Raw genomic sequence first — 240,213 nt, forward strand, 5'->3', positions numbered from 1 at the left:
TTAATATATACAATGGAAAATTATACTTTTTATTTAAATCACCCGTAACAGGTCATAAAGATTGTTAAAAAGTTTGTCACGGGACGAGTCAAAATTATGAATTTATCGTTATTTCTACTAACGTTTATTATGCACAATAGTTTGGAAGTTCTTCTTCATCTCGTTTTCTGTGAACGTCAGAACTATATTTTGTATGATTATTGGTTATAATCTGGATAAAAAAAAAAATGGAGGTAAAACGTTTCTATTTGTGTATAAAATAATATAATGAACATTTAAATATATTACAGATTAATGCGAAATGAATGAGATTCGTCGAGATATAATACAGTCATTCAAAATATGAAAATTAATATTTCACCGCCGACCGAGTCAGATTTAGTCCAATCACTATATAATCATCTCATGATTATAATATTATTTGTATGCCATACAACTATATTCAATAGGTACCTTTATTGAAATCATCATACCGACACCGAGCCGATTGCGAATTTCTTGAGTAATATTTTCAATGATTATTCGTTTGATTATATTATTGTAACATTGGTGCACTTAGTACTACTCAACTTGTTATTCAAATATATACTACTACTATGTAGTGATCTAGTCATAATTTAAAATAAATAAATAACTTTTCTCAGTAAGTAGAGAGGTATTATCGAAGTAATACAGAATGGCCCTTTTCGAGCAGTCCTGAATGACGATCTACAGGGCAATATATTTTTTTATACAATAACCAAGTCATTTTTTCTTTGATTATCTTATAAAGATGTTATTATGTTATTAATAATTTAAAATAATTTTGATATTTGGTAACGATATCACATTATAATAATAACATAATCTTGAAGACGATATAAATGAATACAATTAATTATAATAATAATAAACAGTAGAAGGTTAACAATAATAATAATAATTAATGTATAATAATATATTTTTTTGGTTCTAGCTAGTTGTATAATATATGTAGTTATCACAGAAAAAATAAATAATTGACAAATCAAAATTGTAATTTAATCGCGACTGATGATACAGCATTGAACATACCTACATACCAAAAACAATACATAATTGCATATTAATTTTCATTGCCTATAAATTGATATATTTAAACAAATTTATAAAAGTTTTGTTCAAACTTAAAATAATGAATTTGTTATTATATTGCCATTTTATTTGATAACAATTATTAGTAGACAGTAATTAGTAATAAGTCAGAATGGTAAGTTGTCAAACGATTACTACTGATAACAATGGTATTGATGAGACATTTATCTAAAATTCGGAAACGCTATCCTATAAGAATTTAGTATAATAATGGATGTTCTATCTATTATCTACGATAGGATGTCAACGCCTTTTGAGCGCCTTATAATAAAATACATGCACTATTGTTCTCTCCTCCTGCATAATATGCAACGCAATAATAGCAAGAAATAACGATAATAAATGCTATTGTCGGCCACATCCAGCGACCCGGTGAATCGTCACAAAGACGAAACCGCGAATAGATTGAAATAAATGCCGAAGCCGCCACCAGGTGTATGTAAAGTTCGAATCGGGATCGCCCGGGCCATGAATCGTGATCGATCGTAGCCGTCGTCTACGACAAAATAATATATACGTATTAAAATACGTGTATGTGAGTATGTTGTATAGTGTTTACATTGTACGTATAGCATTACGATATTTCCATCTCGTTTGAATAGTATTCCTGTTCCACTCCGTCGCCTAACAAAGGTACGACATTATTATTTTCGTACTATGCGAATATTGTGAGCCACGCCCGTTAGTACGTAGTTTATAATATGTTTATACAGAGAGCCCTAACCAACCGGCTACCACCCGAATTTTGAGTATTTATATATATGTATGTTATACGTATATTATATACCTACATTGTATTGTAAAAAACAAATCCAAATTATGGTTACCCCCAGTTAGTACGCCGAACAATGCTTAAACCCAAACAGTTTCACGTCTCGTGACCCACGAATGGGTTACTAATGCGTCGCAGTATCTGCTATAAACATAGTATTATAATAACGACCGAAGTATGAGTTTATGTGTACTAAAAAATTGCAAAATATGTACATAAAAAAATGTGCTTAAGATACGAAACAACATTCAAAGGTACATGTTTACCAAAAACAAATTTGTTGATCAACAAATTAAAGTAACTGTGATTAGATTTTGGATCACAATAATACTGTCGAGACAATTAAAATACAGTAGAATAAGGTTTGTTAGTTAAAAACTAAAATAATAATCACGAATTCGAATAAATTTTATGTAATTACCTAGGTAGGAAATATTACTCGACGTCAATATTATATTTTTTTTTTAAATTTATTTTATTAATGTATCAACATATTACATGTTACGATAAGATTGTTTACAATTTTACATTCTGCATATTATAATTGAATGGACGTGTCATGTATGTACGGAAGATATGATATGCGTTATGAATAAGTGGGAATTTGCTTAATAAAGAAGTTAGAGTAATTGAAGAAGGTCAAGAATAGATTTAAATTCGTTAAAGAATTTGACGATGAGTTGAAGTGGTTGATCGGGTGATAATCTGTGATTTCGGCATCCAAAATAAAAACCACCATTCTAGGAACATTGTTTCCACTTCCCTGAAATGCGGGCGAAATATCAGATATTAGAATGGGATGATTTTAAATTATTTTTCGGTCTTTCAATTTGATGTGATTTAATATGTCTTTGAAGGTTTTGCATCCTTTATTATAGATGACTGTACGATTTCTATTATAGATTGCATATTATGTATGTTCCTCCCTTTTTTCAGGCAGTTTCATTGGCGTGTTCTGATCTGTATTTCATGGAACGCGGATAGTGGTTACAATAGTTTTATGTATTTCTGAACTTGGTGGTATTGCAGAGGACTGAGTCAATATTTTAAAGATTTGAATTCGTTCGAATCTATTTTGTACCGTTATTTACAGATATCGGACGTTGGATTCACTACAAAATGTAATCCTTGTACGAAAAAATCAAAGGTCAGCATTTTTTACGGTATTCAAGCAAATTGTCTAAACAATTTTATGAATGCAACGGAAAAAGTGCAGAATACAATATAATATTGTATTATTAGATTTGTATATGCAATGGAAATAAATTGATAGTCAGGATTGTATATAAAACATCCCGGGAAAAACTAAATGTCATCAACAACCGGGGGCCCTGATAACAATATATATAAATATACTCTACACAACTCTTGCGCTCACGTACGCAATACTTGTTACCTATATAAAATGTATAGAAAGCAATTTGTTGTGATGACGCCCTACCGTCATTGTTGTTACACTTACAGCCGTAACATCTGCGCACGGGAGTAAAATTTAGAGAAACAAGTCCACAGTGGTTTGGCTTTGAGCCATTTTTTTATTTTGAAATTCAATATACAATATTATAATTTCTTAAATAATTGATTTTGCATTATTGGAAAGTATAACTCTACAATACACACGAAAACTAGATGTTTTTACGAGTTCTTGAATAAATTATTACTATTATTATATAACTATAATTTTTAATTGTTCAGATTTCAAACTTTTTACAATGTGCTTCAAAATTGTATTTATTATTTTTAATATTTAGTTCTAAGGAGAATGTACTGTATCGTAAATTTTTACTGAACTTACTTCTTTCTTTCGAAGGTTTTTTGTGGACTGTACTTTAAATTATGATACTGCCCAATTCGATACGGTTTAACGTACTGATTTGTATCAATATAATATAAATTACCGATTTTGAAATTGTATGTATTACGGAATTGCAAAATAATAATTATTTTTTAAAATACACTATGAACATTGACATAATATTATAAAGTTACCAATAGGCTGTCGGTGTTTTGGAAGCTGCAGTGTAGTGTTTTTTTATTTTGAAGAGTGCTTTTTACTAAAATATTCGAACTCGGCCAAACTAATATTTCGCCCTTTTGATATGGGTACCTACATGTTTATCGATATACTATACTATCCTGACATGAATATTGTTTTTTTTTATCACGCTCAATGCTCATATAGTCATATATGATGTATACAGGATGATTTACCAACCATGCTCACTACCATTTTTATATTATTTTTTAATAACATATTTGTTTAAAATTCAAATTTTGGTTTTTAGTATTTCCTACCATATTTTCGAATACTTAGAGAAACAAACTTTTTTGTAAAAAAGGTGATCTAATTTGAGAAAAAGGAAGTTTGTTTTAAAACAAAACTTTTTTTTGATGGGGTACAAAAAAAATATAAATATTTTAAAACATAGTCCTTAACTACCATTAACTATATTCGAAAATTCCAAAAACCGGAACTCGAACAATGAATGCATTAATAAACAATTCAAGTATAGTGGACATGCTCGGCGAATCATTCTGTATAGTGTGTACAGCCTATTAATAAAATAATAATATTTTACGTTAATTAATATTTTAGGCATAGCGTTCGGGAGAATGACATATTTTTTTATGCTCTCTTGATAAATTATTACAAACCAATAAATCTGTATAGTTATACAGTAAATAAGCTTTAAATAATATTTTGTAATGCGTCCGCATATAGTATAGTTTTAAATATTACAATATGACAGTTATTTAAACATGTATCAAGAGTCTTGCAGAGTTCAATATCGTATCTTGTGTCCCGATAAAACGGTTTTTAGCATTCGGTATTTTTTTATTTTACGATCACGATGAAAATATGGAATAATAGTCTGATTTTACGAAGGAACTTTATGTACAGTCGTTACAGTTCGAAACAATCAGAGTAATATAATGATGTTATTAATGATACGACAATCACAACAGTCGTCAAAAATTGAAATAGGCTGTAAACGAATAAGGCAATTATTGAAGAAAAAAAATTACGGTATCGTTACACTATATTTTTTTCAAACCAAACGCATTATTTTGTTTTAATGTATACAATCGGTCTCTTTCACTTTTCTAGTTTTTTCTCCCCCAAACTTTGTGGAAAGTTTTAGCACTCGTTTTCGAGCAAACATCAAAACGTTATGTCGATGTTTATTGTCACAGAAATTGCAGCGCAATGAGAATAAATGTTCAGTGGACACGAAAGTTAGTTTTTTTTTCAGTAATCCATCAAAAAGTTCGCTTTTTAATAGTCGTCGGAGATGTTGTATACACGACGGGCATTAAAATCTCGAAACAACAACAAACCAAAGGTATATAACGCAATGTTTTTTTTTTTATGTTGCACCCTTCACTCGTAAAACAGTTCTCAATACATTTATTGTTTGTCAAGGGTGACTATTGTTGGCGCGAGGACTAGTCGAAAAGCCATTTCGGTTTCAACGCCGCTATTGTACACATCACCTTTGACTCCATCCGAACAAATTCAACGTAGTAATCAAGCGAGTTCTACCAGTTTCAACTTTAAGCAAAATGCGCGTAGAGTCGAAACCCCGAGGTAGTTGGTGTATATTACAGGTACGAATATAGTAGTTGAAACATGCAAATCAAATATTACCTTAATTTATTATTATATTACTGTATACGCATCATAATTTGGTGTATTCAAAAATGCTACAATCGATTTATTGTGACCCATTTTTGACCTGAAATAAAGGATTTAGCTTTTATGCCCCTTTCCCCCCAAAAAATATACTTGTCAAAAAATAATAATTCTATATATCTAATAACTGCTGATGTTAGGTTTTGAATTTTAAATTTTCCAAGCATTTTAATATTTTAAAATATTAACTATTAAATGAAAAACAATCATTTTGAGACAGAGCTCATAAATTCATTTTTGAATTAAAAAATATATCTAATAAAATGGAAGAATACATTGATATAATTTCAGAGATATTGTACGGATATGCGTATTTAATATAATATATAAGAACATACTTGAATATTTAAAAAAAAAATTAAAAGAAACTAATCGGGAAATATTCTTTTAACATAAAGCACTACCATAATAGTTACAACACCGATATGTATAATGCCTATTTATTTTAATAAACATATAAATTATAAGTCAATAACTTATACAAATTTTTAACACAAAAACTTGGTCCCGCTACTATTAAATGGGTTGTAGTATTATTCAACGGCTATTATTATAATGAGGAAGGAAAATAATGAATTTACTTTCTTTTGGTTCGTGCTGCACTGAGAAATTCTTATAATAGGGGCATTTTATCGATTCAAATAAAATCGTGATTCCGATGCAGCTTTATTGATATTATTATACTCGTTATAAGTTAGTTTTATGAATCCTTCACACTTATGACGTTTTACAGGCTCGGAAATATCCGAAGGAGTGTGTTTTAATGATCATAATAATAATAGTACGGGTATGTATAAATATATAGTTATTAGGTACTGCGATGTATGTACATTGTATATGGTATATTATAATGTTATTTGACATTATCCTCCATCGAGAAATTCAAATTTGACGCTGGGAAATTGGCGAGGATAAGATGGACGAATAATAATCATTTGTAATCCTTACATTTTCTTTTTCTCGTATAACGTATACGGTCTGTATAATAATACTACCGTCGCCGATGTTGCTATTCGTATTATGTATATGCAACATAATCTTACACGTACGATACATATTCATTTTAAATCTCATTTCTTGTTAACATTAGTGATATTAATACTATACCTATATAATGTACGATACCGCGCGGAGTTGAAATAAACTCGTGCCTACGCCATTTTGAAATTCAAGACGAACAAGTGTATGCGCTAAAGTCGTATTTAGAACACAGCTGCTATATGATAAGTTTGAAAACAAGAACGTAATATCATTGTAAATCAGTTGAGAGTCTCTGGAATTATTATACGCGTAAGATTATATAATATGTCAATATAATAATATATTGTTCCAGTACATTTATCGAGCTAATCGGCATTTCCGGACTAGCTCGACCAAGTGAATATTTATGATTTATTTTTTTCAAACTTTATTGGTAGGTAAAAAAGCTCCAAACACGGTAAGTTACACTATAAGTTTTTTTTCCGATTGCTTAAAAATTAAATTCCGTTAAAAAAAATATTCTTTTTATTTTAATAAATACATATATTTTCCTCGACAAACTGCGTTCATGTTTAAATTTATTTACACGGTATATGCGTATATATAATTTTGTATGATCGTTAAAAATTACGATAAAAAGTAATACAATATAATTATATTACGGTTTACCGAAATAATATCGTTTCAGTGTAGTCGTACCTAGGGACACAGACATTTTGCCGGTGTTAAATCTGTGGTTATCTAGTTACCAACCAGATTTTTTTTTATATCGTAAATTGATATAAAAATATATATATATATATATAATATTAATTTATTATTTTATTTTTAAGCGTTAGAATTCTATTTGTTTTTCATATACTAATTGATTCGTGTTTTCTTACATTTGATAGCGTATGTGGATTGTTATTGATAGGATATAGTTATATGAACTTTTGTACTTATTGATAGAGCTAAGATAGCTTATATATGATACAGAGTATGATACTTATTCGGACACCCCTAAAAAAGAGCATATCACATTGTATATAGTGTCATTATCTTTGAAATCTATTGGACCGCGTGTAAAACGATCACGCATATGTAATAGTATTAATAGCGATCCCACGTGTAAATGTGCTAAAAAAGAGTTTATAAGCCGAAAAATGTGTCTGCGAGGAAAGTATTTTTAAATTGCATGTGGTGTGCCGAGTCTCAGTCTGTCATAGTCTTGGCGCCACTGAGTCAATATTGAATCGTTTATCGTAAATGCACGGTATTGCTTATTAAAACGTTTCGTTCAGTGATTAACAACTTAAAATTCACAATTCACCTCCTCTCCTCTACTCACCCAGAGACCAGAGTCAACATATTATTATTACAAAACCATCTACTGATTATACTGGTATGACAATATCATAATATATTGCGACTAGTAAACAAGTATAGTATACTCTTTGATAGCGTGTGCGATTATGGTACAGCTAGTATTATAAAATATATAAAAAGGGTGATTCACCAACCGTACAGTTTAAAGAGTGTTTTGTGCCGATCTAAATGGCGATTTACATGTCGAGTTTAAAAATTAAACTAATTTTAATTTACGTACCATCAACCTTTTAAAAAAATCAACATTGCTAATATTTAAAATACAAATTGTAGTTGTCATTTGGAAAAACAAATTTGTATCGTCACAAAATACTCTTGAAACGGTATTTAAAAATATGATTAAATGTCAATTAAACACATTTTTCACACTTATATTTATGTTTTACTAATTGTCAAATGTTTTTACATCGCTATGTAAATATTTAAGTTACTAAAAAATTACTTATTTGAAATTATCATTATTATAAATTATTAATGATTCGCATGAGTTTCATGCGAAAAATAAAAAACAGAATTTTGTGTCAACTTACTTCAAAATACGCGTGTAATTTGCGCCAAATTAATAAGTATCAGATAGCCGCAAACTATTTTTTTTTCAATGATATATTATTAAAAAAAGTTGGGCATTTAGTTTACATAAATTTTAAATAATTTAGTTGTGCAAATTTTTGTACTTTTGGTATTTGCTAATTACTAATTTTGTATACATATAATATATTACAAAAAAAAAAAAGTAGATTTTTTTATTTAATCACCAGAAAAATAATATTTTACTTCATTAATGAGTGTCAGTTCATGATGGTTGATACTTCTGTAGCCAACTTGTCTCGGTGTCATTTACTTAAGAAGTCCAAACATCAGAATTTGAATAAATGTATCTTCAATTAAAGGATAAAACGGGGATGAGTGTGATTGGTGAATTACTCTGTATATGTGTGTTGTTTGCTTACGATTATATTATTACTTCGATATCCTTTCAATTACGTTAAGGATAAAAAAACATATACGCGAGAGATCTTTCAATTTTTCTTTTATATGTTTTTGTATACTTAAAACCGATCTATAGAAAAATGTATATTTTTCCTGTGTTTACCTACAATCTACACGTATATTTTAAAGTGTTCGCATCGTGTAGATAATAGCCTTGACATTTTTATTGTTGTCATGCATAGGTACGTGTGGGTTTCTGATATGTATTATTTGTTTTGTTATAACAGAACGCAAATAATAAGTTATCGCGTTCGTCTGTTTTCCCAATATTTTTTTTTATATTCGTCCCTGTTATTGAATTTTGACAGCGACGACTAAAACACAATAAACGTAGACAACTCAACGACATCGAGAAAATAATAATAATAATAATAATAATTATTATTATTGTATTTCAGTGGTCTAGTAACAGTAGTGACATAATATTATTTAATATTATTTCTGTACGGTTCTAACGAAATCTGAAAAAAAAATATTTGAACGAATAAAGCTAAAACCATAATAAATAAAAATTATATTATTTTATCATCGTCTGACATCCGAAAACTTAATAGCATAAAAATCGAGAACTCTCACCTTGACAGTAAATCTTACGCCTCATCGAATCAAAGGCGATACGCGATATAATGTGATAACGTATATCGTGCCGAATTGTTTATAATATCATACACTGTATGGAGATTTAGTAGAATTTTAAGAAAAGGGGTTACATTTTTTTATTGTAACTATTGAATTAAAATATTCAAACAAATTCACAAAAGTGCACTTTTCTATTAATATTTTGAATATTATTATTCCATTTATCGTAGATACGTATTACTTAATACAATAAGTAATAAGTTAGGTTATTACTAATAATATTTACATATGTGTATAATTAACGATAATCATAAAATGTATTTAAATTTAAATGTATTATTATATAATTATAAATGTTAGATAAGATAGAGGTCGAACCAAAGATAAAAACTATTAACTATGCAAAAAAAAAAAAAAACACAATAGAATTTAATAAAAAATTTCCAAATCTTTTCAATATTAAAAGTAATCAAGAAACGTCAGACTATTTAAAGTGATTGACCAGGGTGACATTGTATAAATTACTGCTTGGAGCTATGTAAATCTAACCGTTATTTTATGTGATCATATGAAAAAAATCGAAATTTATGTATATAATTAGGTTTTTAAATGTAAATTAATTTATTTTTACAAACTGTATTGAAGTTAATACTTTAAACTACAGATTATAGTTATCTTAAAAATTAGAGCTTTATTTGCTAATGTAGCTTTCATTTTATATTTCTTGAAAATTAATTGACGGCTTATAATCGGATAGTTTGACCGATCATGGCAGGTTTCACAGGATCAATTTATAATCCTAGTCTTACTCTGGCTAAACGTTGTCTCATATAACTGCTTACTATGACATAATAATTACATCATACTATTTAAATTAATTAATTATTTACCGGTTTTCCATAACAATGTATATCCACGAGATACAATCGTCGTGATGATCCCTACCGATGCTTATTACACATTGAAATTATACGTGCTAAACACTTTTACTTTGAAGAAACATTTGAGGTATTGTTTCTGTGTATCACATACATTAGTCCGGTACCCACTAACAATAATGTGTTTTACTTTATCATACGTGCAGATGGATTTAGTTGGGCCGTTTTGACAACGACGCTTTAATACGAAAACTGATGAACTATATTTGTCAGCTGGCAGGCTAAGACCAAAACGAGTTAATTTGTAAAACGAGTTCATTACATTAAGTGCCAATTAATTACGGGACCGGCCGTGTTGTGTTTAATTAGTAACGTTAGAACGTGGAATACTTGAACGTGTGTTGTGTGTATGGCGGTTAATAATACGGTGATTAACAATATCAGAATATAAGTGATACAGTGCAAGAGCAAGACACGACATCGCGTTTAAATTTTGTGTTAGAGTATAACTCAGCCTAATACCGCGTTCTGCGAGTTGATAATTTTTGTTTTCGAAAATCAAACAAAGATCAATATTGTGATGCTGTCACTTTGGTTTCCGAATTTTGCGCACAGGTATATTATAGCAAGTGCCATTACAATATTTTACTTGATCTTAGACGACATTCTGTAAACTCTGAAATGATTTGGAATTTTTAATTTTTGGTAAACGGAAGTGAACAAATAATTTTAAAGGATTTCATGCTTCTATAAATCGGAAATTAAACGCTGATTGTACTTTGACCAGAAAAGATATTTTTGAATTTCTATTAATGATGGTTTTTAAAAAAAATGTGCTGTAACCGCCAAGCATCACACCCACTGGATTTTTGAGAATTGATTCGGAGTGAGCTATTTAGCTATATATATATTTATTAATTGAATTATATAGTTGTCATTTTCAAGTACAAGGACGTGTCAATTATCGAGAATAATGAATGAAAATTTAACTATATATATACAGTATACGCCTACCTAAAAATCTTGTCAGTATAATGGCCAATACTTTCAAAAACACTCATACAAACATAGGTCACTTAAGCCATATTTCAAATAATCTATAATAAAACAACGATGTTAGGGAAACAAAATAACTTAACTATTCACAAATTGTAGATTATATTATAAATAATAGGCACACACGAGTATAATACGAATGAGTCGAGAGGAATGAGAATTTTTCTCTACATTGCAGATAATGAATTGGGTCTCAAAATCCGGACTACAACTGATTTACATTCTACATAAATGTATGTTTTAATCAGGGCTGTAAACACAATTCACTAAAAAAACATGATAAAACACACGTCGCTTAAAATATAAATTCTTAGTCACCGGAGAAATATTTAGGTATTGAAAATTCTAAATTATACATAGTTGTATAATATAAACTTAATATAATAAATTCACAACTATGTGTATGACTTAATAGGAACCGATAACTTATGTACATGCAATATACAAAACATGTATACATAAACGTGTATATTATAAAATGTATAAATTGTAAAAAAAGGAAAAACGAATTAGATTAAAAAAAAAAAGAAAAAAATTACGAAAAATAAATATTTTTGTAGTAAAATATTATAAGTTGGTGTAATGGTGCACACTGGCATAGTATGATAAATCTACAACTTTTTCTCTAAATACAATGATATTTATGTGCATTGTGTATTATAGTGCGTGCTGACATTTAAAATACGCAAATATATCGCGTAAAATAAAATTCGTGATTACAATTACCATGTAGGATATCTCGGGTCTTGTATGGTATTATATGATTGGCCATTGCAATAGAGGTACATCATTCACTGAGTATGGTCTACCGATAAACTTTCTGATTCGGGCCGAACCCAAATTTTGGACGCGACACTGCACACCGTTATAGCCGTAAATCTGGCCGGAAATCCGTCAACGATATTCATTTTCAGTCCCGGACGATGCGCGTAACACGCACATCGCGCTACAAATAAAATCGCTTTCATCTCTCCGACTGAACAATATGTTTCTGGTTCGCGTTAAATAATAGATAAAAAAAAAAAAACAGTTAACAACGTATACACAGGTGTTTGATTACCATACGTAAAGAAGAGGTGTTTTTTATTTTGCGGGACCGGAGAAAACAAAATGGTTTTGCCACCGACGGGACGACGGGACTTTGCACCGTAACAGAGCTCGTCACGAGCGGTGCGTTCGGCGGTGCACCGGATCGCGGCCCGAGCGTTTTCGCTGCGCTTCGCGGTGGTCACGCGGACGACGAGAAAGAGATAGAACGGGAGATGGATTGATGGAGAGATGTCAACGGGGTTGTCACGGGTGGGGGAGGAGGTGGGGGGGGGGTGGGGCGAGTAGATGAGAAAAAAAAACGCACAATACGGCGCGGTGGCCACCACATAACCCGACCGGCCGGCCACCGGCACCGCGCGCGCCCGTATTTGCTCGCCGGTGCAGACGATGGTCACGCGGGGCGGGTGTGACACACACGCGCGCGCGCCGGCGACCGTACACCACCGACACGCCATCGCCACCACCGCCGCCGTACCGTTCGCGCGCACGCACAGGCGGACACGCACAAAGTGTTCCGACCATCGCCGCCGCTACGTCGGTTTGCTCGCGCGCGCTCATCATTCCCGGACCACCTGTTCGATCGAGTCCGCCGCCGCCGCCGCCGCCGCCGAAGCCGTCACTGCCGCTCTCGTAACAGCCGTGGTGCGGTCGCAGTCGCCGTCGTGTCGCGCGCGCGTTTCCGGGTGTTATTTGCGAGCATATTATAGTCTGCTGCAGGTATTGTCATAGTATAGTAGCCGCGTGTGCGCGTGCGTGCGTGCGTTTTGCATAATACACGACGAGATTTCAATAATATTAATTTCGTCCGTTCGTCCGTCGACAGTTTATGTATTTTTTTTTCCATCCAATTTTTTTCGACTTCTCTCGCCCGTTCTCGTTTTCCCGCCGCTACCTATATTTATACACACACACACACACACATACATACATATACTTCGCAATTTTCCAATTTTTCTTTCCAGATTTTTTCCTTTGACATGCTCGCCCGCCGTCGCGGTCCTCGCGGCTCGACCGCCGCCGTCCCGGCGTTGCACTGATGCTCCGGTCGTGCGTGAACAGCGCGCCCGCCCCGCCGTCGTGATGGAGACCGGTTGACGCCAGAACCCGGACGACGCTATTCTGCAGGTAAGTCGCCGACATTATTGTTCCGCGCGTATACTAAACGTAATAATAATAAACGATAATAATAATATTTTGATACTCGACTATGAGTGTCACCGCGATGACGCGTCCATCCCTCACTCCCGCACTCCCGCACCACCGACTCTAGGTAATTTTTTTTTTTTTTTTTGTCCTACCAACCGTTACTATATTGGTAGCGAGTCGACAACAAATTTAAAACTTGACGATTTCACCCGGAAAAATATTGCCGTTACTCTTAGATTCCGGGCGGATTAGAAACGGATCTACTTGGCGGTTTAATAATTATATGATTTTATATGAAAAATGTAAAAAAAAAATATTATAAATTACAGGAAATCTCAAGCAAACACAGTTTCCGTCAAATAGAATATGTTTTTTAGTGGTAATTAAAAAAAAAAAAAAGCAGAGACTTACATTTTACTCCAAATATTTATACTAATTACATAAATGACATAAATATAAAATATGTTGGATTTTTTAATCGTGATATTTTTAAACATAATAATTTGAAATTCATGTATTTGATATTATTGTATATCATATTATACATATTATTTTTGTTCGCCAATAAAAAACTTTGATATGTAATGCAAGGTTCTTCATAAATTATTTTAGCCAAAAATTAAAACAATAAAAAAATAATTTTAATAATAATAAAATAGTATACTTTTTTTATTAATATTTTTATAAAGAATTTAATAATAGTCTTTAGTTATACGTTTAAAAACATTATCAATTAATAAAATTTAATATCTATGAACATTTTATTTAATTTTCACACATAATTATTGAAAATGTAATATATTCCTAATATGTTTTTTTTATTATAGTTTAAAAATAAGTTTGGCGTCTCTTTTGTGAATTTGTATATTTATTTATTTTTGTCATGGTTGATTCACGCAAAACTATTACGCCAATAAGAAATATTAATTATAATATGATCTTCGATAATAATTATTTAGAGGAGTAACCCATATATATCGATAATTATACGGTATGCTTGACAGTTTGTATTAATTGGTTATTATTAAAGGATTAACGGATCATTTAATTAATTTTTTGTTAAGCGTAAATTGAACATTTTCTTTTAAAAAAAAACCATACACAGAAACGGAGGTTGTTAAATAAATTTATTTTTTAAGTCGTACATAATTGTAGAAGCTTAAATTCAAAGCACTTTCTGTTCTTATAAAAAAATAAAACAATTACAAAATATTTACGTTGTTAAAAAAAAAAAAAATACTTTACTGAGCAAAAATGTTATCTTCAGAAATATATTAAGTAAAAATTATAATTATATTTTAATAGGCGGTTGTAGAAACCTTATATAAATATAATTTTAATAAGGAATCTCGACATATTAGAAAGATTTATAATTAAAATGATTTTTCAGGCATATACAACACAGCCAATAACTCAATATTATTAATGTGATTTTAAGATCTAAGGAATAATCGAAATTTTTTTGATGTTTATTTTCATGCTTTAAATTAAAAGGTGAAAATATTCAAATTAAAGTAATTAATAACTTATCAGTAATTGTTAGTATTGTTTATATTGACCGAAGATAAATATATTTTGCATAATATAATGCAACGATATATTAATATTTTATTTTATATTGTTGAACAGAATAACAAATAATGAATAATTTGTAGACCTTGATTGTAATGTTTTATATTTGTTTAAAGTATTTTATATTTAAATAAATAATTTATGTAAAATAGTTGTGTATTAAAGCAATATATTATGAAGGTATATAATTTTCTAAATTAAATTAAAAATGAATAATATTAATTTTAAATGAATATTTTTCTAAAACTAATTTTACAAAATAAAAATATTATAAAGAGTAACAATTGTTCATAATAACGAACATTGATTTAAATTGACTATAAATATTATTATTGATTAAACTGAAAATAAAATATAAAACAATAAGATTCAAAGATACCTACAATATATTATTCATTTATATTTAATTATAAACTAAAATCGAATTTCTGATTCAATTTTGAATGAGCAGTACTTGATTATTATGTATAGTTTGAGGAATAATAATTTATTTATATTTGACAACAGACTTCTACCAATTGCTTTATATTAGAATAGGGTAGGCTTGTCAGAAAATGTAATAAAGTTCATATTATATAATATTCTCTGGCTTAAGATTTTGCGTACTTGCTAGGACTGTTAACATTACTTAACAATTTTTATCGTTGAATTTAAAATGAATTAAATAAATACTGATGTATTTTAAAAATCAGAGTTCCCAGATTTACAAGTATCCGCATAAAAGTTTAAGTAACTAGGTTTACAGAAAAACTTATAAAAATGTCAATTTAAAATTGTAACAGGCTTTTTTTATAAAACTTACTTTGAATTTTTTTAATCATATCTATTGCTTTTGATTACTTTCGTTCGACTATGCTAAAGACGTGCCAACATTAAATCAATGTATACTTTTGTTATTCAAATTTATATTTATATTTATTTGTAATCTTTTAAATCTGAAATAGTAATAGTTAGATAGAAGGTACTTTTTTTAATACGATATTTTCTAATAACTAAAAGTTTAATGGTAAAGGTCTTTGACTTAAATATTTAAACAAAACCTAAAATTAAAATTGTATTATTTCTATTATTTAATAGGTACACCGTACACGTCATCTAGTAATAAATTATAATTTTATAACTTTATATTATTATGTTTTATTTACTTAAAAATCGTATATATTTATGAATAAATTGAAGTATATTAATGATACATACTATACAAAACATCAAAATAAACAAATAACATTTCAGTAGTTATGTAAAATTTTATAGAAATATTTTGAATACTTCAAATAATAACTTTTTTTTTTTAATAATTTTGAATTATTATTATATCTTTAATCCATCTAAAATATGAGTTTAAAGGTAAGTCGTTTTTAAGTATTTCAGGTATGTAAAGAATTTTGTTTGAGTTTATAAATGCTTGTTCTTTTGTAAATACATATTGACAAGAAATAGAGTATTCCTGGACCGTGGTATCCACATAAAAACCCCTTGAGTATTTTGAAGTGTGTAAGACTTCAAGGTTTACTACCATGTGTTGTCAGTTATAAAAATATTTTCTACGGAAAACGTGAACATTTTTTCCCTATTTTATGCTACACGCCTAAATTATAAAGAATATAAAATATAGTACCATGTATCCCAATAAAAAAATCAATTTTCTGTATTTCAGTTTCTTAAATAATTAACCTGACGAAATGATGAGTATCTTAATAGTTATTTTATATATTTATATGATATGGCATCATCATTTATAACTAAAAAGTGAAACTTAAAATATAAATCCTTTGAAATTTATATGTGTAGTGTATATAAATAACATCAAGTACTTATAACATTATTACCTGCTATATGTGTTATGTAATGTATTAAGTTTATTGAAAAACATAATAATAATTACACCACATAATCTCACAGGAGATAAATGAGAAAAACGATTATGTATTTATGTTAGTATTTCAATTTAAATAAAGATTTATTTTGTGGTCATTAATGACTTAAAATATTATTTAATAAATTAAAAGTTAGTGTTAATTTTATATTATTATTTTAAACTATAAAATATAAGCCAATTCCATCTTATTAATGATGTACGAGAAAAATTCACATACTTTTAGAGTTGAACAATATATATATTGCATGAATAGACATGTCTTACATTTTATTAATCATCGAATATTTATTACCGGGGTTCGATAATATAGTCTTAAAACTCATAATTTTAAACGTAATTGTATGCTCTTAAAACCATTAAGTTAATTGTTTGTATAGTAAACTTTAAAAATGTTAAAATACAAAAAAAGAAAAATTAAGTTATAAAAGCCAATAAAAAATAATTTTAAAAATTATATTTCAAACTTTCAAACTTTGTCATTGATATATTACTTTTCAAAATCTATTTTAATTCTTATCTTTATTATAAACATGAATGTTTTTATAAATTAAAAATCCAAATATTTCGTATTCATCACAAATATATAAACACAAAATAGTCGATTGATCTTTTTTGTCGTGCAGTATTACCTACTGTATAATTATATAAATCTAATATACTACCATGAACTATACATAATATAGTATATATCTTATAAATATTTTCAGAATATTTACTTCATGAGTAAAACCAATTCATTGTTTTTGTCTTATTAATAACCTTTATGACGTTTGTAATAGTAATAGTATAACAGACAGCGGTAAATAGTAAAGATGGCATAATAACCGTTATTTAAAGGCTGCTTACAACATCATGGACTAAGGCAATTATGGCAGATGTATTATTAGAAACTTTTTTCACTTGTTCAATTAAAATCATATTGCCTTGCTAGAATGGTTTAATCTCTGTCTATATTATATGCAAACTGTCAAAAGTTGTTTAACAATGACAATGACGACGATGATGATGATGATGGTGATAATAATAATAACAATAACATTACGTGATTTAATTAAACGTTAATATCCTGTATATATGTAATATGAAATTATAATAAGCTTTTAAATAAAGAAAGGTAGAAACATATTTTGGTAGAAAATGAGCTAACATTTTAACGACACGTTGTAATTGGAGGTTTAATTTTAATGCAATTGTAAGACGTGGTATATAATGTGTATATTATAATAAGTGTTTAAAATATAAACATAAAAGGACGAATCTAAAGACGATTTTTAATTGGTTCTTCAGAGAACTATACACATGTACAAGCCTGAGCATAAACGAGTTAAAAAGTTAAAGTTAAGTTAATTTTAACTTTTTAACTTAACTTTTTTAAATATAATTTTCATTAACTAAATTTTTAACTTAATTAATTTTTATTGACATTTACTTAATAAATAACGAGTTATTTTTAATCAAATCCAAGTTACGTTATTTTATAAATAATTAAATAATAAATATAATAAAATTATTATTGATTTACGATGCATATTGCATAAAACATAAACATAAACATTTACTAGAATTAATTAAATTAAATTAAATTGAATTCTTGTTTCTATTAATCAGAATTGTTTAATAAAAATAACTTAATTAAATATATTATGTAGGTATAACATTCTATACCGCGGCATACGGGCATATTGTAATAATAATAATATTTAATACCTAGTTAATAGTAAATACTAATAAAGTAATAACTAATATAATATAGTATGATGTGGGTAAAAGGTACAACGCATAAATCACAAATATACAATTCTCAAGAAACAAGAATATAATATTATAAAATATTTTCGTCATGAATAACCAAATCAGTTATTTCTGTTTTTGCCGTTTTTGGTAATGGTTATGTTTATTTAAAATGTTTATATTTAAAAACAGTAAAACAGCTAATATTGTCAATAGACAAAATAGTTTTTGGCGGTTCACTTTTCGTTCTTGGTTCTCGCATAACGCAACTACACATGTATAGTAATTTTTTGGGCTTAATAATATTTACGAATATTATTATTTCAAACCATATTACTGGCTATTTAGTAACTATACATATACATATATAAAAAAAAATAATAACTTAACTTGAGTTAATAAGTTAATTGAAAGTTTCCATATAACTTCTAACTTTACTGAGTTAAAAAAAATTAGATTAACTATTAACTATTAACTTTCCAAAAAAATTTCTATTTACTTAACTTAACTCAGTTAAAAATTATCATTAACTTGCCCAGGCTTGCATATATATATATTTTCTATATCCTTCAAAAAACGCGGTGCTAATTACATCGGACAATGTTAGTGTGGCTTAATACTCGTAGTCAAATATAAGTTCTAAACTATGTATTTTTTTTTTGACCGGAGGTTTAGGTTATTTGATAAACTCAGAGAAATATCTTTCTTTTGATGTATGTATAGATACATATTTTTTTTATTTTCAAAAAAATAACAGGCCCCACTGAATTACTTCGTGTGTATATATCTATCTATCATGTCATGTCATAATCTAATCGGTCTTCAGAGTTCAGAGGGGCTAAACAATTTTTAGAAAGCTTAACTCGCTGTACCCTGTTAGTTTGCGCCTGTGTTTTCGACAGTTATATTTTATAGGTATTTAGATTTGAATGCATTTTACTGTACATATGTTTATCTAAACGAGATAATAAACTTGGCGCCATACGGAGATTATCGTTTTTTAATATTGACAATCCAGAATTCAAGCTAGTTGTTTAATTTTACGACAGTGTGATCATTTTAATTTTGTAGTTTTTTATAGGTAAATAATGTGAAAATATCGCGAAATTAAGGCCATAAAAGTTATAGGTACCTATCTTTCTATATTATATTATATAAAGTAACCATTGCCTGTCATTTAAGAAAAGTTAACATTTTTGTTAACTAACTCATTTTACGAAAAAAAAAATTAAAAAGGTATGATATGCTGTGTTTTGATTAAAATCTTAACAGCAGTGTTTTAATATTTAAATATAAACAACTACCTAGAAATAATAATGGAAGCGTGTCAAAAACATGGGATTGAACAGCTTATAAAACGCAACCTGTACAATGCGTAATTTATACAACATGTAATTCCGCTTACGACAAGTGACATAATCAGAAAAACGAAAACAAAAACGTATATACAAGCTAGGATAAAAGCTATACGGGGTCCATTGGCCAAATGTCAAATACACTTCAGCGGGTCTTATAATTTATATATATATATAAAATGCTACAGAGTTATAAATATTGATGAAAAACAGACTGAATTATCACTTTATACATAATCAAAAACACAATATATGTTGTTAAAATGAATGATGTAGGACTATAATAATCGAATCACTACAACTTGCAATAAAAAAAAAACCAATAAATAATTTTGAACAATAAATATGATATGTTTTTATATGTTTGATATTTTCAAGCAAAAATTAGTGTCTTAGGAGTACTTTTCCATGGAGTTTATGATACTGAAATAAATTTATTATTATAATTTATTTATAATATTTGTTGCTAATATTTTGCATAATTTGAAGTCATAACAACATATTTGAAACAATATTTATTTTTAAAATATTTTTTTTATCATTGTTTTTAAATTTTTTACTTTTTGGACAGCATATATTTTTAATTTTATATTCCAAATATTTTGTTGAAAATATTTCAAATAAATATGCTCACTTTTAAAAGAATCATCCTGTTTATAGTATGTTATATGAAATAAATAATCGGAAAAGTGTCAAATCTCTAATACTATTAAAAAGTTGTCGAATAAGTTTTTGCCAAACACGGGTTTTCCTTGCGTTGCAATTAGGGCAGCAGTTTTTCTGTATAGTTTTTTTTTGCAGATGTTTGTTACAGTGGTAGAAAATTCCATGTATGACATCTTCAAGGTACCATCTGTGTAGAATTTCCAATCTATAGAAGGACTGTATGGACTTTCTTGTTCTTGTTCTCTGTTGGAACATTTATTCTGCTCATAAAAAAGGAAATCTAACATATTAAAAAAATTGTATTTATTTTAAAACATGGTACTTTTTACATAAGTCAAAACGTCAAATAATAATATTACGTAGGTGTCTGTATTTTTGCGGTGTAGCAGGTTATAGGTATTTAAAATTTACTTAAATATTATCTTTAGAGTAATAAATAACAATAGTAGAAAACGATTTTAAACATTTTATATGAAACGAAATATCAGTTTCTTACGATAAAAAATATATATATATATATAACAGCCTTATTCTATAAATCTGCTATAAAGAAATTATGACTATCTTAAGCATTTTGTTAAGGAGCTTTTAATGACAATTTAATTAAACGCTTTCCATTTTGGTACTCTGGTCGTATGATTAAGTGTTTGAGACGTAAAAAAAAATGGAATAAAATCCATTCGGCTTGCTCGTTTAGGAATTAAATTCCAATTATTCTTACTTAAACAATTATATTTGCTATCGCGGTACACCTATATAAACACATGTATTCGATAATACGGGAAGGAAGAAGATACTTTCGCTTTTGCTATCATTAGTTATGGAAATAAGACGCTGAGCAATAAGAAAACCGCTGAAAATGAGCTGGGATTAAAATTTAAATTTTTAATATGATTACCATAACGAAAATAATTTTCCGCCACAACAGCTTACGACACCATTTTGTATATAATGTATATATGTAGTAAATAGTCGGGGAAGAGTTGATAAATTTCCGTGATTTCGACATTGGAGTTATAGGGTTGGGTACTAAAGTTAAAAAAAACATTTAATATGATGTCTGCTAGAAATACACATTAATTATTTAGAAAAAAAAGAAAGAAATAATTAAAATATGCTTCCTTCTCGTAAGACGCCATCGACTTGTTGGGCACAATATACTATTATAATATTATACATTTATATTATATTATGATCTACAAGATTACGACCCGAGATTACAATAATCTTACATTGTGGTATTACAAGTAATCAATAAAAATGCAAAATACTTAATTAATTATAAAACCGCGGTGCCGAGTAGTATGTATGTATATTCGATTGCTAAACCTAATACGGTAATACCTGCGTTATAGTCATATATTTAAAAGTTTTTTTTTTAAATTCTCAATACCGCAATATGTACTTAATAATTCGAAACTGTAACGCGTTATATTATAGAAATTGCTTATCAGAAGTAATTTCCATTACATGTTCGTTACTTGGAATAATTCTAATGAAATTACGTAGCGCGTTACTCCCGTTACGTTTCTACCCGCAACATGATTCATTTATGTGTATTATAATATTGTTGTGTCATTAAAACCGCGTAGAAACGCGGAACTAACGAATTCACAAACTAATTCGACGAGGACTAAACGATGAATGTTCGCATAAAACAATATATAGTAACCCCGCAGTGATTATATCGTTTCAATTTCTGGCGTTTCGATTGGTACACTTTGCGTACGCCATCACAAAAGCGAGCGTCGCGACGCCACAGTATAACAGTGTTAATTCGATGGTCGCGCGGTGTTATAATGCGTTGAAAAAGAACGATTTACACCCGTTCGCCCGTTCGGGTTTTCAATCTCAAACACCTTATACACCATACGTCATACACACACTTGCGAGAGCGCTTACAAGTCGGTTATCGGGTTCAATATATATAGACGTTTTTAAAAGTCGATACATGCGCCACTCCGATGTGGTGTAAATGTGTATCGCTTTTTCATTGTATCTGTCCTTAGGGCACGACGCGCGCGCACACACACATACATAGATTATGGATATTAAAAGTTTTTCCGGCGGCTTCAGACGCGAACACATTTGTATTTCATTTATTTGTCACGCACACCCTTCTCTCACGCCAAACTCTTTCACCTCATCTGTCGCCTAACGCATATTGTAATATATGTGATAAGGTGAGTAGTACGCGCGCATACGCACTGCGTATCGTAATCGTATAGGAACCGAGAAGAAGTTTAACGTGGACGTGAAATCAACCCTCCAACGACCCTCCCCCACCACACATACACACGCACACACGCACCACGAGTGTCGAGCGCGGAAACGTGATAAACATCGACGAGGTAGCTAGGAAACTTCAACGACAAACGCGCGTCACGCGCCCGCACGGAGTGTCCCTATAATAGTAAATTATTAAACGTCATGATTTTCCGAAATCACACGATGTTATGCGCGAGTGTGCGCGCCGCGTCGCAAACGTCAGCAATAGTCCTGTGTATGAGCAGTGTACGTATTATTATTATCATCGCTGTTATTGGAGATTCTGGATCTCGTCATGTCATGGTTTTTTTTTTTTTTTAGTTTTTTAAGAAAAAACATTTTTATCGTTCCGTCGGTTTAATATTATACGGGTCCCACCGCGCGTTGCGGTTTGTTTTGGCACGTCGCGTTTTGAAAAAAGCCCACCCGCCAAGTCGGACGAACCAATAGTCGCCTCCTCCGTTCTCACAGATCGAAAAAAATAAAACCTGCGACCATATACCGTATATTTATACCACGGCTTTATACACACTGCACACACACTCACATACGCATACGATACAATATTATGTGTAATATATGTACGCGCGGTGATCCTCTGTCATGTGTGACACGTCAATCTTGATTTAAAGATGAATAATAATAATAATAATAATAATAATATGATTATATGGTATATCTGCGGTACGTGCGCCCACAACAGCAATCAAATATTTATGAAACACTCGTGTTTTTGTTTAAAAGTCTCCGGGAGCTTTGCGCGAGATAGTCGGGGATTGAAAATTTATGCGATAAGGTGTACCGAGCAGAGGGCGGAACGCTAGTGTGTTTATTCACCCGCGCCGGGGTACCTAACTATTATAATAATATAGTGTTAGCGATCGAATATCAAAAAATTTTAATACTGACACGGTGTATTAGTGTTAGCAATTATTGAATTGTCCCGAACATATGTGTGTGTGGTATGTGTATATTAAAATACACGTATATGTATGTTTCATCCGAGTCAGAGTATTTCGCTAACGATATTATGGTTCTCGCGTTTTTCTATGTATCATATCGTGTCGATAGCGCGTCCCAGTCGTTTCGGACGAAAAATAACTTTTTGGTTTGTACTCTTTCCGGAACATCGTAATATTATATTGTTCATTAAATTCAATGTTCCTCGTAGTGGAAAACTTAAGACGTTCGCTCTTATTTATGAATGCACAATATGCATAAAATGTAATGTGCCAATAATAACTTTGTAAGCTTTTCGAAACTATCAATCTGCAACGTTCCAGTGAAAGTAATAAATGATTTTTTTCAACTTGTTGATATGGGACGTTATGTTGAGGTTTCCAAAAATCTATACAAATTTCGAGAAAAACAATTACATAAACGAATCAAAATACGTTATTCCTATAAACGTTTTGCGATTTGTGACAGTGAAGAAATATTTTATTTTCAGAGCTCACAATGGTATGCAAAATCCGAATATCGTACCACGTACCATTATGTGTATATATTTTATTTTATGTATTTTTGTTTTTTTTAATAGCAGTCGTTTTGTAACACGAAATAAATCAATACTATAACCTAACTATTGAAATGTTTTATAGCAATATCTAAAAGCATAGAAAGATTTGCATAATGTTAGTGAAGTACTGAGAGTGCACATTAAAAATGTATTTAGAACGTGAATTTAATGTATGTAAGTACTAAAAATAAAGAACTGTGAATATGAGCATCGATAGTACAGTTCATGGAGTAATCAACAACCATTAGCCATAAACTAAATTTAAAATCAACGGAATACGAAACACCTATCTTTCAATCAATAAGTATTTGAACATTATACACTGCATTAAATCATAATTTTAATGTTTGTTATTCACTCATATTATACGATATTAAAAATATCCTGTCTTTTTTCATAAACATTTCTAAGATAAAATTATTTTATTCAATAAATGTTGTATCACAATGTACATAAAAAATGCACATTGATATACAAAAAGTTCATAATGATAATGACAAACAGAGACAAAGTTTTAGAGACAACAGTATTATTCAGCCATTAAGTGATTGAGTAGATGCACCATTTTAGATAATCTTTATAAAGTTATTCGTATTGTATGTCATATAAATTACCAATTTCTTTTAACCTATTTTAAGTGGAAAATGTTGAATCTAATGTAACCTAAAAACCTTAAACTTTTCTTAAACACACGAAAAAAAAGTACTCAGAACCTTGTCATAATTTTTTGTAAAATAATACATTTAAAAATTGTTATAATTTTCATATTGCAAAATACATTATTTAGCATATCAACACAGTAAATTAAAAATATATACAGTAAATTGTTGGATATATTTTTGATTGAACTAAGTAAATGAATAGCAAGTCAACATTAAACAATAAATCAATGAATGAGATGCACAAAATAATTAACCTCAATGAAAACTATATTAATTTTTTTGAATTTTGTTCTTAGCGTATGCGACGTAAGTGCACATTTTGAACAACTCTTACCGAATATTATGAGCAAATATGTTATATAAAGGACAATATAAATATTCTTATTTGGCAGTTTGGCACCAAAAAAATGTATAAATATTTTCATAGTTAATTATCGTATATTATATAAGAACTAAAAGATTTTTTTTTGGCACATGTTTTATTTTTATTTTTTTTAGATGATAAATTTTTGTTATAATACTATTAAAGTGATTTTATAATCGTCTAATAAATCTGGTGTTAAAATTCTAATTTATTTTTAAAAAAATTAAAAATTATAATAATTTTACGCCTTAACTCTAGTAATATACTAATAAATATGGTTTTGAAGTTGATTATAAAATATATATTTTTTATTTAAACAGAAAATTGTGCTGATAATATTAATATGTATTTACTATTGTATTTATTGTATAATATGCTTATTGGAAAAAAAAAATATTTTTTGATGCACAGTAATAGTATTGAAATAAATGTTTTTCTTGGTTAAAAGTTATGATTTTATTCAAATTAGTAACTGCATACACACGTTCACTCGTGCACATAAAAAATACTTTTTGCCTTGATAATAAAGGTAGGTAGTACTTGCCTTATTTACTGAAATAGGAACATAAAAAAACCTACACAAACAGTCCACTTTTTGTTTAACTATGATTCAGTAATTTCTTAGAGTAGGTATAGTTGAGAAAAAAAATTAAGGATCACCACTTACCGTTACCAGTTACCAACTCGTATTTCAAACGTAGCTACTTACTTGCATATCTTCATTGAATTATTTCAGTTCAAGGAAAACATCGTAAAATTATAATATTCATAATATAGCGAGAAATCATGCACGATACGGGCTGTATAAAAATGTGACACATCTAACGTTAATGGCTCATTAAAATTGAACGGGCCAATGAAGTTGTTTAAGGAACTGTTAAATGTGTATTTGAAGATCCGCTGTTAATGTTGAAAATTGCATGACCCGGCAATAGAAACTTATTTCCGATGTGCGAGTTGCACAATCAGTGCGTTAAATACTAAGATGAATTAATCGAACCGCAACAAATGCAATTAGTCGGAATATGGTTCACATCCCATTCATGTGTCTACCAAATAAATGGAAACTAGCGTCGTGAATATTAAATATATATAATTGTATAATGTATATATCCAAAGAACAAATATTCATAATAATCCATCGAGGCGGTGATGTGTTTAAAAAATCAAACAATTATATTATTAATATACTTCACACGAATTAATATTCGTTAGAGTGTACGACACTGTGTAAAATATTATCTACGTGATGGGAAAATACTGTTCTCTGGATTCGGATGCGATAAAGTTTCAAAATAGTTAAAGTCAAAATCAAACAACAGTTAGGATACAAGAAGAATATCACTTAAAATCTATATAATTTAAAAATATCACATTCGATGGAAATAGTACGTGGGATATAATGCTGTCGAGTGAAAATCATAGTATGTAATTTAAAAGGTGAATGATTATGGTTTAAAAACAAATTTGAATATTAATACAACGTTGCATGTAGATAAAAAATTGTTTGAATTTGTATGTGCTAACCAATCTACCCCCATGGGCCACGATGGTTCTCACATTATGCATAATATTGTGGTTAGTTTCAGAGGTTTTAGTAGTACCTACATCTTATGCCAGATGACACCTGTCATATACATTAAAGCCTAAACTGGTTATTTGATTTTCGACTATTTTTTTAGACGCTACTCCTTCACCCAAAAATGATTTTCCTTTTTTCGACCATATTTCTATTATACAATAAAATAATAAAAAATATTTTTCTTTTATTCTAAAAATAATTGCATTTTTCGTCCTTTGTTCCACGTCCAATGTTTTGGGAAGCATTGTCTCAAAATCAGTTTATTAAAGCCGTTTAGAGTTACTCACAACGTTCCAATTTTAATGTATTTTTTTGTTTTTGGTCTTGTGTTTAGATCTTCTATACATATCTATTAATATTCGAGTGTTAATTATAAAATCATAAATATAAAATTCGTCGATAAACTTTTAACACAAATTAAGATAAATAGATAATAAATTGTTATCTTAAAAGATTATAATATAGCATTCTTTAGCACATCTCAGGTGCAAAGATATAATTATTCGAAACAGATAAAAATTTATTGTACATAATAATTACATTGTATCTGATGAACTTTATATTCGCGTTAAATGGGTGTTAGGTTTATTCTAATTACTCTATACCGTCAAAGAAAAATGATAACTCAACTTGTAAAGCGCTGGCGATAGTATCGGTGAAATTTAAAATCGGAGAGACGGTTAGAGCGGCGAAGTGATATTCTATCATGATTTCGAAATAAAACTTTTCGCGAAATCTTCTAAGTCTCGTTTGGCAACAAATCCACAGCATTAAACTTGCCAACGATTTGTACAACGGGTAATAGTGGCGAAAGATTACGCGTACACGGCTGCTCTGTGCAATATCTCCAATATGGTTTATCGTCAACCGCTTACGACGACGCCTTGGTGTACATCCCAAACAATAGGTGCGAGTAAAAGAAATACGCGGGTCCTCGAGGGTCGGCCTTTGAAATATCGTGAAAATATTATGGGTTTCTATCCGGAATCTAAGCGTAAACGTATACGCAGAATTTATCATAAACGCCGCACTGGAGAGGGCCTTCGACGAACAATAAAAATATGATATGTGTAAATTTATCATCGCAAATGTGTTTTTCGTGAAGACAGATATTGTCAGAAAGATTACTATGTGACATTATAAGAAACTAAAATATTTTAGTGAATAATGATTATCATCCGTAAAAATGTATATCGCCGACTCCACAAACTAGGCAGTGTTCTAAATGTGTGTGTATATATATATATATATAATATATTGAATGAAAATTGTCAGTATTTTACGATTGTGTATTACAAAGTATATAATTATTACATTACGATAACGAAAATGATTAGTTAAAATGTTTATTTTTATAAGGTTTTATTCTTTGGATTTACTTTTCACTGCTTTGATGGTCCATTTTTGTCTACGACTGTTTAAGTTATATAATATAATATTATTATATTATAACGATTCATTATAATATTATAGTGATGTGATTTAATTTTAAGTATAATGCATTTTAGAAGAAAAAATGCTTCATAACATTATACAATATGTTTATATTTCATAACTTTTTTGTGTGATAATAATTCATTCATTATTGATAGATAATAAAATATAAATTATGTATAGGTATGGCTATACATTATTTTTAAATGTTAAAATACATCTATCTATCTATTATTATCTATTTATATTGAAGATAGATAACAAATATGTACCATAATAATATTGGTCTAGCCTATAATAATATTATATGTATTAGATTATTTTATCGAACAACACCAATTATTTAAAAATGTATTAACGTTTTTGAACATACAATTTATATAATTTGTTTTGGATACATAATTCTCTGCCTAATTAAAATAACATTTTTTTTTAAACATAAATATTTTTTATCATTAAAATTTTTTAACATACAATTTTATTTTATATTCTGAAGCACAATATTTTTTAGAGTATTTTTAAACATCCAAATCTAAATTCGGTTGGGTTGGTAGTTTATGAGTTATAAGTAGGTATTTAAAGTTTTGGTGAGCGAAGTAGTAGACTATCGTTTTGTTATCATACTACCCAAACTTAAACATTGAATAGTTATAACAACTTATAACTCATAAATTACTCGTCGCCTTTTTTATGAATATTCCATCATTGAAAAATGTCTTTGTCATTATCGACTGGTAATTAATTAGTGGCTAATTATAAATATTGTCACTACCATATCATATTTATATACGCCAACAGAGTGGTCTAATTGGATTTTTGTATTTTTTCTCATTATGATATCGGATAATATACCACAGTACGTAAGCATATGCACAACAATGAATTGGACAATGCTACTTTATTGCCATGGTAATTAATCGTGACTATTTCATGGTATGCGATTTAGTTTTATCAGTGAATAAATCATTTTCACAAAAATGTTTATACCCTTAGAACAGAACAATGAAAATAAAATAAAAACATTACGTTGGTTTCAGCGATGAAAGATCTTTTTTATGTTTATAAATAATTGTAATAAAATTATAAATACGAATATATTCATAGGTACTATAATAATACCGAGTATATTACATTTAGTTCGTGAATGTTTTTTATGACAAGAGTTATGTTTCCGATAGTAAATATTTAATTTATATTTTCTGAACAACAGACGTATGTTTATATTATTAATTAAAATATTTATAACATAAAAATATCGATTTTTTTATGCCTCGTAGTACCTATATAATTATATGTTCTTTGATTTTCTAATTATTTGATTTTTAATATTGTACAATGTAAATTATTGTTAGTTTTTAAACGAGAGTACAATACTAATCTCTTAGCAACGCTTGAGGCCCTATATCCTTTAAACTAATCATCCAATAATTTAATAAAATAAATGTAAGTTTTATAAAGACCAAATGTATGTTAACTATTAAAAATTATAGAAAACAATACTGTTAGTAGTATTTAATTAAATTTAATTCTTTTTTTACTTTGACCCTGTCATCAATATTACACGTGTTCCTACTGTACCGGTGTATACAGTATATGTATCAAAACTTTTTTCATTATTTTCCAATTTCTTTATAAGGACTACTTTCATAACAGTTAGGATACACATTTAATTTCTTATTAATAGTATAAGTATAACCTAATTTGATGTTTTACACATTTCAAAACTACTACAATTAATGAAAATAAAATTTAAATATTTTCTAAAATACTGTAAATAGAGCTTCCGATATACAGTATTATGGTAATATATGAATATTATAAAAAACAAGTTGAACTTATACATTTATCTTTTATGGACCATGACGTATATTAAAATTTAAGAAAGCATATTCTTAGAACGACATCATTTTTTAGCTGGTGTGTTTACTTATATTTAATTAATTTTTATTATATCTTTATAATTAACTATATTTTTTTTTTCAAGAAAAATAATAATAATTAAATATATATATATATAAGTATACGATTAAAAAAAAAAAAAATTTAATCCTCATAACGTGAACATCTCATGGTATTTATATGATTAAATTGAATTTAGCTTCTAGCTGAAATGGTTAATCGCCTTAAAATGTCGAAAAAAATTTTCAACTTTCATGTAAAATGATAATACTGTGCTGTGAAAATCGAGATGAAAATATATTTTGATGTATCCAAATGTAATGTTTAAATTTCATGCTGAGTAGTTATTGATTTCGAAGCTGAACAAATATTAACTTCAAACATTGAAAGTAATCGGTGAATTGATTTTGCTACATAACTATATTAAGTTGTTTAAAAATTACAAAAAAATACTGAAATATTGTTAACGAAAATTATTGATTTTAAATTTATCTTCGATTTAAAATTCGTAAGGTATATTTTATCGTTTCACCATCGTATAAAAGATATTTGTAAATGGTATAAATAAATTTTATTTAAGTATCGCATTATTGTGAAATACTGCAGTGTTGACATTTCCATTGCTATATAAGTACAATTATTGGATACAAGTACTAAAGTTCTTTCTTTATTCAATTCTTAGGAAGAGGTTTATCAGAGTAGAGTGTTCGGTTGCCGCCAAATTATTATATTTGAAAATGTTCATGTATACTAACTATAAGAATGTGTCACGCGGACGAACGGTATACGTGATATTAAATGTTAACAAAAACGTCATATGTCTTTTTAGGTAATAGTAAATGTTACACATCGACAGCACTTTAGTCATCATTTGACAGTTATACTTCTTGTTATGACTGAAGAGTTTGAAAAAAGAAGAAACGTTCGTTTAATATCTACGATCAGTTTTTGATGGTAGGTAGCGCAAAAACCAATACTTGTCGAATTCCCAATGGTCCTTATATATTCCATGTAAGTACGAATTCAATTTAATTTACGGTTAAAAATAAAAATCGTATTTTACATTTATATGCAACATTTAAGGAAACCAAATCGTAGTAAACCCGTGTTAGTTTATAATTGATGTGTTTTGTGCAGAATTAATCGATACATAAACATATTATAGTGGTTGTCGCACGTTTTAAATAAGGACATCAATGTCCAATCGTAATGTCTAATCAAACGGCAACGTCTTTATAGACCATTTGATTCAATTAGAGTGGCCCGTTATCGTATTACATTATTTTGTAAGAGAAAAAAAACCAAGTTCATTAATGAAAATAAATTGTTTTACGATGGGTGATAGCTGTTGTTAGGCGTTTATATACACGAACTATTAAACGTGTAAAAAAGCGGGGTCCATTTACACCCTTGACGAAGAAAGAAAAAATAAAAATATCGACTATGAGTCATATTTTAAAATAATGTGAGATTTTTATTACGTTCAATCTTACACTGTCGAAAAAGACGGTTTATGGTTCCGTATACATCAAACTGTTATTTATATATTCATACAGATTTTATGGATAATGCGTTATTGGAATTTTCAGCGACGGTATAATATATAAATATACGATTCGGTATTAAAGTTTAACATTCAAAGATAAGTGGATAAATATTTAAATAAATGTAAATGGAATATCATGGTTTTATTCGACATATTTACTTAGATCATGCTCCATTATATATATATATATATATATATTTATATTCTAGGTCAATCATAATTTTTTTTTCTTAAGTTTGGTCGATATTTAATATATATTATTTATATAACTAAAAATCTTTTTGATAAAAATTCAATAATAGATTCATAACAAGATTTCCATTTCCCATCATAAGGGACACGGAATCTGTAGATGTATAATTTGTTATGTCACGCAACAAAGAATAAAAAATAATCTACTATATTGATCATACGAGATATTTCTTTTAACAAAATTGTACGTTGGTAATAACGACAGCTCATTGAATTTAATTTTTCTTTATTCTGTGGAATTATATTGTTGATAAAAGAGGCTTATTTTTTTCTAATTCTTGATAGGATTAAAGGGTCTTAGAAAATAATTTTTGTTTCTTAGAAAAAAATTCAATTATAAACGTCCATAAAAAATGCTCATTTTTCCAACTATAAACGAAAAAAAAATCATTTTCCTCAAATCAGTATACAAAATATACCTACAGTTATTCGTTCCGAGTATAGAACATGCAATTACAAATCAATATAAGCTATACATCGATTTATGATTTCATCCATATAGTTTATTTAGATTTGTTTGTTTTTTCATCATTTACGAACTACTTTTACTAAGTATTTTATACTTCACTTTTACTAAGACATCAATATAAAAATAATGAGAAAATTATAAATCGCAAAATCATATATAAATACGTATTAATTTGAAAAATACGTTTTGTTGTATGCAACGTGATACATGTATGTATACAAATCATAAATATACGATTACTGTCATTAAAATCAATTCAAGTGAAAATCAATACGTTTTTACGATATACATTTTCCACACCAGTTGCATCGTGCAAACAATGCGGTTACGTAACATGAATTGATACGTTCTAGTTAAAAAAATATATTCAATCGCATTCGAAATAGTCGAACATGAATTTAAACTGTAAGGGTCGGTCTTTTGATAGTCATAGAAAAAAAAAATAGTTCAACTGTTATTAATTCTTCTATGTATCTATCTAACAAGGTATGTGTAACATAATTTTTGAATAGTTGCATTGTTATATACGTATAATATTTACATTTATTTATAAAATATTACGATTTGATGTTCTGGTAATATTTAAAAAAAATACTTTTTTGTTTGGATATGCTATACGTACATGTAAATATGGATTTTAAAACTGGATTATATGTAATATTTCACATTTTCAAATGCGTATGTTTACAATTTTTGTAACGCGTATTCGTAAGTCTTCCTTTTTGTACGGTTTTCATAAAACAATTCCCTTTACTCCGGCAGCAGTCACGTAATTTGGTTTAATTTATTTTAAACTCATTTTTACCTTAACAATTCAACGATGTAACTGTTCGCGCGTTTAACGCGGAATTGTTTTAAACGAATGAAAAGATTTTCATTGGAATTTGGAATACAATCATTATTCTGTAAAATGGTATAATAATAAATTTTAAGGCACTGGGAATAACAAAAAAAAAAAAAACAAAACAAAATATTACTGACTTTCAAATTTATTATTTTTTTTTTCTATTAACACGAAATAATCATAGTTATTATTACGTTTATATGTTTATCATTGAATAATATATTATTTTATACGTCATATAATAAAGTCCCGTTTATCAGAATGCATAAAGAGCAAAAATACTCGACCGTTGAATGTAGAACCCTGTTTAACCCGTGTGGTGCATGTGTTCGCAATCCATCTTATTAATCTATATTTTGATCAACCTTGTATAATATTATCTCATATCTAGTGGTTACGTTTGTGTGTCTATCTAACTCTGTGGCCTTACTCGTTTCATCATCACTTCACCGGCAACATCTCGAAGGTGACTCTCATTTATCACATTCTCTCTGCTCAATCTCTTTCTCTCTCTCTCTTATCATTTCCGGTACTCGGCTCGCTAAATGACTTGTTTTCCTCCACTCGGTTTACCTGTACGCTCCGACACTGTATTATTATGCTGATTACTGTTTATTTACCACGTATATGATGAATACGCTTGCATTTATATTCTTATTCATAAGTTTAGGTTTTAACTTACCGTTAAATATTTATCTATAATGTACCAATACCAGTATGCTATATAGGTAGGTACTAGTAAACAGTAAGTATATGTTTAAGTTTTTCCGGGAATTTTCATTTGCATCCCTTAGTTAGTCTATTATTTTTATGTAGGTTTTAAGCAGAGCGTTATATTTTTTATTTTATGATATATACTTGAGCACATTTTAAAACGTTAATGGTATATTTTAAACAAAAACATTTTTTATTTATTTTTTTGAGAGGGTTGGAAGGTAATAAATAAATTGTGTGTTAAGTGTCGGAAAATTTTTCATAATAACGCATACATTCGATTTAAAGTATAATAATGATAACGCGTAAGAACGCGGAAAGTATAGTAAGTAGATATAATTATATACATATTGTATCTTATAGCACATTACCTACAATATTATTTTAAACTTGACGTTTGATTTATTTATTTATTGTAATTAATTATTGTCATAAATATTATGTGTAAGAGGTACTTTAAGTTTCAGTTATTATATTTTTAACTGTAAAATATCAAAACTGAAGGGTTGAATAATTAATAACTAAATAAAGTAGTTGGTTTGTTTTGCATTTGTTCATTAACAAATATAAATTTAATATAGTTCGTTATGATCATAAAATTATGGTTTGTGAACTACTTATATGACGTGTATAATTTAATTAACTCGGATTATCGTCATAAATAAAATGTAATCAAATGACATGACGAAGAATTAAAATAATAATTAATTGGCCCAACGTTTTGGAAAATTTACTAGACATTTCCGTTAAAAATATAGTATCAGTTCATATAATATGTACACGATAAAGCGTAGAAATAAAATGTTTTTAATTAGTCGTAGACAAATGGAAAACTATATAATGCGGGTAAATGATAAAATACGTGTATATAATTTCTTTATACATGTTAATAATTTTAATAAAATAGATATTGTATACACTTTTTTACAAATAATAATAATTACTATTTTCCAAAGCTTCGTTTTTTTTATAGCAGAAATCACTGAAACTCAATTCCGATTCAATGCAAATCCTTTTACGACTAGTTTGATTAATATTAAAAAAAAAAAAAAAACAAGTTTTATACCGTCCGAAAATAAATAATGTATGAACAAATATCAGTCTAAATATTATGCTACTATCACAGTTTGTTTTAGTACGCTTTTGAAATATTCCGAAACAAGAAATAAGTCAACAAGCCAACATACTCCAAGGCCGTCAAGCTTAATGTTTCGGATTAATTGGCTAAAATATAATTCGTTAATATCATACGTGGTCGATATGCCTACGTGACTGGCGAGTAAACACGTATATAGGTATATAATATACCCACTCATAAATTATACGCACATTCCACAGTTTGTAATACTCATTAAATATTTAAACCCATTTATGATGGCGATTAGTTAATTGTCGGATACCCCGTACTTCACTAAAACAACAAATAAAAAGTACATTTCGTCGACTTGAGTTATCGGGGCTGTTTTGTCACGCTCCCCGTCCGGTGTTTTATCGTGACTAATATTTTATTAAAATAACAAGGAAACTCGTGCTGCACCTACTCGCAAACGCACACATCTATTCAGGTCGGGTCGGGCCGACGAGAATAATTATTAAACGTAAATAATATCAGGCCGTGCGTCAAACAAATAGCCCGTGGTATTATTTACGTAGATAATGTTATAATATATATGTATTCCGACAAATGATTACGATGAATGTTTAACACGAATATTCAAATATAAACGTAGGTAGGTATATTATACGAACGACTGCAGCGATTTACAGCGAGGTCGCCTATCATATAAAAACGTATCGTATACAGCCGTTGCAAGGGTCACGCCGCCTTTTGGGCTGCAGCTCGTCAGTCACGTGGAATCGGCCCGAACTCCGTGTTAACGTTAACGTGCATGTACAGACGCTAGCGCATTATGTAACGATGTGCTTCGCGAACGTTGCGAAAATAATATGTTATCTGATGGCCGAACCACTTCGAATCAACCGAACAACGCTGGACGTGCCTTAAATACCATAAAAATATATATATACGCACACGATATACACATAACATGACTATATATCGATCGATCGATCGAAGCGGGCGCAAACAGTCGACGACTCTGTCGCACTTCCCGCCGAGTATATATACGCTCTGTGCCGGAACCGCCGCCAGTATTAACCTAACCGTTGGCGTGTCGGTGGCGGATTATCGCTCATCAATGCTCCCCTCGAAAACCACTCCGTCGCCACGTCGCGACGACCCTGTCGCCCCCGGGCTTCCGTGATTTTATCTTTACGTCACACGCACGAAGGGCTAAAGAAGCCGAACGCGCGTGTGTGCAGCGCGCGCGATAGGGAAAAAATGTTTGGTCTATTTGCCGAACACGAGAGCCGCCGCCGTTGTCGCTGATAAATTGCCGGCGCACACAACACACCAACACGCTGGCTGGCTAATAATAAAATGGCCGTTTGGCCCGCACGAAGGAATGACACCTTCGACGCGCCCATATTACTCGACTCGCCCGGATACTTCGGGTGGGTTTTTTTTTTTTACGAACGCGTGTAATTATTCGCGGATTTGCAGGTAGGTAAATAGATTTTCGTGCGAGTAACGTTTTTTCCGTCGCGTTCGGCTACACAAGTTTTACCCGGAGGCTTTTGGGTGGCTCGCGTCCTTCCGCCCCGTCGTCCAGATATTTCTAATTAGCCTACAACAAGTATCCGACGCTGCTGCACCTCTGTCTCGTCCTCCGGCCGGAAATGGCTTCTCAACGTCCGCCGACGCCCGGACCCGGGCGACTGTAATTGGTTGCGCACAAAAACTTTTAGGACGAGGGGGCAAACGCCGGTAGTAATGCGGTCGTTTTTATTTTTCATTATTAATAATCAGGATATCCAGCGAGAATTTCTCCACGACTTCAACCTCCGCATTGCGCAACGTGTTCGTTTTCCGTTCCTTTATACTACCTATCACACTCAGCCAACACGAATGTATAATTTTCTTCGTCCGTTTGCGAAATAAATACCGAAACCATATTATACTTATTGTATATATATTAGTTTTGGCAATACACTGTACAATGTTATTAGACGAGGACATTGATTGGTTTTTCTATATACTTCAGCCGATGTATAAATCAGCTTAAACTCTCGGCCAATATTGCCTTGGCATGAAAATATAATATTTTATACTTTCACTGTGGATTGAAATTATTTTGATTATTTTATTCATCGAGGCATGCACTTGCGATTCATTCAACATACAATATATGCTCATGTTCCTCGGTAACGGCATTGTTAGCAACATCAAATTGAACATTTGTAATAAATCTATTAACCGAAACTATTATATTATTATAACGCCGATAGAAAGTAACCAATTGGTAAACAAGTGTATTTCTCATTTATTATTTATTTATTTTTTTTTTTTTTGTATTACGTTGTTGATTATTTTTTTCGTCCTTACACAAAATGCTCGCTGTTTGTGATTAATGTAGTTTGTCTACTACAAATTATACACTTTTGTCGTGTGATGTCACTTATTTTTATGCTCCTACACACACATGTACTCATTTTGCCTACCTCATGCGCCGCTATAAACATTTTATGGGTGTTAGTATTTTTCATTAGAGCATGGTTACGCCGCAACGATATAATAATAATACGTAGAATACGCCACTACCACATTATTATGTTATAATAATTATTAAAAATTTTTTTGTATCTTTTAAATTTTTAATAAATTTGGGTACGTTGCATTTTTTATGTTAATTATTTTAAATTGTTCCATCAGCTGCAGGTAAGTTGAACATTGAAGTAAAACTGAAAGTGTAGTTTTAACTTTTTAAGAATAATATATATATATATATATATTTTTATTTAATATATTTTGTTTTAATTTAAAATCTTTGAAATCAAATAAGCGAAAAATGAGTGCCATGAATGAAGTTGCCCGCCGGATTAATATTATATTATAATCAATTTGTTTCAAAACATAATAATACACTTATTTATACACTGTTAGCGTATTATGTTCCTTAAGTTCCTTTATTCAAGCTAAAAAAATTATCTAAATGTAAATTATTATAAATTTAAATTGTTAACTAGGTACGTTATTGTATTTTTGAATGTTAAATATTATTATCTTAAATATCAAAAATGCATTGTCATTAAGTTTTCAAAAATATTTCTTTTAACATATGAGTAGTTTATCACAAAAAATAACTTAGACGATAATTTGTTGTTCAATTCAACACGTTTCAATACAATATATTTTATTGTAACTAACCTTTAATTGTTTAACTTTCAAAGCTAATGCTAAGTCAGTGTTGTTTAGAGATGTGTTGCTATCTAAAATATTAAATTATTGACCTTAAAATAATTGTATGAACGATGAAATACATTCTATACATTACATTTTTTAATGAATAAAAATATATTTTTCCATGAAGAGAACTTATTTTTTAAGCTTTATAAAAGAATAAAATAAGATGTAAACAATAATACTAGGTTATAATATACTTAATTTTTTTTTTTAATATTTTTATGAGATAATAATAATTTAAAATTTCATTTTTGATATTTTATTTAATAATTTAAGAACAATGTAAAAAATGTGACATTAAATTATAATTACGTTAGTCAATTTTTTCAGTTAAAAAAAAAAATAGTAATTAATTACAGTAGAAATATTTTATTATCACATTAAAATTAAATGAAGATATTATACAGTACTATGCAGAATATAAATGCATATTATATTAAGTACCTTAATTACATATATTTTTACTACCTTAATTGACAATAAATAAACAAAATAGTGAATTATAGTGTCATTTATCTACCAAAGTACAACGCATAAACAATTTGTAAACATTTAATATTTATGTTACATAAAAATATACATACATAAATCCATAAATGTTTTTTTTACATTAATTACTTTGTAATTATTTAAGAAATATTAACTTAATCACTCATGAAATTGATAAGTAAAATCTAGTTTCACAAACATGTCAAGTGCTATTTAACAACACAACGATATAAAGATGTAATATCATATTATATTTATAAACTGTAAAATACACAAGTAAAACAATAAAATGTATAACAATAGAATGTTCAAGATACAAGTAAATATTTGTATTATAATATTATATCCATAGTCTTATATTTGTGTATATTATATAATCTCAATTGCAATTATATGATTATTTTGAAAAAGAACGTCAAATTTAAAGAGAGATGTTTGAATAAGAAAATGCATAGAGTTTTCGATAAATAAAACTAAATAACACTATGTATTTTATTCTTATGTTTCTAAATATATATATATAACCTAGAATGATGACGAATAAATTGTATTCATTTAGGTTTTCATTTCTTTGTAACATAAAATAGAATACAATTCAATTTACGTAATTTTTTTATTTTAATTTGACTATTTGACTAACGTAAATCCAGTAATACAAAATATCGGAAGTAATTTGAATTAAAAAATACACGTTTGATGAAAAATAAAAATGAATGAATATTATTTCCACGAATTCAAACTTCATTTTATACGTCAATCACGAAAAAAATTACATTTTTACAGTTTTATATGTAAATATATTCCATAATGTGAAGAGTTTATATTAATATGACGAAGAAAAATCTATTTTCCCCTCTTAAACCGTTATCATTTCATTTGACATATATTTTTTAAATTTTAAGTCCTTATAGAAAATATAAAAATATTTTAAATACTAAATTTCTTTTTAAAATTAAGATAAAATATATTTGTATACCATACGCAATTATATTATTTAATACAATTATTTTCTGTCATTTTTGGTGTTTTAGTAATAGAAATTTTAATAATATTATATTACTGAATAAGGTAATCAGAATACAACAAAAAAAATTATTTTTGTTATAAGTAACATTTTTTTTTTCATTTTATAAAATGTATTTATGGTGTTTTGAATATTACATAATATTATATTTTTATAAAGATTCAAAATCATTATTGACACTGTAAAGTAAAATAAAGTAATTAAAAATCAATTTCAACTAAACATTATTCGTAAATGTAAAGGAAATTATAAACTTTCAAACTTAGATTGAATAACGAAATGTTAATTATGTATATATATATATATATATATACTATGGAAATAACGATTAACAAAAACAAAACACTTACTATTTTCGTTTAATATTAATAATTACTTTAAACATCAAACTCAAATATTTAAAACCAATGTTATAGTATATTATTATAATTATGTTACAACTTTGAGCTAAACCAAAATAAAATTTAAAAGTTATAATTTGTATTTATAAAACAATTTAACAATTTGACAAAATAGTTTCGACCAAGTAATATCGTGATTCTGTGTATGGTTAAAAATAACTACACAAGTTTTTGTTGTTTAAGTGGTCAATATTGATCGATACAACATACTGATTTGGATACTCTTAGCGCAAATGCATTATTACAGCGGGTGGTCAAGAAATAGTGACATACATAATGTACTATAATTAAGTTTGCAAATGCAGACTCAGTAGCCACTACGAAAAATGATTCTAAGTGAAGAATTTTAAGTTACATTATGGATCTGAGTTATAATCTAATTCATCAACTTAAATGTTTTAACAATTTCAAAGACAACTTGGTAAAACTTATAGCGTCTTTGGTCAAAATGACCAAGTAATTTAGAGTCAACTATCGATCTCATACATTTCTGTTTATTATCAAAATTATTTTATAACTTTGAATTGTGATAAGTTCAAAGTTAAATAAGTATGTAGGTTCTCATCAGTCTATGATATTTATTAAATGTTCAACTTATAATTAACTCATAACAAACTTGTTTAGTGAGATTCTATATCTTCTTCATAAATAAATAATAATAAATAATAGTACAACATTGAACACCAGCGTCATAATTTAGCTAATTTCAAATTGTAATGTTTCAGTTCAATATATTTATACAATTCAAAATATTATAAGTGTCTACTGAGAATTTGAAAAAAAAGATTTATATTAAACATTAAAATGATATGGTTATACTAAATCTTACGAAGTTAATTAAGTTAAATATAAATGATTGCATAATTTAATAATACAACTATTTCCAACGTATAAATCAAACTTATAAATTTGAAACTATTTTCAATTTATTTTGAAATGATCACAAAAACTGTAATATATTGATAGTATACAATTAATTATGCATTTAACGTGAACTGAGATTATGGGCCGATTTCAGTTGCGTGACATAACCCCTTGGAATGAGAGAATTTCTGGAGAATGCCAAATGTACTTAGACCCTTTTTTTGTATCCATTTCATTAGATATTTTAGTAGATTATTTAAATACTTTTATAGAAAATAATTTAGGCCCGAAAATCGATGTGTTTTTTGGATGAAAAAGCTTTTTTTTAGTTGAGGAAAATAACGGAAAAACAAAATATAATTATAAGAATAAAAATATCATTACCATTCGATATTTTTACTATCATAATATTATGCAGGATATAAACGAAAAGAGTCCGACTGTAATATTTATTGTACATGAAATTGCTAAAAAAGGTGGTGATAATATTTATTTTACGTCTTAAATTATTTCTTTTTTACATATTATATAAAATAATATATACATACATACATATATATTATCCTATAGTATTTCGTGTAAACAATGAATTGACTAAAGACATTTTATAAATAAAAAATAATATAAATTACTATTATAGTAGAAATATATATTTCTAGTATTAGCTGTACTAACCTACTGTAGAAGAATTATTTAAATTCTGGCAATTTAACTATAAATTAACTCTAAAGATAGCAATATTTACAGATATTCAATAAATTAGTAAACATATTCAAAAAATTCTTATATGTTATTTATGTTAATTTGTATTTAAATATAATTTAGCATATACGCCTAAATAAGAACATAAATATTATATTCCTATGTTTCGTCCAGTGGTTAAAAATTTAAGCCATGTCCAAAAAAGTTGGACACATGACATGATTACATATTATGATAAGTGCAAGAAATTTCAGATATTTTATACTTAGGTCATATATTTTAAACCACGACCCTTTCATTTTTATCGGTATTCTCTCTTTATTATTTTTTTCTTTTCTATCAAAAGACTTGTGTTTTATAATAGCGTACGAGACACCCAGTGTGACCTTTTAATGACCCAGGCATTCACAAATTACTTTAGCGTGTACTGAGCACGATTGCTAAGCAAAGACCACGTTAAAATATTCATGAGCTCAGCTACTTTTAAATATTCGAAAGAATAACTTGGACAATATAGGACGATGCAAGTGCACTTTTGACAAAAATGACGGATGAAGATATTAACATTACGCGTAGAAATAAGTAAACATATCTATGAGTCTAGAAATTTGAGTAAAATTAAAATGCGATATATATTTAGAGACGAGTTTGTACGCAAAATGTGTACATAAATTATTTCTTTCATTTTTAAATAGATTAAAAAGAATAGATACGTTTACTAATAAGTTGCAGTTGAATTCACTTGGCGAGAAATGTAAACTTTCAACATCATAATTTCAAAATTAAATTGGGTTTGCATTTATTAATGACTGTTGAATAAAATAACTATGTTATAAATAAACCATTAAAATCATTTACTATATAATTCAATTATACTGTTATACATGTATATAAATATAAATAACATTAAAGTGTTGATGTATGAATTGTTTTTTAAGTATTTGATATTTTTATTGATTTCAACAATTGAATATCAAAAATAATAAGTAATACCAAATTTTGACCATATGTAGTTTATAGTTTAATATTAATTCGTTCAAAAAAACAAAAATAATATTTCATGCAATTTATAAAACAATAAATAAAAAATATTAATCAAAAATTAATAACCAAGGTTATGATTTTGCAATCGAAGTATACATTTAAAGTATCTTAAGTTATAAAATAATAATTGCAGTATACACTTTCGACTTTCAATTACTCAGCTTTTTTTAAATTTACCTTTATAATACGTACCTGAAATTTAAATTAAAGTTAAAAAATGTGAACTAATAGTGGAAATTAATATTAATTTTATTAAGTGCAAAATGGAAATTTGTGATTTATTAATTATTTATAAAATTATGTATCTCCCAGTTTCATAAAACACGTCTGTTTTATTCAAATAATTTAAGTAATAAATATTAAATAAAAAATGAGTTCTTATTACGCGTCAATTTCTATAAAAAAAATTCCATAATCAGTAAATACTCTTTAAAAATAAGTCAAATTTTAATATTTTATTTTATACAGTATGTTTAAAGTGATATAATGTATTCTCACAATATCTTTAAATATAATATTTATTTATGTAACAAAAACTATAAATAAGTTACACGGTACTGATTGATCTTACAAAAGTTTTTAAATTATTCTTTTGAACAGTCAAATGTTGATTTTGAAATACATTTCTGGATGTAAAAGTCACATAACACTCCAGGCTCTTGACCATATTAGTTAAGAATCCGGAATTCATGCCCTGATTACTTTAGTATTTTATTGTATGCCTGAAGCTCTTTAAATACAGTCTGTAATCATAGAAAATGTATTCTACTTTAACTGATTTGAATTCCTCTAAATTTTACTTAATTATTTTACATTTCAAAAATAGTAAATACGGGAAAACGAGTCCTGTATTTTTTCATATTTTTTTCTTAACAGATATAAATATGAATATTTTATAATATATTTTTGAGTAAAATGTACACTATAGCATTTTAAATAACTTTCTTTTGGTGCTAACCCGAGTAAAATATTCATATTTTGATCCACAATACTAATAATAATCAAGTACGTTTATTTATTTTTAAAAGTAATTCGGTATTATAAAAAGTTATTACCTAACTGTATTATTTAGATTTTTTTTTAAACTATACAAACAGTGTTTTTTGTTCATAGAAATACAGATAGTTGTAAAAGGTTTTAATTAAATGACTTATTGCTATTCATGTTAGTCAGCTCGAATTCAAAATGTATATTATTTTAATAGGTTATTTAACAATTGAAATAAATATCAAGTTATAAATAAACAAAGTTTGCCATATCATTATATAAGCTAAAGATAAAAATAAAAACTTAATACCGTGGTTAAGAATTCATTGATTAAATTATTTATTTAATGAAATACAAGATCAATGATAATTGTCGAAATAGGGGTTTGTGATTATGAAAAGTTTATGTAAAGAAAGACCCAGTTATAAAGAAAGTTATAAATTACATTTATAAATCTATCCGTCTTATATTTTAGATAAACCTATTTCTGTTACTTAACTTACATTTTTAATGCTTTTTAAACAAAGTTTTTAGAATGTAAAAATTTAAAAATAAGTATAAAGATACAGTAAACTATAAATGTAATTTTTTAAAACATAACTATATACTTACCTCATACAGGTATTTTTTATAATTCAAATTCCTAAGAAATATTTAAAAAAAATGTACATTTTGGGCATATCTAAATTATTAAATGCCTAATTTAGTTTCAAGAAATAATGGTATAACAAAGAATGAAATTCAGTAAATCTTCTGGCGAATGATGTTGCATACCATGATAAAAAGATATGTACAATGAATACCATAATATTTATTTTGAAAATCGACCTACCTATCATCCTTTTTTTTTTTCATCTCAAATATTTATAGAAGTGAAAGCTACCAAATTTTCCACAAAATTCAAAAACGTATTATGTTCACAGAATAGATTGTTTCACTTAACTACCGTCAATTTACTCGACGCCATCGTCATTAACCATAATATCAGTCTAATGATCTCCCAAAATCCTTTTCTATATATTATTATTATAATTTTCTCTTTTCCGACTTTTGATTAGTGTAGTGAATACTTATATTATTGTCATAAGATTATTTAATCCTCCGCATGGATACATGTTATTGTTGTTGATTAGTCTTCACTGAAACCGGATGATTGTTTTTAATCAAAGTTCGGTCCAAAATTCAAATCGGCTTAATGAGATATTCCCTTCAACCAAAAAGTGTATAAGTATATGTATGCGTGTGTTTACATAACATCATGGTATGCACTGTAATGTATATCTCTGTATATATGTTGTTTGAATATGCGACACGGAGCCTAATAATAGACGACACGGGAGAATGTTTAATAAACCGTTAGTAAATCACGTACAGTCGCGTCAGGGACGATTAAATTAAATTGATATTGGACAAAATACCTATAGATATTCATTAATTGGTGGGCGGGGATGTGTTGAAAAAAAAAGCTCACCCGGCGGTAATTTAATTTAACAATTTATTTTACCAAAAAATAAAAAAAACGCGGCCTTTGTTGTCAAAAAGATTTAATATGATCCCTGTAAACATTATATATTATTTACAGTTATATAATTTATTCAAGTTATAAACGGTCAAAAGGTGACTAAATATATTTTGAGAAAATTAATGAAACCCACCAATGGAAAATTTAAATGGTTCAGTAGACAAATATATTATGATTACACCTATTTCTTGAAACAATAAAATATAATATCATATTGTAACTGAATTGTTTGAATGATTAAAATAGAAACCCAAAACTTATTATTGCATTTTTTTTTTTTTTTGTATTATTATTTCTATAATCAAATCTTATTATTTGTATATAAATATAAAATGTTTATACTATATGTTTTAAACTGTATTTGCATAAATGAAAAGTATTTTTAAATACGAGTAATTACGTGTCTAAAATATTAATGTACATGTAAATATCAATATAAAACCTTTGTGAAAAATTAACATATTTTATTACTATTTAAATATATTAAAATAATATAGAAGATCTATTATAAACTTTGTAACATTAAAATAATGTATAAACATATACATTTATTTTAAAGTATATTTAAGCCTAAACGTAGTTGAGGCATTTTCGTATATTTTTATATTTCAAAAACATATTAAGGATTATGAGTATTATTTTTTTAATAATGCATGATTTTCAGAGATAAAAAATGTACATAACTATTGACATATTTGACCTACACCTTGTGCTATATAATTTATCGGTATATATGCATTTTACAGCTAAATTAATAAACAGTGCATCATAAACTCGATAAACAATGAAAATGGTTATTTAATGTAAATACGAAGTAACAATTTTTTGTTTTGAAAATACCTAGAATATATTATGTATTAATAAAAGGAACGAAATTCGTTTTGTTGACAAGTATCGACATGATATAAAGATTGTATAGGATTTTTTATATTATTTAAAAAATAATTAATTATGACTTATTAATCTAGAGATGGAGGATGGAGGATTGTTTTAGCATTATTATCAAAAAAGTCATTAAAGGATATTTTTAGTTTTTAAGATTGAAGGGTATAATTATTCCTAAGATTTTCAATAGCACAGGATATGGTAATATAAGTATATACTATTGAAGTATTGATATAGAATGACAAGCGTTATGACTGGAGTGTGCTATAAAGTAAAAATCAGTTTGAAACTCTTAATAATACTTCATACTTGTATTTCTATATTTATTTTGAAAGATGTATGTAATGAGTGATAAAATGTGCCCAGCAATTAAATACAAAATAAAATGTTCCAAACGTCCAATAAATGGTTCTCTGATCTTAAATCGTATATTGCAAACAGAAACTAATCTAAAATGTCCAAAACGACAAAGAGCTAACATTCTATACTAGCAATACCATACTAAGTTTTGTTTGAAGTTTTTTTTTTTTTTATCTTATTCCCTAGCATAGTTGTATGCGTAGGTTTGAATTTCACTCACTGATGACAATTTTCCGTATCTTTTAACCACAAAAAGACTACTTGAAATAGATAAATATTTGTTTCAATCAAAAATGTATAACCTATGGGTCATTACTTGCAAGCATATTAGTTTTGAAACTATCCTTATATTATAGTGGAGCAAAAAATGAAGAGTAATACTATTGTTAAGCACAATCACTCACTACACATTTTAATATTTTTTTATATTTCAACAATAAATTATTTGTCAATTTTTTTCAGAATTCTTTTTTAATGGAACAAAAAATATAAGCTGAATAATATTTAAACTGAATTTAACGAATTTAAAATAAACTTATAATAATAATAATAAATAAATCTGGTAAAAATAAAATGTTTTTAAACATAAAAAAAAAAATTAAAACTAAAAATAAACAAGTTTATAAACTTGAGTTAATAAAATTATTGGTCATCAATTCACTATCGTTTGGTGTGCTTAAATTATAATTTATATAATATTAAAAAGCTTAATTATTATAGTTTTATTATGAAATTATAATAAATAAATTATATTAAATAGTTTATGGATACTGAGATTGTCATAAAATACGAATCAATTTTGTAGAAAGAAAAATAAATATAATGTATGGACGTATTGGAAGTAAACTAGGGACATCGTGTAAACTGCCAATGACGAATAAGGACGTTTAGAACTCGCGTGATACAACACGGTAAATCAAAATTACACGCTAAACGTATAAGAGGTGAGATACTGGACACATAGCTTAAAAACCAAAGTATAGCCATATTAACACAAAAAATACGTTTAAATTAGATTACAAATATATTAATATAATCCATATCTCAAGTTATTTTTTTCACTATTTACTAAAATAGCAACGTATAATAGTAGTATATTATTTAAATAGTAATAATATCAATGTTTGCGATGTTATTGCATTTTTGTAATTATTCATGAAATAAAATTTTATAACTTCATCATTTGAATACTTAATTTAATACAAAATAATAAATTTCCCATTATTCAATTTGATGTGTTAAATAATTTAGTACTGCCTAAATTATATGATAATATATTTGATGAATATTAACTACAGAATACCCACAGTATATACACAATATTAATATATTATTATAAACATTGAATTTATACGTATTATAATAAAACATTAATAATTTATAGGCTATAACTGATTACAATAATACGATACTTATACAACTATTTGTAATACCTAACATTTATTATTTAACCCACTTGTTCAAAATTGATCACAGTTTTTTAGTAGCTTATAGCTATTGGAGGTAAGTAAACGAATTTAAAGAGTGTAAGGGACCTATAAATTATTATAATATAATATTATAATTTATTTATAATAACTCTATATGGAGATTGGTATTTTAATGTATATATTTTTTAATTTGTATATACCCGCGTTCTAAGGATATTTTACAGATTAATCAATGTAATGTTAAATATTATTTTACAAAACATATTTAAATTGATTTTTTTTGTACAAAAATTAAAAACGAATAATTAAACATTCATTGGTAATTGTTATTGTCTTGGTATTCAAATTTGAAATAATACATTACGTCATCTCTATCCTGTGCTATACTAAACGAATCGAGTTTTTAGTCATGCTACTGGTGCTCCATTATATTATACGGTTACACATTATAATATTAATCAAAATTAATATGCGTATGATAACAAAAACAATAATAATACACCAAAAATATCGATAAAAATAACAAATGTTTATAATAGAATATTATTGGATATAGAACCTGTCCAGCATCGTATATAATAACCATCGTTCTCGTCAGTATAGTCGACTTACCAAGTAAATGATAGGTGATTAATATGTTCTAGCTTTCTGATTTTAATTATGATTCTAATATACGTAACGAGTTTAATTAAAACGGATGAGAATTATCCTTAAAAGTAATTTAATATATTTAAAAGTTCTTTTACAATACTTTTATTCGTATAGCTGTGGCTGTGGTTACTTAGTCATGGTGTTCATGTTTTAGAACCTTATTTTAATAACAGTTTTGTCACTTATGAAAAAAGTTGAGCTGTTTAAGAAGAATATAGTAGTGTTGGTAAAAGATGAAAACTGTTAAACATAATCGGACCAAGGGTATTAACGAAAGTTTGAAATTTAATTAAATGACATGAGCCAACTTCGTGCTAACATACAAAATATTATGGCCACTGATTATAAATATTTTTCCAAAAATAAAATTTAATTTACCTAACCTAACTAAAAAAAAACCAATCTTCGTCTTAATTATTATTTCTTTTTCTTTTTATTACAACTGATATAATCACGAACATTGTGTGCGTTAAATATTCAAGTTTTTTCCAAACATTAATACATAAACATAGTATTTATTGTGATGAAATCATGGTTTTTTATTCACACTAGATAAACCAAGTTTAAAATGTAATGTACCTACACCCTTCCATCTTAATGACTAAAATTATAATTAAATTAAAATTGTTATCTTTATTTCTATTTAATGAAAATTTGTTTTCTTTGAAAATTACTGACTTCACAGCTTATCATCACTATGGGTTTTAATAATTAGAGTTGCATTTTAAAATATATCAAATCGTTATAGCATAAATAATGTCAAATGAAATTAAGGGTTCATTGGTATATCATTATTAATTTTGATTTTTTTCTATACATCTATATAATGTATAATATTAAGTTAGTCATAATTCAATAATTCCAAAATTCATACAATTTTGTATTTTGTTCACTTTAATATTCTGAGAAGAGTAAAGAAGATATTGGTTGAATAATGATTAGTGTTTTTTACACTTTTCTTTATTCTTAGATTATTCGCAATTGTGTCTTTAAGACCGGGATGTCTTATTACTTATTCTCTGGCCATTGCTAATAATACCTACATTATTTTAGCTTAAAACAATATTTATACTCTCTTGACAAAAAATTGAACATACATTATTGTTTAAGGACTTGAAAATAAGTAAGACATTTTTTATTAAAAGAAACTGTAAAAAACCTTGAAAAAAAGTATAAATATTTATGTAAGCAGTCGGTTTTAATAAAACATTGTTTCATTTTTAACCATTTTTTTAATGCAAAAGTGTATTATTGTTTTGAAATGTTAAGACAGCCTCTTCCATTTCCTGTAGCTTTCTCAATGTATTGTGATATATATTTTATTTTAAATTAATCCATATATACCATGTTGTATTCATAGCAATACTTAAAGGATACTTAACACATAATTGTACAGAAAATGTCCAGATATGTATATCATGTTAATTAATGATATATTATATATTTAGGGTGTAAAATTGATGTGTTTTTGTCCATGCATAAATTATAATATAATATAAAAGAATTTCATACAATATTAAGTAATATCTATACAGAATGAATAATCAACACAGTTAGTACATTACCAGAGATTGAATTTAAAATTTTAGTGATCGTCTATTTTGTACAAAACTTCATCAACGAGACTAAAATTTGTCACTGTGTCGTGTAGGTGAAAAGGTTCGTTGAATAATTTATGGATTTAGAGTCGAACTATGTGTTTGAGAAATGGTAATATTGAAATACACCACAACAACATATTACTCATATGAATCCTTTTTTTAATTTTGGTAAAATAAACTAATCAACTTAAATACTTATAAATAAATTAGCTCTACTGTCTTTTCATATAAATGTTTAGTTATCTATTATAAGACAAATTTTAGTATTCAATGATTTTTTGCTACTATGACATTGAACTATTTTATTAAATACATCTAAACTAAAAATGGCTTACTTTTAATTCTTATAAAATAAATGCACTGTATTGATCTTGTTAGTTACTACTCAAAAATATCGTGATAAAATAATTATTCATTCATAAATACAGTACGAGTGAATTGATATTCGATATAATTAAACCTTATTATATTGAACCCATACAAAAAATGAATTAATTTAGTTGTATTCATTTAGAAAGTATACCTCTACAATACATACATAGGTGGCATATTATATAAACTATTCACTAATACGATTTCAAAGTATTCGCTAGTGCGATTATTACTTATAAAACCTTCTACGTTTTGATACCGAAACATACATAGTATTACACACACCTCACATGATTAATAATAAATTAAATATTATAGTTAATTTTTAAAATATCACTTATATTCTATGAAAAATGTAATGGATTTCAGTCATTGTCATATTCCAAGATCATTAAGTTTTTAGATAGTAGCGTCCGAAAGAATTATGCAAATAAATTAAAATTCCATAGTAATGAAATGTTTGATTTCATGTTGATATTACTTATGTTTAAGTCTTCTTGTATGTATTAAGCCAATTTTCAAGGTTATAATATTATTAAGATATTTAGTGAAAAGGTAAAATCTAAAAATTTCATAACAGAAATAACGCCTAAGCCCTATTATTTACTACATATTGTGTTTTTCTGAGTTTTACAAACGTACAACATACTGACTTTCGTTTAGTAGTTCTAATTTTATGTTGTTAATTTTAATATCAGAGATAATATACTTACTATGAAACTTAGGGAAAAGAACATATCCTTATGCGTAATTCACATACTCATATTTTGTTTTAAATACCGAACAAACTCGAAGTAAAAAAAAACGGGTAATGTTCTTAACTTAAAATTTAGCATCAGAAAAATTCACTCTAATATTACTGACAACACGTCATTAGAAATGTGGAACACGAATTTGGCATGGTGTATGCTTTTAAGACAGAAATATCACATCTGAAGGCGGAGTTCTCAAGTACAATGTACAATTATTAATTATTATTTATTATACAACAATTATTATATAGTACCGTCTGTCGTTATGATCAGTATACAATTAGTTTAATAATTATTGTTCGTAGTTGGTTTTAATTATTATTTTATTATTTACGTATAAAATTAATTTGCATGCTTTCAACGACACGTGCTCGAGATTTATAGATGAAAGTTATAATTTAAAATCAAGAATAGTACCTGTCTCTGGAACGTTGCACAAAATAGATCGTCAGACAACAGATAGAATCGAAATATACATAAGTATAGCTATAATTGCAGAAAATAATTAATTAAAAATAATTATAAAAATATATCAACCGAAACACATCAGACCTTATAAAAATACATATGAATACATTGCGTGTAATGATGATGAGAGATGATGTTTTGACGTGATAAAAAAATGATTTTAATACTACTCGCATTTCTATTCGATCGAACAACGCGCGCACTTCACAGTGTTTCAAATATCATATGAATTGTTTGTAAAATCATATAATTATTATTCCGTTTATGATTCAATCGCGTTTTTAAACTTTGGTTAAACTACCGCATACTATGTTGGCGCGGAGAGAAAACCACGACGGAAAACCGTCAAACGAATTCAACACAACACAGACCAAAATTATTATTAAACGTTGCAGTAAGTTGTGATACGAAAATAAACTTTTCAGTTTAGCTTAAATTTTCTTAAGACCACGGCGCGTGGCGTCAAATCAGAGAGGTTAGCAATATCGCTTTCCGACCAACAACGTGAAATGTTGTAAAATTTCGTTAATACAAAAGCTAATATAGGTACTTACTTTATTCAACAATCCGCCGATAAAAGAGTATTAAAATGTTAGATTATTTCAATATATTATCGTTGGCCTACGTTTGCATACGCCCTCGTGGCCTCCTACGTAATTGGCAAATATATTATTTATTTTTTTTTGTCAGCTGTTTTGTATCGTTTGTCCGTTAATCATATTATAGTAATATATGCTCGTACTACTGCGTGTGGCATACGTTTAACACACCTATGCTTTATGTTTAATTAATGATACTATAAATTCAAACAAAATCACAAAGATTATAATATAATAGGCAATGTGATGGGCAAGTGAGTATGGCCAAACTGTTTTAGACTAATTGAAAACGATTGAAAGGGTATTAGACAATTATGAATACGTTAAACATAATATTATAATACGAAAGTCTGATAAATAGCTTACAATAATATTTCACGTACATTTTAGGATGTTAAACAGAAAATATTTAATAGAAAACAAATAGATGACTAAAAAATCCATACCGATACAATAGTTATCACAGTAAAGATAAATAAAACATACATAATTGAAAGAAAAATATATATTTTGTTACGTCATAGTATAATTACTCCAAGTACAAATAGCCTTAGTCAACCTACATAATATTGATGTACAATTCTCAGGATCTAGGAAAATTAAAATAAATAATATATGTACATATTTGTATGAATTTATCCACTTCACATTCATTTTATTGTAGATTTCTTCAGAATAGTTATGAAACATGTTTTAAATATTTAAAAAAAAAAATCATAGGTAGAAGTCTGACGTTAACTGTTGAATTTTTGATTACACGTTTAACACTTGAGTTTACTGAAAACCAAAATCCTGTATAAGCTATTCAGGTGTAAATAACTGTTTTAAATATAGGTCATGTACGTTGTGTACACAAAAAAACTTTGAAATTGATTTTGCTGTTAAGGCCGCATGTAATTTAGTAGGTATTATTCCGACGCTTTTAAAGTTAACAAGACTATCAAGTTTTCGATTTCAGTTTTAAATTAAAATATGTTTTTTAATTAGTGGAGTAGGTAGGTATTATATTGTGTTATTATGATGGAATATTTAGTTTCAACCACTTAAGGTATACAATTAATTAATTTAAACAATATTTTACGATAATAATTTAAAATTACCTATCTAGCTTATTAATTAAACAGGCAAATACGATTTTATCATAATAAGATATTATTAATAATTAATAATATTATGCATCAATAATTTATAAATTATTAAATATATAGAAATAAAACTCTAAAATTGTCAAATGATTAAAATATGTATATCAGGAGAAATTTAAGTTATCTACATTTATGATAAAATTGCATTTTAAAACATAATTTTATTAAAGAACTTAACATATTTACCCGAATGTATTATCAAAATTATATCAATTAGATAAAAAATAATAATTTGTATACCTCCAAAAAAAAAATAAATATTTATATCTATTAATTAATTTTATATTTTATACATAAAATCCAAATACCACTGACTCATTGATCACTGTATCTCAAAAACTACACAATGTACGCAATTGCAATTTTGAATAGTGTTTCCTCTAAGACTTTCACAAAGCAATAAGAAAGAATTTAAAAAAAATGTTGCATTTAAGTGGATTAATCAATAATTATTTACCGCCAATACGTATTGTGTGCCATGGCGCGCCGGAACACAGCGGCCCTCGGGTTTCCAGCTACCCGAACCTCATCCTTTTTGTTCGTCAATTATATTGTGTTTGATATCGGCGTGTAGATATGAATTGTTCTGAGAAGTTTATCGATAAAAATAATCTCATGCGTTCCGCGTACACCAATACTCCTATTATCAAAATAAAATGCACACTGATAACATAAACATACAAATTTTATTAACGTTTAGTTTTCCGCTGTATACAATAGTATGATACACGAATTACGTCCCGAAATATCTTTTACACGTGAATTGCGTTCCAGTTATAATTAACAACTACCACGAATTGCATCCCAACATAAAAACACTAAAAACTTATTTTCCTTCCACTTTATACAGTTAATACTGTTAATAGAAAATTATGATTATTGATAGGTTAAAATATTAGTTTTTTGATTTTTATCGTTTTTGTACAATTAGAAGCAAGTAAAATGATATCGTGTAGGCTTAAATTATAGGAGTGTAAAATAATAATTAAAATAAAATATAATAAAAAAGTTATAAATATAAAATTTAAAAATTTTAAATTTAGTAAAAACTTGAGTGGAAAACCTAATCTTTTTTTTTATTTTCTTGACTCAAACTAACCGAACTGAATTTTCCTTCACCAACTAGCAACTTTGACCTAAATGAAATCTGCATTCTTTCATTTGAACGGATGGCCACATGATTAATAATAATGAGTGAATTGCCTTTTTCGAAATTGAAAAATAGGTATTATTTTAGGTGAAAAATGTATATTATTTTTTGTTTAATTCAGATTTGAGATGTGTAAATACTTTAGTACAAAAATATCTATATTTTTACTAGGTAGTAAAAAAATACCAGTGGTAAATAATTATTATTTTTCAAGCCTTAGACTGTAAACAATTATGTAAAAAATGTTGGGCAACTTTTAAAAGTTTCATCTACAAATTTTAAATCAACTTCACTAAGAAATTTAAAAATATGGAAGCAATTCATATTATAGTCGTTTAGAATATAAAGTCGGACGCAATTCATGTAGTCGTTTAGATAAAGCTGGTGATATTGCACATACTTATTGTACACTCAAAACGGCCGTTATCACGGCCAACGCTGGATCGACTTATAAAAACTATACCATTGGTATCAGGCCGTACGGATGAGGTGAGGATCCCACGCCATAATGGACCAATGAGAACCATGGAAAACCAACACCGAATTTGACCTAGAATATGCAAAAACAACACTATTGATATCAGACGGCCATATGGACGATGTGATGTTCACTCGTCTGCCTAAACCAACCAGCATCACGGAAAGGCCTGCCGATGCACTGGTATTTATACCCATAAATAAACCATTCCCTCATTCAATCTCCGACTCTAGATCACAGTACTGACATCAAGTAAGACAAGGAGACACAGAGCACATTCAGAGATAAGAGGGCGAACAAGAGCTCTTCCGGCGGCGATGGCAACCGCAAGAAAACGACATCCGAGCTAACCAGTGCTCTCGGCGATATCATTAACAACTTGCACCAGAACGGCATCAAGCAGTCTCCAGGACTTGATCATCCTGTCGAGTACCTTACCCGAAATCCGCAAGACAATTGTGGATCTAAAATTATCCTTATAAGGACAAACCAGTCTAGTGTGGTTTGCAAGTACGACATACAAACGTACTCACTACACGAAGTGATTACTCGAAACTCCTGCCTTCTATTTTAACACGTGGCGGTTGCCTGCTTAGGGCGAGCACCGTTACACTGGACACAATTCGTGTACCCACTTATTAATTTTTTATTTCGGGACGCAATTCATGTGTAGCCTAGTTTTTAAATAATTTTGATTAATCTCATGATAATATTTATAAAATAAATAACACGGATATAAACACAATACTAGCTTGAAACATTGTGTTGACAACACAATTGTAAATACGTTATTTAAAACATTCACGTTCTCGTACCAATTGGCATGCACCTAGATATCATTATAACTCAATAGGTTAACCTATAATTGTTAAAGTATTTAGTAAAAAACCAAAAATACGTGTGTGACATGTCGATCTCTCTAAGACTAAACCCGGACGGACGCACACGGGCGAAAACCCGTATCAGTGTGACATATGTGATATGACGTTCTCACAAATTGGAGCACTGACTATACACCATCGAACGCACACGGGGATAAACCGTACCTATGCGATGTATGTGACAAGAAGTTTACCAATAGTAGCAATCTGATTGTACACCGGCTCACGCATACGGGTGAAAAACCGTACCTATGCGATGAGTGTGACAAAAAGTTCAACAGTAATAGTGAACTGACTGTAAACCGGTGGACGCATACGGGTGAAAAACCGTACTTATGCGATGTATGTGACAAGAAGTTTATCAATTAAGGCAATCTGATTAAACACCGGTGGACGCATACAGGTGAAAACACGTACCGATGCGACATGTGATATCAGTGTTAAGTAGTCGTTCACTCGTTATGACAGTTCGATGAGTCACAATAAAAGAACGAACCAGAGGTCGATATTTTCCTCAGACGTGTCAGTAAATTGCACGGCACTGTCTGCTAGGTATGGTGTTTGACAAAAATAATGATTTAAATTAATGATACAGCTGATAACTATCATGTCTGTGATGTTTATAACACGTTAGATATTCGTTATTAATTGTACATCTGTGTTAAATTCATCGTTTTGTGTGTATCAAAAATAAATTGTTATATGTTTATTGATATTTGTAGCAAAAACCATTTAGTCGTTGCCCTCTATATTTAAGAGGACGATATACCCGCATGTGTTGTCTGTCTTATACACGCGTAACATAATTAAAAACTGTTTTGCGTGAAACAACGTTTCTCCCTCGATATTTATATCAAAATTACCAAAATTATAAATCCCATTGGGTAGAACTTTACCTATGACGTAACGTTTTAATTTTTTTGATAGTGGTGATCAATAATTTTTAATAATTAAATGAAAAAACCTAAAGTTCTCAAACCGATAACTTTAATTGCATTCATGTTATCAAAAAAATTAAACGCTACGTCACAGGTAAATCTGTATTAAAACAGAAAAAAAACTTACAATGAGATTATCTCTTCGCATGAACATTTGTGAACAAATTAAAGTCCTAGAATTATCCAATTATACCTACTAGTTTTTATTATTTGAAATGCTTCATACATATTTTTTTTTTTACTTAATCAGAAATACAGTAAAAATCATAGCTGAAATAAACAGGTTATTGCATATTATCGACAAGAATTGTTATCATCAGATACAAAATGGCTGCGTAAAAGTTTATCACAAGTTACAAAATATATCAATTTTTCTTATCATGAAAAATACGCTGACATAAAAATGCCCGCACATATATACATGATTATGATTGGCTCCCTTTACGCTGCTATTTTTGTTTTTATCATCAAATATTTGATTGAGAAGTGGTTTCTATGCATAACCTAGTATATTTCAACTATGTTAAAAATGGTAAGTACGTCTTTAATTTTTCAATATATTTAATATTTATTACCAAATAAAAAAAAAATATACATATATATATTTATTACCTATTGTATATTTAAGCCTTAAAAATACTATTTTGTATTTTTACAGAAAATGTTTATACTTTTCTGCGTACTTTTCTTTTTCAGCCTATTTTGATAGAGGTGAATTTAGCGGCGTTTAGACAATTTGTTTAACCCATTATCTTTAACCACTATATTTAAAACGTATATAAAATCAAGTAATAATGAACTGACAAAAATCCATCACTCGTTAAGCTCGGAATACTGTATGTCTAGAATGCGTTGATAAAAATAAATGTGTACAGGAAAAAACGATAGATTCTACCACCAAGACTACCACACTTGGAGGGGAATAAAAAACATACAAGCACTTTGCTAGAGTTAATGAGCTCATAAAACTTTTAACGACTACCTCGCAGAAGTAACAAATCATTAAAAACCAATGTGCGGACAAATGCGTATAATATCAGCGTAAGTCAACATCAACAACACTTTAATGCCTAATAACAATTTTACAATTAGTATAAATAATAAAGCATAGTTGTATTATAATAACACGAGCAGTTATTAACCCACGCGATTAACTTTAAAATATTTTATGAACATGTCATTAATTTTCATTTTTTTTTCCAAATGGTAGACATTTCTTACATTAATATATCATTACAAGTATCCCGCAATCTAGTTTTAATGTGAAATCTAGTAGGTGCATAATAATATTTTATATACCAAATATATAATATTTCTTTATGTTTTATCACCATCTCATGAGATATGTTATCTTTAAAATCGTTTAAATAGCTTATTATAGATTATTATAAATAATAATTGTATTTTTATTGATTGCTATTATTATATAATACCAATATCATAACATCTCATACACTATAATTAAACAATTTTATAAATTATTTACAAGTATAATATTTACATTATTTTGTTTCATTTAATATTTAAATGTCCAATCATTCATTTATACAATCGGAAACAGAACAATAACATCATACAGATAATGGGCGTAAATAGTTTCATATTTAACTAAATTAAATTAGTAACAATACATTATGCATTATCAGATTAAAATTAATTATATTGGTGGATATACAAAGTAAGCATGCTCATCATTATTTCCAAATTTTTAAGATTTGTTGTACTATTCAAGGAATATATTGTTGTTATAAGAACTTCTATTTTTTTTTTTAAATGAAACCTCTTATTTACCGCGATTTTTTATGGTTAATTCTTTTAAACATTTTAATGTGCTATCATTATAATATTTATACTAGGGTTTATAGTTCTTAAAAATGGTTTCACAAAAATATAAAATTGGTATATGTCAGATTGGGTATTGATTATACTTGGATCATTGTTATAAATTATGATTGATTATTGATAGATACATTTACATTTTCAGAATGTCATAGCCGTATCTACCAAAATATTATCACTAGTACATTTAATAATTATATTCAAAATACTAAATTACGTTATATTCTGCCCAGATTTATTACACTCTTTAAATTTCTATGTTCCTCAACATGATTCGCTTTACTTTTCAACGTTTTCCATTCCATTTCATACTTATGGCTGTAATTTTTATGGCTATAATAATCCTCTGGACCGCATTGCCAAAGAATGCAATAAATTAAAAGACTTTGATTTGTGTTATAGATAAGATTTACATACCCTAAATTAAGTTTCATTAATATTTTACTGTTGTTACAGTGTTTAAAGTTTGTTATATACTTACTTATTACTATTAATTAATATTAATATTATGTATTTAATTTATATAATGTTTTGTCTTATGCTAATTTTAAGTATTTATGATTTATTGTAAGTTATCTTTACCGTACTTAAGCCTAGGGGTGTTTAAAATAATAAATAAATAAAGTTAAATGACTATAAAACTAATCAAATTTTGATTTAATGTGTTAACATTTAAAAAAAAAAATCTACTAAATAATTTTCTGTATACAGTTTACGATGTGGTTTGTCATTTGAAAAACAGAAGTTTGTATCTTCCAAAAACAAATCTTAAGTAGTATAATATATGATCTCAACAATTTAAAAATATGGTTTTTAAGATTTTTTAAAAATTCTAAAAATTAGATATTGGAGAAAAAAGAGGGTAAATAGGTTTTTCGTGAATCGTCCTGTAAATACATATAGGAAATATAAATAAAAATCAAATCATATTTTATAAATTTAAATAATTTATAACAGTAATTAATAAATGATAAAATAATTAAATTGATATAAATAAGAATGCCTACACTATGGTTTTAATTATAATAATACGATAAGTAATTTTTATATAAATTTAATAAAAATTTATATATTTTTTTTGAATTATTCATTACCTACTACTGAGGAAGTTTTACAATATTCAATTTATTCAATTTTGTTGTAGTAAATAAAAAAAAAAATAATAATAATAAAATTCAACCGAATGGTACAAGTATCGCTGCTGATACTATCAGTTGGGGATTTTTTTTAGCAGATGAAATAAGAAAGTGTAATTGCGTCATTGGATTTTAATTCCACTATAGCTTGAAGAGGCGAATAAAAATCTCTTTTAGATTTATGGTTATTTTATTAATTATGCAGCAAGTCTTAACAAATTTGTAGAAAAAAACAATAGTATTTTCTCTTGATTATATTGAAGACAACAAAACACAAGCCGCCATATTATTATAATTTATAGTGAACCGTGGACAAAAAATGCTTTAGACTTTAGAGTAATGTTTCTAATTGAACGGCAGTAATCCATTATAGCTACTGCATAGACGAACTGTGATAAAAACCTTTTGTTTAGTTGACGGCCAGACATTGTTTTAGGTCCGCATATCCGTTCACGCAAAACAGTAAAAGAAGAGAAAAGCCAACTGGAACAAAAAAATAACTTTTCATTAAATAGATTTATTTATAGGTACACAATATCGATGAACTTATCATATTATATCTTATATTATATGTGTGGTTTTATACACCTAAATTACTCAAACAACATTCATTACAAATTATTCAATAATCTATAAAGTAATAGTTTCACATTTTTATATGAACGAAATACAATTGACTAGCAAAGCTTTTATTAATGAAGACATACGTATTATATTTTGTATGATTTAGCGCAATGATCTCATTATGATACTATAGTGTTGATTTACCGACCGATAAATAACCAATGATTACGAGAGCACAGTGTGAATAGTTGTTCGATAATTTAATTGTACTGAATTAAGAAGGCATCGGTGTAAAATAATTGTTGTTTGTCCGGAAGGGGCTCGTCGTATATAGACCAGGATGTACGATTACATCGTTTGAAACTGTTTAAATGCTTTTGTTATCGGTTGAATAGTTGTTGTTGTGGTGGTGGACGGAGGCGCACAGTTGAACCTCACATTTTCTATCGAAACCGCTAGAGATCTTTTTCTTTTCCAAACGCACTGCACACATCAGAGCTATTATAGTAACCGAATTACTGATTTATCGCTGTAATTTGTCGTACCGGAGATTGTTCGGCACTGTACTGGTAGGAAGTTTGCTAGCACACTAATTTTGTTGATATTTTACCATCAATGGAATGTATATATACATACATACATACATACATACATACATACATACATATATGAAACGCGTGAAGTTTACCTTACAAACAACAGCAGCAGATGCGGTACAAAAGCGGATAACGAAAACCGTTTATTCGGAATTTGGGCACCTGCTGCTACTGCTGCTACAGGTGCAATATAGATATACGCCGGTATCCGTGTGCTATTATATATACATATACCGTGGTGGTGGTCTTGGTAAGTTTTTATAAGATATAAACCGACGGGCATACAAATATAATTTTATTTTTTTCAATTTGTTACCACGCAGTTTCCCGGTCGAAATAAGATCGTGGATAATCGTAATTTTTGGAAATCACTGGACGCCTGCATATACGACGACGATGCATTTGCGGATTTCAATAATCGTGTTATTATCATGCGACTAATTCCATCAGTCGACGGAGATTGGAGTACGAAGACGACGATCAACGTCAATATAAATGTTTATATCACTAATTTGTTATGAACTATTTTAATTTAATTTTAATTATTTATATGTTTATATTTTTTTAGACATCCGATTTTTATTTATTTACAAACTATTACACGAATATATCGTAATATAATTGCTAGTATAAGTTTGTTTAAACCATAATTTATACATCTGATTACATTTATATTTTATGCCGTGGTTCAAGTTCAATTTCATGAATAATTTAAATTAATAAATTGTTATTTGGATTTCATAATATTCAATTGTAGATCAATTTCGCAATAATCGCGCGTACACACGCATAATTGTACGATTATTAATTAAATTTATAAATTTTAACTCGTCTGCATAAACTCCTATTTCTATGATATCCAATTATATAAATGGGAAGATTAGTGAATTGAATAATAATAATATTATTGCACCAAAATTATTATAATCATATGAGAATTAAAATTCTATATAAATGCAATTGTTCATTAAATATTATCTTATATCTTTACATACACACATAGTATATATATAATTAGATTAATCTGTAATTGTAAAAGATTATATTTTTTCCTATTATATGATACAGTTATTGGTTAAAATTGTTAAAACGTTAATTTTTACGTAGGTAATAATTATAAAAAAAGTTCTTTTCTTTATTAGTTTTTTTTTAAGCGATATTATACTGAAACTTAATTAAACCTTTTCACTCAGCAAGTTATGGGAAATTAAATTTATTAAAACAATATTTCAAGCCACAGTGTTTAAAAAGGTTTTTATGTGTACAAATATTAATAAAATTAATACTTATATTTTCTAATTTAAACATTTTTTTTTAACTTTGACTTTTTTAAATCAATTGGAAATATGGTTCTCAGAAGTAATACTAATATATGAGAGTATGCATATCTACATGGAATATTGTAAACGGATTATAGTTTAACAGTAATAACTGTCATAATATTATTACACAGTTTAATTCACTAAAACTCATTTTTCCTTTAATAAATAAATATATTTAAATTTAGAGTCTTGGAAATGTTAAATATATTTAAGGAAAATATTTTCAATAATTTTGATTTTTACAATATTTATTAAATATACTGTAGTGTTATAAATTTCTATTTTTCAAATTAGAACTAACTTATATTTTTACTCTAAATTAGTAAACAGATGAATTCTTTGAAAATGCTGATTTATCTAAACTCTAACGAATAGTTTCTGGTATGTTTAAATTTATGTAATAATAGACTTTAAAAATAGTTTTACGAAAATATAATATACAAATATATTATTAATTTGATCTACTACTAATTTATTATTCAATACTAAAGTGTTTAAATCGTCATATCCTCCATATCTTTAAAATCTAAAAAAATAAAAAACGACGTTTTAGCATTTTGTTTATAACATCATATTGTTTATTTATGATTGGCATAAGCTTAATTCTCTGTATTTTTTATTACTCTGAAAGCGCAAATACTTTAAAACATTTAATTTTGATATTGATGTAGGCACAGTTTTTGTATAGTGCTATGTTTTTTCTTCCGTTGATCGATTTTAGTACAACAATCGACCGATCCACTTCAGTAAAATTAATTTTGCCAGTATAGTTTCTGCAATGCTTTTGGGGTATACCGTATTGTATAGCTGAACTATGTACATTTGAGATGTTTGTGTGGTTTCATAATATGTTCTTGGGTTAGTTGTTCTGCAATATCCTTAGAGGATGCAAACTTTTTTTCATTTCAAGATAGTTTATTTATTGTGCTTAAAAGTTAACAGTGTATTAGATGGTTTTATTAAAGTTTTATATCAACTGGTCACCTACATTCGAGATCAGGTAGGTAGAATACGTAGGTATTCATACATAGTCAATATATTGGTACGTACATCAGTAGCGAGCGTCAACTGAAATGTTTTTATATAATTGATCAATACCCATTAGTTAATTAAAATATATTTGACTAAATTGCGCACAACCAAATTTGGATAAAACCACTGGCTATTACAACTTAAAAGCAAATCAACAAGTATGCTGTATTTTGTTAATTATAGAAACACGAGCGTAAACGTCAAGTTTGATTTTAAAATATTTATTTTTTTTTTATATCACAATATTTGGGAGCATAAAAACTAAACTTCGGATGAGATGTGATTACTGTGAGAAAATTGGATCTAGTTGCCAGTTAGTATACTAAGCAAGAGGAGGTCAAAAGTAAAACATCTACCCAGTATCTTCAAAATAACCGAAAAAGAAACAAAAAAAAAAAAAAAACAAGTATAAAAAAGACAGTTTTTTGTTCTTGTAATAATAGTTTAAATGTATATATCTAATAAACTTAAATTTTTATCAATTATTTATAATAGCATTCTCTGTAAATAAAATAATTAGCTTTTTTGTGCTACTATTATTACTATTATTCATATTTTATTTTATTATTCGATATAATTAAATGTTTGTTTTTAAGTCAAATCAAGTTAAAAATTAAAAATAAAACTATATTTTACTGAAATTAAAAAATGTATCAAAAATCTGTTTATACAATTTCTTTGTAGGCGTTTAAAGCAGAATATTTATATGAAAAATAATAACTTTATAACGAAATTAGTCAAGATCTCTATGTTATAACAATAAAAAAATAAATAGACGTTGAAACTTTCTACCAATACCTTTGTCGTTTTCTTTTATAATTTTATACTTAATGACATAAAGTTACTATAATTGATATGATATATAATTTTCATGTTTATGGAAATATTTTTATTTTATTTTATAGCTGTGCAAGACAAATCTCAATAAAATAGTAATAGGTAATATAGTTAATATATGTAATTTTTTATTATAATATTACTTATTAGCTAATTATAAAGTACAATTTAAAAAAATAAATAAATAAAATAGAGATCCTCTGTTGACAGTAATATAAGACTTAAATGAAAGTGCAATAAATAATTGGCAGAGAAAAAGAAAGTGAAATTGGTTCTAGATTGGTGAGGGGAACTTTGAAGTTTATGTGAGAAAGAAATGTAGGAAAATCAACATCATCTGCTAGGAGTTTTCTTAAAAAGTTTAAATTATCAGCTTATATAATAGAGAATACAGATTTAAAGCTTTTAGGACGAGATAGTGGATGTAGAAAAGACATCCAATTTTAAGGATATATGTTTCAAAAGTATTGATTTACATCGTAGTCTTTCAAAAATGTGAGTATGCCATGTTTAAATTCATATTTTATCAATAAATTCAAATTTAATACGTTCGTTACTGTGGCCTATACTAATCTATATATTCAATGATAAGGCACAATGAAAACCTACTACACGACTTCCTTGTTTTTTTTTTTATTATTTACATTCGATTGAAATTGTATACTTCAATATTGTAAGCTTCATATAAGCTTCCATTAGAAAATCGTCATCAAGTTAAGTGAAAAACAAATTTTTGATCCAGACCATACGGCGATACCAAACTAAGCCCCGCGACGAAAAGTGAATTAGAACGCGCACGACGCGTATAAATTTGTAAATTGAAAATCGAGTAAACATGCAAATGAACACTTCCGTTTTCATTTTTGTATTTGTGTTGACAATAGTGCACAGTAGAAGTGCAAAGTAAATACTCTGAGTATATTATTATCGTTTCGGCGTAAGTTTGTATAGGTAGGTTGTCAAATACTTCGTTCATCGTTGGTTTTGTTCGTTGCCTTTATTGGCTCTCGCTATATCAGACGTTCAAACCGATCGATACGAACTTACCAAACACTGTTACAGTCAACTGCTTCGAACAATTAACCGCCAAATTGTAGTGTGAAAATAAATATAAATAACAAAACATTGGTCCGTATAATCTCAACTTTCTGTAGACAAACAGCACTATTATTACTATACATTTTATATAATCGTTTCCCAAGAGAGAAAGAGAAATAGCCAAGAGCCCGTTATAATGGTGACGATGGTGACAACTACCGGGAAAGTTTGGCGCGTTGTTACACGAGGGAAGGAGAAGAGGAAAAACGCTTTTCGTCTTAAGACATTTTCAATTTCGATATAGTAATTGAAAAAAAAAAACGTTACAATGATAGAACTTTTCCATTTTTCGAAACTGCGATGACAATAATGCGCCGACGTTGAGTTTTTTTATTTTCTTTTTATCGCTAATTGCCGACGTCGTTGTCTCCCTTTATGGTGTAATGAAAAAACGATTCTTTTTTTACATAGATGCATTTTATTTTACAAAAAAAGCTTTGTGGACAAACATATTTTAAAATTACATTAAACGGTTAGATTGCGTAATATAGACAGTACTTTTATAGTACGCACGATATAATAAAATGATGACTGATGTATTATTAAACTAACCATTAGTTGTTCAACATCGTTTGATTTAGCGTTTATTATATTAAACATTTTGAAAAAATATCAAATGTTATTAAAAAAATTTATTTTTATAAAACATATTATGTGAAATTATTTTTCACATGCCCTCGATTTATGTCGCAAAATAACGTTTACTACACAACAACTATTTATACAAATGCGTAATAAATATATTTTTGCGAAATTAATAGTAAGTGAGTTCATTTTATTGAATCTTTTTTTATTATTACAACATATTTTTTTGATGTAGGAAACTAAAAAAAAAAAAGTAATATAAAATAAAAACGATGATGTGAATTGTATTTGCAAAAGATATCTCAAAGAAAACCTTCTTGAGTACACATTGATTTCGGTCAGTATTATACTTTACTTTTCAGTGAAAAGCTATTAAGATATAAAATGTTTAAGTTGTAAATAACTGTGTATATTATAGTTGATATAGAACGTTTATTTCTCCCTAAACATTAATAACTCCTTTTCTTATGTACATATAAAAAACAAAATTGCTTGAAAGAAAACGAAAAAAATACAGGTTTGTTGGTAAAGAATTAAAATAAAAAAACTAGATTTCGTTTATAAAAAAGAATATACCTCGAAAAGTAAAAATTTTAAGAGCAACAGTATTCACCGAACTCATCGCTGTATAATATGCAAATGATTTCGTATTCTTTAACTTTTGCACCGGGTGTTGAATATATTCGCGGATGAAAAGTGAAATTACTAAGTAAAATAATGAATACGATTAAAAACTTAGTTTAATGGAGATTAGTGGCTAAAGATGGATGTGTTGAACGTCAAAATAATTCGGTAACATTTCAATTAACCTACCAGGAGAAATAAAGTATAAAAAATTTCTTGGAAAAAAGTTAGAATAATTATTGAACATATTACTATCTTCCGCCTCAGTAATATAATAATCGCTAAAATCTAATATACTTGATAAATCTACCTATATATTGATAAATTATGCAGGATCTATTATATTATACGACTTTATAGTAATAATAATACGAATTAACAATAAGTCTCATTTATACTTGATATTTTGTTTGATTATCGACCTTATATTGATATGATATGTGACAGAGCTTTTTAAATACTGGGTTTTGTAATGAAGGCGCAGCTTCTGATTTAAAACTTAAAAAGGCTATTAAAGAACTTTAATGTTCATTGTTTTGTTCAGCTTTTAAATATGGTTCTATTTTTTGAGTCCATTTTTACGACCTTCGCATAATAAAAAATTCCAACGTAGATTTCTTCGTTTCACTAGTTGTTTAAGCGTTACCCGTAATATCTATGCACACATTACTTATCTTTTTGAATTCCAACTCGCAGAGAAAGTTTAGAACTTAAATTATTATCAGTTGTTATGTATGGTGAAATAGCTACTTCTTACCTTTTATCATTAATAAACTTTAAAGTTCTACAAAGGCAAACCAGATCCAGACGTCATTCTTGATTTCAATTTACACCCACCAACTATGAACTATCTATCAAATAAACCAATGAAACGTCTTATGTTTAATGCCAACGCGAACCTCAATTTTGTATATTTTCCGTAAAGTATTATAATTTATAATTTTTCATTTTCTGTTTTATTTAATGTTCAAAATAATTAATTAATTAATATATCATAGAAGATAATATAATTATAAATAGGATAATACCTATTTAAATACAGTAAATAAAATAAATAGATTCTACTTTGATTTTTCATAAATATAATAAATTTTTAATAAGTGTCATATAGACATGAATACTTAACCAATAACCTATGATTAAATAATAATTTAGCTAAGTGATGTGCATCCTACCTTAACAAGCCACTCGGTGCGTGATCCTGGGAAAACTAACGGCGTATTTAATTGGGCCAAAGTTGATATGGAGTCTTCCTTCATTTCAAAGAAATTTCATCACACTAAACCACGCAATATATTCATAGATATTATAATTTATAAGATAATGAGTCAAAAACGTGATTTTTGAAATACAAGAGTGCGCATTTGCACCCTAAATAGATGCTTTACATTTTTTAAAAAATACCTATATAAATACATTTTTAATGCCATTGATAATATTTTGAAAGTTTTATACTTTTTTAATGATAATACTGATCATTTTATAAATTATCTTTAGCTTTGTACGATTTTATTGAACATTTTAAGTATTTTAATAATTTTTTTTTCAAAAGAATTATATAATCATTATACTATATAAAAAAAATGGCACAATAAGTATATGTGAAGAAAATAGGAAAAATAATACTTACTCGATTACTTGCTTAAAAGTTCATCCGGTTTTCAAAGGGTTCAAGTCCAAAATCATAGTTTTTCAATAAACGAAAAAAAATGTTGAAATGGTATCCAATCCAAAAATATTTAGGTTTTATATAGATTTTAATTATTTTAAGTTATAATTATTGCAATTTTAATTTTTTTTTAAGTAAAAAGCAATTTCTTACGTTATTGGACTTGGACCGTTCCTCACTACACAAATTATTTCTGTTATAACTTGAATCAAAACGCACATGAAAATAAATTGATAACAAATGATCATGGGTGCATTACAGTTTGACCAATCGATGCGGCACAAAATGTCTTACTAAATCGACTATTTACATCAAAATGACCAAACATGGACTTGAATCTTTTCTCCCAAACACCGTCCATTTAATATTAACTATTTCAAAATCATCTTCTGAATTTATTATATTAATGAGATTTTTATCTCTGACAAATATCAATAAAGATATTATTTGAGTATGATTATTGTGCGACTGAGTCCGTTACAAAGGCCACACCCCCGAATACCTTTCAACGTTCTACATTCCTGAAAATTCTAGCGATAATAGTTATATAATATAAAAAGTGAATAAAATTGGTATTTTTTTTAAAATTATGTTTGTTTGTTCTTATTTTATTATAATATAAGGCCCGAGTCTATGTCCAAGTCGACTGTTATACAGGTATGCTCGTTCGAAATATTGTTGTATAATTGTTTGCGCTTACGAGTTTGATTATAATATTATTATTATCGTATAAATGTTGCATATCATTAATATTATTGTTAAACGCGTGGTCTTCGAAATCGATCAAAATGTCTTGGTTATTGCATATTTTTTTTCCCCAAAACGGGTCCCGCCCGCATTGTTATCTTGGTGGATGGCAGCGCCGTCGGGCGTTGACATTGTAAATAAACAATGCGATTATATTAAAACTAGGCGGTTGAAATTTCGTATTGCGAAATATAACGTTTTGCCGATTATTATGTCAACGCGGTAGCAACAAGTAGCAGGTGGCGGGCGGGATCGGCAGTGTAACGTACAAATGTCAGCGCTCGGTAACAAAATATCTACGATTAAACGATTTGACGTAGAACCGCGACATGATACATCACGGTGATATTATTATTAGAATATTTTCACACACGTCTGTCGCGCAGTTTCACATATTTAGCGTATAACGTAACGTATCGATTGATTTTTATAACGATAACGCGGTTTGACATAACGCATTTATACAAATGCTATGTAGGTATTGTCGTGCTCACGATTTATGTTCCGACAACGTGAAGTTGCTTCGAATGTTTCGATTAAAAAGTCCACGATACTAAAAAAATCAAATAAAATAAAAATAAATAAAAAACTTCCAGCAGTCGCTATTCTTTTTGATTGTACGCTTTTCCGAGCAAAATAAACTTTTATCTATATCGATCTATTTTATCAGATCCATTCGTATGATACAGCCCACGACGAATTATTTTAATAACATTTTAATATTTATAATGATATAATTATATCTATAAGCAATGTTTAATATTTATTTTGGAAAATATAATAATCTGACATATGACATAAATATTAGTTTATCAATAAGTATATTAATATAGTATAGTGTATATGGGTATGGGTGTAGAGTAATATTATGATCGCAATAAATAAATCCACGGAAGATGATCTGTGATTTGTTTGTTTTTCTAATAATTATATATAATAATTGCTCGACAGTCTTTACCTAGGTAAAATAACAATAACGGTCTCGGAAACTTTAGCATTGTATAGTATTATGAGTATTACGTATTTATGTACCTAATATATTTGGTTTGTTTAACAGAACAAATACTAGGAAATGTAGCTAAGAGTCTATAGTTTTTCGTTGCCAACTATATGTATGGATTTTTAAATATTGAATTTTTTATATTTGATTTGAATGCCAGAATATCTTTTAAAATAAAACTATTTAAAACGTGGTTTTCATAATACTTATATTATAAGTTATTTTTATTTTTCAGTAGACTTAAACAATTAATCAAAACCATTAATTTCAACAATTAGGTTTTTATATTGTATATTTTTACACGATATCAGTTATTATTGAACATAAAAAATATTTCTACTCTACATTAAAACAATACTATGGTCTGTTTTAGTATTTAAATTATTATTATCACAGATTCGTTTATTCTAGAAGATTAAAGCTACAAAAATGTAGTTGAAAAAAATGTTTTATTATTATTATTATTATTATTATTATCCTCACTAACTTTTTTATGAATTTTAATAAATTTAACTATTATATTAAATAAAAACGACTTTTTTTTTGTCCTCGAATACTTCAAGGGTTTTGCTGCAAGACATTATCTCTGCTTATTCGAAATTCCTGCAGGCCACGCAACTATATGCACAAACCTATTACGCTATACATTACATATTATACGTATGTGCTACAGATAATTAATTTCGTTTCAACGATGCATATACTGGTAAATATAGAAACCACATAATACCGCGTGTAAACGTTTCTAATTAATGCAAGTGTATTTGACCATCAAAGGAAAAATCCGATCGATACGGTATTGTATACCAATGAACTCGTTGTATATAATGATAATATAAAAAATAAACCAATTCATAATTATTATGTTCATGACGATGTAGATAGAGCTGAAGTATATTATAATATCGCCTCCCCCTCAGTGATCCAATAAGTGCGGTTACAAACTCCATAACACCCGGTGAGTATGATTATACGTATGGTAGTAAATGCAATACGACAGTAGGTATACACAGTATAATTACCGTAGAAATAAATATTTATGAATAAACCGAATTAATGTTTTAAGATCGTTAAAAATTTTATACAGACAAATTTTAAATTAAATAATAATTGTGTATTACTAAATGTTATTGTGTTATTTGTACGCAAATAAAGCAATAACTATGAGCTTTTTAAATCCATAAAGGTTCTAGACAAATAACGGATTGAGTCACCATGATTTTCTGTCTTCTTTAGTTCACTTCTTGCAGTTAAAAAACGGAAAACGCAGTGACCCGTATTGAACATTACATATATTATATGACGACTTGACGTGTTATGATGGGAAAAACAAAAAAATAACGTTTAAATGACATGACCGTTACAAGTATTAACGTCAAATGTATAAGCAGTATCGTTGTGTTATTTATAAAAAAATAATAATTACGAGTATAATAAATAAATAAATAGTTAAAACACACACATCAATTATTTAGACCAGTCGTGTTTAATTCGTTTTTCATTTTCATCACTTTTATGGTGAAGGTTTAAAGTACCAACACGTTAGAATTAAATTGGACTAGTAAATAGGTAGGTAACAGAATACATAACCCTTTTTTTGTTTCTTTTTTTTAATAATAATAACATATTTCATCTCCAAGAATTTACTGTGGCCCTCACGCTCGTAATTTTAACAGAAAATGTGTGTTTGGCTCATTCAAACGATGATGTTATCAAGAAACGTCGTATTTATTACTACTTCCCATGTGGACTCATAAAATGAGGAAATCGAATTTTTCCTTTTTACCTCCCCCAGAGACTATAAGACACGTTCATATTCGATGTAAAACGACCCCGTTTTTTATAGGTTTTCACGGTACCCACATTTGATTGGATTAATTTATAAAAAAAATATCACAATATAATATTACAATAGAATTAACACTGAGCTAAATACAGATATCGTTAATTATTGCATAATTATGTAATAGATAGTAATTATTAAAATGTTATATTGTTGACATTTTTTTTATAAATTTTCAATGTTCGATCTGTCGTATTATTATTATTTCATACAACTTTTCGCTATATTTAGTATATAACAAACAATTATTTTTATACAAAACTAAATTCTTAAAATATACTCCTTGTATCTGAACGATACAAAAATTCATATAAAATTAAGTAAAATTAAAATTATTAAACTAACTCAAAAGTGGGTTTTAAATTGTTCTCGTCTGTCATAACCAAGACGCACTTTAATCATGGCGAGTAAAATGATAAATAGGTAAGAAACAATTACAAAAAGTACCTAAAAAGTGTATATACCAACATTTGTTTGGTATAAAATTTGCTCAAGTCCTTATAAAGTTATAATTATAGACGATATTATAATTTTACGCACCACGGTGAAGTAAAAATAAAAATAAATCGTTATTATTAGTTAATTATTCACAAATATTAATTTAATGTATATTTTAAAAGCTATTAACGTAATTGTTTCCGAGATAATAAGTATAAACTCTTATATAAAGACGTAATGCTACACTGCTACAAAAGACAATTTTCTTACTTTCTATTATGGAATAGAAACATCATAAAATATAAACTTCAAAGGAGAGCGTTTAAAATGTTTAAATGGAAACGTAAAAAAAAAATCGACTTTACCTAACTATTTTAGCATTTCCCTACCATATTATTAAAAAAATATTGTTACGTGGTAGGTAAATTATTTTCCATTAGTTAATTGCTGCATGATAAACGACTGGATTAAAACGCTGTTAGCTCAATTAAAATCTGTAAGTATATAACATACATAGCGACGACACCAAATATATACATAATATAATACATCTTCGATGACATAATGTTATATTTGGAATTTGTGGGTAGGTACGTTGTCAGTTTGGAAAATTTTTATTCAAATATATAATCACTGCTATGTATTGATAATCGATTATTATTATGTTACATTTTTTTTTATATTACTTAAAAACATTAATATTCAAAAAAGCTAATTTCCATTTAACATTTAACCTTACCTATTTTTGCGGTTAATATTATTGTTTACTCTTATATTATAAAATTAATTATTGGACGAGCGGTCGAATTTAACTCGCCGCCTTAGTAATATTGCTTACCAAACTAGATTTAATTTTTTTTATATTACATCAACAATTTTGTATAGTAAAATATTTTTTCCCATATAATATCAATCAATGTTCATATTACTGTTGTTGATCGTTATTTATATATATATATATATATATATTTTTTTTTTTTTGATTTGTTCCGCAGTTTGAAGTATTCCACATTTGTATTAGCCTCTTTTCGTACTGGAAAATATCTTGGAGTATACCTTTTGTAATAATAATTGAATATATCACAAAGTTTATATATACAACAAACTGACTGTTGTACTGTTCTACGAATAGCAACTTACGTGCCTATCTATATATTGTGTATTATATACACGTCATTATCACAATGTACAATATTAGTAAATGTTGTGTAAAATATAAAATATGATATTAATCAGTTATTCCCCGTATCGCTTTAAAATATATTTAAATATATTATTTCGACTGTACCAGACGTTTAAATGCATTATAATAATAAATCATATCAGCAATATAGAAAAGCGTTTAGTTATTTTATTTTCATACTCACGTGATATTGCCTATATAGTGTATAATATTATCGTTATACTTAATCAATTTTTCATTCGGCACAAATAAGTTAAAAATAAAAATGTCCTTTATTTCACCTACCGTTGTGTATAATATTGAAAAAAATTATAATACTAAACGACGAGGAAATATGTCCGAGCGAATCGACATTAATTATACGCCACATAACGTGATTTTTTTCGCAATTGTTTTGTTTAATATACCATAGAACTGCTGCCGCGCTGCTACGATATAGGAAATGAATAATAATAAAAATAAAAAAAAATTGAACCAATGAAGCGAGCCTATGGATAATCTGTATAATATACATATGTTGTCTATAGTGTTTACACTATGCTTAATCGAAACCATTTTTGCTACCTGCTACTGACCGCGATATAGGCTCCGATCAATAACCGGACCGTCACGGGGATTAAAAGTTTTCATCGGACGGTTGTCCGTCACATTAACGAATTCATTACTTGGCCATAGATTGTTACCATTCCAATCATGTTTTGTAATACGCCAGATAATATATTAATTGCGCGACGAGCAAAAAAAAAAAATTATTGCAAAACAATGCCTTAATTTGCCTCAATCCAAATTGAATTTACATACATAGCCTTTTGATCCAATACTTGTTTATACTGTACTACCCCCGTATAATGACGAATGAAGATAAAAGTGTAACGAAATACTCGCAAAGAAAAACGTATACCAAACCCACGTCGCGCTTGATATGGAAGTTAAAAACCTACTGTAGTTTCGAAATCTTACTATGGTATTTTGTCACTTTAAAAATGTATATACGCTGGTCTCTCGATCCAAATTGATCAAACGGTTCTTTTATTATTTGATTAGTTTATGTATTATATATTATATATGTATACGTCTGGCATTCTGCACAGTAATATACTATTGCTAATCCATAATTCAACCGCATTAAACACAATTTAATGGTACCTAGGTACATGTAAGTTTAAGTTGTACAGCTAATTATTGATGAGTTTACATCACTGAATCATGTAACATTTACAATTCGATTTAAATGTATTGTTATTATCATCACGGAATCGTTTAATATATATATATATATATTTATTTTACAGGTACGTTTAAACTGTGGAGTGACGTTTTACATCACTATTGACTTTATACTTGTATGGGTCGACACATATGGTACGCCACGTGGATCATTCATAAACTTTTCAAGATGTAATAATAGTTACTCACGTATATAGGTGCGTATTACTTATAATAAATAGTAATTAGTAGGTGAGTTTTATCCTATATAATTCAATTTGCATTGGTCTGTTTGATGATTTAAAAAATTATCAAAGTACCGACTGCTGAGAAAAGTAGTATTCGGGGGTGGGAGTACGACCATCTGGGGTACTGCGTGTAATTATGTGAAATAGAAGGTGTGATAAAACGTGGAAAAAAATTGATAATATTATTATACTGTCGTTACTGAACTTAGAGCCGCTAGCTTATACACTATGCATAAATAATCAATCTATCAGCCATAAAAAACTTGATTTACACAGAATTCGTAGTGAATGTAACAAATATGTAACAATGAGAAAAATGATAACAGCAAATATAGTTATATTTTTATCAATTTATTCACTCACAACAACAAAACACAATAATTCAGTATTAGAACACGTGGCATTTTTCTGAATTTTTAGGTTCTTAAAAGTTACAAAAGCTCCAAACCTATGGTAATAATATTTTAAATTCGAAATTTTCATAATTGAAGCACTAGAATATATTTTGTTTAAATTATTATTATTTATTATGATTAGTCAAGTTTTATTTGAAAAAAATATTAGACATAATTTCTTGAAAGAGGAATTATTGTGGTATACACTAAGTTTATACTATATATGCGAACATACTAAAAGTTTTGATGTCTAAACCTTGTAACCAGCTCCACCTATAATGGAGTTCTTGCTGCTTTTGCTTTCAACTCGTCAACTACCTAGTAAACTTTTGACTAAAGAGTATTGAGTCAAAATTAAAAGGTGTTAAATTACATAGGTACCTATACATTTTTTTTATACTATGTATCCTTTTTTACACTTTATTTATTATTTAAATTAGTGTAATACTGTAATTCGTGTACAAAATATTAAACGGATAATAGTTATAACTTGCAGAGTATTAAAAAAAACATCAAAAGCGGTTATAAACTAAATAATGAATTTTGCTGTACAAATTGGAAATGAATAAATTATATGGTTTGAGTTACCGTATATTATCCAATCAGGAGAGTTTTAAAATATAAATAAATAAATAATAGGGTTTAACAGAACTATTCTGTGTGAAATTGAAACTAATTTAATTCTACTTAATACTTTAGCTATACCTATTGATATACGAGTATATAATTGATATATATATATATATATATTCACCGACCAATCAATGCAATTGCTAGTAATAATATAAATATTTTATTTTAAAACATTTGATCAAGCCATTATTATTATATATTGAATAATTTTTGAGTGTGATAACTGCTAAATAATAAAGGCTGATCTATAAAAATGATTGCTTACATAAAGAAGTACTCACGTGTAATTTTGTAGCAGGTGGCTAAAAGATGTTAGACCTGTTCCAAGTTCCAACTTTAATCATCTAAGTAATTTTCTTAAGACATATGATGACATTTTTGTAAACTAATACTCAACATCCCTTACACTTCTCAATCAAATTAATGTCCATTATTATTATTATTTTTTTTTTTTTACATTTATTAGAATATATACAATTTGTAATTTAAAGTTACAATAATCATATGAGTGTGAACAAAAACAATTAATATACATGTCCTATAATGTTAAGGAGAGTGGCTACTCAGCAGTAACACTCGAGCGTGATAAATTTGTTAGGCTATTCTATGTACAAATATTATTTTTTCTCGTTTTTTATTTTTTTATATCAATTTAGTTAAGCCAAATCGCGAAACCAGCACTTCTTAAGTCTTCTCGGCGGGTTTCCAGGAATGTTTTTTGAGTCAAGTGCAAGAATAAGTGGATTCTGGTGGTCTGTAAGGTGAGAATTGTAATAATTGTAAGAGGATGTAGTTACTTCAGTGACAATCTGCAGTTCAAGATCTGAGTGTAGTGTATGATTCGTCGACATAGAAGGACACATTAGTGATTACACGATTGAAATGTTTATTAATTAATTAAAAAAAATATTATTCGTTTCTAGATGAATGACTTTTTGATTTCTGTGCATCCGATGGCCATCGTGTAATTACGTATTTTAATTTATTCGCGCAGCTGGTTGTACATATTATTATTATTTTTACAAACCGCCAGGAAATCAGACAAATATTTCATGGCAGTTTACGTCAATAGTATCGACTATCAGTTTCCATCAATACCATTCAATATAATACCTGTGTGGCTGTATGCACCTTATATTAAAACCTAATATGATCCATGTTACTTCTCTTATTACTACTACTAGGTAAATGTAGGTACTATTGTTGTTATTATTATTATTATTATTACCTGTTTTTAATACACATACGTTCAAATGAACCCATTACAAGACGGTGTACCTAACCTAACCTATACACACAGTCATCCTTATATATAGGTATATATATATATAAACAATATACTCGCGTATATACGATACGCTGAACCAAAACAGTAATAAAAACCTCACTTAAGAGTTGCCGCGAATTTTGTCGGTTCGTTTTCATTACAAGTCTTATATTATATATACGTGATACACGCGCGCATGGTTTTCTGTGTCTTATTTATATGAGTGTGTATACTTTTAAATGTATTTTAAAGTAGTTGTTCACTGAACCGTAAGTTCATAACGACACGTTGTACGCTCGTGTATAGTTGTGTATGATCGATAATCTATTTTAACATGGGTAAAATTCAATAGCAAAATGTTCGGGGATTTCATGCGAATGTATAATAATCGTGAGTATAATATATTATGTATTATGGTAGTGCTGTATCAATATTGTAATTCAGTAATTTAGGTATAAAAACTAATACAGAATGGTTGATAAACAGCTAGTAATAAGTTGTTGGCTAATAGATATCAAGTACTAAAATAAGGTTCTTGAGAATGACAGACAATATGTATACGTTTAAAATTTGTTTATCTATAGTTATGACTTTACGAGTACCTCTTTACATGTAACTAGTCTAATTTTTATTAAAGACGAGGATCGTCTTATTTTATTATAAGAATAGTATATTTTTTTATCAATATAGTAGTATTTATTTTATATGATGACATATATCAATAAGTGTATAAATATAATATCATTATAAAAATAGTATTATTATATTTTAGCTAAATGTAATAATACGATAATTGAGGCGTTTTGCGAATTGCATAGCTTTCAATGGTCTTCCAGGCACTATATTTAGGATGGATCAATAACTATGATCTAATACTTTTTACCTTAGTATCGTGGATGTTTTGTTACATATTTTTAACGATATATAATCGTCCAAGATAGGAGAAAGAGAAAATAAAAATAATTAATAATTATGAATATTGATTTAAAACTAGAGGCAATTCTTTAATGACATTTGACGCTTAGAAAGCCAAAAGATACAATACTTACTGAAAAAATAAAAAATAAAAATATACATTATACTGATAAAATCACTCAAAATAATGAAAATCTTCGATTGTTACGATAAATTTTTATATCGATAACATATTTTTTATAAAAATTATGATAATAATAATTCAAAAAAATCTCGCTAGAAAAGACTTCGGACGCTCATAGATACCATTTTAGACATAACATATAAATTTATAACATTCCGGAATGATATAGATTGTATAGTGTGATGTGTCATAGCTAGTATATACCCATCATATTCATCCATCCATTTTGTGATATCAAAGATCCTGTAGTGGGAGCGATTTACTGAGGAAGTATCGTGGAAGTAATATATTTTAACAATAAAATAATAACACTTCACCGGTTGCTTTTGATAGCCGTCTAGGTGGGGTACAAAAAAAAAAAAAAGTTCCTCACGTGGATATTAATGTAGGGTGGACAGTGAATGTCGTCTCGACTTAGAGTTTCCCAATGATAACAACGGCGGTAGTGTTATTATTGGCGTAAAACAATTTATTCCATCATATTATATTATATGAATTATCAAAACATAAAGTTTACTTAAATGAATTACAGTAAAAAATACGAAACCAATAAATTGAAGGTTACTGTAACTCTAAGGTTTGAACGGTAAATTTATTAGATATATAAAAATATAAGATTTTTAATTTTAGAATCCTTCCAAAACTACAATAAAAACAAATTTAAGTTTAGGTAAATTCTAAAATGATAACTAAAACCAATTTAATACCCTTTTGTGGAAGCATACAAAAACGAAAACTTTTAGATAATCTGTACTCCAAAAAAAAAACGAATTTTTTTTAATAAAATTATTGATCATTGTTTTAAACTATAAATGTACCTCCCATTATGGCCACCACCCAAATCCAGTAACAGCATTTTTTAGAATTCATTTTTAAATTCTTATTCAAAGTAAAAACATTTAAATTTTATTTGAACAATAGTAAAGGCGGGTCGTGTGATCCGTACTGCGTAGACACCATTATGTAGCTTACACAACTAGACCATTAATACAAAAACGTTGTAAAAATTAAACGTATTAGACGTGTATAAAGAACCACAGGTTATCCAGAAAATGGCGTAGATTTTAGGTAGGGAACTACTGAACACAAACTATACCTTTAATCTTTAAGTCTTTTCATTAGACGCATATAATAATAATTATAAATGACAGGCAAACAAAAACATTAGACGTGTCGTAAACAAACACAAAATACATTAATAATTGATACAGTAAACGTGTATATAGTATAGGTCTTTTATTAAATTAGAAACTTATGTAGAAAGATACATAAACATTAAAATAAGACATTTAAAAACAAAAATTAAACGTTTCTGTTTAATATTCAAAGTAAATTTATTTTACGAAAAACATACCATAACAACAATGTATTTTTATTTTGTTTCTAAAATGTTTGTTACATTAGCAATAAATGTAAAAATATAATAATATATTCAGTGGTTTATAAAAATTGTATAACTTAGACATTAAAGTACCTACACGTATATAAATTAAAATATAAATACACAAACCTACATAATATGTATAAATAAATAAATATAAAAGTAAAAATTAGATTTATATAAGTACCTAAACTATGTTATTCGGAATTGCTTAGTATATCTCTATATGATATTAAACAGACAAATAGTATTTGTCACCTTTTTTTTTATTATGGGTGTGAAAAAGACATATATTTTTAATAAGACCATAATATTTGTATTTATTTTTAACATAAACATATTACAGTCGTACAATGTACACAATGCATAATACAATGTGAAACTGAAACTTGTGACATCGTGTATCGCACGAAAACACTCCCTTTTAAAAAAGATTCCTTGGTATATTTTTCTTTATAAACCCAAAATCGCCAAAAAAAAAAAAAGTTTTTTTTTTAAAGTGTCTTGTCCGACATTTCAATTTAAGTTTAATCAAATTCTATTACAAACTGCATACGAAATCTTTTCTTATATATGTAATATATAAACAATATATATATATATACGTATATATAAACAAACATTCAGTAAAGCTGTCTTTTTCAATGTTTTTAACATTTTGCTCGTAGTTATATATATAATTTAGTATTTCAATTATAAATTGATACGCAGTATAATATTAATTATATTAATACCAAACTATTGTTTAACAAGTAATGATTTAGAGATATAATATAATAGTCCCCAACTAACTTATTACCATTTTTCTCAATCATTACATGATATAATCTCCGTACTATACATTTCATCAAAAATTACTGATTATATACAAAAATGCAATTTGATATTCTGAATTTAGCGAGTAGTTTGGAATTATTAATAAGAATTTATCCTGTACATCTTATATTATACACACGCGCGTGCGTGTGTGGTTGGTCAATACTAGGTCTAGGTAAATAATTGCATATCAATGGAACTTGAGCTAAATACTAAAATCGTATAGACATAGTGGTTTCAACTAGTATTATTAATATTCGTACTACGGTACATAATATTATAATATTGCTATCGATAATTAAAATCGTCATCGCGATTATTAATTTTGTCATTATAATATATAAATGTACATTCTACGAATTACATGCGCCACGGTTCTACGATCTATATATAATTGATATTGCACTACTAACATAGTATTCAGAACCAAAAATAGCTAAATTCAAAACCCCAGCTCGTGAAAATCACTTTCCGTGAGTGCATATTATGATATCGAACGCCATTCCAGGTTAGGGCTATTTCAAGTATGCGCTTGACCTGTAGATTTGGCACATAAATACCCCCTCCCCGAGAAAAAAATCTAATACTCCCGGTGACGTTAAAAAGTATAAATTTTCATCCTTTTACTGTTTCTCTTACCTCTTCTTGGATTTCAAATTTTTCTCTTACTCTAAAATTTCCTGTCTACAGTGGTAATAAGACAAAAGTGGATCCAGATGCCAACATTGGAATTGTGAACCATATTGTAATAAATTGAAATAATAATGCCGCTCGATGCTTGGGCGTGTGCAATTTTATAAAAAAATAAAATAAATGAGTAAAACCTATCATAGCTCACCACCAAAAAATAAGTTCTATAAGAATCTAATACAAATCAGAATTGTTCATATATATAATATGTATATATGTTATGAAACTAATAAATAACATTCTCCGTTGTAATAAATTAGAACCATTGGTGATAAAATTAAAAATATGGTATAGTATAAAATACGCGTCAGCCATACTGGTTACTATGAGTATTATGACGTTTTGTACCTAAACCGTCAGAAAAACCATCGATCTCGCATGTGACACGATATTAGTGTGTTATACGTGCCAGTACGGTAGTACAACAATATTATGCATACATTATGCATGCATTATGTACATCTGCGTTGGAAACTCAAGCACACGAAATGGCAAAAAAGATTCGTGGAATATAATATACTCTATAAAAATAAGTATACTTGCAAAATTTATTATACCTAATAATTAATGTAATTATCATGTTATTGTATCACCTTCGACACTATCCAAATTAACTCTAATCTCTATGGGTTAATTTTAATCTTTTCTTACATATGACATAAATAATTAAACGTAGGTATACAATTAATTTTGAAGTTAATAATATAACATTAAATATAGGTTAATTGATCAATATTAAAAGTAAGTTAGGTATTAGTGTAGTAGTGTAGAGTTTTAACATAAGTAATAAATCATATCATCAAACGACATTGTACGTTAATATTTTTCCGATTAAAATATTTATAACTTTTTTAAAAATGAATTCAAAAAATTAAATCAAGATATTTAAAAAGCCGTGTCGATGTTCAGTACAGTTTTATAATTACTATTACAGTTAAACGGATTAGCAGATACAGCAAACCAATTTAAATTACACGGTAGTTGTTAATTACATTAATTGTGTTCATCACGAAAAAAATATGAATGGGGCTGCAAGGGAACAGATGGAGAGACATTTTAAGAGAAACAAAATTCAATTTCCGAGAAAAAGATCAGACATTAAGCTCTTATTTGAATATTGATAAAAGAAAATATACTAGATCGTTAAAATGAAATTCACGATAAAAAAAAAAAAATAATTACAATTTTTATTTCAAACATTCTTAAAGTACATTACTTAAATAATAAGTATATTAATTTTTCTATATTCTATAACTATTATTTAAATTTAATTTTTTTAATTTTTTTGTACAGTACATGCGTAATAAAAAGAAAATTGATTAACAAAAACAAATAATAATAATAATAATAATGTATAATATAATATAGTATATATATATAATACATCTACTTCTAAACAAATAATTCTGTGAACATGAGCTCTAATTTGTCTAACGAGTCTAATTTGAAAAAAAAACTGCGTCTCACAGAAATTTGAGATAAATTATATAAGCGATGAATTCTATGAATTCACAGTTAAAGAATAAAAAGAGATAGTTAAGGATATTTATAAAATCACTTTTTATGTATAAGTATGTATATCGATGTATATATTATTATAATATTTTACTGCAGTGAAGGGAAAATACAACTCTTTTTTTAATACCCAATGATTTACCTTTCAAAAATATTGTAATCGAACTATTTTTAAGCAACTTTTTTATTTGGTTACATTAAATTACATTTGTGTTAAAAACGAACTTCATTACCATTAAAAGTACTTACAATTTTTGATTTTCAATCAAAGAGTTTATGTTGTTAACACATTATTTAAGTAATGATAATTACAGATATGAAACTATATCATATATTTATTTAAAAACCAAAGAGAACAAGAATTTCGTAACACATATTTTTAATTTTTAAATTTAGTTTAAATAACAATCGTTTATTTAAAATTAGATACTACTTATTAAAAATAAAACTCTGTTGTCAAATAACTGTTAAAAAATCGTGCTTATATGATATTATCAATAATTGGCTCTAAAAAAAAAAAAAGTAACTAGTAATAGGCTAAAACGGCTAATATCTCTGTAGTTCGACAATAGTAAAACATACATTGACTATTTTGACATTATTCAATAGATTTAATTACATCACTATAATATTAATATTAATAGAATATAATATTACGAGCCTATCTTGAAATTGGACACGTATGATCTACAGGCCATTTATTAGGATGCAAAATTGGCCATTTCTAAATCAATCAATAATGGATATACATTTTATTTTTACATTAACGATATATTCGTTTTAATATTTGTATTAGTTTTTAGTGAAAAAAGTCAAGCTATTTATTATTAAAAATGTAAATGAGTAAATAGAGCACTCTGCAAAATGTTAGTCTACTACACTACTCACAAAATTTTTAAATATTTATAAGTCATAAACTACTCGTCCGAATTTCGATTTATATGTATCAAAATGCTCCAAAAATATTCTACTACAGAATATAAAATTAAAAATGTATGTTTTCGTTCAAAAAAGTGAAAAACCATAAAAAAAAAATACAACGTTAAAAATATAATTTTTCTTAAAAATGTTTTTATTTTGACTGGGAGTTATGTAAAAAAATATTAGTTAAAACGTTAATAGATTTTGAAATAATGAGTATTGTTTGATAAAAGAAACACTCATACAATATATTTTACATATATATTTTAATTATTTAAAATTTTCCAGCAATATTTTTTGAAATTGGCTCTTCTTGCATCAAGCAATAGATAAGTACAATTTATAAATTATTAAAAAAATGTCTGCAAATACACAGACTTTTGCAGACGCGTGACTTAAGGAGTAGCAGATAAACCTACGTGTATTTAATATATTGCGTACAATGTATTTATTATTACTCTACAGTGTTGGACTTAGCGGAAGTGTAATGGGTGCAATGCACTAACCTCAGGTCGACGTCCCAGATTTTCATACTTAGTAAGGAAATAAATTATCAACAAAATCAAATAACGGTCAAGAAGAATATAATTTTTAAGAAATTACTCACACTTGTTTATTCTCTACTATTATGGAATTAAATTAATTTTTAATTTTAACTCAATATAATAGAATACAATATAACCCATTAGATACCTTTTTTAAATGTTGTATTATAAATATTGTCACCAATACGATATCAATTTTATACTTAAATTAATTGTAATGATGTGATGGTTTATTATATAATATTATAATATCAAGTACATATAATAAATTATATATACATATACATATTTTTCTTAAAATATATTTATGTCATTAAATAGATATGTAATATAAATAAAAAGGAGTGTATGGCGGTGGTGTACAGATGTCTAACCGCAATTATTACGCCCAATAAACACAAACAATTTTATTTAACTTTAAGTAACTTAGTTTATTTTAATGTTAATGTAACTCATATCTGATATTTTAGTATGAAGTTTGATTCAACTACATAATATTTTATTTTTTTATATCATAAAATAATATGTAAATCGTAATTTCTTAAGTTTACTTGAATTTTCAGGTTTCAGTTTTCTTCTCCTATTATCCAATTCAATTTTTATCTTAAGAATAGATAATTGTAAGTCAGAATGCAAGGAATCAAGTCTTAAGTCTTCATATAATGGAAATTTAATATAACTTTTGTTCTTGTTGTTAAAAAAGTCAATTTTGTTCTAAAACATTGTCAACTCCTTAGGTTTTGCTGATTTTATTAAATTAATTGTTTTTATAACTGGTGGCAATTAAAATATAATCTAAATAGCTTATGTTTTTGTTCAATAAATCTATCACTAAATCTTGAAAAATACAAACCGTGTGGGTAATGTCCTTCTCTAAGGTACAGTCATAAAAATTGTAGGAATGTACTATAAAAGTGTTAAATTGTGCATTAATTAGTCCTACCCTATAACTATAGTAGTCATGTGACATATCAACACAGTGATAAATCATATTCAATTAGAATTTTTTAAACATACATTTTTAAGATTTACTAGATTCATACTGAATATCCTCATTTACTCCATATATGTATATGCGGCTGCTATTGCTGAGATTATTATGATCACTACATTGGTTAAACACGGACGTGTATAAGTGTTAAGTTTTTAAACAATTTGTTATCTGGTAAAATAGAATGATCTACATTACTTTCACTCATTAATTTAAAAAGTTTTTTAGTGTAATACTGTTTTCAAGTCTCCTTCTATTCTTTTATTAATACTCCTCAAATTATTTTTAAAAAAATGAACTAGCTAGACGTTTATGTCTATTACTAATATGAACCATTGTTTACCATTTAATATTTAACTTTATGTTATAAATTTCTAAATTATTTAGGATTTGTTAATTATGTATAAGTAAAAACATGTAAATATTTTTATGAAGGGTCATACCATTCATATTTTTTTAAATAAAATAAATATTTATAAAGTTATAGATCTTTATGGTTATAACTAATACACTTCGCGTTAGTAATTTAATTTTTGAAATATTCTCAGAAAAATTGTCTGCTTTGATTTCTTTGGAGTATGGAATTAAAGTATGCAGTCGTTAAAAAAAAAATTTAAATTATAACTATTAAAAATATCGTTAATGTTATTTATTTAGTAATGACTCGAAAATGCAAAATAATTTTTATGTAAAACAAAAGATTTCAAAAAATGAAAATAATATGGTATTTCGAAAAAATGAGAGTTTAACTTTAAAAAAAAATTACTTTATATAGCGCCTTAATTTATGTAAATATTTCGAAATCTGAATTAATAATTTCAATTAATTATTCATACTTAGTTGTGTGGTATAAAGTTTAGGCTGATATAGTGGCATATATAATATATACGTAATATATTATGTAGGTACATTATAATAGTAGGGTCGAAATAAATTTGAGGATAAGCATATCGAAGCATTTGAAGTTAAAAAAGAGACACAAAGTTACATATCATGTCTCTTCAATTTAATTGAATAATTTTCATTAAAAATGGTAATAATAATATATGTGTATCTTTGTCTTATATAAGAAAACGTTAAGGTCGTACCCGTTGTCCGCCAAGGGCGATACGAAAAATGGTTAACTACCATAGATTTATTTTTTAGATTTTTTTTTAGCTTTAACTATCAGTTATCGGTTATTCGTTGTCAAAACAATAACTGTTATTATTTTTTTTTATTATTATTAGTTATGTTTAGAATTGTCCGCGATCCGACGCAGTAGCTTTGCCTACCTGAGAGGCTTAGTTGAAACTAGTTTCTTTATTAGTTTTGTAGTGATTTTGACTGTTATTAATTTAATTATTATTATTATTATTATTATATTATTTTGTTTACGTTGTTGGCGTGTGTCGACCGGCGATTCGAGCAGATCACGACGACAACGGAAACCGTTTTTTTTTTTTTTTTAATTAAAATTCTGACAATTGAATGATGAATGTGACCACTCTCCCATTAGTTTTAACTTAACTTAAGTATTAAAATTCTATTTTAACATTTTCTACTGCAGTAAAACATAGGCATTTCGACGTCAGGAGGTATGACATTCCGCCGTAGACGGATTGCCCAGCCAGATATCGATTTGCACCGCGGTTGAGGACTGATAGGTAGACACTCAATTATCAATTTTCGGTGTGCATTTATTATTTTTGAATTAAAAAAGCACCGGAAAAGCATTGGGACAGATTTTTACACCGAATGATTACTCTAGACTCACAATCATGGTAATCGACTATCGTGCACGTCGACCGAGCGCACTGCAAAATAATAGTCCGTGTGGTGGTTCAAGCGGGACATACCTTGCACTTGACGGGCAGCTGTGGTTAGAGTTACAGTTCCGCCGACTGGATGTATTTAATTTTTTCTCGAGTGTAGTTGTTTCCGTCCACAACCGACATAAAAAGCTCGTAGCCGTCGACGGACTCGTAATACTTAGACGACCCGGCTCCGATCCTGTCATCAAACATTGGCGTCGCCGATCTCTGGCCAGTGCACATCGTCAAATTTGGTATTGGCAGCAACTTTTTGACCACGGACTGTTTATTATGTTGTTCTGTACGGCGATGGGTATGGCAGGATCGGCATCCTGTAACGGATGAGCGGCCTATGTCGGCGCTGTGTTGTTAACACCTGCGACCGTACGCCCAACGGGCGCGCACGAACCTCCAATATCTCGTTAACCTTTTCGACAGCCACTTCTCCCTCGTCGGAGTTACCAACTTTGGATTTTTAGTCCGCCTTATCATTACCATCGTCTGACGACGAGTCTCTAGCTGCTCGTGTAACTCGACTCTGGCGTGTAGATATTAGAGTTTTGTCTAGTTTTACATATCCCGTCTCTACAATTTAATTGAATATTTTTTATTATAATGGTAATAATAATATGTGTGTATTATATCATAATATATACAGTGAGTAACAGAAATAACTAATGAATGATAATTAATATAAAAAAAACTATTCATGTGACTAAATTTCGTTCTAATTAATATTTTTTTATTAGCTTTAAATTAAAATAATTAATTATTATGTTTTGTATTTATTATATTACGTTTTTATTTTTTTATTTTTTTATTATCGTATATACATAATATAATAATAATAATTTGAAAAATATTCATAGGAATAAATTAATTTCATAGTTATTAAATCCATTTGTCAGTTCTTACTGTCACTTTCTGTATGCATAGGTATATAATAGTAGATGTCGACACAATATTCTTTCAAGTATTTCATAAGGGTTTTCCCGAAAGCTGTATAACAATATATTATATGGTTGTGTGTGATTAATTTTTACAAGTGGATCGTATAGTACAGTTTTCGAGAAATCTGATATTAAAAATGCTTGTGAAATATTATAATACGTATAATATGTATATGTATTATACTTTAATTTTCGATTGTGTGAAACAAACTCGTTTAAATTACATATTTTTATGAACATCATAGACCTAGACCTTTTTTATTTCAACGTCTTTACATTTTTTAAATATATAATTTTTCGGAATTCAACAATTAACACTTTTATGCCAAGAGGTAATTCGTATTTTATTGATCATTATATATATTATACATACGAGTAGTTTATAAATGTTTTAAAATTTATATATATTATTGTATTTATAATCAATAGTTTAATCAGCTATCAAATCGGTAAACGCATAGTGCACATCTTGTCTCATGCACTATTTTTTTAACGTGACAAAAAATATAACATATATGACGACGTAAAAATTTTTTAAAATTCTACACTGAAATGAATATAAATAATAATTAAACAGTAAACCTCATGGTGATGCATATTTTTTTAACAATTTAACATTATTATAGATCTTCATTCACCGCAGTAAACTAAACGTTTGATAATTTTTTTATAAAACCTTTAAATATAAATAATAATGTGTTTAATTAAATATGCATACGATTATCTATGAATAACTTACAATAGATGAAGTTTTAATTTACTTTTTTTTTCTATATAAATTTTATCACTGCAGGCTATACAATTATGTCCCTAAAGTCTTGTAAGGTATCACCCTAATAGTCACTGTTAAAAATCAATAATATATTATACATAAATGTGGATTGATTTTTTCATCACTTTTCTATAAGACAATATTTTAATTTTATAGCATGTCGATGAATAATATAATTACGTTACTACAGGAAAAAAAAAATATTTTAACAATAATTCATAAAAAAAAACGTATTCATGTTTTGAATATATTGATTCGGAACATATATTTTTGTTGAAGAAGTCTTGGTGACATTATTACGAATTAAAGGGATGTTAGATTTTTTTCAAGTAGTTCGAGTGGGTGGAAAGTTGCTATGAAATTTTTGTAAAATAATTTTGCTTTTTTTTTGTATGGATTTCATTTCACCCATCGCGATGATGGAATCCAAATATATTGTGTGATTAGAGACATAAAGTGAGATATATATTGATTTTCTTACTTCAAAATTTTTAATGTTTGTTGATGTTAGATTTTTTTGCATTAGCCTAAAGTTGAAGGTCATACGTCCAGTTATGTTTAAATTGTTTACTATTATTACAAAATATGTTTAGTAAGTCTTGGGTCTTAAGTGATGGGTCTACGTAAATTTACGTTCTAATATAATGAATTTTCTATTTTTTTAGTATTATAAAAACAATTATACAAATTTAACAACTATAATAAAAATAACCGTTTAAATTATATTCATTATATTGAATTAAACAGCGCGTCGTGTAAAATATGCAAATATTTAAGAACATCTCGACCTTTGCGTTTGCAATATACACAATTTTATCGATTTTTGCTAATCTGCGTTTTTAAAAACACGTGACTCAACTGTACCAATATGAATAAAAGTAAAAACTTCACACTATCAAAAGATTCGCGGAATCGGCTGAAATATTTATCAGCACTTTTTATGATTTAACTCAGTCTAGGTATCTTTTCCGAATTTTGCTTGTTTAGTATTCATAAGAACGAATGCAACAAAACTTATTATTTTTCGTTGGGAGGATTTATCAATAAAAAAGTGACTTCTTATCTTAGTGTGAGTGCAAAATTTTGGTACGAAGCTCATTATACAAACTATTAGATACAATTATTGCCGTTGGTTTCGTGGATAAATTATGCTTTCAGAACTGCTGTATTCACGAATTCAAAATTCAAAACATGCCTCAAAATGAAACTATAATGGATATAATATAACACAATAAATACTTTGATAACGATCATAACATGCAATCAATGTCTTTTTGTTGGTTTCTTATTTTATAATTTCCTTTTTTTGGAGGAGGGAGTAGAAACACGACAATCTTTATAGCGATTTTTACGTTTGAGTGATTCTACTTGCAGACTCATAATCACCCGCAACAATACGTAGCAAGTAAGTATGCGATATAATAACATGTAAGACTCATAGAAAGTAGGTCATAAAAAAGTATTAAGTAAGTAAGTAAGTAAATAGGTAGATAAGTTTGTGAGTGTCTCTATGTATAATCTGAATACATGGGTAGATATTAGGTATCAGATATACAATATGTACGCCCCCCGTCACGAATAAAAAAAAAAAAAAAAAAGGTTCAACATTTAATTATTAAGCCCGGTGCGGTGGGAACGGACAGAAAAACACAATATTTATTATTGCCATATATCACGTGCAAGAGCGCCTCTGCAAATAATGCACATAATATACCGCGCGTTGAATGTTCGCCTATAGTATTATATATACATTGGTCTTCTTCTTACAATTGTTGCGTGCGTGTTCCAGACCATATTATATTATATGTATAATATTTAATTGTTTCGAATATATTTTATTAGACCGTTTCGTTTTCAGGAAAATAGTTTTATCGTATTATATAACGTGATGCACACGTAAAAAACAGTATTTTGTAGAACAAACATGATTCATTGGAGACCGTTTACTAACAAAACTTTAAAAATATATCAAATAACATGCTTGCATTGTAATCAGATGCGAGAAGTTTCGAACCTTTAAAATCACTCTCACACTAATGTGTACAATAAAACAATCGATCGGAAATTAAAATCTGTAATGCATGTTATTATGTTATTTAAATTCACAATTATTTCACAACACTCGTAATTAATATACAATATTTAATGTTATTCGTGAATGCAATTTATTAATATATAAATAAGTAAAAGCAAATTATACTAAATAAAATATAACATAATATTGTTGAATTAATTTAGATTAGGTCCAACTTGAATGCTGTTATTACGTTTTAAAAATAAAATGCTCGCTTGAGTGAAACTTGTCAAATAAAATGTCCAATAACAAAATATACAGATTAATGATGACTTTTAACTATATAAAATTAATTAAATTATTTAATATGTATTTATAAAACATTCCGCGATATATTATTGTACATATTTTTATTACTTTTATTGTTCTATGGATATATATGTGTACCTAACCATTTGAAACACAGAACAACATTTAAGAAGTGATTATTGAGGTAATCTTAAAGGTAAATCTCAAATTTTAATAAAATTATTCAAACAATGCGACGACGACGACGACGACGACGACGACGGCATATATTTTAACATAAAATTTGATAAAACAATCCTCGACAGTTTTCGCAGAAATATATGTCTTATTTTTTTAGACCGTTTGTTTACATTGCAGTCTTCCGATGAGTGGTGGAAGGGGCTTGACGATACGTCACTTTTCATGTGCCGTTCACTGGTCGTTGCTGTGAGGTAACGAGGTGCGTGCGAGGATACATTTGCTCAAAATTCGCGAAAAATAATATGTAATTTCGTATAATGTAATTACAAATGACTAAATAAATTGTAAAGTTCAACGCCAATTTCTCACATAATTTTCAGAGAGTTTAAGGTTAATACAGCTTGCATCGTACGACTTAATATAGCATCATAAATAATATTATAATATAATGTTTGAAAACAAAAAATTTACAAAGTAAAGTCAGTTTGGCGAACAACGTTTATCAAATGTCCGTTATATAGGTAGTAGTTATGGACAATCGTTTAGATAATAGTGTAACACATATATTTTTCTTGAATGATTAAAATCATCGAGTGTGATTGTAATGTCTATATTATGGTAGTACGATACCACCAGATTAAATTCGCGGCCAAAGAGGAGATTTTAAACTGATGAATACTTTCATGATTAGATGAAAATATTTAGTACCAACAATATTGATTCAAATTTTATTTTTTTCATAAAAAAAAATTAAAAACTATTGATAGTAATAATATGCTTACGTCTCAAAAATAAATCAAGTTTAATAATTATAAAATGTATACATATTAGTAATTTCACATTACTCTTAGGCACATCGTACTTGGAATAATTAAAAAAAAATGTACAACAATTATTGAAAAATGAAAATTAGATACATGGTACTAAAATGTTGTAACTGGTCGGGATTTCATAGTTCTGTAATGGGAAAATGTGTTAGTACTGTGGTAATCGTGCTGATAGTACGAACGGTACGAAATAAATCGCGTCGAAATGTATGCACTCCGATACTGCAGTGCATGTTTTACACGGCCATCTACCGCCTTGGACATTTTAAAAATCGAGTTGTTTGTTTGTAATGTTCGTACAATATAGTACTGTACCTTAAAACACACTTATTTCTTTTAGTATACGTCTAATACTTTCCGTAACTACTTTTACGAAAAATGGACAAACATTTGGCTGAAACAACATATTTTGACAATAAATTACACGGTGCGTTAGCTGACGGTTATTTCGTTGAGTGCCGCAAGTTATTGCGACATCGGTTAGAACAACGAGTAATTATGTTCGGTTTTTGGATAACTGAGGAGTTGGCATGGTAAGATAAATGATAATTATATTATGTAGGTACGCGTATGGATTCGTCGCTAACAAACTGACTCGTGGACTTCTCATTCTAGAATCTGACCACCTCCCCGGTTTTTTTTCTTTTATATTATTCAATTATTAAATTAAAAATCAGACTGAAATATTGTACTCAACGTGCCTCGAATATTAACGTCACGGTATGTCACAGTTTCGTAACAGTTCATTACCATTATGAAATATATCACCGTCCATCAGCGCATTATATTACTATTAACGTCTATATATACCTGTATTTAAAAAATATATATTTATTTTTTTAAATTGCATCTTTATATATATATATATATAATAAACTTGTACAAATATTGCCTGGTATGTATATAAAAAATATTTGATAATGATATAACAAATGTTGTTGTATAAAGGAATTTTTGATATCCTAGGTTTATCAAAATAAATTGAAATTAATAATTTATGGATATTTTTATTTTTAACAACGCATGGTGGGAGACTAAGATTAGTTTATTATAAATATATCATATAAAATGCACTATTATGTCAATATTTATAATAGTAATAATATGATTAAATGGTAATTTATTAATCATTTTGAAAAAACTCAACAGAATAAAAAACATTATTTTGAATTTTCGCAGTTATTGACCATTTTAATAACATAACTTACTATAAATTATTTATTTCAATTAATATCAACATTTTTTTTCAATGAAAATAATTGTATATACTAAAAAACTAACAATATAATATTTTCATTGAAATTATAATCATTTTAGCTAAACATCAGAATCAGCAGTTAAAAAAAATAATAATTTAATATTATCGTGATATCATTAACTTTTATTGAGTTTCTTCAAGAAATTATACATTTTACAAGTATATGGAAATGTATTACTTTATATTGAATTTTACACACTAACTTGATGGGTTTTTATTTTTAACGATTTGTTACTACTTACTATGTTTTATATAAATAATATTATTCACGGTTATACCTATTCTGCGCATGAAATGATTTATGAATAATAAAATGTTTTTTTTTTGTATATGTAAAATTAAAGTGAAATAATTTTTTTATTCTTATGTTTTCTACTTTTCTTTTTCTTTTTCTTCTTTTTTTTTTTTTTTGTATTTAAACTTAACAAATAATGCAAATTAACATTTCATTGAATAACTTAGCGCTCGTTCTTACCAGTCATGTAACATTTTATATGACTCTTTCCTACTAATATAATAATATGGACTTTGAGAAAATCTCTGATGGTAAATGAATCCATATTTCATATAAGTTGTGTGCAATTAATTTTAACCTCTACATTATTTTAATTAAGTTATGTTCTTATAACTTAGTTTGAACGGAAATTGTTTTTGTATAAGAAACAACCCACACATACAAACTACCTTTTTTTTTTTAATACTTACTGACACAAATAACCGATTAAATAAATTTATTTTTATACACAAATAGCCACGATCCAACGAAACTGCCAATTAAAGTTTTTTCAAAGCTATAAATAAACAACATCAGTAATTAAATTTTATAATTGTGTTAAGAAATTAATGACGTTTCCAGAATAAAACAATAAAATATCGTATTTAGATAATAATAATGTCGGAAAATCGTTAAATTTGTCTGAAGATGATAATATTCACGGGTGCAATGAATAATATGATATTTCCCGATATTGTTCGGGAGCTTAATTTCTGTTGATTCTGAAGTGTGTTTACGATTTTCTTGTAAAATAGGTTGTAAGAATGAAAGTTCCTTTATTCATTTAAATCCAGGTATACAATGCATGTAGAACACAATATAAAATACTTCAAACTATGTATCAAAACAAAAGAAATTGACTTAAAATATGGATTACCCCAAATACATATTTTAGTATAATATTATTATATGGGTAACTACCTAATAAAACTGCGTCAATATTCATCGCAAGTAAATCGTATATATCACTCTCCACGTATTATGTTCATGTCGATGGTTATCATTTGTAGTTTGTTCGAGATTTTTTTATAAAAATATACCTAAAAATACTAAAAATCAAATTTGTATCCCGAATAGAAGCCTTTTTTCGCGTATTTCAAGTTTATATAAACACATCTTATTTACAAGTGTTGTATATTGTTTATGTTTTACAAATTGTAATATGTTATTATAAAGTAATAAGAAAAAACTTAAAAACTAAAGAATAATAACTGAATGCAGTGATGAAATATTAGGAGTGTAATGGTTCATGGTGGTAAATATTTTAAAAATTGTTCTGTAGCTTGAGGCGAGTTGAAAAGTTCTGGTTTACGTGGATCATCCACATCCTTCGTCCACACCAAATGTGCATGAAGGTTCTTTGTTCAGATATCAAACGCTATGTTGTACTGCGATGGGTGATTTTCTTCAATGGCGGATAGACAACAGCAGTGGTGAAGAAGGGTGCGCGATATAATATACAACGTCTTTATGCGCGATGGAATGAGACTCAAGTTCTACGACCCCATCGCACGCATTATAACCTTTACCGCAGACGTGCGTTCACATTGTCGTGTGCGTTCCAACGGCAATAATGGTTTCTGCCTAACGATCTGCAGCTATTATATGGACCTCCGTGTGATATATAGTTAAGGTTGAAAAAGTGTTTTTTTTTTTTAGACATTTAGCGTAGCTAATACCACGGTTACACACTCATACACATTATAAAAGTAGTATACTTATTGTTGTATTACTACATCTTACGCATGTCGCTGACCGCCTGCAGATAAATTTCATAATATAGGCTACCGTGGTAGGCACTTGGGTATACAATGGGGTTAGTCTTCAATTTTGTTTTGGGCGTTCAGTGGTTTTCGTTTTTATGAATTGGACGAATAAGACCGTAACACTAATCCACTACCGTTAGTTTTAAACGTAGTCACGGATGTTGTGGTGCATACATGATTTATTATACGTTAGATGCTACAGAAAATAATGTACATAATATTTTATTAATTATAATTATCTAACGATGTTATTAGATATATAACATTACTATGTTATACATGACTATTATAGTATTAATATAATACGAATGTTTTACAATTAAGATTAAAAGTTATAATAAAATTGTTATACACCGTATATAAATATGTATTTATTATAAACGGGTATTGTCTATAAATATTAAATATACTTATAAGCACTGAGCAACTTTTAAAGGCACAAGCTCGTATATATTTTCAGCGAATAAAAGCTATTAGTTTAATATTATCGATGTTATATTTTCTATTCTAAAGATTTTAAAAAAATGTTCTGATTAGGACTGCAACTCAAAATAGAAGTCAAGAGTATTGATAAATGTTTTTTGACCACCGACCAACGACATAAAGACGAGTAGGTACCTATGGTACTTATGGTTTAAAATAGGTGGGAAATTAGTGTGTTTTTTGTTAAAACTGAAAAACATACTATGGGTACTATGTATTTAAGTGTTTACTTTATAAATATTTGACGATGATATAAATGATTTGCTACTGTCGCAAAAACTTTTCAACATTATATACTTTCCCCGACGTAATGTTGCAATAGCTGTGCTTCCAATGCAATTATAATATTAATAGTAATGAGAGGGTATAATATTCATTTTTAATGATGAATTATCAATAAAAATCATTGAATTCCCATCGACCTACCACTATACATTAAAGTAAACATAGATTATAAATATAAAACACGCGTTTTGAGTATCCACATGGTTATAATGTAATTATTTAAATCTATATGGATTAGATATAATACTTAAAACAGGTTTAATTAAGATAATAATAATAGAAGAGGCCGTTAAAGAGAAAAAAATATTTTTTAAATCTTGTACGTTGAAATAAAGAACCAGACAGTTAATTATAATAAGTGGTATAAGTAACAAAACTTATAATCATATTTACAAAGGGAATATAGGATCTATGATTGAGCATTCACTTCAAAACTTGATTCTTTAGCAAATTTTGAACCATCTGTAACTATTAGGAGTATAATACGGTTACAAGTTGGCTAAAATTTAAGGTCAGAAACCATAGTTGTTTGAAGGATGTAACGACCAAACTCTAAACATAATATCTAATACTGTGAGTAATTTTGTGACCTACCTCTAAGTGCCTTCGATATCTCTAACCTTAATCTTGTCATCATATTTTTTTATATAGAAGTTAAGGTTATATTATACACATTTACGGGGTAGGTTAAGTTAAATGGAAATTTTAGGTGAAATTAGTTTAAAAATAAAAGCATAAGTTGCTGGAAGGTTTTCCCATTTGACCCCTCGTAATAAATCGGTGGTTTTCTGACAAGAACATATTGTTATTATAGCTCACAAGGAAATCTACTCTCTTATTGTCCAAGATACCTATGCGAGGTAATCTCAAAAAAATTTGTAGATCTAAAATTATGTAACAAAAAAACTGAGAACATTTGGATAATATTTTAAATGGAAAGCATTGATGGCTATGACAAAAAACTAGCTTAGGTGTCAGAAATTATGAGACATGGACGAAGGATGAGAGTGCGAATTATAATATTGAGGGTTTCTATGAAAAAACTACGTCATTTACTCGGAGAAGAAATGTAAAAGAAAAATTTGACAATAAATTGAATTAGAAGAAAATATGCGTAGCCAGCCCCTGATATTGAATCACGACAATCTTTATAAATTTAAAGAATGATTATCATTAATTTATTGATCATGAATATTATTAGTAATGTATGAGAATATTAAATGCTACTTTAGAGTAAAATAATTAATACATTATTATCATTCGTCGAGGCAATACGTGACATATCATCAACCGTTTCAAGCATGCCTTGCATTGAAAACTTTCTTACTTCACCGTTCTGTCCCTTCTTCGTCATCTTATTATTCGTATGACTTCAGTTTTAATGTTTTAATTGACATCACATAATTTTAATAACAGAATATGATCATATTATTTTAATGGTACAAATATTAAATAAGTGTTTTAAAACTAAATTTATTATTACTATCAGATCTTCAGATTAGAGTATTACACTTAAATACTATAAAACTATTGATACTCAAATATTTTTTATGTTTTAACATGAACTGTACATATTATTATAGCATAAAACTATTTAATTAATATATAATATAATATCTTTATAAATATATAATTTATATATTTGATGGATTGATTTTTAATTAGTTAAAAACAACTAAAAATTAATACGAAAAAAATTTGAATTATACTGGTAATACAACCAAGGTAATAATTTTTATATAAAATATTTATGCTCATACAATTACACAATATACTACAATGGAGTGGAAAAGGCTGGTTAGTGGTTTTATACAATTTTATGATTATACTATCTAAATATCAACATAGTATTATAAAATACTGAATTGTTACATTTAAAATATTATATTTTTAAACCAAAAATGTTTTATTATATACCTACTGCAGCCAGACAAATTATCATAGCCAAAACTCATCTAATATAAAATTATTTTATTAAGTATAACACGAACTCATTTTTTCGCAGAAATGTTGTGATCAACGTATAGTTTAATATATATGTAAATAGTGTTAGGAAATATCAAAAAATAAATAATTTTTAAATCGTTCAAAAATGTTTTTATAAAACCGTTGGTAAGCATATTTAACGGTTTTGTGATTAACATTTTTATTTTGATAAAATGTAGGTTGAATTGTATATTCGTCATAAGACATTTTTATATTATTTAATATTAATCTTAATATACTTTTTTATTAATAATGTTTTAATGTACCTATATCACAGCTTTATCACATAAAATTGCGATAAAAAATTGTTATATTGATTATAAACAATGATAGGAACCATTAAACATGACTAAACTATAATTTATTTATTAGTTAAACCCTAACTGTTAGTTTCAGAAACAATAATATTTTTTATATATTAAATACATTCACGATGAATGATACATGTCATACCAATATTTAATATTAATTTTAATTATTGTTTTATAATTTAAAAAGAAACTTTTTATTTAAATATGTTTATTTTAATCATTTACAAATTGAATATTATTACCTATTAAAATATAATAAGCCAATAAAAATAACATACACTTCTATGTTCTTCTATGTATTATATTAGAATATAAATTATTGTTATCTTTAAATTGTTCAAATTCTATTTCAAATGGTTAAATTTATAAAACAATAAATGCTGGCATTAATCTTAATGCATTTATAAAAAATCTAATTTTTCACAGTTTTTTGAATTAATCTTGTCAAACTTTAAATATTAAGATCTACAAGCAATAAAAATCGAACTAATGATTTACATTAAACTTTAATTTATTATTCATATCCAGTGATTATATTTATTTTGAGTGTAGTGTTATTCCTAAATAAATCTCTGTTATTTTTTTATATTTTAAATATTTTGTTTTTAATATTCCAATATTGATTAATTTATTTACCTCCTTATAAGTTCATAAACATTATTAAAATATAATATTTTATTTTAATAAAAAAATTGTTGGTTTTTCATTGGAGCCTGTACAGACGTTATTATATTATAAGTCAAGTATTGTTTTATCTAATAGGATTTTGTGGTTTCGTTTACGACACTCCAGGTGAGTTGGAATTTAATTTACTGACTCTCTAGTATTTCCTTGTCACTTATTTGGTTAAAATGTGCACCACAAAGTCTAGCAGCAACACATTATACGACCGGTATGTTATACTATTAATTATTAATGCTATAATTGTTATTTTCGTGAAGATTACAAAATTACTAATATTTAAAAATAAAAATAAAATAAAAAATGTTGAATCTCTAACAATTAAATCTTAATGACTAAACCATTTTATTATTAAATTAATATTGAATAAGTATCTAACTATTCAAATTATTTGTTTCAAGTGCGCATTTTTCTAAAATATACAATATATAAAATATTGAAAACGTATTAATTGTATTTAGTAATTTATAAATTAAATAAAGACTAGGATTTTCAATATAAATCTAATGTCAAAATATTTTTTTATATTATTATTTTTAATTTTTTTAAAACGCTCACTTAAAGCAATATATTGTAGGCATTTTAAAATAATATTGGACAAGTCAGATATGAACCATGGTTACAATTTTATTCCATGATAAAATATTAATTCAAAAACATATAGTAAAAACGTACATGATTTTTACATTTCAAATTCTTTTCATCATCCGGAAGACACGTGGTTTGGTTGTGTATTCTAAACGATATTCAATAATTCGTAAAATATTATAAAAATGTATACATCAACTTTAAATAACTTTTTAAAACTAGTTCATACACATACAAATAAATTTATTATAATATTTATAAATATTTATATTCAAATAAATATATATTATATTGATTTATGGTTTATAAAGTTATATATTTTATTATATACTTTTTATGTATTATGCTTATATTGTGTACTCACAGTCAATACGCGTTAAAATAATAAAATAAACATTTGTCTTTTAACTATCTAAACAACTTTTGTGTGATTCTTAATTTTATACGATTTATATATTAGAATAAAAGTTGAACTATATTAACCTAACGCTTTGGATACAAATACTTCTAAATGAGTACACAAACTAACAAAATGCAATGTAAAGTATAATACAATTAAAAGGTAAAGAAAAGGTAACAAGAATAAGTTATCAATTCAATAATAAGTCAAATTTTTTATTAGTTTTGGAAATATAATTTACTGCTTTAATTTTTAACATATTAAATTATTCAGTATTCTATAATATATATATTCACACTTAGGGGCGTAGATAGGATTTCATTATTTTGACTGCTTGAATAAATAATGTGTCATACGAAATTGCTATGTCAGTAAAATGTATACTAATTATATATATATATATATATATATGTTATATACACCTCCTGTTACGCCCCTAAATTGTAGTTTGTAGGTATAAACTACGTATGCTATTTTAACTTTATTATTTTAATTTTCAAAGTCAATAATGAAAATATATACAATTTTACTTATTCCAAAATACTATTTAAACAAAAATGTATGATTTCAAATTGAATACAAATATAACATTAAACAATTGGGAAGTTTTTACTAAATTATTTAATTTTTACCAAGTTCGCTAAAAAACCGATTATGAATTACTGTTATAAAAATAAATATATACTTATAGTAATTAACAGAAAAAATTTAGCTATTTTTAGATTTAATTTAAAAATTAAATCGATCGAATAGATTTGATTAATATCAGTTTAAATTATAAAGATAAAACATTGATATTACAGTATTTTTTTCTACATGGTTTTATAAAAAATTTGTAATATTATAAATAGCAATACCTAAAACACTGTTGAAGAAATAAATTTCTAATGACGAGGATTATTTTTATTATTTATAATACAATAAATATTTAAACATGTGATAATTAATATTCTACATACTTTTACAGTTTTCGATTCTGAGCGAAGCGATGATTATATTAGTTTTCAGTGATGTACGTTTTATTTTTAAATTTGTGATTTGCGTCTGTCCACCTTTTCAATGCAGTAAAAGAGTTTAGACCTTCAAATTTTATTGTAGTTTTTATTACAACATATTATATAATTAATATTTTGAATGCTGGGGGAAAAAATTAAGAGGGTCGAATCAAAAATTCAAAGAACTTTTCAAAATAATTGAGAAGAAAAAATACCATCAATTTTAACTGTCCTATTTAAACATTGTATATCATTATGTTCATTAACCAGTATTTATTACGTGAAATTAAGCAGTTCATTTACATATTAACCACAAAGTATTTTATTATTTTATTTATTATTTATTTATTGGGCGGACGGGTCCATTTTTCTCCAAAATAATAAAAAATAATTCTTGACCATTCTCCTTCAATAAATAAAATATTTTAAATATTTTAAGTATATAATTATAATATAAAATACACCGTACGCGCCGAACTTGGTGGGTGGCTATAAACAGAATGAATATAATAAAAAAATACGTACGTCGATAAAGATGCATCAATGAATAAATAAAACAATAATAAAAAATTAGATAATAATTAATAATAAGTGGTTGATGGTAATGCAATCAGGCAATATGTAAAATATAAAATAAAAAATATAGTAAAATCACTACAGTATATAATATTATATTTTTATAATCATAAGACATTTTAAGCAACAAAAGAAAACATGTTTAAATAAAATAAAAATTAGACATAATATGAAGAATTATTTTACTTTTTGTAATTACATACCTAGAAATTAAGTGACCAGAATTCTATCAACAGATACTCGCAAAATGTGATTATAGCCATATTCTATCTTTATAATGCGGAACCCAACACTACGACACTAGCTAAAATTTTGGAGGAAAATAGATATAATTTTAGTCAAAAATAATGTGGAGGAAAATGGAAACCAACCTTTTTTTTTTATTGGGGGAAATGGACAATGGAAAAAAACGGTATCTCGTTTTTGAAGGAAAATGGCTACGGCCTATTTGTTTACAGACAGTGAACCCAATATAATTATCAGTACATTTTAGCATTTTAATCAAAATTTGTTTTTTTCGACTGTAGATTTTACTTTTTTAATCCATTATTTAAAATACTAATGATGTTTTAGTTATAAAAATTATAACGCATATTACATCTAGAGAAGTTTTATATTTATTGAAATAAATATACATTCATAAATCATAATAATAAAAGTAGTTTAAAGAAGTTAAAATTAAATAAAAAGCTTACATATTTTATTTGAAATGTGATCATTATGGTTAATGAATATTGTTTGCTGTAATAAAATCATTGGAAAATATTAATACTCTAAGCTCGGAGCAAACAATTGTTCACATCTATTGTATTCAAAACATTTTATTAAGTGAATAATAATTTTCAGAGTTATTAAGTGTTAATTAATCACTTTTTATCTACCAAATATTAAGAAAAAGTTCATAACATAAAACAGTATTGTATAGGTATTTTTACTTTAAAACTAATATAATTTCGGCATTAATACTTCAAATATTCAACAATTGAAATTAATTGATATGCTTTATGCATTTATATTAACAATGATACAAAAATCGAAGTTTGATTAATATATTATAAATTGTATGCAGTTGGATAGATTCAATTTAAATGGATAAATGTTATTAATATTTGAAAAATAAATTACAACACTTTACAACTTCGTAATTTGTTTATATATTATGAATCTTTTAACATAATTGTTTAGAAGATTTATGACATTTTAAAAGCTGTACAAGTTATTGAAAAACTAAAAGTTTATTTAAACGGCAGTATAAAATAATGTTTTAAATAACTAAATTAATTTTTTACATCATGTTCATAATTTTCAAAATATTAAGTTTTTAATAACCTATAAAGCAGTTCTTTAAGTGGCAAGTACCACATGATATTATTTCCTATATTATTATAATAAACTGTTTAATAGAATTGATTAATATTATGACACATTGTTATAATTATATTCAATAAAGTGTTTATAGAATTATAACATAAAAACTAATAACTAGTATAATGTAACTATAATATAATAAACAAGAATATGAAATGTATAAATGTATTATTATTATTTATAATATGTGTAATACAATCAACTATTTATCACGCATTAATTTATAAATACACTTATTTTGTATGTGCCAATTTATTATATAATCGTCGTATTTTTAAAAGTAGTAAAAAAATGTATGATCTTATATCATTTTTAAGTTATGTGCCAAACAAAATAATCATATCGTTGTTTAGGGCTCAAATAGAACTTGTTCGCTGTGAAAAATTATAAAAAAATAAAAATATACAATAATATATATAGATATATTATAATTATATTTCAATATAAAAATTAATAATGATTTTTGTATCTAATATTTTTTTAAACAAAAAACCAAAATTTTTTTTTGTTTTTATTACAATTTAAATACGTTTTAAAAATAATAATAGATAGTGATAAGAGTTTTTTTTTTATTCATAGTGTCAGATTTTTAAATGTGAACAATTATATATTTATATAAAAGTTCAAGTATAAATAAGCTTATAATAATTTTTAGTTAAAAAACAAATTAATTTTGTTTTACTTAATTTTCTTAGGTATATTACCCAAAGTTTCAGGCTCAGAATATGCATTGATTTGCATAATTCTTAATTTTTTTCAAGTGATTTGTTCTCAGTTTTTTAAAAAAATTCAATATCCTTAATGGAAATTATTACTTTAAGTTTAACGGTTATTATGTTTTGTTCATTTATTGAATTTTAACTGCCATAAAAGTTATAAATGAATTTTGAATAATCATAAAAGTATTAGCTATATAATATTAAATATAAAAATATTATATACTATATATATACCAGGTATTAGGTAGATTTATATTGAAAAATATCTTGATATAAGATTCATATCGGTTTGAAACTTTCATTGTTCTTTTTAAGTAGATGTATACTTTTATAAATTATATTTTAAGTTTTATATTTATTTGAACCCTTAAACGATAGTTGTCATCAATATATTAATGCAATATAGACATATAGTGGTTCTTATAACAATGATCACTCATTTAGAAAATATAAAATAAGAAAATATAATCTTAGCATATTATAATATTAAATATTAACCTTATTTCAAAACTTAAATACTCAAACATTAGAACAACGTGTACTTTTTTCAAACGAAAATTGTCATTGCAATTAATTATTTTTGCTATATTAATTAAAACGTAAACTATAATATACCTGTAGACTATAGCAACCAATTGCATATAGTAAAAATATAGTAAATTGTAATTTAAGTAATGTAAATATTATACAAACAATCCAAGTCTCTGAATTTATTATCGAATTTATCACACATTTTACTTACCTATTTTGTATGTAATTTTTGAACATTCTTTTGAATACCTAGCAATTATCTACTCATTATATCAGGTAATCATTGCGTGTTACAGGTGGCGGAGTGATGTTGGGCGGCGTGGTTGGTAGGCATATGAGCATACGGCGTAGGGAGAGCTCCCCGTCGGTACCTCACCCAGGTGGCCCGGGGAGTCCCAGGTATAGAAGACGGAGACGAGCGGTAACTACTTCAGATCACAAGACATGTGCTCTCATACAGACCAGAATAAAACTTGGCGACATCATAATGTGAGTGCTTATAAATAATCATAAAAATATAATTTATTAATATTAAGACGAAAGTACGTATACGCACTGAACGTATACTTATGTTACAAGATAGTCACAAATTGCGATTCTTAGTTAAAACTATATTTATAATATAATTACATACCTATACCTATTGTAAACTATTCAGCGGGATATTATCAGTTTAAGTTTACTATATACATTTATATACAATTGTATCGTTTGGGTATCTAATGAATTATAAATATTACATACGTAGTTACACATTTATACTTTACCGCGTGTACATGCTAATTGAAAAACCCAGGTATATACAATATTAATTTAAAAGTATACTGTTTGAAATCCATAATATATAATATACTTACCTTTTCATAAATGTTGACATGAAATTCTTATAGTATTCTTTATGAGGGTGACTAAACATTCAGATCGTTTAGTATTTATATGCATCTAATACATATCATACGTACTTCTGAAATATAATAATATATTAAATTATTATTTTAATATATGAAAGTAAATTATTTTCAAAAAAAATTATACTTTTATGATATACTGAATTAATTTACTCTTAAAGTAATATACCTATATATATATATATATATATATATATATATATATATATATTATATAAATGTATAAGTATACTCATTGCATTATTTTTTTTTAACATAATAATATAATATAATGCCAGTTTGAGATAATATAATATTCAAAACTTGTAAAAATAGTTATACTTTGAACCAAACATGTACATTATATTATACTATACATATTAATTAAACTTTATGTATCCATATTATGGAAGTTTAAAGTTTTATAATTAGACGAGACTAATATGAAAAGGTAAAATTAACGTGATTAGAGATCAAAGTATGAGTATACTATTGTTTTATACAATGTTTTATAATTCAAGCCGATTTTTTTATCGATAACTTTTTTTTTGTGTTAATTACATGAAATATTACTATATTGTATATTCATTAGGAGTATGATACTATTGTAGTAAAATAATAAAAATATTAATAATATTAATTAAAATATTATCGTATTACATCTTTTATTTAACATATTAAGTAATGAGAAAATATCTATAAGCTATTTATAACAGAAGATGTCTCTTAATTTTGCATTTTTAAATTAGATATTTTGTAAATTTTGTAAATAACTTATTTTTATAAAAATGATCTGTATTATTTCAGTATATTGAATATAGAGTATCTAGCAGTATACATACTATTTATGATTACACAATCTATTTAAACTCTTCTATCTTTTGACTACAAAATAAAATACAATTTAAAACAAATAATTATAAAATTATGAAAAATATTTAAATATTATTATAAATAATAAAAAAAAATGTTTATTGCATATTATACGAGTATTAAGCGTATTTCAATGGAAGTTATAAATAAGTTATATAATATAGTAGAACCTCGATACTCAATTCCATTATGGAAAACAAATTGAGCTAAAAACAAAATATTTATGTACACATTTTATTAGATATCTATTATATTATTTGTATTATTTCTCTGTTTTTCAAAACATTTGTATGAATACAATTTAATAAATTAAATACATGATTTTATACTAATTGAATATAAATTCATGATTAGATAATATTAAATAAGTTTGAATAATTTAAAAAGAACTTAATTCATCAACTATTGTTGTTGAACTTAAAATTAAAATATATTATATTATATTTACTTAATTTTTGTTGCTTGGTTTATCGAGATTTAAATATTGACACTATTGTAGGTTTTATTATATTCTAAGTTAATGAAATGTTATTGATATATTTTTTTTACCGCTGATAATTTGTTTTTAAGACTTAACATTTTGTTTCTAATAACCTATACTTACAATACTATTGGTACTTAACTTTATTGACTGTAAATATCTCAACATTTAAATATATACCTAAGTTGTTTCTAATTATTTTGGAAAATAAGTTATGAAAAAACTAAAATAATGAAAACATGTAGTAAAAATAGTTATTTGATGAAATATTTTAATTAACACAATGTATATATAAAAAAAAAGTTTTAAATATCTATATAATAATACTAAACTAAACATTTGATATATTATTTACAATTATACATAGGTGGGTACATATAAGGAGTAATTCACCAAACACTTTTTAACACAATTTTTTATTTAATTATGAATTTATTTAATATATTTTTAAACTTACCTAAGTAGCATATTTTAAGCTATTTTTTACATTATTACGCAATTTAAAGATTGTCCCAAGCTCATAGATACTTATTTTTTTTAATTGTGAACCATGCTCTATTGAATATTAAGTTTTTTCTTTTTGTAAATTTTGCTAGTATTTATATAAATTGAAATTTGAAATAGGTAGTTTTTTCTTAATAATTCAAATATAAGATACAAAAGTTTGTAGTTAAAAATAATAAGTTAAAAAATATACGGGTATTTCGATAATTTGAATAATTTATCTAATTTGTCTAAAACACAATTCTTAGTCTAAATATTATAAATATTTTATTATATGTATAACACCTTTATGATTTAAAAAATATTCTTCGTATAAAAAGAATATTACAAATAATACATAACCACAATAACCTAAACTGCACATTCCAGAACAATTTTTTTTTTTTTAAATCATCAAATTATAACAGTTTAAAGTGTAAAAGATTTGATTTCATTACAAAAATATATTTTTATCACAGCAAAATAATTTTTAAATTTAATAAATCTAATTATATGGTCTTATCTTCCTATAGTTTATTATATTATTATAGGTGAGCGCTATTGGTGAATTTCCAGTTGGAGATACCTGCTATGTAGGTACCTGTACATTTTTCTCTGATATTATAAGTATAAAAATATGCGATATTTCTTTGAAAAAATACCAAGGTTAAAATGTTGTCTTGATTTTTAGTGGTGTGTGCTAGTACGATAAATATTTTTTTTTCGGTTTTCACGTGTAACTGAAAGCGGCATCTGTCGGAAAACTCTTTTATCTAAAAATAATATTTATAAACAGAAGTGTAATAATTGTACTCTTGGTTGGTATTTTTGACAATAGATTGCGTTAATATTATTAATATACAATGTAACGAATATTCTACACCTAGGTAGAGATACCAGTCTTGAAATTGGTGGACTAAAATAATTTTTGACACTTATAAATAAATTTATTAATACTTAAAACTTATTAACCTGAATAATATTTATTGTTTTTACAATGCTAATAATTTGTTTATATTTTAGAGAGTTATATCAATACAGGATAATGAAAATAGTAGGTTAAAACAGTATTATAATAATTATCATATTATTTAAGTATTAAAATAAATAATAATATATTGTAGCTGTAAATAAAATAATATTCATCGTAATAAATCGAAAAATAATTGGGTATATTAAATAAAAAGAAAAACGATAAAAATATACATCACTTTTAATGTATCGTTATACTCTTGTTTTATTGATATAATAATCGATATTTTTTTGTTTTCGTGTAATAGGCTGATAATATAAAAAAAATTACTAAAAAGTATACTCATTATCTAACTTATGAATATAGACATATAATCGTTACTATAATAATAATGCTATTATAAGGGAAAAATGAAGAATACATTTTCTATAAAAAAAATTATGTTATTTAAAATTGTTTGGAATATTTTGTTGTAATAAAATTAGTTTGTACTATTTTCCGTTAATTTACTTTTTCTGTTAATCAACTATGAATTTTGAACGAATAAGTTACCGCTTGTTGTTAAAAACTTTAAACGAAATAAATCATGTATTTATACACAAATACAATGCTGTTGACGCATGTGCTACAAACACAAATGTTAACATATGTTGATGATTATTCTTATTTAATGCAGTAAAATGTATATACATGTTATTCATTTTCTATAATTATCAATAATAAATCGATATCTGTTTTTTAATCTACTTTATTGAAATTAACTTCATTATTTCCAATATATTTTTATAATACACTGAATTACCTAGGTACATATGTAGATTTATCGATTTTTTATTAACTTTGATTATTATAAATTAAATTTCTAAACGTTGTTTCTGAATTCATAAAACGTGATATTTACTATATTTAACATCGAATAATAAATATTGTACGAATTGTAATTTCAATATTGCATCCTTTTGAAATGTGATTTTCGTAGCATTAGAATTTCTAGTGATTCTCAAATTAATTAACATTTTGATTGTTTTAATATGATGTGTCTTACATGATTTTGAAATGTTGCCGATGTAATATAATAGTACCATAAATAGAATAAAAAACAATTTGAGCTGTAATAATTATTACGCAATTCTTAACGTATGCGTGTTTATATTTGTTGATTCCTACATCGAAACACCTCTTAAATTAAAAACTATACTTATTTTTCAAACAATAGATATGAATATATAAACATTTTCATTTTATAATCCCTTTTGCGTAATAATATATAATAATTATGGTAACAACCTTTTATAACTACAATGTACATTGAATAAACATATGAATAATATTATTACTCAAAATTTAAAACAAAAGGATTATAATTTTATTAGAAAATAAAGGGAATTAAAAAAACTACTTGAAAAAATTATAACATTCATTAAATGCTTATATTTTTCACAGTCGTGTAAACAGATACATAATAATAATTCTACAAAATATAAGCTTACTGTTCAAATGTGTTAAATTCCAATTTAATCTATTCAAAATTGATAGCCAAATGTAGCTTTATTAGCTGTACAAAGCATTGCTATGTACCACTGTCTTATTAATAAATAAGGGCAACATAACATAATACAGTAGTATATGGTCTCTCACCTCACAATTTAAATACTTCATTCTCTATGATGGTGCTGTAAATATGTAACTTAAATACACCGGTGTTTGTAGATAAATATAATTATTTTGTCTTTGACAGTTATTAATGTTTATGATATAATAAATTCTAAAAAGAATACATAGTTCTTATTTAAACAAAATTACTAGGTATTTACTGTTTGTATTCGATTTGTTTTGTAACTTTTTCGTAGTTTTTATTTTGTAAAATCGAGAGTTTAAATCTGTAATAAATAACAATATTAAACTTCTTCAATTTGTATAATAGATTTTTATTAGATTAACAGTAAAACAATATGAGCTAATATTACATATTATATTTTATAAATAAATTAAATGTTAATCTAATTTTTAATTAGTATTTAAAATAACTTTTTAATTACTCGCCACTCAGTGATTTTAAAAAAAATTACCGAAGCATAAATATAGACTGCAATCTCAATCGTAATTTGATTACTTAAACTATAATACCGGACATTCGTTTTAACCGTTTAGCGTTTCATTGTTTGGTAGTATTTAGTCACGCCATGTTATTTGGTAATTCATTGCGAATTGAAAATTGTGAGTCTTTTCATACTTAAATATCTTTATGGGAAAAGAATATTTTTTTTTCTATTTGCACACTATTTATAATTTTTAATGAATTACTTGTATATTTATTTTAAGATACTTAGTAACTATATATTTAGATAAAATCTAGTCAAATAAGTATTAATAATTATTTTATAATTCATAGTTGTAGTTTATTAGGTATTGTTTTTTTTTTACATTTTAATATAACTAATGATTGATGTACCTATTTTATAACTATTAGAAAATAAATATTTTTAAAAATATTTCTATCGATTTTTAAATAATTTGATAGTAAAGTTTCAATAATGATAAATTAATACATCATTTGGAAAATTATATCTTTTCTTCTATGTGAAATTTAATACAATAATGTCATAAAAAAATTCGTTTATTTTATACTCAATAAGTTGCACAGAATTCACTAGGTAATAAAACGAAGTTAAAAGACTAAAATCAATTTATTCATCTCTAATATATATAGGAATTGTATTTATATTTTATTTTATTTTTAATCAAGATTTTTTATTATTTTTGTTATACTTACTCGTATTTTGACGCTACAAACAATGTTTTTTATAACTATAATTTAGGGCGTCACCTGCAACTAATCCATCAATTTCGAATTCCATGACCCTCTAAGTTCAAAATCAAATGAAAAAACCCTCTGTCCACATTTCTGGTTTTCACCCTACTTACTCTCGATGGTTCTCGTAATATAATAACAATAAACTGATATTATGCTTGGTGTATATATAAATATAATATAGTATAGTTTATACACAGTCATATATATTACAGTAGTCGCGTTTGCGTGACGGCCTACAGGAAAAAATTAATATAACATTTTACCCAAGTTGATTTATTAGAAAGTGGAATGGAATTTATACATATAGAAGTGGACTTTTTTAACATGATATTATTAATAATACTTTTATAGGTCACCTCTATCTCTGTTCTAGACTTTAGTAATTTTTTGGGAACCCCCGGCGATCATCACGGGATATTGATTGGTCCGGGAGCCTTAGCGACACGCGCCAGTATGGCCGTTTCGGACACGATCCAAATCCCTTTGAACCATCAGTGGCTCGTATATACATTTACAATAATTGAGAAAAACATACCTTTATACTACCAAACAAATAAATAAATTAGAACAACTAATTATGAAACAATTGTCCGTTATTATAACACTTATCTAACTAAAAATTCGTTTTTATTTAAATCAACTGATGATTAATTATTTTAAACTACTATTTTATTTTTTAAAAATAAAATACATTTGTTAACGTTCAAAAAATAAATATTTTAAAATTGTGTTATTAAAAAATTGTTTTTTTTTTTAAAAAATTTGAAATTGTATAATAAATCTTGTTAAAGCATTGAATTAAAATTGTTATTTGTTTATACCTATTGTTAGATAATTTAAATAATATTATAATGTATTATCTATAATATACATTCGTTCATATTTAGTATACCTATAGTGATATATCGTTGAAGTAATTTCACTGGACGCCTCTTCCAGAAACCGTCAAATCATGTATAACCTTTTATATGCTTATTATTTTTTGTATTTTATTTTACATAAATTGTAAATAGGTATCATTTTCTTAAAAAAAATATATTATAATCTATTTATATTTAGGCATAATATAAATTAATTATAGGTATAAAATTATTTTTATTTTAAATATATATATATTTAATTAAACCATTGATTCCAGATCGTTTGTTTCTTTTATAACTTCTGGCGCGTGGTATATATTTAAACAACAAATCATCAATTTTAAGGTCCTTAAATCATAGTTTATATTTTACAGTAAAATTAAAATATGGCAATATATCAAAATTTTAATTTTCTAAACTAATTAAGCCATAGATAATACATTATTCATAATATAATTATATCATAAAAAAAAATAGATCATTATAATTAATATTAATACAATATATATTATTCCGTTCGTAAATCGTAAGTACTTGATTATTAATAATATATTTTTTAATTTGCCTGTTATTATCATTTTTGAAATAATTATAATTTTTTTTACGTAATTTATATTATTCTATTTCGTAGCTATACTTAATAATACAATACTATTAAGCTATTAAATCGAAGTAATTGTTGTTATAAATTGTTTTAAGTAAGTACATATTATTTTATTTATGATTCGTTATTGTAATATTATTACCAATCTAGAAAAATATAAATTTTTATATCTTAATACATTAATTTAAAATACATTTTTTTACAACTGTTATAAGTTTTATTATGTTATTACTTATTATATCATTATATTTTATATTTTGTATTTATATTTAGTTATTATTAATCATTTAATAATATGTGATAAAGACGTAATATTTATTTTGTATCTATGAAAAAATAAATAGTAGAACTAACCAAAATTCTTGTTTAAAAATGTCAACAGCTTAATCAATACGCAGGTTACAATATGTCTGGCATGTTTGTCCTTGTATAAACTATATTTGATAGACCAGCCTAATATAAATATCTAAAGAAAACTTTTTGAACTTACCTATATTTATTATTAAATATTTAACACAAATTAATAGTTGCGTTGATATTTAAATATTTGTTTCTTCATTTTCCATCCAAACTCTAAACTATATTTTTTCTTTATATCCTTAAATTAGTAATTAACTATCTAATGTTGGGATAAAAAACAAAAATAAAATGATTTATATTAGTGTGAATAAATAGGTTATTAATGATTTATTTTTTTAATCACAGTGGTGTAATATGAACACATAAGATCATGTATTATTAGGTACTTTATATTATATTCTATTTCAGATATTATTCGATACAATTAATTTTAATAATATTATATATATTTTTTACAACTAACTGTATATTTATTTCCATACATGACAATGTAATTTATTAATCATTAATAAAAAAAAAAAAAATATTAAATAATTAAAATTTACAAGGTTATATTATTATACAAAAAAAAAAATTAATTTACTTTTGTAAATGGCATACTATTTTAATACGTTCCTTTGAAAATATTGTTTTTGTATTGTTTTGTGTTCTTCAATAAAATGTAAAAACTATTACAATTTTAGATGTCACTTTTTAGTCTTGATCCCAATATAAAAGTAAAGATATAAACAAAGTTATAAATTATATTTCATAATATTAAATAATTCACTAATTCATAAAAATTAAATATATATATATATGTATATCAAAATACATAACTACTAATTTGAAAAAGAAATCTGTAATGAAATATTTCAAAAATCAATTGCCTAGTGCAGTTTTTACGTTTAAATGATAATTATTAGCTAATATTTTTTTCATAGCGAATAATACACTTTAAAATAGATTCCACTGAAAAGGATTTAAACTCTTTACCAATTATATTACAGTAGGTATTTAACTTAAATTAAAAATACCAATGATATATTAATATAAAATTAAAACGAATCAACAAGATAATAACTAAATAAACGTAATTATAATAACTAGCTTATAAGTTTCATCAAAATAAATATTTTATATACGTTACTTATATAATATAATACCTAATAACTTTTAGGTATTTAAAACTGTACTTTTATAAATATATAACTTGTTGAATTTTATAAATATCGTTAAATTTTACTTTTAATTAGTGACTGCATGCATTAGGTGCATAAAAATATCATGTTCAACCAAACTAACTATAACATTAAAATGCACATATTTGAATTATATTATTGTAACAGATAATAATCTAGGTATACAATTATTTTGACTTGGGTGCGGTTCGAATGAATACATGTGGATTGTTCGATAACTAAGAGACGCACGCAATAACATGCCAATTGTATTTGGGCAGTATTTCATAAAAGAATATTTTAATTTTTACGAATAAGGCAATAACTTTATTTAACCTATATTTATATGTGCGTGAATGTGTGTATGTAAATTATGATAAATTGTAATTTAATTAATTAAATTACACATGTATATGTGCGAAGTTAACACACTTCATATTATAATAGTATACCAAATGAGTTCAGATAATCGTATAACATATTATCATAATGTTTTGCGGTAGTATTTCTAACTTTTTACATTAAAAACTTTGAAAGCTGTTTGAGAGATGGCGTTCACTTTTATACGTGGTGTGAGAAAATGATAATTATTATTTTATATAATCATTTCATCAATAAAACATTATAACATATTATTATATATTTTAATGATAGTATACAAAATACTTAAGAACATATTTAAATCAAATTATTATTAGGTACATTAAAACCATTATTATTTTAATTTTATAAAAATTATATGTTTAAACTTTTATTATACTTATTTTAAAATTGAAATGAGTATAAAAACTGAAATATAGTTAAAACAATAATAATATATAAATAAATAATTTTTTTTAATAAAGATTTTTGATTAATGATTTCACGTATGAGCTTAATCATGAGCAAAAAAACTCTCCTGAGGCCCCCATTTACATCTTGAAATTTATAATATTTAAAATGATAAAAAATAAAATAAACATAACTTATTTTAACTAATAGATAGTCTTCAGTATTTAATTAAAAATAATTATTGTTTATTTTTGTCGTAGACATGGAAATAATATTATATAGAAAATATAATAACAAGTATAAACAATTTTTTTGTATAATAAGATTTTCTTGAAAACCAATTCAATCTACTGTATTACTAATTAAAAAATGAACCATTTATCTAATCTATATGTTTAGAAATATAGACTTCTTTTTATTATTTATCGAACCTTTTATATATATGTATATACATACAATGATTTATCATTATATTTAAATTTAATACATATATTATAGTAACATCCTAGGTTATGTGTTTATTATATCAACAACAGTAAACGTATCATATAATAATTATTACACAGTTCATACTTGTCTCTAATTTATTACAATGACAATAATGGTTTCTACTTTCTGTAGAACATGAAATAATATTTTTGCCTGTCGATAAATTTAATCATGCCATTGCGTGTCTTTACATTGTTTAGGAATATAGTTACGGTAGTTCTCTGAAATTGATATGAATCGTAGATAGTCCTATATTCTCGTTTCATTATTCTATCATACATATTAATTAATTAAAAAGTTTTAAAACCAGGCGTTTGAAATACATTATGATCCAAAATAATAGAAATATCATGAAAAGTCATTGAAATGTGCGTGCATAAAATTATATGAAAACATTTCTTTTGTATAATAATATTATAATTATAATCAATAATAAAGTAACTTTTTGTCCAACTTTGAATAATTAAATAATTTACATTTTTCAATCTTATATTTATATAGGTATATCGTCGCGTATTTTAATTTTATATAAGGTTTATAATTTATATCGTATACCTTGTATACTAACATATATGTACGAGTATAAAATATACACCATATTTTAATTCGGCATTCAGTATGTATTCCTTGATTTATATTTAATATAATATATATATATAGTGTTTATGGCTTTTTAATATTTAAATATTATATTTTTACAGTTTAAATATTTTATTTAAGAATAAAAAGTTTCGAAAAATAAAATGTTTGAAAATAATTAATAGCAATAAAAAAAAAATAAAAATTAATAATAAAAAATTGTTAATTTATTAATTTTTTTTTAAATTGTTAAAGGCAATGATGTGTGTATTGTTTTGTTTATAATTAACGCGTGTACCTTTAATACATTTAAAAAAAAAAAAATTATGATCAATGTTTGACAAAGAAAATATTTGGAAATTAATTTCTTAGGACCAGTAAAATCTTTGGACGAACACAGTATTCATAATATGCACCTATATACATATCAAATAAAAAATCATTTGTAAAAATATCATGAAAAATAAAATTTTTATTTAAAAATATACTCTTATAGCTGTATTTAATTTATATCTAAAAACTAATTTAATTGAACGCTATATTTTCATGTCTAAGATGCAAAAAAAAATAATATAATGAACATATTACATTTTTATCCATTAACATAACAATTATGATTTGAGAGTTTATCATCATTGGTATGGACGAAATAATAAATAGGAATATCATAAATATTACTGTACTTATTTTTATATTATACTTGCATACTGAGTCTTCTAAATTCTAAATGACAAAAATGTGGGGATTATGTTGGTTCTTCATCATTCTTTCATCTTTTTAATCTCACAATATTTGTAAGACTGTGTATGTCAAGTTACATTTATTTTACTATTTATTATTTAGTATTGACATAGCAGTAAAAACAACATATTTTTTACTTATATTTTAAAATTTAACCTAACATTTAGAATGTTTAAGTAAACGAGTTTTGGTTCATTAATTTGTTACAACCGTTTAAATTTTAGTTAATTAATTAATAATTTTAAAAGATAATTTATAATGAAATTAAAAAATAAAAATATATGTATACATAACTGATCATATTATAACATATCATATCAAATTTTAAAACCATACAATATAATATGCAGTGGGTATACATTAATAATTATAATTGGTAAATTTAATTGAATAATAGGCGATAATATATATACTTAACAATATTTGTCACACACCTCATACTCATCAGAACAAGTGACGCCATCCAGAAACTTTATAATAGAATAATTTTTGTTAATTTTACTTTTATTTTTCAACCTACAAGAATTTCGAATTTCGACTGTGACACACTATTATCAATGATAATCTGTGTTTCTATTTCGATAATCTCAACGAGTAATTGGAATGTATAATTTGAGAATCATACAGAAAATTAAAAATTATGACAAAAAAAGCAAATAAAAGGAATTTAAATAGCAAAAATTATTATTGAACATACTGATAAAAACAGTATTTATTACGTGTCGTGTTTCAGTAAGTGCAGTGCAGTTAATATAGTCTCATCGGTGACTCGAAGGTGGTCACTTTATTATTTCTTCCAAATTCTAAGATTACCGTACGACAATGCACATCTTCGTACACACATTAGCAATCGGCAAACGCCACGACCACTATGGTAAAATCCGCATGCGGATGTCGTAAAACATGATTGTTTCTATTTTCACGGGCTTTTTCCGTTTCGAACGCGCTTTCTTTTCAACTGATATTGTCGGTTTTCGGCAGTCCACCATCGCGACAGTCGGATATGGCGCTGCCCTGACGACAAACAAAGTTTTTACTTTTTGCTCAATATACATTATATACTTTGATATTAGTTTTTTTTTTTTAGTATAAATATCAGTTTATTTGTTCTATTACTAGCTTTATAATATATCTATGTACGTAATGTCAAAAAATATATGTTTTAATAACTATGTATATAGTTTATTCAAGATTGTAGAATTGGAATTCGATAAATATTAAAAAATTGATTAGAATATTTCATATAGGTACATTCAATGTAATATCGAAAGCAAATTTATGATGCATTGGCATAATAATAGTCACCATTAAATTCATACTGATTTGTCATATTTTCACTTAACGTTATGTTACATTTTGTAAGCATTTATCGAGATTTCATTTTGTATTTCATTCCTTGAAAATAATACCAAATTGAATTAATATTAGATTATTATAAGAATAGTGAACATATAATATATTGCATAACTATTAATAAGTAATAGTAATAATACTAAAAAAACTCATCAAGTGTCGTAAAAGTTCGTTGGATAAAAACAAATAATAATGACGTAATACATAAGGTTTCAATTGATTAGAGTGGGTGATGGTGGCAGTGAAGGCGATAGGGTCATTACATATAGCCCGGAGGATAATTGACTGTTAGACCTTTTGTTAAAGGGTACTATCCTTTCGACCAACTCGACAGTAGCAATGTATAAACATAGTATAGTAGAAAGGGCTTAAAGAAGTTTTTGAAATACATTTTTCGTTTAATATTATATTTATATTAGAGTTCAATTGTTAGATAAAATGAAAAATAAAATAAAACGTAAAATGACGTACACATCAATCATTCGTCCTTCAATAGACGATGGATTGGTACGTTATTCTTTTGGTGGTTTATCAAAAAAAAAAAACTAAGGAATGTATAGAAAATATCGATTTCTATTTTTTAAAAATAGTGAAGGATAAAATATATGATGACTAGGTGCGTATTTGTTCTATTTATTATAATTTGTCTTTATTTCTAGTATTAATTATTTAAAATATCTAGTAAAAACCGACCACTAGATAAATATTCATGAAAATATTTGTAAAAAAAAAAGAGCTAATAATAATATATTTTTTTTGCAAAATTAAAATGTCATGTTTTATTTAATAAATTTTAAATATTTTGTAAGTAACTTGAATACATTTTAAATAACGATAACTAATTAAATTAAATTTTAACATATTATATTAAAAACCATAATATACGGTATGATAATGACTTAAAAGTTAAATAGAAAACATTTATTTTTTTTACAGATTAATCGAAAATTCGTTTAAATAATAAATTAAAATACTTATATTTTTTAAGATTTAAAATAAAATAGGTATTGAATTTATGTAAATTTATTTAAATCTAACTTAGTATATATTATTAATATGGCATACGTAGTATATCTCGTTGTTTTTTGAATATTATCCATATTCGGTCGTCTACACTTTAAACGTGATGAGTATTAGGATTGTAAATACGTATATTTTTATGAATTATTGATGACTGCACCGCGTTTTACTTTGCCAGAAATCATTAGTACGTATAGGCACCTTTAATATTGAGTATAGGGTAAAAATGTCGTGTGTTTTAACGAGTGGTAAAAAATAAAAAATAAATTTATTTTATTGGGTAATCGATTTTTGTAAAAAAAAAATAAAATAAAGAATTTTGTATCTTTTTAAAATAAGCTGCTCCATAACACGATCATAATGAAGTCTTTCATGACCTATATTTGCATGTATACGCACAACACATTATATTTCAATTTTATAAAATACAATCTAAATATTATTATTAAATAATAATTATTAATTTGGTATAAAATAATAGTTTTAAAACTTTTTTTTTTATAGGTTTCTGAGTAGTATACCTTATAGATATAATAGTCATTTAGAAATTACAATAATGTATTAAACATTTATACATTAAATTCTTATGTGTTTTAAACAAATGATTATATTTTTAAAATACGTTACATAATTTATCAGTAAAGCTAAATATTTAGTATTAAATTGAAAATATATGTTGTATGATTTTATTTATTTTTTTTTATAAAAAAAAAAAAATATACACAAATAAGTAACTAATTATTGCATTTACTGAATTGCTTTTAGAGCGGTAGAAACTAATCTTACAAAAACATAATTATCAATTTTTTATAAGAATAGTGTGTAGTATCTAAAATAAAATATACACCACACAGCTACAATGATTTGTGTTTATTATGTTTTTTAAATCGTTACGATTTAATCATACATAATGTCATTCGTGAACTGTGTGTTGTATTGTTGTTGCTATTATACTAAGACTTGTCATATTTTTGTCAATAGATGTAACATATTTTAGAACGACCTAAATTATATTTTTGCAGAGGTTTCATTGACTTTCCACTTGCTTATTCAGCGGTCATAAATCAAATATCGGCCAAGCAATCGCATTGCGGGTAATAGGGGTTAAAAAAAGTATCAGATTTCAGTCCATAAGAACTAAGTATACGTTTATAATATCATATTAAATATATGTATGGGCATTACCCATCAGTATAATATTATATACGAGAAGGTGAAAAAAAATATAAAATTATTTTGTACTTGCACACAAATGATATATCTTAAAAATTTTTTAGTTATACACATGCATATTTTAATATATATACGAGTATATTTATAATATGTAATGAAATTGTGAAAACTGAGTTTCTTTTTGTACATAAATTTAAGATAAAGGCAAACGTGATTTAGCGTATAACGCACCATACGATATAGTTGGATGCCAACTCGATACAGAATAACTACTATTGAACACAATAAATGTGAAAATATAATGACGTACCTAGTCGAACAGACAAATAGTATCAATACAGTTTAGGACAGTGCTATTAATCATGAAAGTTTCGTTTTGTTAATAAACTTAAAGTTTACATTTACTACTGAAAACACTTATTGGTATTCTGCAAACTCCAAATAACGCTGAAATAGCTGAAACATAATTATTATTTTTTTTTTCATAAGCACAATTTTATTATTTTGGTAAGCTTGAATTAATTACGATTTTCTAGAATTATTATCAATAAATAATAGCTGTATTTTAGTTTTCTTATTCTTTAATCAGATATAATTATTTAAGTATAATAACAAACATTATAATATTATATATATATAAATATATATATGTGTGAATGCTCTAAAGTCTAAAGTAGGTTAAAGTAATACGATTTATTATTAAATATGAATGGTTTAAAACTATTTCGTAATTGTTTTAATGAAAAGTTGCAATATAATATCATATTTTGTTGGAAAATAAAATTAATACATATTTTTGGTCAGTTGCCTTTTTATTATTTTCGTAAATAAAACCTAAGTTTAATTCATAAATATATACATAATGATAAAATAATAAACAATTAATTATTAAAGAAAGCTAATTAAAAAAAACAAATGTCTTCTTTAACCATAAACTCAACTCGTGACGTAATGACTAATGTTTGCTACCATTAGACTTTTAACAAAGGGCACCGTTTTCACTAATTATACGAAGTAATTTAGTTTTTTTTTTTTTAGTATTTGTGGATAAACCAAAATTATGTTGTCTTAAACGTTTTAAATTAGTTATTCAAAATTGACTTTTATCTAATCTCCTGACAGTTTACTTAATTTTTACAATATTATAACTTTTACTATTATTCTTTAATTTATTTTTTGAAATGATTATAATACATGTATTATTTAAGCTATTAATACATATTTTAAGTTGAATTCACCACACACACACATATATATATATATATTTAGCTTTAACGTGTAGAATTATTGTAAAATTTAGTACGTAGAAGAGAAAGGTTTATTTCACATGTCATGCGCTATTGACTATATATTTTTCATGTATTTACATTGCAAATAATGCAATACATGTTAAAATTCAAGCGCATAATCGTATTTTGGATAAATAAAATCAGTTGTATAGTGCAACAATCGGTTTTTATTGTATTTTTAATTAATTCAGAATGAATTTTTTTTTTTTTTTTTTACATAAATTGATTGTAAATATATTAAGTTAAACAATTCAAAAAGGTTTACTTTTACGCTTTACGCTTTAATTACTTCAGAAATATTATCACATAATAAAATAGATAGGTAAATCTAATTTAATAGTAATATTTATTTTTAAAGTTATATCAACATCAGTCAAACTTTAATTTTAAAACTAGCAAAATTATATAATTATTTAAGATCTATATAGGTGTTCAACGATAGGGAAAGTAATGCTTAAGGAAAGTAATGCTAACAGCAGTCCTTCCTTTGGTCCTCGATAATACGAAAAAAAAGGTGTTCAACGATAAAGATAACACAAAATGTTTAGAACGCGTGATTCAATTTAATTTGAATTTTTGAATACTTTAATTACTTAATAATAGACTTATTTTGGATTTTTTAATTTGTCACTAACGACAGTATAATAATAACAGCATTATATTATATTTTTGTTTAGTAAAGAACCAAAAAACAAAATGATTTACTGTTGTTTAAAATTTCAAAAGCAAAAATATTAGAAAAATAGATAAAATGTACTAATGTAGCTCAATAGATATACTTTTATAAATTGATAATAATATGTATTATAAATATTCATATTAAATTGTATGATATATAAACCTTATAAATCGTTAAGTTTTTTTTATTATAAACCAGTAAAGAAAAAAATATTATATAATGTATCGTATATTATATTTTAAATATTTTCACACTGCAGTCTGCGGAATCATGTAATTAATAATAATGCAACAAGCAACGAAAAAAAACTATGAAAGTTCTGTAATATTTTATAAACTAAAATAATGTTATTTTATTGTATTATTAATTAAATTCATAAAATAATTATAAATTTATTAATACAAAAAAAAAAAACAGTAACTAGTTAGGAGGTGTTTCATTCACACGTTAGCCCTCTCCTCGTATGCATCCCCGTATTATATTAAAAGTGTGGGCGAATTGTATCACTCTACAATCCACACCGGTCACACACTGTGTTAGCGTAAACGATGATGGGAAGTCGATATAGGTTCTCGCGATAGGAACTCATAAAAAGTTGTGTGGCATCACGCGACGATACTCGCACGCGTGTGTGCCAATGACGAATATACCGTGGCGTATTCAAAATGCATGGTGACATAGCCCCAAGAGAAGGTTGTAAATTTATAATATTGTCGTATATTTATATACATACAAGGTGATTATTTTATCATTGTACACTCATTATTTCAAAAACTATACTTTTTTCAATATTTTTTTTCAAAATTTTAAGTTTTATGGTTTTCTTAAACTATACAACATTTTTATTTTTTTCACTCTAATATTTAATAGTGAAAACACTATCAAATTTTGATTTTCAAATGGTAACCTATATTTAAAATATCATAAAATATTATTAAGGTTATTTTATTTATGAATTTTAACATTAAAATTATTATTTTTGATTTAACCGTTAGCAAGTTATAGTTGCTCAAAGTTAGGTGATTTGAGGTTTTCAGGTGTTAGTCCTAAATATTATTATGGCTGTAAGGCGTTGATTAGAACACAATTATTATTTGCAAAGACCAGTCTTCAACTAATAAATCGTTATCATTCGACCCAAGGTACATTATCTTTGTGGTTTGTACCTGCTACTACTTACAACACGAATAGAGAATACGGACTATGGGACTATTGTGGACAATGGTATCCATGATATCACAAATTATAACTAATCACATGAAACAGAAATTATCATTTTAAATTTTTGTTATCGTGGTTTCATGATTACAATATCATAACATGAAAATACGTCCTAAACCACTCGACAAATGGCATTAATTTAGTTTCAGATAAACTATCAACGAACTAAACCATAGGGTATTTCCGATAAAAAAAGATAATACAAATTTAATTTATTCATTTTTTAATTTCAGAATTTGTTCTGATTTTTTTGAACACATATTTTTATTATTACTCATACTTTGTATAATTACAAAACGAAAATGTTGATTAAACTGTATTAACAAATTCGGAGTAGATTTTTTATAATTCTGGACTTATAAATGATATTAACATTTTTAAGTGGCCACTAATAACATAAAATAAAATGAAGTAGGGATTCATTTGGGACTAGGGTCAGGTTTTAATACAAACAATTAATTGTAGAATATGAACACATGTATGCATTAACAGTAGACATATATTGTCTGTGAATATGTTAATGCATATAAAAACTTTGAAAATTATGTTAAGTATTTAAAGATGTATTTACTAATTATGAAAAAATGAAATGTCATCAATGCAAGAAATTATAAATTTAGATTTATATAATTGAGCTAAATTACAATTTATTATTTTACCTAATGATTATATTTTTATAACATTATATATAAATATAACATATTGAATTTGTATCCAACAGATATTGTAACTATCATTACAATGTTACATTTTACTTCAGAGAATGTCAGCGTACAATTTTTTTTTCCGTCTCTGACCCGCGCGCAACATAGCAAGTTTCATACTCACGATAATGACTATAAATATCTGAATTTCTCAAATTAGAGTGAAATGACCTCTTATAAGATTTAAAGTTAAGAACATTATCTAAGGAATCTCATAACCGTTTTATTATATTTTAATTCTAAAGGGAGTTATGAGTTTTTTAAAATTTATAAGCAATTTACAATTTTAAAATAATCATAACTCGCTAAAATCAGAATTATTTTAAATGTAAAAAAAATACATTATGTTAAAAATCGGGCCCTTATGACTTGAAATAAGGTGTTTAAGAGAATACCATACCCGCATATGTTATCCATGTCTTAATTAAGTACATCAACACAAATTTGCGTTCAGCAGAAAACATTTTGTGATGTTAGCTTTAATATTAGAGTAAATTTACCGATCATAAAATTTAAAGGTAAGAATACGATATAGAAAATGACGTATGATTTAATTAACATTATCATTTTAAAGTGAGTTATATAGCCATGTAAAATATTACAACTTAAAAATGTTTATATTTTATATGAGACAATACATGCGAATATCTCTTAACAAATAATGATTATATGTATAATTAACTCATCATGGATTGTCTAATCATTGAATTTATAAATATGTCTTGTTCCAAAATTAACTAAAATCTACATGAATCCTAACTAATTCAAAAAAACTCAGTGAAATATGCTTCTAAATATTATTATAGTTTTTATCGATTAAATGTAGCAATGTTAATGTCCACGGCATAAAATATAAATAATACATGATGGCTAATTTAGCTATGCCAATACATCATATAATCTACCTATTTCAAAACTTGATTATGTAGATTAGATACTAAGTTATGTCCATGAATATCTAATATACAAAAACAAATAATTTAATTTGTATAATACAAAATGTGATGAAAGTAGGCATAAATAAAATAATTATTTATTAATATTATACATAGATGGTAGTAATACTGGTGAAATATAGATTCAATATTTTTTACATACCTATTGTAATTAACTACTTACTCAATCTCTTTCTACTCATCTTTTACGTCATTTTGAAGGACAATAATATCTTTCATTACTCTATAGTTTATAGTTTTTAAACCAATGATGATAGTATTTCAAAAGGAAAAAGCCGTATATACGAGCTTTAAAATGATCATATTTTCAACGAAAAGATGGTACAAAAAATTAGTTCAAACCTCAACACTGGTTGAAACAAATAATCCACATTTATTTTGTTACTTAGAATATATTAGGTAAATAGATGATATTAAAGTATAATTTATTCTATAAATAGAATACCGCTGTCAAAATTGATAGAGTTGTGATTATACGAGTTTGTAGGGTTTAGATATTAGACGTTTATATTATTTCATAATCCTCCTCACCATAACGATGCCAGTCCATTATAATATCTTAGTCCATGGGCTTACTCCTGGTTCTTATCTAAATTAGATATTACAATAATATGTTACTACTGGTTTGACGTAGTAACCATAGGTACAAAGTTCTTCACTGCATTGATACTTTGATAGTCAATAATGAGTTTATTACGTATGAAAATATGTATCTTTTACTATTATTTATAACCCATATGGCTACTGGTCTTCAGAAACAAGAAGTATTATAAAAAATGAAAATCACATAATTTTGAAAAGCTATATATGATAAATGATAATATATCGCTTACGAATTAACGAAAAATAATAATTTTAACGTTAAAATTCATACAAAAAATATCCCTACTATTTTATCATACACAAAAAAAAAAATTAAAAAAAGTCAACACTATTTGAAATAATGAGTGTACAATGATAAAATAATCACCCTGTATATATTATATTATATGCCGCGTGTGTATAATAGGAGTTGTCGCGATAGCGTGCGTTACGCGTTTAAAATGAATTTTTAAAATATTAATAAAAAAAAAGATAATAATTATTATAATCATAATAAATTCTTCGTGTATAAATTATAATGTAATATATATATTGCCAGCGCATAAATATATATCACATATTATATGTAATCGGTCGCACTGTGAATTGAAAATACACATATACACGCACGCACATACATTCACACAATACAATTATAGGCTCGTAGGGCCGTTCGTCCGGGTCAATACGGTACCATTAACTATTTATACGATACAATGTTTTATAGTATGATCGGGGGCGCATTAGGATTTCGTGACGTGTCGGTTAATGAACTCGCCGGTTCCCTTCCCGCTCGACGGTGTCTATACATCGTAGGTATTTTTTTTCGAGTTTATTTCTATATATTCTGCAGAATAATATTGCCAATTATACGAAATACCACACCTATAATATAAATTTACTTACGTGAAAATACATCAGCCCACCCTTTGCGTTGTAGGTACTATGCCGTAGGTTAATACGGTTATATAGGGTACATACAATGTAATTAGAAAACGAGGGTCATCTGTTTTTCTCTGTATCCTTGTTTTGTTCTTGCAACTTTTGAATGATATTTGAAAGAAAAACAAAAAAATGTGAACCAATCAAAGTAATAAAACAAAAACTCAAGAGATTTTTTTTTTTTTTTTTGATTTTTTTCGACCATGCGATAACGCTGGAGTCAACCTGCGACGACGACGACAATGACTATATCCCCACGGTAACAACAACATAGTACTACGATATATTATGACGTATAATATACATTGTACATACATAAATTAATATAATAAAATAAATCGATGAAATTCTCGAGTCATAATCTTAATTTCTATTATATTTTATTATAAGTACGTTGTTTTACTACTATAATTGTTTATCTTATCGACGGTCCTAACTATTTTTGTAGGGGATGACTGCCCGCCATATGCGTATTTTTCTCATTATGATATACCGTTATTATGTTATGATATTATGTGTGCATCGCTTCAAGAATCATACTATGAAAAAATAAAATGTAACTTGAAATTAAGTCCGTCGAATTTTCCATAAGATTTTTCCATTTTAGCAGTTATCATCAGTAGATAACCGCAGTGGGAAACAGAGCCTGTTTTTAATGTTAGATGTTGCTTAGAGTTATACCAGAAAAGTTAAAAAAATAAAATGGTGTAAATTATACTTAAAAGTGAACTTAATATATTCGATATAAAACATAAAATAAAATATAAATAAATAAATACATAAGTAATAAAAAAAATTCAATTCTCGTTAGTTTAATAAAGAAAGATCAAAATACAACATCTCAAGCAGCTTCGCTGAATGCCTCAATAACAAGACTCTAAAAATCTTTAGCATACTAAAATTTACTTATATTTATTTCATTGTTATCTATAGAAAAAACAATAATAAATCACAGTAGCGTAACACATTGGGGATGATAATTTGTTAAAGCATTGTTATGTTCAGGACGAACACAGTGTCTAACACGGTCTATGTTTTTAAGTATTGGACGGTCAATATTTTTGCATCTAAAAGACGAGCACCGTGTTTTACAAGAAATCGTTTAAGTACATCGATATTTTATTTATATTTATATAAATATATATTTTATATTTTTTACAATGTAGGCAATATAGTACCACAAAACTTTGGAGCTCAATGGATATTTTGAATGTTTTTGAAAAAATTAAATATTCGTCTCATTGCATAAGTTTTGTGTTGAAATAATTTATTCACATATTATAAACATTTTTTTATTAACAAACAGTTGAAAGTTAAGACTACACGAAAAACAAATATATTTTTATTATAAACAATAGAGGAGGTGATAGAGTGGGGGTTGTCCACTGAATGCTTCATTTGTTAACCTATTTCAATTTGGCCAAACTTCTAGGATATTTCATAAAATTGTTTATTATATTTAAACTATTTTTATTGTATATTTTTTCCTTTTTTGTTTCCATAATTTGTTAAAAAAAAACTAAATAATAATACATTAAAATTTTTTTTATTTTTATTTTATTTTTTACTTATCACTTTTAAATGTACTTATAAATACCAAACTATACACTATAGTAATTATACATTATATGCACTAAAAATAATAACCTAATAAAACAATTGAAATCAATTTGTCAGTATAGCCATGAATCTTTAGTTGAGGTTGAGGTATGCTCAAGCCGAGTAAAATCCAAACCTTGATAAACCATATACCCTAAAGTTTTTGGTAATATTGCATTCAAAATCAGTACTTAACTTTACAGTTTTTCTTGTACACAAAAACACCGACTGACCTCAACCACAGCGCTGATACCAATTCAACTTTGATTTTAGCATGAATCGAAAAACCTACAACTGAACCTAATATCGTATCCGTAGATGACTGATAATTAGTCACTCAAAATTATGTTTCAATACTCTTTATACACACAAATAACCTAGTACAAAACATTCAAATTGAGTTTTTTCAAAGGTTAAATTAATTAATTATATGTAATATTATATATTGACATAAATGTGTAATCAAAATAACAATATAAGATAAATAGACTAACTTACTTGCGTATTTGATACATGTACAGACTAGAGATATGTATGGAAATGTAAATTATTATGTCGTTTCATTCAACCCGTTTATTTAACCACACGCTGCGCATATTATACTATTTATTAATCTTTATTATGACGTACATTACGGTCATGACTAAACTGCGTTTCATTTTCGTACAATTATAATATACCGTATCACAGAAGTCTTAAAATCAACATGTACAATGTACATTGTATATTAATATATTCATTCATATGATCTATACTTACTGACTACTTAGCGATATTTTAATTTATTAATATCATAATTGATTATGTGGGCATTTTTCTCAAGTTTTCAACCTACTCAATTATATATTCTGCATACCTCATAATTTTTTCAGGTTGATTTATTTAAATTTTTTTTTTGTGCAAACTTAACCATATTACATATACATCGGGATAATTATATATATATTAAATATAAATATACTTATGTATAATATAATTTTCTCGATATATTAATAAGACTATGGCGTTGTGGGTTAACATTGTTGGATAAACATTTTTAGGAACCATAAGTACCATAATTTATTTTTTAACGCATTTCAATTATAAAATTAAGATCAGACAGTGTCATTGATAACTTATTTAGGCATATGTTTAACACTTTTATTTTTTATCTATAGTTGAATCTGTTTATAATATTATAATATATCAGGGGTGGCCAACGTGAATGGTTTCGTGGGCCACATGTATAAATACAATAATAACAAGAGTAAAATGTTTATAGATTTATTGAATATTATTTGATAATTTTATATGAATGTATACCTAAAAAATTAAATTAAAAATAATAATGATATATTAAGTAAATTTTAATTTTATAAATAAGATGCGAGTCGTACCTACCTGATAATGCCAAGAGCTATGTGTGACTCATGAGCCGAAAGCGGGCCACTCCTGATATATATAATATGTACATGCCACATAGACCAACATCTTATGCCATATGTATAATATTATAATATAATAGTATCAATAATATCATTATAAATAGAAAAATGGCAAATAGACGTATTATATTATTCGGTGATTGAACTAATTTTGATTATTAGTAATAGGGTCAGGTATATTATTTATAATAATATTATTAAAAATATATTTTGTTAAAAAAGTATTGATATAAGTATAATTGTTTTTACTCACATAAGTATGCAGAATGTAAGAGAAATTAACTTAAAAGAAAACATTATTTGCTGATGTTAGTTGAGTTTTTTTCTGTTAAATTAGAAACATGAAATTGAACAATATGTCATCGAAAATGACAATACACGTGTCATTTTAACGAACGTTCGTAAATCAATATAACATTATTATTTAATTTACACAAAATCAAAGCTTCTCACTATATATATTATACATAATATATTAACGATAATTATAGTATATCTAATATAATATTAAACCACCTATACATAGTTATTATAAAAATAACTTTTTATAGTTTAGGATCCTTTTTAATATTTTAGATATAAATCAATAGAATATCAACTTTTAGTTTTATATTAATGTGATATATATGTTTGTATTTCTTTGTTTAACCAACATATCTTCAAAACTATTATATAGCCCTACACGATTTATTAAAATTATGGTCTTTATAGACAATTTGTAAATGTTTTGTTTTTAAAAATATTAGGTTAGTTTATCCGGATATATTTCAATATATTTTATGTGAGCATTTTATTTTACTTAGATTAATAACAAATAATTATTAAAAACAAAAATATTTTAACTTAGTATTACAGATTTCCTTTATTTTATAGTGGTATATAAAATCAATAACTAGATTCACTTTTTTTAAGTGTTCAAATCAACACCAAAATATTAAAAAATGTATAAAATATATAAAACTTGATGTCGATTACAAAATGTTTTTAGGCTTAAAAGATTATTATTATGTCATTTCCTTCTTATCTGGGTTATTGTCCACGATAAATTTACCTGACCTTTGCTTGGGGTATTTAATCATTTCCGGTAGCTGTTACAGAGGGAGTGGAAGAAGGGTAAAAGTTGTCCGTGATTCATCGTTATAGTTAGAATGCGCATTAAATACATCGTAGTTACATTTGACAGACTTCCGAATCTTCGCGCTAAAGTTTCAAAAGGTTACTGCAGGGGAAATCCGGCTGGGCTCATCTATTTCAATAGAATTCATAGTTGCAAGATTCAGGTTTAAATAATTTACAAGCTAGATTAATAAAATAAAATATAGATGTGATTTTCAATGATACAACATGAACTAAAATAATATTATTATCATTAAAATAGCTGTGTTCAGGTACCTATACAACATATCATATTATACAATTATTGTATAATATTCTAAGGAAAAAATGTTTAATATTATTATTGGCTAATTTAAATTAATTTATTTTAAGCTTTTGTAACCTATAGATACATATATTATAACTACTGATATAATTTCGCATTTATATTTATTTTTGAACTTATTATTATATCAATATTTTAAAAAAAATCAATTAATTTTTTTTGAAACTGCAATATTATCACTATATAGTGTCTATACTATATATTTATATAATAATGATATTAATTTTTTTTGTTTTTGTAGATATTTCAGTCATACTGGCTTAAAGTTAGTTTTATTTACAAAACAATTTTTTATCCTATAGTGAGTTTTTATTTAAGTTTATGAGGTGTATCCTGTTTTTTTTCCATATTTCAATACATCAATTAATAACAATATTATTTTTTATAAATTGGTGAACATTTCAAATTTGTACTATTATATGTTTTTGACTTATATATAAAAAAAAATAAAAATATAATTTTATAAAAAATTGTTTTTAGTAAAAATACCTATTTTCCATAATTTTTAGGTTCTGAACAGAGTGATGAATGTATTGATTTTATCATAATGTGTTTTTTAAGTTTTATAAGTTGTCGATAAAATGCTTTTAAAATAGGTATTTTTAAAATTATATTACGTCTTATATTTTTTGTTAAATCGACAACGCTGCAGGAATCACTAACACATGACTTCCAAAGCCTATTAAGTCTAAAATAAACTAATATAAATATCTAGTGAAAACGTTAGTAGCATCCATTAAAGTTATTTATTTTTTTTTAATTAGAATCAAAAACAAAATTTGTTTTGTCCTGAACTAGTGTTTAGTAAGTATTTTTGTATTTTCTTAAGTTTTTATTTTTATTTTTCTATATAATACCAATTTACTATCAAATTAGTGGTATTTTTTAAATTGAAGTGTATTTACATACATGAATCAAAAACCGATTTTAGAACACTAAAACCTTTAAAAGGAATAATTTATTAGTGGTTACAAGATTATTGAAAACACTTATCGTTCATCAAATAAATTAACTTTAATATTTTACTTTATAATGAAAACATACACATTTACATTTATGGTGTTGACGTTGTTTCTCTCTGTTATTTAAATAATATAAGACTTTCTATTAGAATTATAATTGAAGCTAGTATTTATATAAATTGATGTATTTTAGGCAGTTTGTATTAATACATTAATAATTTTCATTTTAGTTTTCGGATCTTTAACTTGGCACCCATTTCCCAATCCCGTGACGCCCTTAGGAGCTACGACGCACAGTTTGAATACCTCTTCATTATTTAGTTATATCCACAAATCGCTTCCTATTGATACAAATTATGATATATTTTATTTAGCGTATTAGAGAGTTTTTAAATTATAAACATAAACATGCGTGGTATATACTTTAAAGGGAAGTAGTGTAAAAAGGTTATATGCTACGTTATATTATGTTGCTTAATTTTAATTTCATAAAACCAGTAGTATATTTTTCACATAAATTAAATATTTAAAAATGTTTAAAGAATTATTTAAAAGTGATTAATTTTAAATAGAAATAACTACCCATTATTCATTCTGTTTTCAAATTATAAGATACTTCCCATTCATTTAATGATATAGTTTATGAATCATTATGAAATCTGTTAAATTGTATTATACTTAAATTAACAATTTTATTATATTTTATTATTTGATATAAATGCATATAAATCCTAGTTTGAATTAATAAAAAACTTACTGCTTAAGTATGGTGTGTTTAATAGGGTTTATACGATAAGTATTAAATTAATAACAATATGATCTTCTCGAGACGATGATAAGAGAATCGATAGTATAGCCACTCGGCTCATTATGGATTTTGTAAAGTATGTAAAGGATGATGATTATAAAAAAAATCAAAGTTCCCTACTCTCGCATAATATAATATAATATGATGCATATATTATATAGGCATTTATAACCTGTCAGACAGCGGAAAAACGTTAGTGTAATAGGATATGCATTATATAGGCTGATCAAAAAAGTGTACTACAATATAACCTGTGACAATTTTACAAGAATCGAATTGTGTAGATATTTAAGAAGCCATTATTGTAATACGATTTACGAGTGCATGCATATTATTAATTGTACAAAGTGAGGAGAAGGTAAGATTGGTGGCGAATGATTTGATGGAATAAACTTAGGTTCCATCCTGGAATTTGACCATTCCAATATTATTTTGAGAAGGCTGGATTAAGTCGTATGTTGGAAAAAAACGAAATGTAAAAATTACATTTTGAATTACACTACATACGGCGTATGTAAATAATTTATACTATATATATTATAATATCGAAGGAGTGATAGATAATATAGTGCGTATGACGTATTCAACAAAGAAATTATTTTTCAATATCTACATTAAAAATTAATTGTATAATATATTTCAATTTAATTTATAATATAAATGTATTATTATAATATAGTTGGAGTATAGAATCACAGATATATTCATCTTTACATACGAGACGCAAGCCGATATATCATAAAATGTACTCTTTGTATTTAATACTCATTCATTAAAGACACGCGCATGAGTATTGTCCGAGTGTTCTACGATTGCACACGCACACACACCACGTAATAAAGGCTTGTCCTTGCTGATGAACGGGGGAGGATTTACTAGGTTGGCAGGCCCAGCGGAATCCGTTGCAATTTTTTTGTACGTATTGACATATAAAATCATAATATAATTATTATTATAAGGCAACTTGAACTTTATCGACAAGCGAAAAGCGAAAAGCGGATAAACGACGAGGATAACGACAAAGTCGGCACAGCGTCGTAGTTGTTCTAATTATTATTATAATTTACTAGCCACGTTCCAACGACACGTTGATAATAGACGAAGTTCATTCCTAATCGAAGAATACGTACGGTACAAAACAAGTTAGAATTATTATATTGTCGCGTTTACGCTTTGTGCTTGTGTTATTCGGTAGTACATCACCATAATGTCAAATAGAGAAACAAAAAAAAAATCTATCGATGATAATATATTGTAGGATTATAAAGTATAAATGGTACACAGTATTACAATAATAATAATAATAAATTATTGCCGCTATAATATTATAATAATAATTATGACTGTGATTTAATGTCTCACATTGTAATTAAAAAACACTCAAAAATTTGTAAAAAAGGCAATCGAATTTATTATTCTCTTGTTTTAAACATAAAGAGAAAAAGGAAACATTTATAATATATTTTAAGCTCAAAACAAATCAAGAATTATTTTAAATTGCATAGGGGAATCTTATATTAAATGTGCATATTTTTTAGACTTGCAAACAAAAAATTGTCATTGAAAATACAAAAAAAAAAGTTGAAAATGTCAAATGTCTAAAAATATTTTGAAAATAATATTATGCCTATAAATAATGTAAATATAGATATTCAGTGAAAATTTCAAGTTATTCATGAACGTTTTTAATTTTTGAATTACAACAGAATAACATAATCAAATTTTTTTCTAAATAGTATATCATTTAAATATTCTCGTATTTTCATAACCTTTATTTTTATTTTCCTGATTATTTTGCTACCAGCTATAAAGTTTCAGATTGGATCTTTTTAATGCTCCTAAATATGGTAAAACCAATATATATATATTTATATATATTCATTAATTATATCACATTATTTCCATTAACATAACTGCGTTTTAACGTGGAAGAAGAAAAAAAAGCTCCGCAAAAAAACAAATTAATGAAACCTATGATAATCCCAGTATTCTATAATATAGTTATAAATTAGGTATACAAGCTGATATTATAACTATGTTAATATTTAATTAGGTATATTGCGAGCACAAAAGGCTAAACACCTAACAACGCTGCGCAGTTCTCTGCGCGTGTAAGACCACAAGCAAATTTGATGCATACGAGTACGAATCAGCAAATAAGGAGGCTTAATATTTTGTATGAAATATGTACATGTGTAGTGCACGTATATATTTTTAGGCGGTACTTATATTATACACCCAAGCCCAGATTACAATATTTTTAGGCCTCTATATGAAATAAAAACAAATTTTCTATAACTTTAAAAAATAAAATAGTTTTAAATAATTAAAAAAATTGTCAATCTTCCGCTAAAACAAATTTTTATAGAACAACTTATAATATGAATTCTTTATTAGTTCATTACACTTATCTTAAGATGGAAATCAAGAAGTATCAATAGTTTTATTTTCAATATTTAAATTTTTTTCCAAATAATTACTTTTATTCATATTAAGGATTTAAAACGTATTAAATATTATTTTTTTTGATATACAATATTTAATAAGTAATAATTAGAATATTTTAAAAATGTATGGTGTAAAATCAGAGGCCCTCAAAATAAAAAACCTAGTCTTGTGTCTTGGGAGCTATGGCCTCCTCCTGAACTCCTCCTCCCCCACCCATTAATCCGGACTTTCATACATCGTATATCATACGTTTATTATACAACATATATAGTATATACATATAATATTATATCGGGAAAGGACGAAGGGAATATTGTTACACTTGGCGCTGAACGTACCTATAATACATGTATATCGCCCGCGCGCGCGCGACCGCTCTCGTGTATGTGTGTGTGCTTTTACGCCCGCGAAACGGCAACGTGGCAACTTATCGACGCGGCGTTGTTAGCGGCCGGGGCCGTCGGCCTGGCGTCGGTGGCGGAGGGTGGTTCGCCAAAGGGATGGCGCGCGCGGTACCGCCGCCGTGGTAGCGTGGTGGATGATAGTGGGAGGGTGGCGCCCTGGAGGAGCCGCCGCCGCCGCGCGTGCGACTCTCTACCGCGCGAAACGGGGACTTACCGCCGCGGTAGTAGCGCGCACACAGCAGTCCGGACCTAGTGCGTTTTGACGGTGATACGCGCGCGGCTACAACAGCATAATATACTATATATATATATATATATATATTATTATTATTATTATATATATATAATAATAATAAATTTACACACATACAAAAATCACACATCACACATCATATACACAAACACATACATACACACACACACACACACACACGTATACACACACACACACACACACTCACACACACACACACACACACACACACACACACATATATTGTATCGAAGGTACGCACGTACGTAAAAAAAAAATTAAATTAAATCGACAAAATGTTTAAATTGAATTAAATCAAAACCCGTTTGGAATAAGAGTGCGTTCTCATCGCGAGTGTAGTCGTGTCGGTTGTTTACTACCATTATGCATTTGTGAGTGCGCCCGTGCGTGTGTTGTGTGTGCATGTGTGTGCGGTGCACTCGGTTCGAACTCGGCCGCGTGTGAATGCGAGTGCGTGTAGTGTACATCGCTGCCGTCGCTTCGAAAGTGTACTTTCCGTTATCGCGGTGGTAATAATCATAATAATAAGACCGTAAAGACGACGACGTCGATCACCCCCAGACGCCGTCGCGGAAACCGGTGCGGTGCGGTGTGGTCCGGGCGTGTGGCCTGAGCTCCGCAGCCGCCGCCGCCACACACCACCGTCGTCGTATAATCATCATCGGGCGCCGTAGCGATAAGTTCGGCGCGCGGTGACGGTGAAGACGTCGACGACGACGACCGTAACGACGTCGTCGACGACCACGACGACGGCTACGACGATAACGACGACGATACCGCTGCGTTCATTGTCGCCGGCGCTGTAGCAGCCGTGGCAACGGTCAATGGACGATAGCCGGCGCACCGGCCCGACAATAAGATGACCGCCGGACTCGATGACCTCGAACTCCTAGCAAAGGTCAGTTGTCTGGTCTCGCACTTAACAACCACCCAACCCAACAGCTTTCCGACTCGACCGAACCATTTTTTTTAACCATATATTTTAATATTAAGCCGGTTTCCCACGACCGGTGTACTTGCCAAGTACACCATTAATCAAATGGGAAATTAATTTACGCGTGTTTTGAAGACTGGCATTTATTATACTTGTGTCACGTGTCACATCTACCAAAAACGACCGGGGAAGGGCACCTACAGTGACTAATAATAAGTAAATTATCAGGTTTACTGTTCCAACACAAACCTAAAAAGTAACCGTCAGTACCAAATATTGGCCAAGTACACCATTCGTGGGAATTTGAATTAATACTTGGTTGCTGTGCAGTCTTACTCTAACGTATTAAAGCGTCAACAACGTATGCACGACTAGTATACCAGTAATATAGTCGCTTTAAATATGCGATCGAATTTTGGTCAGGCGAAATCTTATAATTATTAATAAAATAACAACAGTTGTTTATTATAAATTCAATTTTATGATGGACACACAATAATCGTAGTAAATGGTATAAAAATAATATAAAGTTAGCTTATAATATTATAACTATGAGATCGCAGTAACGTGAAATGCGTGATATAGAATAAGCGTGTCATGATACGTACACGCGCGTATTTCACCGCGTGCCGAAAAACCGTTTCACTATCACTCCGTTATCATCTTTTCCTGCAACCAACGCCAAACACATCCCTATCACCCCGCTATTAACAACGCACAGCCCCACCCCGAGGAAAAGCGACTGTTATCACGGTGTCTTTTACCGCCTCCGCCGCCACCACACCAAAATCCTATCCCGCGGTGGCGTGCAATAAGAATAACGATCTTGGCGCAGGAGTGGAATAGTGGTGGCGGTGTCTGTGTTGGGCGGACGCTATAGAGACGAGTGGAAGAGTAGGAGGACGTGTCGTTTTGCGGAAAATTCCGGCTCTGCTCAACTGTATCCTACAGTGTCTCTCAAAACGATTATCGCATGTTTAATTAATAATATATTTTACTTTGTCGACCACTCGCGCGACCATCATTCAAATATCCTTGCTCTTAATACACACACACACACACACACACACACACATTCATGATTATTTGAACCATATGACTTAGTCATATTATAATATACGACTCACACATAAAATAATTTATTATTATTGGGAATGTTACGAGCATACGAGCGTCCATAACTAGCCACCTCAAAACCTGTTTACGCATCATGATTGTTGGTAATTTTTCGCTTTAAAAAAAATGTATTCATGTACATATATACATTTTACAATACAGTGAAAATTGATTCAAATAAAGTCGGTCATGACAAAATTTAACTTGTAACAACTTAATTGTACAGATGTTCCGATAAAACCACTATATTTATCATATTAATTTTCTTTTATTATAAAATTGCTTAAAAATAAATATTGCTTTGTGCAAATTATATTTAAAGTCCCATTATCAATACATTGTCCGTTACAACAGTGACAAAATTTATACCGTCTATTTTTTTTTTATTATTCTAACTAATCTTACTATGTTGCTATTATATTGTATTCTTTCAATTTATACGTTTTGTGGTGGTATATGTTATGCAACTACAAAGTTTATTTTATTCATTCAATTATAACATATTAATTTAATTTTGTTTAATTTGCATATTTTTGCCTTTTTGTTTAAAAATAAAATGTGTAATATTTACCAAATTGAGCAATAAAAATATTAATTATTACATGTATTAATAAAATTGCTTATAAGATTATATAATAGTAAGTACACGTTTGTTATAACAGATTTTAACTGTATAATATAATACACTAAATTCAATCACTGCCCTGTGTGTTCTCACATTCTCATCTTGTACACGCCATTTACGCGTCTAATAAAGCGTGTACACCACCGCTGCGCTCGATATAACGCATAATAGAACGCATCGTGTCGTCTTCCGGAGAGGATACCGCAACGATACGCTTTCATAAATGGCATAAATCCCGGGATGACTGCACAGAGTTGACCTCAAAAAACAACGCGGGTTTGATTATCAATATTATTAATTGTATATACATGGCTACAGTGACGTAAACTGGGTGGTGCAAATGCAGCACTTGCACCACCAGAAAATCATTGAAATATATAATAGTATATAAACAGGTATAAAATTGTAATTTTCGTGCATGTATTAGGCGTTATCAATGAAATTATTATTCTATCTATATTCTAAAATAGTAAAATAAAAAATATGGCAATAATTCAGTACCTGACAAATTAGAATCAAAAATAAAATACATAAAACAAAATTACATTCAAAAAGGTTTTCCATTAATTACAGAGACATTAAAAATTTTCTGAATATACCTTCTAATACAGAAGGTTGCGAAAGATCTTTTTCTTGTCTAAAGAGGTTAAAAACTTACCTTAGAACAACTATGGGACAAGAGAGGCTTAGTAGTTTAGCTACTTTGCAGCTCAAAAAAAAGAATAATATTAATTTGTACCAAGTAATTAATGAATTCGATACGGGATCTATGAAAAGAGGACGTCTTTTCAACTTAAAATAGATAATAAACATTTTTGACTGTTTTTTTTATTAATATGAAGGTTTTACTGCTAAAATAAGTCAAAATGTATTTACTATTTTTAAAGAAATATATTATAGTTTATAGAAAATGATTTTACTTAGGAAGTTTGGATTATTGGTGTGTAGAAATAATTATAAGTTGAGAATATGCCACTGTACCACCAGAAATTGGACCCAATTTACGCCATTGCATGGCGATGGCATAATATTATCGAGCGGTTGTGGTAAAGCATGGTAATGTAAGGTAGGCTGATGTCGATATATTTACCAGAACTCCCGCCCACTAGAATTTGCTACCAATTAACTAGTTTGGCAGCTTAAACCTATTTCATTTTTTTATACAATTATATATTTATATTATAATTGTACATAATACTGTCAATACCTATTATAATATAAGCGACTTATTGACTATAGTTAAAGTTAAAAGTTTTCCACACTATTTAGTACTCCTTAATCTTCACATTAGTACTTAATTTTATAAATAATATAACTTTTATGCGTGAATAACACTATACTCGTAGCTATATCTCGTTTGAGTACACAAATGTGCGTTTCTATGTTAATATGTCTAATGTATAATAATAATGTTGTAACTATAATATGCATAATATAATAGTGATGTATATTCTTGAATCATATAATATTATACTCTATAATATATTGTGATAATTGTTATAAACACTCTTATGAATACATATAACCTAACAATAATAATAGAAACAATGCTTATTCAAACGATCTAGAATAATATTTAAAATAATGCAAAATGTATTTCAAAAGAATTTTACGAGTTATTACTTAAAAATTCATAAAGCATACGTTGCGAAATAAAACGTTTATTTTAAAATAATATTATTATTACCATTAACGTCTTAAACAATCAAATCAGAACAATAGGTTTTTTTTTATCTCGAGAAAAATAAACATGCAGGCATGTAGTTAACGCTCAGCAAACGTCGTCCTTATAAATTATATAGTCATCCCTTACCCTAAACTTGTATAGATATTATAAAGTCAATAAGACAATTCATATTTTTATTTTCCCATTATATAAGTTTCTAATATGTACATAATACTTAAATAGGTATAGGTAAATCGTTCATAGTATTATTATATAATAATGTTTAAGATAAACAACTGATAACACCTTCGTGCTTTTTCAAATCTATGTAGCGGTGTTTACGATTAGTAATTTTATTATTATCGATAATAAAAAAAAATAAGAAGATTTAAGTCGTAATAATCTAAAATCCATAAGCTCTTAAACTCCTACACAAGTTCAAAGTTATTACGTTTGTTGTACTAAGGTTTTTCATCAACATAATATTACGCAGCTTCGTTTTGGATAATATATGAATATAGAAAATGTTTGCACTGCAGTAAGTAGCTTAACTATTCTAAGCAATATAAAAATAACACGACGTGTACTATAATGAGAGACACCATATTTTGTAGTTTTCTAAAGAATCTATAATTTTGGAAGAAAAACTTTTAGCTTACTCAGTATAATATACAAATAATTGTATCATCATCATCATTAGGTAATATAATCTTTAACAGCTTAAACACGTGTGCGTTACTAGAATGTATTCATTTTCTATAATTTATACTTATTTAACGAACGATAGTCGTATTATATTATTATATTTTAACAGTTCACGATAATCATTAAAAATAGGTATACTCGCTAAATGACATACGAATAATTATTATTGATCACTAATTTTTAAGCACGTGTACGTGAATTTTTTTTTATCGAGAAATCAAGTTAAGGAATTTCCATGTTGTTTTTAACAAGTGTCGTATAAAATCGTTTAATGCATGTATATATTATTATGGTGTAGGTACATATAATATACTATAGTTGTTGACGCCGATGCGTTTTACGGTAAAATTGACAGCGGTGGCTTATTTTATTAGGTCGAGCGCAGCGACCTCTTCGACAAACGGCCTTGACCGTTTTGACGTTGTCAAACCAGCTTTGTTGGCGGAGGGGTAGAACTTTCCGTAAAGGGGTGAACTAAACGCACGAGTCCAATGATAATTGTATCTAAGTATAATTGGTCCAACAAAAAGATATATTACATCATCCATTGCTGAATAAATAAAGAAGAAATGAAAGGTTTACACCACTATAGGTGGTATAGTAAAAAAAAAAAAAAATAAAAATAATAATAATAAATACTGTTAGGTTAGGTTAGTTATAACAATGACAATAATATTGCTCGTTTAATTTTATACCTATAAGTAATAAGTATATAAATTATAATAATTAACTTAATGTATAACTTCATATTGCATCAAATATAGAGAAAACAAAAGCTAAAATATAGATTGATATAAGCTCATACGTAATCGTCTTTATCACATCACAGTACTAATATACTCTAGTCATAATATATTACACAGGGTAATTTTTAGATTTTTAAGTATACAATATAATATATAGACTAATATTTTAAAATTTGTTTTGATGTTCATGAGTTAGCAATTGCACGACTAATTTTATAAAATACTGCTTAGATATATAAATATCTACAATATGTACAACGATAGTATATTCTAAACAACGGTTATACACTAGGAAAATGTGAATAATTTACATACGTGACTGAAGTGTGCCTTTGATACCGCCATGCTTAGATCGTAGTCCGTTCTGTTTCGTAGTACCAATAGAACCATGAAACCTAAGTGATGAGGCTTACAAAAATAATGTATATAAGACACGTTTCACTGGAATGTCATCGCACAATATACTTATACAATTTTATGAAAACGATTTGTACGATTGTTGTCGGACGCGGTATTGCGGCAAACGCAAATACAACGATTGGTAACCACCGTTTTTCTTTCAAGCAGGCTTGCCAAAATAAAATATCAAAGTCATCCAGGTACTTATAATGAGTAACGTAAACCATGACCGCGGTTCATGGCTTAAAGTCACCACATGTATACACAGTCTATACACACACACATACTGAAGATGACGTGAAAATAATTTAAACGAGAATGATATGGAATGGAATAACGGATGCAGAGAAAAAGGCTCGCAATGAATATGTTTTCCTGGAATTGACTGACTACAATATTAATAGTACAATAGTCAACGGATGATATCACGGTAACCCGTGGTTCAAAAGTTCATAACCGTACACTGGCTGTCTATTTTATACCATGTTCAAGATGGTGACTTTCAACCATGGACCATGGTCATGGTTTACGTTACTCGTTAATTGCGGGTGACTTTAATATTTTATTTCGACCAGCCTAAAGAAAAACAGTAGTTTCCGAGTAGTTAGTCTTTGCGTTTGTCGCGTTCGGCAACAGCCGTACAAATCGTTTACATATCACTGTTCTCTGAAATTACTGGTATGAAGTTCAAAAATTCTAGTGAAACAAGTAGTAAATTAATTGTACATATGGTTTTGAACCTCATAATTTCTATCCCGACAAAACGTGTCGTCCATTTTCCAAAAATTAGAAGATTAAGTTAAGGTAAGACACACATAATATTATTTCACGACCACCTAGATACTCATAAGAATTCTCCGATTAAAAATTGAACCCCTTCTACTACACACCTGGTAATCTCAAGACGATTAAAATGCAAATGATATTGTGATTTATTATAACATTTAATCTAATATATAAAAAATAAAATATGATTAAGATTGTTTATTTCACGTAAAAAAATTAAAATAATATTATTCACACAAATATCATTCTAAGACCATTGTTGGCATTATTTAGAATTTAAAATTTGTATTATTATCTTTTTTTACGTTTTTTATGTAGTATACGTATAAACACTATAAACTATAAATTCTTTAATTTCAAATTCCAATTTTATAATATAATCAAATAATGGATGTCAATTTTTAGAATATTAAATATAAAGCATTATTTGAATTATTGTTATTAAGTTTATTATATTTACGTATGATTTGTAAAATTTAAGTTAAGTATGTGTGAAATAGTAAATTACACACCGTTATAGACGATTGTTAGTGGATAGGTAAGTTATATGAAATAAAATTTTTAAAAATGATTAAAAATTCTCAAAAATTACCTTATGTGTATATAAAAATAAATATTGTTTTTGAAATCTCGGTAAAGAACATTTAAAAATGAATATACTTAAAGTTTTACATATATAATAGGTAACTCTAAAAACTGCAATAATTTGTTCTAATGCTGGAATTTACTATGTTAAGCATTGCTTTAATGGTAACGAATATATTAGTATATATAAATTTAATCAGTTAAATCATAGTATTGTTATTATTAAACCATTTACACACATAAATATTTTTAATACTAAATTATTTTGAATAATGTATTGAGATAATATTATATTAAACGAATATGCAATCCAAATCGAAGGTAATGCCAAACGCCATGTTGTACATTATTATATTATATTTGTAACTCGGTGGTGTGCCGTACTAACTAACTTTACTTTGCTTGTCAATTATCAATTTGCGCTACCAATGCTATTTTATTCCTCCCCCTTCTCCCTCTCATTATAAATGTCAATTTTTGTCAGTTAAATTAATTTTTGGATTAATTTTATATTCAATATTTTTGTAGTATAAATTAATATCTGATGATTAGAAAATTTATAAAAACATAATATACATAGGCTAAAAGAGTAAAATAGCCCGCTTTACCTATTTAGCCTACTTGAAAAAGCCTATACTTAAATATATTGTTTTTACTCCAAACTAAAAACTGTATATGTACCTACTACCTACCCTAATGTGAATTATATAATTTAATTTTTACAAAATTATAAATTCATTAATATTTGTATCATATTTTAAACGTAATTATACACATAATGTATATGTCAATTGCTTAATCAATTTTATTTATTATCCAAAGTATAATTATTATACATTTAAACGTGTATTGTGATATTTTCGAATACCTACTGTGTTAAGACTAATATATAATTAATAATAATTTAAACTTTTGCAGCTTGTAAATACTCCATTAATATTTATTTTAATTTAATTTAGTTAAGTTATAAAATATATTCATTTAAATTTATTAGATATATTTGTAAATATATCTTACTGTTAAAATAATATACCTTCATAATGTATATTCAAAGGTATATGAATCATTCTTTATATGTTATAGTAAAATGACTAAGAATGATGTGGATTTAAAATGTTATTTTGTTTAAAAGTTATTATTTCTGTAACACTTTTTTTAGTCCCTTAAAATGATGACTTAAGAGTAAGAGAATTATACATTCTCAAAGTATTTAGTACAATATTTACGCTCAATTAACAATATTATTAGATTAAATACCATAGGCAACTTTTAAATCTATTATTTTAGCAACATTAAGTGTTAAACAAAATATTAAATCACAGTAAAACCCATAATATTTCGATTTGAAAATATAAAAATATCTACTTTAAAAACTCTTTAACCATGCTTTAAAATACTTGCAAGCAATATATTGTCATGTAGAACCTATTTATGAACATAGATAAATATTTTATGAATTGATTTGAAGTTTCTTATTCTAAAAAAGGAATTGTTAACTCAAATTTATAATGGATTAGAATGTTTAATTGTTTTTTATATTATTTTACTATAATAATTATATGCTATTCTTTATTATTTCAGCCATTTCCAAAGAGCATTTGGAACTTTAAATTTTGTTTTCAAATATTTCTCAAACTTTTTTTTCGTGAAAGTTGTATGCCTTTCTCACTATAAAAGACAAAGTTTTTTCCTAACAATAAAAAACTTGAAGCGATTGTATGAAAATGATCGATATTTTTCCAATAGGTATACACAACACCATTGTAATTATTAAAACTTATTAATAGCTATGTTTATATTATGTTAAAAAAATCTGTTTGACATACCTACACATTCAAGTTCCCAAAACAGAAACTATATAATAGTTTTTAGATCTTTTGAATGGAGATGATGATTATTAATAATTTTACAATGATGTGTTTTTTTTTTATGTCTGTCATCACGTTTTGTAATAGTAATAGCATTTTGATTTTTGTTTTCGTTTCTATTAGGAAAGTGAATCTAGTTGGTAGATCCAGGGAGGGGGTCAAAGAAAGTAAAAAAATGTTCAATAATTTTCAAAAGCATCAGGAAAAACCTTAAAAAATTAACGGTTAGTCTTAATATAAGGAAAAATTAATAAAATAATTTTTATAAAAAAATAACTTATGTGTTTCATATTATTTTAACAAATATAAATATAAAAAAAATTAACAAAAAAAATCAGTATCTATTATGGAGTATGTATATTACACTTGGTCATAATTCTGTTATTATTAACTCGTAAAAAATGCTAGAGTTTTTCAATTTTTTTCAGAAGAAATACATAAAAACTAGGGCATTGATATATATTAATATATTGTGTGTGTGTGTGTGTGTGTGTGTAATTAGACTCTTAAATTTAAAAAATTAAATAAATATAATAATAAATGCAAAATATAGTAAAACTATGATATATACTATAATTTATCATTAGTCAGGATTTATATTTAAGGGATAAAATTATTCCAAAATTATCATAACGTTGATCAAGATTTTTTATTATAATGCGTATATTTCTGATAATTTTGTTTTTTAACAATAATGATAGTTTGGTCATGTTATATTTTTTATTTACAAAACATATAGATAATTTGTGATTCCAAAATAACATAAATGCATGATGTATAGCTCAATATAAATGTAATTAAATACAACAATTAATATTATATAGTGAAACATATGCTCAGAAATTCATGTTTTTTGAAAATTAAAGCACTGTAGGTGAATGTTATTTTATGTTTTATTAGAACCCTGAATATCAATGGACAACAATATCTTACAAAATGTTCCATTGTATTTTTAATATCCTCGTCCCTACCAACTATTCCTACCACCACCATTATCTATAAAAAATGTATTAACTATTATACGGAGACATGAAATATAAAACTACCTGTCCACTCAGCAGATTGCATTATTAAAAATAAATATTAACATCATTCATTTTACCTAACAAACAATTTATTCCACTTTTCTGTCTAAAAAAATGTCCTCAATCATCAATATTAACAGATTGTACCTATAGATAAAGCAATGAATCAGCTTCATAACTCAACTTTATGCGATTTTTAAATATAGGCTATTATATTTGTATGTTAAAATCGTATATTGAGAGTTTACAGTACTATATTCCAACCATACTTTATTTATAGATTACATATTAAAAAACATATTGAGGTTAAGTCTGGGCTAAAGCCCTTTCAAAAATAAAAAAATAAAAACAATTTTTACAAATTTATCTTCAGAATCAAATAAATTATATTCATATTGATAATATAGTCAGATTTATGTATAGAAATTAAAAAAAATATTATTTTAGTGTTAGTATTTATAATTTATTATTATTATTCTTCACTTTGTAACTCGTTTATTTCACCATAAGCTAAGTTTAACTGAGTTTTATTAATTAAAAATTACATGTATTATTTATATTTTTAAATGCATTATAGTACGTGCTTATATATTTGCATGTACCATGAACCCATGTACAATGTGTACATGTTCACATATTGTATTAATTTTATATTTAAAACAAACAAAAAAAAAATATTATTTTCATTAAAATATAATAATTTTATGAAAAAAATAAAAAAAATATCAATTTAAATTATTTTTTATTTAGAAGAAAATAAAATGGCAGTTCAATAATAACTTTAGCGATATTTCCTTGTATTGCTTATGATGCTGTTTAGAACAAGTTAATTGTATTCAAATCTGATCAGTTAGTATATTTTTATAATATTAAATTATTCAATTTAGGTTTATATAGATATATTTTATGTTAGTTATTATGTTTATTATATGTTTATCTCAACCATACCCAATATACACATCATTATTGCAGCTGAATGAAAAATAAAAAATAAAAAATAAAAATCTCATATTTAACTCTTTAGTTTTAATTTTGAAGTCTCTAATTAATAGCGAAATACACCTGCTAGTTCGTTTAATCACTTATCAAATCGTAGTGGTAGTTTTAATTGCATTTTACTGGAAAATAATAATAAAAAATAATCAAATATTAAATCGTTTTTAGATTTTTACTACTATAATATTATACAATGCTACATTATTGTACATACTTTTTATCTTTTAAATTATTAATTAATTTTATATTCATTGGTCTCCAGTCACTATTAAGTATAACATATTCTTGTATACACATTATACATTACATATATTAAAAGGCTCGGGAGAACCCTAGTTTTAGAAATGGTTTTATTCGGTGTCGTATGCACACACGATCATTTTACATTCCGAAAAAAAAATTACAATTATACGAATATGTATAGTCTCTGCGCAATAATACTTGGAATGACGTGTTTCGAGGAAAATGTGTTGAGCAATGATAAGGATTAAGGAGGGGCTGGCAACGACGGTGATACTGTACAAACTCTCCCGCGCCATTGCACGCAAAAATACACACACATGTATAATAATATTATACGTGATATACCATAGATATGTATAAATAATTGGTCAGAGGAACGTATAGCGGCCACCGATCGCATCGTCATGGAAACGCGGTGGTGGCGGTGGTTCGTAAGATATATGTGGGAAAACCGCGTTTGCGTATGCTCGCGAGGGTACGGTTACGGTCGTCGAGCGGCGAACGACCGAGCCCCGTGTGTCGCAATGCAACACTATAATAACGGCGGGGGACCTAACCTCGATGTGGGTGTTTTTTGGTTCGGGGAGGAGATGAAAGAAACGCCGCCACCACCACCACCATTATACGTGTATATACATGTATATATTATTATTATTATTATTATTATTATTGTGTGTATGCGATATTGCGATGATACGGCCGGGCGAACAATACAGCGTATCGCGGCGGCGGTAGACGGTCGACGTCGACGCCGCCCGGGCGTTCCCCGCATTCCACTTACCCTGCCATAACAAAGCCCGACGAACGAAAATCCATAGGCTCTGTGTGTCGCGCACCCGACGACGACAACCGGCCGGCCAGCCGTTTGTGGCGACAGTGACGGCAGATGATGACCGGACCGAGATTGTAGTTACATCACTCAAATACTTATAGGTACTCGTATATACCTTTCGGGGGATTGGAATTTTAATATCATAATAAATTAATGACTAACAAAACCTAGTATTTCATAGAGATATTATTGATATTAATATTTGTTTTTGACCTTATTAGTGGCCTAAACATTTTAAAGTTTAGACCATCCCACCATAATACATACATTTATCATTCATACCTGTCAACTGTCCATGATTTTCCGTATATTTCCATCTCATTATCCTGGTTCTTCCATTGCGGATTTTTCTTCTCGGATTATATTTCAATACTTTACAAAGTAATGGGTTTTGGCTTCCACAATTGTGCACCACCCATTTGTAGTCTGTTGTTTCTAAATGCTTCTACAATGTTATGTTTTTGATAACATGATCACAATCCTTCGTTATTTATTTATTTCTCAAGTGTTCTAGATTGCAAAAGTCTCTGTCACATACGTAACAATTGATATTTTCAAAGTAATTTAAAGGCATTTCTTTAAATCCCTCGATAGGGATCGAGATCCTCATAACTTTGTTAGCCCAAAAAAACATTTGTTTCCAGTCTGAATTCACGATTATATATCTCATATGATAATTTACTATAATATTGACTCATGATAGAAATAGATTCGTCTGTAGACATTATTTTTACGCTCTTCGAGTGAAGTTGTTTGATCATTCTAGTTGTCTCAGTATCTAATGTGTAGTTTCTACCCCTCTCGATTCCTTTAATCTTCTATAATGTGTATAATATTTAAGGTGTAACAAGACTATTTGACAAACTTCCATTAAAAATGTTATTATATTTATTAAATAGTCCTGTTACACCTTGTATAGTGTATACTATATACAATGGTAATACACGCAGTGAACTTCTGTGACGCCAAACCTTCGCGATATTGTTCAATTTATACTACTCATGGGAATATCTGGTTTAGATCGCTAGTTATTTATAGAAATATATTATTATTCATTTAGGTATTAATACTTTTTTTTTTAATCCAAAAAATCTCAACTTAACAACAAATGTGTCATATATGATTTACACCCCTTATTAATACAATGGGCTAATGTTGGGATGATAATATAGATTCGTGAAAATTGTATGATTTACTTATACAATCTACATTTATTATTATTATGTTTAAGTATAGATGAAATTCATAATTATTAAAAATAAAACTACTACCGAGATGAGCTTCAGTTATTGTGTAATATTATATCTTAAAAATATTTCACCGGTATGCGCCGTATGCTAGCATACCACATCAGTCATCAATAGTCATTAGAAAATCTCTATCATAATAGGTGATGGGTACTCAGATAATAATAATAATAATAATATATTAATATATTATACTATACATATAAGGTAGTCAATTCCGAAATAGATCGTTGTTAATTATTATGTATGTATATAGTAAGACATGTTATAACGATAAAATAAAAAAATAACTTACATTATGAACTTTTAAAACGAAAATGTGTTCCATATGATTGGAAAATTGAATTTTCTTGTATAGCACCTACGCTACTAAAAACTTTTAACAAACAATAATTATTGACGATAAAGTGAACACAAAACTTATTCCTCGGGAATAACATATCTACAAAGAACTTATACTTTGGTTTAAATTTAGTTTGATATTGCAGAAAATATTTTAAAATTACCTAATTATAAGGTTAGTGGCACAATAATATGCTTTAAATATTCAGTTGACATCATTTATCGTTTTATTTATTAATTTTTATTTGTACGAACTTGAAAATACCAAATACAAATAATATTATACTTAGTATAGTTTCATTCATAGTCCCGGTAATTCCCGCCATCTAATTATCACAAAAAAAACATACATTACTTTGTTGTGTAAAATCAGAACTATAAAGCTTTCTAATGTGTTTTTTTTTTTTTGTTAGTTATACCTTTGTTTGTTTTTATACATTTCAAGGAAACTTAGTCAAAAAATATTTCTTAAACACACCTCTATTCACATATAATTATGTAATAATTTCTTAATAATACAACATAATATAATAAATAATTATAATTTATTACCTCTGTTATAAATTTAAGTATACAATTAAAATAATTGTGTATATATATATATATAATATAATATACTCGTATCTATGGAATTTAAATATTTGAATGACGATGAATTTTTTTTAAGTACCTGTTTAAATGCAATTGTATGACAAACGTTTAATTAATCATTTTTTGATTTGAATCTATTATTAATTAATAATTTTACAATGTATTACACAAATAGGATTAAATGTGTTTGATTAACGGGTCTTAATTTAATTTGAATAATACATATTATGTATTTATCAATAATTTGTAATACTAAATTAATGTAAAAATTTAAAAGAGTTAAATTAAAATTGTATTTATTTATGTAAGTTGGATAAAAAATGTTATCAGTTCTACAGTAAATTTGTTTTTGTTAATATTTATTGATTATCAATTTAATCACGTGTAGTACCTATACTATTCAATATTACAAAACATTCGAAAGTTTTCAAGAAAATTATATTCCGTGCTTATTGCATATACTTAAAAGAAACAAATGTTTATTGTTCTGGAACTATTAAAAAAGTATTATAGAATTATTTAATAATGAAAGGTATATTAATGTATTATTTTATACACAAAACAATCAATAACCTCATAGCTAGTTTTGTAATGCTTTTAAATTGATTAAAAAACATAATATTAAAAAGAACTTAATTGTTTAATTTTTGGGCATACTTTTATACTTTGATCAAAGCAGTAAATGTATGGATCTTACAATAATAATATGTGTGTCATTACTCTTTGAAGAAAAATAATACTGTTATTTTAAATTTAAAAGGTAGTTTTTGGTAGAAAATATAATATAGTTGATATTTAGCCACTGGTTGTTTAAAAACTAAAGATTTTTATATTATAGTACTATTTTAAATTATTAGATAATATTAAATATAATAATTTTATTATTCATTTATTCAACATAATTTATCGTCTTACCTATTTGATACTGTATGATTTTATATATTTCACTATATTTTACTATTACAATTCATTACTAGGTTAGTTAATGAAAAAATAAATTTTAAGCTTTAACAATAATTTTACCTTATATTATGATTTTATACATAAAATTACATTTTTAAAATATTAAATAAAAAAATAATTAATTAATTTTAAATTATTTTTAATCCATTTATACAAACATATAATATGATATAACATATCATATGAAACGATACGTTGATAAAGACATTTAATAGTATAATATAATATAGTAATAAATTATTATGTGATATTTCTATTTTTAAAAGTTAATTTACTAATTAAATAATTATAATATAGATAAATTATGAAATATTCTAAGGAATAGATGTTTTCAACATACTATACCACTCCACTAGTGGTGCCATTTGAATTGATTTTTAATAATGATGTCGACATTGACATTGTTTAAGTTAGCCAATTTAATTTCATCGTTGAGGGTCTTTTTCTTTATCACTTTAGTAAATACAATACATGTAATATGCATTATATATCTATATATAGTGCGTATATAGAATTGATGATTTAAAGTGAGAGTTAAAGTTTATAATATATTTAATATTTCAATGAATTAAAATAATTAAAAATTCGGTTGTTAAAAAACAGCATTTGTCATATATACAATCATTTCCTACATATTATAATAAACATTATACTTATTAAAGTTTTATTAATATTATATTTTAACCTAATGCATCACTTATTGGTATAATTATTTTATGGAAGGCTAATAAGAAACAAAAAAAAAATGTTGCTACTGTACACTTTGTCATTATCTAAATGACGCCCCTGGTCTCCATTCGATGTGCTTTTTTGTTTGCAATAATTTATCGTTTTATCGGCGAATCCAAATTTAGCACATCCATATTAAGTACATTAAGGTAAATTGCAAAATTGTAATTAAGGCGATTCAATGGAAAGTACTCGTAAATTCGATACCATATATACAAAGTGCAACTTCCCAGTTTTTTTATTTTATATTTATATCAATATAATATTATTATATAATATCTACATAATCTAAATTGATAGAATTAAATTAAAATATTATTATATTTATATATACTAAATTGGAAAGAAGTCTCTTCTTTTTATACTTGTGGTCTTCATAATTACGCTCTTAAAATATATCTGAGTTTACACTTATTCCATTAAAGCATATTCTTAACCTTTCACACTCATAAGGATTTTTTTCCAGAAACATTTAAGTAAACTTTTGTAATTCCAATCTTTAAACGATGTATTAGAATGTATTCAAACTATTGTCCAATTACACTAATAGAAAAAAGTAAAAAAACTTGATTGTATGAATTTCTAAAAAAATTGTCAAATTTTTCAAATAAAGAGGATATTCTAAAGCACTTAAATCGTTAATAAGTTGTATATATAATAAACTTGATAATCAAGGAAATTTCGTAATTTAAATTTCTTTTGATGTTAAGAAAGCATTTAATATATCATAATATTATGATAAAAATTTAGAAAAAATATGGCATACATAGTGTGGCTAATAATCTTATAAAAAGTCTTTTAGTAAATCGATGCCAACAAGTATTAAGTAATTAATTTACTTTATACTTTCAGGGATAATAAAACTCTTAAATTCGGTGTTTCACAAAGAACAGATTTGGGACTATTAGATTTATTGTTTATATTAATGATTTAATTAATCAGAAATGTGATGTTTATATATTATACTTTGCAGATGACACCACTATCTGAGTATCTGATCCTAAATAATCTAATCTAGTAACATTGTATTAATGAATGCTTTATCAACAACTCGCTCAAGATTAATTATGAAAAAAAGGTTGTGTCTATTTTTTGATTTTAAAAACCAAACATTTTGAATGTAGATAATTAATTAAAATTAATAATAATAATTACTATAATATAAATTAAGTGAAATGTCAGAGTCATGAGTTACATTGGTCAATTTTTAAAATACAATCACATATTGCTGTTACTGTTTAGACAACTAGGAGTATGTTTTATAAATTTAAAACCTTAATAGTTGTTTATTGCCTAATATCTACTATGCAAATGACTAACTGGTCTCTTGCTCAGTTGGTATACTCATTGGTATAGGATGTTTGTCTGGGAAAGCCCATATTACTATCATTTAAAAATACTTAAAACTATTGTAAATACTCTAAGAATTACTTAAAGAAAATAGTTTCGGACAAGTACTAAAAATAAATATAGTCTATTAAATTGTAAATAATTGCATGTAAAATAAATCTTATTAAATTTATATTATATTAATTTAAATTAATTTAGCTTTAAGCACAATTACATAATAAAATAAATCGACAGAAAAATATAAGCATTGCTAACTATTAGTTGAATATTATTGTACTTCAAACCTTTCACAATATTTATTTTGTATGAATTATATCAGTGTCTAACGTATTTGTCGATTAATTATTTAGAACACAAATTAATTATATTCAATTATGATCTTAATGTATTTAAAAAAAATTAAACAATGATTTAATTATATAATAGAAATAGAAATAGAAATTATTTTTAAAACAAATTGAAGTCCCATATCCTGCATAAAAATAAACTATATCTGATAGTTTATATTATATAAATACAGATGATACACATTCATAATTAAAATAGCAAAATAGCACAAAGAAGCCTGCTTAGAACATTATTCTGATTTATATTTGGATAATATTATACTATACTTTCTATTGAATTCGATATAAATGAATAATCAGAAAAAAAATATTTAACTTTATGAAAACATCAAGTCTTTATTTTGTCACATCATAATTTGTCACAAGTTTCAATGTGTATTCGAACAAAAATTATTTGATAGGATAAAAGAACTACTAAAAAGTTTTAAATGCAATTGGAATGTCTGAATTTAAAAAAACATTGACAAATATGTTGTCGTGATTGATTTTTTTTATATTTTAATTAAAAAACTAACTTATCCCTAATTGCATGTGAATTAAATTGTTTATTGTTATATAGTCATTTCAAGAAAAAAACTTAGAAATGGAAACAATTTCAGTTGTCTATAAATAGCTTAAAAAAGGTCAAAATATTTGAAAAATTTAATCATGAATAGATAACGCTAATATAAACATTTGGTGAAAATTTAAAGTATTTCCAATGATTCGTTTTCGAGTTGCAGCAAAATAAAAAAAATCAATTTTTTCAAAAAATTATTATGCGTAAAAATTTCCATTTTTTCGTCACTTTTTTAGATTTTTTCTTGACGCTTTTGAAAATTACTGAACATTTTTTTACTTTTGACTCCCCCAAAGTACTAACTAGATGAATTTTCCTTTTCAAAGAGGGGCTGAAGTCAAAAATCAAAGCATTATTTCTACTCCAAATCGTGATGACAAGCACAAAAATAAAAAAAATAAAAACATACATCATTGTAAAATCAATACATTCTTCACTTCGTTCAGAATCTAAAAAAAAATAAACTACTTAGACAGTAGGATATATCTATCTATTAAAGAATTATTATTTATTGATACTAGTTAAAAATACTTAGAAGCTGAGAATACGATAATATCATGTGAGCGTAATTTGTATGTGTTTTTGTATTTATGTGCAGTATTAACTGTAAACTGTATTATGCTATACCGTTACAACTAACATGAACAGTAATATTATATCTGGAAGAATTAACTTTTCACTAGCCCCTTCAAGTTTAATGACCCTTTGAAGTTTCCACTTGAAAGACTACCTTAATGAAATTGCCCATTCAATCATGTTCTCTGAGGATGTCAAACGCCCGTTGAGTGTACACAATTTTTATTTTATTTTTTCATTGTTTATTGATCAGTTCTTTTTATTTTCATTGGCAGAGTAAAATAAAAAAAACATTTGCCTTTTATTTTACAAAAGTTACGTGTACAAGATAATTTTATGATGGTTTGCTCTTCGTACATTCTATAGACCACAAAATAAATTTGTAAACAAATAAGACGAGTAAAGCTAGAGCATTAGTGTATATTAAATAATGCAAATAGAATAAATAAATATACGGCTTAACATTTTTTTTTAAATTTATATTAACCAAACTGAGTAAGTATATGAATGTTGAAAGTTGTAATGTAAAAATATTTGATGACATTTTAAGTAACTATTTTACAACTTAAATTTTCTATCAGTTATATACATTTTGAACGTAGGTACTAAGTATCAGTTGGGCATGAGAATTGTTTTTATTATAGTTGAATTATTCTAGGAATTTTTTTTTAAGTCTTAGATTTTGAGTGAAACGATAGATGTATTTTTTTTTTAGTGTTTTTACAATGATATTTTTTTCTTTTAATGTATGTGACCCCAAAATGAATGCAAAAGTATTTTTATATGTGTAGATATTTTAATTTTATTACCTACTATTGATTTACAATCGTATTTAATTAAAGGCCACATAAACGGTTTCTTTTTTGTCTATTATATCTCTAATCACAAGAAAATATTAAAAAACGATAAAAAAAAAAGTGGTAACAACTAATGGTTATCCATTTTTGATAAAATTAATGTTGTTTATTTTATTACAATAATAATAAAAATAAAAATATCTACCAAACTTCTAGGGATTTAAAATATTTACAAATTATTTGGTAAGCTAATACATGGAATTAAATATTATAGTATAATAGAAAAATGTTAGTCTTTTTAAACTAATAGTACCCAATAAATTTTAAAAATAGTATTGTTTTTGTACAATCAATAAGCAATATGTAAATAAGTTAACTACACTATTATCGATAATTATGCTTATATTTTATTCTAAATATAGGTACCAATGTAAATTATATATATATATATTATATTATATACATGTATTTTGTTTTTAGTTTTAAAATTTTAACATGGCATAAAATAATTTGTAATTTTATACAATAACACTTGATTTGGTAATACTGTTATTATTACTATTTTCAAAACCTCCATTAACACTGAAATAAACCAAAAGCAATGCATATAAGTTACCATATCCTATATGTATACGTATACAAATAAAAACAGGACATTATTTCTTATGCAAAGATAAAAGTAAATAATCTCAATATTCCAATATTGATAGTTTTTATAATTCTCGTCTTATTTTAAATTTTTTTGTTATCATAAGCTTCATCAATAGTCATATAATAGGTACAGTAGGCAGTAAACTTTGCAAGTTTATTTATTATCGGATTTGAATTTTTTTTTTTGTAAAGAATTATCTATACATAATTATTGATTAAAAACAATTTAATACTTCAATATTTTTACTAACTTTAATTATATTATTTTTTTTTAATGGAAAATTTAACTTAATAGCCCATTAAAATAACCAGTAATATTAACACTATCTAACTGACGGGCTATTTTTATTTCGGGTCAAATAATTATTTGTCCCTGTATTCTACCTGCCCCTTGCCAAACACACATGAACGCCGTTATTATCATTAAACGCGATAGGTATAACTTTATTTAATATACCTACTGCGTGTTATCGATATTTTGTTACTTCACATTGTGTACACATTATGCCATTTGAATGTCTTCACATTAATAACTAAAGTGAATCAACCAACAAGGGGGTCGCAGAATTATTGTTTTGAATAATAAATTATATGTTTAAAATATGTACTTCACAATTTCACATACATTAAACCGAATTTTAATTTAAAAAGATAAGCTGATAAGTTAAAAAAAAAAAAATATAAATATCGAATTTTCCGTTATCATTATAAGGGATTAAATCAATAGTGTATAAAATGTGAATGGAAATGTCACTTATTGGATTTGTCTGCCCTTTTCATGTAACCTATATGATGGTTATAATAACATATTTTGTGTGAATGTTATTACGTTATCAACGATATATGGTTACTAACAACATTTTATATTATGAGAATGTGATAGGTATAAGTTAAAAACTAAAATAATTTAAATTAAATAAAAGTAGATTTGTATAAAGGTTGCTACAAAAATTTGAATTGCTAAGTACTGACGTCATCACTGCATCAGCATAGAGTCTCTCATGTAACAAATTATCAAAAGCAAAAACTTAGCTATACCACTGCTATTCCTAGTAGTGTATCAAACATTAGCATTACATTGAGCTTATTAATTAATATTGTTTTTTTTTTTTTTTTAATTTAATTTAATAGGTATGTTAAGAAATATAGTTAAGTAACTTTTGTTGTTGATATATACTAAACATAATATTTAATATATTATTACAATAATATGTTTATTTAATAACTTCGATGAAACGTAATTTTAATTTTAAATCAAAATTTCCTTCGAAAATAATAATATTTACCTATGAAGTTAAAACAAACATTTTTCTTAAATTAGTAATACCTACATAACTTAGATACTGTGAGATTACATAGTTTTAGTTATAAAAATATTCCATTATGATATTAATACCTAAATATCAAGTTAACTGTGAAACAATACGCGGTAATATATTACAATGTAATACTACTACAAAACATCTTTAACAAAAAAATACTGGTAAAATGTAATACTATGTACTTCGGTACTTGTGCGTGCATTCGCATATATACATATCATAGCACTGTATTAGGTTTTGAAATCGGTATAGATGTTTTTGATTTTTAAAAAGTGATAAAGGTATCGGTTATATAATAATGTGTACACCCAGTATAAAAAAAGATTTCGATCATCAATTTCGAGAATGATTTCTGATAGCGAATTAGATTTACTTGGTATTTAAGAAGTGGGTCAAAAGTAAAATATTCCTGGTTATGTTCTTAATAATAGAGAAAATTAATAGAAAAAAAAACATGAAATTACGGGTACATTTACACAACGACAATTTTTGATAAAATCGATTTTGTTATTTTGATGTTATTATAATACATATAACCGTAGGTACTTTAAATTTTATGAAATATTAATACTAGTGTTTTATAAAATGCATAGTGCATACTATAATTTTAAAAATATAGAATGCAATTTTTGGCTATTATTCATTATTTACAGCACACAATATAAATAATACAATTTTTAAATATTTAGATATGTATATAATTAACCTATTCGCTATTCATATTCAATTTGTTATGGTATATAATACTCATATTGGCTTTAAAATTAAAAACTGAAGTGGTGTTAATAGACACTTTCTTTGTATAAAACAACTTGACTTAAATGCCTTTTACAACTTTTACTTGCTGTATTACCTGTATACATATTTTAACATTTATTAATTTAAATAAAAACAATAAAGTTATTAAGGACGGGGCTATACACGGCGTATTCCACCACGTTTCGAACGCCGCGTTTTCCGTCGAATTTAAGATTCATTGTCTTATATCAGAGTGACTATACACGACGGGCGTAATACGCCGCGTTTTCATCCGCGGCGGAAAACGCAAGCTGACCCGCGTTTTTGAAAACGCGGTGTATTACGCTCATCGTGTATAGTCACTCCGATATAAGACAATAAATTTTGAATTCAAAGGAAAATGCGGCGAAATACGCCGTGTATAGCCCCGGCCTAAGAACTATGTATTTCTGAAACAATAAAATATTATAAATTATTAATATTTTATTTAATACTTATCTGTCTAACAAATACATTTTACTATTTTATTTGCAATATGCGATATATTTGATTAATAATTATATCAATTTAATATATTAATAGGGATACATAATCTATCAAACTCTATAATGTATGGTATGTATTTTATATTTTTAAATATAATATTGTTGGTAAAATTTTGATATTTGCATTTACTAGGTTAGTTATTATTCATTAAATAAGAATCCTTATAAAACGTTATTTGTTTATTAAATCTATGGCATTATCAAAACGTTTATCAAAAATATATACTCAAACCTCACGGAAACTAACTATTATAACTATAGATAGCCCAAATGATCGAATTTAAAATCAATTAACACCTTGACGAAAAATAAAACCATTATAATTTTTAAAAAAACACAATCATATATATATATATATATATACACCATAAATAACATTTTCTAAATGTTTTCGTAATTTATATGCCATTATAATATTATCTGTCGTGAACAAGTTATCCTATTATATTATTATTATGTCGAATTCAATTTTTTTTTTTTTTTTTTGAAATGGAACGAACCATTTAAGGTCTACAGTGCTGTTGTACACGCATATAATATTATGTAAATAAATCTTAAATATAGTATATTATAACAATACTCACATATTGTAATCGTTTTGATAACATTTATACTCCAGCTATACTTTCAATAAAACAATATTTTAATTTATAAGTTATTACAATATATCATATTATTTACTATGAATTATACATATAATTACGTGTTTAGTAGTCTTAAACGTATGAATAGACTTTATGGATTTCTGTCAGCGCCATAGCATAATAAGAATATAATATAAATATATATTAATGTAACTAATATGACTACAGCATTTCCGTTTGTGCTCAGATATTTTTTTATCTATATATAAATAAACAATAATATTATTATTACATCTACAAAAATATATTTTTTATTCCTTCCTTTAAAAAAAAAACACAGTTTAATATATATACCTATTCTATGTTGAAATATCAATAGGTACTAATGTTAATTTTAGTTTAAAATTTTAAATCACTAATAAATGTTAAATAATTTTGTTAAAACCAAAGCGTGAACGTTTTACTCTTTTTGTAACAATAAACTGCTAATTAAATGTTATATAATAAAAACAATTTTTCAACAAAAAATGAATAATCGTAATCATTTTTTAGATGACGTTATTAAATTTACATAGTATACATTGTATAATATTTTTCATATCTATTTTATAATATCTATCAATGTACTTCACGCGTAAGACCACACGAATTACACTTACTTTGTCTTTTATTACTTATAAGGTCTTGTCTTTGGGTACGAGAGTAATAACTAATGAGTAAAATTAAATGTCTATACAATACCCAAAAATATGTAGAAATCAATATGTTTTATTTTATTCAATATCTTTCAAAACATTATTAAAATAAAAATGAAAACAAAAGGCAGGTAAAACAATCGCAATCGTGCTACAGAGAAATGTACGTTATCAATTTATTGTATACCACCTTCCACCGATCACTTCTATATCTTAGATGGAATATAGATTAACATGTTGTAATTATTATTATCTAAATATAAATATAATACCATAACGATATGATGATATTTACTAAATAAAGTACCTAGATGCCTAGAAAAAAATCTCTTTTATGTCTTATGTTTTAATAAACTATGATTTATTACTGTGTCAACACCACTTCAAATTTGTATGATATTTTACTATTTAATTTATCAGTTTACATAGTTAATTAATTTTTTAGTTAGGTTTGAAATTTAGCATAGTAATAATACATCTTACTTAAGTTAGGCGTAGTAACATTTTTTTTCTATTTTTTAGTGGGGCTCCTATATTATACTCGATCCATAAATTAAAATACTATCGTTTGCAATTATGCAGTAGTCATTACATTAAAAATAAAACTGTAGTATTTAAACAAAGTGTTGTAATTCAATAATACATACACACCTGCAACGTGATGTATCATGCGAGTGACACATATATAAAATACTATAATTAAAGGCGATAAAAAGTGTTTTGAACACCGAATCAGGCGGCTCTTTAGACGGTTTAGCGGATTACATTCAATATAAACCAATTAGCGTCATTATATCGTCGGCGTCAGTAGCTGCTCTCCTGCTAGTCAACGGGCCTAGTCGCTTTTTAAATGATTAGTAGCAATTTTTCTATACGACGAGGGCCCAGCATCCTACTCTCCCGTTTTGATCAGAGACTGTGACCTACTACCTCCCTTCGACAATATTATTATAAAGTTAACAGGACTTAGTATAAATGTATATTATCACACGCACATGTAAAAAATCATTTATAATATTGTGTAGTCGACAAGTGAATATATATAACGTATAATTTTATCAATAATCGTACAGATTCAAAAATAGGATATATGCGTATCAACCAACGTAATATTTACAATTATAATTTATTATGCGATATTATGTCGATGTGATTTGAAATTCAAAATGTAAAAACTTAAAAATTATAACGATATAAATATAATTTTTTTTTGACGGTAAATTATATGAAAGATACGTATTACTTATCTATATTTTCAAAAATGTTAATAGTTTTTTAAAATTATGAATGTTTTGCTATAAAATAATCACTCTGTATATACCTAACTATTAGTTATTATGACAAAGAAATGAAGTTAATGTACGTAATAAGAATTATTTAAGGTACTCTTATGAAGATTACAGTTTTTAATCACAACAATTTTTAATGGTATAAAAATCTGAAAACATATTTTAATTACTTAAAAAATTAACTTATGATTGATTATCCCAATTTTTTGAATTTTATCTTCTCCTTAAATGCATATTCAAAATGCGATTGTTTACGGAATTTTAAAAAATTAATTTAAAGGCATGGTGTTTGACCTTACGAAAACGTTATAACAAATTCAATATGTTTTTAGATTTCTTATTATATCATACTAAATTCATCAATACGATAAATACAATTTGGGTGTCCCTACTTGATTTTTAGTAAAACAGATTATTTTTCAATTAAAAATATAGCCAATTTGTGTCATGTGCACGTGTACAGAAAAGCTCCACTATCTATTTTACACTATAGATAATCACACACTAATAATTGCTCACTAGTTTCTATAGTAGTAAATTAATGTGTGAATTGTAAACTACTATACAATTAAAAAATTGACTATGTTAAACTTCTTAAAAATGGTCATAGAAGATTTTTTGATAATTCTATTTCTTAATTTTGTTTTTTTAAATTAATTTTTGAAATAAGATAATTTCAAGAAAAATAAATACAAACTATCGTATATTTGTATAATATCATATAATAAAATAAAATAATATACACTATATAATATAGGTGTATCTCGTTTATTCGAGAATGTGTTCAGTTAATATGTCACTAAGGATACAATGCATGTATATTTTATATATATATAGGACATAGGTGTATATACCCTCTGGTGCGCGCGCGTTCACGGCCCGAGGATCATTTACCGTATTTGAATTTATTTATTTATTGCTCTGCTCCGATGCGGGTGAATACCCTGCTTACCCACCCCGAAATCGATTGAAAACATAACCACACTATCGCCACTACGATATAGAGAAAGAGATCTGGAAAAATTTCACTAGAAACCAAAAAATTACGTTGGTCCGTTTATTTATTAGTAATAAAGATCGATTTATTTGTAATGTGGATTGGCCTTCGATATAGGTAATACCATAAATATAATTCATAAATTCCAAAACGTTACGAAAAAAATTGAAAAAACCCTGAAACATTAAAATAAATTGTTGTACAATATAATTATAGACTATGATTAATAATGTATATTAATATATATCTTGTTATGCGAGTTAAAAAATATACCATAATGTAGACTTTAATATTGGATGGATTACATAAGTTTGGATAAATTTGCGTAAAAATAATCACACTTGTCTTCATAGTTTGATATAGTTGAGTGTGTCCCACAATGTTGATAAAAAAAAATACTCTATGGTTAACAAAATCTAAAGTTTATTAATTTTTTGTATTATTTTTAATTTACCTATGCATTTCAATAAAATATATACATTCATTTTATTTGTCTTTTAATATGACCTTTGCCGTCACGAAATTATTTGAAAAAAAAAATTCTGTACTAAATGATTAAGATGATGTATTATTTTTTCATGTTAAAATAAAACTTATTAGCAAAATTAATCATTAGCCATAATTGACTTTCTCAAGCTTTATTTTTATAAATTATAAGATATAATATAATTTATCAGATAATTACATTAATAATATAACTATTTTAATAATCCGTAAAATATATATAATATACAAGTACAATGTATTAATATTTATTGGGATTTATGAATTTTAAGTATTATTCATAAGCTGTATTCCTTATAAACTATAAACATTGATTAACGATAGAGTGTATACGCCCAACTCTGATGTCCAGTCGAAATTCCCATATCAATAATTATTATTTATTAGTATCTATACAATTTTATGATATATATTTCATAATTCATGTACATTAATACTTGTATTATTATTTATTTATTTATTATTTAATTTTTGAACGGTATACTATATTACATTTTTAATATGAATGTTGGTGTGTGACGTTTGAAAGATCACTGGATTTTTGGTTCTTAATACTAATATTTTAGATTCTGAGAGGAACAATGAATAAATATAATATATATATATATTTTTTTTTTTTTTTGATAACTTCAAAAATCTATACTGTAGCTGTTTGTAATATATTACAGTGACATTCTCTCTGTAAATTTAATCTTATCTTATATTATTTTTGTTTTTGTTTTTTCGATGTAACATATAAAATAAATAAAACAAAATAGCTTTAATTGTTTACTACTTGTTAAAGGTTTTTTTTTCAAACCTGGGCGTAGCTGTAATGTTAGTAATTATATCCGATATTCTTTTGAGTTTTAATCTATACTTAAACATTCATTCAATGGGAAAAAATTCTATGAAATAAATATCATGTACCTACGTAAATCCAATAAATGTAAATATACCACCACGAGCTCATAACCGTTATACATTAGTTATCTCTGACCGTTATACACTAAAATCCATATTATTAATGTTAACTTTGTTCTGTAATATGTAGGAACCATGGATTCAAATTATTATTGTTATAATAAGTGATATACATTATAATAATAAATGATTATGTTTGAATAGCATTTTTTTTTTTTTGCCTTATGTGGCACTTTACAAAGTGATGTAAATACAATCGATTTATACGAAACAAGATTTTAGATTCTGAACGAAGCGGTCAATGTATCGATGTTACAACTGTGTGTTTTATTTATTCATTTGTTTGATTGCCTGATGACACTATTTCTAATAAAAAAATTCTATGATTATCAACTTGGAGGTTTTTTGTAGCAACTTGAATCTATATGATATTTTTGGCAGGTCAAGATTGAAAATTATTGGCACATTTTAGAATGATCAAGAAAAACTAAAAACAGATACAAACATTTGTCAAACTTTGAATTATATATTATTAATATAATTATTTGGCCACCTTAGTTACCAAAAATTAAGACCATCTTTAACTTAAAATCGTTTTATTATCGTTTACAATAATTTATCATTGAATTCAAATTCAGCTTTGTTGTACGTCTGTACAGCAAAGCGATTATCTAATTAGTAATTTCAACTATTTGTTTTTATGGTATATCTGGTATGCTTACTAAATTAGTTATTTAACCCCAAATTTCAATTAAGAATTATATTTAAAAAATATATATATTTATATAACTATCAATCACTTTACAATTCATATCGTTGATGTTTATTAGTTTATTATTAGGAAGGACACATAAATGTAAAATTCAAATAATCGATCTTATAAAACATAAATTCCTTATTTATATATAACATGGTTACCCAGGTTTATTTACTATATGCATTAATGTTCGACCAAAATTAAATAAAGTATTGATTGTGTAATTTTAAATTGTCTAAATATACTATTGTATTGTTTAGTTCATTAGTTGTATATTTGCTGAGTTAGCTCATAGAAAATTAGTAATCAAATAATGAATAAAATGCACTTATTGGTCGAATGATAAATAAAATCTGTTACCTACAATAGGTAAAATCTGAATTAATCAAACTACTAAAATATGATCGTCAGTAGTTTGTTGACTAGTACGCATGTGTAGTATGCATTGTGCACTTAATAATCGATTGAGGCGCGGTCTGAAGGTGAACGCGTCATTAGGTACCCATACTTTTCATATTTAATTAAATTATATCGATTATACGTGCATGTGTACTATGTACATTTTTTATTATGAATTTTTTTAAATAATTATTTATTCACTGATTATAATGCAAAATTCTAATAATTATTCGAAAAATGTGGTGTTCAATAAAAACACAATACAAAATATATGTATATCATTATCTGAAAATATTATGTCGTGTCACAATTTTTTCTGTAACTAACATTATACTATTTGTCTATTTAAAATAATAATTATAACATTCATAGCAACGGAATAAAACGAGAACAAATTACTATATTCTAGTAGGTGTAATTTCTTTATAATGTTTGTATATTTTATGTATATAATATATATTTAAGTGGCCTACAGCCTAACTATTATTTCATTTATATATTTTACGTACAGTTTGCTATTACACACTATATAATAAATTATGTATAATACATAATAACTTTAGAAACCAGTAACAAATTTCTATCGAGTGTATTGTTTTAACTGACTTCTAATTTTACTAGTACCTATAATTATTATTGTTTACACGCAATAGTCGTATCATTTTATAAAACGAATTGTGTTTTCTAATAATTATTACTGTATAAACACTATAAACTATATTGAAAATTATTTCGGAGACGTAATTCCAATTATAAATGTTTGTTTTAATTTATTTTAATTTTTAAACTACGATTTTATATATAAATACACCATTGTTATAATATTGTATGTTGTTCTCTTTGTGAAATCCAACGTGTGTACCTATGGAGCATTATTTCTATGCTGTAGTTAACATTATTTGTAATTAATTTTGATTGCCAAATAACGTAGCAAACAAAATTTGGATACGTATTCTAAATAAAGATTTAATTATGAAATGCATACTAGTCGATTATTATTCTGGTTAATTAGTATTTTATGAGTTACTTTAACAAATGGCCGGTATCATGATTTACTAGTATATGCGATAGTACCTAAATAATATCTAATATAACACAAATACAATGGATAAATTTAACTTCTGTGTGTATTTGTGTAGGTATACACAAATACATTAAAAATTAAATTGGTTTTGAGTTTTTGGAATAGATACGTATATATTATATCATCGTATTGATCAAATAGCTTATTTAAGAATATTTTTTATTTATTATCATGTTAAAATGTGCATTTAAAAATATTTAATGTCTTTGTCATTGAATAACGAATGCATAATCATAATGTATAAACTTATTATTGAATAATCTCTGTATGTGTGTACAGAAAAGACAAGAGCGAGTTTTCGCGTTCAATTTTAGCAGACCGCGTAAAACAATTTTAAAAACACACAAATACACTCACAGCGGTGGTGGATTCAACGAGTACCTAACGTGGCCTATATAAAACACTGGATCGATATAGCGCAAACGGACGCTACATTCTGCCTTTTCCCTTAAACATTACCATACTATTAAAATTGATCACGTTATCTTTTTTCTTTTTTTTCCCCGTACATTGTTGTTAAGTATAACTTACTCGCATCTTTAAAGATCTATGTAAAATATGCATAATATTATATTATACTTATAAAAGTGCGACATTATAATACATAACATTTTGTTGGCGAGGGCCCATTATAATATAATTTAATAACAATTGTACAATTTGTACATACTGTATAAATATTTATCATTATTTTTTTTAACTCACTTCACATGTGTATGACAAAGTTACAGTTATACGCGTTGTGATAATTTACAATTGCCCTGGGTCTATATGCAATAAAAAAATATTTATTATTATACTTTAATATATACTATTAATTACTTCCATTTGACACAACTCGATTAGTTGTATGTCTTTTAAGTAGATATGTGTCACAAGATTCAAAATTGTTCTTAAAATAGTTATCAATCGTTTAACAATATTCTGAATGTGTTTATGAAGGCTGGTAAATACTATTTAAAATATCCCTTAGGTTACTCCATTTTTCACTCACGAATGCGGTAATACATACATAATGTTAAGCTATATTTAATATAATATTTTATTTAATGTAAATATTTTTTTAAATATTTAATATGCATACTAAAAAGTTACATAAAACTACAAAACATATATTTTTAATTTATAATATGTTTATTTTTACATGGAATATGATTCGATTTGAATCGTCTTATGCTTTCCATCTCTAACCGCATTTATAAAATTGAGTAAAACTTAAATGTATATTATCAATACTAATCAAATCATTAATATGAACACGATAATATACAGCTGCAGTGTATAAATTAAAAATAATTTGTATTTGAAAAAATAAACGATTGTTTTCAATTTCAATATTTTATTTTTATGATCATTGCATAATATATATATGTATATGTATATATATATATATATATTTATATTTGCAGTAGCATATTTAGAAATAAAGAATAGTTGTAGTGTTGAGCACCATAAAACATTTTGAACTAATTATAAAATATATCAGCTTATTATGTAGGTCAATTTTATAGATAATTTCAGCATAATTTGTTCACAAAGGTATTTAATTAAATTTAGTATACCATTTTCCCTAATATACACACAGAATCTATTGAAATATAATAATAATAATTTATTAGTAGGTATTAATAACTATTATACAATTTAATACATCTACACGTTCAATGGGAGAGCCGGAGAAGAACCCTGCCCCCTCCATGAATATACCATTAATAGTATTTTTATTTATTTGGAAAATTTACAATTTGTATATTATGTTGATACAGTAAGTAAAAAATATAACTAAAAACAACATAATATGAGGCACAAGATAAGGGAAGTCATCTAGCGAATAACGATGGTTAGGTTATTATCGATAACAATATATATTATATTATATATTTTAGTTTATATCAGATAAAACATAATAAAACATAATAATATTATAATAATATAATATAACCAACGACGATCGCTTTAAAACGGGAAGTGTTATAACCGTTTCCGACGATGGAGTTTTCTATTCTAACCTTTTGATAACAATAACTATAATAATCTTATGATTTACCAACATATTATACACATCGATCGTCAAAAATATTTATACCAAAACACCACGATTAGATAATAATTATAACAATGAAATTATGAAATAGGTATATGATGGACTGCGATTTGTCTATGAATGTCGTTGAAACCAAACGAAAAAATTGGTATATTATAATATTATTATACGGGTGGATTTGCGAATTGCAATACACCAAAAATATTAATTATCTATTCAACAGCCGACTAGTGAGCAAATAGAAGGACGTTGCTGGGATAAGATATCGTGATCCGGACGGTTAAAAACTATTTTATAACTCTGTTATCGCAATAATACATGTTTTGGTAACGTTTTATTAAAAATAAACAAATAATAAAATGGACGAAAATAGTAATAATTATTCATACAGCGAGCGTGCGTTGATAAATATTGTAAAACGTAATCGAAGAGTTCTTGTTCATTATTACTTAATAGTTATTAATAATTTATATAATGTTTGTGTATAATATAAAAATATTCGGTCTTCTACACTAGGTGATCGCGTGAAATATCGTCGTGTGCGACCATAATCAATTGATTAATAGTATAAGTATTGTAATATGTGCATTGTGCCTTCATAAATCTTGGAAAACTTTGACTAAAACAAATTTTGAACACACGTATAAATAAAGGTAATATAGAATAAAATTTAATGTAAAAATAAACATTTAGGTCTTAGGTACATACTTGTATTTTATAGTTATTTGTAAAATAAATACCTTCATATTTATTATAAATTAAAAAAAGGTAGGCTAGTGGGTATCGTTCTGTTGTATTATTAGAAGTGGAGGGAGAGTAGGTCACTTTAATATATGTATTAAATTTGAATGCAGTGACAGGTATCATTGAATATGAAAAACGATTTTGAACGGAGATGATTTGTCAGTGTAGGATATATTATATTATTATCTATGTTTAAATTGTAATATACAATGGTATATATATATTTTTTTTTGATACAAGTAATTTATTTTTCTTAACTACTGGTGAAAGTTTTAAGTTTCTATGACTTATACTTTTTGTATAACAACAAATATTTTAAATTGTCTTAGGATATATCATTATTTTACGCGATTTCGTAAAAATTAAATTTCATATGTTCATAATTTTTATATACATTGACGCTGGAGTTTTTTTTTTACCGTTATTTGAATAAAATTTATGAAGTATCTTGTATTGGGTTTTTTAACCTTAGATATAAATCACAAACATTTTATCAATTTTCAACTTCAAAATTCCTTGCAAATTTTCGCGATTTTGACATATTTTGTAAACATTTGAACTTTAAATGTTTATAAACAAAAATTGTGACTAATGATTATTGATTTTTTTTTTTACTACGATAAATACAATTTATTATAAACCTTGTATTAAATTTTAAAGATTTTTTGGAATGTCAATTTTTTTTATCGATATTTCAAAAAAAAAAAAACAAAAAAATCGAAAATTTCAATTGTCTATAAATAGCTTATAACGTGATGACACACAAAAATAAAAAAAAATAAAATCCACTCATTATTGTAAAATCAATACATTCATCACTCCGTTCGGAATCTAAAACCATGATTTGAAAAGGTATTATTCATTATCATTATTTAATAAATCATTCAGAATTTTCGTTTACTGTTTTTACCAGTTACAAATTAAACAAGCTATCAATAATCAAAAGTCAATACTCAATGCTAGCGGTATAGCCATGGGGGTATGCCCTCACACCATTGACTGTATCAACTTATTATAAAAATTAACTGTTATTATTAATTGTTGATTATTTTTTTTAGTATTTTGGGATGCCTTCCTTATTTTAAAATCTTAGCAACGCTACTATTCAATACTCGCTCTGATAAAATAAAATAATACTATAGTTGGTGTTATAGATTCAAAGACTTTACAAAAATATTAACTATACTATAGGCAATAAGTAATTACAGTAATGCGAATGAGAACCAATAAAAAAAAAACTGAGTGAGTCGCTGTATACTGATATGTAGAAAATTTCAAATATATAGTACTTACGTCGTTAAACGAATTACATAATTCAATGATAAATAATTACACAAAAAAAAAAAAACAATTATAAATGAAGACGGCCTTCAATAGGCCTATCATTATAAAGATAATTAAATAAGTATAAATAATAAGGGTATTATTTTATCATATTGATAGTAATTAATAACTTTTCTATAAGTAAAATGATAGGTTGGTTGAACTAATTTTTGCAAAAACAAACCACATGTTATATTATTTTATATTATATTTTGCTACACCTGATGTAAGGTATAACTTATAAGTAAATATTAGAATACAATCTAAATACCTATTCTGAAAGTTTTATTGTGTATACGCATATTATACTAAATAAAACTTTCAGAATATTTAGACTATTTTAAATTTATTTATATCCTAAACCTATTTACACTGTTTTACGGTACATTGTCGATATTTATTATTTACTTTTAAGTTATGCAATAAAGAAAAGTTTGAATTCTCTACGAATTACGAAAAAATTACTAAAATCGTTATTTAAATTAAAAATTTAGACAAAATAATTATTTGTAATGTCTATAAATTAGTTGTTCATAATATGTATTTTTAATATTTTTAGGTTGCCATAAGAAAAAATTATAAGGTACCGCATTTTAAATTGTCATGTCTATCATGTTAAAATTATAATTAAAACATTTTAGAGTTTTTATCATTAAATAATTCATATTTTTTTTAAACATTAAACGGTCATAAAAACTTAATGTAGATAAACGCTCAATTTGCTTGTAAAATTATAGTTAAAACTACTCATAAGGAACCTTGTATCAAGATTACAAAGTTTTTTTTGACAATTAAACTTTTTATCAAAATTTAAAAAATAAAAGTAAAAAATTGAATACGTTTATAAAAATAGCTTAATAGCCAAAATCTTTTGAAATATATACCATATCTATAAATTGTTACTATCAATATATATTGTGAACATTTTACGAATCACTTCGATTTTAAATTAAAACAAAATAACAAAATCAAATTTTGCAAAATCGTAATTTATTTTTAGATTTTTACAGTTATGAAAAAAAGTATTGGCAATTAGGTTCAACTAGTTCTGATATAATACGAACAATAGTAGAAACCTCTTCAATTTTGAAGATTAATACTTTATTTCTACTAAAAGACTTTTTTTTTAGTTGTAAGTTGTAATTTTTTTTTACTTTAGGAGAAAATTAACATTAATTTGTATGATTACAACACTGAATCTCATAATCCAGATAATTTGACTTAAAAAGCATGTTTGTTACTCATTTTGGTATATGTATTTGAAGTATCGTTATAAAAATGTTTTGTATGCTGTTAAATATATTCAATAAGGCTTAACCAGATTGTTTAATATCAAGTTGTAAATTGCTATGGCAATTTCTATTGATTTTTTTGATATTTTCCTATATTTATTATAGATATCGTGCTAAAAATAAATCACCTTTTAATCGAATTCTCGCCTGAATAAAGTATCGTATAAGAGGACATTACTCCTGCATACGTTGTCAACATCTGACAAACTCATAATATAGTAAACAGTACTTACTGAACAATTTATTTAAATTTATTATATTTAATTTTAAAATCAATATTGACCTATTATAAAATTTAAAAGAAACAATCTACTGAGTTAAAAAAATAAGATTTTTTTTTTGAAATTATAAATCATTATTTTATCATTTAAAATTTTAAACCACACTATTATTATTGAGAATAATGACCATTGAAAAAAGGTGAAAGAATTAAAATAAATTGTGAAAAAATAAAACTGAATTGGTAATATTAAAAAAATAAAAACTAAAACTATAGATAACAATAAAATAAACAGCGTAAAACGTTAAAATGTTTTTGGTGAAATTACAAAATCAGTTAAAGAGATCAATCTTTTAACCGGATAAAAAAAAAAAAAAAACAGTAGATACATAATGTATACAAGTAGTATAAACAGCGGATCTCCAACAATATCAATAACTTATAAAATATTAATGATTGGGTTGTGTACACTTTCTTCTATTATCGTGTGTTATATGAAATAACAAATGCGATACTATAAAACACGCAAAAACAATAAATTAAAAGTTTCAATTACAAAAAATGTATTACATTAAAAATGCTTTGTTTATTAGTTACAAGTTACTTCCGAAAAATGTAACTAAATACAAGATACGAATATTACAAAATATAACTCAGTTATGTATTTCAAATACATGCAGGCGTATCGGTTAATGCTCAGCCTTGATTATAATGTTCAGAACATGATATAATGTTACACATAATAGTAATGACTAGTATTATATGACTATAAGAGTATAGAGTTAGTGGTGATGGTGTTACTCGTATATGTGTGCGCGCGCGCCACGGTGTTTAATAAAGTGCGGCGCGCGCGATTTCTTTTCTTTTTCACCCTCTGCGCGCGTATTGACGTAACGCGGAAAAAGGTCAAGTAGTAACGGTTGTTACCGGAAAAGCGGCGGCGGCAGCGGTGGTTACGGGCAAAAGAGTACGACGACTACGAGCTCGCCGCCGCCGGGCCATTCAAAGGTATGTGTGCGCAAAAAAAAAATCAGCCAGAGCGACGCGCGCGCGGACCGGCAACGTGACAGTAGCGGAGACTCTCCCTTTCGCCGGCATCGGTGGTCCGGGGGACGGCATATCGACTCGAAGTTGGTTAGTGGGACGGGTTTATCGTCCGTGACGTAATAACAACCCGTGACTCGGCGGGCAGTGACGTCACAGACGCCTCGAGCTGAGGCCACCGCCACGGAGCGCATCGATCGTTGTATAGCGCTTAGCCCGTCCCGCCGACTTCACCATCACCGCTGCCACCACCGTCACCGTTTCCACTAGCATCAGCAACGCGCCAGCTAGCATTTTGTGGCGCAGCAGCACGACCGTCCGTTCTCTCGATTTGCGGTCTTACTCTATACATGACGAGTGTGTTATTAATATGGTTAGGATTTATTTGCAATATATAATGATTAATCATGCACTTTTTTGTTAAACATGTAAAATTAACTTTGAAAATAAAAATAAATGCATTTTAAGTTCCATCAAACATCAAAAAATTTTTAAATAAATATTGATCTTAAATAATGTTTTAGTTAAGTATTTCATCATCAGTTTAGAAAATTATTCAACAAATTATCATATTTCATAATTTTATTTTGAACACAAGACATACTTTGAAATTTTTGATCTAAATGTCACAAAAAAAATTAAATTTGTTTATATTACATGACAAATACGTGTGTTTTAAGAACTATTTTGTTGGGAGAGTTATTTTTAAGTGTAAATCATATACATAACGTATCGACATACAAAAGTATACGTATTTTTTATTAGTTGTACCATAAATGATACCTAAAGGACAACTGTATAGAGAATAGTGTAAACATACCGTAGTTACACAATACGTGAAATGTATGGGGTTTGTATATCAATCAGTTTAGTTTTACAAAAATAAATAAGTAGAAAACCATGCACACATATTTATTCATAGGTAATTTTCCATATTTTGCGGGTCTTGACTTTATATAGACGTATATACGCATACTATATAATAATATAAAATAATATATATATATTATACAATATTCGTTTTAAATATGTGGGCCATCCCTATTAAAACGATTCCCCCTCCCTTATAACAATCGTCTGTGAGTCATTTACTGAGAGAATAAATACCCACTGCAGACAACGCCGCAGTTTTTCGGTCATTTATCGATTCTTGATTGCGTAGAACGTTCACGGCAAAAGTTTTGATGGTTCTATTATATTTATTATTTACCATTATTCAAATATTTTAATATGCACATAGCTATTATAGTTAATCGGTCAGAAGTTTCGAGTCCTAAATTCGAATATATTATATTATAAGAATATAAGGTATATTATTAGAACTCGAATTTTTTTAAATACATATAATATCGCGATGTTCTAAAAAGAGTAACTACGGAATAAAATTTCGTGTGATTTTTAACTATGTAACTGCCTAATTAGTAAATTGATACTCAACATTAAATTGTATCAAATTAACTTCTAAAGAAAAAAGTGTTACCAGATATCTGTTAGTCGTAATTGTGTATAAATACTGTAACGTTGTCGCTTGAGTACTTATTTTTTTTAAATATAACTTATTGGCGCATTACATAGACACGGATTATTTTGTCGTATTTTAGTCTTTAGATACTCTTTTTCAAATTCGTTATCATATTACTTTTGAGTTTTCTATAACTGTTCAAGATGAAACGTGAACAATAACTTTAAATTGAATTTCTATGAACAATTTCTATTACAATGTACTGAATAAAATTACGCCAAAATATCCTACGTAGTTATATTATACTATTGTATATTATAATAAATCATTCCATTTTTTTAATTTGCATTATTATCCATTTGTATTTATTCGTTTTCAATCCAGTTTCTTTTAAATGAGCTGTACCAAGTTGTTTCATTTAGGTATTAGTACTTGATTTCCTTGATTAAATATTTTTTTATTCCTGTAACTATACAAATAATCTTCATAGATATAATGTTTGAATAGAGATTTCAAGATAACATATAATGCTCGTATAACTCGTGTAACGTCTACTTGCTTGAAGTACAAACAATTTTTTTTATCTCTTTTTAATGAACCGTGTTTAATATCTTTCGGTGCATCATGTAATAAAGTTGATTATGTGTCGCGTTGATGACTTATAAACTATTCAGCTTTTAAAATACGTGATAAAACTTGCATTTTTAAATGAATACCATTCACATACACTTATATATATGTGTAGGTTATTATATTAAGTACGTGTACATACAAGAATGTCGCGAAGCGCCTGTATTTTTTTCGAGTGGAGGGATTATGTAAACTTCATTTTCACATTCCATAGAACCTAGCTCAAACACTATCAGATACTCTATATACTTACTTGTAAGTTATAATCATAATTATTGTCTCAGAAGATAAAGATGTCACGTTCACTGGGTTGCTATAAAAAGATTTATGATTACTAAGAAAAAGCTTAATGCTTTAAAAAAAGATTTTTTGAAATTGTTACACCCGAAAAATAAGTGTAATAAGTGTATTATAATATTTATACAAAACATTATAATTGAAACTAAATAATCGTTTGTACGTTAACCATTTTGTTACTAAAATATTAGTATAATCAATATAATCTGTACGACCATTTATAGTTGTGTAATTGTGTAAATATTTTGCTTTCAATGTCCATAATATGGCTTATTTCCCACACCAATATACAGTCAAAGAGTTGTACGCTTATTAAATATATTACCAAAGGGATAGATTTAGCATTATTTAACTATACGTATAATAAAACAAAATTAATACAAGTATATTAATAATTGTAAGTATTATAAGTATATAATAATAATATAGATCATACTATAATATGTTTTCAATACAATCGCTTCCGCTTTAAATGTATTTTCGTGGTAATCTATTTTCGACAAGTAATTTTATTTTATTGGCCTCGCTAAATTTTCCACTTTTCAATTAATATTATTTTAAAGTCTCATAATTTCTAGATTATTTATGATTTTCGTATATAAATATGAAAAGTCAAAGTATATTGTACAAAATTTGATAAACAACCGAACTTGGTGTCTAGACATTAATAAATTCATGATATATACATAATACGATAATCATAATAAAATCCGAACGAATATAAATTAAATTAATTTTTAAATTTACTAACTGTAATGTAAAATGCATTTTTATTATATTATTATTTATACATTTTTCCGATTTACCACTATATAATAAATTACTACAACTAAGATGTTTAGGTACATAATAATATATTGTCATATTAAATCAAATTAAAAAAAAAAAAAAAAAAAAATAGTTATAAAATGAAAACATTGTATAATAAAATACTAGAGAAGGTAATTTATAAATTGCCATGGCTATATCTATACCTACTATACCTAAAATATACAATAAACCTATATACAAGTGAATAATATAAATATATACCATAGGCATTATATTGCATAAAATATGTTTGAAAGATGATTCAAAATAGAACGATAGTGACTATATATACCTATCGTACTATTATGTGCTCTGAGGTAAAAAAAAGTCGTGTTTATATTAATTTTGTAAAATTGAAAGTTTATACCAAACGACTAAGTAAAAAGCTTCAACAATGGAAACTAATTTTAGTGCTACCTAATTGTTGTTGTTTTTTTTTTTATTAAAAATAGTTTTTGATACAAGGGCAAAAGTCTAATTAACTGAGTCGATCGAAAAAAATCATCATAGGCATAGAGTAGTGTCTCTTAATTGGTGTTCTATGGACTTAGTATAAAAGTTCCACCAAAATTTTAAAATCAGTAAGAAGAAATTTTTAGTTTCATTGCACAAACTTTTTTATGATATACATGCATTGCTTAATATATTAAAAAATTAAAAAATATATATAATTACTGTTTTATTTTACGGCTGTGTTCGCGAAAACCTTATAAAATGTTAAGTGTTCCGTCATTCGAAAAAGGTTAAGAACCACTGGCATAGAGTATCATTATTATTCATTATTGTATTATTACAATATATAGTATCGCCGGAAAAAATAAATTGATTATATGTCGTAAGATACCCAAATTTAACACATCATGAGAAAAATGAAATACCTGTCTTATCGAGCTATCTTCAAAGTAATTAAGTTTAACATTGGACATTATATAATCTATTATATGTGACACTGACAGAAAGAAAAAGAAAAATAGAGAGAGTAATAACAACATAATAAATTCATTTTCAAAAAATACAACGTAAATAAGTAGTGTACATGTATCTTGTTATTAAGTAAGGTCTGTAAGTCAAAGTTTATTTTTTTTTTAATTTGCAATTTTTACTTACTTCTTCGAGGGTAAATCTATTACTGAAATACATTTTCAGTACTATAATAGGTATAACAGATACTAGTATTATTACAAAGCTTCTGCAGATTGAATGTAATAGGGCTTATCGATTTCCTACCATTCAATCGCCAATAATAATAACTGTACGTTTTCCGAAAGCAAACTGCCATAAGTTCTTAATGGGTTTTATTAAATTATTTTTATCATTTTCAGATTATATAATCTATCAATATTTATATTTATTATTGATTTTATTTGTTGTCTATGATATTTGATATGAAAGCAATTATTATATATTTAATACTAGGTTAATGGGTAAATGAGTACTGCATATCATGTATGGTTAGTTACTATAAAAATATTTAACTTGATAATAATTAATGCTAGTTAGTATATATTATTTCTAATACAATTTTCAAGAATTTTTTGACAACAGGTTAAGTTTTAACAACAATTTTGTTTTCAAAATTTTAGCACGATATCGGGTGTAAACAAAAAATCGCAATGAGATAAATCTACATTGTTAAAGATTCTGTTTGAAATTTAAAATATGTAATATTTAGGAAGTTCTTACGTTTTATAATTATTATAGTTACACATCCTATCGTCTGCAAATTATTATATAATATGAACATTTTTTTTTCTTCACTTGCATTATCTAGTCGTTTAATATCTCATTTGTTATGAAATGTTGATGGCGTTGATGCATGCTTAAACACCTTTGTCCCTGACAAGTCTAAAATAATATTACTAAACATAGTATTTAAAATGATATAAATAATTTATAACATTACACAACTTGTACTGTAAACGTTTACGTACAATTACGTTTATTTACATATTTAATTATTATATGTGGATCACTCCCACGCAATTTATTTAACATAATATAATAATATAGTAAGTAGTAAGTAATACTTATTTTACGTCGTGCTTAACGTTTGTATAGGTTGGCGGCGGAGAAGGAAGTCGCTGCGGCCGCGGGACGTGACTGCATCGGGTCGGCGGGAACATCCGCCGGCATGGGGAGGCCGCGGTCCCACCACCATCATCACCATCACCACCATCAGCAGGCGGACGCGCCCCCTGGGCCGTCGTCCTTGTTCCTGTTCAGCACCGACAACCCCGTCCGCCGGTACACCAGGTTCATCATCGAATGGCCATATCCTTTTGAAACGCCCGGTTATTTTTCGTGATATTTTAATATCTAAATAACTTATATTGCCTACACTCGCCCCACTTAACCAGCGCTGTAAGTGCAGATTGTGTACTTCCTATTGAAGAAAAAATAATGTTCAAAATCATAATAAAGTACGATAAACACGTGGTGTTTACAAGGTTGTTAATACTATTAAACTATAATAATGAAATTGTAATTAAAATTAAATAAAAAAATCCCATTTATTGAAGTTTTCTAAACACATATGAGCCCTTAACTCTTAAATTTTCTTGATAATAGATTATATGAAAATGCTTTGCCGTCAATAGTATTTTCGAATTCGATATGCCACTGTTTATAGCTATTATATGCATTTTTAATAGTTTATATTAAATATTTTTAATTTTATATAACTATAATCCTATATGATCTTATTGTCATAAACGCAGCTAAGTATATGGCCATCAAATATATGCGTACATTATTATTCGACCTGTTCTATTACAAATATTATATGTTTAATATTATTTATTCATATTACATTATACACATGCAAGTTGTATATTGAACATTTTAGTAATATACCCTAGTAAAAAATATGCAAAGCCTAATATACGTTTTTTCACGCACATACCAGTTTTCCTATATTACAATGTGACTGTTCGGGTTTTAACGGAAATCATTGTATTGTCTCTTTTATTATATCTCCCTCTTTCTTCGTTTGTACGTCATTGAAAAGTATTTATGAGTTCTAAAACACGTATCTAATACATGCAAATTAAGATCACAAACTTGGCGTCATGATAATATACATATTATTTATATATTGTATAATATAAAATCCTTCCAGTGTAGTAATTTAGTTTTTATTCCTCATTTTGTATATATGTCTTTATTTAAAGACTTTATTATAACCATGTTTTGTGTTTATGACTGATGCTAAGTGAATATCTGACTAAAATTGTTAATTTTTCAGTTATGTTATATTTATTTATTTCCGCTTCGTGTTGGTATAAATAACATTATTATTGTATTTTTTTCTTAATTCAATGATTTCGCACTCCGTTCGAATATGCGGTGCTGTTAACCATCATAGCCAACTGCGTGGTGTTGGCTCTGGAGGAACATCTGCCCAGGGGAGACAAGACTGTACTTGCTAAGACTTTGGTAAATCACCCGAGTGTCATTGTACATAATAATATGTTTTACCTTTTAAAACGATCTTTGGTTTACTAATACCAATGTTTTTTCTATTTTACTAAAACAAAATTGCTTGATGTTATAATTTCAGGAGGCAACCGAACTCGTTTTCCTAGCAATTTTTTGCGTCGAAGCGACTCTCAAAATATTAGCTTTAGGTTTTTTACTGCACAGCGGCTCATATCTTCGTAATATATGGAACATTATGGACTTTTTTGTAGTTGTAACAGGGTGAGTACAATGATTTATCATGAAAATACTTCAAATTTTTAATTTAAATATATAATGAAAAATACTTAAAAAATAGACACGAAATCTAAGAAAAAAAAATTAGAACAAAACGTATATGTTAAGCAAAACAATTTTGAATCGGCTAGGGATACATTGGACTCAGGGGTTTACCGATTTCTAGGTCAATGACTGAATTCATGGAGTCCAACATGCTGGACATGAGGATGTTGAGGTCCTTTCGGGTGCTCAGGCCTTTGAAACTGGTTTCGAGAATCCCAAGTAAGGCACTCGAAATGTCCCAGGATCACAGGAAAGCATTTTTGACACAATAAAAATCCTCGAATGTTCTATTATTTTTCAGTAAAACCATTTGTTTAACCCGTTTTTGTAGGCGTATTGCATTTGGTATAGACATATTCCGAATATCGGATTAGACCGTAACCGTTGGTTTGCGAACTTTTATACATATATATATACATATATTATATATATTTACATATATACATAATATATATTATTCTTTTGGACTTTTGCTGGATGATAGAAATTCCCGAGTAGAACTACCGTTGATACAGTTGATCGATTTGTAGTTGGATTATATTATATTATTATTCGGCTTGATTCGAACAGATTTATAACAGTATTCATACATCATTTAGATCCGATTAGGTATATTAGCAAACTAGATAGAAATAACAACGGGTCTATATTATTTATATATATATATATATATTTTGTATAAAGCTGTTGATCGATTATATATATTTTGTTTTTTTTTTATGAATAATACATATTGATATTATACGATTAATAATATACCTCGAAATATAAAATAATTTTCTTTTAGAAATCTGCACGTCATCGTTGACTTGAGCGAGTCAACCGTAGATAATATATAATAATAAATATTAATATCGTAGATTATTTTTTTTTAATCGTATATTTAATTTTTATGTTTTAATATTATTGTATTTTCGATACTGCTATAAGAGCATAATATTTGGAATATAGTGGACGATAATGTTGGCGAATGTAGAATTGTTGGTCTATTATAGTGGCAGTTTATAATATTTTGTACATCGGTCAAAATCAGGAAACAGCGCGAGTATAAAAAAAATAATGGAAACGGGAACGCAATATGTCATTACCATATTATATATATTATATTATATGCGTATGTCGTCGTTAAAACCGTTGTCATCATAACCTCGGCTCTGTCCTAGCACTTTTGACAATATTCCCGGCAGCAAACTTAAAACGGTTAACATGGAATAATAATTAATGCGTAATACATAAATATTATATATATATATAAACCGACATTATTTTTGCTATATTTGAACGTATCTTAAATAATCTTGTATTTCGATCCGTAGTTTCCGGTTTGTTTTATTTATTATTGTTATTATTATTATTATTATTATTATTATTATTATTATTATTATTACTACCTATATATTATTACATATTATATATATATATATATATATTATACTATCATATTATTATTATTATTACAATTTTTATTATTATTTTGTATTCGGGACCATCGCGCACGACCATATCGAACAGATATTATATATTATTATTATTATTATTATTATTATTGTTATTATTATTATTATTATTATTATATAGACACGTCCAGATACATTATTTATTAACTATATACATATAGACGCATAGAACTAGATGAATAGAACGGATTGCGTGTTTATTTTGGGGTAGGTAGCGCACTGAGTAGTGATTAGAAGTGTTGTTGCCACAGATGTATAACACAAATACCGTCAGCGGCAAACATGGATCTGCGGACGCTGCGAGCGATCCGGGTATTGAGGCCGCTCAAATTGGTCTCCGGAATTCCAAGTGAGTACACCACAAATACACGCACACGACGAAAACGACTAATATATATAACGAGGTTTGCCCAAAACATCACAGACCCTCATTTCCCTAACCCCACGGAGTCAGTCAGAAGGTCAACAGAGAAAATAACGATAAAAAAAAAATAAACCGAAAAATAATATATGGCCGTGGAACGGTAACGTCCAATAATAATGGTCGCGTCGATGCATCGCGCGTATACCTATATATCATTTATATACCTATATACATCTATTGTACAGCATGCAGTGACGATTTTTTCCGACTCGAGAGTTAACAAGTCGATTTCACTGATCAATTGTTTTACTCTTTCCATCCTTAGCTTTTATTGGTTTACATATTATCATTATTATAAATTTGATTTGTTTATCGAAAACTTATTACGATGATAACAAACTAGTAAAAGTGGTATTGGCTTTACTGTTGTTTTACGTTAGAAAAAATCACACTGTATGACATACAATATATTACATTATATAGCTTACATATTATAATACGTACTCGCGAGTTATTGTCGTCGACCTTATTATTGGGGAAATTTTATTATATAATCATACTAGCTTACTAGATACAACTGATCGTCTTGACGACAAGACGTAACCCCCCTGTATGTTTTTTTCTCCCCGTTTAGGTCTGCAAGTTGTACTGAAGTCCATCATCAAAGCGATGGCACCGCTACTCCAGATTGGCTTATTGGTGTTATTTGCTATCATCATATTTGCAATCATTGGACTGGAGTTTTACTCCGGAGCGTTGCACAAGACTTGCTACAAGTGCGTAATCGGTATAAAAATAATATAATCGGGACTCGGAACTTGTAAATTTTCAACGATTTTAATTTTTATATTTTTTTTTCATGTATATTATTTTAAGCTTAATAGGTGTTGCATTTTTTTTTTTTTTTATGTTCTTTTGACTATTGTCCGTCAATTGCTTACGTGATAGAACGCTATTCATATAAAGTACAATTTTTTTTATCATTGATGCAGAAAAAAAATTATTTGAAATGTAAGAAGCTGTATACTTTCAAAATTTCTACATACCTTTAGTACAAATACGAAATTTAAAATCTTAAGTATGTGTATTACAGTTTTCCATGTTTAACATGTACCTATCTCAGCCTCTTATTATCAAATTATCATATTCGACAATTCTTACTATTTTTTTGTTCACTTTTATTATTTATACTAATAAATTACAATATACTTTTATCAAACAATATTTAACTATTATTATAAAATGAAATACTACATTTTCCGAGCCACGGTTATACACAGTGGCGTGCTCAACTTTTCTGAGAGGGGGATATTAATTTTTGACTTGTCATAGAGCCTACATTATTTTTTTCATATAGATAAGAAATCATTACAAAAAAAATCAAAAGGGAACATGATACTCTGATCCCCCCGTGAGCACGCCACTGATTATACAAATGATATAATACGATCAATGATTACACGCACAATACATATAATTACGAATAGAGTAATCTGGTAGTAGGTATTGAAATTATTGTATTACATTGCGCATTTTAGATGGCACAGTTTTAAAAAAATACTAATGATCGCAGATTTTTATACAAACCTTTACATACTATCAAAGGCTGTATATAGTCTTAAATTATTGTAATATAAAAGCAATTTTATTTTTTAAGTAAAAAAATATAATTAAAAACTGTACCTATTTTATGCTGCCACAGTCTAGGAGGTGTATATAATCTTTTTTTATTAAATTAAACTAATAATTATGTTGCAATATTATAATTATTAAATTAAAATCAAATTTCTTTAATTTTTACTTTTAAAGGTACATGGTTCTTCGTTATTTGTTACAATCAAAGTTGCTTTTTTCTAAAATATCCTTTAAACTTAATTAATATAATTTTAACATGATGATATTACCATGATATAGTAAAGACAATTACCAAGATTAAATATCAAATTTTTATAATTGATTAAAATTAAAAAAATAAACATAATAAATATGATTGCTTCTTAAATTTACTTGGAAAAATATAACAAGTATACCTTGAAAAATTGACCATAGAAAATTAACTAAAATTATCTATACACTATTGATTTTAATAAATATATATTAAATTATTAAACAACACTTAAGACGTAATTTTGTTATTGTAACTTGTAACATAAACATGCACCTATAATAGCTGTATTTAATAATATATATTATTTCTAGAATCAGATTATTTCATTGTGTCTGACTAACATATGAAGTTCAATAATTTACTTAAATTTATTCAAATTCAATCACATCAATTTAAAAACAAATTTTGTTTGAATTCAAGTTTGCACCCAAAAAAAAAATATTTAATATGTTTAAAAAATAAAAATAAAGAGGTAAATTAGTTTAAAGAAAATAGAGCATGATTTCGTTTTTATTATTTTGAATCATTTAATCATGTTAATGTAAAAACCAGTTAGAATTCAAGTTATGTACCTGAGTTAGTATTTAGTCATTTTGAGATAAATAAACCTTAGCGTTGATATTTTTTATAAATCATTTGTATGTGTGTCTAAAATGTTGAAATTAACTTCAATGGATCAAAAACCTAACAAAGGAAAATACCCACATCCAAATATTCAACTTTTCCCTCCCTTTTGTGGTATATAAGTGGGCTTTCAGTTACACCACTTTCATAAAAATGCCATTTAAGTTCCGTGTGAGTACTGTCATATATTTTATAATTTTTTTTTTGTTTTCTGCAACTTTGTCGAGCTTTAATTTGAATTTCGCGTTAAGTATTGTTATAATCTTATAACTTAAATACATACTATTTCAGCTAGAAAAATATATAACAATTTAGTGTGAATATGATAAATAGTTAAATATTGAAATAAATCTTTACACAGTAATAGTCTAATTTTATGTAGTTTAAGTCAAGTAAGGATTTTATTATTTCATTTTTATTTTAAATTATTTATAACACAGATGTACATTACATTATTATTATCATTCAACCTCTCTTCCAATTCAGAAATGACACTACAATCAGTCCCTATTTCTGTGTGTAGTACTAGTTAGTATATACTAAAAAAAAAAATGGGTTAGTGTATAGTTGCAAAATTTACAAGAAATATGGACTGACTACAACTGACGCCCTCTAACGCAGAACGCTATTTAATTTACTTCACTATCAAATTGACTTTGTTTAATTATCTTGTAAGTTGTATATGTATAAATACGTACGTTTTCATCGTTTTTCAAAGAATATGACTTATTCCACTTTCATTTTAACTAGGCGATATTACCTTTCTTGATACTAACATTTTTATCCTAGTAGTATTCAAATAAACCCTAATTACACCAATTTATTAATACAGCCTACTTTTTATTATTGGTTTTTTTTATTTTTTATCATAAAAGTTAAAAGTTAAAAATTTGTTGAAGGTTATATTGACCTTCATATGATATTAGTCTACGTCGAAGACACAAAATACATACTCTCTCTCTATATATATAAGATTCCACCATAAATAACTACTTTTATTACTCGTTCATTTTTATTTTTAAGTATGGATTTTAATAATTATTACCGTTTAATGTTAATATGAACCATCACATTTGTTTATTATTTTATTTGCTTGTATATTTTTCAAACATTAATTGCTAGTTATTTTAATACAATATTTAAAATATTCTAAAAAAATTAAGTTCAACTAAAAATGATAATTTTGGATATTTTATGGTGTTATCAATATCTGAAAAAAATATTTGAATTATATTACACAAATAAATCCAAAAATAAATAAATACGTTCCATTTAATATTTTATAATGGGAGCGCAAAATAAATAAGATTTCGTAGGGGTTACTTTAAATTTGAAACGAGCAGCTGTAATAAATATAGTAGTGTTAATAATTTCGGTTAGGTTAGGTTATTTTATTTTTGTATTATTTTTACTTATTATAGATGTATTAAGTTGCAGTACTATTATTATGTATTTAATATAGGATATAATAAAATATTAAACACAATGTGGTCGATACACAAAATCACTAGTTATCTGTGTATACTGTTCTAGATAATATAGTGGTATACACCAGATAAAACAAATTCTTTGTTTCAAGTATTTTAATAATCAATTCATATTTTAATCATAGTGATTAGCATATAATTATGTAGATTAATCTAATTAAGGTAAATCTACATTATTTTAACTGAATTAATCTTTTGATTCATACTATATATCAGGGGTCACCAATTGGAGAACCGCGGTCCGAGAACACTTTTTTTACGGACCCTTATCCGCAGAGTAGATTTTAAAATTTGTGTAATATAAATTAATAAAAATTATAAGTATGTCATATAAAATTTATATTACTACGAAAAAAAAATTAAATTAATTTTTATTGAACAAATGTATAAATAAATCAATATAAATACTTATTAAAAAAAAAAATGAATTTATTAACGTGTATAAATTATTAAAACTGTTAGGGTCCGCGACCAGTATGGTAACTTTCAAAACGGAGCTCCATAGAATTTATTTGGTGACCCCTGCTATATATTATACTATGTATCTTAAAATAGCTAAGATACCTATTTCTTATTGAAAATTAAAAAAATTAACCATTGATAAATCTAATTTTTATAAACAAGAAAGATAAAAGATGCTACATAAAATATATAACTATACAATTTGAGTTCTGTAGAACTAATTTTGTGTTGTTAGCTTAAATAATGTAGTAAACTGACCTATGATCAAATCTAAAGGCACGAATTTTATCTACTGTATTCTCTTTTTGGTTATACATAGTGTTTTAATATTTATAAACGATTTATAAATATACAAAATATTAAAGTAAAATAATGCTCATAATAATTCTCAATTAAAATATCGTGAAAATCCAATGAAAGAACCAAGCAGATAAAATTATTTTGCTTAGATTGATTATTATTCAATTCACTCTAACATTAAAACATTTATTCTTATTTATATGCAATTATTTTTTTAACATAATATTTAACTCGACTAACTCTTTAGTTAATAATCTGTTACAATTTAAACAATACGCTTAGTTGATACAATAATATACAGCACAAGAATAGTGGATTGAAGAGACTTCCGATGGAGATTGTTCATCAAGATAACTACACAAAATTGGCTCTACTGAACGCAAATTTGACATGTTGTTTTGTAAGACACTAAGACAAAGACATCACAATATGCGCTGTAGTACACTCTTCATGATTAACAGTCACTTATCGATAATGTTAGCATTTAATTATATGAATGAACCTATACGTATATGAATATACTAGTAACATATTATTATTCATACCTATTACCAGACATTTGCGTACATTTATAATAAAATTCATTTGCATTTCCGATACTACCTATTCAAACGTATTACAAAAATATTAATATATATTAGTACAGTATTGTATATTATTATGTTTTTTAACGTTAACTGTAAAAGGAAAATATTAATATATACAGACTGGTGTGTGCAAGTATCGTATTGCTATTATTATTACACATTATGTGGTCAACTCGTTCGCGACGTATGTATCAATGTATACGTACGTAGTGCCGAACCATTTTTGTATTAGCACGGTTGTATAATGCGTTTGAGTTAATGCGTTAGGTTGGATAATCTGATTGCGATGGAAATCGAGGGACAGAACCCGGCGCCTTGCAACTCGGACTCGGATTCAAACGAGAGCACGAAGCCGTACAACGCGTACTTCTGTGATAACACGACGTCCACGTGCATAGAGAACTGGGAAGGTCCCAACTACGGGATCACGTCGTTCGATAACATCGGACTCGCCATGCTTACCGTTTTCCAGTGCATCACCATGGAAGGGTGGACTACCATTCTGTACTGGGTTAGTCGAACAACATAAAAACCAAAATAATAAATAACTAAAATATTAATAATATCTAATCAACCACCTATAATAGCATAATATTACAATAGAAATTAATTTTTAAACAGTGGGAAGGGCATTTCAGAAATATTATATTATAGGTAGATTATGTTGTTTTAAATGTTTTGTGATTAAATTGGTCTGTTTCAACGTTTCTTTCGGCATTATTTGTCAGATTTCTTTTCTTTATTTATACTCGATTAATATAAAATCTCACTTAAAAAAAAAAAATCTTTTGAAAACAGAAAATTGAAAAATGTTAGTATATTATATGTATAGTACAATAGAAACAACGTATGTATCCTATCTTGACCTCTTAAGCTATGCTAATATTAGCTTATTAAAATAATTGTATTATTGTTTTATAAGGCAACTATAAAAATATTTATATTATTGCATGATAATATTATTGTAGAATAAAAATAATTTAGCGATTAATTTTTAATAATATCTACCATGCAACAAGAAAATCATCTTAATTACCAATCTAACGATGCACAATCGTGTTTTTTCTTATCGATTTTCCAATTAAAACTTTGACAATAATCCTATTTACAGATATTATATACTTACAACATATAAAGCAATTTGAAAATTTTTTAATGTAATAAAATATATTGAACACTATAAATATATATTATTTATATTTTATCATAAGTTTCGCTTTAATTGATGACCGTTTTTAAATGTTAATACAATATTTTAATAACTAGGTATCGTTTTTTAACAAAATTAAAATATTCTATTTTCGATTTTTTCTATTTTGAAAACGTGTTCTTTTTGTGGACTATGTACTGATCTACCGTTATCAATTATTGTTGTTTCAGATGAACGATGCATACGGCGTGTTATTCAATTGGATATATTTTGTACCACTTATTATTCTAGGTTCATTTTTTATGCTCAATTTAGTTCTTGGTGTGCTTAGCGGGTAAGTTTCATTTTTGTCTTATTATATTATATAGTAATTAAATAACCGTTGAAACATAACAAAATGTTACGGAAAAATCAAAAAACAGATAAATATAATTACAAACGAATACTCGGTACCTATATTTTATCCAATACGCTTTTGTACGCTTTGCAGAGAGTTCTCGAACGAGAGAACCCGCGTAGAGCGGAAGGCTAAATATTACAAGATGCGCACGAAAAAAAAATACATCGATATGTTTAATACTTACATTAACTGGATTACGGCCGCAGGTATTATATTAATACCGTGTTCTTAATGCGCGTAATTATTTTGTGAAGATTAAGCGGTAGTTCGGTACTATACGTATTTGACCTCGTTGAACTATTTATTTTGTATTTCAAGTATAATATTATTTCGTATATTTTGTAAGTAATACATATTTTTTAAAACATATCCCATCCCAATTTTACGTGTAATAACAACTACCACGGTTTAAATACGCGTCAAAGTACAAAAATCCCGTGCACATGTATTATAATATATCTTGTATATATAGCATTCAACGACCTTGCATACGTTTGATATTATTTTGATATATTTGTTTAATCCGCAATTATATAATATAATAGTGTAGGCTACAGTATTATAAATTAGCTCATGTAATACCAATCCTTGTATCCTGGCTTTGTAGAGAATTCGCTAAAGAAAGAGAAAAAGTCGAAAACCGGCAAACGTTTTTGAAGCTACGGCGACAGCAACAGCTGGAACGCGAGCTCAACGGTTATGTTGACTGGATATGTAAAGCCGGTAAGTTTCGGCTTAAGTTTGAAATGTTTGTATTCCCGTATACAACGTCGTAATACGTACAGTATTTAAACAGTGCATAATGTGATAACGTTTTCGAAAATAAATTAACGCACGCCTTTTATTTGATTTTTTTTTAATATTTTAGAAGAGGTTATCCTGGCCGAAGAACGAACCACAGATGAAGAGAGAAGACATATAATCGAAGGTAAAACACCGAATGACGTTGGTGTTATTTTTTCGATTTTATTTGTTTCTCTCTCAAATATTATATGGCAATATGGCATATTATTATTTATAATGCGATGATTTTATGATTTACTGTAGCAAGAAGAAGAGCTGACATAAAAAGGAAAAAACTGAAAACCTTGGGCAAAAGCAAAAGCACCGAATCTGAAGAAGAGTGCGAGGAAGAAGAAGCCGATGAAGGTAAATACAATTGTTATCTATGCGTGGCAATTGCATATGGCGTGGATTCCGGGATGATAAACCCCGCGTTTCTATTGTGATATGCCGTTGGTGGCTAAACGTCTCATGTTTCTTTTATATTATATTACATTATAGTGTATACTTAAAACCTATTAAAACTTTATCGAAATATTCAATGTTATGTTTCAGTGCTTGGTAAAGGCAAAAAAGGTACGGTTTTTTTTGTTTCACGTAAGAGGCATATATTAAGCGTGAGTTTTGCCTAGAATGTTTTGATTGAGATAAGGGTGTTATTTAGAAACGCCCAGGATTTTATACACTGTGGAAGAAATTAACTTTTGCATGTTGGAGGCGTGTGTGTTTGTGTGCGTGTGTGCGTACAGCAGTGGGCAATTGATAATAATTTTTAGATATAGTAGTCATAGACAATATAATTAAAACAAACAACTTGTGTAAATAATACAAATTTTGTAGACAAAAAATACACTTTGTTTCAATCATAAATGTATATTATAACAGTTACTATACAGTGTTGCTGATTTCACAGTGGCGGTTATATGGACGATTGCTTAAGTGTTCAGAGTATCCAATGGTTGTTATAAAGTTATTTTTACTGATTAACTGTATTAAACATATGAATAATGAGCAAAATATTTGCTTAAACTACTTGTATAGTTGTGTGTAATATCATGATAAAAGTTATTGTATTTTTTTATTATATTTTTTATTATTCACTTTTCGTTGTCACCTCTCAATTTTTTTTCCATTCACAATAAGCATAATAATTGTATTATTATTATTAATAAATAACTATGATAGAAATAATATTTACTTAAACGAAATGCTTTCATACATATAACCGCTACCGTTAGCCATTGGTGTTTTATTATAACGAGTTTATCGGTAGACAAAATAGTATATATAGCTCAGTAACGTTTTGACATAATTTTTAAAATTAATCTTATTAATTTACAGGTTTTCCACGTACGCCAACGTTCAAAGACCGAATGCGAAAAAAAGGCGTTTGTGCTTCCATGTGGAGAGCAGAAAAACGATTTAGGTTTTGGATCAGACGCATGGTAAAAGCGCAATGGTTCTATTGGTTCGTCATCGTATTAGTGTTTTTTAATACAGTGTTCGTGGCCATCGAACATCACAAACAACCAGAATACATAACGAATTTTGTCTGTAAGACTTTGCATTGATTTAACATTTTTTTTTTCATGTTATCATAACTAACAGCAGTATTTTTTTTTTAAATCTATACTCTTCATAATTTGTATAGTATATTAATTAATTATTACTATTTTGAAAATGACAGTTTATTCTGAGTACGTATTCCTCATGCTCTTCATGGCTGAAATGTTCATTAAGATGTACGCGCTTGGGATACGAATATACTTTGATTCCGCATTCAACCGTTTCGATTGCGTCGTAATCATGGGCTCTATATTCGAAGTCGTTTGGTCTGCCGTCAAAGGTGGTTCTTTCGGTCTGTCCGTGCTGAGAGCACTTCGGTTATTACGAATATTCAAAGTGACAAAGTAAATATCATGTTTTTAAATGTAATTATTATTCTACGTAGTTGTATATACATTACTTTTAAAGTTTTATCATGTATACTACATTTTTGTAATGCCTTGTCGTTTCATCTTAGGTATTGGTCTTCGTTGAGAAACCTCGTGATATCGTTACTCAACTCCATGAGATCAATCATATCGTTGCTTTTCCTACTGTTCTTATTCATACTAATATTTGCACTGCTCGGTATGCAGTTGTTCGGCGGACAGTTTAATTTTGAGGAAGGAACGCCCCCGACAAATTTCAACACATTTCCAATAGCTCTGCTAACCGTGTTTCAGGTTAGTCAATCATTTAAAAACTACATTATATCGCTTTTATTATTAACACTATTATTATAAATATTATTAATATCATTCTTAGATTCTAACGGGTGAAGATTGGAATGAAGTCATGTACCAAGGCATCAGAAGTCAAGCCCAGACTCAAGGTGGAGGGATGATATATGCTCTATACTTCATCATCTTAGTATTGTTTGGTAATTATACACTGTTAAACGTGTTCTTGGCTATTGCCGTTGATAATTTAGCAAACGCGCAAGAACTAACAGCTGCCGAAGAAGAACAAGAAGAAGAGGATAAAGAGGTAGGTGTTAGTGGTAAAAAAAAAAAATAAGAACTATTATCCACACTGGAATATTGTATAGAAACAACAACAAGAGCTTGAGAAAGAAATGGAAGCATTACAGATGAGTACTGACCCGTCCAAGATGGAAATGATACCAACATCGCCATCGCAAAATTCCAGGTAAAACATTTAATAACCATGTTCATGAGTGTTTTTGACATTAATTTATGAAATAATTCGAAGTGTTTCACTTATCAGACACCACCGAAAACATCATTTGGATGAGCCTGACAGCAAAGTAGAAGAGGAAGAAGAAGACGAAGGCCCAAAACCTATGCTACCGTATTCGTCAATGTTTTTACTGTCACCTACCAACGGGTAATTTTAAAGGATGTTGTATAAATTGTTTAAATTATGTTCTTACACTTAATGCTCATATTGTTTTGAATGTTAATAGTATTAGAAGAGCTGCCCATTGGATCGTTAATTTGAGATATTTCGATTTTTTTATTATGCTGATTATCATACTGAGTAGCGTAGCATTAGCCGCTGAAGATCCAATTAACGATGATTCAGATTGGAACAATTATTTGGACGTAGTCGACAACGTATTCACAGTGATTTTTGCCATAGAAATGATACTGAAGGTAAGAGCAAAAGGACACATGCGAAACGAAAATCCGTCTCTCTACAAGAAAAGAACTAACACTACTCATGTAAATTGTTGCAGATAATCGATTTGGGAGTGATTTTACATCCCGGTTCGTATCTTAGAGAGTTTTGGAATATAATGGACGCAGTGGTGGTCATCTGCGCATTCGCGTCATTCATATTCCAAAAAGGGTAATGTATTAATCAATAAATCTGATGGTTAAGAATCCAAAAGTTGACTTGATCAAATTTTTCTTAAATCTTATTTTTTTAGATTCCATAGGATTTCCAAATTGATTTAATCATTTCACACAATATTATATAAGTCTAAAACCACTAACATTTATAACAATTCTGAAACTTTTAGTTGTTATTAAAAATGAAAAATGTCTATCATGTACTTTTCATGCTCGAATATCAAAATGTTTTATGAGCTAATAATAATACATTGATATTAAATAACCAAAAATATTTAGTATTTTAAGTGCATTTGTGTACTAATAAAGTAACTAAAACTATGTATAATCATAAGTACCTAAAATAAGTTTAATAAATTTACAACCAAATCCAATGTCCATAGATAATAAAAACTAAATAGAACAAGAGTGATAAATGAAGTGTCTTAAAATTGATTTTTTTTTTTTATAAAATTATCGACCTATGTCTTATGGAATCTTCGCTATTGAGTCGTATTGTGCCAACCTATTACTACAAGATAGTCCTGTGAGTCTTTGTTATATTGTTGTTACCGCGAGCCCGTCGCATTTTCGTTACAGTGGCGGTTCCGTTGGTACAAACCTGTCAACCATCAAATCACTCCGTGTGCTGCGAGTATTGCGGCCATTGAAGACCATCAAACGCGTACCCAAGCTCAAAGCGGTTTTCGACTGCGTGGTGAATTCGCTGAAGAACGTAATCAACATACTGATTGTGTATATACTGTTTCATTTCATCTTTGCCGTCATTGCCGTTCAGCTGTTTCACGGAAAATTCTTCTACTGTAACGATAGCAGCAAGTCCATTAATGATACATGCCAGTGAGTAGAATGATGCATATTGTGTTAACACTGCGTCTAATCACAAATTTATAAAACAAATAAAATACTAGATAACTAACTCTTTATAACAATTTGAAGCTGAAAAAATTACTGAAATTTCTTATTTGAAAGGTTAATGTTATTACAAAATACAACGCTTTATTATTGGCTATCACATACGCTGAAAAATCTATTTTAATTTATATATATATATATATGTTCATGTATATAGATTATTTATTTTTATAAAATACGATGTCTACGTGTTTTTATATCACAGTCATTAAGTCTATATCGAACTTGTGGTCATAACGTTTAAGCTGTATCTGAATTGCGTGTCCAAAAAATGAGCAGTTTTGGTCTACAACCGAATTGTGTATGCAGTTTTTTTGTGACAGAGCAGAGTTGCGTGTGTAAAAATTTTAGCAGACGACCGGTTTTCATTTACTTTCATATAATAGGCCGTAGAAGTTCTAGTGTAAATATAACTATTAACTTGAGTATACTGTATCTTAGGGTTTTCTTCGGGGAATGAAGATAGATTAGTAAATAACGATCTATAGAACATTTAATTACCTATTTGTAATTTGTGATAGTCAGTTAGCATCCAGATCAATTAAACAACAAACGATATAAAATAGAAGTTAGTTTAATACATAATGACCCCAGGTGGGTTGCGATTGCGATCGCGTAAGCCAAAAACACGTATTTACAAAATTAACTTTTTCATTCAAAATCTATCTACTATTTAAAATCAAAGGTGTAAAATGGGAGACCATTGTACAAATCCGCGATTACCGGCCTATTTTTATATACATTTTTGTCAATAGATTTAGTAGAATAGAAACTTGGGTAAAATACTTTTTAAAAGTATTAAAATACATATTTGCATACTTGTCTTTATGATGATAGTAGGTATTCCCTAAATATGTAGAATACTTCATTTTTAGAATATTTTTTTTTTTAGTAGATTTCGATAACAAAAATAATAGATCATATTTTATATTTCACTTATTTTTTTCAATTCGGTATTCATAAATGAACATGTTATAATAACTTATATTATTACTATTATTATTTTATTTATTTGCAAATAAATTTATCTTTGTACATATTATAATACATATCTGACAGAATATAATAGACTATAATGAATAAAAATTCAAAAGATAAATAATAATAAGAGTTATTACCAGGCGTGCCCAACTCGTGGATCGCCAAAATATACCAACCACCACCCTTGACCATTTTATAAAATTTAGACATTTTTATAGGAATAAAAAAAACGAAAATTGTATTTTAATAAACTTTTAAAAATTATAAAATATGTTACAATTTATTTTTATATTTATTATTAAAAACACAGCATTCAATATCAATTTTGCGTTTTTTATTTCAAGACATTTTAATAATTAAAATTGAATTTATTATTTTTTTGCAAACAAGAAATGTGAACCTACATTTTTTAATGATGAAAACAAACTAGCAACTAGTATGGAAATATTCAGTACTTTAAACAGTTTAAACATACACAATTAGAGTCATAAATTCGATAAATAAACAAAAATATTATTGTGTATATTTTATCAAAATGAATAAAATAAAATTGTGATAAATAGCCATTTGATCGGTTCCAAGTAGGTTGTCTATAGTATTGATACATTTTTGTGCGTTCGATTTTTTGAGGATGGAAAATGGTGTAATAACTTGAGTCATCTTCAATTTTTAGGGGTTATTATTTCAAATACGAGGCTGGTGACACGGAAGACGTGAATTCACAAAAGTTCATACCGACTTCAGAAAAGAGGAAATGGGATAAACAGGATTTCTACTACGACAATGTGGCCGTGGCTATGTTGACACTGTTCGCCGTCCAAACGGGCGAAGGATGGCCCCAGTGCGTGCATACTCAATTGTGATGCGAATTATTATAAACTAAGCAAGGACTTTTGAGCATTTTCGTTACTATTTTATTAAATTAATTTATAATAATTTAACTATTTTACAATACGATAATAAAAGTAAAAATAGATTTAAATAATATAGTTATTGATGACCGCCATAAGGAACACTTATTCCCGGTAAAACAAAATATATATATTAGTGAAATTTGCAATTTAAGATTGTTTAGTTAATATTATTATTTGATTGATTTGTCTTTGGGAATAGTACGATCACTAATTCAACAATTTTCTAGCGGAACGTTACTAAGTAGCAAATTTTGAACTTAGTTAATAAGTCATAAGCCTTGAAAGTTTAAAAAATTTAAGATATAAAAGATATAAAATATGTACACAAAAAAAAGTTCTTGCACTAGTTATAAATAATAGCAGTCGCAGTTCATATATTTTTTTATAGAAATAAATTATAAGAAATACTGATGGGAATTATTTTTGTTTCCGACAGAGTGTTGCAAAATTCGATAGCGGCCACGGAAGAGGACCACGGACCCATACCGAATTACCACATCGAAAGGTCGTTGTTCTACATAATTTATTTTATCGTGTTTCCTTTCTTCTTCGTCAACATATTCGTCGCGTTGATCATTATTACGTTTCAAGAACAAGGAGAAGCCGAACTACAAGACGGTGAAATTGACAAAAATCAGGTACGAAGTATCCTGTAATAGTTCCTACTTGGGGTAGGTTAAAGTAGGCTTTCCTGAATATTTTAAATGATTTATAAAGAACTAAACTATGTTATCTACCAATTTAACTAAAAATTATTTAAAAGTACGAAATATGTAAGTTTGGTTATAAGCCACTTTAAGATCTGTAATTAATGATTGAAATTTCTGTCCTGGCAAATAAAAAATTTAAAAAGGTATGATATTATTTAATTGGTTTTGAACAAGCAAATAATTATATTTTATGTAATAATTTAATATAACCCAGGTATATTCGACGTATAAGAAAACTTAGTTTGGACAAAATAAAAATACACAATAATATAATTAGACTAAACTTTGATCTATAAGTTATCATATTATCGCGTTAATCATATATTATGTACTTAAATAATAGTACATAATGCACAGCTAGTTTTTTTTTTTTTTTTTTTTTGACTAAAATGTAATTTAATTTAAAATGTATAAAACATTTACGTTTATACATTATTATTAATAATCATTGTTCATGACGAACTCATATATTACAATATATTGTGTTACTTCAATAATTTCAAATGTCTTTTCGTGCAACCATTCTCTGTAGATCCATGGTGTTCATAAATGCATAATATATCTATAGTATCGAATTTTCAATTTTTCTTCAATGTCTATAAAATTATAAATATGATAGATTTAAAAATAAGCACCTTTTTATAAACTTTTAAAAACATGGGTTTGTTCTGGATAAAAAAAAACAATCAATTCGGGAGACTGTTTAAAACGGTATGCGCAGACTTCTTCTGAGCTAGGTATGGCTAAATTTAATCTGACTACCCACACCCCTCCTTGGAACGGTCATACAAGAAAAAAATTATAGAAATTTTCAATACAAACTTCGAAGTGACTCATCTTTTGTTAGTGACTGTAAAATGTAACCAATCATTTTTCATTATTTCACACATACAATTCATCAATATTGATTTAAAATTTTAATTAAATATAATCTAATAAAACAATTCAAAAACGTTAAAATATAATGACGTATAGTATAAAAATTGTCAATAAACATTAATATTTATTTATTATTTTAAATAATTCATTATGTAATTTATATGTATATACATTATTACACACAATTATTATGCTATCAAATAAAAAAAAAATGTAATTGTTATACTTTATAAGATAATTCTACGATTTATTTAAATTAAATATTTATATTTTTTAATGAGCTCATCATAGTTGATGTTCCTTGTTTCTTCTTGTTCAATAAACATAAAAAAAGCATCTAATCGGTTGATTGTGGATCGTAGCTTAGTTTTAATAACATTGAGTTTAGAAAAGGCCGTTCACAGCCATAGTTTTTAACAGGAATAGTAACAAATGACTTAAGAACAATTAAAATATTTTTAAAAATAGTTGACTGATCTCTCTATAGAGCCATTTATCCAAATGTAATTTTTTTTTTTTTATGTTTCTTTTAATGTTTTAGTGAGCCATGTTTTTTAGTAATTTTATTTACTTAACATAAATGTCTAATAAAGTTTTAAAATATAAAATATCTTCTTCTGTAGTCTCAAGATTAACTAAATTTCCAACCCCCTTTGATTAATTTAAGACTTTCTTGGTTGAATCGAACGTTTAATCTAGATATAATTTGATCAAATGTAAAATAAAAACAAGAATGTTTAATTTCATGGCTATTAGTATGTTTTGTCAAGAGAGGTGTATACAAATTTTCTCCAATTACCTGCCAACTAATCACCACATTAATTCCCATATCAACCGATCATGGTATTAATGTAAATCATGATGTCTAATCACGTCTGTTTCAGAAATCATGTATTGATTTTACCATACAAGCGAGGCCGCTGGAGAGGTACATGCCAAAAGACAGGAACAGTATGAAATACAAGATATGGCGTCTGGTAGTGTCGACGCCGTTTGAATATTTCATCATGATACTGATCGTCTTGAACACGCTGTTACTTATGATGAAGGTAAGTCTCGTCGGTGTTGTTGAACGCGTTTCGTCATAACGGTGTATATAATATAAATATATAGGATAAATGCCGTTATTGTAATATTTGTATATCATCGGATGTTTGCTGAACTTGATTATTACTATTATTATTATCGATTCCAACGAGAGTACATTTACGCGCTTAACACTATTGATTATACTTCTACACCGTCTATATTTGAAAATGATGACGACAAAAATCTGAAACTACTAATGAACTGTTGACTATATCATTACAACAGTATTATAATAATTACTACACGTTTTGTTCGCTAGCTTATCGTTTGTACTTATCACAAAGATAAGAGTTAAGTTTATGGACTTTTTGAAATAATTATAATCTATATATTTTATTGCATGTACAATTTGCTTAAGCTGATCACTCCTATTTGCTGTGGATATCACACACATCATGGTTTTAATTTTTTGAAAATTTATTTTTTTTCAGATTGCTTATTTATCTTTTTTTCTATTATTCCGCATAACTTTTGCTTTCAGCGTTTAATTATAATAATAAAAATAAAAAAAAATGAACTAATAAAATATATCAGATTTATTTGATTATACGCATCGCTACCTTGTATATTGATTTATCTTATATTTTTTTTTTCATTTTGTTCTCAACTAATTAATTTCTATATTTTATTTAAATAAATATTTTCCAGTAATTTTTATCAAATGCAAATTATTTATTTTACCAATTCCATAAGACAAAAAAAGGTTATAATAAAGTATTAATGTATAACATTTGTGAAGTGTTATTTTTTTATATTTAGTTGGCTATCAGAACTATATGCTCTTCTTTCTTTCTTTCTTTCTTTCTTTTGTTATTATTTTTTTTCACTATAATGGTTGATCATTGTTTTTTTTATTCATTTTTATAGTTTTATCAACAAAAAAAATCCTACAAGACTGCTCTACATTACATGAACATGGTGTTTACTGGCATGTTTACCATTGAGTGCGTGCTCAAAATTTTGGCGTTTGGAGTCAGGGTAAGAGAACACGTGCCAAATAGTAGTAACCATTCGATTAATATTATAGATATTGTCTAGAATTAAATAAAAATTTATCACTATATAGTTAAATATATATATTATATTATTTACCGTCATTTCACGTATATAATAATTTGAATTTTTGTATGTTAAATTATTTTTGTTTTAAATTATTTTACAAATTTTGGTTTAAAAAAATTATTATTATTATGAACTATAACCATCACGTGCTTTCCATTGAATTTGCTCCTCCAAATAAAAATTCATTTAATCGTACTTATTAATCTTACAGACCCTAAATCCGGGAATAAACCCATACAATTTATATTAAAAATTAACTACCTACCTACCGAAATTATGTGTACAATACTAAAATGTACATATTCTGATATTTATGATATTATACGATACAGACATATCCTACAGCGTGTGTAAGGTAAGTGGTCTTACGGATTACACCAATAAACTATAACGTGAGTTTTATAGACACATACTACCTAATATTAAAGTGATTTTTCTTTCTATACACGAACAAGCATGATTTGTTTTTGTGTGTTCGTGTGCGTGTGTTTATTTGATACCTTTATGTCCGCTTGTGTCTTGCGTTTTAAGTATTATTTCGCATGCCAAAACTACTTTAATTGTTTATTTGTTTTTCCAATTAATTTCTAATGTCACCAAATTTAGGATTAAATATTGTATTATTATTATTGTGTATACCTCCTATTTACTCATTCGTTGTAAGCAACGAAATATGGCGCGCGCGTGGTCTTAGTTGTTTATCACACCGTCTTATGTCCAGCCATGATTTGGATTCAGCATTTCTTCATATGGAATAATAAATACAATAGTAATAGTACATAATATTATGATCACCACGGTATTACATTACACATATCCAATACACAGTTATAAAATTGTACACAAAATAATATTATTATAGCTAGGTATATTATTATTATGATTATAGTTTGGATTCATTATAGATTGATATTTCTAAATTTCGTCTGAATGTCTTAGACGTCCAAAATAACACACATGATAATATAATAATAGTTTGATAATATTAAACTATCGATTTTTTTTCAGAATGAATGGTAAAAAAAAAATATGTTACTTCTGTTATTTTTTTGATTTTAGCTTAAATTTAAAGACCACAATCGGATGTTATTATATTATGTATAGATTGTAAAAATTAGATTTGTTTTTTTTTACCAGTACTTACCAAAGTTTTATTATTAGATACAATATTATTAACCGAAGTTATTAAATTAGTTGCCTGTGTAATTAAAACGTTGCTTTTATTTGGTTGTTTATTTCGTGGCTGCAGCACCATCGCGAATCGCATCTACTTAACAATGTTCTACTGAACCTCAATCATTTATTGACGCTGCTATTCCTGGTAGAATGTGTCTTAAAACTCATCGCATTCGGATGCAAGGTAACATTGTTCATAATTAATTATAATCTTATAGTTTTGAATAATATCAAATAATATTATTAAAAATATTTATTATTAAAAACCTACGATTTAAAAAATAATATTCCTAATAAATCTATTTTTTATTTATTTTTTTTTACCGTCTTTTACGAATATACGTATACCACAGCCTCCTACAGTAATTCCAATGGAAAGCATGCGTGTAAAATTTACACTAATAATAATTATTATTTTAATTTAATAATAATACAAAATATATATACTATATAGACCCAAAAATGTCTAATTTAAAGACATTGTTTGTTTAATGAAATGGTTTTCAGAATTTTTTTAAAGATCCGTGGAATATTTTCGACTTTATTACGGTCATTGGAAGTATCGTGGACGCGCTGGTCATCGAATTTGGGGTAAGATATTTTAAACAACGTAAGAATTTAAAAACATTTTAGCAGCAACGTATTCATTAATATATATATATATATATATATAAAAATTAATAATTATATAATTATGTATTTTATTTTTACAATATTAAGTTTTGGATGCAAGTGTGTTCGTCTATCGTTGTTCTCCTATGTTAATAATATTATATAATTTTATAATTAGTGCATATAAATCGTCACTGAAGAGGTAAAACCACCTATCACACTTTTTAATCAAACTGTGTTTAACTTATAATTTATAAGAATGCTATAGTATACCAACTTTGGAGAAATAGATTTTTTTGTATTACTGCAAAAGTTATAAAAACTAAAACAAGTGGTCTAACCATTTTATGAAGCGAAAAAATATGACATATAGATTGTTATTATTTACAATCTAAATTTACATGGCCTATTTATAAATCATATTATTTTTAGCAACTACTTTATGCTTAATTTCCTTCAACATGAATATTTCTGTCTATTGCTGCACACGCTTTATATAACCATGATATTAACCTTTTCTCCCGAAAATATTATTATAGTAAACCAACTGGTACGTTGTCAATTTAATTCCTTAATGGTACAATATACTAAATTAACCTTCCAAGTATAGAATTTATGTTTGCCCGTGAAATGCTTTTCGAATCCGTTTAGTAGCTTTTGTCGGAACTATAAACAAAAATATTGCACATGCAGATTGTAGACAATTTTGCCATGATGTTTGTGTGCAAAACACAATTTACAGTTAAGATAGTTAGGTATAAATTTAGATTTTCTTTACATTATATTTTTATCAAACAAATAATAGATTCAGAATAATGTTATTAAAAATAAAACGAAAAATAACGGTCAGAATTCGAGAATATGAAATAATATCTAATGGATCGATAATTTAAACAGACATTGAATTAAGATCAAAGTTTATCAAAAATTCGCATAAAAAAAATAAAAAAAAAAATAAAAAATAAAAACTAAATACATCAGACAGGAATTTGTAACATGTTTACTCTTGTATAGGAACGCCTCGTATATCTGTACCGAACTGTGTTCGAGAAAGATATAGTCAAAGCACCAAAACTGCTGTTCGGAGAAGTTGTGGAGGTAAATTTTATATTTAAAACATCAGGAGTACGCCAATTTGTTGCATCCGACGTAGACCGCACTTGTATACTGTTGAAGAATGTGTCTTTTGTATTTTTTTATTATTTTTTTTGGTCTTTTGGACATGGATTTTCATTTTTTATTTCGTTTTTTTTTTCAAAAAAAATATATTATATACATATTTATTTACTATGCAACACAATGGTTATCAAATTGCTCTTTATTAAGCAGCAAGCGAATATATATATATATACACTTATTATTATGACACTTATTTAGAGAATAGTTGTCGACAATTTTAATAACTGGATAAATATTGTTTATAACGACTTACATCGTGATATTAAACATCACATTTGTTTACAATTAATATAAATAATAATAATATTCAATATTTTTATTTTATTCTTTTTTTAAATATTATTTGAAAAATCATACTTTAAATTTACAACTTACAATTTTAAACGTTGATCCAGGTTTCTGATATGTTTAATAACCTGATAATATCATGCTTACATTTCGTTTATACATTTTTTGTAATGACTATTACTATTTATTTTTTGTTCAATTTCTGCTAACAAATCCAATGCAAATAATCATTGTTAATGTTATTATGTCGTGTATGAAAACTAAATACAATTATTAATCCACTAAGGGTTACTCGGATTTTTGAAGTTTATTTACAATATTATTTTTACTATTAATATTTATTATTTTGATTTGTTAAATATATTATAGGTATTTTACGTACCTATACTATGTAGTAGAATGGAATAACTTGTTTGATCCTACATTATATTCGACCATACCTATTTTATTAAAACAATATTTAGGAAAAAAAGTAGTGAGTATGGAAGTTTATATACCTATTTAATATTATTATACTATTGTATAACTATTTTGATCAATATATAATATATTATTAAATCTAATGCATTATTAGTATTATAGTAGGTACCCAATGTACAATAATTATTCATTATCGTAGTAACATATTATAATACACATAGAAACACACCATGGCTAGTATATTGTTATATTATAGCATTAGTATAATATTAACTTTTAAAGAGTAATAATCTAAAAATTAATAATAACTGTAGTTACCACTATTATTGTTTGTAGAGTATTATGTAACACAATATAGCGTTCGAAGATAATAATACTATTATGGGTATTACAGTATAGAAAATATTATTATATATATATTATAATATATTTATTTTAATTTCTGTTTTTGATGTTAACATACTAATAATAATGATAATTTATAATATAATCACTTAAAATATAATATAATCATTTTATGGATAGGATGTTATAACGTTTCATTGCTTGAAGAATAATTTTATTCCATCTATTTATTATATTTTTTTTGTTAAAAATTTAATTATTGTTAGGTATATAAATGTATTCTATTTAAGTTCATTCGCCAGAAGCTTTCCTAGAGTTTTCTACGGCTGACTTATATTATGCGATGTAACTAATCATGTACAATATCGGTGCTTAGGTTTATGAATAATGTTATATCCTCTGCAAATTATTGCATTTTTATAGTATGATGAATATATTATGCTTTTTAAACTTAGCTGTTTTTCGATGTTATTATAGCTTAAATATATTTTTTATGAATTAATTTTGATGACTGGTGTATACAAATTCATAATATTAGTTAAATGTATCAGTAAATTGCATTAGGTTATAGTCCATATAAGTTCCGAACATAGTTTAATAACAAATTACATTGATATCAATATATCATAGAATAAAAAATAACGACGAATTAGGTACCTACAATATCAGTTATTAAACGATGAAACCTTTATACATTTTTTTGATAAAAATAATTAAATATGTGTCTTATACACAAATTTAAAAATAATATTCATATTAATTCACTTACGATAGAAAATGTATATTATATTCTAAATTGTTGAGCCTTTTTACGTATGGATAATAAAAATAATGATATTAGAGAGTTAGATATTAAACTGTAATTAGATATTTTACTATGAAATATTTCTTGTAGCAATTTAATTATAGGTACACATATTATATAGAAAACAAATACAATAAAAAAAAAGTTTAGTAAACAACTTCGAAACCTGTAACATATTAAAATCTCATTAGCAAAAACCCGAGTATCCGGAACGTGGACGAAGGTTTTATTTTTTCGTTTTCATCCATTTATTTTGGTTTTTTTCTTTTACACATTTTTATTTCGAGTTTATTTATATTATTATATTATAATAATACGTATACCACCAATATATTATATTACAATAATATTTTGTATAGTTTTTGTTGGAATATATTGTTAGAATAGTTAAATATTATAAATATATATATATATATTTTGACATCACCATTTTCGATAGTTTTCACTGGTATTGAGTATATATTTTTGCGATCCAGACGTAGAGGTTGTAGCAGCCTGCAATGTTCGTACCAAATTTTCTAGGAGCTCCGGTCACCGACGGCGCCATACAGTGACATATATAGGGGGGTAAGGGTTCAACCCCCTGAAATTAATTTCTATACACGCCACTAGTGCGATATACATTGTGATGTTAAAAAATAAAAATCAACTACCAAAAATTATTATAATATACACGTTCATTATTCATATATTTCACTTATACTACGTATTGCAATTTCTAGTGAGAGGGACATGTACCTTCTCCCTAAATTCGACATATTATCCATGATATTATCGACATCGTAACGCCAGTATTTAGTCATTGTGATCGCGATATTGTATTATTATATTAAGTGTTCGTGTTCAGCGCTATCGAATGATCCGCGGGTTCTTGGAAAAGGTCACAACATTGCTGCAGTCGCAAAATCCTCCACGTCCGCTGCGTATGTGTATATATTATATTATTATATTGTGTTAATTTATTGTTATATTATAAAATGATCGTATAAAACGATTCGACCGACGGACGGACAATTCGTCCGCCGCGCATCGAGCTTGCGTAAATCATGGTATGTTATGTGTTATATCGAAGTGTAAAATATTTTATATATTGTTCTGTTGCTGATGCTATAATATTATTATATTATTGTTGAGATATCGCCGCCGCCACTGCTAACCAAAAATTCATATTATATCGCCGCCGCCATCGCTGCTGCAATTTCGATGCTGACGCTTGGCGTACGATACTATCGTATACAGATATTTTTCTGTGCGAAAATTATATTATATATTTTTTATGTAATTTTGATATACGTATTATGCGCGATAATAGCAATTTTTTTTATTGTTGTTCTTCGCGTTTATACGAAAAACTAACCACTTCGCCACCGTGAAATTGATTTTTTGTGCGTGTCATTTTCGATTTTTCGTTTACTATTATTTATTTTTCCACGGTGCGACGTACTAAAATCTATCTTTTACAGAATATAATGCTACCACCCACTTGGTTGGTGCTGAATATCAATTGTATATATTTGTACATTAATATATTATATTTGATTTCGATATAAATATCAACATGGTAAAATATTACACTCATTGCGCCGCACCACGCGCCGTCCGTTTATCATTATTATTTTAATGATACGCGATGCTGAGGCTTTTGTTTTTAATTTGTACCATCATCACGACGTTATAATATCTCGAACAATCTTTGCGCATTAGGAATAAATTTGATGATACAGTAACTTGCATAATAATTATGAGCCACCGCGCAGTATATTAATTATATGTTCCGAACACAACTTGAGTGTTAAGCGATCTGTATTATAGTACTGTGGCGTAATCAGTCAGTTTGGTCAGAGGGATGGTGAAGGGAATTATTATGTTGAGAGTAGATGAAACGTTATTCTTTTATGTATTTATAATATTGATGGAATTGCGATTAATACTGATTAAAATAAAAATTGAATATTTGTGTTAAAAATCAATTAAAAAAAAACTAATGTTAAATGTCACACTCCACACAATTTTTAAGAGTCGTGATGAAAAATCTTAATCGCCATCTCTTTTACCAGGCCCAAATACATCACTGTAAATTATTATAGGATTGCGCGATATGATTTATGGACTATTTTTTTATGTCCGAGCTTTTTACGCACGATTACCGCGTCCATAATAATATAAAAATAATATTGATCACGAAAACATATTATTATTATTATTATTATTATTATTATTATATATATAAAATCATATAATCTCATAGTATTATAATATAAACATATAATATTTATTATTCACATTTTCGGATTGATTCGTTTGACTGGTAACACTTATTTTTTAATTTAAAAAAAAAATGTATCATGTTCTTGTATGGTCTTACGCCAAAATTAATTAAAATGAATTTCTATCACAGTGGTTTTTAATTTCATTTTCAGAGGCCAAATGGTTCAATGTAGAAATATAGAATATTAAATACAAATATTTGTATTAATTTTATTTTTTTGATTATTAAATTATAATATTTATAAAAGTAGTCAATAAAAATATATTAAAAATCTAAAACAATCTAAGTAACCACTACAAATAAATAACAAAATAAAATATAAAAATATATAGATATATATGCTATTTTTTGTAAAGATAATTAAATAACTATTATAAATATACCTATGAATTAATATAACTTATTTTTAAATTTAAAAATTTACTTAGAAAATATGATGTATCGCCATGTAAATGGATCATCCTAGATGTATAATATAATAATAATGGGTCGTAAAGCGATACAATGCCGCCGCTGCCTCCGCCAACGCCGAGCTTCACGTTCGAATACACTCTAGTTCGTGTGATGATGCGCATAAACGTGTATAATTATCTTGTTGAGCTTAAATACGCCGTTTTATGAAACATAATATTAAATAATCTTTATTATATTATAAATGTAATATTGTTTATTATTTTATCAGCGCACGAGGATATCCTACGTGATATACCGTCATCAGTTAGAGTCCATTTTACATCATTTTGCATCATATATAATAAACAAAAATCCATTGTTGCAGGAAAACTTCATAAACGTCGGATTTCTCCGGCTCTTCCGAGCCGCCAGACTGATAAAATTGCTCCGGCAAGGATACACGATACGGATATTGCTCTGGACGTTCGTCCAGTCGTTCAAAGTACGTATATACTAATATCACGTTTCACATTTTTTATGCACACTGCCAGTTACTCCACTTACCACCATGTATATTGTAAAAAGGTGACATCTAATTAATTGTTTACCATAGGCCCTACCCTACGTGTGTCTGCTGATTGGCATGTTGTTCTTCATATACGCTATCATTGGGATGCAGATTTTTGGCAACATCCAGCTGGATCCCACTACAGAAATCAACAGGCACAATAATTTCCAAACTTTTGTTCAGGGTCTAATGCTGTTATTTCGGTAATTATTATAATACCTTGATGATATAAGTTTATTGTTATATAAGTAATTATTATTACTATTTTATATTTTATTATTTTTCTATGTACGTGTCATAAATACAATTCAATATTATTTAAATACTATTTTAATGGTGATATTTTTATTCTCGACACAATCTATTAAATTAATTCGTACGTTTTTCTGTAATTAAGTAAAGAACTCTGAATTCAATAATTCAAAGATAATTAAAATTTCAAAAAGATTTTAAGAAAAAAAATATTTAAAAATTTTACTTAAATTTGATTTGTTGTCACTTATCATTGATAATAATATTTGTTCCTTCTAGCATCCCTTTCTATATTAACCATAAGACCAATTAAAAAAAAAAAGGCATTTTATGGTTCAATTTATTGTAAAAAATGTGAAGAAACCACTAAATGACAATTGCGTATGTTATGACGTGTTATAATTTTACAGATGCGCCACGGGCGAAGCATGGCCGTCGATCATGTTGTCGTGCAATCACGGTAAAATGTGCGAGGCTGGTGCCAAAAAGGAGGATAATGATTGTGGTTCAAATATGGCCTACATGTATTTTGTGTCATTCATATTTTTCTGCTCGTTTTTGGTAAGCACGACTAACGATATCATTTGCCAATGATATACGTATCGACACATTCGCCATCGATTGTAATAATAATATAATATACGATGAGCGATTTCTCTTAAAACGATATATGATATATTATTTTACTTGTGTGCTCTGCAGATGTTGAACTTGTTCGTGGCAGTTATCATGGATAACTTTGATTACCTAACCAGGGACTCATCGATTTTGGGAGCCCATCATCTGGATGAATTCGTTCGGATCTGGGCGGAATACGACCCAAATGCCACGTGAGTAATAATATATAGGTATTTTATTATTATAACAAACAGGACTGAGAATTTAATAATTGTATATGTTTGATTAATTTTATTTTAATTTTGAGTCCTGATAATAATAATTATATAGAAATAAGATTATTATTAAACTTGACCTAAATGATTCCCCATTCTGCACCTTACACATAACAGAAATGCCCTGTGATCTTTCTCACATCCTTTTCGAATGTCCTTCTCTATACCCAAAACACACTACTTTGTTTAATTCCTTAAAACCCCTTAATATCTCCCCTAATCTATATTCTATTCTCAATTCTAATTCTGAAACTGTCATTAATTTAATAATAACCTTTATTCTGGAGGCTGGCTTTAGAATTTAATTTTTGTAATATTATATTTTGTTTTGTATTCTTTTTCGTTTATTGTATCTGTATCACCTATTAATTGTTGAGCTATAATTGTATTTACAAAAAGCTAATAAAAAAAAAAAAAAAAAAGATTATTATTAGTAACGTGTAATGCATACCGCAGGGGAAAGATACACTATACCGAAATGTACGATATGCTCAAAAACATTGACCCGCCTTTGGGTTTTGGCAACAAGTGTCCCAATCGTTTGGCATACAAAAAACTCATCCGGATGAACATGCCGGTTGACCAGGATGGTAAGGTGCAGTTCACCACAACGCTGTTCGCGCTTATCCGGGAAAACTTGAGCATAAAGATGCGATGTGGTATGTGATTATAATGCATTGTTAATGTGAATCTTCATATTTTGTAATTTATCAAATCGAGTGTAACCTATGTTATGATTCAATTTATTTTTGTTTTCAGCCGAAGAAATGGACCAGGCGGACGAGGAATTAAGAGAGACTATTAGACATATATGGCCGTTACAAGCTAGAAAGATTTTGGACCTTCTCATTCCGAAAAGCGATTGTAAGTTTTTTTTACGCAGAATGAATTTTAAAAAAAAATACATTTTTTCACCTAAATATAGGTTTGAACGCCGGAAAATTGACGGTAGGCAAGATATATGCAGGTCTGTTGATTTTAGAGAGTTGGAAGTCCACGAGATTCGGTCAGGTCGAATCATCGAATCCACAGGTAATACATTCATATTGAAAATCTATAATGAATATTAAATATAAATTTAAAAACATAGACATTTAATAATCCAAGTTAAAATAATATTATTATATCTATGAAAGAGGATTAAAAAATACAAGTTATTATTAAAAACCCGAAAATACAAGGATGTAGTAGGATGGACAAATACATTTACATATATATTTATATATATTATTATCATAGTCTATACATAATCACATAATAAAAATGCAAATTTTACGAAATAAACCCTAAAAAATCAAAATATATATATATACATAATTTTATGTACGTTGAAGTCGGTTGTGTTTTTTATTTATTGTTTGAGTGCTGTTACCCCTGATTTTTTTTACGAATTGTCATATATAATTTTATTTGCGTTGTGAACTGTTATTATATCGATGCGTGTTTATTTTTCTTGGACCCATTACAATGTTTTCCATTAATGTGTTTTGGTGAAACAATTATTATTATTGGTTGGTGTACAGCGCATGCACAATTATTTAATTCAGATTGTTTATGTTCTGTTGTTTTTATTTATTATTTTTTTTTGATTTTTTGTTTATTACTATTATAACGATGGTTCAAAAATCAATGTTGTGTGCGAGTGAATAATTTTCGTTTTAGATTTATTTACGCATCATAAATTATAAATTACAAGGTACGAGAAAATTTGAAGATAATTATATACAAATAATCAAATACAAAATAACAATAATAAAAAATAAAAAAACCACCACAAAATTGTTTTCGTACTTTGGGTGTATAACGAGGATACTAAATCTGTTTTTGTAAAAATTTACAACATTGAGCTTTGTGAACACAAAAATAAAATACACGTTTTGCTTTTACACGTTCACACATGTTTGACAATATGTTTTTGTTTAATTTATTGTTTTGTTTTTTGTTTTGTGTTGTAAAACCCTAACTATATAAAAAAAATCTTTGGAATATATACGTATATATATATATAATAAACAAAACTGATTGATTTTTATTATAATATGAGCGTAATAGTACGAGTTTAGTTGAAATATTAAAGCACATATAAAAGTGTTGTTGGATTATCGTTTTCATTTTTATTATTTTTAATTAATTTTTTATAGCTTTAAACATAATACATTACAATATATTTGATATATAATACAGTTTTTAGTAGATAGGTGATTATAGTCAGTGAAGTAGGTAATAATGTCATTGATTAGTGTAGTATGTGCACAAAATAATAATTTGTCAATGTGTGGAGAGTATTGAAGGTTAGGTGAAATTGTTTTTAGGCATACAAATCGTGGAACACTGTTGATGTTTTTAGGCTTAGAATATTCGTAGAACACATATTTTTTTTAGAGCATGGAAAAAGGGTGAACGAAATTACCTAGTAAATGGAAATTGAGAACAGTCGACATAGAGACAGTTTATATTTATGTGTTTGCTTTCAGGACATTGCAGAACATAGTTCCCCAGAGCCGGTAGTATTTATTTGAGTTTATTCAATTATTTTTATATATAAATGTATTATTATTATTTTAAATCATTAGTTTCATTTTTTTCATATTATTGTTTTTGTTTTTTTTTTTTGTTTATGTTTTTGTATTTATATTTAATCTATTACTATTTATTTTAAATTTCATTTTTCATTGTACAGTTTCGTGTCGTTGAATTCTCATCTTCATTCTTCATCATAATAATACGTAGACACCAAGATGAAACGTTGCTAAACTTTATAACCACATCATAGAGCAATACATTTTGCTATAATCAAATAAAAATAATATTAAAAGTTTTATTAATTTATAAACATTTTAGTTAGGAAAATATAAAAAATTTAAAATCATTGATATTATGCTCTGACAGAGCTATACAAAAAAATATCTTTATAATATAATTCTGAATAGATCAAAATGGTCTTTATCTCGTAGCGTTTTGTCTTGTGTTTTGATATAACTAACATATTTTCATAATATTATTTTTATCGAAATGTCTATATTTACGTTTTTCATTCATTATTCTAGTTCAATCACGATTTATAGTTAACTTTTATTTATTATTTTTCAAAACTTTTATTTGTTTTGTTTATTTATTTATTTTATGGTTTTATTATTTTTATATTGTTTATTACTTTTTATTTTAACTTATTCGTTCAAGTCCTTGTCCTTTTATAAGCACATTAAAAAAACCCGAGTTACCTGAAACATATTTATTATTATAACACCCTTATTTAATAATATATACATATATATGTAAAATATATATACATTTATATATTTATATATTTTACCTAACTTTATTTATTCTAGACTATAGGTGACGTACGTGTATACATAATATAAACATTTTTTTGTTCGTCTATTAGACCACAGTTCAGCTGGCTATATATTAGATTCTTTTATAAATAGCGCTAAACATTTATATTTATATTATTATATACTATTTGTATCTAATTTTTCATTTTTTTTTTTGTACTTCTATTTTAATAGATTAATTTTTAACTATTTAACAGTCATGTATAAGCACGGGTCTCTAAACAGATCAGTTAGAGCCGATTACATAGACGTATTTTTATTCATTTATTTATATATATATATTTATTTCATATCCACTCAATAATATTATTATATATCTATTAGTATAGCATACTTCATCATAATATTTCTTTATAATATCTCATATATTTTGTATACATTTTATTAATATATACATTATACTTATACACGTATGATAATATTCTATACATTAGTTTATCGTTTTAGCATTAGAATTTTTTTTGTATTGTGTTTTTGCGTACCTGCATTCTTAGAAAGTAATTCCACAGTATTTTTTAGTTGCACGGATTTATGTTATGTATAAATACTATTATAACTATTAAAATTGTAACGTATTATAGATACATGTGAATGTGTAGTTAGAATATAGTATATATTTTAATGCAATGGTTTGTTATTTATATTTATTTTTCCTTTTATTTAAATGACAACAATATAAAACTAAGAAAATTAATCATACTATATATATATATATAAAGAAAGAAAGAAAACAATAAATCGTGAGATTTGAAAATAAAAAGTAAAATAAATTATTATTTATGTTTTTAAGCTTATACATAACACCCGCTTGATGATAAAGCTTCGTACAACATCTTCGTATAAAAAAAATATACATACAAAGCTTCTTTTTTTTAGGGAGATGTGGTGGTGGTTAGGCTATACAAAACTATAGTTGCACACTGTTGCACTTCTAACAAGCTACTATATGTAATTTTTTGCTAACTTTTTTTATTGTTTTTTTCCATTTCTAGTTAACTATTTTATCTTTATACTATCTTTTTTCTATAAAACATTATTATGTCAAAATTTCAAACAGCATTCATCATTTTTCACGTGCCTGATGGAGGCCGCCGGTGCGACAAATTGGAACGCAGAACGTGGACAAGACGAAGACGAAAACAGCTGTTTGCTGACTAGGAACAACTCCAGGAGCCGGTAATAATCATAAAGAAATATTGCATTCATAAAAAATACGACATTTAAAAATCATTACATTCCAATTTCCGGTTATTGTAATTAATACGCGAATAAGCATAATTAAAATACTTCTAAAACATTCGGAAGTAAATGTCACGATATCTAACTTAAGTCGTGATAAATCTCATAAAATCGAATCGTCAATAACTGTAATGTCCATAATAATAATTATATTAAATGCATTGCATTTTTTGTTATCATAAAAAAAAAAATTTCGATTTATAAATAGTCCATCAGCATTTAATTACTACAACATTATTTATACGGTGAATGGAATGTTTAATAATGTTGTCAACTCGTTTGTAATACGTTATCATTTGTATGCTGACTCTGGTGACATTTTTAACTTGACTGTCTAATATACCGGTGACGGATGGTTTTATTTGTTTCAGGTCTAAAAAGGTGATGACCGTATGACCAAGTAATATTTACTCATGAATACGTCAATCCGACCCCTAGAGAGTTTACCTTATCCCGTTTTATATATTTTAAGTCTAGAACGCACAACGACAAGACTTGCAAGATGATTAATAATGTCTGTAGGCTATTATTATTTCTAATGCATACAATATTTTATAGAATACCATTTAATATTTATCATGTATACATACGTAAAGGTACTTTTCTTTTATATAAATTAAAAATATTCGAAAACAAAGAAATTATTTTTATGGTTCAACGTATGTATATAATTTAATAATATATAATACAATAATATGATATACGCACTTACAACATGATAATAAAATAATATTATATAGTTAAGTGATAATATCAATTCCACAAGTACTAAAATGTTTAATTGTGTCAAGTGACTACAATCTGTGTGTAAAACGGTTCTGTGTTTGTGTATTTTCAGCGGTATATAACGCAATCCAAACGTTTGAGGAGGAGACGTGGCGATATTTTAGAAAAGGTATATTTTGATGGTTTGAGATTTAATTAACTCCCCCGGAGAAAAATAGATACTTTGTGTTTTTTTACTCCTTGGTTGATTTATATTATATATAATAATATAAAATAAAATTATATGTTGCTATATTTTTGTATTTCGTTTACGTAGAACTCTTGAATTTCGACTTTTTTTTCGGAAACTGTGGGTTTCGATAATACATATATTTAGACCTTTTTTTGTGTGGTTGCATAGACTCTAGTCACTTGATGGAACTCTCTTAAGTATATTCGTACACACACACACACACACACACACACACACACACACACACACACACACACACACACACACACACACACACACACACACACACACACACACACACGCACACGCACATGCACATAAACATTATACAGTCTCTCTACGACCCTTCGTTGAATCGGAACGACATGTTCAATATTTATAGAGAGTTTCGATGATTTAGAATGATTTATTACTATTATAATTATTATTATTGTTATTATTATTATTATTATTATTATTATTTGTTGACTTGGTAAGGATATCATTATTATGTAGCATAAAAATATATATTTTTAATTTAGGTAGGTGTACCATTAAGGTAATATTATATTATTTTAGGTATTGTTATTGTTATTCTATCGTAAACTAAATATTACTATTTAGTGTTGGACGGATATTTTGTCCGTTGTTATAATATTATACCAGGATAGATGTATACAATTGATTAATATGTTTAATAATTATGTTATATATATACATGTATTACTAACTATTATTATATTTATAATATTTATAGACTTTAATTTTGCACGATGCATGTGGCGCAAAATTTGCATGCACTTTTCAACATCTTATCCACTTTTTTCATTATTAACATTATACATATTATATATATATATATAGAACTGTGGTCAGTTGGTGAAATAATTTTAAATAACTCCCGCCGTTTTTATTATTTTTTTTTTTCATTTTTTGATCTCCTCACAAAATTTAATAAATAACATACAACTTAACCGCACTACCTTATACTTATTTCTTGTTTTTTTTTATATACTTTTTTTATTTTACCGTAGTTTTCTTTTCATAAAAAGAAAAATACCGATAACACAATACCCTACTACCGAGTAAGTTGTTTTTTTCGGAATGCAGGACTTGTCCCTTACCTGTTCAGTAAATACTACCGGTAAAGTATTGCCGTGTACCTACATTTATATAATATAAGTATAAGATATTAATTTCTGGCTTTAATCGAAAAAAGATATATATTTTTTTGATTTTTTTTCTGTTTCTAATAACTTAATTTTATTGTTATTATACACCAGATTTTCTTTTTTTTACCCATTTTTTTATTATTATAATTATTGTTATGTTATTATTTGTTTTAATTTTTCAACAGCATTCCCATTATATTATAATATAAAACATGTAAATAAAACAAACATTATTATTTAAAAATATTAGCATTATATAATGAACTGTCGCTAATACGTAATAATACAATATATTATTATATGAATTATATAATATTATACGTATGTTGTTCGTATTAACGTCCGTGAACACCGTGTATACGCAAGAACAGTATATTTATACACTAGGACATGGACGATTTACAGGTGATGGAGCTGACAGATGTGGTGATTTCATCGCGCAGACCATCCGAAGATTCCAACTCCGACGGGCAACAGCCCCAGCACCAGGGTATGCACTTACATCCTGGTTACAGACAACAGAGATCGCGATCACCGAGCATACGGTAAGTGGTCAATCACTGGCATCTTCTGGTCAACGGTGTTTTTAGATTTTTTAAAAAAGGGCTAGGGTATAAATAAAGAAAATATTTGTATAGAATATGGGAATATGGATGTTATAATTATTATTAATAACATTTTAACGTAATTTATCACGTGGTTATGGCGGTAAAAATGCTTTCATAACTTTATTACACATCTTATTGTAATCAATCAATTAATGAAAAATATATAAACAAAACAGTTTAAAGGAAGGGATTGAAAGGAATTTTCATACCATGAGCTCATTCTTGCCTTTGGTATACTATTATCATCAGACATATCCGTATCATGAGTGGCGCAAAAGCGGCTGAGGTCCAGAGGTTGGGAAGGATGCACATTTACATAGATATTCAGCCCTTCTAAACACCATCCTCGATACAAGATTACACGTCCGTATTGATGATAATATTATAACGATACGCGCGTTAAATATTCAAAAGAAAAATATTTTATTCCGTCATCTCTCGGGCTCTTCAGGATATCCCTACAAATAAATCTCATTAGTTGCTTGCAAGCGAATAGATTAAACATTCTTATATAAGTATAAATAATTTAAAATTAAACGGCAAAATTAAGTGGTCTATGATTAATAGCACGTGAAAACCTCATTGCTCAGTGAACAGGAGAATCATCACTTATGAGCAAAGGGCAATAATTGTTGGTTTATTACGTATTCGGCCATGGAGCCCATGCACACACACGTAATCATACGATTGATAATTTTGAACTAATCCACTATATTTATACCCATCTGGTTCCTGGATAATGAACTCCCGTCTCGTGCGGGGTTTCGTCAATTGCGCCGAGTTTGGGGCACTACCTGTATAATATAAATCTATTGCGCCGACATAAAAAGGGTGTATTAAAAAGAAATACATCTATTGCGCTAGTATTAAAAAAAGTATGTTAAAAAGTAAATTTAAATAAAAATAATTTACATACATAAATTACATACAAATTTATCTTTCTGACGAAGTGTCTTGAATCTTAATCTCAATCTAAAATAATTAAATTAAAATTAGAAAATGTAGATATAAAAATAGATTTATATTTAATTACCTTATAATCATTTTTTTGTTGTGGTAGCTTATCCGTTGTACAAATTCAAACATATCTAAATTTCCATTGAAATACTTGGATACATTATCTTCAACTATGGTTTTTTGTTTTTAATTCTTATGATTTCTATTCTTATTTTCTTTCTCGACGCTATTCATTTTTATGTATGATTGAAGTTGAATAATTTTTAAATATCGATCGGCGCAATTGACGTACACAATTTATAACATTGGAATATCGATCGGCGCAGTTGATGTATACCTTTTTCCTATCCCATAACTTTTTTTTTCTTTATCTGTGATTTTCGGCGCAATTGATATATGCCCTCTCGTACAACCAGTTCCAGTGGCGTACCCAGGAGGGGAGGTTAGGGGTTATATCCCCCATTGACTTTTTTTTGCTGACTTTCGGAAAACAAATTATTAGATATTAGAGCTGTTACTTGTTATAAAGACATAGAGTCATTGCTTTTGATTATAAGTAATAAGTTATTGGTTATAAATTATAAATTTATTAAAAGTTATAATATATACATTTTATTATATATACTTCGTATATACTTTATCTTCACTCATTCTCTGCCTATTTAATTTTATAATGTAATTTTTCACGTTTTTGGATTTTTTTTTTTAAATATGGTATTTTAATGAACAAAATACTTAACTAAACTATATTCATTATTACATAAATAGATTATTTAACAATGGTATATAGAATCTAAATACATATGTAACTTATTTCGTTTATATTAGGAAAAAAAAGTTTTCTTAAAAGTAATACCATCGAGAATAAATAAATACAGAAAAGAAATGCCGGGTATGCCTATACCTTTACTTTCCGATTCCTGAACCTATTATTACAAGGTCGGAAACATGGTTATTGCTGCAATTTTCTGTGCAAATTAATTTTGAAATTTTTTCAATTGTGATTAAAAGTTTAAAAAACGATGTTAATCCCCATCAATGTGAAAAAGCTAAAACAACTTGTACAATATAATGAAGCCAAATGTGGTTTATAGTATTCATACAATTACACTTATTTGAGTTATCCATTAATCTTACAAACTTGGAAGAATCTAATTGTGAGCTACTTAATAGTATGAATAGGTTTAGAAAACCTGAAGATATTTTAACAAATATTCCTGGTCCAAACAGGACAAAAAACTATAGACAAATGTATAATGTATATATAATTGAAAAAAAATATAGGATATAACTAATAAATTGGATATAAATCTATTAAATCTTACTATAAAGCAGATGTTTATTTAGATATAACGCCTAAATTATTGAGTTTTTTTAATATGCACTAATAACTAGAGTAGTAGAAGTAGAACATATTTTTTTTTTGTGCAAACATATTTTAAGTAATAAAAGATTTAATTTTAATAAACAAAATTTGAAAATATATTTAATTATTAATTTTAATACAAAAAAGTAATACATTCATTAATTTTTTATTTTAATTAATTTAATAATAATTAAGAATTTAAAGTTTTTTTTTATGACTTGTATTTTTATTGTACAATTTATTATGTAATTTCTATGTATTTTTTGGTATAATTATACAATTTTTGTGTGTTTTTAATGGATTTAAATCCTATATTTTCTTAAAACATATATCCCCTCATCAAAAATTCCTGGGCACGCCATTGACTAGTTTATACATTAAAATTGCAGAGGTCTACAATTCATAAGAAATCAAAAATATGTCAGCGCTTGTGATGGACAACAAATGACATAAAATACAAATAACTGAATATAATAAAACTTTTCCTCTACACTGTAAATATGTCTTTCGACGCTTTAATACTATTTTGGCTAAATTTATATTTTATATAAGTTTATAAAGTTATAAATGTAAATTATATTATTAATCGATTCGATAGTTGATCTATTTTATATTATGCTTTGAGAAATTCAAAATTAAAAAAATAAATAAATAATTAGGTAGTATCAATTAAGAGGGGGTTAATATGTGATGAGTAATAAAGGTGTGGTCCCTGCCTCCCTGGCATATTTTATTTACCACAAACCCTGTAAAAATAATTATTATTCTGTGTTATGTTGTTACCTGTCGTGGTGTACAACAGTAGAGAGCGTCATACCCCGTCGCCAATCAGAAGATACCATCACCACTACCATCACCACAGTCATCATCCACACGAGATCGGCTTCAGTGACACTGTTTCCAACGTTGTTGAGATCGTCAAGCAATTGGATCATCGTCGTCATCCTAGAGGTAAATATCCAATTTTGACCTAAATTAACATAATAAATACACGATTACTATTCATCACATACACACACACACAACCCATATTACACGAATATACCACAAATATATGCTCTATAAACATACGATTATATAACATATGTACCTATTTTTTGAATGAAAACCATCATATCCTCTTAAAAGTGCTCCCCAAAGTTATTTCGACTTTTTTTTAAAAAAATAGTATTTTAGTAAGAATACAATCATTTTTATTCGATCAAAGGACAATTATTAATTTGTTATTAACAATCCAAATAATACTTTCGTACTCTATCACCGTATATATATATCATTCGATATGACGCAATACATTATATATTATCATGACTTAACGCGTACCACTTTATATTATAATAAGGACTAGAAATTTCTTTAGAAATATAATTTAAAAATCCTCGAAAAGTTAGTTATGCACCTATCTATATCAAAAATAAAAATTAATAAGTTATTTTTTTAATTTTGTAGTAAATTTTATTAAACCCACGTTTCTGTGAAAAACATTTATCTCGATTATGGATATATTATAAAAAATTAACTACTAAATATATTTATCATACATTTATAGATATATATTTATTTATTAACAGTTATAAAGTTATTATAAACAATTTTATTATTCCAATAAAATATGCACACATAATACATGAAAACAAACATGTAAAATAAAATCTAAACTTTCTATGTGATGAAAAATATTCGTACGGAACTTAAGAATATGATATCTCATAGAACACAAGTCCCTATACCTACCCCTAAAATAATTAAATAAAAAACGCAAATAATGATATAATATATTCCTTTTCGTGTCGCCGATATGTATTTAACTGATGTTGATATACGGAATTATAACGATCAAAGTATTATTTATTCAGTATAATATTGTGATATAATATGACATATTCGATGGTAAACCGGCAGTGGTTTTTTTTTTCGTTAGGTCAAGGTACTCGAAGTCAGACATAAGGATAACGGTACAATTATTATTGCACGTATTTTTTTCTTTATTATTATTATTATATAATTTTACGATGTTTATATTTTTATTTTTAATATACTTGAAATTTCGTATTTCGTTCAGATTTTTGACGGTATTTCTATCGCGTATGTATAATATGTATATACACGAATAATTGTACTATAGGTACTGCTAATTACGAAATGTAATATATTATTATTATAATCAATATTGTAATATAACTGTGACATAATTTTGATCATTTAATGTTTGACTAACTTTATTATATTTTTGTATATGTACATCATCTAATTATTTTCCAACTAATTCACATTATTGACATTACAAGTATAATAATAATATTATTATTATTTTTAATATAGCTGTAGGTACAATAGATTTATGTTATTTGTATGTACATTTTATATAATAATTTGCCCGCATGAGCTGTGTACCATACATTATTAAACTATAACAGAAATAATAAAAACATTTATATAATAATAAATTCAAAAAGTAGTTTCATTGATAAATTATTGTTTGATATTTAAATAATATACGTATAAATCATGGAAACGCATATATGTACTCAATATATTTTATATATAGAGTTATTCATTAAGCCAATCATCCCTATTCTTCCTTTTATAAATTTAAATTCTAATTTTTGGAATTTTTAAATATACTTTAAGATATGTAACCAATATTTTAAGAATTTGTTTACTTATTACAAAATGAGAGTCTTATGGCAATACAAATTTTTATTTTTTTCTCAACTAAAAGCCCTGATTATTTTGCAAATCATTTTTTTTTAATAATTTTGATGTATATAATTAAGTTTGAATAGTTCACAATCAGTTTTTTTTTAATCTATTTATTAAAATGCTAACCCTAATTATAAATTGACTAAAGTTTTTTTTAAATAGTTTTTCTTAAATATAAAATATTTGTACCTAATATAGAAATATTGGATTATACTTGTATAATTTTTACAAATTATAAGTTTGATAGATTGATGCCACTTATTAAAATTTTCAAATCATAAAATAAATTTCAAACCCATTTTATTTGACCTATTATCAGTATTATCTTTACTCTTTAGCATACAAAATTGAATAACTCAAAGACTACTTGTTTAACTTTTAATTTTGATACTACAACATTTTCAGAAAAATTATTTGCTTAACGATTTTAGTAAAAATGGGAGTTCTCATTTGAAAACAATATATTGTATCTCTAAGAAACAGTTCTTAAGTACCTATATAGCACAAAAAAATCTGAAGAATTTAAAAAAATATATGGTCTTTAAATATACATTTGAAAATTCAAAAAATTAGATTTAGAATAACTAGTATAAATATATACATTATATAGTATATATGCTTGATCAATCACCCTAATTACTATAATTTGTTTATTATCCTAATAATTTAAGAAGTTTATTTGGTTTTTTAGTAAATTAGTCATATAATTGCAATTAATTTAATATTAAAATTTTGAAATGATTGCTTTTTGCCAAAATCTATTAGCCACTGTATCGCTGTTTACTCTGAGACGATATCGGAATCTTTGAAGTTACAATACAAGTATATCATAATTTGCAACTCGCAGCTTTAGGTCGTGCAAGAAAATCCAAATATTATAATATATATTTTTTGATAAAATTACAATTTTGTTTTCATAGCTTGTTTGGTTTATTTTTTTTACACTGTACCTTAACATATTTTTCATTCTATATAATCTTGCATCCAAAACGTTTATTAGGTATATTATATAATATGTTGAAATTATCTTAGTCCGTCAATTAATCATGATTTAACTGTAATATTATAATGCTGATTCAACGATTGTTAAAATTAATTATTTTAGCCGATATTTAAAAAAAACAATACTAAAATATTATGGTCTATGTTATTAATCAAGTTTAATAAAATACAATTATACATTCCGTACGTTTCCCCATTCCCACAAACTCACAGAAAATCAAAATATACTATTCATTCTTGAAATTCATGAGCTCAGAATCAAATAATTGATATTAATTAATACATAAAAACGTGTGACAATTATCGGATACAGCCAATATTGGTATTATACAATTATACTTATTACCTATGTATATTGTAATTAATTTACTTTATTTCGGGTACGTGTATAAGCTCGTTAATAATATAGGTTACCTACTTGTTTCCCATTTAATTACAATTTATCGAATACCCATTGCTTTTATTTACTTGTTTACATAGTATGTAGAAAATAATACATAGAATAATAATTGTTGCTTTTCACCATATACGTACTTAACTGATAACCGTTTACACGTGTAGGCCGTCACTCAGAAGTGATTTTGAAGGATTTCTATTCATTAGAATGATATCAATAGTCGAAAGAATTATACAAATAGACAATGAGTAATGGCCGGCAAGGCGTGGACGCTTGTTAGTATGTACAAATATTGTTGGGTTTTAGTGATATTCTGAGGAACATAGAGTTAATGTTGCGACACGTAACAATAGTATTATTTGTGTTCATATATTATACGAAAATATATTAGTTTGCAAAATTAAACACTCACATATACTCACTTCGGTGCTGAATTTAGAATTATATAACCTTTACTTGTGCAAAACGACGTGTGGCTTTCAATACCTATAATATAGAACAAGTTTATTATTTTACCACGAGATCTTAATGAGCTGTAAATGTTCCGTTTACGATTCTTTGATTAATTTTTTTTCTAAAACTCAAACCGAAATCGTCTCCGAAATGTTCTGCGTATTAACATCGCTATTGACATATACCATTTTATACGTATTATTATTATTTATTATATTCATATAATATTCACATTAAGTATTGACTAATATGTTCAAAACACTCGTCGGTCGTATCAACCGTAGAGGAATATTCACTTCAGGTGACACATTAAAGCAACAGGTAATTTTAATACTAAATTCAGATTGACTGAATTTTGACTTATTAACAATTTCTCTAAAATCAAAATTGACTGAACGACATTGAGAAAATTGTTTTAGTATAAATCATTGAATTTTTCGATACTAATTATCTTATGACTTAACAAATTCCGTGCAATTTCGTGTAATTTATAAATATAAAATTGTAAGTACTTGTGTAGGAATTCAAAGAGAACACTTTTAAGCAACTACCCAAATGGATGTAATGCGTCGTCTTTGTCGTGCATGGAGAATGATGTGCTAAATTTTGAATAATTTATAAGATAGGTATTAATTATAATAAAAAAAAAAAAAAAAATTAAAATATATTAATTCATTTTTTAAACTAATAATAGAAATTACAAATGTTATGTCTGTTTGTTTACATTATTCTTAGTAAATAACTTATGAAGTAAACGTATACTTCAAATCAAATTAAGTATTAAAAATTATTTATTTAATATCTAAAAAAATATTCTGAGTGAAAAAAATACGCGGAATCGCATAGAAATTTGAAAAAATTATAGGATAATCATCGAAAAATTCTATGATTTAAAGCAGCGGTTTTTAACCTGTGGTCCGCGGCCCCCTAAGGGTCCGCGATACTCATGTTTGGGGTCCACGGCAGCTTTAAGAATATAAAAAATAAAATAATTTATATTACAGTTTTATGAAAAATTAAGTTTAATAAAAATAATTATAACTGTGTATGTTTTGTTGTGTCTACTTTATATAATTTGTAATATAAAAAAATTATTATAATTTTAGTTATGATAACATTCGATGTCTTGTAAAAAAAAAGGTATTCGACAAAAAAATTGGTAGGGGGTCCGCGATTTCTAAAAATCATTCATCGGAGGTCCGTGTTCTACAAAAGGTTAAGAACCGCTGATTTAAAGTAAAACATTTACTTGTTGTCATTCAGCCAATTTTAAATCTAGATCCTTGGTTAAAAGATCAAAATGACTTAAAAATTCGATCTATTCAAATTTGGTATTGAAAACACCTGTTGCTGTTAAAAAAAAAAAATACAAATTGTATTGCGCATGCGCACACTGAAAGATATAAACATTTGAAAATAATTAAAAAATGTGTATTTAGGTATTCTCTATCTTCTTCCGAAAACCCCGTATCAATCTGAAGTCACTGGACTGAAATATTTTGTATTACCTTTAAAAGCAAACACACCCTATAAATGATTTAAACTATAATATTATAATAATAACGATGAAACTTGTCGTGCGCGTGTTCTTGTTTGTCCTGCAGGTTCTTGGTCGGCATCCACGAGTCCGGTCCGTTCACCCAGCCCGGACAGGTCGGAGAGCGGCCGCACGTATTACGGCACCACCAGCCTGGACCAGCGATCGCGTTCTCCGTCGCCGGTGTCCACGAATGGCAGCGGCCGGCACCAGCACCACCACCAACAACAGCAGCACCATCACCACCATCAGCATCATGGAGGCGGCGGCGGCGGGGCGTCGGCTTCGTCGTCCGCCGCCGCCGGGCCGACGTCATCGAGACAGCAACAGCACCAGCACGTCATGCAGCACCAACAAACGGCACCGTCGATGCCGTCGTCGTCGTCCGTATCTCACCACGGTTCGCATCACCCCCCGTCGTCGCTGTCGGGCGGCGGCGGCCACGCGACCTCAGTGTCTGCAATGATGACCGGGGCGGCCGCGGTGGCCATGACGATGCCGCCGCCGTCCGTTCTGGTCAACAGCAGTTACCCCGTACTGGCCGTGGCCGGTTGCAACAGACGCCGGTTGCCGCCCACACCCAACAAACCGTCGTCGCTGCAGCTCCGGCCGCCGCACCACTCGGCCTCGATAAATTTTCCGAAGCTGAACGCGTCGCCGACGCGTGGCCAACCGGCGGCGTTGCCCAAACCACCGCCCGTGGCTCTGTCGTCCACGTCTACTGCTGCGGCCGTGGCCCGGCAGAGTATGGCCATGACGGCCATGCCACCGCTCAGCTTCGAGCAGGCCATGTCGATCGGCCGCAGTGGCCGGCTACTGCCGTCGCCGGTGCGCAACGGGTACGCATCGTCGTCGTCCAAGCAGCAGCAGCAACAGCAGCAGCCGTCGTCGTCGTCGTCGGTGTCGGCAATCAGACGGCAAAAGAACGGTGGCGGTGGCCGGGTGAGCAGCCGGCACAGCGATTCGGACGAGGACGACTGGTGCTAACCCTTACTGTCTGGTAGTGGCCGCCGCCGCTGCCGCCGTCGCCATAATGGCAGCAGTAGCAGTAGTAGCAGTGACGACGACGAAAGACTTAGCAGCCGCCAACGACGACTGTCGCAACGACGCAAAACGATGTTCAGATCGTTTCGGTCGCCCGCATCACGTTCGCTCCGACCAACGATCGTTGCATCGTCCTCGTCCTCGTCTTCGTCGTCGCTGTTGGACTACTCCTCTCATTCTGCTCCGCCGCCGAACAAGCAGCAGCGGTAGCCGCCGCTGCCACCGCCTAAAATTTATAAATATTATATATTATTATTATTATTACCTAATTACTATTATTATTAATAACTATTTCCGTAAAAGAAAAACGGCTCGTTATTTTGCGCGTACTCTCGTCGTTTTTTCGATTTTGATTTTTTAACGTACCCATTAACACGTGTCATCTCGATGGCGTACGTAATTTTGTTAAGAGGTTGATATGATATTATATTTAGTGGATAAATAATATTGTATTTCCACAAAGTGTTGGTTTTTTATTTAATTTTATAACATTATCATGAACGTATTTTTATTATACATAAAAATACTAATAATTGTATTACAATCGTCGCGCAGTTTCTGTTCAGATTATAACATTATTATAATATGTTTGTGTGTAGGGATACGTTTATATTATATTATACATACATTTTTTTTTATGGCCGGACATTCCCTTCTTTTCACTTCGTTGTCCATCCACCGTTTCCCCACACAAATGCCACCGATCACTATAATATACTGTCGTCGTGTTCATAAATATACACACATCACAAGCGTCTTATTATTATATTGTATATATATATATATTCATATATATATATATATATAGTCGTGTCTCGTTCTTATTGATCTACTCTTTACAATCATATACAAATACAGTACACACACATACACATACAATATCGAATTATATATTATTATCATCGATCTGTTGAACTTAAGAGTTTATACAAAAAAAAAAAAAATCGTTGTAAATGACATCCTGATCCGCGTGAATAAAATCGTATTGTCTAATAAATTATATTATACGTACAATATTATTGCTTACTTTGGTTTTATCGACATGCAAATTATATAAAACGTGTTATAATATTAATATGAGATATATATTTTTTAAAAAATCCACCATTTCATTCGCATCTATTTATTGTTTTTAATTTTTCTTTTCCAAACTCTACATTGTGTCAAATCAATTGTTAATACTCGGAATTCGAATGTACTTACATTTATTGTTTGCGTATTTGGATTTTTTCTGCCGTTATCGTAGTTCTCACACTTCGATAACTGTTAACGTTTTTTAATAATTTACTATATACGCTCAATGTACTTAAATAATAATGTATTGTATTATAATTGCATTGCAAACATTTACTCTCATTTTTGTCGTTCAATAAGTTTTGGGAAAACTAAAAGTATAACCATCACTGACGGCTTTTTTTTTATAATACTAATGCTAATTTTTTTCTCGAAACTGCGCAATTAAAGGTCTTTTGACCTTTTTTAGGGATTTTATTGTTTGTGGTTATATTTTTTTAATATATTAATTACGCCGTACATTTTTGTGAGTATGTTAATATACATAATATGTATTCTTTAATAATTTGAATCCTTACATTCTTCGTATCTTAATTTTGAAATATTCATATTCTGCTAAATAATTTTATAAACGTATTACCAGCGTACCTTTTTACTTTATAAAATGTTTATTGTAAAAAATGTTACTTATTATTTTTGATATATAATATATATATATACCGGCCATTCAATATAATATCATTGTTTATTTCTCAGAAATTCGAATCGAACACGACAAGACGTATCTTCTTTATTTTGGTTAATGATAACAAGGGGATGTCCGTGACATAATTCTCTGTCGTATTTAAAAAACACTGTTAAAAAAAACCATTTACTCGTTTTATTGTAACGGACAAAGCGAAAAACAATAATATAATATATTATTTAATAACGTAATATTAATATTGTATGACACTATGTCACTAAAAAATGTCATAGACACGATTGATATTAATAATTATAATTGAAGCTAAAAATATTCGAACCGTTTGAAATGTTGGAGTTTATTATAGTCATATGTACATCTTAATCCGAATTTCGCTTTGCCTAAAAGTACAAAAAGCGCTTAACTTGGTAATACGCGTATCATTTTCCTTCGTTTATATCCATAATAATATCATCTGAAAACGCTTTCGTAGACAGAGTTTTCACAATCGTTCGAGTTTCTTTTGTGTGTGTGTATGTTTAATAATTACCATATAATATATTATATTTTGTGGTTTCTTCGTTTTGTACTTTTGGAGCGTTTATTATGTTGTTCAGTATACTATACTCTATATAATAATAATATTATTATTATTACTATTACTAAAAATATTGTACACAATGTGAATTGATGTTGCGTGCGAACATGTAAACAACTATGTTGTACATTATATTATGTTCTGTTATGTATCGTGTTTCTCTTTTGTATATTTAATATAATATTGTTCCGTTTCGTTTATTTTGTGTCAATCGTTTCATCTCGTGCGGTTTCAGAAACGTAGGTTTTATAAACCATGTATTCATAATATTATATTTCTCATATTATATTGTTTCAATTTTTTCAATTATTAAGTTTGTTCATTTCGTGCTCTTTTTGTTTTTAGCCTATCCATCTTCACACACTCACATACACACACATACAGGTGTATTAAAAAATATCCATTGATCTTGATTTAAACAACACCATCTAGGTACCCATTAACTTGAATGACACGATTTTATTTTGTAAGTCTAGACGAAATTGGTCAACAAAAGCATAACATAAAGTTAATAGTGAAATAAATAAAGCATTAGTCATAAATCATAATACTATCATATTTTGATGGATTTTCAACCACCCTATGAATAAATCTTGATATCAAGGCCGTAACTGAAAACAAATTTCTGGGGTCCAACATTTTTTTAATATAAATACTTATATAAAACCCAACATTATACTTTAAATTCAGCACTAAAATGTTTCTACTTTTAGAAATTCCCAGGGAGGTGTGGACTCATGGACCCTCCCCCCAGTTACGGCCCGCGGCCTTGCTTGACATGTATTAAATAAAATCATTAAAAGAACATTAAATATCTGTGGTTTGTTGAATATCTTACCATTTTTTTTTTATTTGTTTGTGTTTTTGTTTATTGGCGTATACCTTTAATTTCTTGTAGGAGCCTGCACCTTGTAATAAAATTATGTACCTGGTGGTCTCGTAAATCATAAATCAATTCTGTATGTATATTCAATTTTTGCAATTGGTGGGTCGTTTACAAATTATATAGTAAAATTTGTGTTTGCTTAAAAACCTATAATCGGATTAGAACTTATTTTCTAAAACAATTGTATCGATTTCGATCCACATATATAATAGCCCTGACTATTTATTACCTAAATATAATAAATACTTAAATATTAAACAAATTAGGCATAATAGTATGTTATAAGATGTATATTTTGTCCCATATGTTTATCTCTCTCATCCACTCTTTCTCTTTATCTTTCCAATTATGTTTATCTATTTATTATCTATCTTTATATTTTATCTCTGTATTTGTGAATAAAATGAATTTGTACATAGTATAGATTTTGTTTGATTGTTAAATTAATTAATTTTTTTTGTTTTTTAATAAACACAATTAAAAAAAAATTTAAAAAAAACCAAGTACTAGGATAATTTTTCTAGTTGATAATACATTTTATTTCACACGGGACCATAAAATATAATGTTAATTTTCATTTTAATTTTTTGCCGTCGTCTCATCACCGACGTATTTATGTTTTAACTGCCAATACGTTTTGATTGTAATACTAATTATTATAAACGGATCGTCGTGAATTCATATTTTTAGGTGATTTTTATCGTTAAATTTTATCATTCAATATTGTGTTTTAAACTGATAATTCTCGCAAGATTTTTTGTTATGTAATAAAAATACAATTATTATAATAATTATTACTCTCTTTAAATGCTATTTTAACATAATATTATATACATGTACTTACATCAGAGTAACGCATATAGGAGCGTTATTAAAAAAAAAAAATCTGTGATAAAACGACAAACCTGTGTATAATATATCTATAAATAATAATTTTGAAAAAAAAAATGATGTATTCTATTCCGTCTGATAATATGATATTTTCCATGGGAATTTCAATTTTATCCCATCAAACAAAAAAAATTTAAATTATCCTATATGTATACTATGTATACCTAGTAATATATATATATATATATATACACATAAATAATACATCTCTAACTCTGTCTCTGTTTCTCTATCTCTCTATCTCTCTCTCTCTCTCTCGCTCTCACTCTCTCTGTATATATATATATATATATATATATATGTCTATATATATATATATGTGTGTGTCTATCTATTTATCTCTTTATTACGCTTGCTGGTGTCCCTTCTGTGCTTGTTTAAAACAACACTTTGTCTTTGGCCATTAAAAAAGTATATATTATAATATAGGAACATATTATTATATAAAAAAAATCAATACAATACCTGTTAACACTAAAATATAATGTAAATTATTAATAATAATATTGTAATCAAAGTTGCCTTATTACTAACCGTAAGTTTCCGGTTGTAATTTCCTTTTTTTGTTACAAAATAAAAGTTGAAAAAAAAATTAAAAAAAACTGTGTAAAAAATTTAATTTTAAGTATTTAAAAATAGTGTTATCATTATACTAAAAAAAACTGTATAAAAACGGAGGTGGAACGGGTATATTACTATTTTTTTTCCAATGTGATTCATATATTATTACCTAATTGTTTTAGGTATTTCCTTTTAGAACAAACTATTTTTTTTTTAGATATATTTAAAATGAGTTGTCGAATTTTTTTTGTTAAATAATATTTGTTGTTGTTACTTTTTCGACAATCCGTTTTTCTATGCTGTATAACAAGACGCGCGTAGATTTTATCTTGTAAAAAAAAATTTACTAAAAAAAAAATAAAAATTTATGAATACCAAAAAAATTTCATTTTTTTTTCATATGTCGTTTTTCAATAATAATTATAATAATATTATATTATACTACTACATCATTCCATGTATGCATTATTTGACTATACTTATATAGTTAATGTACATTTTATTTCTGTCATTTTATTTACCCCTCCTACAGAAATATACTTAGACCGTATAAATTTAAAATTTGTTTATTTACATTATTTTTTTTTTGTATTTTTACAAAACTCATGTCGTCTTCTAGACAAGTTAATTGTGACGTATATTTATTGATGCATATATATATGAATTTATGTGCATCATATGTAATACCTTTATAATTATATATATATATATATATATATATATTAATATTATTATATGTATAATTATATTATTATTATCATTGTATTTATTATTTTTTATTACTAATAAAATTTATCTGTTTTCATTTGTGTTATAATAAAGAAAAAATATAAAAAAAAAGAAAAGAAAATGATACATTATAGAAAAACCGTTTGTTTTTTTCATTTATTTATTTTAGTATTATTAGTATAATCTCTACAGAAAATGATCACTACTACCACGACTGTCGTAAATTTTTAATTAACGAGGAAATGTTTTTTTTAAATAAAAAGTTTTAACCAAGTAAACTGTAAAATTGCCTTTGGTGACACATTAGAAAGTCACATGTTTTGCGATTTATCGTCACAAATACCAGTCAGTTCCTATGTGATCTTACAAACGGATCGTCCTTTTTATCAATGATATTGAATTTATATAGAGAGTAACCATTATCTAAGCACGAACTCTTGTCCGTTATTAATTTATTATTTTTAAATTTTTATACAATGTCATGTGAGTATACCATAACAGATCACACTAACAATCATAAAATACAAATGACCAAGACGGTCAAAATTTTGATATTTTAAACATTCTTTCAAGTTGTTTGAGCACTTCCACTTTGTTATTAAGTGCTCAAATTAATTATTTATTTATGAAATAGGTTGAGTTATAAGATTTTAATTTTTGAAAGACTAAACGACCTAACTCCTATAACATCCTATCGTATATTTGTATAATATGGCATAACATATTAAGATCACTTAAATTAACTAAACTAAACATTTTAACAAATCTTGACTCTTAAGACAAAAAAATCATAAAAAAAATTATCAGAAAAAATATTGATTATTCACACTTATATTATTATAAATAAGCAACATTCAAATATTTTACTTTACTTTTTATTATTTGACTCACAAATTTACTGTTTGTTGGTTACGCGACTCCCCCCCCCAAAAAAAAAAGAAATGTGATTGCCTATATAGTATTATAATAATCATTTTTATTATAAACAATTTTATCATTGAATTTTAATTTTTAGTGTAATACAATATTGAATACTGAATAATAAATACATAATTATGTCGATAAAACAACTAATTTTCCATAATCCTAATAAAATAATACAAACGTTACAAAAAATTGTTATTATACGTAGAGGTATCAAATAAAACATAACTTAAGCATTTATACATTTACGACTAAAATTATCTTCATATATTTGTTTTTGGGTTTATTTAGCTAGTCACGACCCACAAAATAAATTTCGCGACCCAATTAACTCTTTACAAGATACAGATTCATTTACAAACCGTGAATCGTCATCTTCAGGTACTAATAATAATTTTCGGCGTATCCTAAACGACTCCTGTCCATTGTTTGCTTTTTCCAAAACGGCTCCCGTTGAAAAAAAATTTACAAACAGCTAAATTTCCAAACTGCTTCGGTAATACCGGTATACCAATTTGAGCTCCTCATCTAAGTCTCTAGTATAAGTAAACGAATTTATTTAACGATTTTTTATTTCAAAAACAACAATCATTAATCTTGTTATCTATTTAGTATATTGAATAAATTATGCATGTTGATTGTTATTATTTTTTACCGTAACATGTAGGACGTATTACTATCGAGCACTGTACACCGCCGGTATATCGTATTTTTAAATTTAAAATGTATAAAACTGAATACCGAAATTATATATTATACGTACTCGTGTACTCGCTAAAAATATTCGTATGAAGTATATAAAAGAATTGTGCCAAAAGAATATTATAAAAACTTTTTATATAATTTTATACATTATATATGTGACAAGAACAGAGTCTATTCATATAGCATTGGCCAAACTTATTTAAACCACTTACCATGGCTATACTTTTGTTCGAGTTCCGGGTTCCGTCAATTTATGGCCCTCTTAGAACCAAATTATAAAATTATCAAAGAAAAACTATTAAAAAAAAAAGATTGGATATTTTAAAATCAATTGTCAAAGAAAAAATTCGAAACAATTTAAACGTTGTCCAAAGTGTTGTGTGCACATCGAATTGTTGGTCTTCATTAGCTCAAAATGCTTATATTACTATAACTGCACATGCTTTAGATAATGATTAGTCTCCATTATCATTTACTTTAACAACCCAAGAAATGGAAGAACGGCATTCAGCTTTAAACATTGCAGAAAGATTAGAAAATGTATTCGCTGATTGGGAAATTACAGATAAATTAACGACTGTATTATTAGTGTTATTACAGATAATGCTAAAAATGTAGTAAATGCTGTTAAATTAATTACTAGGTAGTACAACAAATTATAATATTTCAGATGTGACATGTGCAGCTTATAGTTTACAACTATCTCTAAATAAAGTATTAAAAGAAGATTCAATTTCCGAAATAATTAAACTAAGCAGTAGTTTAGTAGGACGTATTAAACATTCAAATTTGACAAAAAAATCTTTATTAAATAAACAAAAACAATTAGGTATACCTGAACAGTCCTTATTGCAATGTTGTAAGATACGATTGAATTCGATCTACCTAATGCTGGAACGTATTTTTAAAAACAGGTGTCCAATTTCTAGTGTGATTGCTGATCGATCTATAACTTCCACACACATAATAATATCCAAAAAATTAGAAATCTTAGAACATCAATGGTTCAAAATAGAAATTCTTCTTATTATTCTTATACCATTCCAAGTAATTATAGCACTTCTATGTGAAGTACACACTACACGTGAAATAAGGATCTCTAGTTTGGAACCACTGTAATATATAGCGTATTATACATAAAACGGCGGATCCTAGTTGGATCCCAAGTACTATAGCGTCTAATCACAGGTATCACACTCGTAGGATCCGGGATTATTTCAAGTAAGTAATGTTTTTGATAATTATATTAATGAACAATCAAGATTTTCACTAATAATTTGGTCGGAATTGAATACATCGAAAATGCGTTCCACACATTCCTTCTTGTCGTTTCATTTGTATTTTAATTCTTTATTTTACACAGCACATCGAAGTATTTAACAGTTCTTACAAGTTTTAAAAACGTACGAATTGACACATATATGCAATTGAGAAGCTGAGAAATAATGAAAAAAATGGAGGAATTAATCAATTTGATTCTATAAAAGAATGTCTTATAGATTTTTACCAACACAAATATGATTTTTTTTGAACAACAATTTATTTTTATTTATATTATACAATATTTTTTTTGATTTATAAAAAAAAAATAGGGCCGAACTAGTATAGTACCTGTAAAAATCGCGGTTCTTATTATCATAGCAGTTTTTAATTCTAGACCTAACTTGGATGCAGCCTATATAACTATTTTATAATAATTAGTGCTACCTTTTTATGTACATTGCATGTGTGTTTTTATTTTGCAATCACAATTTGAATTCGGGTGGTCAACTTCATGGATATTTCATAGTGATACACTAATACAGAATAATATGACCTATTTTTGAATACTTAGTCAGTATAATATATATTATTACTACAGTAAACTTACCTAATCTACAAATTTACCGAATAGAAAAATATTTTGTTTTTTTACTGGACAGATGGCACCACTAGGTATATAAAGTATTCTTATTTTCGTATTTTACCACTTGAGAATTTAATACAAGATTACACACGAATTATTACATAATATTACATATAAGTATTATTACATCTTTTGAGATAGTGGTTTATTTTGTTGATCATGAAATTTTATATAGCAAAAGTTATTTCAAATATTATAAACCTCATAATGTTGTACTGTATTTGTTTACATCGCCGTCGACATTTCACCGTAAGCCCGTAAAACCATATCGCCATCACCATTTCGACGTAAGGCCACTTCGCCGTTAAAAAATACCCAATAGGTTAAATAAAAATCACTAAACTAAAAAAACATAAACTCGTAAATATTTAATAATAATAATTCATTTTAAAGATATATATTGATCATTTTAAGTATTAGGCGTACATACATACCATTTTTGAATATTTAATAATAATAAGACTCGTTGTGGACATCACACATTTGTTAATATTATAATATTCAATAATAATAAATCAATAAATAAAATAATAATTTTAAGCATTATAGGTACCTACATAATATTTGTCAATATTTAAAAAACATTAATTAATTTTAAAGATATATCTATTTTGATCATTATACTTATTATTATTTAGTACACACATTTTCCAATATTCAATAATAGTAAAAAATATTTATTTTTCATCAATATTTAATAATACTAATATAAGATCATTTAAAGATATAATTTGAGAATTATTATTATTTATTATGATAAATTCTTGATGATGTTTCTTTTTCTACATAGCCAAAAATGTTTTTTCCCGTCTGCACTAAACGCATCGAATATGAACATAATAAAACCATTATCTACGAAACCATTACGCCGACGAATAGTTTCTACACCAACCATTTTGGTACTGACGAGCAAACATAAATGTCATAATATACAGCCTACTTTGGGCTAATAAATACCTGTCATTAAATTATTATCTTATGTTCGTTTATCGCTAAGCACAAAATTATAAGTTACGATAAAATTCATACACACAAATTCTGCATACGCAAGCCACCGGATATGGGAACGTGATAAACTATTTTTGCCATAGCCGTATTTGATTTATATAAATGCATCGTATCGACTATCGGATATTTTTTAACGGCGAAGTGCCTTACGTCAAAATGGCGATGGCGAAATGATTGTATTATTTATTATATGTATGCGTTACAAAAAACATTAAACATATTAATAGATGAAATTCGGGTTTTATTAGTTAACTTAGATATTTATATTTCATATAACTACCGATCAATTTAGACAATTTAATTCCATGCAACTTAATATCCTTTTTCGGGATATTTCCTATTTAAGTATATTGGAATTTATTATGACAAAATCAGTATTTTCGTGAACATTTTTGTTAGGGTTTTTAAAATATAATGATTAAAAAGAATTGATTATTTTGACTTGTAGTTAACAAAATATATTTTATAACGTTAGTAATTTACTTTTTATTTTATATTTAATTTTCATATTATATTATATGCTTGCTACTTATTGATATAACTATATAGACATTAATATTTACTATATACTTTATGTATATAATTGTGCAAAGTATCTGTATTCTTACACTTATATTTTTTTCAGGTCATACAAAGGTTCGCGTTCTGAAATGTACTTCTTAACCTGACAGTACAAAATTGCCGCTAACCATAACACGCTAGTATCAAATACATAATTGACAAACAAAAAGGATATAGATTACTGGTAGGTGGAAACCTGTGGGCCACCGTGTCGCATAATACGTATTGGCGGTGAATAATTATTAATTAATCCACTTAAACGCAACATTTTTAAAAATCTTTTCTTAATGCACGGTGGACGTGTTAGAGGAACCACTATTCCAAATTTCAAGTGCGTACGAGAAGTAGATTTTGAGATACAGAGATCAGTGAGTCAGTGGTATTTGGATTATATATATATATATATAGATAGATAGATTATCAATGTGTTATTAATATTATTACGTATATATAGTATATAGTTGTTTAGTGTAGATTAGTAGGTATTACAATAATTGTATATTAATCACTATTATAATATTATATATTTTTTTATTATTATATAAGTAATAATACCCCCGGCAGCAAAGACTACTGGGTTTTATGAAAAAGTGTTACTATACAAAAATGTATAAAAAGAGAAAAACTAATACAGTTAAATTATCAAACTTATTTATTAACTTTTACAAAAATAATTTAACATAATTAAACTTTTTAAGTGATGATTAAAATGAGAATGACTATAGAATGTGTTGCATCTTGGGAATTGTTCAGTAATATAGAGGTTTGTTTTGAATGATTGACTTTTAATATTATATTATTATTATGATAACTAAAAAATAAAAAAGCCAAACATAGTTTCATTTAATCTCAGCTTCTCTAGTCCCCGCTTTGACTGTGTAACTATTTTCACACTCATTCGCACATATTACAGTCGTCATCGTATTAGTTTGTATGTGTGTTGTTCGGTTTACCGTTAGGTATATGGAGTTCACGTTTTTATTTTATATTATTATTATTATCGTCTTTTATACTTTTGCTACTCACATTGTTATGTATGCGTATGTTCTTTGTGTGTGTATATATGTAAAGACTTTTCGGTGAAATAATGGAACGATATCTTTCTTGCGAATGTATTTTAATAAATGATGACGCGTGCAGTTTCCAAGCCGTTGCGCGCCGCTGCCCTCATTGGTGCGCGTCCTCCTCATTCTTCTCTGTTTGATAGGACTACTACAGCCAAAAAATACGACCCCAAAAAGAGGCTTTGTTGATTGATATTACATGGACGAAGTTTAATCTGTTTTTGACGAGTTGAATGCACTAAATAATACTGACTAGGCGAATAAATGCACGGAAAAAATTTTATTCGGTAAATCTAAAGCTTTAAATGAATGAAAAATATGGAGTATTATTTAATTTTTGAAAAATTACCATAATTATCACACAAAAATATAATGCAATAAGCCAATAAACATCACTTATATTTTCAATAAAATCGTAATCATATTTTGGCGAATAGTTAACTATTATTGCAGTATAGGTACTTACTCCAATCAGAATTATTTTATAATAATTTAAAATTAGCTATTAGTTTTAGCTGTAGGGCTAAACGAATATCGTTTTTTTATCAATATTTAAAGCGTTAATGGTCAAATAATCGCTCACGGTTTACAAATATTCCTTAGGATTTTAAAAGTCGATTCAGAATAATTATTGACTATTGTTATGATAAATCAAAATCAAAATATTCAAGTGTCTGTTAATAATAGTATTACAACAGTACATTAATATGCAAATTCTACATTTTTTACAAGTCACAATTATTTGTATTTAATATATATATATATTTTTTTTATATATACAAATTATATTAAACACATCATTGTTGTTGGTTTTTTGTGACGCAATACGAAATGCAAATCGTTTGTATAGCTAACGAGCAAATACGTTGTTTTATCTATGTTCACCGATCAAAATATAAATCCGTCACATTGTCGGATGCGCGTATAGACAAACGTCGCTTTAATGCAAAACCACCGCATAACGGTAGCAGTAGCAGCGTGCACGCGGAGTTTTTTGTATCAGCGAATGGCAATAGTTCATGGTTGAATTACAAAACACCGTGTTCTTATAGTATTTAATTGACCTCGAAATCTTACATATACGTGAGTCATCATTTGCAGAATACATGCAATTCTCTAAAGAAGTGACTACGAATCGGATAAATCGATAATTATATTTTCAATCAACATCATAATATACGACATTGTGTCTTTTTATTTTTATTTCTTATACATTACTAGCAACTAGTAAATACTAGTATAGCTCAACAATTATTATAGATACATTAAATTATAACAATATAACTTGTGAAAGGATGCAATTGTAGATATTAATATGAAATATTAGGTATAATAGGTATATTTACTATGTATTGATAATTTATATCATTGGAGCAATATTATAAGAACTAAATACTAATAATGTAGATAATTAAACGTATAAAATAATAAACAATAATAGACTAAATAATGATATAGTGCACTTAACAATAAATGCATTTGGAATGGAAGATTCAAGGAAAGTTAGTTGATTAGGTATTTTAGTTAGGTTTTTTTTTAGTTAAAATGTAGTAAAAGTAAACCGATATGGCAATATATGAATTCATTGGACCCAGACACCCAGTTAAGATAGAAAGAAAAAAAATAATTTTTCGCACATTGAAGTTGGTAAAATTTTCAAATCGTACTTTTTGAGATGACTTAAGACTTAAGAGGATCAATGTTATCAATCGATGACACAATTCTGTGAAAAAAAATACATAATAATAATAATTTATTATAATGTTCACTATTGAAAAATCTCCTTATGACCTTATAAATACAAAAATGTATATTATAATAAGAATAACAAGACAACGATAAAAATAGTATGATAAATTATATCATATTATTATAGACTTGTTGTTGCCATTGTGGAGATGTGACAGTCGTCGACTTAGTAAAATGTATTTTAACAATAAACGCAAACGATAATTTGATTAACCTCAATATCGTTTGGGAAATATATATATTTATTATGCATAAACTACTTAGATTTACTAAATAATATTTAAAAATGTTTAATAAAATCGGTCGTGACTTCATATCATAATTGTTATATTATACATGTATATATTGTACATATTGTAGATATTTAATAATAGTAGATAGGTACAAATAATAAGAGTACGTCCACGTTCTGAAATCATAAGTTTTACCTGACCGTACAAAATATTCGCCTTTTAATGTTCGACCGTAGGCACAAAGAGTGATCTAATAGAGGATAGAACCAGAATATACTATATAATATATAATATATATATATATATATATAAAGTTATTATAAATTGGTTTTAACTTTTATTAGCATGATACTTGTACTTGAATTATTATTTTAATAAAAATATTTATTACTAATTAGGTACTTAACATGTTATAATGACATAATACGCTTTAGTATTAACGGAAATATTATTAAAATATAAAATGAAATCTTTATTTTAAGACAAAAGTTCATAATTATCGTAAGGAATGAAACTCGAAACTATTAACTTTAAGGTTAAGTATATATTCTATTTATTTTTTTTAAGTTTTTTGTTAAAACATATTCATTAATTTCTTTTATTTATTTGTACTCATAAACGCCCCACAGTGTGCATAAAGTACGGATATTTTAAAGTCATTTCAGTATACCTAGCTACATAATAAAAACAGGTTACCAAAAGCAACAAAATAAAACATTTATGGCAATACTTAGAGCTAAATTACACTATAAGATACAGTTATGATTGTATGTATATATATATTATAGGTATATATTATAGGTATACAAGAATAAAATGTATACATGTATTTTAGCGTTTTGTTTGGAACATTTATATTAATTAAAACAAGTAGGTATATCAGGACAGTCAATTTAGTAATTTATAAAGTCAGCCTAGTCCTTTTTCCTTCTGAATTCCAAATGTTCAATATCACATTTTAAAGCTAAGATTGCAAGGTTATGAAACAACATATTTCTTGTATACCTATATGCCTTATTAAGAATAAGTTACTTTATAAAATGGTCTTACAACAATTAGGACTATATAGTAACAGAAAAATTGTAAAAATTCGATAATGCAAAAGTGTAACAACTAACTCCGCTATCCCCCGCGTATAGAAG

At 26.8% G+C, this 240,213-nt stretch overlaps 1 protein-coding gene and 1 pseudogene across 18 annotated transcripts; both read left to right on the plus strand.

The window, feature by feature from the left end:
• Window positions 1-13,482: 13,482 nt before the first annotated feature.
• LOC113550723 (voltage-dependent calcium channel type A subunit alpha-1) lies at window positions 13,483-230,734 on the plus strand. Of its 18 annotated transcripts, none has more exons than XM_026952749.1 (42): window positions 13,483-13,606; window positions 105,012-105,204; window positions 178,490-178,702; window positions 179,761-179,866; window positions 179,991-180,130; window positions 180,312-180,409; window positions 182,646-182,787; window positions 187,627-187,870; window positions 188,740-188,843; window positions 189,517-189,632; window positions 189,778-189,837; window positions 189,957-190,058; window positions 190,248-190,268; window positions 191,034-191,246; window positions 191,380-191,602; window positions 191,716-191,920; window positions 192,003-192,224; window positions 192,286-192,386; window positions 192,450-192,584; window positions 192,664-192,853; window positions 192,937-193,049; window positions 193,634-193,894; window positions 195,624-195,791; window positions 196,301-196,502; window positions 198,338-198,502; window positions 199,410-199,520; window positions 201,288-201,371; window positions 202,407-202,490; window positions 207,477-207,593; window positions 207,705-207,862; window positions 208,322-208,472; window positions 208,614-208,741; window positions 209,261-209,463; window positions 209,564-209,668; window positions 209,730-209,836; window positions 211,279-211,308; window positions 213,200-213,318; window positions 213,753-213,762; window positions 214,220-214,276; window positions 215,896-216,035; window positions 219,224-219,372; window positions 224,581-230,734. In XM_026952749.1, the coding sequence occupies exons 2-42, from the start codon at window positions 105,023-105,025 to the stop codon at window positions 225,498-225,500; spliced, it is 6,399 nt and encodes a 2,132-aa protein (XP_026808550.1). In that variant the 5' UTR covers window positions 13,483-13,606; window positions 105,012-105,022; the 3' UTR covers window positions 225,501-230,734. The 18 variants fall into 18 exon arrangements, with proteins under 18 accessions (XP_026808550.1, XP_026808551.1, XP_026808552.1 ...); XM_026952750.1 differs by lacking the exon at window positions 180,312-180,409 and adding an exon at window positions 181,899-181,996 and having other exon boundaries at window positions 219,227-219,372; XM_026952751.1 differs by lacking the exon at window positions 180,312-180,409 and adding an exon at window positions 181,899-181,996 and having other exon boundaries at window positions 192,465-192,584.
• Window positions 230,735-232,803: 2,069 nt separating this feature from the next.
• Window positions 232,804-233,669, plus strand: LOC113559763 (annotated as a pseudogene).
• Window positions 233,670-240,213: the final 6,544 nt, after the last annotated feature.

The sequence above is a fragment of the Rhopalosiphum maidis genome, chromosome 1 (assembly GCF_003676215.2).
Source record: "Rhopalosiphum maidis isolate BTI-1 chromosome 1, ASM367621v3, whole genome shotgun sequence".
In the NCBI taxonomy this organism is placed as follows: domain Eukaryota; kingdom Metazoa; phylum Arthropoda; class Insecta; order Hemiptera; family Aphididae; genus Rhopalosiphum; species Rhopalosiphum maidis.

Excerpts from the sequence above, each read along its gene's own strand:
- LOC113550723 (XM_026952749.1), top strand. The coding sequence starts at position 105,023 with ATGTTGGGCGGCGTGGTTGGTAGGCATATGAGCATACGGCGTAGGGAG. Across the intron at positions 188,844-189,516 it reads GTTCTTGGTGTGCTTAGCGG|AGAATTCGCTAAAGAAAGAG; the intron begins GTAAGTTTCATT and ends CTGGCTTTGTAG. Across the intron at positions 193,895-195,623 it reads TCCATTAATGATACATGCCA|GGGTTATTATTTCAAATACG; the intron begins GTGAGTAGAATG and ends TTCAATTTTTAG.